At 36.6% G+C, this 244,267-nt stretch overlaps 7 protein-coding genes across 15 annotated transcripts; 4 read left to right on the top strand and 3 right to left on the bottom strand.

Annotated features, from left to right (window-relative positions):
- Positions 1–20,970: 20,970 nt before the first annotated feature.
- On the top strand, positions 20,971–71,808 carry LOC121417356. 6 transcript variants are annotated; one of them, XM_041611038.1, is made up of 19 exons: positions 20,971–21,046; positions 43,946–44,084; positions 44,955–45,187; positions 47,682–47,954; positions 48,984–49,077; positions 49,713–50,032; positions 51,384–51,513; positions 52,260–52,403; positions 53,409–53,502; positions 54,234–54,490; positions 54,679–54,787; positions 55,465–55,694; positions 56,271–61,177; positions 61,973–62,128; positions 63,633–63,784; positions 65,081–65,260; positions 66,336–66,527; positions 66,924–67,088; positions 68,330–71,808. In XM_041611038.1, the coding sequence occupies exons 2-19, from the start codon at positions 44,021–44,023 to the stop codon at positions 68,535–68,537; spliced, it is 7,908 nt and encodes a 2,635-aa protein (XP_041466972.1). In that variant the 5' UTR covers positions 20,971–21,046; positions 43,946–44,020; the 3' UTR covers positions 68,538–71,808. The 6 variants fall into 6 exon arrangements, with proteins under 6 accessions (XP_041466972.1, XP_041466974.1, XP_041466973.1 ...); XM_041611039.1 differs by lacking the exon at positions 20,971–21,046 and adding an exon at positions 29,910–30,003 and having other exon boundaries at positions 54,694–54,787; XM_041611036.1 differs by lacking the exon at positions 20,971–21,046 and adding an exon at positions 29,910–30,003.
- A 9,563-nt stretch (positions 71,809–81,371) lies between these two features.
- On the bottom strand, positions 81,372–98,850 carry LOC121416598 (leucine-rich repeat extensin-like protein 1). Its single transcript, XM_041610090.1, has 8 exons — positions 98,792–98,850; positions 93,553–93,741; positions 91,533–91,649; positions 90,778–90,837; positions 88,006–88,170; positions 83,425–83,610; positions 82,652–82,706; positions 81,372–81,888 (listed from the first exon to the last, which is right to left on the bottom strand). The coding sequence occupies exons 2-8, from the start codon at positions 93,652–93,654 to the stop codon at positions 81,617–81,619; spliced, it is 957 nt and encodes a 318-aa protein (XP_041466024.1). The 5' UTR covers positions 93,655–93,741; positions 98,792–98,850; the 3' UTR covers positions 81,372–81,616.
- A 10,151-nt stretch (positions 98,851–109,001) lies between these two features.
- LOC121417355 (beta-1,4-galactosyltransferase 5-like) lies at positions 109,002–153,691 on the top strand. Of its 2 annotated transcripts, XM_041611034.1 has the most exons (10): positions 109,002–109,360; positions 115,940–116,100; positions 123,043–123,170; positions 125,870–125,914; positions 129,845–129,931; positions 132,334–132,602; positions 147,309–147,425; positions 150,211–150,398; positions 151,130–151,354; positions 153,396–153,691. In XM_041611034.1, the coding sequence occupies exons 2-10, from the start codon at positions 116,093–116,095 to the stop codon at positions 153,550–153,552; spliced, it is 1,224 nt and encodes a 407-aa protein (XP_041466968.1). In that variant the 5' UTR covers positions 109,002–109,360; positions 115,940–116,092; the 3' UTR covers positions 153,553–153,691. The 2 variants fall into 2 exon arrangements, with proteins under 2 accessions (XP_041466968.1, XP_041466969.1); XM_041611035.1 differs by lacking the exon at positions 125,870–125,914.
- A 5,353-nt stretch (positions 153,692–159,044) lies between these two features.
- LOC121417353 (galactose-3-O-sulfotransferase 2-like) lies at positions 159,045–175,223 on the top strand. Of its 3 annotated transcripts, none has more exons than XM_041611032.1 (3): positions 159,045–159,304; positions 171,787–171,906; positions 173,414–175,223. In XM_041611032.1, the coding sequence occupies exons 2-3, from the start codon at positions 171,892–171,894 to the stop codon at positions 174,617–174,619; spliced, it is 1,221 nt and encodes a 406-aa protein (XP_041466966.1). In that variant the 5' UTR covers positions 159,045–159,304; positions 171,787–171,891; the 3' UTR covers positions 174,620–175,223. The 3 variants fall into 3 exon arrangements, with proteins under 3 accessions (XP_041466966.1, XP_041466967.1, XP_041466965.1); XM_041611033.1 differs by lacking the exon at positions 159,045–159,304 and adding an exon at positions 168,714–169,359 and having other exon boundaries at positions 171,790–171,906; XM_041611031.1 differs by lacking the exon at positions 159,045–159,304 and adding an exon at positions 168,715–169,359.
- A 1,945-nt stretch (positions 175,224–177,168) lies between these two features.
- Positions 177,169–187,217, bottom strand: LOC121416597 (methyltransferase-like protein 27). Its single transcript, XM_041610089.1, has 5 exons — positions 187,073–187,217; positions 184,758–184,880; positions 182,203–182,341; positions 181,429–181,521; positions 177,169–178,255 (listed from the first exon to the last, which is right to left on the bottom strand). The coding sequence occupies exons 1-5, from the start codon at positions 187,214–187,216 to the stop codon at positions 178,029–178,031; spliced, it is 726 nt and encodes a 241-aa protein (XP_041466023.1). The 5' UTR covers position 187,217; the 3' UTR covers positions 177,169–178,028.
- A 13,845-nt stretch (positions 187,218–201,062) lies between these two features.
- LOC121417707 (galactosylceramide sulfotransferase-like) lies at positions 201,063–202,610 on the top strand. Its single transcript, XM_041611440.1, has 2 exons — positions 201,063–201,194; positions 201,861–202,610. The coding sequence occupies exons 1-2, from the start codon at positions 201,063–201,065 to the stop codon at positions 202,608–202,610; spliced, it is 882 nt and encodes a 293-aa protein (XP_041467374.1).
- Positions 202,611–208,499: 5,889 nt separating this feature from the next.
- On the bottom strand, positions 208,500–241,208 carry LOC121417706. The gene is made up of 6 exons (XM_041611439.1): positions 240,719–241,208; positions 223,752–223,934; positions 223,288–223,395; positions 222,382–222,489; positions 212,410–212,709; positions 208,500–208,642 (listed from the first exon to the last, which is right to left on the bottom strand). Exons 1-6 carry the CDS (start codon positions 241,206–241,208, stop codon positions 208,509–208,511), a joined length of 1,323 nt encoding a protein of 440 aa, XP_041467373.1. The 3' UTR covers positions 208,500–208,508.
- Between the last annotated feature and the right edge of the window lie 3,059 nt (positions 241,209–244,267).

Raw genomic sequence — 244,267 nt, 5'->3', positions numbered from 1 at the left:
GTCCCCCAAGTCCATCTACCATCCAAGATTGATGGTTGAAAAGAAAGTATGGTTGCGGAATTATGTGTCATTACAGGTTTGTGACGGACGACGGACGGACGACATTTGGATCCCTAAGTCTCGCCTTCACCTCTGGTGGGCGAGACAAAAATAAACCCAGCAAAATTTACTGTTATAATAGCTACTAGCTAGTACAGGATTCAAATCAAACCAATAACGGTAACTGTTGAGTCCCTGAGGTGAAAAGTGCCGACATAAATGGCCATTTACACAGCTAAACAAACAAGGCAAAAGCAATTTTGCGTCTCGCCCACTTATGAAAATAACCAGAAATATCATGATTTGTGAGGGCACGCACGAGGATTTTATCGAAACTTCATTGTGAAATGACTGGGATGGAATAACACTTGTCATAAGAGCCTTGCACGTAAACTTTAATGTTGACCTGAAAATGACCTTTGACCTTACCATGTGACCTCAGACTGCAGCATAACATGCAAGTCCATCTACCATCCAAGTTTGGTTGAAAAACGACATACGGTTGCGGAGTTAGGTGTCTTGAATGTAAACTTTAACGTTGACCTGAAAATGACCTTTGACCTTACCATATGACCTCAGACTGCAGCATATCATGCAAGTCCCCCAAGTCCATCTACCATACATCCAAGTTTGGTTGAAAAGCAAAATATACGGTTGCGGAGTTAAGAGTCTTGCATGTAAACTTTAACGTACGTTGACCTGAAAATGACCTTTGACCTTACCATGTGACCTCAGACTGCAGCATAACATGCAGGTCCCCCCAGTCCATCCACCATCCAAGCTTGCATGGTTGAAAAGCGACTTATGGTTGTGGAGTTATGTGTCATTAGAGGTTTGTGACGGATCGACGACATTTGGATCCCTATAAGTCTCGCCTTCACCTCTGGTGGGCGAGACAAAAACTATCCATGCTTAATGAAACTCATGTGTTACATAAACAACAGCTGCCCAGTACTCTGCCAAAGTATGGCCGCCATCTCGGAGACTTGCATTAAGTATGTCGATACGTCTCTCCAACCTCCTCCATTTTCTTTTGATCCTGGGAGGGCGATCCCCACGAAGGGCCTTGGCCAAGGATGACTCAGTCCGCTTTCCTTCCTTCTTCATGCGACGAATTACTGCCCAGAGGGATGGATGAGCTCTTCCTATCTGTGCATTCCATCGCCTATGGAAACCTAATTGGGAAAAAAAAATATTAAATATTTAATAAACCACTGCTCGATCATAAGTTTACATTTATCAAAAAGAAATCGCGATTATAAGGGGGTCCATCCAATTAAAAAAAAATTCTTTTGAATCATTTAGCAATTAACACAGAAACAGTGACAATTTCATCAAGATCCAATGTAAATAGAAGTGGGCTATACATGGGTCACAAATACTTTTTTGGTAATTTCAAAATGTCAACAGTTTTTTTAATTCCTTGTAATGTATCTCAACATGAAGTGACAATATTTTTTCTCGGGGTCCGAGAAAAAAGTGTGCCTGGCCAAAATCCAAAATGGCCGCCAAAATCACAGTTTTTTTTTGAAGCTTGAATTTTTTCTCCTCTTTCTTTCTATCCTTTTTTTCATCCTTCTATCCTTCATGCTTGCCCTTTTTTGTTCCATCTATCTTTATTTCCTATCTATCTTTCCTGAACCTTTCTCTTTATCTGTGTTCATTTTTCTTTATTTCCTCTTTCTCTGACTTCTTTATTAAATTTCTTTTTAATAAAATTATCTTTCATTCTTTCTTTCCTTAATCTTTTCTTTGCTTCCTTCTCCCTAAATTCCTCTCTTTTTTTTAAATTTTTGTTCTTTCTCTCCTTCCATTATTTTCTGTTTTCAGTCTCTCCTCCCTTCATCTTTCCTCCCTCTCTTTTTTCCTTTAATTCTTTCATCCTTTATTTATTTTTTCTTTTAATTATTTTCCCTTATTCTTTCTTTAGATTCTTTTGTTCCCTTCCTTCCTTTCTTCACCATTCCTTCCTGTTCTTATTCTTTCTGTTTCTTTCTTTCTTTCTTAGAATCATTTCCTTCATTCTTTCTTTACTCCTCACTTTTTCTTTCTTTTTTCTCCTTCTCTCCTTTATTTTATCTTTCACAACTTTATTCATCTTCCCTTCCTTTCTTTCTTTCTTTTTTTTTCTTTCTTTCTTTCTTTCTTTCTATATTCATTTCAAAGAATGATGGAAACCTTTTTTCCTCTCTCATTCTTTCTTTCATCCCTCTTTTATTCTAACTTTCTTTTATTTTTTCCCCTTCATTTTTTTTTCTTAATTCATTTCTTTTCTTTTGTCTTTTCACCCTCCCTTCCAATTCTTTATATTTTTTTCACAACACTGTGTATCCTTCATCTTTGTCAATTGGCCCGTATTTCATTTTGTGGTCACCCTGCCTAAGATAATATTTGAAAAATACCCACCTGTTGTATATTTTTGAACTCCCATGGCTTTTTCAAAGAGTAAACTTTTTTGGATACACACTGTATATATATATATGTGCTACTTAGTTCATAAATTACATTGATTACGAAGAATTTGGTACTTAACAATAAAAACAATTTTCATGAATCAATTCCTTGTCAAAGTAAGTCTTAGAAAATAGAGAGAGGAAACTACAGATATTGTGAAGCCCAAGAGAAAAGAGAGTGATGTTGGAAAGATAACCAGATAGCAATTAGTGTTAAAAAATTGGCTAGCGTCACCGTTATGTATGGGACAACATGTTACCTGCGGGACATTTACACACAATGTCAATGGGGAGATTTGTGTACAAAGTGAATGGAGAAGAAAAAATTCAAGAGAGCTCTAAAAAGTGATTATTTACATTTTCTTTAGGTTTTAAAGACTGATTTGTTATGAATACTGATTAATGAAAACAATTGAAGCGAAAAAATTGTGAAAATGGAAAAATATTTACAAAATGAAAAACAATACAAATACATAAGAATTCCATTTTCTTTTCAGTCATATCAAATATGTCTCAATGGAACATTTTAAAAGAAAAAAAACACTTTTGTTATTTCCAAATCTAAAATTATTTTAATTTTTGAAATTATGGGGAAATTGTGTAGATTCTCTATTATGACAAAATGTCCCATACGTAACATGTCATTAATTTGTTTAAATAGAGTCTGTAATTAGAGGGTTTGGGCTTATGATATGAAACTTGCCTTAGATATACCATGTATACTAGAGTGTTGTGACTTCTATCACAATAAGTTATAAGTTGTCAAACGAAATACTTTCAGAGAATTCTCAACTTGAAAAACATGTTTTAAAAAATGTATTTTTTTCTGCGTCCCATACTGCGTCACATCTTTTCTCTCTAAAAGGTCAAGTTCAAGGTCATAGGTTACCATTTTTGCATGATTGTTGTTCTCCTAGATGTCTACCATCATGAGGGTATTCAATCAACTCAAAGTCATTTAATACTATTTTTCAGGTCATTACAGCCTCTGAAATGTCTCATACCTAACGTGCACAAATTCTTGGACTTGCCCTATATCTCACCCTGGTTTTTAACAAAATGATTGAAAAAAAGTTACCTGAAATTACATTGATCTAATAAGCATTAATGCACTTAATGTGTTAAGTTTTATAAAAAAATATAGATATATAAAGGTACAGATGTTTTTTCTCAATAAATGACGATTTTGTAAAAAAAAAAACATACTGGTTGGCAGGTCTGCAATATGAGATCATAATGTCCAAATGTAGTTATGAAAGAGGAGGAGACATTCATAAGGAATCTGCCTGGTCAGGGTAAGATCCCAAAATGAGAATATGGATATTTTAACTAGTTTTAAGATTTGAGGGAAAAATACCTCGAGATAATCAATATAGAAAAATCAAACAAGCATAATGCAGAAAATTTCATCAAAATCAAATTTAAAGTTTCGCTTATTTTTCCATAACGACACAACTCAGTGATATGCAAATGAGAGTTTCAATGATGTCCCTACTCACTATTTTTTTTTAATAAAAATACAATATTTCAATTTTGACAGATTTAAAAATAATGACCATCTTTAATTCACATGACAATGAGGAGAAAAAATGAAATACAAAGAAATTGTTAGTGAGTGATGTCATCAGTCCCCTTATCTGCATACCGACCAGAATGTGCATATTAACTGTTTTGCGAAATTAAGTGAAACTTGGAAATATCATAACTTTCTCATTTTACATTCTATTTTGATGAAATTTTGCTGGCTCTTTTTAATGACTCTAACTTTTTCTTGGGGTGGACTTGTCCTTAAAATTTTGCTCGCTTATTATTTTATACATGTTCTTTTTAGTACTTTTGTTCATCAATTACAAAGTGCAAAGTTTTACCTGCTTTCGTGTGTACCTCATTACTCATTCAAGTACTGCGATTACATAAATGTAATAAAAAATAAAATTTTTGATTCATTAAAGACGAAAATTGAAGAGCCCCGACAGGGGGGGGGGGATTTTGCATTGTAAGTGGCTGCACGATAACGAGCCGTCTGTGTACGAGCTAGGAGATATTAAAAAAAAAACTGTTAAAAAACTCCTCGAAACAGACGGCTGCCAGCTGTCTAGGGCCTAGGCCTATATAGATCTAGTCTAGCATAGATCTAGGCCTAGATGGAATCTAGCAGTTAGATCGAGATCCGGATCTAATAATACAAAGTGGTACAGTAAATGTCTTACAAGTTCGTTAGTGAAAACCCACTCTAGCACTAGATCTAGATTATTTCTCGGCCTACAAAGGCCAAGCCCAGGTCTACATGATCGATCTAAGTTGGGCCTAGGGCTAGGCCCTAACTAAGACAAGTCACAACTTCTTACCTATAGCCTTGGTAACTCAAAACTCTCCCACCTCGTCTGTTGCCGTTGGTGAGGAACGGGACATCAAGTGGTAGGTTGGGAACATGATTCAAATCCATCTCAGATTGTCAGAAACGCTTCAGCTTGGGTTAATGTCGACAGACCGAAGGCGAAGGTTACACTTTCATATCAATCACATGGACCATGGCAATGATGGTCATGCGGTACATGTGTGCGACGAATTAACAGTGCATATACGCATGCTCATATCGATGGATCATCCGGCCAACAGCATGGCGCCAGCATCAACAAATTTCAATGCAGTAAAGTTGGAATAAAAAATACAGGGTCGGTGGAAATTAAAGGGGAATCCAGCCTTTGCCAAAAAATGTTGTGTTTGGAAGGAGAAAAATAAATTAAACAGAATGGTGAAAGTTTGAAAGAAATCGGACAAGGCAAGCAATAAGAAAGTTATAGCTCCTTTAAAATTGAGATCACTAATACTATGTAGATTTCAAATTGGCAACTGGGTAAGTAAATTATGACAAGGCAAGGACAACTTTCCCATAGGCCATGTACTTTATTATCAGGGATTTGTGGTTTTCTCCTAAGTACTCATTCCCCTGGGGCAGTAATCTAAATATAACCCAGGTAGTATATTGTTTTATGTCCTCATGAAAGAAAAATATAATTTGAAATAAAACTTTAGGGAAAAATGACATTTTAGCCATAATATGTATTGGAGTACATGGAAGAGCAGTCCTTGCCTTACATCACTATGACATCCCATATGCGGCCAATTTGAAGTCTCCATGGGTATAGTGATTACCAATATTTACAACTTTTAAAAATTAATAACTTTCTTGTTGTTTGTCCATTATTGTTCAAACTTTCACCTATCAACTTGTCTGATTTTTCCTTCCGCTTATAAAAGCAAGTTTTTATTTGGGTTGGATTCCCCTTTAAATGAGGACAAATGGGGCACCTCGCCCTCCGTTGTAATATCTCCTGCCCCCTCCCCTGGGGATGTTACTAGTACTCCTTTTTCAAAAGCATAATAGGCCTACTTGCATTTTCAGGATAAAAAAATCACCTTTGAATTTTTATTTTATTTTTTATTTCATTTCCAGGTGCACATACCGGTACTCATAACAATAGTCGAATTCATTAAATTGAAAATAATCATCATACAACACCAATACACAATATATCAAATAAAAAAAAACACTAAAAAGGGGGAACAATTAAGCTAATGCCTGGGGATTATCAAAAGATATAAAGTTTCATTTAAAAGACTCTCCTCATTAGCTGGTGCTGCTTTCGAACTAAGCTTCCCCATTTTTTAGGGAAGTTGCTGCGAACCGCGAGATCTTAATTTTTTTATAATATATAAGATGATTTTTTGTCGCTTTCCCATGATTTCAATAAATTCAAGGGGCGCTATGCCCAATTTGGTTTTCAAAAGGGCATTGGCTTCTCATTGGCCCCTACGCAATATCTGGTCTGGTTTGGTGGGATGGCCAAGACACAAGTTTTTGTAGTTTTTTAAAATAAAAGAAAGTTTTCATATACACATTTGGTGAATTTTTAATTTGTCAGTGAAAACGGGTAGGGTCTTTAATGTTCTGCTGTGGTCACTGCCCCTCCCCCTTCACGATCACGACGGCGCCGGGGTAGGCAAAAAGGCCCAGCATGATTGTTTGCCCAACTGACCCACTAATGGCCTGTTTGTAAATCCTAAACAGATGAATTGAAAACCGTTTTGAAATATGCCCAGCATTCATCTGACAGTGATGGTTATTTTCTTTATTTTTTCATGTGTTCTGTTTTAATGTACTGTTTTTCATCTAATGGCAAGGGCACGTCCGGGGCATACGGTCGTATTATGATTTTAATATAATACTTTGTAAAACAAAGACGCCTATATATATTATATAAATGTTTTCTCCCATGTATCATAGATGCAGGCTATGTTACAATGGAAAACACTCCGTCCCTCGGATAGGACGTTAAATGGAGGCCCCGTGTAGAGGAGAGTCACCACCTTTGCACGTTAAGAACCCATTGCACTATTCATATAACAGTAGGGGGAAACCCCGCCGGTAGTGGTCCACCTGCCATGCATTCCCCCCAATCAGTTATATCGGGAGGAGAGACCTACGGGTCACAGTGATTCAGTTCGCTTTTCGCCTCCCAGGCACAGGTGACGCCAAATAAATAAGAATAATAATAATATCATCATCTCTCTTACTTCCGTCGTTGACTTGTATTTTTTAAATTTCTCTTTAAAAAATGAAATCGTATTTGATGACTGGAAGTATTCAAGACTAACCCCTATTTATAATGGAAAGGGGCCAAAGGATTCATGTTCAAATAGACCAGTTCGTAGTTACTTCATGGGCAATTTTGGTCAAATGACCTTTCAATTCTTTCATCATGATAGGCAGATTTCAAAGCAAGATATTACGTAAGCTTGACTTACGTAGCAGGATGAAGAAATTGAATAGACCAGGTGACTAGAATAGCACACCAATGAACACTTAATGAAGGTATTTGTTGCATTCCTACTTTGAATGCATACTATAGCATGTTGCACAATGTAGTTGACAAATTGTGAAATACCAGTCGTTCGTGGAAGCATTGTTGTTTTTTGTGGATGTAAATGAAAACAATTCAAAAGAATACGTGAATAATCAAGACATCAAAGTTGGTGCTTATCTCATTAGATTTTAAAGCACCATGTCACTTTAGTACAAATTACCTTCTTCTGATCATGCGTAGAATCTTTTGATCATGCGCAGAAAGGAACTACGAATGCCATCTTGCTAAAATTATGGATAAATTAGTTCAGAAATATCTTTATTCTTATTTAATTGACAATGGTTTGATAACTTTCACAGTGGCGTACCGTGGGTCACGGCATGGGGGGGGGGGGCGCCAGCAAAATATTTGAATCACTGAGTGATTGCCAGTTATCATGGTTATACTGACCACAATTAGACCACAAACAGCGAGATTTTAAGAAATATATTTTAGGAATCCACTTAGAGTATGCATATCTCACCATAGTCATCTTATGCAAGTGCTAAGCGCTTGCTGATTTTATTAGAATTACATCTGAACACATGAAACACTTTTTGCAGTCATTGCAATTATGATTATCATACGCATCTGACAAATATTGCGAGCGCGAAGCGCGAGCTGAAAATTTAAATAATATAGACCTGAAGTGGGGCATTCTAAGGTTTCTTTGTAGGAATCAACTAGGACCATATACGTATTTCATTAACCAAATCATGCGAGCGAGAGCTGAAATTTTTTGATATTCAGATTAGAAGAAGGGATATTTGAAAGACAGATTTTAGAAATTCATGAAGAGCTGTCATATCTCACCAATCCACTAAAGCGAACGTAATCATGGAAGGAAATGTTTCATATATACGAAGACCTTAACATGGGGCAATCACTTTTTTAATCTTAAAAAAGAAGCTATGTCACTAAATAAAACAGTGATAACTCAAGTGCTAGGAAACATATTTGGTTTATATTGACTTGAAAACGGGATGTTTTAGTACAACAGGATTATATATCTCGTGAAACAGACAATGCGAGCACCAGGAACAATGAAGACGTATTCCCTGGGCAAATTATGTTTCATAAAGGTATGATTGCAATGTTTCTTATGTAATGTAACAATTATCATATAATATAACATTATAATGAATAATATTTTCCTCTTCCCCACTACGTTTCTCTTCCATTCTCCCTCTTTTCTCATTTTCCCCGTTTGTTTTTTTGTTCAGCCGATTGGAGGGGGGGGGGGGGGGCGTGCCCCCCATGCCCCCCTTGGTTACGCCACTGTGTGTCCATACGGCAACCCCCTCCAATATTATCATTTTTTATCCCATCATGATGATGGTTTAATGGATTTATTATATGTTTCAATTTTTTTGACATTCCATCTTAATCCCTTCCCAAAGACCCAACATTGATGAATTTGAAGAAACCGGGGTTTCTCTTCAATGACATAAGTATTTCGTTTGGAAATGGTGAACTGGCTCTTTATCTGCATTTTATGATTAAATAATGTTTTATTTGTTTAGCGGTATTTTAGGAAGAATTTTCACCAATAGAACAATTATCTCTTGTGATTCTTTTTTCATTTCTTTCGTAAAAAGTGTGTGTATGTGTGTGTGTGTGTGGGGGGGTGTTTGTTCGGGCCATCTCCCCTCCTTGAATGGGGGGGGGTATATCCCCATCCCCCGGGATTTACGCCAGTGCTGCTGCATGTTTGTAATATTTTTGCTGATTATGTAATTGTGTACATTTCCGATTCTCTATCTGGATGAGCGTGGGTCTAGTATTCTTCTGTATTCTATTCTTCAATAATCAAGCAGTCTTATTTATATCATTAGTTTTGGGGTGTAACAATTTAAGGTGGGGGATGTTAACTCGTTCTGATTGGTCTATAGGTAACTGTCTATCAAACTTTCTGTGGTATAAGGGGTGTGGTGATGCTCTGTGCAAGTGACTCGGGCTGGAAGTGTGAGTCCTACTTCTTCCTTGAAGTTAGCTGACATCACTGGAGGTTGGTCATTAATGGTCAAGGTTTAGGATTTAAATGGCATTGGGGTTTTTGGATTCTTAGATGACATTGGGGGAGTTTGTAAACAAGTGAATGTGAATGACTAAAAGGATAACAGGAACTTAAATACATACTACATAAAATACTACATAACAATTCAATGCGATTTACAGGTATGTTTACATGAAATTGATAAGTGGTATATAAACAATTGTTTAAAGATCAATGTTACTAGAATAAGTATTATGCTTATTTCAACTCGTTATTCAAAAAACAAAGGGAAATTCTATATAAAGCTTAATGGCAACTCAAACAAGTTAATTCTGTAAGATATTTAGGTGTTGAAGTTAATAATAATCTCATATGAAATTTTCATGTCAAACATCTATGTAGATCAATAAGTTAAATGCTTTACGACATTTAAGTAAAACTCTTAAACCAGACTTATATAATACTTTATTGAAAAAAATAATCAGTCATGTATAGATCATGCTCGTTCCGTTTGGGGTAATTGTTCATTGAAAAACAGGGAACTTAATAGACTGCAAAGGCGAGCGGCACGTATTGTAATGAAAGAATATGATTTTCTATTAGTTGTACAGATTTAACTGAAATTATGACAATCTTTTGATACAATGAGGGATTTTTTATGTATTTTAGCTTCTACCAATGTATATATGGACTTGCCCCTATTAGACTCTGTAATGATATTGAACTATTTACTGATAGACATGGATACACGTAATGCTGATTCAATGAATGCTGTATTACCTATAAGCCAAATATTGAAAGTTTCAAGCAATCCTTTAAATTTAGTGCAATAAAGACATGGAACTCCTTGTCAAATGAACTCCAGAATATTTCTAACCTCTTACATTTCAAGAGGTCGTACAAAAACAAGTATTTTTAAATTAACAGTAGACTGACCTTTTATCCATATGTTATTGTATACTTAACTGTCTAGTTAATCCTGTATTATGCTGTTGTACTCCTTTCTTTCCCCTCTCTCTCTCTCTACTTCTGCCATATACTTAACCACACTATTTCTCTTCCTGCTCTCTCTATTTTTTGGCAACTTTTATTTTAAATTAAGCATATTCAGTATTTTAACTTAATTAAGTTTGTATGCATTTCTATTGTTATTTCATATTCTTGATGTAACAGGACCGTGTTGAAAAACAGTGTTTTATTTGAACATTTCATCCTGTATAAAGATGTTTTAATAAATGATTAAATAAATAAATCTATAAGAAATTTTTAACGTTAAGTCAACATTTTTCTTGCGACTTGACCTTCAATATCTTGAAATGTAATATTACTTTTCCGTGATATTCTGACTGGCCCAGGAAACCGGGACCATGAGAGGCTCAATCCCTCTCCTTGTCGTCCTTTTCAATAAACCAGTACAATATTAACGCCCCCCCCCCCCACAAACACACACAAACATTTCGAACTTACCTAACCCGATTCCCCCCCCCCCCCCCCTCCCACTTCGAAACCATACCGCAGTCAATTTCAAAACAGCAAGTCGCCAAAGGAGAATGCATAATCATTATGGCTGGATAGGCCTACCTAATCTTATCCCAAATAATTTGATATCATAATTAATTGAGATATATACACAACAAAAAAGTAAGTCCCCCTAAATCAAATTGCTGTAACTTTTGAACGGAATGATTTTGAGACATGATGTTTCGTAGGTGGATTTTTACACTCATTAGGCAACTCCTGGGGAAATATGAAACTGATCGGTTGAGTCATGCATGAATAATCAAAGATTGAATTAAAAATGACACTTTTTGAAAGTCACAAGAGTCGTGTTTCAGATTGTGCAAATACAATGTTGGACAAAAGTTGGTTTATAGGTGAATTTTATGATGTTATACTGGTTTACTATCCATCATTTAGCCTCTCCACACACAATTTTGATATCGTATGTTCATGGTTAAGTGAGCACATTGTATTGCAGGGGCCGCGAAAGCGGGGGGGAGGGGGTTCAGCCCCCCCCCCACTTTTTTAAAAAAGCATGTACAAAAATGACCAAACGATTGTGATTTCTTGCATGGTCAGCCCACACCCTCCCACTTTTGGCTCAGCTACCCCCAACCTCCCCCCCCCCCACTTTGAAAACCGTTCCGCGGCTCCTGTATTGTGACGTATCATCATAGGGGGTTATGGTAGTATCATTTACAACTTGCTATAGATCATGTTAGAATTTGAAAATGTTGGTGGCTCCCCCGATTATAGGCCCCTCCCCCATTTTAAGATTCTGGGTCCACCACTAATTTGCCCATAAATTAAACTGATCATGAAAATTTGTTACGAAAAGAATGCATTTATGCCGTATAAAGAGTATTCATTCCTAAGTTTTCGAATGTGCTCGCTCAACCATGAAAATGTTTTAAGTTCGAAAAGTGTGTGGTGATAGAAAATATGATGGATGATAAAACAAAAACATTTGAAACCGAATTTGCCCTCAATATGCACTTTATGACCCTTTAAAATGAGTCTGTGACATTGAAAATACCAATTTTCCCAATTTGATGCGTGCTCACTCATCCATGAATAAACATATTGATTTCATTTTTGCACAGAATTCTGCCCATAGGTTAATAAACATTACTGCCAAATGACATTGCTAAAGACAGCCTTGAAAAAAAGTTCCACTATATTGAATAAGGGGTTAAGTATGCTTAAACATATGCACCCATAATGTACACAAGTCTATGAGAGAAGAAGTCAAAATTTTCACAAATATGAAATGAGGGTTTGTTTCATGGACGGTTTGTGCTACTTCTGCCAACAGTTTTTTCATGAAATTACGCACATGGCTTCAGAGTAACACTATCCAAAAGGCACGCACACCAAAATAACAATTCAACACGGCACAGAGTGGGGCCAAGGCTTTGAACTTTCTTCTCATTTGCATAATTTTCGAATATTATGTGCTCACTGATGCATTAAACATCGGGATTTTCATAAACATCAAATCAAATGAACTATGCAAGGAGGTTTTTAACGGATATCCATAGTTACGAATTGCATTTTTTCCAATAACGTAAAAAAGAGAGCATCACATTCCACATGTTCATTCAAGCGTGAATGTTTAATTAAAAGCCTTTGAATCATTGACGCAAGTTAAATGGTCGTGAACATGACGAAAAAGTTGAGAAAAGATCATTTTCAGTTACCAAAATGAAACAATAATTGTCTATGATATTTGAAAATCGTATTTTTTGTTTTTAATAAATGTTCATTTGACCGTGAAACGATGAATATTGTTGAAGATACTCTTCCCAAAAATAACTGTCATCATATTCTTTCATTCTTAGTGATATAAATGTGTAAAAAATCAAATTATTGCAAATTTGGACTTGTGTTTATTCAACCATGAAATTTAGCAAAAAAGTTGTATCGTACTTTAGAAAGTACATTTTACAAGCCTTCTGACTATTTTTCATGATGAGAATGTGGAATTAGTTCCAGTAAAATGGAATCAAAGTCATGATATTTGGCTTGTGACTTTTGAAAAGTGACATTTTTGCCTTCTGACGGTGCTCACTGAAGCATGACCTAAAATACGTCCATAACATTTACTCAGAGGGTAGCCTATAAAATTACCTACACGCTCATGGAAAAATATATCAATAATTCGAATTGGTTCGGAAATTATTGATGTTTGTTCAAGGGGGGACTTACTTTTTTTGTTGTGTATATGTTAACGTTTGGATTTGAATAATTTGCAGGGAGTCTTTTCCTTGCAGTGATACATTTTGATAGATTGCGCCAAAGTAATTAAGAAATGTTTGCAATAAATAAATCATATTATGTCTGGCGACCCTCATCCATTATTATGACTGGTGAACCCTTTCTTATATTATGAATAGCGACCCATATCCACTATTATGACTGCCGAACTGCATCCATTATTATGACTGGCGAACCCCTTCTACTATTATGAACAGCGACCCTCATCCATTATTATGACTGGCGAACCCCTTTTGCTATTATGACTGGCGACCCTCATCCACTATTATGACTAGCGATCCCCATCCATTATTATGAATAGCGACCCTCATCCATTATTATGACTGGCGACCCTCATCCATTATTATGACTGGCGAACCCCTTCTACTATTATGACTGGCGACCCTCATCCATTATTATGACTGGCGAACCCCTTCTACTATTATGACTGGCGACCCTCATCCATTATTATGACTGGCGATCCCCATCCATTATTATGAATAGCGACCCTCATCCATTATTATGACTGGCGACCCTCATCCATTATTATGACTGGCGAACCCCTTCTACTATTAAGACTGGCGACCCTCATCCATTATTATGACTGGCGAACCCCTTCTACTTTTATGACTGGCGACCCTCATCCATTATTATGACTGGCGAACCCCTTCTACTATTATGAATAGCGACCCTCATCCACTATTATGACTGGCGAACCCCATCCATTATTATGAATAGCGACCCTCATCCATTATGACTGGCAAACCCTCATCCATTATTATGAATAGCGACCCTCATCCATTATTATGACTGGCGAACCCCTTCTACTATTATGACTGGCGACCCTCATCCACTATTATGACTGGCGATCCCCATCCATTATTATGAATAGCGACCCTCATCCATTATTATGACTGGCGAACCCCTTCTACTATTATGAACAGCGACCCTCATCCATTATTATGACTGGCGAACCCCTTTTGCTATTATGACTGGCGACCCTCATCCACTATTATGACTAGCGATCCCCATCCATTATTATGAATAGCGACCCTCATCCATTATTATGACTGGCGACCCTCATCCATTATTATGACTGGCGAACCCCTTCTACTATTATGACTGGCGACCCTCATCCATTATTATGACCGGCGAACCCCTTCTACTATTATGACTGGCGACCCTCATCCATTATTATGACTGGCGATCCCCATCCATTATTATGAATAGCGACCCTCATCCATTATTATGACTGGCGACCCTCATCCATTATTATGACTGGCGAACCCCTTCTACTATTAAGACTGGCGACCCTCATCCATTATTATGACTGGCGAACCCCTTCTACTTTTATGACTGGCGACCCTCATCCATTATTATGACTGGCGAACCCCTTCTACTATTATGAATAGCGACCCTCATCCATTATTATGACTGGCGAACCCCTTCTATTATGACTGGCGACCCTCATCCACTATTATGACTGGCGAACCCCATCCATTATTATGAATAGCGACCCTCATCCATTATGACTGGCGACCCTCATCCATTATTATGACTGGCGACCCTCATCCATTATTATGACTGGCGAACCCCTTCTACTATTAAGACTGGCGACCCTCATCCATTATTATGACTGGCGAACCCCTTCTACTTTTATGACTGGCGACCCTCATCCATTATTATGACTGGCGAACCCCTTCTACTATTATGAATAGCGACCCTCATCCACTATTATGACTGGCGAACCCCATCCATTATTATGAATAGCGACCCTCATCCATTATGACTGGCAAACCCTCATCCATTATTATGAATAGCGACCCTCATCCATTATTATGACTGGCGAACCCCTTCTACTATTATGACTGGCGACCCTCATCCACTATTATGACTGGCGATCCCCATCCATTATTATGAATAGCGACCCTCATCCATTATTATGACTGGCGAACCCCTTCTACTATTATGAACAGCGACCCTCATCCATTATTATGACTGGCGAACCCCTTTTGCTATTATGACTGGCGACCCTCATCCACTATTATGACTAGCGATCCCCATCCATTATTATGAATAGCGACCCTCATCCATTATTATGACTGGCGACCCTCATCCATTATTATGACTGGCGAACCCCTTCTACTATTATGACTGGCGACCCTCATCCATTATTATGACCGGCGAACCCCTTCTACTATTATGACTGGCGACCCTCATCCATTATTATGACTGGCGATCCCCATCCATTATTATGAATAGCGACCCTCATCCATTATTATGACTGGCGACCCTCATCCATTATTATGACTGGCGAACCCCTTCTACTATTAAGACTGGCGACCCTCATCCATTATTATGACTGGCGAACCCCTTCTACTTTTATGACTGGCGACCCTCATCCATTATTATGACTGGCGAACCCCTTCTACTATTATGAATAGCGACCCTCATCCATTATTATGACTGGCGAACCCCTTCTATTATGACTGGCGACCCTCATCCACTATTATGACTGGCGAACCCCATCCATTATTATGAATAGCGACCCTCATCCATTATGACTGGCGACCCTCATCCATTATTATGAATAGCGATCCTCATCTATTATTATGACTGGCGAACCCGTTCTACTATTATGACTGGCGACCCTCATCCACTTTTATGACTGGCGATCCCCATCCATTATTATGAATAGCGACCCTCATCCATTATTATGACTGGCGAACCCATTCTACTATTATGAATAGCGACCCTCATCCATTATGACTGGCGACCCTCATCCATTATTATGAATAGCGACCCTCATCCATTATTATGACTGGCGAACCCCTTCTACTATTATGACTGGCGAACCTCATCCACTATTATGACTGGCGATCCCCATCCATTATTATGAATAGCGACCCTCATCCATTATTATGACTGGCGAACCCCTTCTACTATTATGAATAGCGACCCTCATCCATTATTATGACTGGCGAACCCCTTCTACTTTGATGACTGGCGACCCTCATCCATTATTATGACTGGCGACCCTCATCCATTATTATGACTGGCGAACCCCTTCTACTATTATGACTGGCGACCCTCATCCATTATTATGACTGGCGAACCCCTTCTACTTTTATGACTGGCGACCCTCATCCATTATTATGACTGGCGAACCCCTTCTACTATTATGACTGGCGACCCTCATCCACTATTATGACTGGCGATCCCTATCCATTATTATGAATAGCGACCCTCATCCATTATTATGACTGGCGACCCTCATCCATTATTATGACTGGCGACCCTCATCCATTATTATGAATAGCAACCCTCATCCATTATTATGACTGGCGAACCCCTTCTACTATTATGACTGGCGACCCTCATCCACTATTATGACTGGCGATCCCCATCCATTATTATGAATAGCGACCCTCATCTATTATTATGACTGGCGAACCAATTCTACTATTATGACTGGCGACCCTCATCCATTATTATGACTGGCGATCCCCATCCATTATTATGAATAGTGACCCTCATCCATTATTATGACTGGCGACCCTCATCCATTATTATGACTGGCGAACCCCTTCTACTTTTATGACTGGCGACCCTCATCCATTATTATGACTGGCGAACCCCTTCTACTTTTATGACTGGCGACCCTCATCCATTATTATGACTGGCGAACCCCTTCTACTTTTATGACTGGCGACCCTCATCCAATATTATGACTGGCGAACCCCTTCTACTTTTATGACTGGCGACCCTCATCCATTATTATGACTGGCGAACCCCTTCTACTATTATGACTGGCGAACCCCTTCTACTATTATGACTGGCGACCCTCATCCATTATTATGACTGCCGAACCCCTTCTACTATTATGACTGGCGACCCTCATCCACTATTATGACTGGCGATCCCCATCCATTATTATGAATAGCGACCCTCATCCATTATTATGACCGGCGAACCCATTCTACTATTATGAATAGCGACCCTCATCCATTATGACTGGCGACCCTCATCCATTATTATGAATAGCGACCCTCATCCATTATTATGACTGGCGAACCCCTTCTACTTTTATGACTGGCGACCCTCATCCACTATTATGACTGGCGATCCCCATCCATTATTATGAATAGCGACCCTCATCCATTATTATGACTGGCGAACCCCTTCTACTATTATGAATAGCGACCCTCATCCATTATTATGACTGGCGAACCCCTTCTACTTTGATGACTGGCGACCCTCATCCATTATTATGACTGGCGACCCTCATCCATTATTATGACTGGCGAACCCCTTCTACTATTATGACTGGCGACCCTCATCCACTATTATGACTGGCGATCCCTATCCATTATTATGAATAGCGACCCTCATCCATTATTATGACTGGCGACCCTCATCCATTATTATGAATAGCAACCCTCATCCATTATTATGACTGGCGAACCCCTTCTACTATTATGACTGGCGACCCTCATCCACTATTATGACTGGCGATCCCCATCCATTATTATGAATAGCGACCCTCATCCATTATTATGACTGGCGAACCAATTCTACTATTATGACTGGCGACCCTCATCCATTATTATGACTGGCGATCCCCATCCATTATTATGAATAGTGACCCTCATCCATTATTATGACTGGCGAACCCCTTCTACTATTATGACTGGCGACCCTCATCCACTATTATGACTGGCGATCCCTATCCATTATTATGAATAGCGACCCTCATCCATTATTATGACTAGCGACCCTCATCCATTATTATGACTGGCGAACCCCTTCTACTTTTATGACTGGCGAACCTCATCTATTATTATGACTAGCGACCCTCATCCATTATTATGACTGGCGAACCCCTTCTACTATTATGAATAGCGACCCTCATCCACTATTATGACTGGCGACCCTCATCTATCATTATGACTGGCGAACCCTTTGTACTATTATGAATAGCGACCCTCATCCATTATTATGACTGGCGAACCCCTTCTACTATTATGAATAGCGACCCTCATCCACTATTATGACTGGCGACCCTCATCTATCATTATGACTGGCGAACCCTTTGTACTATTATGAATAGCGACCCTTATCTACCATTATGACTAGCGAACCCCTTCTACTATTATGACTGGCGACCCTCATCTATCATTATGACTGGCGAACCCCTTCTCCTATTATGACTGGCGACCCTCATCCATTATTATGACTGGCGACCCTCATCCATTATTATGACTGGCGAACCCCTTCTACCATTATGACTGGCGACCCTCATCCCCTATTATGACTGGCGACCCTTATGATCAATGTAGCCTCTTCCTTTTTATGACTAGCGACCCTCATCTAGTATTATGAATTCCGACCCTCATTGTTGATTATGACTGGCGATCCTTATGATCAATTACCCTTATGGTCCATTATGAATAGCAACCCTTATCTTGCATTATGAAAATCGGACCTTATGACCCATGGTCCTTATGACCTTATGACTAGCGACCCCTTTTGCCTATTATGACTAGCGAGCTTTTGGGTATAGGATTTTACACGTTATGACTAGCGGTCCTTATGACCAGTTAGTATTATGACTTATGGTCCTTATGACTGACGGGCTTATCCCATTATGCACGTCCTCATGAATATGTAATGCGCAAGCTGATGACGTCATATCCCCACTAATTCCTTTCTCTTTTATTATTGTAATAATGATTATATTTCTTCAAAATTTGTACTCCGGCGAAGAATAATAATAAAAAAAAAACCGCCGGAGAGTGACTTACGATTTGATATGATCCCTGCTGCACCTAATTTTCTTTTAAAGGTAAAGTCCACCCCAGTAAAATGCTCCTTAATAGAGAAAATCAAACTAGCATATAACGCTGAAAATTTCATCAAAACCGGATGAAAAATAAGAGAGTTATGACATTTTGAAAATTCGCTAATTTTTCACAAAACAATTATGCACATGTCAATGACATGCAAATGAGAGACAGTCGATGATGTCCTTCACTCACTATTTCTTTTCCATGAATTATACAATATTTCATTTTTTTTATGGATTTAAAATGAGGGCCAACTTGACTGAACCATACAGTATTAAGCAATGCTAATTCCAGGTGTTCAGAGAGGAATTGTTTCACTTGACAATGAGGAGAAAATGAGAATATGTTATATTTTATATAATAAAATCCTGGAATAGTGGATGACGTCATCAGTTTCCTCATTTGCATTGAGGATGGGCATGTAACTGTTTTTGCGAAATTAAGCAAAGCTTTAAAATGTCATAACTTTCTTATTTCACATCCAATTTAGATTAAATTCTCAGTGTTATGCTTGTTGGATTTTTCTCTTTTTATTCAAATTAAGTTTTTGGTGGGGTAGACTTGTCCTTTAAGGGAGATATATACAAACATGTATAAAATATAATTTTTTTTATTTAGAATCAGCCCTTGTAACTCCCCTATTTTATCCGTTGATGGAATTTATTTAGCAGGCTTTCCTTCTCTCATTTTTAGTTGTTCGACACAATGGTTTATGTCAGTTTTTCTTTCTGCCTTATTTTTAAAATCACTGTTTATCATATTTTATAAGCCTTGCCTTTGATTGCTAGTATCATTTGTTTATGTTGTACTTATTTTACATCAGTCCAACCTTGTAAATATGTATGTATGTTGATTTAGTTTAATAAAACATATAAAAAATGAAATGTTCTTGATGTCCTGTTTTATACTATAAGAGTAAAAGGAGATATAACTTCATCTGTCTACATTTTGTATATTTTCATGACGATGTGCAAACTGTTTTCACAAATCATTGCTTAAAGGGATGGTCCAGGCTGAAAATATTTATATTTTAATACTAAGAGTACAATTCACTGAGTAAAATGCCGAAAATTTCAACAAAATCTGATAAAATAAAGTTATTGAAGTTTAAAATTTAGCAATGTTTTTTTAAACAGTCGTCATGAATATTTATTAGGTGGGCTGATGATGTCACATCTCCACTTTCCGTTTTCTTATGTTATAACATAAAATCATATTTTTTTTATTATTTGTGTAAATTATTATGTCTCCCTTATAATGAAAAAAGTTGCAGCAATAAATATCTAACGCACTAAATCAGATGTCAATCCAATTTTTCTAGTTCTTGGAGGAAGTTCGAATAAACCTTTTTTCATTAAATAAAATACAAAAGAACAAGAGGAGATGTGACATCATCAGTCCACCTAATGAATATTCATGACGACTGTTTTCACAAAATATTGCTAAACTTTAAATTCAATAACTTAGTTATTTTTTATCCGATTTTGATGAAATTTTTGGCATTTTGCTCAAAGAATTCTACTCTAACTACTCTAAACTATAAATACTTTCAGCCCGGACCATCCCTTTAACTTTAGAATTGAATGCATGTTAGACCACAAATCAAAAACTTAAATATCTCCAACTATGTTTTTCTGTTTTTATTAACTTGAAAAGAGTTTTCTTTTTTTTTATCTGTCGGGAATTTGCAATGCAAAGAGTGCCATCTCCAGTCCAAGTATAGTACACGTCGCCTTCAGTCGACTCCAAAGTTTTTGAGGTGTACTGAAACTTATTATGGCTGCAGGGACAGAATTGATAGTTAATTCCTTCTAGAATTATGCTTGGTAAATTACCAATAAATGTTCATAAAGTGCTAGAAGGGATATTTATTTTTTGTTGAAATCTGCTTTATGTTTTTTGATAGACAAATATATTCATCCCCCCATCCCTTACTCCCCCTATAAATTAGTGTACGTGACCATAAACTGAATGCCAAAATGGCGATCTTGTGAGAAGCGTTTCGTATCTAAGGAGACTGAAATGGTTCAAGTTTATGCTGAAATGGAGGTAAAGTTGACGATAATCCTCATATTCCGGAAGTTTAATGTTGGTGTATTTAAACTAGCTTCATGATTCATCAATATATGTCTGACGTATTGGAGATAAAGTATAATATACCTTTCAATTAGCAGCAGAGATCTTTTTTAATTCGCCCATTTTCGATGATGAGCTCTGGCCTCTGCGCCTGTGGGTGTATAGCGTGTACATGGACAGCAAGCGAGCGAGGTACCGGGTGAGTCACTGGCGTCTGCGGATAAAGCCGAGGACGAGAATAGCGGCTAACCCTAGCCTAGCCAGGGGCGTTGTGGGGAGTGAAAGTTATATACTGTACGTAGCTCACTCCCCACTAACGCCAGGAATCACCGTACATGCCTTTGCGTATCGGACAGGATTACCCATGGTGAACCTAGACCTAAATCACCAATTTTAGTTATAGTTTTTCGCCCAAAGTTATGTACATGGGCAAGTTTTATGTTTACCCCCATTTGATTATATTTCTTTTATTTTTCATTAAATAAATAGTCGTAAAATTGAAAGAAATTAAGAGCAATAGCGTTCACTTACCCCCGTCTGTTTACGAAGCCATTTTGATTTCTTTTGTTATGATACCTAGATACACACGCGTGCAGAGCTGCAACTTAGATTTTAAAAATACTTGCATTTGTCAATAAAAATCACGAGGCCGATTTGTAAAATATTTGTTTCGGTTGAAAAATATCGTGAAATAATTTATATGATATTTATCGATAAAAAATTTTTTTTTGCGATTCCTGATATCTATCGGCAGATGCAAATACTTTTTAATCCAGGTTGGATTTTACAAATCGTGATTTTTATTGACAAATGCAAGTATTTTTTAAATCTAAGTTGCAGCTCTGCACGCGTGTGTATCTAGGTATCATAACAAAAGAAATCAAAATGGCTTCGTAAACAGACGGGGGTAAGTGAACGCTATTGCTCTTAATTTCTTTCAATTTTACGACTATTTATTTAATGAAAAATAAAAGAAATATAATCAAATGGGGGTAAACATAAAACTTGCCCATGTACATAACTTTGGGCGAAAAACTATAACTAAAATTGGTGATTTAGGTCTAGGTTCACCATGGGTAATCCTGTCCGATACGCAAAGGCATGTACGGTGATTCCTGGCGTTAGTGGGGAGTGAGCTACGTACAGTATATAACTTTCACTCCCCACAACGCCCCTGGCTAGGCTAACCCAGGATAGGCAGAGGATACTCTCCCAAAATGGGGTATAATTGGGGTTGCAATAGCACCCAAAATAAAAGAGGAAAGAATAAATTATGGGCAATCCTGTATTTTAGGGGTCTAAATTATTTTAGGTTTGCTAACTTCAGTTCAGGCAACAGCTCCACGACCGCTGTCAAAAGTGTTATTGATCGGTAGTTCAGTAGTGCGTACGTACGTGCCGGGTATGGCAGGCCGTTTATTATTTCTTCATTCTATAACCCCCCCTCGCCATGACAAGTAACGCTGATTACCGTTGGTTTGATATACCAAGGCTCGACATTAGCGGTGGCCCGGGGCCACCAAAAATTCATCTCGGGCAACCATTATTAAAAAAATGTTAAGTTTTGGTGGCCCGAATCGGGCAACCAATAATTTTCAAAGTAGCGCAATTTTTCTCCCGATTTTGCATGTATTTATCAACTTTCTACAGTTCAAATTGCAAGCCAATTCGTCATGCGCCCTTTTTGTTAATCTACACACAAACACACACAAAGATTGCATAGTCATGACAGTACGTAGGCCTACCGCTAGCATACAGTAACTATTATTCAGCCGGCCGTGCCGGCTGTCTGGCTGAGCTTTGCGTGCATGAAACCACTGCAGCTAGCTGTGCGCGAGCAGACTATTCAGACTCAGGGAGCTGCGATACGAAATGTTACTGCTAAGAAATCTTCCCCAGAACTCTGAAAATCTACGTCAAAGTCACATTTTACACCAATGAAATGCCCTTCTACAGTCCGTATTACTGAAACCTGACTATCTGCAAGCATTAAAAGGAGGAATTATGACCTCTCTTTTGACTCAAAAAGACCGATTTCCAAATGCATTAATACACATATTACACATAGGTGAGTACATCACAGTCCCGTATGTGCATTTGTATGTATGTTGATATTTGGTTTATTTCGAAGCTGTGTCTCCTCTAGCCAAAAATAAATAGGCAGCTTCTTTCTTTCTTGTTTACAAATGACTTCTTAAACCACTCTTAAGGAAGTAAATACTTTGGGAAGGCATTTCATTGATATGAAATGTGAATTTTTCCATCATTTTGTCAAATATAGGGAAGGAATTTTCTCACTGTTTTTTCCAGATAACTTTTGCCGTTTTCTCATTTCTTTTCTTTCATTTTTTTTACAGTGATTAAACCATTCATACCCCTTCCCATTGAATATGCCTGATTAAAGAACATGTTTCTACTGAATAATAACAATAATTTTCCCCATTTTTTGATAATTTTGTCTTATTCATTTTTCTTACATTTTCTTTTGTTTTTTCTCAAATGTTTTTTTCCTGTTCTTTGTTTTTTCTTTCTTCATTTTTTCTTTTGTTTTATTTCACTTATTCATTTTTTACAATTTTTTATTTCTCTTTTCAGTATACTATTCTAAAAATGATTTATTTCCCCCTTTTACACATTGTTCTAATTCTGCAGCATATTTTTCTGTGATTTTCTCCTGCTATAATATGCTGGAAAAGAGAAAATAAACTGGATTTGGGGCCTGCATAATCTAGGTTTTATGATCAAAAAGGAAGAAAGGAAAAATAATTGTTTTGTAAATCTATCTGAGTTTGCTATATGCACTATTTATTTACTTTACCATTATGAGTGTGTATCGATACGGAGATTAAAAGTCCACAACCTGGGAACAATACAATTCTTTTATTCTCTTTCAATCATTTCATATTTACAATGATAGAACAATTTATATATTACCACAAAATAAGTTAAGTAAAATAACAGCAAGCACGATTTACATACAAGATGTACAAAGAATATATAGTGGTACGTGTTAGTGACTGCAGAATATTTCAATTTGTTTTATTCATTTTAAATTAATGTTTTTCTTTATATTTTTCGGGCCACCAAACTTTACTAATGGGCCACCAAAAAAAATTATTTGAAGGTTTTGGTGGCCCGAACGGGCCACCACCAAAAAAAGTTAATGTGGAGCCTTGGATATACCATTACACTCTTCATCCTTCACCAATAAGTGCTCAGATACGCCCCTATTATGCCCCAAATAATAAAACCCCCTAATACCAAGGCGTGCTGCATGGCTTTTTGCATACCCCCCCCCCGGCCCGGCCATGACTAGTCCCGGGTCACGTGACACCCTGACGGCTTTAGGTATACCGTTATTCTATACTGGCCCCTATATATCGCATGATACCCCATTGGTAAATACAACTTTACATCTACTACATAGGCCTGTAGCTGTATACTAGTCCTATAATAATGGCATTAACGGCCCGCCATACCCGGCACGTACGTACGCACTACTGAACTACCGTTAACAACGGTCTTGGACTAGGAGCTGTTGCCTGAAGTTAGCAACCTAAAATAATTTAGACCCCTAAAATACAGGATTGCCAAATTATGCACTTACCTCGTATAATGGATGAAGGTCTATCGTGACAAAAAATCCTGACATCAAGGGCCGAGCCGAGGCACAAGCCACAAACTGGTCCCTCAGGCCTCAGCCTCAGGTCAGGGCCTCAGGCTCAGGCTCAAAAAAGGGAAAGTTCTGTCTGTCTCGTTCGTTCTCCTTCTGTCAAATTTGAAAACAAAATAGCCGATCGATACCGAGAACTGATGCGTGCCGTCAGAGGTCTAACACTTCCTTTTTCGAGGGTCCAGTTTGTGCCTCAATATCATCAGGGCCACTCATTCAATGAACAAGGTTATGATATTATAACCTTGTTCTCAGTTGTTAATGTTACATCTCCATGTGTGGCGAAATAATGGTGGCAATGTTTGACTTAATTTCTCTTTTTATATGGGACAAATTTGGTATTTGCTGTCATTCATCAATCAATCAATCAATCAATCAATCAATCATCTTCAACAATTGTTGACATTCAGAATCTGTGTTTGTAAAAAAAACAGCAGGGGCCGCATTACTATACAGGGCAAGGGGTAGCCACCCCTCCCATATGATTTCTTGAGTTGTGAAAAAAGAAAGAGATTCATGAAAAAAAAAGGAGAAAAGAAAGACAGAGAAGACTGAAAGAGGTCTGTGTCAGTGTGAGTATGTATAAAAATTGAGGGGGAAAATTTTATCTTTTAATACTTGTCATTTGTAACCCCCCTCCCCCTAACAAAATACCCCTGTGCCACCCCTGAAAACCAAAAATGAAATAATAATTTGAAAAATATTTTTTTGAATGGTAATAATTGGTTGTTTAGTTTGACTTGTCATCAAAATGTGTGTTGTTTCAATTTAGTACATACATTATGTGTATGAATATAATTATGAACCACCTAAGTTGACCTCTTTGCTAAACTAACATGAACCCATGGTGTGTTTAATTGTACTTTGAAATGCCTGAAATGAGTGAAGACTGACCAAAATATTCCTTGGACTAACAATTATTTTGTTTTTCTTGATAAACGATCGTGGACTTGGGTCATTGTCAATTCATTTTAAAGAGAAATACCAGTAGTTGCAGTAAACACTGATTTCATGAGAAAGTCTGTAAAACCAAGCTTAATTGTCACTATATCATCGAGGATCTAGATCTAGTACAGTTACATGTACATAAACTGAACTTTGTGAAATCTTGAAATCTATGCTGAAAAACGTTCACACTGAAGATCACCAACACAAATAGGCACACGTGGGACAGTGTATAATTATTGCTGGAATAAAGACCAGACGGAAGTGACCGAATCCGTGCTTGCACTGTATTTTGCTTATTTCTCAGCAATTACTCAATTTCTTCCAGAATCCTTTGGCACATATTTTTTATTCATACAAACAGACACTTGGGTGGTCATTATATTAGATTCTGTAAAAAGTCATTTTGAGATCGTTACCAAAACTGGAATTTATCTTAAATACATGATTGTTTGTGAATGTACATTGTATCATCAAATTTAGCTTCCCATACATGAACTGTATATTGTTGCTGTTGGTTGTATTGGGATGAGTGCTTATGAATAAGCCAAATTTTGAGCAACGCTGGTGAGGAGACAGTGTTTTGCCTGGTTACCATGGATACTATAGAAATCTAAAATAATCGTTGAGGAGAAGCAGGTGTTTCTTGTATTGATATGGTATATCCCCTTGTACATATACATGTATGTATATATTGGTTAATAATATTCTTGTCTTGGCATTCCAATTTGATATTTGTGTGACTGCTATATAGGAGGACTGTATTAATAATCTTTTCCCCAGTTTGATTTGAAAATAATGTATGTTCACCGAATCCAAGCCTTACTACATGTACATCATGTCATTCTAATTTGTAGATCTATGTTTCTTTCCCAGGAATATACAATGTACACATGTACACTACCAGTGTGTTGATTTAACCTGTAGCACATGAAAGAAGTAAAGGCTTCATGTATAGTTGAAATCCGTTTTGGATATAATTGTTGCCATGGCTGGCAAGCATCTGGCAATTTTTAGTTGGTATGATGAACCACCTTTCTAATTCTAAACTACATGTACGTTTCAAATTTGTTTGCACTGAACACCAAACAAATTTAAAGGTTAAGTCCACCCCAACAAAAATTTGATTTGAATAAAAAAAAGAAATATCCAACAAGTATAACTGTGAAAATTTCATCAAAATCGGATGTAAATAAGAAAGTTATGACATTTTAAAGTGTCACTTTAAACAGTTATATGCACAACCGGGTCGGTATGCAAATGAGGAGACTGATGACATCATCTACATGTACTCACTATTTTTTTTTTTTAGTATATGGTCGCATTTCATAAGTTGGGTATGCAAAAAGGGTGGCTTATGAACAATCTTCCACACTGTGCCATGGATAAATTGTTGCTACATCACAGCATCTTGACCAAATTTATTGAGTAATATCTCATTTTGAAGCTAGAACTATGGGCTAAATATATTACTATGAATTAGATCAATACAATATCAAGAACAAAAACTATAGCACATTAAGTTTGAAGTAACAGGGGTGGTGGAGCCGGTGGATGCGGAGCTGGTGGATGCGGTAAATGATTAAATATTAATTAAACCTAATTAACAACTTACTATAATATGTAATATGACTGTTATCTTCATATTTCTGGGCGTTTTAAAGCAGGGAACAACTAAATGTCATAAAAATTTGACAATTTTGAAAATATGCAGCAATTGAATACATGTGTATGTCAGCTCTGATCTGCAACCTAATCAATTAGTAAACCGGAGAGATTTGGTTAATTATCTAATTTGTAATCTTAATTTTTAGCACAAATGTTTTGTATCATTGAAACAAACATTTCTACCCTTGATGTTGTTGTTTTGCCAAGCATATAAATACAGTGACAGGTATTTTGGGGGCAAAAATGTGAAATCAAATACTGTTAATTAATTAGTATAATTAATATGCATACAATAATAGATAATTATTCAATTTTTGGTACAGATTTAATAATTGATGTTTCAAGATTATAACTGCAATTTACTAGGGTGATCCAATGTTGCATTAACTTTTGACACCATTTTATGTGCAGCAGGTCCAATTTGAGAAAAACACATTTCAAAATTCACATTTACATTGATGTCTATGTAATAATTAGCTGTTAATTAGTCATTTTAAGGAGAAATAAAGGTAGTCGAGAGTTAAAACTTTTTCATTATTTAGAGAATGGTAATAGCTATAACATATAAAAAAATAAAATTTTTGACCATTTTTACCCTGTTCGCGAAATTGGACCACCTTATGACATGCGACCATATGAAATATGATATATTCTCTTTTTCTCCTCATTGTCGAGTGAAACAGTGATTAATTCCTCCCTGAAAATGTGGAATTAGTATTGTTTAATACTACATACATGTGGTTAGGTCAAGTTGGTCCTCATTGTCAAATTTGTAATAAATGAAATATTGTATAATTCAAACAATTAAAGCAAAAGAAATAGTGAGTGATGGACATCATCAACTGACTCAAATAGTTGTGCATATCACCATTTTGTGAAAAATAAGCAAAACTTTTAAATTAAAATGTCATATAACTTTCTTATTTTACATCCGATTTTGATTAAATTTTCAGCACTATGCTAGTTTTATTTTTCTCTATTTATTCAAATCAGCATTTTCCAGGGGTGGACTTGACCTTTAAAAAAATGTACCCTGTACTGTACATGTACATTGTGTTTGTGTGTTGGGGGGGGGGGCAGGGGCTTGGAATGATTCATGTAGCATGTGCAACTAGACTTTGTAAACAAAAATTCTAATTATCTATTGACTACTTCTTTGTCACCATTGATGATTTGTGATAATGCCCATAAATGTACTTGAATGAAATAATCATGATAATGATCCCAAACATTGGATCTGTTAACAGCTACTTGTAGACTAGAGTCTAGTCTAATCCCTCTAATCCCCTTTGTCTAAGCTCACACGCTGGCTTAATACAATAATAATCCCAGCAGACTGGTCAGCTGTACATTGTGGATCTAAAATTCTTTTGAGATGGTTAAGTGCATGGTCTCGATAAAGACTACAGTATGTGTTCCAATTTACTAGTGACACAAAATAGACAGAGTATTATTTGAAAAATATGATCATTTTGTATAAAATGTACTTATGGGTATTTCATTACCCTCTTGTTAACTTGCCCTATTTGGAACTCAGGTTTTTAATGTGAAACTTTGGTGTGTACACATGTAATGGATGGTGGATCAAAGTTTTATACTACATGTACATGTAGCAATGTCTCCAGACTGCTATTGACCTAGATGTAAAGTAAATGTAGACTCATCAATTGATACATCGTAAAATTTTGTCATATTAGACTATCAACAGTAAACAAGAGGTCCTGTTTGCATGCACTCTACATTGACCACTGTTAGTCTGCAATTTCAGGCTCAGCTTCTTAAAGGTACTTGTTCAATGTACACATGTATGAGGAAATGAATTGTCTTGCTACATAATAATCCATGATTCTTTTTAAAAAATAAGAGTAGATGAGCAAAAAAAGATTTTTTTCCATTAATTATTTTTACCCACTTGTTGCAATATGTAATGTATGTAGGGGAGGGGAGAATTTTTACAGAATTTTTGACAAAAAGTACACTGTACTGCTCAGTATCAATTATTCATGCATGTTTAATAATGACTACGGTACTTCATAAGCACCTTGGAATAATCCTTTGATTAAAACAAGTAAACTAGTCCTACTAATGAAGGCCCTCAAAGCATTGCTCAAGGACAAGTTGACTGAATTTCATACATATGTTTTTTTTATTAAGGTCTGAAAACATGAGACTAGTTTGTGTAAAAATGTCCTTACTGAAGTTTTTGTTTACTTCATTACTGGCATGTACATGTATACTCATTTGAAGTAAATAATAAACACACAGGGTAAACCAGCCCATTTGTGTTTGTGTGTACATACACATTTGTGTGTGTGTGTGTGGGGGGGGGGGGAGTATAGTGTAAAAGTCAAGGCTTTTGTTCCTGTGGTTCATGAACACTTACAAGTTCAGGGTCTTGAAAAGGACCAACCTTGTTTATTTTGATCAAAAACAAAAAAAAAGCATGTTTGCTCACAGGTTCAGGACCATTTTAGCAATCTGTACTCCATCATCATTTCTGATTTGGAAACCGGATGATAGACTGGGTTCTGGTGTTAAACTCACAGTGATACAGTACTTTTTTTAGGGTGATTTTCCCCCTTTCTTGGGAGCAGCTGAAATTTTGAACTCCTGGGGACTATCTCTTTCATTCATTGATCATTTTGTAAGTAACTTTAATTTTTAGTTGACCTGTTACACTGTGCAAGCATTCGACAAGCGTTCAGACTAAGTTGATGTCGTGTACAGTCAATGTTTTTTCGCAGACCCAAGTTATTTCATAATGTATAGGCCTGTATTTTTCTTTGTTAAATTGTACTTGAGGGTCAAGGGGGGGGGGGTTAGGATCAAGGAAAGTGAAACTTTTGACAGGCTTTGCTGTCTCGATCTTTGCTCTTCAAAATTAAACACAGATTCTTTTTTATACGCTGTATAATACAATATTTTATTTTATCATCATGCAAATACTGAGCATGATCGGTTCATCACGGACGGACATTTGATAGATTTTGAAAGTTTTGAAGGCTTGTAACAAATTAGGAATAAGGTGAAGAAGGTTCCTTTGTGTTTTATAGTGAAGGGTAGGACATAGTATGCTGAATGATGAAAAAAGTTTGTTGCCATGGTTACCTACAAACACAGGTATCCACTGAATGTGCCATATCACGGACGGACAAGATAGAAATGTGGTTTTTAGAATTTTTGTACATTTTTATTGTTTCTATCTAAACAGCTTTACATGGACCAATTATTGTTAATGCACCTAACACTCGGGTATGTTAGCTTCTATGTTCAGCATATTGAATTCTTAACCAATATCAAACTTCCGAGAGAATTGCAAATATTTTCCATCACGGACGGACATCATGGACGGACATCACGGACGGACACAATTAAAATACAATGGAAGTACTCTGTAAAAAGTTCTTAGTACTTTTTTGGTAAACAAATGCAATTGTTTTGCTGATTTGTACATATTTTAATAATATTAAACAGTATTAGTTGCACAATCAAGTTGCTACAACTTCAATCAAGTTGCTGCAACTTGATTTAAGATGTAGCAACTTGATTTCTATGCTAGACGCACAGTATAATCTAGACATACGATTGCTCTTAACACATTTCTTGTCAAAATCGAACGTAAAGAATAAGTGATGTATAACAAAAAAAAAATAAAAAACGTAAAAAGCCATTGATATGCAGGCAGAAAGGAGCAAATTCACATGACAGTCCTTTTACTTTTAGAAGATGTTAGTATTCATAGAGAATTAGCAAGTGAAAAGACTTTAAATGAAAAATTGACATCCTGGTTCTTCCCGCATACATTTTTTACATAGTTTTTGTGGCTCAACTTACCCCAGACGATGGCACAACTTACCCCACAGATGGGGCAAGTTGAGCAATTTGACATCCTTTTTTTCAAAGGTCACAATGACATTCAGCGTGGGGGTAGAAAGTTATATATAGGTGAAAAATATTTCCCAAGAATCAAATTTAAAGGTAAGGTACTTATTTCTACAATATTACTAGTCATATCAATTCTAACGTGCAAAATGCAAAAAGTGTCACAACTTACCCCGCCTTCCCCTATTGTCTTTTTAAAGTGTAGAATACAAGTAGGTTCAAAATCAACAGCTAGTTGATTATTGATCATGTTGATACAAGTATTTTTATGATCATGATGATTTTAGGCATTAATTTTCCAAGAGCAAAGATGTTTTTTAAGGTCCAAAAACTAAATCTAAAAGATTAACAGGTCACTGATCCTTATGCTTGTTTGTTGGATCAACACTTGTCAGGGGCTCTCTTTAAATCCATCTTTTGCATTAAAGCGGAGACACCCCATAACATCAACAGCCCTCATGTATTTAGGCCCTGACCGAATCCAAAATTGAAATTGATATTCCAATCCAAAGCTTAACTTCTAAACACTGCAGTGCAAGCTTTATGCATTTTCACAGTTTACCAGATAAGCGATTTGCTTAAAATTAGCTCCAAAATGGACTTCGAAAAAAGGTATTCATGTAATTTTCACAAACCTATGTTCTGTTAGAAGCATTGTGAATCCATAAGTTTGTACATGGAAAAATTGATTTTCCTGCTTATCAGATTATGCATTGCATTCTACTTCTTCTCCATCACTTTCTGCAAGCTTGAATTGATGAAATCTACAGCTTTGGATGTGTTCTTGCCATACTTTGTTTCCCGCTTTTTTGGCATATACATGTACATGTAGCTTTTCAACTCTATCTGCATTCCAATAATGCTTAACAATTTTCCTGACAACAATATAGCCCCAATAACCGCCAAACAAAGATATCACAAATGATTGTGAAGAGTTGTAGGCTTATTCCATTTGAGTTCTGAATAATTCTCAGAGCCATTTTTCACTGCAATTAGAAGCTAAAATTAAACTCATAATCTGCTCAGCAAAGTTTCTCATTTGCATATATGAATCTTTCCACAAGTATTTCACTCGTCCGTCCGTGATGAAATTAATGTCCGTCCGTGATCATTTTTCATTGATTTATTAAATGCATAAAATGTATGGATTTTAGCTATGTTCAAATAAAATGATGAGCAGTGTCCAGTGAAATACTTCTACACACTTTTATTTCTGTTTCTATTCTGATAAAGAATAAAAAGCTGAATCCATAGACATTATCCTAATAAAAATGATCACGGACGGACATTAATTTCATCACGGACGGACGGAAATGTTAACATCTACAAGGAAAGTTTACTTCCATATTTTTTTCCTACTAATTTATGTTTGATGATAGATTAATGTTCAGAGTGCAAGACCATTAAAAAAAATTGGAGTAACTTTGAAAACAATAAAACTAGAGTGAAATGAATTTGAGTGAATTAACTTTGTCCGTCCGTGATCAAATTAATGTCCGTCCGTGATCATTTTTGACTGAGTTTATGATATGGATAAAATGTATGGATTTTAGCCATGTTCAAATAAAATAATGTACAGTGTTTAGAGAGATACCTCTAAACCTTTTTATTTTTTATTTCTACTCTGATAAAGAATAAAAAAACTTTTCATCTTTTTTTCCATCACGGACGGAAATTTCAAAATGGAAATGTTAACACCTACCAAAAAAAATTAGTTCCCAATATTTTTTTTCTACCATATTATGTCTGATAATAGAGAAATGTTCAGAGTGCAAGAACATCCAAACCAAATTAGAGTAACTTTAAAAACAATAAAACTAGAGTGAATTTAATTTGAGTAGAAATGTCCGTCCGTGATGAGAGGTAGCAGCACCCCCATGAATAAAATGGACTATTCCGGTACTTTCGGAATCATCAATCTTCATGAAACTTAGTTTTTTGAAACCTGAGATATCAAAGATCATTTTAAAAGCAAATTTGATAAAAGTACCTTAAAAATTTTTTTTCACCTCAATGCGAACCCTTAACCGATCATGCTCTACTATGTTTTAAAGTTAAATTCAATTATGATATTTCTTGACAGCACCAATACCAGATAGCATGTTCTTTATATAACACTTATTTTTGTTGTTATTGTTACTATTTTGTCATTGTTATTATTTTTATTAATATCATTTTTATCTGCATGATCGTACTAAATTCACTGTTAGCGAAAATGCACACAAAGTAACCACAAGTACATATTTACATGTATGCTTTGTTGAGTTTTTTGTGTTATTTCTGGTTGATTATTCAAATCTGCTGTACATGTGAATGAATTCATTGAAGTTGTATGTTTAGGCCTGTTTCAAACCTTAATACGGTAGGTGTACATGTATATTGTTTATCCCTTTTTCACGAAAAAGAACAGTAACAAACATTTTTTCAGGGGGTGGGGGTTGTCAAAACTTCAGGGAGGCTTTTGTTATTGAAGAATTAGAATTCAATATTACTACATGTACATGTACCTGCAAGAATGTTAAATCTTGTAGAATCAGGAAGATAAGGAAATATTTTTGGGGGGAAATGAAAGAAGAGGAAATACAAGATCAAAGGGAAGGGGGCAGATTTAAATCTTGAACAAAGACCTTATTTTGTTCTAGAATGGACATGATAATGATGTGAAACTTTACAATTTCTTTATCTATTCTCTTTTTTTTTATTGGGGGGGGGGGGCAGGCTGCGTGTTTACCCTACATGTACATGTAGGGGAGACCGGGGTTACCGGTAGTTGGAACATGGGGTAAGTTGAAACATTGTGATTTTCATTAACGCCTGTAAAGTAAATTTATGCAATACTGCCCTCAATTTATTGCAGTAATAATTGAACACTGTTGTATTAATAATAGCAATGAAGTGAGGGTAGTATTGCTTAAATTTATTTTACAGGCTCTAAAGAAAAATACAATGTTTCAAATTACCCCAAGTTCCAACTAACCTTGGTCTCCCCTACATGTACATGTATATAGACCTTTGAGGTGATTGCATTTTACGCCCATAATGTACATTTTACATTTCTCATCATAATCTTTCCACTTTATTTATTGATGTAATTAAAAAAAAACAGCCAAAATAGAACTTAGAATATTGTGTCTGAATTTGTAGACTACACAAGGAAGGAAGTACAATGTACTTTGATTGGCTCTGTTACCCTTCTTTCAAACATATTAACACCCATTCTCACCCCCCCCCCCCATTGTATTACTTTCTATTGGTACATGTACATGTACATGTAATGCCCAATTTAGGGTGTGTTTATGCTTCCATTGCGAGGACAGAATCGGCGATCTCAAATGTCGATTCAAAACGCTGAAATCTTGTAAACGTGGTTCTCGGAGTGCTGTTTATGCTTAACTTTTCAGAGCAAATCATGATCTCCAGCTGGCTTCGCATTGTAAAGCGAGGTCAAAATGGGCGCGCCTTTTTTCGAAAGTTTTTTTTTCCGATTGTTGTGAAACATGGAGCAATACGACTGTATTTGCCCGCGGATTTTCATCTCACCGGAAGCATGTACCAAATGACGTCATATAAACACGTTTACGATCGTGGTTCTGTTGATACTTCCACAGAAAGCCTGATTCTGGTCAAACGACGTTTACAAACGCACCTTTTTGTGAGTTTACGATCGGCGTTTTGAAACAGCGTTTAAATGAAAGTAAGCATAGACGCAACCGTGTTTTGGACTAATCACGTTTGGAAACGCTGATTCTGGCCTGAAAAGTATAAGCATAAACACGGCCTTAGCTGGGCTAATTTATCAAAGGAGTACCTGGCTGAACTTTGGGGGTAATATTATAATTTCTATAAATATCAAGCAACCTTCAGCATTACAAGTCATCTCTGAGAAGTTTATCTCCGCACAATAATAGCAATTTCTATGTATTTTTTGCAGGGGGGGGGGGGGTGCTGTAGCCTATATTTACATTGACATGTATTACAGGAATTGTTTGAAATAAATATGTTTATTAAAAACCCTGTCTACTCCGATTTCCTATCAACCTAAAATATGATTCTCTTGAAAGAAGATGTTTCCGTATGATATACATTAGGGAGTGGATGGGGGCTAATATATACAATATACGCAAAGGGGTATATTATGGCTTTATACCATGGGTGTCAAATTCTGGTTGGCCGGAAATAGAGAAACTACACGTGTAGCATCATAAATTGGAAGGGGGGCAATTTTTAAGCACCTACACCTTTTTCAAAATTTGAAAGGGTTCTGCACTTGCCCAAGGCAGTGTTTCCCTTTCAGCGATCTTGTGATATTTGAAATTGGAACTGAAAATATTTATCGTCTGTGGTTGTTGCATTTGTGTTTATGAATTAGTTTGTTGCCTAGCAACAATTCAGGGGATGGGACAATTGCGAGAATATCGCAACAATGCTTTTAGAAGCCAAGCATGCGAGCAACTACATTATCACTCTATTCAAGCCATTTGTACTTTTGAACTCGACATGCATGTACATTTTAAATCCCCGTTAATTGAAATGAATTGCAGCCATGCTCCCCTGAAAAAAAATCCTGTGAGAGTTCATGCCCACTGCAAAGATTACAAATTTGCCAAAACTTGCAAGATGTTGATTTTCAATATTTAATTTAGATACGTGTACATACATGTGCAAACATTATTATCAGGCTCTGTGGAAATGCTTGTTGATTTTCAATATTTAATGAATTTAAATACGTACATGCACAAACATTATCAGACACTGGGAAATATTTTGTTTATATGAATATGTCAAGCCTATATTAAGTGCATCTGGGTCTGGAATACTAGACTACCACTGAGCAGTTGTCATTGAGAATGAGATGGTGATATCTTTTGTCCATCTGTCTATAAATGTGATCACTCACTAGATCAATGCTGATTGCTTCCTCCTAGAACTGTAGCATGATATTGCTCCTCCCTCTCTCTTTCCTCCTTTCTCCCACTCCCCCTCTGAAGACTAGTCTATCTGGGTCTGGAATACTAGACTATGATTGAGCATTCATCTATGCTAATGAGATGATTAGACCATTGTCCATCTGTCTCAGTGATCACTCACCAGATGTTCATTGCTTCCTCCATATCAGCTCCTCACTCTTCATCTCTCTCGTTATCTCCCCCATCTCTCTCCTCTATCTCTCCTATTCTAATCTACCCCCCCCCCGGGCCCCCCCTCTTATGAATCTCCCCTCCAGTTCTCTTTTGGTGGACTCTCTCACTCACAATCTCTCTCTCCCTTTCTCTCCATTTGTGTATGTGCATGTGTTTGTTTACACGTTTTTTCTATATGTACATGTATTTCCTTTTTCTCATTCATTTCTACCATATTAAATATGCCCGGGGGGGCCACTTACATTGACGAGTGGATACCATGCGCGACCAAAAAAACACGTAAAAAGGATGTCTTTTTCACGATAGGGCACGTTACGTACGTAACGTGATAAGGGTGTCAAAAACACAAAAATAATGAAAAAAGGGTATCTATTTCACTAGGAAAATTACGTGTTTAGGGTCGATTTTGAGGGGATGATGAAACAAAAATAAAATGTTTTATAAAGGATGTCCTTTTTGCCCCAACACTATGTGTTTAGAGTCCGATTTGCGCGAGGTGTAGGTGGGGTCGAACTAAACCAAATAAGGTAAAGCCGACGACCGAAGGACCCGTAACAATAAAACATTCCTATACTTGTTTAGGGGTTCATTTCGGGGAATTGCCAAGAGTATCGTTTTGTTTCCAATACTTGTTAAGAGTAGGGTTTCACACGTCAGTACTTGTAAGGGGTGCATTTTCAGAATATGGAAATTACGTGTTTAGGGTGCTTTTCGAGACCCAATGGTCGCGCATGGTATCCACTCGTGAATGGAACTGCCCCCCCCCCGGGTAAATATGCTCTTGAAGGGGAGGGGGAAGGGGTGTCTCAAATAAATCATGATTGTTTTATATTTCTGCCTTGCATTCAAGAACAATATTTGCCAACAAAGGCCCATCCTCATCGCTTCTTGCATTTCCTCATCATCTCCATTCCTCGTTTTCAATCTGTGATTGTAATGGGATACCCAACATCATCCAACATCATGTGGAGAACAGTATTCCTGCTTTACATGATCCTATCTACATGAGCATCTGTATACTTTGGTTCTCTTATTCTCTCTCTCTCCCTTTCTCTCTTTGTATTTCCTCTCTTTCTCACTCTCTCCCTCCCTCCTTCCCCTTTGTCCGCCTCTTTCTTCCGTCCACTTCTCTCTCTCCTCTCCTGTAAACTAATATTTCAATTTCTTGGGAGAGTTAATAGTGCTCAGACTTTTCATGTAATTGATGATAGGAGTATTCATTTGCTTTCCAGCAATGCATCTGACCTCTCTCTTCTTTCTCTCCCTCTCTCTCACACCCTTGACCCCCCCCCCTCTCTCTAGAGCTCGTTATCTTTGTATATTATCCTTTATATTCATTATACACCATGTGAATACTGTAACATAATACAGGAAAGTATATTGTAGTACATGTACATGTAGGTCCATGGTCTAACCATCGACCTACTAACACATGTGTTAGTAGGTCCATGGCCCAACTATATTTCCTGCATATTCATAGCTCTGCTTCATCTGCCCCTCCCCCTCTCTCTCTCCATTTCTCTATCCCTCTCTCTGTTCTGAAACCCATGTGCATAGATAGCTCCACGTGTCTTTGTTTGGGAGCTCTGGACCGGGTAGTTATGAATTGATTTGGAAATGTTTGCCATTCTCTGGATCTATAGGCCTACCAGTACTGCACTATTTGGCTTTGACTTTGCCCTTTATCCCTTTTGGGTGCAGCTATTAAGAGCATTTTATTGCAACCAGCAAGATTTGACTGCTGATTAGTGTTTTCCTTTTCCAAGTTCCTGCTAATTATTGTACTGTGTATGATGCACATATTAATTTTCTTCAAATTTATCTACCAAGGAATACTCACTCGGTGCCAATGGTCAGCTTTACAAAATACAGTGTTCACCTGTATATACAGCAATGTATTTTTTCTCTAAAATTCATCATACAAAACTAAAATAGGGTAACTAATGGTCATCTCATGGAAAAGTGTTTATGAAATATTGTTTAGCCCCTGGAACTGATGAAACCTGGATGGAGTCAAGTACTTGAGATTGGTAGTCAATGAAAGAGGCTTTTCATTGTATTTTTTTTTTGTGGAGATCGCAATTACTGTAAAGGAGCATCACTACATGTAAATCAAGGTACAAGGTATGTTGGAAGAGACATTTCCCTTTTATATATATTCTCATCTGAAAAATTATGTATTGGCCTACCCCTGACCTGGATCGGGCTGGATAGTATACAAAGCTGCTTGTTCATTTGCAATCTGACTTCTTTGTGCTGAATTATATTGAGCTACCCCAAATATTATAAATAATGTTAATCATTGTCTGATTGTGAGGAAATTTTTCGGTGATTTGTTTGTCTGATTTCTATTGTAACTATTGGAATCATTTCCTATATTCAATGTGGAGTACCCCTTTAATTACACTGGTTATTTTCCTTTAAATAAAGGACCCCCCAAGGTGTCTACAGGGGAGTCATAACAAACATTTTTATGAGTGGCGTACATATGTACAAAGAACAGCAGAGTTATATTGTTTTCTGTTTTCATACTTACAGATTTTTTTAGCAATTGCACTATTTACATGTGTATATTAAATGCTCAAACTCTCCCTTTTTATTCTTCAAATGACTGAAAATATTGTTTTGAAAAACATGCTGTAATGAAAAAATACATACATGTCTGAAGACACATGTATGCATTGGTAGTAATTTTTTCATTTTTTCACTAAAGTTTAATGTGGGAAGCTGTTCACATTTGTCTTCTTATATTAAGAGACAATGTTTATTTATATATGAAATAATAATGTGATTTTCATTTTTTCCTCTCCAAAAACTATTCAATGAAAAGCTATTTGCATACAATTGCAAACAACAACAATGTTTCTCCTGCTTTCATTAAAGATAAATTCCAGTTTTGGTAACAATCTCAAAATTACATTTTCCAGAATCTAATATAATGACAACCAAGTGTCTGTTGAATAAAAAATATGTGGCAAAGGATTCTGGAAGAAATTGTGTAATAGCTGAGAAATAAGCAAAATAAGCGCGGATTCGGTCACTTCCGTCGGGTCTTTATTCCAGCAATAATGATACACTGTCCCACGTGTGCCTATCTGCATTGGTGATCTTCAGTGTGACCATTTTTCAGCGTAGATTTCAAGATTTCACAAAGTTCAGTTTATGTAATTGTACCAGATCTAAATCCTTGATGATATTCTGACAATTAAGCCTGGTTTTACAGACTTTCTCATGAAATCAGTGTTTACTGCAACTACTGGCATTTCTCTTTAAAACCAACTTGGTATCAGGATGAACTGTCCCTTTAAAAGTTCTTTCTGTACTCTCAGCAGGAGATCATATCTGATATCAAATATTTCTGAAATCTGAGAAGTCTCTACTCTAGACTGTATTTTATACAGTTTATGATGAATTGCAGAGAAAAAAGTTATTCAATTTCGATATTTTTTGTTTCAGAAGGGAATTAGCAGGCATTCATGTTTATCTGCGCATGATATCCATACACATTTGTGAAGTTTTGCACCATGAATGTACATTTTATATAAAAGTATATACATTTAAAAATAGATATCTACTGTGCATTGTATGTGCTGAGCTTGCAGAGTCCGGTCTTAAAGCCACCACGTTCAGCAGAACGCAGATCAGTGCCTGTGCCGATGCATCACGGGACTTGCTTGGGAGAGACAGCTCGCTGACCGGCGAGCCCGAGACATTAGCTAAATATCCAGTAGATCTTTAATAAATAATGACGTTAGAATAGGGGTACATGTATAAGCGAAAAATTTATCAAGGTCTGGGGAGTGTTTCATGAAAGGACTTGTCGGACGTTTTATCCGACAAGTCCCATTTTATCTGACAGTTTCTATAGTAACAGAGCCTCTCAGCCAATCAGAATGAAGGAAAGATGTCAGATCTGACAACTTGTCAGACAAAAATGTTGATGAAATGGTCCCCTGATGCACACAACATCATGTAGTTAGAATATATTATTTGGTCACATATTTGAACAAAACTCTATTAGGGTTTAATCTGTGTACGTTTATGTAGGATGTATAATACCAAATGGCACTGATATTTAAAAAAAAAGAAAAAAAAATGACTACAATGTTTAGTGCAGACAGTGTATATGTACAATGTACAGTGTGTAAATGCAGAGAGATATGTGAACATGCTTTTACAGACTTGGTGTTAATTTTTAAAGGGACATCTACAGTCTAATGTAAACAGTCCATGGGTCCCCATGTTTGCATTATCTATGCAGACTTTAAAAGTAATGTTTACACTAATCTTGAACCTCCCACCCCAGGCTATTCCCTGAACTGGGACATTTGTTCAATGTATGTAGCTCTAGTCTGTGTGCACAGACCCTAATCAGTATTACATTGACATGTGAACTCATTTCAGGAGAGCTGATTTTCATATTTTCTTTTCACATTGACCATTTTGTACATGTGTACATGTATGTTGGGAAAGTTCAAAGGTCAGTAGTTAATTTAAAAAAATCAATGTACAGTAGCTAGCAGGTTTATACTCCAGTCAGTTTCCTGGGGCCCGTAACACAAAGCTTCGCAATGATCGTAGAAAATTTTCTACGATTGATTCCATTGACTGCAGTGTACAATCAATCATAGAAATCATGCTTAGGAAATTAATCGCTAAACTTTGTGTTACGGGGCCCTGGTTAGTTTATTGCTTAACGTTGTGGATTATTTTGACCAGTATGGCTCATGCTTTATTGAATGCACTATTAAAGTTGAAAATGGATGAAGCTTGAGTTTGTCTGGATTGTCATGTAAGCAGGCTGCCCCTTGCTTGCTATCAAGGTCTTTGTTTATTAGCAATCATTGAATGAGGTTTAGGATACACTCATACTCTATTGTCATTTAAATTTGCCTTCACACTGGGGTTTTAGTCATCTTTTGTTATAACTGAGACCCTTCCCTTCCTTTTGTCATTGTAGTCTTATATCTCAGACTGTACCCAACAATCCTCATGTCATTTCAGTTTGCTCACTTTGGTTTTTTTTAATGACCTAGGCCCACCATTTCATTACATCCCCCTTTCCTCTTTCTTCCTCTCTTCTCCGCTCTATGAAAAACCGTGGCAAGAGTGTCATTTTAATATACAGACGTGACATTTGATAGGTATCCTCAGTATCAGGTCCGCTGGAGATGAACTTAAACTTTCAGTCCTCTGTTTGCTTGCTTTAAATAGCAATCAAGTAATAAAATCAAAATCACCATCAAGTTCACTGTAAATCAACTATTAATATTTTATAGCATTTTGTGAACCTTTGTGAATTTGTAATAGGGTCTGAATGGTAGGCAGAATCAGACTACTTTCGAGTAATAAGCAGACACCACTCAATATCATGAATAGCTTTGTGGCTCTTTACGCTTTAAATAGGTCCATTCTAATAGCTTGATGAGTCAATGGTATTTTCTATTTTCTGAAGATTTATAATTAACAGCTGCATGAATACTCGAAAATAATAAACAGCAAAAACAAACCTACATGGACGCATCCATGGCCTTAAATTATTGTTAACTTTGAAAATGGTCGGTTTTACAATTTCAGCCAAAAAGAGAAAAACCCGCCAAAAACGAACAATAACCCAAATCCCCCCCAAAAAAAAAAAAAAACCTCCGAAAACAAAGCTTTGTCATAATAATGGCCAGTTTCATTATCAGCTTTAGAACATGTTTGGTTTTGAAATTCCAACCAAATAATGAAAATTAAACAAAAACACCAACAAAAACAAACATACCTGTGTCCTTCATGGCCATTACCATCAACATAAAAAATGGTTGGTTTTACAGTTCCAAGCAAATTATGAAAAAATGTAAAAACAAACAAACCTTTGTCTTTCATGGCCAGATTTATAATCATTGGCTTTAAAAATGGTTACATACACTGTAGCTATTACAATTCCAGTCAAATAATGAAAAAAATAAACAACAAAATAAAACAAACAAACCTGTGTCCTTCATGGCCATTATCCTTTAAAAATGGTTGGAGTTACAATTCCACCCAAATAATGGGGGGGGGGGGGGTAACCCAAACCATAAAACACAAAACAAACAAGTTCAACCTAATAATGAAACATAAAATTAAACAAACCTATGTCGTTATGGCCAGTTTCATATCATGGAGCGTTGTGGCCCAGTGGATTATTCTTCGGACTTTGAAACAGAGGGTCGTGGGTTCGAATCCCAGCCATGGCGTAATTTCCTTCAGCAAGAAACTGATCCACAATGTGCTGCACTCAACCCAGGTGAGGTAAATGGGTACCGGTAGGAAGTAGTTCCTTACAAAGCTGTGTGCGCTATGAACGCCTAGCTTTGCCGGGTAATATAGGAGCACCTAACAAGGTGGAAATGTGCGCAATATAAATACCCTATGTTATTGATATTATTGTTATCATCAAGTTTGAAAATGGATGGTTGAATAGATTACTTACAAATCCAACCAAATAATGAAAAAAAAACAATAAAAACAAACTCATGTCATTATTATAACCTTAAAAATGGTTTGTGGAAAATGTAATTTCAATTTCAACAAATCTGTCCAAATGATGAAAAAATAAACAACAAATCCATGTCATTTGAGGCCAGTTGCATTATTATCAACTATAAAAATAATTAATGTTTGGAATGCAAATATAATGAACAAAGTCTTGTAATATACTGTGTTGCAGATTGAAATGAACTTTTCATATTTTCATATTTGGATACATTACATAAATGTATGTTTCAGCTTTCATTATACATTTTTTTTTACAATAAAGGACTACATCAATATGAATTTTATAGTCAATTTAAACTTAGTGCGCACTGCATTTGCAGCATAACAAAAACAACAATCCCCTTTTTTCAAGATTAAAAAAGACATGCATGCCATGTTATAGCCAGTTCTATAAAATGCGAGCAAATAGATGAAATTCCATAAATTTTTATGCCGTCTCACATTACCATGGACACAGCATGTACTGCTGAGTTGAGCAGTAGATTGAGGATCTCTTCTTTTCCAATCTCATTTTGTTTTTTATGATTGAGAAATTGCCTGAATTTTTCATGACTTTCTGACATGTATGAACATAGAATATCACTTTCATACAAAGAGCAATTTGATGAAATAGTGAATATGTTTGGTCACATGATGCTATTCAAACCAATCAGCATACTGGATTTAATTTATGTTGTCCTATACAGGCTATACAATGTATACTATCTGAATTAAATGCCACAAAGGCACCCTTTAATTGTGTGTTTTATATTATTCATAAAAAAGTGAATATGACTGAATAAGGCTTTATCTTTCATATCTTATATCTTATTTTATATCAGATATCTTATTTATGTATTAGAAATCAATCAATTTCATTTAAAAAATATTTCACTTTTAGTATTGAGAGTATTGCACACCTGACTATCCCATATTTGTCCGGTACATATCTGTTCAGATGTGTGGTAATAACTTAAAGCCTTTAATATTAATTGTTTAATGTCCTTGCAGTCGATTGCAAATGTGATGAGTATGTTGCATTCTTTTGTTCCTCTGCAGGTGAAGAGCCTCCTGAGTGATCAGCGATCACCATGGCAACGATAAACAGGGATAGTCTCCTTCAAGACTCCACCGATGTATTCCTACCGTCCATCCTCCACCGCCATGGGGGCTACTGAGGTTATAAGACCATCCTCAGGTGAGTGAAGGAATAAGAGATGGAGAGGTAGATAGATAGATAGATGCAAAGATGGGCAGAAAGAGAGAGAGAGAGATGAACATGTAGATATATAGATGGATGGATGGATAGATAGGTTAATAGATTTATAGATAGATAGATGGATAGATAGATAGACAGACAGATAGGTGAATAGATAGATAGATCGATAAATAGGCGAATAGATCTAGATGATAGATAGATAGATAGGTGGATAGATAGATACATGTAGGTAGATGTAGGTAGATAGATACATGTAGGTAGGTAGGTAGATAGACAGATAGGTGAATAGATAGATAGATCGATAAATAGATAGGCGAATAGATCAAGATGAAAGATAGATAGGTGAATAGATAGATAGATGGATTGATAGATACATGTAGATAGATAGACAGATAGGTGAATAGATAGATCGATAAATAGATAGGCGAATAGATCTAGATGATAGATAGATAGGTGAATAGATAAATCGATAAATAGATAGGCGAATAGATCTAGATGATAGATAGATAGATAGGTGAATAGATAGATAGATATATAGGTGGATAGATACATGTAGATAGATAGATACATGGATAGATAGGTATTAAAGTAGATAGATAAATAGATAGACAGACAGATAGATAGATAGATGTAGATATGAAAGTACATGTATGTGGGTGGTTGGATGAATTGATAGACAGAAACAAAGAGAGAAAGAAAGATACAAAGAAATAAAAAAGAACAAATAAAGAAAGGAAGGTAGGTAGATTGATGTATATGTGTTGATACCTGAGAGTTGATAAATTTTGATAAATAGATAAAGAGAAAGGAACCTGAAAAACATCAAATAACTCTGTCGTATATTTACAGGTACCCAACCCCAGGGCCACCGGGCGAGAGTGTCTGGTTCAAGCCCCCTGTCCAGTGCAGGATCGACAGGCTCCCACCGCAACAAGAAGCTGCTGAAGTCTTACCACGACTTCACCATGCAGATCTTCAGCTCCGGCCAGGGGGCGGGGGAGAACGATAACCTGTTCGTGGCAGCTGTGCGGAGTGGAGATTACGAGAGGGTAGAGAATATTCTACAAAGGAGAAGCCATGAGGTAGGAAACATTTGGGGTAGTTGCACATGGTAGAAGTACATGTAGTAGTAAGTAGTAGTGATAATTGTGTGTTAGTGATGCTTGTACATGTGTGTTTGTAATGATGGTCTTACTTTTACATGTAGTAGAGCTTTATATTAAAGAATATACATGCAGAGTATTCTACAAAGAGGAGAAGCCATTAGGTAGGAAATACATTTGTGGTAGTGTTGGTGGTGGTTGAAGTGGTAGTGTTTGTGGCTGCTTTATGAAGTGGAGATTATGAGAGGATAGAGAATATACTACAAAGGAGAAGCCATGAGGTAGGGAACATTTGTGGTAACAGTGGTTGTGGCTGTAGCGGGGATGGTAGTGGTAGTGGCTCTTGTACGGAGTGGAGATTATGAGAGGTTAGAGAATATTCTGCAAAGGATAAGCCGTGAGGTATGGAATCGTTACGGTAGTTGTGGTAGCCGTGAGGTAGGGAACATTTGTGGTAGTTGTTGTGGCAGTGGTTGTGGTTGTAGCGGGGGTGGTAGTGATAGTGTTTGTGACTGCTTTACAAAGTGGAGATAATGAGAGGGTGAAAACACTGCAAAGGATAAGCCATGATCGAGGTAGGGAACATTTGTGGTAGTTGTGGTAGTGGTTGTAGCAGTGATGGTAGTGGTAGTGTTTGTGGCTCTTGTACAGAGTGGAGATTATGCGAAAGAGAATATACTGCAAAGGAGAAGTTGTGAGTTGTGAGGTAGGGAACATTTGGGGTAGTTGTGTTAGCAGTGGTTGTTGTGGTTGTAGTAGTGTTTGTGACTGTCGTACGGAGTGGAGTTATAGAGGTTAGAGAATATATTGCAAAGGAGAGGCCATGAGGTAGGAAACATTTGTGGTAGCAGTGGTTGTTGTAGCGGGATGGTAGTGGTAGGGTTTGTGGCTCTTGTACGGAGTGGAGAGTAGAGAATATACGAGAAAGGAGAAGCCATGAGGTAGGGAACATTTGGGGTAGTTGTAGTGGTAGGGGTAGTTGTAGTGGTAGTGCTAGTGTTTGTGACTGCTTTACGAAGTGGAGATAATGAGAGGGTGGAAATACTGCAAAGGATAAGCCATGATCGAGGTAGGGAACATTTGTGGTAGTTTTGATAGCAGTGGTTGTTGTGGTTGTAGCGGGGGTGGTAGTAGTGTTTGTGACTGTCGTACGGAGGGGAGATTATTAGAGGTTAGAGAATATATTGCAAAGGAGAGGCCATGAGGTAGGGAACATTTGTGGTAGTAGCGGGATGGTAGTGGTAGGGTTTGTGGCTCTTGTACGGAGTGGAGAGTAGAGAATATACAAGAAAGGAGAAGCCATGAGGTAGGGAACATTTGGGGTAGTTGTAGTGGTAGGGGTAGTTGTAGTGATAGTGGTAGTGTTTGTGACTGCTTTACGAAGTGGAGATGATGAGAGGGTGGAAATACTGCAAAGGATATAAGCCATGATGGAGGTTGGGAACATTTGTGGTAGTTGTTGTGGCAGTGGTTGTGGTTGTAGCGGGGGTGGTAGTGGTAGTGTTTGTGACTGTTGTATGGAGTGGAGATTATGAGAGGTAAGAGAATATACTGCAAAGGAGAAGCTGTGAGGTAATGAACATTTGTGGTGGTTGTGGTAGTGATGATTATGGTAAGGGTGATTGTAATGGTTGTTAATTTGTAGTGGTGGAGCATTACGAGATCACTAAAAATAAGGTTCAAAAGTTGAGACCTGGGGAGCGTTTCATGAAGGGACTTTGTCCGACAAGTTCTGTTTTATCCGACAATTACCATAGTAACAGTACCCCTCAGCCAATCAGAATCAAGGAAAGATGTCAGATCTGACAACTTGTCGGACAAAAATGTTGATGAAACGCTGCCTGGGTCATGACCGAAACACAAGGCACTGCAAGGGTTGAGTTTGCTACAATGCCAATGCAACAGCAGAGGCACCGACAAAACGTGCGTCACCAAGAAAAAGAGTAAAAGTGACTGTGTTGAATTTGACAACTATAACAATTAGCCATTGGGTAGGAAATATTTGTGGTAGAGATAGTGTTTTTTTGAAACACAGAGTAGAGAATATTCCACAAAGGAGAAGTCCTGAGGTAGGGAATATTAGTGGTGGTGGTTGTAGGGAAAGGAAAGCATGGCAAACACATGCTGAAAACTGAGGTGAAAATAGGGTGTGATGTGCAGATTTTTCACTTTCTGCACAGTGTTGCTTATATTGGATTTTCTTTAAATTTTCACGTTTTTTTGCTGTGTTTGTGATCCAACATTTTTTTACCTTTTTTTTTCTTTCAATGATTTTTTATTATTCATAACTTCATATACATATAAAATTTTTTACCTTAGAAATTCAATTTCTGTGTTTAATTCAGTGATATTTTCCCCCCAAAAAAATCACAGAAAATTAGGGACTCCCCTTTATTTTATCATATTCCTAGCGATGCCATCATTAATAAGTCTATAGTCGTAATCTGTTCGACCCATCTTATTAATCTTCCAGGTCGTCAACGTCGATGCCCGAGACCGGGAAACGGGGAACACCGCCCTGATGTGGGCAGTAATCAAAGGTCACATCAAGCTGATCCGGCTCCTCCTCAAGTACGGAGCGGACGTGACGCTGCGCAACGCTGCCACGGAGTGCGTCCTGGACCTGACAGAGGACCGTCAGATCCGGAAGCTACTCCTGGAGTCTGTCCTGAGGAAGGGGGTGTCTCCCAGGCATCTCCTGCAAGCGGCCTGGCAAGGGAACGCACAGGTTGTCAGGCAACTCTTGGTGAGTGGTAGTCTTTACGAAGGAGGGGGGGGTCAGTAATGGAGAGGGAGAAGGAAAAGGAATGGGGGATCTCCTGCAAGCAGACTGGCAGGGGAACGTACAAGTTGTTAGACAACTCTTGGTGAGTGGTTAATGTTTAGAAGGGAGGTTCAAGGATGGCAAGGGAAGAGTAGGAAGAAGGGAGTAACTTTAGGCATCTCCTGCAAGTGGCCTGGCAAGGGAACGCACAGGTTGTTAGACAACTCTTGGTGAGTGGTAAATGTTTTGTATGAGCAGGGGGAGGGCAGATGATTGGTAGGGTTGGACTCATTGAGGAGGAGAAGAGGAAAAATGGGGTGTCTTACTCCCAGGCATCTGCAAGCAGCCTGGCAAGGGAACGTACAGGTTGTGAGACAACTCTTGGTGAGGGGAAAGGAAGAATTGGATGTCCCTAGGCATCTCCTGCAACAGCCTGTAAGGGGAACGTACAGGTTGTCAGGCAACTCTTGGTGAGTGGTAAATGTTTAGGAGGAAGGAGGGTCAAGGATGGCCAGGGGAAAAGTAGGAGGAAAGGGGTATCTTTTAGGCATCTCCTGCGAGCAACCTGGCAAGGGAACATACAGGTTGTTAGATAACTCCTGGTGAGTGGTAGGGGGGAGCGGATAGGTATTAAAGGCAGATAATAAAAATCATGAAAAGGATTCCTGTATTTAATATGCCGTTCCAACTTCATAGACTTCATCCTTCCTTATAATCTATTCAATTTGTCAGGCAGTTGTAAGTTAGCCCTAAGATCCAGTTTAATTAATACATGAGATGCAAACAATAAAAAAACAAATAATTGAACAATTGATAGAATATAAATTGGCAGGCAATGTAAAAAAAAGATGTTTTTTCCTTTGGTGTTTTACTGGACATATGTATATATATCATTTGCATAATGAGTTCAAGTGCCATCTACCATAATCTAACCATAATCTAAGAATTTAAACTCCTCAATATATTCTGAAATTAAAATCTATATGTTTCCTTTGGTTTTTCCTTTTGCAGAATGAAAGTAAAATTTTGGACATCAATTGCAGGAATTCTGATGGATTCACACCGCTATTACTGGTTACTAGAGACGTAGATTTATTTGAATCAAGTAAGTATAGCAAGAGAGGAAAAGAGAGGATGGGGAGGGGGGGGGACAGAGTGAAACGGTAATGTTGCAGATAGATAGATAAATAGGTGAGGTAAATGGGTACCGGTAGGAAGTAATTCCTTAAAAAGCTGTGTGCGCTATGAATGCCTAGCTTAGCTGGGTAATATAGGAGCGCCTTGAGCACCTAACAAGGTGGATATGTGCGCAATATAAATACTCTATATTATTATTATTATTAAATACGGGTGGAAATGAGCAGCATAAACAAGTAGAAATGTTTAAGTTTAGAATTAACTTTACTGTAATAAAAGATCCTTCTTTTTATTTTCTATCTCCTCTTCTCTCTTCATGCTCCATCTCTGTTTTCCTTCTTTCTCCTTTTTCTTTTCCTTCTGATTCCTTCTCCTCCCCCTTCTCCATCTCTCTTCCGCTTCTACTTCCCTTACTCACCCTTCCTTTTCCCCTTCCTACTTCTTCTCTTTCTCCCCTTTCTCCTCCTCTTCCTCCTCCCTCCCATTTGTCCCCAAGTTCTTCTGTCTCTTTTTTTTCTCTTCTCAATTTCTTCTTTTTCTTCTCCCTTCCCTTTTCCTCTATCCCATTGACATGTTATATTCTTTCTTTTCTTTCCCCGTCAGTTGGATCAGCCCTAGAGTCCTACGACCCTCTCGCCGTCATCGAAGAACTCCTTCGCCACCGAGCAGACCCCATCGCCACCGACCGTGAGAGCCACACCGCCTTGCATTATGTCTCCTCTGGCAGCTCCCAACTCACCGACGAACTAGCCATCAGGCTCATGGCCATTCCTTCCTTGGCCAATTCCTGCGACGGACGATCCGTTGCGCCTATCCACGTTGCCTCGAAGAGCGGGAGTGTTGATGTCGTGGTAGCGCTTCTAGATCACGGGGTTGATGTCAATACAAGAGGTTATGCTGGGTCAACGCCGCTCCATTTATCGGTGAGTTTATGATTCCAGTGAATCTCTGTATGACATCTTCGGCTTGGAGTTTGTTGCATAAACAGTTAAACGCAAGTTACGCAACAATAAACTGACTTACTGACTTAGTTAATAATAATGATAATAATAATAATAATACATATAATTTATATAGCGTCTTTTCCATTTTGATTAAATGCTCAAGGCGCTTAAGAGAGTAAGACATAAAAGTAAAGAGAACTAAGAGAAGTACAAAAAAAAGGGCAAATTTAAAAATGAGGAAAAATTACTGTCTTCAAACCTAGTACCTGCTGGTGAACAAAAGCGATTTTAGGTTGCCCTTATAGGATGTTGCAGAGTTTGAGTTCTTCTTTTCCATTCAGTTCTACCCTGGGCTAAATCTTCAACATCCAGTAGAGGGAGACCCACAATAATGTCTGACTTAGTCCCTCCATCTAGAAGGGGGACATCCTGGTGGTCAATGATAATAAATTGAACTTAAATTTCAACGAATTGGAACCACTTTCAGATTAGCTGTTTGACCTATGCACTCAACATAATTGTATTTCCTTATCATTAAATGAGAAGTCAATTTCAGATCCATAAAACAATCACAAATCTGTATTAAATAAATTGCAAATTTACAACTGATTGCTCATGTGTGCTTCTTACAACTGAATGTATGACTTTCGAAGTTTAGATTCTTTGAATTTGACCCTTGACCTTTGAACTTAAACCTTTGTATGTGACCTCTGTGGTTTAATATCATTCAGGCTCAAACTCAGGTTGCTGTTAACACCTTGCTAAACCAAGGAGCTGATATCCTTATTTTAGGAGCTGTTGGTTTATATTTGACCTCCCTGAATTTAACCCTTGACCATTGACCTTTAAACTTTGTATGTGACCTCCTTGGTTTAATTTCATTCAGGTTCAAACTGGTCAAACTCAGAATGCTAACACCCTGTTCAACCACAGAGCTGATATCCTTATTGTAGATGTTGTTGGTTCATATTTGACATACCTGTATTGACCTTTGACATTTAACCTTTGCTTGTCAATTCTGTGATTGCAATACTTTCAGGTTAAGCTACTCAAGCTGATATCACCTTATATGACCATACTAGATGATAGTGGTCACAGATTTGACCCCATTGAATGGATTCTTGACCTTTAACCTCTTCCATTGACCTCTTTGGTTTCATTTCATTCAGGCTCAAGCTGGTTAAACTTAGGTTGCTAACACCTTGCCAAACCATGGCACTGATCACCCTATTGTAGATGTTTAGTGGTTATATATTTTGACCTTACTGTATTGATCCTTGACCATTGACCTTTAACCTGTGCATGTGACCTCGTGTTTTATTTCTTTTAGGCTCAAGCTGGTCAAACTCAGGTCGCCAACACCTTGCTAAACCATGGTGCTGATATCACCATAGTGGATGACAGCGGTAACACTGCTGTCGATGTAGCTAAGACGAAGAGGATGAAATCTGTGTTAAGAGGTAAGAGTAATCAGATGGCTTATCAAATTTACTGTTCATCAAAATGTCCTGCGGATGAATGACTTGATAACACTACTTTAGATGTAACTAAAGCAAAGAGGAAGAGCTAGGACCACTCTGGGGTTTCATGAAATTTATTGTGGGACATTTTATCCAACAAATCCTAATTTATCCGGCAGTTACTGTAGTAAAAGTGCCCGACAAGTAGATTCCAGGAAAAATTTTCATGAAACACTTTCTAGGAGGCTAATCATAGAGATATTTGACTTGTTGAATGATACTGTTAATGCCACTGTAGATCAAGCTAAAGATACATGTATTAATTGTGAAATTTGTTCAATTAAACAGAAATTATGTGTGATAAAAAAAGTATATATGAAAAAGTTCAATGACAGGATACATCTGTGGGAGCATCATGGTCTAGTGGTTATGACTTTTGTCTTTCAATCTGAGGGACGTGGGTTCGATTCCCAGCCATGGCGTGTTTTGCTTCAGCAAGAAATTTACCCACATTGTGCTGCACTCAACCCAGGTGAGGTGAACTGGTACCTGGGAGGAAGAAATTCCTTGAATTGCTCTGCACCTATATGGCAGCACATCTAAAGCCAGAGTAATAATAGCAGGGCTTTGAATCCTCAGGCAAAAACTGCTTTATGACTCCAGCTATTATCTCCATACCTTCTTTGCTTTGACCTTTGACCCTTTGAAATTTGACCTTTTGAATTTTGACCTTTGACCCTGCGTAGATGCATGGATGGAGGTAACGGACAACAAACAAGCAGAGGTGCTGAGTCCCGTCAAGCCACCGTCTCGTCTGGAAGATCGTAGTCCTAGGCAGACTAGAGTACATAGTCTTACATCCACATCACCACCCTCCGAGGGGCATGGAAGTAAGTGACCCTATACGACCTTAAATAATTATGATGCTGCCCTCATCTGACCGAGCGTAAAGTGAAAAAAAACAGGGCCACTAGTTTGTTTATTTTTCTTTCTGACCCGATCCCCCACCCCCCAAAAAAATTATAAAAATAAAAATAAAAAATTTGAAATATTCAAATGCAATGTTTTTGTGAGAAAATATAAGCTTTGGGGGAAGAATTTGCTCAAATTTGTGTTTTTTATATGTCTGACTGCATTAATGTGTAAATCGTCTCTTGTGTAATTTTGTTAGTGCAGTGCAGCAGTATAGTTGAATAAAAAGAATTTAAGGAAAATGAAAACTCACCAAATTATCCAACTTTCTGATATCAGGCTTATGAGGGCACTATATTAAAAACAATTTAGGCCTCATCTATGCAGGCCCAGTGTCTTGACATGTGTTACCTCGTAGAGGTAAAGTGTCTTTTGCTGTTTTTCATTGTCATTAATGCTAGCAGTTACGAATGGAACAATATGACCATTCTTGTTATTATTACTATCATTACTACTACTAATATTGGTGTGATTGTAATTATTATTATTACTATTATTGTTATTATTATTGTTGTTATCATTACTATAATTGTTATGATTAATATTATTGTTACTGTTATTATTATCATCATCACAATTATTATTATCATCATTATCATCATTATCATCATCATCATTCTCATCATTCTCATCATCATTATCATCATCATCATCATTATCATTATCATCATCATCATCATAATCATCATCGTTATCATTATCATCATCATCATCATCATTATCATCATCATCATTATCATCATCATCATTATCATTATCGTCATTATCATCATTATTATTATCATCATCATCATTGTTATCACCACCATAATCATCATCATTATCATCACCATTATGATCATAATCATTGTTATTAATCAATCTTATCCAAAGAGCATCCTTAATGTATCTTTCTCCATCGATCTTTTCTCTCTTCTCTTCAGATCGAATGATGCAGAAGTTTTCCGAGGCTCATAGAGCACTACAGGAAGAGGAACAACTTCTGAAGGACGTAGAAGCCGGTCGTTATACTCCTGGGTGAGTTTAGTAGACATTGAAAAAAGATAAGGTTTGATAGTGTGAGATGCGATAGCTCAGTCGGTAGAGCGGAGGATTCGTATTCCAGTGACCCGGGTTTGATTCCCTCATGGTGCGCTAGAGCCCTTTGGTAAGGCATTAATCCTCTAGTACCAGGTCCTTTGGAGAGGACCTTAAACTGTCGGTCCTCTGGTTGCTTGCTTACAAGCATTCATGCTTTCTTAGCAATCAGGTAAAAAAGCACCACCAATCAGTATTGTTTGGAATAAGAGACATCGATCCACTATTACAGATTTTGTTATAATCTGTAGCTGTTATTCTATTTGGTTCATGTTTATTGTTATTTTTTTATTATGATTACTGCTGAATGAATAATTATAATAACAATTGTAATCTGTCAGAAACTTCACAAATGAGAACTCTCTGTCTCTTCGGTACCATGCCATGAAATAATAATAATCATGATAATAGTAATGATATTGTTAATAGTGATTGTGATGATATTGATAGCAATGATGATGATGATAGTGATGATAAAAATTATATTGATAATGTTAGCAGTGTTGATGATGAGGATGATGATAATGATAACAATAAAGGATAATGATAATGTTGATAATGATACGATAATGATAGTAATAGTGATAAATACATGTAAAAATGATGAAAATATCAAAGAAAATAATGATAATGCTAATAATGATAAATTTTCAATAATTCTTCCTCGACAGACTTCACACAAAAACGCTGAATCTCCTGAGGACCCCTTCCCGCAACTCACCCCTCCTAACCACCACCAACCGAGCCCCTGCCCCTCCCAAGACACCCCGGGTCCTGGACCCTCTCGCAAGCCCCGCCTCCAAGACCAAATCCTCTGAAGGTCAAGGGTCAAAGAAGCCACGAAGGTCACTGACCTTCTCTGGTCGGGTGAACAGTGGATCCAAGGAACAGAGGTCAAGAGGTCACAGCAAGCTCAGCAAGACGAGATGTAAGTTGTCACCTTGACATTTACTGTTGGAATGTATCATGGTATCAATAAATTCATCAAATCGTAATCTTCCCAAAGAAATGCTGTAAGCGTAATTTGGCGTATTTTGAAATTTCACCTATTCCCCAAAGTGGTTCTAAAGCAGTATTTAAGAAGAAAAATACCTTTCCCTCCTTTACTTGACATAGATTTTTATATTTCAGCGGACCCGACAAATCTTCAGGCCAGTGGAGACGGACCTCAAGTACCTGTTACTGTAGTAGGCCTGGACCTAGATGATAATCTGAGGGATGTCAGGTAAGAATAAGCCCAGACTATATTCTATTCTACTCTGTACATGATTAACCTCAACTGTAGTAGGTTTGGACCTATAAACTGATTGGCTATCATTTGACCTTTTGCCAAATACCTAACATGATTGGATAATTTATTGTTATTCTTTTAAATGGGATATGAAGCGTATTATGAAATAACATATGAGCAATCATGTTCGGCTCAGTGATTTAGAAAGCACGATTCGGTTTACGACCAATGACCTTCATGTGCTCTTGCACAAATAGTAATTACATAGTGGCTCATTGCTAGAAATTGGATGGCTGCCTAGCTAAGCCAGGATGATAAGAACTGTTAAATGATCACTGCAGAGATTTGATGATAGTAGTTACACCGATGTGTTGGCTCAAACCAGTGTGTTGGCTCAGTTGGTAGAGCATCCGTCTCACAACCAGGAGGTCAGGGTTCAAACCTCGGCTGCATCAGACCAAAAAGGCATTAAAAAATAAGAGTTGCTGCTACCCTGTTTGGCATTCAACGATTAAAGGGATAGAGCCTCGTTAATCTGGCGCTGCACAGTGGCTGCCGGGCCCATGATCATTTGGGCAAAGCAAATTTTTTGAGAATTTCATTTTTTATGTCTATTTCGAACAATGAAATATGGATTTTCATTTTTTTTTGCACGTTTATTCACTCGTCAGGTTTCAGCGCATAGTGCCCCATGGTGCCAAACAACTCGATCGACACGCCTCAACCCAGAGCGACACATCCCTCCACAAACATAGGGGGGGATCTACCCACCATCGCTTATCAGACCCAAGCCTAGCTGATGTAGCCAAGGCCTACCATACATTCTGCAATAAGGATATATCAACCAGCCCGGCGTTGGCTCATGTTCCGCCGATACGCACGTCGCAGCTCTTGAATCTTGGTTAGAATATATGAATTTCTGTAATTCCCTTTATGTTAAGATAAATCAGTCATGCTTCAATTTGGTAAAAATCCTGGGGGCCGTTCATAAAGCTGTTTGTAAGCTAAGAGCGACTTTATGAGTGACTGGTGATCCTTCCTTGTGTGCTGAGTAATCACCAATGAACATTTTGGTAGATACCATTTACCACAAGAAATGATCACCAGTTGTTCTTAATGTTGCTCTTAGATTAGGAATGAAACACATACTAGTAATGATATCATTATGAACCCACATTTTCTGGAATGTGTTTTAACGGTATTCTTAGGTGAGTCTAATATACATGTACATGTAAGTCCAGAAAGTATTATTCCCAACCCTGTGTATGTGAAACCTTCTTGAAGTGATTTTTTTCTTTGTTTTTTAGTTCATATGAGAGGTTGTAATGCTCTCAAAGTATAATGTCTTGATCAGTTTACAAAGTGAAGTAAGACGTGTGTGAAGGGTTGTTACTTTTACTACTTGCTCTAACAGAATTTAACACAGAATAAAAAGCTATTATTAACTTCTAACTGGATCACTTTGATTTCTTTGCAGAACAAATGCATTTGCGGCTGACATCGCCGAGCCCCAACCCTGAGGCATCAGGTCTGTACCCAACCTCTCGCAGTGTTCTTCCACACTCGCCAGGGAACTTTGGTGACAATCGCCACCTACAGGAAACCATCTTTGAGTTTGAGGATGAGGAAGGTGGTGATGGTGATAAGAATGAGATGCCAACAATGAGGCTGAACTTGGAAGAAGTTGTCGAGGACGAGGAGAGCAGAGGTCATCAAGGTTCGCTCCAGAATCGCACTGTCATGTTCAACATTGAAGCTAGTCGTGTCAACCCCCTCAAAGATAGTTCTGATTCGGGTCAGGGATCATCCAGGTCAACGGTTAGCCACACCTCCTCTGCTGCGAGCCTTGTCATGTCCAGCCCAAGTCCGCAGCTTGAAGTAGACCGCAAGGAAGCTGCAAAGAATCGCTTGGGGATCAAGATGACACCATCTGCCACCAAGGTTCCAGATGAGAGAATTGCACTTTTTCAAAGGGCGCAGATGAAACTTCCAAGCCTTGGTCGGGCCTCGCCTGCCATCAAACAGTCTCAAGGACAAAAGACAAAACGACAGACAAGTGAAGAGTGCCTTTCCGTGCTGTCCATGTCCTCTATAAATGCTGTCATGTCTCCAGATGTAGGAAATGCCAAAGATATGACGAAGGAAGACAACCAGACCAAGTCCTCAGCAATTGGCAATGATCTCGATCGGCAGTTGCAGGGTCAACAGAATAGTTTAAATCGGCAGGGTGGCAAACGGAAGATATCTCTTGAGGACAATGCCTTGTTACTTGAAACAAGGAAACGATCTCTATCTTCCACCAGTGAATCAAAGACACTTACTCCAGGTGCATCTAGTCAGTCCAGCCATCCCTTGCCTCTGTCAGGAGGCAGTGGGACAGCATTGGTAAAAAAGGCTGACGAGCGATTATCTATAGACAGTATGGCTGAGAACACGTCGAAGAAAAACACTGCCCTTGTGACTCCGTTATGTGCCACCAAAGGTACAGCGACCCCAGCTTGCCCTTCCACCAAATCTTCGCCCCATCAGAAAACGGCACAAATCTTTTCTTGTAAGAATGCACAACCTTCAGCGAATACCGCTAGGAAAATGGCTGATAAGAACCCAAAGGCTCAATCTTCCGTACCTGGGACACAAAATGGTACCAAGGGAGAGAAGAAATCAACGCTTGTCAGTGCCTCCAAACCGGTTGTTCGAACATTAGAAGTCTTGCCCGTTGCCAAAGTAGACAGCAAAACATCTGGAAAGCAATCTGAAAAGGACACCAACAAAAGTGATGATCAGGAAAGCTCAAAGGTCGATAAATCTGTTGTGAAAACAGAAGTGAAAATGCCGAAGGAAAAACCAATTACAAGCCGTGATGCTGTTAAGCCAGACAAAACAAGGAAGTCAGAAAGTAAAACAGTAATCAACAGCAAGGGAAAGACTGGACATGTTTCAAGTAGTATGAAAAGTAGTGTGAAACAGGAGGACCATGGATCTGGTCTTGTTAAGCCTGCCTCAGATCTTCATAACAAAAATGCATGTAATAAGACAGATAAAAAGACTGTTACTTCAAAATCACAGAGAGAACCTGGTGGAGGGCCTGAAGGGAATAGTGCAATAAGTGTAAAGAAGGGTGCTGCAGCTCCAACTAACAAAGCCACTAGTAAAACAAAAAATGACCAGGGTAAAGTGAAAACAGGGAGAAAAGAAGAAGCTGAAAAGAAGGTGATCACTTGGAGAATATCATGTGATGATGATGATGATTCATCAGAATCAGACTTTGATAATGAGCAACAGAGATTTGTTGAAGAAGACATTCCTGTTCTAGGGAGAGATCGGAAAGAGCAGAAGGTCTTACGGAAAGGAAGTACAGTTCCTCCATGCACAAAGACAGACGACTTTCAGGACCTTGCAGAAAGTAGTGATGCTGAGGATGTTTTTGAGGAAGTGATCTTCAGTGATGAAGAGGACACACCTACAGACATCAGTAAGGCTAAGACAAAGCTTATCAAGGATCCATCTAAGATATCCTCAAAGCACCAAAAGCCACTGACATCACAGGGATCCAAGGCAGTTCAAAAGTCCACAGTTAAACCCCCAGCAGCAACAAAGAAACCAACACCTGGTGCCCAACAGCAGAAGAGTGTTGTTAAGGAATCGGCTAAGGCAAAAGGAACCTTAGTTAAGAAGCCTCTTAAAAGAGAAACACCGAATGAGATGGTCAAAGGCAAGGTTGCCGTGAAAGGTATGTCAGTGACGAAGACACTGTCAAAGGAACCTAGTCCAACTGATAATACAAATACCCACAAGGCTGCAGAGAAAAGCATCTTGACTATTTCACGTCAGAAGCCTTTGAACACTTTAACCAGCAGCAAAGTCGAGAAAGAGATTAACAAGGCAAAGCAGCCGCCAGAGAAAAACAGCTCAAATGCTTTGAAGCAAAAGCCTTCTGAGGTTATGAAAGATGGTAGAAGTGATGTTAAAGCAATGGACATCAAAGAAAAGACAGTACTTAAAACCGTACAGAAAAATGCAAATGTGAAGAATGCTGCGTCACCGGCGAAAGTTCAGAACAGTTCTGTAAGTTCAAAAGTAGATAACAAGCAAGATGCTCCAGAGGTAAGGTCTAGTGTTGCAATAGAAAGCAGGAAGGAAGACCCTATTAAGGTCTCTGAGAGACCTGAAGTTGTAGCAAATGAATCTAAAGGTGTTTCTTCAACAGAACTAGGTGAAAGTTCAGATGTCATTCCTGCTGGTCAGGATTACATTGACCCTGCTGTAAAGGTTGTAACGTCAGAACAAGGTGATGACGTTCATCTGAACCCAATCAGTCCAAAAGAACCGAAACCTGGGAATAATTCCTTCAGGAAAGGGAAGTACAAGTCCCCAAACAACTCACCTCGTGATTTTGCTGTCTCAGAGGTGGCAGTGCCAGAAAAGAAGCCTGTCCGTGACCCAATGGCTGCCAAGCAGTCCCCAGTGATAATGGATATTGTTGAAATGTTTAAGTCTGCAAGTTCTGGAACATCCCCTGATGTCAAACTTGAGGTCTTAGGAAAGATCAAGGATCGTGTTGCTAGTGTAAAGGGTCCTGTCAAGAAGCTGGTGAAGAATGTTCCAAAGAAGGTCTCGGGTACTGTGCAAGCAAAAGGAAACAAGGGAAAGAGCAAGGACAGAGTTGGCAGTGGTGGGAAGAGTAAAGGGAGAATTGGAAGTGGAGGAAGTCGGAGTGGTGATGGGTCAAAGGTTATGAAAAAGACCAAGAAATCGAGTGGAAGGACAAAGTCAAAGAAGAAGATGAAGGAAGTGAATTACAGCCTTTTGCCAGATTCAGAGCAAAACACCACTGCCTTCATCACAGGTCAGGGCTGGAGCATCAAGACCTCAAGGAATGAGAACGATGATGTTATCCTCCAGGAAAATAATCAGGATGATTCCTCGGACGATGATATGGGAAATCTCGAGCTTCCTAACCTTGGTGAATCGCAGCTCAGTCCGCACAACTCCCTGAAATTGGATGAGTTGGTCGTGATGAGGTCAATATCTCTGGAAGAAAAGAAGAACTTGGTGAACATCTTGAGCCCGCTTGAGATGAATGCTCCTTACTTTATTCCAGACACCATGGGAACAATCAAAGAGTTTGCTGACTCTCTCAAAAGTGACTCTTCAGAGATGAGTGCTGTGAAAGCTGCGGTGAGGGACAATCATTCCGATTCTCAAACTCAAGGCAATGTGACTGAAAGTGTAGATCCAAGAGAGGAAAGGTCTGTGGCTCATGCGGAGACAGATTCGTCTAATCTTGATCACAAAAGGAATACTGATACTAAGAAGAGCCCTCCAGTTCCAGATGTAAGGGTTAGGAAAAGCAGCACCCATTCCCAGATGGATAATGACATACATGATCCTGAACATGACAGTAGACACCTTGGACTTACTGGAGAGCTGTCAAATTATGATACCAACCCTGAACTCCTCAAGGTTTTCCGCATCAAGGATCACTATGAGACGGTGTCTTCTCAAGGGTCACGTCGGACTTCCATCGCTTCAGACGAGGAAGCAGTGCGGGAACATCTAAGTTTGATTCTGAACAAACCGGACAGCGGGAGTGATGCGAATGAAGACCAAGGTGGAAGCAATATGAGAGGACAATCTGGTGAAGATTCACCAGGACAAAGAAGAGAGCCAAAGGGTAATGTCCTCAAGAAGAAGCCACCCTTACCAAAACTACTGCAGCAGCATCAGATCCAGTCTTCCATACGGCCCAGCCCAAGGCGAGCCAGTGAACCAAACTTACCACCTCCTGATGCTGACAGTACCTCCTTTTCTGTAACTCCCATCAAGAAACTTGAACAGAAGAGGGAAGAGAACAAGTCTCAAGTTTCAACAATAAAGAACAGTCTTCCAGATAAGAAGTTCAGCCCTCCGTCTTCTTCCACGAAGAAACAGCGTGGCAAATCCGTCGGAGATGTGCCTTCAGATGCCTCGGGCAAAGATCGTGGTCAGAGTTCAAGTACAACCAGCCTTCCCATCAAGTCCTCGATCATTGAGGAAGATGGTCACCAAGATTCTGCGGATGAAGATTGGGTCGAGGAGGAAGAGCCTCTTGCCAGACACGTCCAGACGCTGACGGAGAAGACACTCCAGGAATTCGAAATCATTGCTCAATCTGTTGATACCGCCACAACCTCTGTTATCCATACCCGACCTCCATCTTCAGCTGGTGGGCAGTCCATCCATACCGCCAGGAGCTCTATCAGGAGTGTCTCTCCTAGTCCTAGGGTGAGGGATGTCATCAATGTCCAAGGAGGTGACCAGGAAGAAAGAGAGTTTTTGAATCAGAGCATCGCGCTCTCGGAAACAAGCAGTGAGGTCTTTAGGGATTTCAACGATACTGGAGAGGTAGGTACAGACCCTAGGGGCCATTTCAGAAAGAGTTCCAACTGTGGTAACCTTGTCCCTATTGTTACACCCTTGGAAACCTTGATTGCGATTTATTGCTGAACCCTGTTATCAATGTAGTTAATGTAGTGGCAAAGCAACAACAGTTGTAAATCTTTTATGAACTGGGTCTCTGTACCATAACTAATCTGTCAATAAAACTTTGAAACAGAAATTAATATTTTCGAATGTAGCTTGATAATTCATGCTTTAGTAAGCGTTAGCATAGCCATTAAAAAAAAAACCATGGGTCTTAATAATACACTGCAGTCACCGATGGTTCATTCAAGATAGCATCCTTGCAGATTTTTCTCTTGAAAGGATATTTTCTAAAAGCATGTTTCAGACTGATCATACTATTTGTTAAAATTGATTTAGGGCAACATTGCTACATGTAGTTTTCATCAATTTCATCATTTTATTTTGGAGTGCTTAATAAGTAGCCAAGAAAATCAACATTTCAGTGTCAATCCGCAGTGTTTCATATTTAATGTTTTTCTATTTTCAGAGTTTCTTAAACAGCTAAGGTACATTAGTATGTTAATTGCATAGTGTAAAATTTTGGTTTAAAAAAAATGAGTTTGTAACAACCAGGATTCATATTATCGTTTATTATTATATCTTAACCCGAGCACCACAGTATCAAACTAGAGTGTTCATATTATACAGAGTGTTTTAAACAGCCAAGAACACCAATCATAGTTTTAGCACTAACACCAGATCATCTATATTGAGTGTTGTCTTTCTGTTATACAGAGTGTTGTAAACAGTCACGATACATCAGTGTCATCCAGCATGATAAGTAGCACCGATCGTAGTCTTAGCGCTAACACCACGGTCTCGGAGTCTGAGGGGACTGAACTCCTCCATTGGAAGAAAGGCAACCTGCTTGGGAAAGGAGCATTTGGGACGGTGAGTCAAATTATCTCTTCTTTCTGTCATACTTCTGTTAGATTTTAAATTATGCTTTGAATGAGAATGAATATGATAGTAGACCGGCCAAACCTCAAAAAGTGCTCTAGATAAGGATTCGACGGCAAAATTTGTTAATGCTTGGCATCCCAGCTAATAGTCTTGCAAAAATGCATATTTAGTAGACTTATAATTTAAAATTCTGAATAAAAATAATTTCATATCAAAGATAATCAAAAATATGATGATAATCCGTCAAAATATCAAAATGCGTGATTTTCGACAGTCTTTCAGATTTTACGCTAAAAATGACACTTTCACGCAAAATTGCACTTGGCATCCGGCCGTACGCTATTCCTGGGTATTTTTGCAAGACTATTAGCTGGGATGCAAGGAATTGACATATTGTGCTATCCAATTAAAAACTCGCTTTATTATGGACTTTTACATGTAAATAAAAACTCGCTTTAGTATGTACTTATACATGTAATTATGTACATAATGTACGGTATTTTCAATTTTTCTTTCAAAATGCGCACCTGGTAAAATGCACATTGTCTCCTTTCGGATAACATAAAATGAGATATCTACCATCTTACTTGAAAATTCTTTTAATATTTGTGGCACTAGGACATTTACTATACATTCGATGGATAAACGCATTTAAATCGAAGAATTTATGTTGCGTAAAAAAACTTCAAACTATTGATAGTTTTCACAAACTTTTATTTCGAGGAAATCGCTGTTTTATGTTTCCCTGTGCCATATGTGTGTGTGTAATATTCAGATTTGAAATGCATATTTAGTAGACTTATAATTTGAAATTCTGAATAAAAATAATTTCATATCAAAGATAATCAAAAATATGATGATAATCCGTCAAAATATCAAAATGCGTGATTTTCGACAGTCTTTCAGATTTTACGCTAAAAATGACACTTTCACGCAAAATTGCGCTTGGCATCCGGCCGTACGCTATTCCTGGGTATTTTTGCAAAACTTTTAGCTGGGATGCCAAGCATTAGCAAGCATTAACAAATTTTGCCGTCCAAAGTATAAAAAATCGTTTTGGCCGGTCTACTATGAATAAAAATTTTGTGATTCTTCTTTTTTAATCTGTCTTTTTTTTAAGTATTTATCATTCTACACAAGGATATAATGTAATACCTGTCATTAATGGTATAACTCTGTTTTTTTTTTTTTTTTTTTTTTTTTTACTTTTGACAATCCTTGTACTATCATCATTTTCCGTCTTACAAAGTGTTGCTGACTCTTGCTCCGTGATGACACTCCCTCCTTCCACATCTTTCTGTCTTGATCATCCTCAAAATGTCATGCTTATTTTGCTAATTTTTCAGCAGTTACACAATTTCTTGTAGAATCGTTTGACACATTTTTTTATTCATACATACAGACACTTGCATGGTTATTTTATTGGATTCTGTAAGATCCCATTTAGAAATTTGCTTAATACTCAACTGGCATTTTATCTTTAACCTTCTAGGTGTACTGTGGGCTAACAAACACCGGTCAGCTGTTAGCCGTGAAGCAGGTCGAACTCAGCGAGAGAGACAAGGAGAAAGCCAAACAACAGTATCAGAAACTACAAGAAGAAGTACAACTTCTAAAGACACTTTGTCACAAGAACATTGTTGGGTAAGTAAAAACAGGCCCTATTTTCATGTTGCAACACAAATTTAGTTTAATGATTGTGTTTATACTCCTGAAACTACAAAAAGAAGTATAAATTCTTAAGACACTATCACAAGAACTTTGTCGGGTTAATGGAACAGGATCTACTTTCATGTGGTAAAGCAGATGCAGTTGAGTGGTTGTGTTTATTCTTGTGATACTACAGGAAGAAGTATAATTTTCGAAGACACTTTTGTCACAAAAGCATTGTTTGGTTAATGGAAACAGGTCCCATTTTCGTGGGATAAAGAATATACAAATGAGTGGTTGCATTTGTACTGTATTAGAGTGCCATTTCTTTAGGTAGGCAAGGCATGTTGTCACAGGAGATATGAATGGCCACTTTGATAACAATACCTTTTAATCTTACATATTGACTTTGATGATGGTGATAATGGTGACGATGATGATAATGATGACATGATAATGATTAAAAAAATGGTAATTTAATATGAAAACTAAATTTGTGAAATACTTGAAATTACCTGAAACATACTACTTTGATCAAAAAGTGATTTGGGGCATTTTAAAATTTTGACGTGAGCGTACGCGTGCGTTGTGACCTTTAGATGACCTTTGATGACATGGACTGTTGACCCTTGACCTGAAGTTGATGAGATGTAAATGTGTTTGATTTTTGATAATTGATAATGAAGATATGATTGATAATGTGATTTTACAAAATGGCGCATGGATGACATATTGACATTGAATTTGTTTTGTACACATCACATGATGAGTCCGCATACTTGATACAACTTTGATGAAAATAAATGGAGGACTTTGTAGATTTTGGTGGAACAATAAGGAAAATAATAATAAAAAGAAATACATAGAAAAAAAAATTGTAGAAACATCAAAGGTGATCTGTCAACAGACAGATCACCTAATGATGGTAATGTTGATGATGATAATGGCGATGATAAATGGTAATGATGATGATGATCACAATGATGATAGTGATGCAATTTGCCAATTATGATGATGGTGATGTTGACACCAATGATGATGTTGATGATGATGACAATGATGATTATGATGATGATGATGACATTGACAATGATGATTATGACATGAATGACAATTATGTTGATCAAAAAGCTACATGTATAGCGCAGATCATGTTGATGGTGATGATGGCAATGACAAAGATGAGGGTAATTTTCGTGTCAATGAGATAATATAACAAAGATTATATAATAATATTATGACATCTATGTTATCAATGACGTATAAATTGATATATTTTCGTCCACCTAGCTTCCTTGGAGTGTCTTTAGAAGAGAACATGGTCAATATCTTCATGCAGTTCATCCCTGGTGGATCTATCGCATCACTTCTGGCTAGGTTTGGATCCCTTGATGAAACCGTCTTCTGTCGTTACACCAAACAGATCCTAGAAGGCACTCAGTACTTACATGAGAATGATGTCATACATAGGTAAGTATAATATCTACTATGATACCACTTGTCAGTAATTGCATTGAGGATGCATAGGGTGAGGAAAGTGGATAGTTTTTAATTTAGACACCAGGTAATTGATCTCCTGGCTAGGTTTGTTCTCTCAATTAAACGGTCTTCTATAAGGCACTCAGTACCTGCATGAGAGTGACGTCATACGTAGGTTAGTAGGTGTATGTTATTTACTATGATACCCCTTGTCATTTATTGCATTGAGAATGTACAGGGTAAGGAGAGTGGATAGTTTTCACAAGAAACCAGGGGCCCATTGTATAAAACTTTTGCCATTAAAAAAAGAATGCATTAAATTTCCTGCCAGAGTTTTTTAATGTGTAATTTTCTGTTTCATAATTTTGTTTGCCAGATGTTTTGCTTATTTACCAGAGTTTTTTTATTGCAAAAGTTTTATGCAACGGGCCCCAGGTAATTGATCTCCTCGCTAGGTTTGGATCCCTGGAAAAAATCGTCTTCTGCCGTTACACCAAACAAATCCTAGAAGGCACTCGGTACCTACATGAGAACAATGTCATACATAGGTTTTAATATCATACTTCTTTTCGGTCATTGCATCGAGAATGTACAGAGCATGAAAAGTTGGATAGATTTCACAAGAAACCAGATATGACAATGGTTGCTTAGATCAATCACAACTCTGTGTAAGACGGGCCCCATCTTACAAAGAGTTGCGATTGATTCGATCAATCGCAACTATGGAAAGCCAGCAACATCAACAGCTTAAATGCATGTTGCTTCAAAATATTTTCTAGATATGCTGTATATTCATGCACTCATCCTTTTTTTTCAGTGTGCTTTTCTTTGTTTACATAAGACATTGATAAAATTTTTTGCAAAATAAATTGACATTGATGGATTTCCATAGAATTACGATTGATTGGTTCAATCCTGACTCTTTGTAAGACTGGGCCCAAATCAGTCTTGTCAGAAAGTACACAAATCATCCTGAGGGACGCCTGAATAGTGAAATTCATGAAAGATAACGTCATCATGAAATATTATCACACACTGTATTCTATTTTCCTCTTGCTCTTCACAGGGACATCAAAGGAGCCAACATCATGTTGATGTCGACCGGGGTGATCAAGCTCATAGACTTTGGTTGTGCTAAGCGTCTATGTATCCAGATCAGTCGCAGTCAGAATGTACTCAAGTCAATGCGAGGGACACCGTACTGGATGGCGCCAGAGGTCATCATGGAGACGGGACATGGGAAGAAATCAGATATATGGTATGTCCGTCTTAACCAGTGAGATTTAAAAAAAAGTGGATAGACCAACAACCGCTCCTTTTAGACCACTGGAAACCCTTAAAAGTACTCCAAAAGGTCAAGCGTGTACTACGGTCCATACTTTTTCTGTTTGTGTGTGTTGTTTCTTTTGTGTTGGTATGTCCTTGTGTACTGTCAACTTTGTCATGGATTACTTTTCCTGTACTTTTCTCAATTGCGGTAGCAACAACAAGCTCTATCCAGTCTTTTTTTTAAATCGATGATCTGAATCCATAGAGGTACATTGGTTGTACAGTGTTTGTGATGGTCTTTATCTGGTATTTTAGTCATTACCCTTGTGATCAACTTATATAATTCTTTTCTAATCTGATTCTAATTCTTTTCCTTTCTCTGTAGGTCCATTGGTTGTACAGTGTTTGAGATGGCGACACGTAAACCTCCTTGGTCTGACATGCCTCCCATGGCGGCTATCTTTGCCATCGGTTCCGGTGGCCCCGTTCCTCAGATGCCGGACAAGTTCTCTGAAGATGCGAAGACCTTTGTCAATGCTTGCCTAACAAGGTAAGACTGTTATAGTATAAGATGCGAATACCTTTTACAATGTTTGCCTTACAAGTAAAGACCCTTACAGTATAAGATATGAAGACTTTTTTCAATGCTTGCCTTTAAAGTAAAGACCGTTACAGTATATGATGCGAAGACCTTTGTCAATGGTTGCTTTACAAGGTAAGACCCATTACAGTATAAGATGCAAATGTCTTTTTCAGTGCTTGCCTTACAAGATGACCATTACAATATACAATGCAAATACCTTTGTCAATGCTTGCCTTTCAAGATAAGTCCATTATCATATATGATGTAAACCTTCTTTATTGTTTGTTTTACTAGATAAGGCTGTTACAGTATAAGATGTAAAGACCTTTGTTGATGCTTGCCTTATAAGTGAAGACTATTACGATGTACCTGTGTTTCTAGCATCATCAATTCCTATCGATTCTTGATGATTAAAGTGAGAATTTGTGCTGAGGTTAAGTCAGTTTTAATAATCAAAGCTGCAACCAACCTGTATCAAACAATCCTATTAAGCAGATATATGTTATCTTAGTTCAAGACCTCTTCCAGTCTTAAAGATAAATTCCAGTTTTGGTAACAATCTCAAAATGACTTTTTACAGAATCTAATATAATGACCACCCAAGTTTCTGTTTGTTTGAATAAAAAATATGTGCCAAAGGATTCTGGAAGAAATTGTGTAATTGCTGAGAAATAAGCAAAATAAGCGCGGATTCGGTCACTTCCATCGGGTCTTTCTTCTGGCAATAATAATACACTGTCCCACGTGTGCCTATCTGTGTTGGTGATCTCCAGTGTGAACATTTTTCAGCGTGGATTTCAAGATTTCTCAAAGTTCAGTTTATGTAACTGTACCAGATCTAGATCCTCGATGATATACTGACAATGAAGCCTGGTTTTACAGACTTTCTCATGAAATCAGTGTTGAATGCAACCACTGGTATTTCTCTTTTATCTCAGATGTGAACTGCAGCTATTCTTTCTTTTGATTTCAGGTTGGTAAAAACGTGTTGATGTCTTTTGAGTATTACGTTCTGTTCCAAGAAAAAAGGTCATTGATCTCTAAAATTTGGTTCAAGACTTTTCCTTGTGATTTAGGCAGTGATGTATTTGGTTTTGCCCTACCTATCTTGGCTTTTGGTTTATTGTCAAGGAAAAGTCTTGAATACCACATTGTCCGTTATGAAGTTAGATACTTTGTTATTACACATCTTTACATTAATTTTGCAGGAATCAAGATGAAAGAGCAACAGCCTCGGAACTCCTCAAGCACCCCTTTATCAAGAGGAGAAAAGAAAGAGGGAGGGAACACTATCAGAGCAGGATATCCTCAACATCTCTGGAAGATGGCCCAATCGTCTTCAGGGAACAACCTATCTCAAGGGACTCGGCAGAGAGCAAAGGAAGAAGGAACTATGCCTTGCAGGATTTCCGCTGAATGAGCAATTGCTGCTGTAGAATTGCTTGTGGAATCAGTCTAAAAAATAGTGATATTCTGGTAGTCACTTGAGACAAGTTTGTGTCGTTGTGCTCTACCTGTCGAGCAGAGGTAGAAGCACGCTGCGGGCAATTGTTGCAGGAAAAAGTGCTTGAGGAATACGTCTCAGAGACATATATTGTGTTTGTGTGGTCACCTGAGACAGGTCTGTGCTTTGGCATTCTTACACCACCAAATGGATTAAGAATGATATTGAGTGTGAGTTTCATTTGTGAAGCAATTGAGTTGAGGAGTAGCAATGTTTTCAACATTCCACATTATCACCAGTGATAGGAACTGCATCTTTCTTGAGTTCCATAGATAAAGAGACCATTGCGCATTCAATAAGCTCTGGAAGATTTCTTTCTTTCTGGGGAAAAGGATTTTACAGGACTGGCAAATATGCTAAGGAATATTCAGCACGTGTCCGTTGAAAGAAGCTGTGTCTTTCATTAGCTCTGTTGGTCTTGCTGGAAACACTAAAGTTTCATACAGAGATCAAGGCTGAATTGAAGCTCGCCTGCAAGAAGTATGTTGGTAGAGCCGTTGCTGCGTTGACAATCGCCTGTAAGAATCATCCACTGACAACTTAATTATTAAGGAGCAGCTGATGACAATGGAACTGAACAGTGCCAAGGTAAACTGTTCCTTGTAATTGAGACGCCTGTTTCAACTGTAAAACCTTTTATTCTGAAGGGTATTACTTCAATTTTTCATCATGTTTAAATGAAAATGCACAGGATTCACTAGCTCATGGCAGTTTTCAGAATCGATTTTTCCATAATGGTCATGAACCTTTTACTACAATGGGAAAAAATCGCATGTATAATCATTGACAGTGTTGATTAATTCATGATGAAAGCATCTACCATTTTACATAAGTTCAAGGTTCAGCCCTAACCATTTGTTGTCACTGAACCTGATGTCTTTTCCATTGTATTGCAAATAATCATGCTGTGGGATTCAAATGTATTCAGAACCTTGATATATGCATGGATTTGTTTTGCAAACTTCTCTGAGCTACGTGTAGTATCCGCTTTATCAGTGCTGGAGTAAATGTACATTTAGCTCTGTCTAAGTCGAATGTTTTATCCAGTAAATGAATGCATTTTCTGGCTCTAATCATGTATTCCGATTGCATGGCTACTTTTGTATTCAAATCATTATTCATGATTCATGTCGGTGGGTAAGCGAATAGATAGATTGTCAGTAATGGGAACTTGTACCTCTAAACTTGGGTGTTTCACAAAAGGTCAAGATTGACTTAAAATCATGCTAAAATGCTGACACTACATTATATGTAACATGCAATCTTATTGATAAATATGCAGTAGCGTGGGTACTCTTAGCATGATTTAACCAATGCAGCGATGTCTTCTATACCGTATGCAGCTGGAAATTTAAGTGCGACTCTAAGTCACACGTCTTTGTGAAACACGCCCTGGACATTGTAGTTGAGCACTTTGCCACCATGATGGAATCAATCTTATCTCATGTCATTAATTGAAGGATAACATCCATGCTCTCCATTGCTACATTGTACACTATCATCAAAGAAACTAATTTCTCGCCAAAAGTAGAGGTACAAGTTTCCAGATCATTCACCTACATAACATGTATATTATGCCTTGATCGAAAACATAACCAAATTCAGACATTATTCTATTGCAATAATCATGCCTTTTGTGATTTAATTTCTGGTATTTTCTGGAGTTTCCGTCCTTTTTCTATTCCATTTTTTATGATGCCTTTGATGTTAAGTACAACGATTTTCATCTGTGGTGACAATCTTGTGAATTTTGCTAATATGTTATGTTCAGTGTTACGTGCTTTGTCAGTGCAGTGCGTACCCATCTACTACTAAAGTGGGTGTGGAATGGGTTCAAGTGATTGGGATTTGTCAACGTGATGCCTAACCCATTTAAAGTTTTAAAATGATTAACATGTTGGTGTGACGATTTGGTTCTATTTCCGCACATTTTCGTCAATCCTACAGTATGTCACAAATGTAGATGTAGATGACGTAGAAAAGTTACTTTCCACAAATGCATTGCAAAAACTCTGGTGTCGATTTAACACCAGCCCGGAATCTATATATGTCCACACCAGAGAAGTGTTAAACAACACCAGTTTTGTTTTGGTCTAACACCAGAAAGGTGTTTATACAACACCAATCACTATTAAAAGCATCGGTTTGATTAAAATCTTGTGTTGTTTCAATACTTCTCTGGTGTGGACATATAGATTCCATGCTGGTGTTAAATCAGCACCGGAGTTTTTGCAGTGTGCTTATGTAGATGACACAGAAAAGTTACTTTCCTTTAATAATGTTCTGTAGTTCCTAATCTACAGGAAATTTAGAATGGTAATGTACAAACTATCGTAAGTGTTTGCTTGCCCTAGACGATAGGTAGTTTTCGCATGTACTACGGGGAAACTCTATAACGCATCGATTCCTTTGAAAATGCGATTAAAATCACATTGGAGAGCTGAGTGGCTTTTGCCAAAAGTTAGTGGACTGGAACAGCAGATCTTCCGAAGGTTTGCTGCGGAACAACAATTGCAAATAATTATGCTGTTGTCCACAGTCAAGAGATTCCAATGCTGTCCCGGTCCACCAACTTTCGACAAAAGCCTCTCAGCTCTATATTGTGATTTTAATTGCATTTTCAAAGGAATTGATGCGTTGTAGAGAGTTTCCTCCAAGGAAGTGCGAAAAGTCATGGGTTGGTTTTCCCTTAAAGTGTGTCATTCTACGTAAACCAATTTCCGTCCATTCATTAGCCTTTTGACAATCACAGAACAGATTGAAATAGTCTCGTCTCATCTCAGATGCAGACACTCTTCTTCCAAACTACTTTTGCACCAATTGTTGTCTTTCAATTTTCTACTATAATCCATTTTTCTACTCTCCTTATTATGCAAATGTGTGATTTTCTGCAAAAGCGCTGGATTTTTTTACAAAGGGATTTGCCCGTTTTCTGTGTCATGCCTGAATCTCTGGAGGTATATGGCAAATCATGCATCAAGTGAATATGTATCGTAAAGAATCATGGAGCAGATAGCTGACATTATCAATGTTTAAATTGATTGTTTGCCTATTTTGGGAAGTTTGCTTGAAATTTTAGTCGGATCCATGACATTTACTCCGGCGACAATTGCTCTGAAACAAAAACTCTATAACAATCCTAACTCGCAAGGCCACGGCATGCCTTACGACTGTAACGCTGATCACCAACCAAAATCAAGGATTCCATACAAGTTACCATTGGATGAGTGTTTCTGTTCTGTTTGTGGTAACTCCCGTAGGGACTCGGCAGGACAGCATTTTTTGCTGGTAAACGCCAAGCTGGTATATAACCAATTACCTTGGAAACATTTTACGTCTAGGTTAATCAGTCATAGTGGCTGACGTAATAGACGACAGATATCACTCTTGGGCCTTTTTATCAAAGTGGAGACAATGGCAGAGTTGGGATTCGAACTCACAACCTTGCGATTATGAGTCCAATGCTCTAACCGCTGGACCACATGACCCGTGACAAAGTTACCATAATGGTTACTTCTATGCAACAGGGCCCAGAGCTTTCTACATACAGTATAATTTGTTGTGCATCTTTTTACAATGATTAAAAAAACTTTCCAGATAATCTTGTCTATAATAAATATATAAGGATTTTTATATGTCTTTGGTAATTAAAAACAAACAGCTTCTGTGATTAACCAGGTGGGCGTTTCATAAAGCTGTTTGTAAAGATATGCACGACTGGAACATGGTTTTAGGTCATAAATCAATTACATACGGAAATCACATAGCACCAGAAAGGGTCACGAGTCGTGCGTATAGTCATTCGTATCTTACGAACAGCTTTATGAAACCCCCTCCAGTATTCACTTTAGACAAGATTGATATCTTGTCATGTCATCTCAAGAGGGCAGCAGATAGATTTTTTGTCTCACCTGCGAAGCAAGTGAGACTATAGGCGCCGCTTTTCCGACGGCGACGGCGGCGGCGACGGCGGCGGCGGCGGCGGCGTCAACATCAAATCTTAACCTGAGGTTAAGTTTTTGAAATGACATCATAACTTAGAAAGTATATGGACCTAGTTAATAAAACTTGGCCATAAGGTTAATCAAGTATTACTGAACATCCTATTAGAGTTTCATGTCACATGACCAAGGTCAAAGGTCATTTAGGGTCAATGAACTTAGACCATGTTGGAGGAATCAACATCGCAATCTTAACCTGAGGTTAAGTTTTTGAAATGTCATCATAACTTAGAAAATATATGGACCTAGTTCATGAAACTTGGACATAAGGTTAATCAAGTATCAATGAACATCCTGCATGAGTTTCACGTCACATGACCAAGGTCAAAGGTCATTTAGGGTCAATGAACTTTGGACGAATTGGGGATATCTGTTGAATTCCCATCATAACTTTGAAAGTTTATGGATCTGATTCATGAAACTTGGACATAATAGTAATCAAGCATCACTGAACATTTTGTGCAAGTTTCAGGTCACATGATCAAGGTCAAAGGTCATTTAGGGTCAATGAACTTTGGCCGAATTGGGGATATCTGTTGAATTCCCATCATAACTTTGAAAGTTTATGGATCTGATTCATGAAACTTGGACATAATAGTAATCAAGCATCACTGAACATTTTGTGCAAGTTTCAGGTCTCATGATTAAGGTCAAAGGTCATTTAGGGTTAATGAACTTTGGCCGAATCGGGGATATCTGTTGAATTACCATCATAACTTTGAAAGTTTATTGGTCTAGTTCGTTAAACTTGGACATTAGAGTAATCAAGTATCACTGAACATCCTGTGCGTGTTTCAGGTCACATGTCCAAGGTCAAAGGTCAATGAACTTTAGCCGAATTGGGTGTATCTGTTGAATTACCATCATAACTTTGAAAGTTTATGGATCTGATTCATGAAACTTGTACATAAGAGTAATCAAGTATCACTGAACATCCTGTTCGAGTTTCAGGTCACATGATCAAGGTCAAAGGTCATGTAAGGTCAATGAACTTTGGCCATGTTGGGGTTTTTTGTTGAATAACCATCATATCTCTGTAAGTTTATTGGTCTAGTTCATAAAAAGAGGACATAAGAGTAACCATGTATCACTGAACATCTTGTGCGAGTCAGAGTAGTATGCAAAGTCAGCACTGCTGCTATATTGAACCGCGTGATGCAGGTGAGACGGCCAGAGGCATTCCACTTGTTTAGTCTAAGCATTCATCGTTTAATACTGTAAACTACATGATAAAGCAATTTACAATGTCTTTCAACCCAAAAAAGTGGAGGAGAAATGTCCTCTACTTAATCAGTATGATGTATGTGATTTTGATTTTAGATATTTGAAGAAAATATCATATTGCGATTTTATAGAAATATAAATCTTTTTGGTGTTTTTGTTTTTGGTAAACTTATGATTTGTAAACAGGGGTGTGAGAGTTCAGATTTTCATTTGATTTCAGATTTTTTTGTTTTGAATTTCAGCTTAATTTCAGCTTATTTTGGGCTTTTTTCTGTACAAAAAGTATGGGAGCTCTTTCTATTTCAGACCTTTTCAACACTTCAGCTTTTTTTCAGATCTTTTTATTTGTGACCACTCACACCCCTGCTTGCACACAAATTCGCTATGCATTGTCTCAAAGTACCCAAATGTCATTAAAATTGGCATGATGATATCAATGTGAGATTGTGAGCAGGCAAGAACTTACTTTTTTTCCCTTTTTTTTGGGGGGGGCCTGCTTTTCACAGTTTACTGCCTAAATCTGTAACATTGGATGAGCTTTAACATTGCAATGAATGTGGGGGTTTCCAGTTCTCCTTTTTTTTTTAGTTTCCAGGGATCTTTTGAGCATTTTGGGGGCTAAATTTCCCCCAGCCCCCGTGTAATTTTTTCCCTGAATTTGAGTACCCCCCCCCCTCAAAAGAAAAAAAAATCTTAAAGAATGAGCTTTGTTTAATGAACACCAATGATGTTATGGAAAATGATACAATGATGGATGTGGAAGATCAGTCTGATTTCAGACTTGATTTTTGAATTTTCATTTTCAGCTTGCAGTAGCATCTCCTTACATGTAAATTGGCTTTCCACATGTCAAATAATCACCTATAAAGTCGAAGCATTTCTTCAGACCAGAATATGCAAATATCTATTATTTACACCTTATAAGTCAAATAAAACAGATTTTTTGTGGTCTGAAAAGATTCGACTGCGGGCAGTTTCACCTGTTACATTTTTGGTGAATTTCAGTTGTAGCTTTCTAGTATAATGTCTAGTTTGTTTTTAGTTTTGGAGCTCTCAAGTGTAAATCTAATGAAAGAAAGATCCCATCGCATCTATTTTGTATATAGCAAATGTAAGCTCTGAATTCACAATTGTTATGATTTTATTCATGAGTATCTTGCCTGTGGAACTTTCTACTGTACGTGTATTTAAAAAAAAAGACATCATTCCATGTCCATTTTGGGAATTTTCTTCATTTTTGAAGAAAATACACTTTTATTATCACTCTTTTTCTTTTTAAGATCATCCAGTGTTTTAATGTGTACGTGTTTAATTTATGTTGGTTATGTATGGGAGAGATAATATACAAGTTTTTTTTTTAGATACCATACGTTTATATGGATATAATATATTCTTTTTTTTCTGCTAAAAGCAGATGTTAGGTCAATAGCAATGGAAAGAGTTTTGATAAGCTGCTTATGTATGTGTGTAAAATACTTTTTAAATTATCATCTTGCTTTAGTTTACTGAACATGTCTCCAAAGTTTGATCACATGGTACATGTTTGTAAGGGTCATGACTAGCCGTCAATTTCTTCCTTAGTATTTTTAATTGCTTGAGTATTTTTTACTGGTGGCAGAAAGCTCATGGCCTGTATTCAAAAGCCTACTCTGTTGTAAAATGTAAGCAAACTTTCACTTAAAAGTCGTGTGGGTAAAGAAATTCACTTGAGATGTTCACAATTCAAAACTTGGCCTTTCATATTAGTGAACCAGAATAGCCTGGTGGTTGAGTCGCTGCCCGGAAAGCAGTAGATGGCAGGTTCGAATCCCACTGGTTCCAATTTTTTCTGACTTATGATTTTCATACAGATCGAGCATGCTGATCTTATGACTTTCATTACAGATCGAGCATACTGATCTTAAACAAATAGGAGTAATGCCGAAAATTTGTTAAACAAATTATAATTTCCTCCTATAAAAAGCCTCTTAATTTACTCCAATAATTGAGTCAATACAAGGCATGTAATTTAATTGTAAATTAAAACTAATGTAAATTAGTTATGGTTTTGTCTCTGGACGATGGATCCCAAGCTTCAGGGTTTAATCCTTTGGCAAGGCCTTGATCTTCATGAACGACCCAGGTGAGGAAAATTGATACCCGGCATGATTTATCTCTTCAAATGCTATCAAGAGTACGTGATTTACAGCTATGCTAAAGCTTAGGCATGGGGGGGATAATGAGTGATATAAGAACCCAATTTTGTTGTTATCATTAATCAATATATGCTGATAGCAGTTCTGTGTGCTATATAGAGTTATGCTACATTATGTTGCCATTTGTTGAGCTGCAGGTCTATAAGGTATAGTTCTTAAGTATTTATTTTATTTTTATAAGATAGCTCTGTATTTTTAAGCATAGTGTTTGGCCAATACGCGTCACATGACATCCAACTATTTTGGTGCACTGCACGGCAGTGCAAAAGGTGGGCAACGAAAATTGATATTGCACGCTCAAGCAAACCAGTGCGGTAGAAGTCCAACAAAACTGTACTGTAACTTTTTAGAAATTTGTTTCTTAGCATCATTTTTAGGGTCATCTGATCCAGTTTAACATATGTATTACATGAAGACATAGCAATGATCGTAGAACAGTTCTCTACGATCGACTCCATTGACTACAATGTAAAATCAATCGTGAAAATCTAGCGTATGATTAATTGCTAAGTTTTGTGTTACTGGATCCAAGTGTTGATTGTTTTGGTGTGACTGTCACCACACTATGGCTCTGTCTCTCCCCTTCTCTTCTCCCCCATGTCTCTCTCGCCCTCTTAACCCCCCCTTGTCATTCCCCTTCCCCTTGATCCTCCCTCTTTTTCTCTCAATTCTTCCCCTCTTTCTCTCCTGTCAATTTCAATTTGTCCAATCTCTCCCTCTCCTTTTTCTCCTCTCAATTCTTCCCCCTCTCTCAATTCTTTCCCTCCCTCTCCTCTCCATCTCAATTCTTTCCCCGCTCTCAATTCTTTCCCTCCATCTCAATTCTTCCCCCTCTCTCAATTCTTTCCCTCCCTCTTCTCTCCCTCTCAATTCTTCCCCCTCTCTCAATTCTTTCCCTCCCTCTCCTCACCCTCTCAAATCTTCCCATCTCTCCCCCCCCCCTCTCTTCTCAATTCTTCCACTCTCTCCATCTTTCCCTCCCCACCTCTCTCTCCTTTTGGTTCTCTTCCCGCTATACATGTGTCAAGGGACATGTAGAATATCTCGAATCATATTAAAAATGCCCCATTTGACTCTTGTTCATTATTTAGTAAAGAAAAATTGTGCATGATAGTGATTGTATAGAAGTGTCACTCTTATACTTTTCTCAAAATGTATATGATTTACATTGTAATTGTTCTTTTCATAGAGGTATGTGTGGGGTCTTGTGCTAATTTGTATTTTTTTCTCTGTGATATTTGGTAAAGAATTTTTTTTATTAATCTAGCAATATACGTGTACTTTTCTAATAATATATATCTCTGAAATTCTCTTTTATGATGACTGTGTACAAATCCGTTTCTACTATTACAAATGTTTGTAAATATATGTACGAAATGGTGCACTTTTTTTAAACATTTGTGTGTGTGTCTGAAAAAGCATGTTGATTAAATGGATGTGCTTCTAAAATTAAGAAAATAGCCGTCTTGATTGTTTCGTTTGAGTGAGAGGCTTATAAGAGTTTTTGCAACAGCTACTCAGACACTTTCTGGAACATAGAGAATATCTTGTCAAATGCACTTCATTGAAAATGAAGATTTTATGGAGGGTCGTTGAATATAACCTGGTTTATCCATTACTCTGGACAAAGGATACACAGCAGAAACTCGGGTGTTGATTTAACACCGGCCCGGAATCTATATATGTCCACGCCAGAGAAGTGTTAAACAACACCAGTATTGTTTTGGTCTAACACCAGAGAGGTGTTTATACAACACCAATTAGTATTAAAACAGCATCGGTTTGGTTCTAATCTGGTGTTGTTTCAATACTTCTCTGGTGTGGACATATATAGATTCTGGGCGGGTGTTAAATCAACACCGGAGTTTTTGCAGTGTATACTTGCAATTATTCATCAGTTCTGAAACGTCTGATGAAACTGCTGTTCGGATTCACCAATCCTTGACAAAGGCTTCATTATCATTTGACCTGCATTTTCATGGCCTTTGCTGCTGCAACGTTGTAGGATTCATTCCCCGTTGCTGAGCGAAAACTTGCTATGGTGTGAGTGGAAACACCAAACACAACTTTGGGGTTATTTTTGTTTTTGCTTAACTTTGTTTCATGAATTTTTTTTTAATTTGGGAGGGGGGGAAGAATTTTTTTTTAAAGGGGAAGTTAGCCATGACTTCAAGAAGGTGATGAAAGAAGGATCAGGAGTTATCACTACACGATGACTGGATGATGCAAGCCACAGTGATGTATTGAAAATGCCCGTCGAATGACAAAGGACAGCTGGGAGGTCTTTGCCTGCGAAAGATTTGTCAGTCAAAACAGCAGTTTCGTCCTTGACTCTGGACAAGGAAAAATTTGTCAGTCAAAACAGCACTTTCGTCCTTGACTCTTGACAAGCGACATTTTTTTTGTCAGCTCAGAAACCTACAGACGAAACTGCTGTCCCTGCTTTGAAGTTTCAACGGAGACCGCCCAGCAGGTCTTTGTCATGTACCCGGTATTTTCAATAGATTTATTGTGTTCTTGAATCCGTCATGTGTCATAAGGTGCAAAAACGCGAAAGTGAAGAATGCAATGGACGTCTTTATGGGTTTTCTCTTTTAGACCTCTGGTGGGTGTTTTCATAAAGCTGTTCGTAAAGTTACGCTAGACCTTATACGCAAGAGACTAGCTAGTGACCTTTCTGGTGCCACACTTTCCCTATGTAGCTCACTTATAGCACCTAAGATCATGTTCCAGTCGTGCGTAAAGTTGTGCGTAACTTTACGAACAGCTTTATGAAACACCGGCCCACCTGGGGTCCGTTGAAGAAAGTGGTTTTTAAACGCAAGTCAATAAATCAATCGCAAGTCTAAAATGCGCGCTGTTGATTGGTTGAGAATCAAGTTGCGCGTGATCTTTAGAGTTTCGATTGATTGCAACTCTTTCGGCAATGGGCCCCATATGGGTGTTTTCATGAAGCTGCTCGCAAGTTACGAGCGATTTTACGAATGACTGGTGATCCTTTCTCAGGGGAATAATCAACAATTTTGGTGCACATAGTTTAACACAAGACAGGATCAACAGTCGTTCTTAAAGTCTCTCGTAAATTTTAAACAATTCTATGAAACAAACACTTGTTCATAGACAGTGACAATTTGTGACAATTAAAACAAAGATTTCTTGGCATAGGTGACGAGTGATTGTTTCATGTGTTCATATACGAACGGGGATGCGGCAGAGTCTCAAATAATTAAGTTTACAAAGGCTATATGTCACACACAATGTAATTTATTGAAGCTGATAATAATAAATATAAATTTGTATAGCACAGCTTTTATATGAATTTATTCAGCTGCGCTAGTTCAGAGCCTTTTTTTATACTTATATGTGAACACAGAAATGTTTTAATGAAACAGATATATGTTTTCAATTTCGAATTGAAGATAGTAAGTGATATTTTCTCAATATATAGCCGATAATTTTAGATACGATATCTAAAAAATGATGTAATGATTGCCATTGAATAGTGCTGTTCATATCTTGATTTTCTAAATCAAAATCACAACACCCAAATTAATAAATAGAGCTATATAATTTTCAAAGTCAATGCAAAACTCTTTTACAAACGGGCCTACTGTTATCAAAACAATGCCTCAATGAAACGATATTTCAGTAATTACAAAGTATGAATTTAAAAAAAAATTCTTAATCCTACGAAATACGAAATTTTCTGAAAAAAGAGGAAATCCAATGAATTTGCACAAAATGGTAAATGTCACAAAATACACGAAATGAATTAGACGTTGCCAACAGTTGATGCAAAATATTCTATTGGTTATTAACTAAGATTATATATGTCATGAACTTTTCTCGTATTAATTAAAAAATATTTTTGTTCTAATCATTTTCATATTTCATGAAAAATGTATGAATATCCAATATAAAAAGAAATCGATGTGAAACAATATGATTTTAGTTCACAATTCCGAGGTCAAACGTCAAAAAAAAAAAAATCAAAAGTAAATCCATACAAATTTGGGCATGCAAATTTATCATACCCCAGGTCGCGATTATTTTTTTTCCGTCAGGACTTTCGCACCCGTAACGAGAGACTGTTTTAGAGGGTTCTAAACAAACTACAAATCTGGGAATTGTATTTTGATGAAAAATCTTTGAAATATCGTTCCAGGCGAGACTCGAACCTATCTCCTTGAGATCGAATGCAGGATTGGCTTACTAATTGAGCAACAACAATTTTTAAATCTTTGAAATCTCGTTCTAGGCGAGACTCGATCCTATCTCCTTGAGATCGAATGCAAGATTGGCTTACTAATTGAGCAACAACAATTTTTAAATCTCTGAAATCTCGTTCTAGGCGAGACTCGAACTTATCTCCTTGAGATCGAATGCAGGATTTGCTTACTAATTGAGCAACATCAATTTTTAAATCTTTGAAATCTCGTTCCAGGCGAGACTCGATCCTAACTCCATGAGATTGACTGCAAGATTGGCCTAAGGCTAACTGAGCAACACCAATCGTAGTGTTCGATTGATAGAAAATTACTAACGTTTCGTGTCGCCATGAATATTCACGAGGCGTGGTCGGAATAAATAAACCCTGTTATATCGTCATTCATGAAAAGTTGCTGCTGCGGTATACTGCCCTCTCGCGTCGGGTGCACAAGTACTGACAGAAAGAAAATCGCCCGGGATCCGAATACTTAAATGTAAGCGTTATACAATGTTACTACATTTTAATGTTACTAATACCTCAGTCACATTTACCATTAGGCCGCCATACGGCGTGTCGAACACAGCCGTTTGAAAGTTTTTGTACCCGCTACATCGCCGTACTAAGGGTGTGAAAAAACATTACTCTATACCGACGTGTAGAATTACATAATGCAGGTAAAACCGCGTTAAAGCACATTTTTTGTAAATTACTCCAAAAAGTACATTTTCAAAAATATGCCGTGGCTATGTTTCATATTTTGGTATACTGCACGTCTCCCTACCTTCTACTCGTTTGTTGAATGAAACATGCAGTGATCTATGACAATGAAATATGAATTTTCTCAAACATACTGAAGGTTTTAGCTACATCTATACATGTACGTGGAAAGCAAAGATTTAATAAAATACACAATTATTTCATTAAAACACCGTTGCAAATCTGTACGCCAGTGTGGCTAACTGATGGGTAAGAGGGCCGGGAGTCTTTGGTAAGGGAGAAGGGGTAGGGCTAAACGAGGATATGGAAGAGGAGAGGAAAGGGGAGGATAGGAGAAGGGAAGAGAGGGTAGAAGAGGGGAGGGGAAGAGGAGAGAAGAGGGGAGGATAGGAAAGGAGAGGAGAGGGGAGTAGAGGAGATGGGGGAAGAGACAAGGAAAGGAAGGAGAAGAGAAAAGAGGAGAGGAGAAGAAAGAATATTGGAAATAAGGGGAGGAGAAGAGAACAGGGGGGGGGGGGAGAGGAAAGGAAAGAAGAGGAGAGGGAGAGAGAGAGAAGTGGAGAGGGGGAGAAGTGGAGCGAGAGAAGAGTTGCAGAGGAATACACGTGGGGAGAGTAGAGGGAGAAAATATATCCTACTATTTTCTATGCCTTAGTTGGATGTTCGACAGGGGTGATCTGCTGGCTGTATACGTAGGTGGGAGGACCGGCGGGGTTAGGTTGCTGAGGATCCATCTGATTGGGCATTGGATTGGTTGGGGGCGGAGCTCCGGAGGTTGGAGGCGGTACCACGTATAATCCTTGTCCCTGATTGGTGGTTTGAGGTGGTTGCAGAATAACGTTTGGATACTGTATGACGGGAGGCGGTCCCTGTTGTAAGACGGGAGGCGGTCCCTGCTGTACAATGTACAGTCCAGCTTCATAAAAAGAAAATCCACGAAATTTCAATAGGGCTTATGCGATAAAATATTAATGTGATATCATAAGATAATTCCGATTTGACTCCTTTTTTATGAGATCGCTGTTAAAAAAACAATCAACAACAATATTACATTAAAATACGTTTTTTGCACAGGATAATCCATCATATCCCTTATAAATTCGATTAGTAAAAGAACTCAATAATTTTATTTTTTATTAAGATACATGTATTGAAAGACCAAACTCTTACGAAGAACTTAATTCATTTTATATCGGATATTTTGCTTGTAAACAGATTTTTCAAACTCACTCATTTTCCATAATTATCCTTCATTTCTTATTTTTTCTTTTTTCATTTACTTTGGTCTTTTCCTGCTGTTATCAATATCGTCATCAACATCGTCATCATCGATCGTCGTCGTCACCATCACCATTATCATTGCAGACACTCTTATCTTCACTATCTTAATCACCATTATAATTATCATCATCATCATCGTTGTCATCGTCACCATCATCATCACCACCACCATCATAATCGCCATCATGATCATCTTCATTATCACCAAGTTCAACTTCATCATTAATGTCATAATGATAGGTCTAATATCACAAGCAAACACCACCACTACCATCATCATTAGGCCTCACAACCGCAACCTTTATTTCCTTTTTCCAATTTCTGAACATACATCGCTTCAAAGACCATATTATCAGCTACCATGGTAACCTCCATCTTTCATCTAAAATAAGCCATACCTTGTTGATGACCCGGCATAGTAGTAAGAGCATTCCCTTGGGGTTGGTAGACAGCCTGTGGGAGGGGATCAGAAAGTAATATATCATGGTATGAATCACACAGAGACAACAACATCTTCCATGGGTTTTTTCACAAGGTGACACGACATTTACTCGCTTGACATTTGCTCCTGCGACTTTTGCTCCCGCGACATGTCCTCAGGTCTTAATAGCTCATGAGGAAATAGGTTACGACATAATGGACATAGAGTTGGGTTTAATTAGACTTTTTGGCTCAGAATAATGTTATTATTAGGGTTAGGATCTATTTAGTTTTGGAGGTTAAATCTCATGTTTGGCTTAAAGGGGTACTACGGGCTGGAGGTAATTCTATATAGGTAAGTCCCGGATATAAGTAAATAGAGCAATATTCACCAAAGCAAACTGCTGAAAATTTCATTGAAATCTGATAACAAATAACAAAGATATTGAATTTTGAGGTAAAGCAATACTTTGTTGAAACAGTTCTGGACTCAAGAACGGCAAATATGGCATTCAAAACAAAAGTACGACTGCCTGTGTGTGTGTGCCAAGCTACGCGTGCCATTAGTTGTGGACATAACACATCTCGCGTGCCAAAAAAATAAGTGCGAAGCTACTCTGGTTTATTTCGTGTGTATTTCACACAGGCATGTGGCTGTCGACGTTGTTACCATTGTAGCCACCAGAAATTTGCACACGAACCGTAGTTTGAATGTTCGCGTTGTGGAGGCGAAAACTGCCTAATGACTCACCGTGACCGGTGGCGGTGGAGGACTGCAACAACTACTACAACCTTCGCCATCTCGGCAACACTTTCTGCAGCACGGTTCACATCCTCGGCATGAAGCGCAACATCCGAAAGAAGCGGAGACGATGCAGAGTATGAAGAGGAAGAAACCGGTGATGCAGATCAGGGCGTCAAATGTCTTTCTTGCTGGCTGTTATTGGATTAAACAATAGGAAAAAGGATTTAGACTTACTCCGAGCTAGCTTCCTGGGCTTCCTGCACTAACAATAATCCGATTTCCACCAGGATTGTAACACTTTTATAATAATAATAAATAATATAGGGTATTTATATTGCGCACATATCTATAAAGGTGCTCAAGGCGCTCCTATATTACCCGGCTAAGCCAGGCGTTCATAGCGCACACAGCTTTTTAGGAATTATTTCCCACCGGTACTCATTTACCTCACTTGGGTTGAGTGCAGAACATTGTGGATCAGTTCCTTGCTGAGGGAAATCACGCCATGGCTGGGATTCGAACCCACGACCCTCTGTTTCAAAGTCCGAAGACTAATCCACTGGGCCACAACTCTCCACGTTTTATCATGTGAAATAGTGTGAAATCATTTCCATGACTGTCATATTCGAGCATTCTATCAGTGGTAAATCACATTTTCACAAAGTCCACTGTGTCAAAACAGTGTGAACTGTCGTGGCTGTCCACAGTATGGAATTATCTCCACAGCGTTGAACTTGGAGTGGATTAAAACTGAACATTCATTCATTCATTCATTTATTGATTCCACTTTTAAAACAAATATATTATACCTAACAAGTGTGTTCATAAACATAGTGTATCAATGATAAAATTAAGTATCTAACATAAGTATTTAAGCATAAGGTACACTACAAAATGTAAAAAAGTGAGGAGCCTAAATAAAAAGCAGAGCTTGTAGAAAATTAGGCTCCCAATGGGGAAAAAATATAAGTTGTTACTTTGAGCGAACAAATGTGGAAACGGAATACATATTTATTACATAGATTGTTTTACGCAAAAAATATCGAAAGGCATCAAGTTACCAGAAAATGATGAAGTAGAAAAAAAAGAATAGAAATAAAAATAGCAAAAATTAAATGAAATTGGAAAACGACCAAAAAGACGGAGGGGGGGGGGGGGGGTTAAGGGATATATAAAGAGTATAAGAATAGAAAAAACATAATTATAATTATTATTTGCAATCATCAGTACGATCCAGCATTGTACCTCTCTAAGAGGTATAACTTAAGCTTGCGTTTGAAAAAAATTGAGAGAGGGGCTATCAACCAGTTCGTTATTAGGCTGTTCCAGAATTTGGGTCCTGTTGTAGTAAAAGTGCTTTTAGCAAAAACGGTTCGGGTTTGTGGGAGGTGGTAATGATTAGCTTGCATAGTTGAATGGCAATGTAAAATGACATTGCGTTGAAATAATGGCGCAAAGGCATCTGGTAATTGTCATTCTTGAGTTCGAACATAAATATACCAAGGTTGTACAAATATAAATCAGATATTTTAAAGATTTTGCAATTATAAAAAAGGTTGTTTCTATGGGCACGAAATCCAGCGTTATTGAGTATTCTTATAACACGCTTTTGGACAATGTTGATTTCATCCAAGAGGGTTTTGGAGCTATTACCCCATGTTAGAATACAGTAATTGAAGTAGGGCAAGATTAGAGCAGAATAAAGTATACATGAAAGGGTACAAAGTGTTTCAGTTTGTTTATCACACCAGTGTTACGAGATAATATTTTACATAAGTAATCAATCTGTACCCGCCATGTTACCTTACTGTCGATGTATATACCTACAAATTTGGTAGAATCAACCTGGGATATGTTTTTATTATTTATAAGTATACTACCGGGTAAAGTGGAAACCGAGTTGCTGAATAGCATAAAATTAGTTTTATCAACGTTAAGGGACAATTTATTGGCCTGTATCCAATAAAAAAACAGCTATTAGTTCAGTATTAATGATATTTAAAAGAGTATTGGGGTTATGATGGGAAAAAAATATTGGAGTCATCAGCAAAAAGAATAAAAGATAACACCGAAGAGGAATTCTGTAAATCATTGATGTATAAAATAAAGAGGAGCGGGCCTAATAACGAACCTTGTGGGACTCCACATCTAATGGTTTGAGAGGTTGATTCAACACCATTAATATAAACATATTGTTGCCTATCATAAAGGTAGTCCCTGAACCATTCCAAGGCCTTTCCTCGAATTCCGTAGTGAGACAACTTGTATAGCAAAATATCATGGTTAATGGTATCGAAGGCTTTGGAGAGGTCCAGAAAAATACCCGCAGTATGTAACTTGCTGTCAATAGCTCTGGCAATTTTATTGATGAAAAACAAGAGTGCATGTGTTGTTGAATGTTGTCTGTGGAAACCAAACTGAGAACCTGAAAGCACATTATTGCTATTTAAAAATTCAATTAGGCGAGAGAAGACAATTTTTTCTAGTATCTTTGAAAAGCTGGTTAAAGAGATATAGGGCGATAATTTCCTATGTCATGTTTATTGCCTTTTTTGTTACACCGTCATATCCAGGGCTTTTCTTAAGCTTCAGGTTGCTTACAATGTCAATAACCTCAGTTTCTTGAACAGGAAGGAAAAATAAACTATGAACAATTTTATTACGTAGGAAAGAATGAAAAGGGGTATTGGGAGTAGGTATGTTCTCTGCATGATTAGGTTCTATGTTAATAAAAAATGAATTGAATGCATTGGCAATGCTAGTCTGATCGTCAACGCATGCGCCTTCAAACTGGATGTCGTTAATATCATGATTATCATTATTTGTTTTATTTAAAACCTTATTAATTATTTTCCACGTACCACTCTTTGAACTCTTTTAAGACTAAATTCAAATTATCTCTATTAAAACCTTATAATATACTCCCGAATTAAGTTTAATTCATCATCTCTGTCAAGTCATCATTATTACTTTAAAGACTACAATTAAAACATAAAATAATTATTATCCTTTTTTTATTGAAAAAAAAAATCTGACACAAGTCCTTCTCAGATGTGCTCATTATTGAACCTCATACATTATTGTGTCTATCCTCTCCTCTATTTTCTCTTTCTCTCCTGTCCGCTTATCCGCCTTCCTACCAGTTATTTGTTTACGGCATCAATCACATTTTTCGTGGATTATATTCTTTCCAGGTTACTTTAAATATTTTTCTCCTTTTATACATTTCCTATACTTTCTCCTTTTATTCATTGAATCCAGTTTGCTTGAGTCCACGATGGCATGTGTTCTATGTACGTACAGCAGCACCCATCCATCTTCTCAGGGCATTCTCCCTTTTTTTCCTCTTCTGGGGGGGGTGGGGTGGGAAGGGTCGATATATTTTAGGACGGGTTGTTTTGTCCTTTATCAAACTATATTTTTTTTATAACTTCGTAATTATTTTATGAGCATTTCCCTCTCATTTATTTATTTTATTTCTCATTTGATTATCTGTATTCATACTTTGTTATTTTGTTATTTGTTGTGTTTTCTATTTTTGAGGGGCCCCACATTGTACAAGCATTGCTTTTTAGTGGGTCCCTCCATTTCCATCTTAATTTAATTTCTATTGAAAAATAGTATACATATTTAAAACCTACAATGTGTTGCCCAAATTGTCTAAGTGTTTTTTTTTTCACAACATATGTATTATCATTATTTTTTTTGCAACGGACACAAATATTTATGTTTACATAATGGTATACAATTTCTTTTTGTTTGATGGAAGTGAAATAAATAAATTTGAATTTGAATTTGAGGTGTTAAATTTACACCCTAGAAATTGAACATAACACCAAAGAGTGTAAATGTAACAACCAAAGGTGTTGTAATAACACCTATATATAGGTGTTAAACTAACACTGTCAATTTAACAACGGAGTAAAATAACTGGTGTGGTACTGTTCACCGGTTAACACCGCAGTTTTTGCTTTGCATGAGGTCCATGCAAGAGGATATGCCAGTGAAAATATTTATAGCTTGATACACAGAGTAGAACTCAATGAGCAAAACGCTGAAAATTTCATCAAAATCGGATAACAAATAATAAAGTTATTGAAGTTTAAAGTTTAGCAATATTTTGTGAAAACAGTCGTCATGAATATTCATTAGGCGAGCTGATGATGTTACATCTCCACTTTCCGTTTTCTTATGTTATTACATAAAATCATTTTTTTTCATTATTTCATACTTGTGTGAATAAAATGTCTCCCTTATAATGAAATAAGTTGCAGCAATAAATATCTAATGCACTAAATCAGTTGTCAATCCAATTTTTCTAGTTCTTGGAGGAAAAAATTTGAATAAACCTAATTTCATATAATAAAATACAAAAGAAAAAGTGGAGATGTGACATCATCAGCCCACCTAATGAATATTCATGACGACTGTTTTTACAAAATATTACTAAACTTTAAAATTCAATAACTTTGCTATTTGTTGTCCAATTTTGACGAAATTTTCAGCATTTTGCTCAGTGAATTCTACTCTATTTATTAAGCTATAAATATTTTCAGCCTTGACCACCCCGTTAAGGGAACTACTTACCAATGATTTGGCACAATTTGGGATCCTGGACCAGTAATTCCCCGGCTGGCAAATATAATCCCAATTGGGATATGTTTCTTCCCAGATGGCGGCGAAGATGTGCATTTCAAACAGGGCAAACCCCATCAAGCAGCCGACTATAGACAGAGCCATGTAGGTCCGTACCTATGTTGAAGGCAAGTCGATCGATGATTACTTGAAGATAATTACCCGGGGGGGGGGCAGTCAACTATATTGCTGTACACATGCGTGACCCCCCAAAAACGCGTTTAAAGGAGTGTTTTTTTTTCAGTTTTAGAAGGGGTGCCGTGCGTGCACTCGTTAGGGGTATTAAAAATACCGATTTTCAAGAAAATAGGTGGGTTTTTTAGACTGGTCAATCGCGGGGTCACACGTATTTGAGGTATGTTTTCTCCAAATCATTTTTCAAACTAGCCAAACGTTTGTGGAGTATGTTTGTTTTTTTTTTCTCTAAGCTTTTTCCCCGTGGTCATATTCTGATGACAACTTGTTTAGGGGCCAAGTTGTGTAAATAAAGCCCGCGAAAGAAATTTGTTTAGGGGGTGTTTGGAAATGATTTGGTCATGTATGTGTACAGCAATGCATTTGGCTCCGCCCCCGAGGGGACTATTAGATGACAGTTATAGTAACGATTCTTAATGAGTTTGTAAAGTATCCTGTAAAATGATCAGTCAAGTTTTTGCATGTATATGAATAACCAATATGTGCAAAAAGGAGTCTGCAAGAAATTGTGCAAATGCTGCACTCTTCAAACAGAGAGTAAAAATTTACCCAATGTTGGGTAAAAAGGGAACATGCATTTTTGCTGGGTAATTTTTTCCTCCAATGGGCGAAATGCATGTTTGAAGGGTATATTTCAAGACAACATTGCGTAAAATTCGCAATATTTTTACCCAACAAGCATGCATGTTTCCATTTTACCCAATATTGGGTAACCGGCTTTTTTTTAAGAGTGTGAGAAATTAGTAAAATAAGCATGAAATTTCAACAATTTGTCGGGTCTTTTTCCAAGCAATAATAATGCGCTATCCCTATAATGTGCTTATCCGTGATGGCGATCTTTCAGCGTTATTTTCTTTCGGCTTGGAATTCAATGATGATTTCTCATAGTTTAGTTTATGTCCCGTATCAGATACAGATCTAATAATAAAGTGACAATTAACATTTGATTTACAAACTTTATCATGATCTCGGTGTTAATAATAATGTGTAGGACTTGTATAGCGCACGGATACCTTGCTAGGTGCTCAAGGCGCTCCTAAGCTAGTCCACTGATACAGCACAACGTGGATAAATTTCTTGCTGAAGGAAAACACGCCATGGCCGGGGGGGGGGGGCTCTTACATTGACGAGTGGATACCATGTGCGATCCAAAAAACACGTAAAAAGGATGTCTTTTTCAAGATAGGGCACGTTACGTACGTAACGTGATAAGGGTTTCAAAAACACAAACATAGTGAAAAAAGGGTATCTATTTCGCTAGGAAAGTTACATGTTTAGGGTCGGATTTGCGGGGATGATAAAACAAAATTAAAATGTTATATAAAGGATGTCCTTTTCGCCCCAACACTACGTGTTTAGGGTCCGATTTTCTAAGCGAGGTGTGGAAGGTGGGTTCGTACTAAACCAAATTATGTGTAAAGGCAAAACCGACGACCGGAGGACCCGTGACATAACAATAAAATATTCTTGTACCTGTTTAGGGGTTCATTTCAGGGAATATTTGCCAAGGATATGGTTTTGTTCCCAATACTTGTTGAGGGTAGGGTTTCACACGCCAATACTTGTTATGGGGTGTATTTTCAGAATATGGAAATTACGTGTTTAGGGTGTTTTTCGAGACCCCATGGTCGCGCATGGTATCCATTCGTCAATGGAAGTGGCCCCCCGGGCGCCATGGTAAGGATTCAAACCCACGACCCTCTATTTGAAAGACGACAGCCAGAACCACTAGACCCATAACTATGTTCATTCATCTTAATCAAATGAAGAGATAATAAACATTTCTTATGAGATTCTTTGGTTTGCATTCTGAAGTCGGGTTTAACTTAAACTCAAGTTTAAAGATGTGGTTTAAGTATGGGAAGCCAAAAGTATAAATTTCTTTTATTAAGTTGTATGTTTCTTATGTTTACCGTGCTCATTCCTGATTCATCGGTGGTGAAGACAATAATCTTTTTATACTTCCTAGACAATGATTTGAGAGCCAAATGAGCTGAAGTATGATATCTCTTCTGTTAGTGATTTATGTAACAATTGGCTTTCCATACTTAAACCACAACTTTAAACCTGAATTTCAGTTAAACCAGACTTCAGAATACGGGACTTTGTGGACCACTGGTGAAGGCACAGCATTTTTCGTCCTGTGCTGTGGACAAACGACATAATTTGCATTTTTTGGTCGCGGCTTTGAAACTTGAGACGAAACTACTGTTTCCTGTTCACCATGTTTATTTTCAGCAAAGACCTTCGAGTTGTTCATTGTCATTTGAAGGGCACTTGCAATAAATTTACTGTGTTACTGAATCCGTTGTGCACAGCAGAGCGAAAACTCTACATTCTCTCTCCACAAAACTAGTGCTTGGCTCTCTGTCCAACCCCTTTCCTGTTTGCTCCAAACTAAGGCCCTCAGCAAGATCATCTGAAAGCTTTCATCTCTCTACCAAAGTAGACCTACACTACACTAGCTTTCTGTTGTACGTACATACCTACAAAAAAATCTATAATTTTCAAGGAAGAAAGACTGGTTACCAAACACTTGTATTCGTTGGAAGCTGCAGATATTCCAATCACTCCAGTTGTTCCAAAAACCTGTTATATGAGAACAACAGACAGCGTAAACATAATGTAGAAAGATTGATAAGATGGAATTGTAGCGAAGGGGGTCGTCTGCTTTCTCAGACGTTCACTTAACCTTTGTGAATGGAGAATGGTAGAAATTACATTTTATGTTATGCAAGGCCCACCTGAAAATCAGCTAGTAGTTGAAGAGTATTATTATCATCACTAGTATTATTATTGTTGTCTTTATTATTATTATTATTATTGTTATTATTATTACTATCATCATAATTGTTAGTATCATATTGATAATTTATTATTATTTCATTATAGTTGTTATTATAATTATTATTATTACTGTCATTATCATTATAATAATAATTATTATTATCATCATCATCATTGCCATTATCATTATCATTAGTCTCAGTAGTAGTAGTAGTAGAAGTAGTAGTAATAGTAGTAGAAGTAGTAGTAGTAGTAGTTGTTGTTGTAGTAGTAGTAGTAGTAGTAGTAGTAGTAGTTGTTGTAGTAGTAGTAGAAGTAGTAGTAGTAGTAGTAGTAGTAGACGTAGTAGTAGTTGTTGTTGTAGTAGTAGTAATACTAGTAGTAGTAGCAGTAATACTAGTAGTAGTAGTAATAGTAGTAGTAGCTAGTAGTAGTAGTAGTAGTAGTAGAAGTAGTAGCAGTAGGAGGAGGAAGAGAAGACGAAGTAGTAGTATTACCAGTATTCCACTCCAGATAGCCGTAGCAAAATAGGACCAGCGGGCCATGAGGATGATGGCTACTATTCCGAAGACAACAAGAAGACATCCGCCTATCAGTTGCAAGATGGCTGTTCGCTGAAAAAAATAATGAATCCATAATAATCACAATTAAGAGGTGAAAAGAGTCATGGGTGAAAAGAGTAGGGGGTTTGGACCGGAGGCCCTGAATACCGACGTCTGGCAACCATTGGAAGTGTTTTACACTCCCTTGGTCACGTGTTCTCTCGTTATGCCCAGGAGCAGTTCCAGCATTCATCAATGTGTGGGGGAGGGGGAGGGACGAAATTTTTTTCAGCATTTTCCCCGTCGCGGTCGGCAAAATTCCTTTTTTTCGAAAGGTTAGTCCTAACTGAATTTTCATTCTTAGAAGCAAGGTAAGGTATTACATGTGGCCTAAATATAAACTACAATGCGAGCTTATTTTTTAAAAATATTTTATAATGTAGTCCTGAAAATTGAACATTGTGACCACTTTTGTTATCATAAACTAGATTATGTACCTAACTAAACGATCAATGCTAGCGCAAAGCGCGAGCTAAAACTTTTAATATACTTGCCAGCAAAGAGACTTGTTAAAGTCTTTTCTGAGTGATCCATGAAAGAGTACATTATTTTCTCCTCCACAAATTGCGAGCACGAACTTCCAGCTAAGAAAAATTATATTTCGACCTGAAAACCCGATTATAACTATGAAGGGGATGGATATATTACCCAAAAAATGATGCGATCGCAAAGTGCGAGCTGAAAATTCTAATTTCCGACCAAAAAACTGAACATTCTACACTGTAAAAAATGAAGTGCTAATTCAGCACTTACGGTGCTTGCTGTTTTTCTAGTTTAAATGTGAACTAGAAAATCGGCACTCGTAGTGCAGTCACTATACAAGCACTGTAAGTGCTGAATTAGCGCTTTATTTTTTTTTACAGTGTAAGCACTTTTTAAAGAATAATATGCGTTTATAACTAAGCAATTCATGCTAGCGCGAGCTAAAACTTTTGATTAACTGTTCTGAAAAAGAACATGTTGATTAACTATTTGCAGTTACTCATTATTAGAATACATTCCTCACTAATCAAGTAGAGCGAGCGCAAAGCGCGAGCACAAAAAAGATATTTCGACCTGAAAACTCGATTGTAACAATGAAGATGATATAGACATTAACCAAACAATGATGCGAGCGCAAAGTACGAGCTGAAAATTTCTATTTCCCACCAGAAAGCTGAAAATTCTTGGCAATTTTTGCATAAATAATATACGTATTTAACAATTCATGCGTGCGCGAGCTGCTATTATTAATAAACTTTTCTGAAAAGGAAATGTTAATTGTTTGCAGTGACTTACTTTCGCACTTATCAAACAGAGCGAGCACAAAGCGTGAACTGAAATGTTAAGATATTGGACCTAAAAATTGTACTGGTTGAGCACATTTTTGAAAAATAAAGAACACTGTAAACAAGAGCGAAGCGCGAGCTGAATTTTTGCAGATTTCGAAATATAAAGAGGAAATCCAATTTAACCATGAAGAGGGTGGATATTAACCAAACGATTAATGCTAGTGCATAACGCGAGCTGAATCTTTTAATTCCGACTCGATAACTGGACATTTTAAGCAATTTTTTGATTTTTTAGTAGGGTTCACTAACTTTTGAGCACCGCTGTATAGTGCCGTTGGTCTCGATGAGAGCGAGCAGGGCAATGGGCAAAATCGTATGGATCCAAACTCGTACGATGAACGGATCCAAAATTGCACGAATGATAAGTAGAGTGAGCTCCGGAGTGAGCTACATCACCTAATTTCTCAAAATAGGGTGTTTCATCTGTATCTTGTGTTTGTAATGATAATTTCCGTATCTATCTTTAATATTTTGGTGTATTAGTTTTGAATATTAGACGGTTAACATGCTAAATAAAACCAAACCAAACCAAATCTGGCATGGAATTAGTGAAAATAATCTTTCGAGTTAATACCGAATCCCACCTTAATTTTGGTTAGATAAGTCGAATGATACGATTGGCATGATTGGTTGGGCTCGGGCATGCCATATACATAGGCTGCTGGTGGTGGTTGGTTTGACGTCATCTCTTACGTCACTAACAGTCTGTCAATCGGAGAAAGCCGTACCAGGATAGCCCTGACGATATCAAAGGAAACTTCGAGCTGGTGTACCTGTGTAGATAAAAACAAATAAACAAAAAAATAAAAAAGAAGTGAACCATGCCACTGATCAAATACACAAGAGATTACATTAAAACCATTATTTGTCTTCATTCAGGATCTAAAAACATGTATTTTTTTAGCAGCTAATGTGGTAATCAAAATTATAAACATTAAGGTGAAAAATAATCACCCGAGGTTTAAGCCAATCATCGGTCGATTAATCTCTGCGATAATCGAGGGCTAAGCGTCCATACGAACGCTGAAGTAAACACTGTATAGCCGATGGAGAGAATAATAATATTTTTTTAGTTATTGCGAAGAATTTCATTATGCTTATGGAATAAAAAATTTCAGTGTTCCCTCTTGATATATTACTTTATGCACTGACAGCACTAGCGTATCTAAGGGGGAGGCAGGGGGCAGACTGCCCCCCCCCCTGACGAGTCACAACTCATGCAGAGGACGTACCCTGCCCCCCTGACGAGAGTCCCCCCACCCCTTTGAGAAGCAAAATTAATAATTGGTAATGTAAAAATGCAATGAAAACAGACGTGTGGCCCGTCTTTTGAACTTGAAGATTTTATTTTTGCTTGACATTTTTTTTTTCTGGTACGAAACCATTTATTTGTAGTTGAAGACCATTTTTTTTGCTTGTCAAAATTTTTCGCGGACGAAATATCCTCACAAAAATTTGCCCCTCCCCCTTGGAAAATCCTAGGTACGCCTCTAAATGACAGAATGTAGACCCCCAAAGCTCACACTTTTTTTTGCAAACGTCGACAAAGTTACTTAAAGGACAAGTCCACCCCCAAAAAAACTCGATTAGAATAAAAAGAAAAAAGAGAAAAAGCATAACACTGAAAATTTCATCAAAATCGGATTTAAAATAAGAAAGTTATGACATTTTAAAGTTTTGCTTCATTATATGCACATCTTGGTAAGTTTACAAATGAGGGAAGTGATGACATCACTCACTCACTATTTCTTTTGTATTTTATTATATGAAAGAGGAAATATTTTGAGTTTCTCGTCATTGTCATATGAAATGAAGTTTCATTCCTCCCTGAACACGTGGAATTCCATTATTTTAACATTTTGCTTCAGGCAAGGAGGTCCTAATCATCAAATTGGTAAAAATTGAAATATTGTATAATTTAAACAATAAAAAACAAAAGAAATAGTGAGTGAGTGACATCATCGACTCTCTCATTTGGATGTAACTGGCTCGTTCATAAAACTATTTTGTTCAAATTAAGCGAAACTTTGAAATGTCAGAACTTTCTTATTTACATCCGATTTTGATGAAATTTTCAGCATTGTGCTTGGCTGATTATTCTCTATTGATTCAAATCAACATTCTTCTGAGGTGGACTTGATCTTTACTCATGATACGGGACAGCAAGAGGCCTAGTATACCAAGAACATTGTAGCTGCAATATCATTGGGCCAGTTCTTTGCATTAATCTAACAACAGAATGCAAATTCGGGAAATCACTGGGGAGAGAATCAAACAACGCCAATGCGCGGATTATAATGTTCTGAAAACGTTATATTATTTGAGGTATTAATGTCATTTTTCTTGTCAATAAAAGTGTCAGAATACAATTATGAAAAAAAGTTACTGAGGAGCGTGGTTTAGTCTTCATTTCAATATCTTATTCTTAGTTTCCTACCCCCTCTCTCTCAGGGGTGTGAGTGGTTATGAATAATAAGATCTGAAAAATGCTGAAGAGTGTTGAAAAAGCTGAAACAGAAATAACTCCTAGAGTTTTTGTACAGAGGAAATCTAAAATTAGCTGAAATTAAGCTGAAAATCAAAACCAAAAATAAAAAAAAATCTGAAATAAGGTGAACTCTCACACCTCTGCTCTGTCCCCCCCCCCCCCTCCTCAGTCATCTCTCAAGTCTCTCTGTATCATGTTGTGTTTTTACAATAATAATAACCATCCTGGGATTGTCATTTATAAGCTATTTTTGGTATTATGATTCGTGATTCTTCTTTGTACTTGCAACATACATGTATTTTGATGCTGTCTATTTCTGTGTGATTCTATCATAATAATAACTATTTTCGATTTTTGTTTTTTGTATTCACCATGTATATGTTATTTATATTCATATATATATACATATATATATATATTGTAAAGAAATGGATGAAGAGAACAATGGTAGGCGTAGCTTAAATCAAGGTTCCCCAGAGCTATCTACCTTTTGGAAAAATTGGTGATGCCGAAAAATGTCTCTGCCGGGAATCGAACCCGGGCCCCCAGCTTTGAACGCCGGTGCCCTAACCATTAACTCGTCTCTGTGGTCTAGTGGTTAGGGCACCGGCGTTCAAAGCTGGGGGCCCGGGTTCGATTCCCGGCAGAGACATTTTTTCGGCATCACCAATTTTTCCAAAGGGTAGATAGCTCTGGGGAACCTTCATTTAAGCTACGCCTACCATTGTTCTCTTCATCCATTTCTTTACAATATTTAAATAAAAAAGAGTTGCCAAAAGCTGTTGTACATGTAAAGCTTTACACACACACACACACACACACATATATATATATAGCAAAACACAATGTGAAAAAACAACAATATATATATATATATATATACTGGTAAAAAGGAAAAGTGCTCTCTCTTGTCTCTGTGGTGGAATTACTGACAGAAATAATCATGATACCCACAAGCCTACAAAAATAAATGAATAAAAATAAAACACACACCTCATACGCCCGCCTAAAATTGAAGTCCTCATTCGTTGCCTTTGTATGCACGTAACACAGCCTGCATTATGCTAAATGACGTCCATTTTACAGTTATCATTGGAGACTTCTTGCCCTATTAGTCATTAACATTTCCTTTATCATCATGAATAAATAGAAATAGTTAATATTAATATAGATATTGCGCCAAACGGTCAAAGGCCGTGTTTTGACGAAAAGAAATGTTGCAGAAAATTGAAGAATTCATTCTACACCGTGACTTGGATATTCTCTATTTAACGATTAAATAGTTTGGGATCGGTATTTTTTTAATCATAAATGAATTATTTGAGTGTAGGACGAAAGAGCAATGTGAATTATCACTGTCTGGGATTGAACCTCGGACATTCATGTGTCTAGGAGGCGCCTAGCCCCCCCCCCCAAAAAAAAAATCCTCGTCGGGAAAAAATGGAAAGTGCCCTTTTTCAAAATGAAATGTGCCCTTTTCAAAATGAAATACTCTTTGTGAAGTAAAACAGAATACATTTTAGGTTAGAAAAACATTGTTTGCTCGCCCTTTGCGCACGCATCAATTGCTGTTTAGTAAGGTATTCATTCTGTCCTCGATTACAAAAAAATAGTTAGAATGTTAAATTTGCACGTTAGAATATGCCTTCTTATTTTACATCAGATTGTAATAAAATATCTAGCGCTAATTGTTTGACTTTCTTTTCTTATTATTCAAATAAACTTCTTGTTGATGCGTACTTAATGCTAATTAAAGATTAGATTTGCACATCTTCAGTTGAACTTTGTTTCTGATTATCCTTCTTAAAACAAATAACAATGTTGTCTAATCATTAATAACCAGAAGTGATACGCAGAATAATTTTCACTTAAACAATCCTAATCACAGCAGGGTGCGGTAATTACACACTGTTAGAAAAAAATAAAAGAAGTTCCTGCAGCAGAGTCTCGAGAACACCTGTAATCTTACCGAATTGCGTAATAATCATTCTGTAAATTCATAAAACAAGAATTTTTCTCCAATTTAACAGAACAGGTCTGTTTAAAAAGGGGAAAAGGGTGTTTTATTCAAGGAAATTTGTAAGATTCCATACATCAAATACCAATTTCCTGTAAGATTACGCAATTCGGTAAGATTACAGGTGTTCTCGAGACTCTGCTGCAGGAGCTTCTTCTATTTTTTCTAACAGTGCATTGACATAAATGATATATTTAGATTGAATTACATAGCAACGAAGACCTTAGACATATTAGATTGGGCCAACATGAAATACTTTAATTGATGGAATAACTGAGTACGAAGTACAAATGCCCTTCTGTAAAATTGTATTTGATTTGTATTGTTTTATATTACTTTGTATTATGTTTTGAATGGTAATGAAATAAAAGAATTGAAAAAGAATTGAATATTATATTACGGGGTGTTTTCTTTGTGTGTGGGGGTGTTATGGAAAATGTAACGAGGAATCTGAATAACAATTCACAGCTACACAATCATGAAAAATAAATCGTAATCAATATGTTGAGATAGATTTGTCATTATGTGTAACTTTTGTATGTTCCTTTAAGGTATAAAGGCATTTCAAATGAAAATGGATTGAAACCCCGAACTATACATGCATATCGAACAACACAATATTCCTTTTTACTACTTCGGGACCCCGACTTACACTGCAAAAACTCTGGTGTTGATTTTACACCAGCCCGGAATCTATATATGCCCACACCAGAATAGTGTTAAACAGCAGCAGGTTCGTTTTTGGTCTAACACCAGAAAGGTGTTTATACAACACCAATTAGTATTCAAACAGCATCGGTTTGACTGATGTTGTTTAAATAACAAATTCAAAACGAGAAATATGAAAAGGAAATTTAAAAGGAGTATCATTGCTGTTAGACTTAATATTGTTCAGATATATACATGAATAGTGTATCTTGCAAAAACAATGAACATCATGACTCATTTCGAAGAGAACCACTGCTTTCCCCCCTTTCTCTTAAAGAATAAACATATATAAATATCACTACTGGAAAGAATACAGTGTAACAAAGTGTGTACATACAGTGGACTATAGTCTTCACACTGTTAAAATGCTTAAACTGAACAGTGTGAAGATATTTCCACACTGTAAACACTTCGACAGTATGACAGTCACTGTTCACAGCATGTTCACATGGTCGACTATTATGTGACTCACACTGGTGAAATGCTCAAATCTAACAGTGTGAAGGTGATTTCACATTGTGTTCCACACTGTGAACACACTGTTGCACACACTGTAGGACATCGTGTACTATCTAGTATGGATATAAAAAGCAAATGCAATCATACTTACGGTGGATGAAGAGAAGTCTGGATGTACGTGTTAAGCCTGTCACTAGTTGGATGGGAAATGGACATTGCGCTGTGTACGCTTGGCAACGGTGAAGTCATAGCAGTCGTCATGTGTAAAAATACCATCCCAATTAGAAACGTTGCAACGGATCGTGTGTCAAGGGGCGGTGCGGTGCGCCCCTTTCATCGTAATTAAAACTCTTTTTTTATGACAAAGAAAAGAAAAAGGTCCCAATTCAACAAATTTGCGACTTTCCTCGTCGAAAGAAGTTCTGTCGACAACCCCCCTCCCCCGAAGTATTGGCCGGGTGTTTTTTTTTTGTGAGCCCTGCTAAAAGTTTCTCTATTTATAAACAAATTCGTTATTTCTACAAATCAATCATTTCTAAGTCGATGAACCCTGCACATGTAATTTCCATTCGAAATAGATAGGAAAAATACCACAGATGGGAAAATAAGCAGGACGATAAACCAATGACAAATGGACCAACCCTGCTGAAAAGAACACAGTATCAGATAATGTGATAATGTCTTCACTGTGTGTTCATAGTGTGTTCACAGTGCGTACAGTGTGTGTTCACAGTGCATTCATAATGCGTACAGAGTGTCACTGTGAACACACCCTGTACACCTGTACTCACTGTGAACACGCCCTATACACACTGTGAACACACAGTGAACACACTCTGTACGCACTGTGAATACACAGTGAACACACACTAGCTGTACGCACTGTGAACACACAGTGAACGCACTCTGTACGCACTGTAAACACACCCTGTACGCACTGTAAACACACAGAGAACACACTCTGAACGCATTGTGAACACACCCTGTACGCATTGTGAACACAAAGTAAACACTCTGTATGCATACATGTTCACAGTGTGTGTGTGTGTATATAAAATTAACTCAGCCCCGACCCTGTTTATAATGAACCATGAACCCACTGTGAACACACTTTAAACACACTTTGAACACACTTTAAACGTACTTTGAACACACTTTGAGGACACTGTGAACACATTTGGAACACTATGAAGATACTTTTGACTTACTTTGAATACTTTTGAACACACTTTTAAACAATTTTGCAGGGGGGGGGTAACCTACTTTTTCTCAAGTCAAATAAAAGGTGTAATACAGTTACTACAAGAATTATTTTTTATTCGCTTTTCATTTACCCCTTTCCTCCTTGTCCCCCCCCCCCCTCCAAAAAAAGGGGAACCGTCACTAGATGTACCATGGAGCCTTTTTTATATAATTTCCTTATCTTATTTGCAAAGCGTTTGAAGGAAGTGGAACAAAGCTTAGCAATGATCGTAGATCATTTCTATTCCGAGTGATTGAATTGACTACAATGTAGACATAGTAGAATCAATCCTACAATCCAATTCAATTCAATTCAATTCAATTTTATTTATTTCACTTCCATCAAACAAAAACAAATTGTATACCATATATATAAAAATAAGTATTTGTATCCATTGCAAAGAAACAAAAATAATAATACATATGTTGTGAAAAAAAAACCTTACACGATTTGGGCAACACATTGGAGGTTTTAAATAAGTATACTATTTTTCAATAGAAATTAAATTAAGATGGAAATGGAGGGACCCACTAAAAAGCAATGCTTGTACAATGTGGGCCCCTCAAAAATAGATAACAAAACCAATAACAGAGTACAAATACAGACATATGTAATCAAATGAGAAAAAAAATAAATGAGAGAGAAATAATACTCACAAAATATAAATTACGAAGATATCAAAAAATATAGTTTGTATAGGACAAAACAACCCGTCCTAAAATATATCCACCCTTCCCACCCCCCCCCAAAAAAAAAGAAAAGAGAAAGGGGAGAATGCCCTGAGAAGATGGATGGGTGCTGCTAAACGTAGGTAGAACACATGCCATCGTGGACTCAAGCAAACTGGATTCAATGTGTATAAAAGGAGAAAAAATATATAAAATGACCTGGAAAGAATAAAATGCGCGAAAAATGTGATTGATGCCGTAAATAAAGGCGGATGGAAGGCGGATAAGCGGACAGGAAAGAGAAAAAGATGAGAGGATAGACACAAATAATATATGAGGTTAAAAACCGAGCACAATTGGGAAGGACTTGTGTCAGATTTTTTTTTCAATTAAAAAAGGGATGATTTATGTTTTAATTATAGTCTTTATAGTAAAAATGATGACTAACCTCTTGACAGAGGTGATGAATAAGATTTAATTTGAGGATACATTATAAGATTTTAATAGAGATAATTTGAATTTAGTCTTAAAAGAGTTCAAAGATTTTGCAGTTCTTATATCATTATGAAGTGAGTTCCATAACTTCGGTCCCTCATATATAAATGTGTTCTGAGCCAGCAAAGTTCTTAGAAGTGGTAAATGGAATTCACCCAATCGCCTTGTTGGATAGTTATGAATGGATTGATTTTTGGAAACATTGAATGAAATACATTTGGGAGGTTGTTATTGTTATAATTGTACATAAACTGACCGAGATTGAACAAATACAAGTCTTTAATTTTCAATATTTTATGTTCCAAAAATAATGGGTCAGTATGAGACAAATATGCTTTGTGACATATGACACGAAGAGACTTCTTTTGTAATAGGAGTAATTTGTCTAAGAGTGTTTGATGTGTGTTGCCCCACGCTAAAATTCCATAATTTAAATAAGGTAATATAAGGGATGAATATAATGTAAGCAGGGACGATAATGGCAAACAAAATTTAAGCTTGTTAATTATACCAATGTTGCGTGAAATAGTTTTACATATGTTATCTATGTGGAATTTCCATGAGAGCTTATTATCGACTGTTATTCCAAGAAACTTAATATGGGATACATTTTCCAAGGGAGTTCAATCCAAACTAATATCAACAGGAAGTGTATTAATAGAGTTGCTAAACAACATATATTTTGTTTTTTGTAAATTTATTGACAAGCATCAACAGTGACTAATTTTTGTATAACGGGTTACAGATCAAGTTAATTTTAATGGGGGTGTTAAGCTGCTGTTATTTTGTGGATTTTCTAAGTAATTCTGAAGATTTAAATTATGATTTTGATTTAAGTCATTTTCGTTCAACCAAATACAACAAAATAGAGTCAAAATAACAGTACATATTCAAAACATCACATCCAGTTCGATGAGAGTACATAAACAAAAAATTAAGAAATGGTGAACACCAACGAACGTAGAGGGCATGTGTTTCTGCCCTCTACGTTCATTATTAAACAGGAACTGAGGTGAACTCAAATGAATTGGCTAAAAAAACAAATAAAATGAATGGAACAGAACGGAGGTACTTGCCAAGAACGGCCAAGCCTCTTTGCAAGATAACGAAACACTATTCTGTCATACACAAGAACAGCATTCTTTTTTTTTCAATTGACGTGAGTTGAGACACACAAATGGCAATCTTTATTGCACTCTTTTAGAGTTTAAGACTATAGATATATGTTGATGCCGAGAATCTTTGGCTATTTTTTTCTTTTTTGTTAATTTTCTCTTCATTTTTTCCACCATCATCATCACCATAATCATCACCAACATCATCACCATCACCATAATCATCACCAACATCATCACCATCATCATTATCATCATCATCACCACCAACATCATAATCACCATCACCATAATCAACTTAATTATCTCCATGTTCAACGCCATCATTAATGACATAATGGTTGGAAGACGGCCTGTTGGAAAGAAGAAGAACGTTCTATTGTTCACCCGGAGAAAAACTTTAAAACAGATAAATAAAAAATGATATTGGTGAAGGTTAAAGAAAAATCCATCAAAGATAATAATAATGATAAAGATGGATTTAAAGAGCGCTTCTTGCCAGAGGATACAAAGCGCTGCTATAATTACCCCGGCTTTAGCTCGAGCTATCATCACCAATTTCAGGAAAGACACCAGTGTTATTTTCAATAGGGGCAATTGAATACCTTCGCCGGTTAATCTGTTATAGTTTCATCTAGTGTCATAACGCCACCTATATTGAATATGTGAAGAATGTCGTTTGATACGTCGACTTCGCCTTGGCCAATAAAGGTGTTGATTTTCACTACTAATGCGAGCTTCATACAAATGTGACGTCATTTCTCTCATGTGGATAACAGTAATATTGCAGTGTTACACTGCACCGTAAAAACGATGTCTAAACTTTTAAGCACTTGTTTAAGCCTGTCGCAGTGACGACAAGTTGTTAGATCTTTCAAGCAATTGCTTAAACTGCTTTGAATTTGTTTAATCATTTTTAGACAACTTTTTTTTCAAAACTTAAAGCAATATTCATGACAGTTGTTAGAAAAAGCGTTTAAAAATTTTGAATAGCGTTTTTAAAGTACAAGGGCACTGTCCTGAACTTTCAATTGTGCATCCAGGCTGGGGCGGCGCACCCCACCCCCTTATATTTTAAGAATTGCCCATTCATGTCACTGAACCTGCATATATGGCTAAATATATGAAATTTGTCATTCTTTTCCTTTTAAAATCTACGTCATTTAAGCGCACTCTGATTACTCTGCAAACAAAAGTATATAATTATGACACAAATGAACTATAATAGTTATACTTTGCAGAAGCATCACGGGGAAATTTAAGTTAACATCTACGATCATAGCCTTTATATTCCAGTTGATCATACTTGATAGTGTGTTCACAGTAAGCTCAAAGTGTGTTCTGCGTGTGCTCAAAGTGTGTTCAAGTGTGTTCACAGTAGGCTCAAAGTGTGTTCAAAGTGTGTTCGCAGTGTACTCAAAGTGTGTTTAAAGTGTGTTCACAGTGGGCTCAAAGTGTGTTCAAAGTTTGTTCAAAGTGTGTACACAGTGTGCTCAAAGTGTGTTCAAAGTATGATCAAAGGAGGCGCGATAGCTCTGTCGATATAGCGGGAGTTTTATGCATATTCCGGTGACCCGGGTTCGATTCCCACTTGGTACGCTAGTGCCCTTTAATAAGGCACTAATCCTCATCATCTGGTCCCACGGAGAGGAACTTAAGTCAGTACTCTGGTTGCTTTCCTACAAGCATTAATTGTTTCTGAGTAATCAGGTAAAAAGTCACCGCCAAAGTGAGTTCAAATTCTTTTACAGTGTGTTCGAATTGTGTCCACAGTTTGGTCAAAGTACATGTTTGATCAAAGAATGTTCACAGTATGCTCGAAGCGTGTTCAAAGTGTATTCAAATGCGTTTATAATGTGTGTAGTGTGTATTTACAGCGTATTCACACTGTGGTTACTATGTGTTTACAGTGTGTTCACAGTGTGTTCAAAAGCGACTATGTGGAGTTGTTAAAATCAAACAGTGTGAAAAACAATTTCACTCTTGACAATAAAACCGTGTGTGTTTACAGTGTGTTCACATGCATTGTCAGTATATGATATTCACATTTGTTGATAAACAAAACACTGTGAAGATGATAACCAAGTGTGAACACAGTGTGGATGCAATTTAGTCCGCATTGTGTGGAAACCATGTACTCGTTTCAAAGCAAAATCAAAGTAACAGTACATATTCGAATATCACAAGCATATCAATGATAGTACATTAAAAATGAGGCAAAACTGACCTGAGGTGAACGGCAATGATTTTGGCTCTATAGAAGTAAATAATACAGAACTTGCCAAGAAAAGCCAAACTGGTATGAAAGATAACGGAACACTGTTTTGCACTATTCTTTAATCATTGTGAGTTAAGACGTATTGTTTAACTTTGTGAGCAGCCGATTTTAAAAATTCTCAAACCAAGATGAAACATGTGTACAAGTGCACGAATTAGAACTAATAAACTCTGAAAACAACCATTATTGACAATGAAAAGCTAAAACTACAAGGCAAACCCCGATTATGTAAATAGGCGTCTTATAGACGCCTAAATAGTACACATAAGTGTATGGGATAAAATTAAGATGGTATTTCCGGTCACTTTATATTTCAATTTTTGAAGCACTAAATAATGATTTTCGAATGCAATTTTTTCTGGGCTTCATTTTTGTAACATATCACAAACACAGGTGACAAGTGTGACATTTTCGCTCAGATTTTTTAAAAGTCAAACCAATGTTAACCAATCACTTTAAGACATATTCTTATTTTATGTTGTATTATGGTTTAACAATTTGTATATTTGTTTGTTGATACCGACAACCATTTGCCATTTTCCTCACGTGTTTTCCTTCGATCTTTCTTTTCGTCTTTCTTTTAATGTCTTTTCTTCTCAATCACTTCTTCCTTTTCTTTCTCGATTTTCTTCCGATTCCCGAATCCCCCTTTTCAAAGAATTGTGATGAATTAAAACACACTCAAATTGAGATCACTATTTTTCATCTTTTAACTATATATTTAGAACAATCTCAATTGAGTTTGATATATTTACATTTTTATCTCCATGTTACTGTTCCCTTTATGTAGCTCTTATTTTTAAACAGTCAAAACTAACTGTCTTTGCTATACAGCTAGGGTATTGTTTCTTTTCTTATAAGAAAATTGTAGTCATGCCATATTTTTTTCATTTCTCTTTGAATTTTTGTTTCGCTTTCTTTATTTCCCTCTCCCCCCCCCCTCTCTCTCTCTCTATGTCAATTGCATGTCTAGTAAATCTGTCTAGAGCAGTGGCGTTAATGAGACAAACATTTTGAAGGGGCCAGATATATATGGCATATCTTCTTTTTTGGTTTTTATTTTTTTATTTCTTTATTTATATATATATATATATATATATATATATATATATATATATATATATATATATATATATATATATATATATATATTATTATTATTTTTTTTTGGGGGGGATAAAGCATAGACCCCCCCCTGTGAGCCAGTGGTCTAGCGTCTATTTACTGAATTCTTTATTCACCTACTATACGCATTATACCGAGAGAGGGCGCGACTCCTATAATCTATTGGCGGCAGAAAACCGAGTCTCGGTTGACGCCATCAGTCACCTTTTTAAAGGATGTTTTATTGTATTCTCTCAAATCAAAATACACAATCACATTCTTTAAGAAATTTGTACAAACTGTTTAAAACATAATTATAAATTATAGACTAGATCCATTACAAATATAAGTATACAAATTATACATCAAACTTCACAAATACTAGAAATTAATACTAATACGTTTCAGCAATTACAAAATGAAATATTAACAAAACATATGACATGTTAAGAGAGAGAAAAAAAATGTTGTTCCACCTAACACCCCCCTCAGTCCCCAGGTTAGGAGCATTCTCCCCTTTATGCCTATACTCCACATGGAAGGGACTCCAATTCTCCGTATTGTTTTTTCTTCATGTGGTTTTATTTATTTTGTTTTGTGGCATTGTCTCTCGTTGTATGTTTACCTTTGCCTCTGTCTCCCTATTTATTCTTTCAATTAAAATTTTCTCATTTCCTTCAATGAAGAGACATCTTACCTCTCCCTAGCGCCAGCCTTCTTTCTTCCCATTCTTCTTCTTTAAATTACATTTTAATTTCATCCATGGTTATAAGTGCACCCTTTTCCCTCCCTTTAAAAATTAAAAATGGCGCGAATAACATTTTCTCATTTCTTAAATGAAGAGACATCTTACCTCTACCTAGCGCCAGCCTTCTTTCTTCCCATTCTTCTTCTTTAAATTTCCTTTTAATTTCATCCATGGTTATAAGTGCACCCTTTTCCCTCCTTTGAAGATAAAAAATGGCGCGAATAATCGATTGCCAAATAACACAGAGATTAGAACTGGTACCTTGTAAACGAAACCCAAACCCCCGCTCTACACTTAAACCTAAAACGACTGGGCTATTTGAGATGTATTGAGGGCAGGGGGCATGATGACCCCCCCCCCCCCGCTCTTCAGGGTCCCGTTTCATAAAGACTTGCAACTGTTGTAACTTTGCCAACTTATGGCAACTACCGTGGAAACCTTGATTTTGATTGGCTGCTGAACCTTGTTGCCATGGTAATTGTCATCATGAAACAGGCCTCTGATCTCTGCCGCCGGTCGCGGCACGCACTTTAACATAATCTACAAATCAGTACCAAAGAAAAATCTTTAAATACATGTATTATGAATAAAATATGCAAATTTATTCGGGAAAACATTATTTGCATATCTAACACCCAATATCACTTCAAATTTTCCTTTTTTTTCTAAATGTCGTCTTTTTAATCTATTTATGCCAAAAGGGCCTTAACTGCTTTTGGCCATTCCGAGATAATGGCGTTTAAAGGTTTTGGCCTCTCTAATAATCAAAAGTTTGTGGTCGTTTTTTTGCTTTTGAAGCCAATTTCGATAAACGTGTTAAGTTATTAAGTTTTACATGAAATGTGTTAAATTTATTATAAAATATTCAGAACCCCTAAAATCGGGTTAAGGCCCTTTTGGCATAAGGCCGACGTATTTTAAAGGTTTCCACAAAGAAAAGTTGCGAAAGTTAATTTTCCCTTGGTATTTCTTTGGTGTTTTTTTAATGTATTGTTTTTGCTTTTCATCTTTTATTTGTCATTGTTTTTTTCAATGGAAATTATTTCAGACCATTTAACAGCTAAATCAAACCCTAGATGAATTAAGCAGACCAACTAGAATGAAAAATAAGCACTCTTTCATGAATTTCATCACCCAAAGACTTTGAAATTTTGCATTGTTACTTTGATTTTGTTATGGGCCATTTACGGCACGACATCGTCTCACAAAAAGTCCCGTGGCGTCGCAATGCTATACCCGTACGACATGAATTTCATTTGGCCTCAAAAGTTGTGCGAGACTTTAAAAATAAACTTATAACATTTTGCGGCGTTAATTCTTTAGTTTCGGAAATATCGCGCGAAGTGTCTAGGGGGAAGGGGGGGGGGGGGGGGCAGCATGGCCCAGTCCTTTTAGGGTTAAGTTTAGCGTTAATTATTCTACGATTTTATTTTGTGTTTGCATTCATTCTACTGTATTCATGGGTATTGTTCATTACTGGTGTAGCCTACGAATGATCTAGCTGATCTAGCCCCCTCCCCCTCCAAAAAAAAAATAAATGAAAAACCGCACGACTAAGAGATAGGGGATCAAATGAAATGCTAAGCTGGATATATAATAATATCTAGGCTTATCGATTGTTTTTATTAAAGGTCAAGTCCACCTCAGAGAAATGTTGATTTGATTCAAAAGAGAAAAATCAGACAAGCACAATGCTGAAGATTTCATCAAAATCGGATGTAAAATAAGAAAGTTATGACATTTCAAAGTTTCGCTTATTTTTAACGAAATAGTTATATGAACGAGCCAGTTACATCCAAATGAGAGAGTTGATGATGTCACTCACTCACTATTTCTTTTGTTTTTTATTGTTCGATTTATACAATATTTCAATTTCTACGAATTTGACAATTACGACCTCCTTGCCTGAAGCACAAAATGTTAAAATAATGGAATTTCACGTGTTCAGTGAGGAATGAAACTTCATTTCACATGACAATGACGAGAAAATAAAGATATTTAATATTTCAAACAATAAAAAACAAAAGAAATAGTGAGTGAATGACATCGTCGACTCTCTCATTTGGATGTAGCTGGCTCGTTCATATAACTGTTTTTGTGAAATGAAGCGAAATTTTGAAATGTCATAACTTTCTTATTTTACATACGATTTTGATGAAATTTTCAGTGTTATGCTTGTTGAATTTTTCTCTTTTTATTCAAATCAAATTTTTGTTGGGGTGGACTTGTCCTTTAAAATGGCCAAAGATTTTGCTCACTTCCTTTTTAAAATATTGCACCCCTCAAATATTTTGGCTCGCTATGCTACTGTTGTTGTTCATACATTATCTGGGTCTGCATGTGGGGTGAAATCCATACATCGTTCACATGGAAACGAAATCTGAAACATTTCTGTCTTCTTATTCGTTTCCGCCTTTTATATCATCCTTTTTTACAAGCCTTTATCTCGCCCCACCCCTTAATTTCATCTCAATTCATCCCTCACCCCCTCTCGAAAGCGTTCATGGACCCGCCACCGACCCTCTTTCTCTTTTGTCTGACTAATTAACAATCGGGCATGTTGATTGGACACTTCCTTCGCAAACTTCCTGCCAAGTTAAATCAGCGCGGAGCATTCATGTAACGAGCTCTCTGATTGGCCAAACATGCTGTCTGTCAAACGAGCGGTATACAGGGGGGACACGTGTGAAGGGGGATTGATGTTATTCCACACACAGTCACGCGGGGATGAAAGGAGATCATTTAAAAAAACGCACCGGAAACGAAGTGAGGATCATTATTAGTGTCGCATACCTAGTGCTTAATTTGGCCCCGGTTAATGTGAATTATTATCATACTTCGGCGAAATTCTTCTGCGTGGCACGACAAGCGTATGTGACTGATTCAAATTGAAAGTACCATTTCTTTCTTGTTCGATTACATGAACTTAATGAATATTAAACTCGACGTTTGGATACATAGAGAGAGGGAGGGGAAATTCAAGAGAGAAACAAGAAAGGCGGACTGTGCTACGTGGTTATTCTTCGCAATATTTTGAACGGAATTTATCTAATGAAGGAAATATAAGCGGTAAGTGCATTTTGACATCGATAGTTTAACGGTTCGGTTACACCAACGTAAGGGACCACAAGCCCGACCGATCGTATTTTTTTTTTTTTTTAAATCATATTTATTTCTTCCTCATATCACATGTAAAAAAAAAATATATATATATATAACATGACATTAAAACTTAATTGTTTCAAGTTAACACATTAACATTTTAACATGGTGAGAAAAGGAATATATATGAATTTCAAATGTAAACTTAAAATTAATCTGCTCAAATTTTTTTAACAACTTATAATCACGAAGGGATAAATACAGAACAGAATCCGGGTACAACAGCAAAAATCTAAATTACGGAAATAAACTTATAATCTGTATATAAAACTCAAAATTCTCCATACTCTTCAATCAAACTGATTAATGAGGAAGTTATATTAATAAAAAAATCGTATGTCATTGGTAATAACGAAATAGCTTTGATCGGTCTGGTATCGGTTTCCTGTAGTGTGACTGATATACAAATGTATTTTAAAAAGAAATGTGAAATATTTTAAGTTGTGTATCGTTGTTACAAAACATGAAAATAGCTTGTCGAGTTTGTTTCATTCCATATCGTAATACACTGTTGGAAAAAACATATTTTCTTTTTAATGAAACAAACTCGACAAGCTATTTTCATGTTATGTAACACTTTTTTCATTTCCATTTATGCTCTATATTATACTGTTTTTTTTTCTGTTTTACGAACTAAGAATGCCCTATAAAATTGTACTTGATTTGTATTGCTTTATATTACTTTGTATTATATTTTGAATGGAAATGAAATAAAAGAATCGAATTGAATTGAACAACAATACACAACTTTTTTTCCAAATTCCATATCGTAATACACTGTTAGAAAAAAAATGAAAATTTTACAGAAGAAAAATTTTTTAAAACAGATTTTACAGAAAGAAATAAACGAATCATTCTGTAAAATTGTTATAACAGGAAAGATTTTCTTTACAATTTTACAGAACACGTCTGTTTAAAAAAGGGGGAAATTTTTTTAATAAATGTGTAAGGTTACATACACCTATTACCAATTTTCGGCAATTTTTTTTCACAGATGCATGTAAGAAACACAGTGCAGTAAGATTATAAGTGTTCTCGAGACTCTGCTGCAGGATTTTTTTGTTTTGTTTTAAAGTACAAATTTTCTAACAGTGTACACTCTAAAAATAGGATTTGTTAAAATGAATGTTCTCTTGAGTAATACGTGTCCAAGCACCGAGAAAAATAGTAAAAGTCGACCAATTTTGTATTGGTTGAAATCTACCAGGAATTTGATTGATTTGGACCAATTTTATTTGGCGGACATAAGAGAATGGTAATTTTAACCATTCCTATTTAGAATGTATAAGAAAAGAATGTTTAATATTTTTTTCCTGTTTTCTCCCCGATATCCTGTTTTGACAACACGTTTTCATCCACCCCATTAGCGTCAGTGGTCAAGTTCATTTATGTAAATAGACGTTGAGGCTGATAAAAAAAGCATTATACTTATATCTTTTTAAAATAAAAATTGGATGCCAGATTGATTGATTTGATTTGATTTATTCGTTCTCTTCTGCATGCATTCATAACATAAAAGAATATTGCACAGCATAAAGTTGTTTACTGTAATTGGCATGAATCATAGAATGTATGTACTAAAATTGCCATTTATAGCACACGTAAAACAATGACCCACTTAATGGTCAAGATGAAAGCTATTGAGATGATGATGCTCATGATGGAGATAATGGTGATGATAATGATGATAATGGTGATGATGGTGATGATTATGGTGATAATGATGATGAGAATGGTGATGATGATGATGGTGATGACGATGATGATTATGATGATGATGGTAATGATGGTGGTGATGATAATAACGATGATGATGGTGATGATGATGATGATGATGATGATCTGATGATGAAAAGTTAAAAATTTGTTTAAAGTTACGAGATTTTAAAGTTCGCTTAAATAGCGCCAAACAAAATTGTAAGCATAATTGTTGCATAAGATGTATTAAAAAGTCAATTTGTGTAGTTCTAAAAAAGGAAGATAAAGAAGGGCTTGATCGAATCATTTAAAATTTTATTACTGTCGATTGCATATATACTTAATGGAGCTCCTAACATTTTTTTTTACATTTACTAGAGAAGTAAACTGATTTTCGATTCACATTAAGTGATAAACTAAAAAAAAAACTAAAGATAACAAATATAAAAACGATAATCCACATTCAACATCCGATTTCGATGAGATTTTGATGTTACGCATGTTTGATTTTCTCTATTTTATTCAAACGAATTGTTGGCTGTGTAGATAGAATCTTGGCACCGAAACATTTTGTGACAAACTGACTGGGAAATTGGTTCATGTCTGATATGCTCGTTGTTGAATTAAGTAATGGTTTTATTGATCGCTTGTCTTCCAAATGCGTTTTGAAAGTGTTCCAAGATTTTTTTTTGACAGGGGAGTTTAAAGTAGCCCGGACGGCGCCTACACTCTAGACAAAATACGGGGTAAAAGCGCTCCATGAGGGTAATTATGTGTCCAACCTACATTGGGTATTTCTTTAAGGCATTTTTATTTATCCAGTGTGATGGAAATTTCGCCAATTCTAAAGTAATTGCTGCTTATTTTTTAACCTTACTGGACCATATGCTTCCGACATTGGGTATAATACTGCCCAAAATTAGTTGGATACATGATTACCCTCGTAGTGGTAAAAATTTTACCCAATATTTTTTACAGTGTATATAGGCGGTTCCATATTAAAGAGGGGGTGGGGGGCAGGCGGGCAACCTCCCTTTGCGATTGTTTAAAGTAGTGCAACGAAGCAGAAGAGGAGGAAAAGTGGAAGAAAAGGAGGGGAAAGGAAAACAGATACATGCATTAGCATTGTGATACAGTTGCGAAGACAAATGTTTCGTCCAAATGGCCCCCTGTTACTTTGTGTAAATGGCATTCGAACTAGCAGCCTAAGTGAAGAGCCCGACCTCAGGCTTTCAATATCGTATATCTGGCCAAGTTCATTACCCATAAAGCATTATTCTGAGCGGTATAGTCTTGTAATAGAGACCACTTGAATGATTGCACAGAAATTCTATGCTCGATGCATTGATTCTTATCTCAACTCTCATGTTACCAAGAGGCTAAACGGTTACTTTGATTGATAACGAATTTATTTCATTTCAACATTTTCGATAAAATTACAAAGTAAGGCGAAAGCATTGTGAAATGAATTGCGAACATTCAGGAAAGCAAACCTTATTCATGAAAGTTCTCTTCAATAAATAAGTATAAGACGTACACTGTAAAAAAAATATTGGATAAAATTTTTACCACCACGAGGGTAATTATGTATCCAACCAATTTTCGACAGCATTTTAGCCATTTCGGAAAGCATATTGTCCAGTAAAGTCATTAAAAAACCCAGAAATTACTTGAGAATGGGCAAAATTTTCATCACACTGGATAAATATAAATGCCCAGTGTTGGTTGGACACATACACATAATTGCCCTCATGGAGAACTTTTACCCAATATTTTTTAGAGTGTATTAACACAGATATACAAATCATGTATTGCATATTAAATATAAAAAATAATTGCACAAGTAAAAGGCTAATTTGTTCTTTGTATTTATTTATCTATTTGATTATTTGTTTTATTTATTTCATACTGCAGGGTAAGCCTGTTAAGGTATGCAAAACTGCTTTCCAAAGGCGCCCTGCAGTTTAACAAATAATTCAATATCATAGCAAATCAATGTATGTACCATATAATACAGTAAAAACAGAAAACATTATACACAAATAGAGTGAAATCAACAATTACTCATGGAATCATTACATTTACATCAAGTTATTCAGTGTAATTACATGTATGACAGTCAGAATTTTAATGATTTACAGTGTTGTTTAAATGCATGTTTTAAATGCGTGCTTTTTGTAATACAAATTGTTGTCTCGAAATGTAAATTTTTCAATTAAGACCAGCTATTTATGTCACATAGTCAGTATGAAATCATGCAGGGTTGGTCAGATCTGTCACCTTTAAAATAACATGGCACTTCGGCCTCCCATATTAACATCTGTTGTTATGAATCATGCTACACCTAACAGTGATCCTACAAAGTAAAAAACGAAGAGCTAATTTAGCTCTTAAAGAGTGTGTTTAGTGACTGCACTTCGGAGTGCTGATTTGCCTAGTTCAAATTTGAACGAACAAAAATCAGCGCTCCGAAGTGCAGTCACTATACACGCTCTTTAAGAGCTAAATTAGCTCTTCGTTTTTTAGAGAGTACAAATTAAAGGGGAAGGTCACCTGGACAAAAAAAGCTCATGGTAAACATAGGGAAAAAATGGAACGGAAAAAATATTGCCTAAGATTTGAGAAAAATCCAGCAAAGAATAGAAAGGTTATTAGGTTGTTAAGTATTTGATTTGTGACGTCATATGCTCGCAGCTTTCCTACATATCGTCTGGGTTGGGTTCATACTTTCTTCAATTGTAATTACAATTACGTAATTGACGAAATCTTAAATTACAATTACTTTTCAATTAGATTACCTTATTTTTCAATACAATTACTTTCTAAATTAGTTACGTCATGAATGAAACCAATTTTTATTCTGTAGATCTACATAGGAACAACCTATTTCTACATCATTTTAAGTTACAGAGAAACTGGCAAGATGAAGGTTCAGGATTAAGAACACGTATTCTGCCTGTTATTCTCTTTGATGATGAAGCAGTTGACATGAAAAAGGTCATGAAATTTGATTTATTAAAATAAGTAAGTTTATTGTAACGTCATTAAATGTAATTGAAAGAAGTTCACAGTAATTGAAGTGAGTTACTTATTTTTTTTAATTACGAATACAATTACTTTCCGTCTCAAAACTTCAATTACAATTACTAAAAAAATGTAATTAATTACATAATTAATCAATTACCTTGTAATTGAGCCCTGCATATCATATGGTAAAAAAATAAAAGAATTTAAAAAAAAATTAAAAATCACGAAAAGGGTTTTGATTATGCATTGAGTATATCAGTAGTGAAATTATTTCACACCCATTCCTAAAAAGAAAACAAAGACAAGACATCAAGAACCATTAATTTTTTTTTGAAATTTATGAATTATTATGATACATAACATACGGTGCAGCTGCTCGTTTATGACGTCACAAATCCCAAACTTAAAATCTAATGACTTTTTTAATATTAAATGAATTTTCCGCAAACATTCACGAATAATTTGTATTATTTTTTCTGTTAGTTACAAAAAACTTTTTTTCAGGGTGAACTTCTCCTTGCGTGAAGGCTACTTGTTCAATGCAACCACCCTGCCTGTGGAGAATCAGATGTAGTTCTCTGCAAGATTCAACACACATTTTAGATTTTTTTTTTATTCACCAGAGCGTTCAAAATATTTAATTTTGAGCATATTTTTGTGTTGGCCCTCTGTTGGTGGAAAGTGAAGTTGGTCTGAATTTTCACCAAGCATGCCAAGTAATCTCTCTTTTTAATTTAGAAAAAAATGACTTTAAAAATTCGATTTAATTTAGAGCCAAGTTATATGATGAATAGCTGTTATAGAAACTGACAGTGTCAAAAAAATCAAGCATTTATTCCCCAAAACAAAAGAAAATAGGCCAAACATTGCCAACCTTATTTCACCACTCAGGGAGTTCCTACCTAGGGACAATGTTATATCATAACCTTGTACATTTGACAAGTGACATAGGTCTATTATTATATACTGTAAAAGATGTTGTTTTATTTTTCAACACGTATTCTATTTCCTGTTACTCTTACAGCATTTTTAAAAACTTTTAAACAATATTTTGATTTCATAAAATAGATTGTTTAAAACATTGAATGTTTAAATTTAAAGAACATGTTTAAACTGTGGGAACAACAGATATTAGAGTGACGGGTTTAAACAACGTGTTAACATTCTCAAACAGCGTGTATACAGTTTTTTTTTATACAATATGATATTAACTGAATGAATATTTTGATGATCTGCATTCGCTTCAATGCACAAATCAGTAAATTTAGGAAATCTATGTGAATGCTTATTTACTTTGTACGATACTTTCTTTTCATTTTAATTTCAAATGAATTTGAAATAAATGTGATTTTGAAATGTATTTTTTTATTGACGTTATCATTGTATTTATACCAATATCCCGACCACTACTTCTACCACCACCACTACTGCTGCTGCTGCTACTATTATTACTTCTACTACTACTTCTACTACTACTACCACCACCACCAATAACAACACTACTACTATAGTACGATTATTACTACGTACCATTACTATTATTATTATTATTACCATTATCATTATATCAGCATTATTATTATCATTATTTTCATTACTGTTAATATAATTCTTTTATTATTATTTTGGTTGTTATTTTTGTTTTGTTGCTGTCATCATTGTTATACATTAAAACTCTGTTATTTTACAGTACAGATCAAATACCGTTGATAATTAGTGAAGCTTCATCAAACTTGTTTGATTTTTTCTTTTCCTTAACAGGAAGCCTGCCATTAGAGTACAAGTGGTGAAAATAATCAGGATATAATTTGTCTAATCACCAAATGGAAGTACCCGGATGTTCAATATAACGGCTTATACACCATCCGAAGACAACGTCGAAGGCAGGACAATACACCTGGTTTACTCTCAAATATGATAAGGTATTTTTTACTTTGTGATCATTAAAAAAGCTCTTATTTCTGACTTATATCATATGCTAGGGTGTACGATCGGTAAATTGCAAACTCGTCCACTGCCAACTCGTCCACTCATCACATGGTCTACCTTCATTTAGTCTAATGCCATTCCGTCCATCAACATTTCTATCAACCATTAGGTCCAATAACCTTTTGGTCGAATCATCACTTCGTCTGATCACCAGTTCGTCTAATTACCCATATTCTTTTCATTCATTTTGCACAATTAATACCATAAAGTAATAAGACCAAATGGTATACGGACTAAATGTAACGCCACTGGTTATCAGACGGCATGGCATTAGACTAAAACAAAGTAGACCATGTGGTGAGTAGACGAACTGATGATAGACCAAATGATAGTATACGAGTTGGTAATTGGACGAATCGGCATTAGATCAATTCGAAATAAACCATACGATCTTTCATACTGGGAGCGACTCAGAAATCGTATCTCCAATATCACAATCCCCCCCCCCCAGCCTTAAATGAGAAGTTGAAGTTGAAATTTGTTGTGAAAATAGCAGAAAAAAATAATTGAAAAATATTGGTAAAGGTTTGACGAAAACCCATTAAAAATCAAGAAAGTTATTAGAAATATGTGACGTCATAAGCGAGCAGCTGCCCCATATGTTATGCAATGTAAAAGGCAAAAATTTCAAATTTTTAATGGTTTCTGATGTCCTAGTTTTGTTTTCTTTCTAGGAACAAATGTAACATTAATTACGGTGTGCCACAAGGAAGCCTTTTGGGACCTCTTCTTTTAATAATATATATTAACGATTTTTGCAGATCATCTTAAATTCTGTCTTTCATAATCTTTGCTGATGACACCAATTAATTTTTTTCTGATAAAGACCCACACACTCTTGTTCAAACACTCAATCAAGAACTGTCTAAAATACTCGAATGGATTAGAAGTAACAAACTTTCTCTTAATATTGAAAAAACAAAATACATGTTGTAGTATTAAGTTTGATAATTTTCAATTGGAATGTGTATCGACTATTAAATTTTTAGGTGTCACTGTAGATAATAAGCTTTCTTGGAAGTGTCATATTGACCATGTTGACAGTATTTGCAAAACAATTTCTCGTAATATTGGTGTTATGAATAAATTAAGAATGTTCCTCCCGTCGACTTCCTTACTCACACTCTACTCTTCTTTAGTATTACCATATCTTCACTACGGTCTGCTTATATGGGGAAACACACATCAAACTTTACTTAACAGGATTTTATTGCTGCAAAAGAAAGCACTTCGAATTGTTTTTTCTTCTCACGTACGTTCCCACACTGATCCTATTTTTTTCGAAAACAAAATTTTGAAGATCAGTGATCTTTACCTACTCCAGCTTGGCCAATTCATGTACCAATACAATAATAATATGCTTCCTTTTATTTTTCCTGACATGTTCTTAAAAAACAGCTCCTAACACAATTTCCCTACTAGAGGTCGCGACGGCCTTCATTTGCCCATGTTCAGAACACTGTTCGCCCAAAATACATTTATATATAGGGGCCCAAAATTTTGGAACTCTCTTCACCCTGATATCCAGTTTTCCCCTTCTCTTAATTCATTTAAAAGAAAATTAAAATTTATTTTGTTGCAATCTTACAAAACTTCACATTGATTCCTTTTCCTCTATAATTCATTTGTTTATTTAATGTTTACCTGTTTACAGGTTGCCCTCGGTGTTGGTGTCAGATTGACTACACCCCCCCCCCTCTCTCTATCCTTCTATCTTTCTCATTTATCCCTTCGTTTTTTCGCAGTTTGTACAGCAATGTTTGTTTATTTTTACTCTTGTTTTGTGTGTTTTATTTTTGTTGTTGTTTTGTTTTGTTGTGTCTTCTTTTTTTTTGTCTCTGCTCATCTTTTAATTTTAATTTCCTTTATTATAATAATTATTTATATCATTATTTCATTATCTATTTTGTATTGCCGCTCGTTTTTGGCCCATATAGTTTTAAGTGTTATACTTTTTTTTCGTCTTGAGTGGTCCACACTTTACAAGCTTTGCTTTTCAGTGGACCACTTCGTTTTTCCAACATTTTTGATATATTATCTTCTATATCAGGTGTATATTCTTTATGTTTGCTTTATTTGAATATTTATGTCATTTGTATTTTCTGATCTTATATTTTATTTGTTGTAATTATTGCTCATAAATTTTGTTGGAAAATTTAATAAATGAATGAAATGAAAATGAAATAAATGATTTTTTACTGATATAATGAAAGTACAACAAAAAAACTTTTTCATTTTTTTCATTGATTTTGTTACCATATGGTACGTAGGAAAGCTGCTCTCATTATGACGTCACAAATCAATTAATCAAAATTCTAATGACTTATTTCTTCTTTTGATAGATTTTTCCCAAACCTTTGGCAATAGTCTTTATTATATTTTATGTTATTTTTACAATAAACATTTTGTCAGGGTGAACGTCCCCTTTAACATTTCATTTCATTGTATCTTATTGCAAAGGTTCAGGGGACACCATATTACAGCACATTTTGGTAAAGTAGGACACTGTCGGCATAGTTCTTTCACCCCTCTCTGGCACTCTGATCTCTAATAAACGATACATTGATACATTAATCACATTAATTAACATGCTATGTTTTCCTATGTCCTACATTGGCAGATACGCGAGAGTTCCCCCTCCCCCTGGGTTTTATTGTTGCCATGACATTACCTGATTCTTGGCCAAACAGGGGTTATCTCTTCAAACACGGTCGTACTTCATACAAAAAACAACAAACACTTAAAGAATAAAATCAAAATACAGTTCAACAAAAACAAAAGAATAACGAAAATGTTAACATTGAAGCCAAGGTTTCCACTCAGGCAAGTCATGGAGCTCCATGGTCAAGCTTGGATTATAATGGCAACCTAGTCTCCAGGCCCAGACCTTTTATTTTGGCAATTTGCATAGTGTATGATACATAATGCAGAGTCTGAAGTTGTGAGACTAGACTCACTTTGTCCTGTGGCTGGCTGTACTTATTTTGATACAGAAAGAAAGTTTGGCGCCTAGTCTTCGCTCTAGACCGGGTATAATCGTTAGGGTGTAAAAATTTGAGTCTGTACTTACAGACTATGGCCAACCTTTGCAACCTTCTGATATGCCATAGAAAATACAGCTTATTATTATTATTATTATTTTGTTTTGCTTGTCAAATATTTGTGATATATTCTGTTTACTGTATTCTCTTTGTAAATTTGGTTATGAAAAAGTGGCAAAAATCAGTAAATGACTGAAACTGAAAATCGGGGGGGGGGGTGAAGTACCCTATCTACGTAGATCTGCGGTTCATCTGCCCCCTCCCCGCCTCCCTTCCCCAAATTCGCTATACACTGTAAAAACTGCGGTGTTAAAACTGACTCCAATTGGTGTTAATAGAGGACCACACCCTGAGGTGTTAAAATTACACCCTAGAGATTAAACATAACACCAAAGAGTGTAAATGGAACAACAAGAGGTGTTGTAATAACACATATAGGTGTAAAACTAACACCACCAATTTAACACCGGTGTAAAATAACTGGTGTGGTCCTCTATGTACACCGGTTAACACCACGGTTTTTGCTGTGTACTACTGCACTACTATATTAAAATCAATGAATGCTTAACCTGTCCATGAACAGGGATCTTGTAGTTAATTATGTGACTAAAATCCGGTCGACAGCTATGAGGGAATTATTGTGGGGCCGGGTAGTCTTTTTATTATGCGATGAACAGTGTAAAGGGGGCTCCGGACATGACACAGGATATGTGGATTAACCAAGGAAAAAAGACATGATTTGATAGACCAGCTTACACTTCCCATTTGAATTCCACCTTGACTAACTTGAACAATATGTGCGGGCAGCTTTTAATTTTGCCCCAGGTTTGCCCGACATATCATTTGTATTCAATCAAGACTTTTAAATCAGCTTTTCTACTTACAAGGGTTGCTAAGATCAGTTTTATTAGATAAGTGAGTTAGAAATTTTTGATACCCATTCGAGAAACATTGGTATATGCCTAATTTACATTTGATTAGTTTACTGACTTTGCCTCGTATTTCATGAATATTCAATAGCATAATAGCCAATCATATGGTGGAATTTTAACACACCTTTCCACATTAATAATACGTGAAGACAATGATGAATATTCATGTCAAAATGACAAATCACGAAATGAAATTGCTACCTGTATACACGTGAATGGGTAAAAAGTGTTCGGAAAAGGGATGTCAATGTTTCACAAAGACAATTTCAAAAAGGGTAATATATAAGGTCAAGCTGTTGTGACGTCATGCTATATTGTATCATTTTGGCGGGAAGCCACGGATGATGCCCAACGATACGCCGCCCCAGAGGACATTATATTTTCCACAGAAGTGATGGAGACAATAATATTTTTATGACAGGAAGTTTGTCAATGATAGAGAATTGAAAACTAACTCAATATATCAGGCGTGTTCTACTTTGCGATATATTCTAGGTCGTTCTTTCCTCAAAAGTAAGCTAACACGTAGCCTTGTTGGGATTCAATTTTGTTGAAATAAAATATATAAGAAGATAATAGATGAAGATGATAATATGTAGTTTGTCATATTCAAAGTAATACACTGCAAAAACTCTGGTGTTGATTTAACACCAGTCCGGAATCTATATCTGTCCACACCAGAGAAGTGTTAAACAACACCAGTTTCGTTTTGGTCTAACACCAGATAGGTGTTTATAAAACACCGATAACAGCATCGGTTTGATTCCAAACTGGTGTTGTTTCAAAACTTTTCTGGTGTGGACATATATAGATTCCGGGCTGGTGTTAAATCAACACCGGAGTTTTTGCAGTGTGAATATTGCAGGAGACTTAAAAGAGTATGGCGTTTCGTGAACATTCCCGAGCTCTTTTGCTAAGACACGAGCCAAAATCATAATTTGTACCTTGAACAATGGAGCCTTGGTTAGGGGAGGGCGTAGGTCGAAAACGTATGTATTTCTAAAAGTAAAAATACAGCTCTACACAATGATACGATGTTTGTCGGGAAATATATACCATAGACATTGCAGGATTAGAAATTTTTGACGCAAGACATTTCTGAAAATATAGAAGTCTTCAATTATTAATTTTGTTAACTTCAGGGTGTATTCCATTTGCTTATCCGGTTTTCAGTTGGAAATCCCCCGGGCTGCCGGACTACATGTACTTTGCAATATGATGACTTCATTCGTCATTCTAAGTAATTCATGCCCGCTATTTCACTAGCTCGCCTCTCCAGTTCGTTTCTTCATGGACCTATTACGAATGGTTTCTTTCTCCTTTCCTCATTCGCTTCCGTTTAGTCCTTTCTTGTTTGTAAATTGCTGTTTAAGTCATAATTACAACCGTATGCTTTCTGGATTTTACACTGCAAAAACTCCGGTGTTGATTTAATCCAAACCCGGAATCTATATATGTCCACACCAGAGAAGTATTGAAACAACACCAGTTTGGAATCAAACATTGGAATCAGAAATCGAACCGATGTTGTTTTGATACTAGTTTGTGTTGTATAAACACCTATCTGGTGTTAGACCAAAATCAAACTGGTGTTGTTTTACACTTCTCTGGCTTGGACATATATAGATTCCGGGCTGGTGTTAAATGAACACCAGACTTTTTGCATTGCAGTTATTATTACCTCGGTCATCGCAAAAATTACCATTCAAGTGTCTGTTTGCCTAGTTAAAAAAAAGTATGCGCTAAATGATTACAGAAGAAATTGGGTAATGCTGGAAATTAGCCAAATGAGCATAAGATTCGAGCAAAATGTCGGGGTTTCAAGTTAAGTAATACTAATACACTGTCCCACATGTGCTTTTTTCGTGTTTGCTATTCACAGTGTGATTGATTTCAGCAAAGATTTCATGATTTCAAAAAGTTCAGTTTATGCAGGGGTGGTGGATCGAATTTTCGTTTTGGGGCAAAGCCAAAAAATGGGCACTTTACAAAAAAAACATTTTGGTGCAAACGGATATTTTTACCATGAAATTGTTATCTGGGTGAAGACGTTGTGTTTTGAAGTAATTAAGTTGAGCAATTTTTTTCTAAAATGATTTCTGATTGATAAGATATATATTTAGGTCTTATTTTTCGTGAGCGAGCGTAGCGAGCGAACGGTTGGAGAAATGATCAAATCTGAAGTTGTAAAACTCGCTTTTTGGTGAATTATGGACCTAATTCCTGTTAAAAGGGCATCCTTGCGAGATGTGCGAGCGCGAATCAAATAAACATTCCGAGCATTTTTTTGTATAAATCATGGTATCATAATCATATTACTAAAGAATTAACGCGAGCGCGAAGCGCGAGCATGAATCTCAATAATAATAATATAGTGACCAGAAAAAGAACCTTTTACAGATGAATTTAGTGGCTCATGAATAGGATACGGGCTACATATCTCACCAATCGAATAATGCGAGCACGAAGCGCGAGCTGAAAATTTGTGATATTCTAACCATAAAAATTGACATTATAGGGATTTTTGTAGTTCCGAACAGGACAAATACCTTATAATAACAATAATTGATGCGAGTGCGAAGCGCGAGTCAAAACTTTTGTGATTTTCTGACCTAAAATATATTATGTTTTACTTCAAAAAGGGTATTCCAATTTGAAAAATGTCACATTTCATTTTGAAAAAAGGGCATTTCTATTTTCAAAAAGGGGCATTTTTTCCTACAGGGATTTTTTTTTTTGGGGGGGTACTTGCCATGCCCTTCCGCCGCCCCTGAGTTTATGTGACTATACCAGATTTGCATCGAAGATAATGAAGCGGGAATCAATCTTGGTATTTTATGAAATCATGGTTTACTGCAAATACTTTCATTTATCTTTACCCTACCTTTATGTATATTTTCAGAATCATATGGTCGTCGAGACGGCTTATATTAGCATGGTGTTTGGCACTTATATTCACAATCATGATTAGCGTGAGAACAACACCCCGACATATCACCAGGGCACGGACGAAAAATCAAGAAAGTGAAGGTATGTACAAGTTTTCATAGGAGAGGTTGTCCATCTGTCTCCTCTTTAACCCTTTTTTTCATAGTTTAACCAACCAGGTTAGGGTTTTGTTGCATATTTACAGCTATTCTAGATCTGGACGTTAGTAGTTATTCATTTAAAAAACCCTCCTCATTTCTCTCGCTTTCCACAGAGGACCGATGTATTGGTGTGTGAGTGAGTGGGGTTTTCCAAACAAATAACTACTAACGTCCAGATCTAGACTAATTCACAGCAAGTACTGTGCGTTGTGGCGTGCGCCTGTAATCCAAGCTAAGCTATGAGGGGAAGTTACAATTTGATGCAGAGGTTCGAGGTTCGAGCCCTGGTCACGTCTTTTGGATGGTGACGTTAAAGGTCGGTCCCAGACGTGAATAATCATATCTGATTGATACACGTCTGACAAAACTCAAATACACGCACACACTCACACACACTGTGGAGTTGACCATTGTTGACTGGTGTACATCGATGACCACACCGTCGGTGTTAAATTGTAGGTTTTCTTTCGTCACCTCATGGGTGCTAAACTTAATGTAACCTTTTATGGTGTAATTTCTTACACCTCGGGACACCGTTTTAATACCGTATATTTAACGATTGATTGCAGGACACTTTTTACGATTGACTCAATTTTCAATCAATCATTACAAAATCAGTCCCAATCTTTGTTTTAAGGGGCCTTATTTCTCTCATTGATTTTATGTGTTTATTGAAGCTTTTCTTTATTATTGATTATTCATTTGTTCATTTCTCATGCAGTGTTATTCATTCTTCGATTATATTTTCATTTCTTCATTTGCGATTAAATTTGATTTCACAAGGATGGTGGTAAAGGGGGGGGGGGGGGTCGGCCGAGAAAAAGGGACGTCACGTCAGGGATCTGTTTCATAAAGCTGACTATATTAACAATTACAGTTAAAAACTACTGAAATCCTTCAATCTGACTGGATGATATAAAATTTGTAGGGATCGTGCGTATTTTCCCGCCCAATCCCTATCAAAATAACAAGGTGCCGCCCTTGATGCCCCCGTCTTACAAAGAGGTGCGATTGATTTGATCCATCTCAACTATGGAAAGCCAACAACCCCAAAAATGCATTCAGTTCAAAATGCTTTCTTGATATGATGTATACTTAAAGGTCAAGTCCACCCCCGAAAAATGTTGATTTGAATTATTAATAGAGAACAATCAAACTAGCACAACACTGGAAATCTAATCAAATTTGCACATGTATATAAAATAAGAAAGTTGTGTTTCGCTTAAGTTTCACAAAACAGTGATATGCAAAATTCAATAACGTGCAAATGAGGCAGACGATGATGTCCCTCCCTCACTATTTCTTTTGTTTTGATTGTTTGAATTATACATTATATTGGGGTTTTTTATTCAGATTTGACAGCAAGGACCAACTTTGAAATGTAATAACTTTCTAATTTTACATCCGAATATGATTCAAATTTCAGTGTTATGCTTGTTGGATTTCTCTATTTTTATCAAAATCACTTTTTTGTTGAGGTGGTCTTGGTCTTTAATATAGATCCATTTTTGTCTCGACGATTTGGTAATTTGCTCCTGTTTAATTTTCCAAAAAAAATCCTGTTTTTTTTTAAGAATGACGACAATGGTGGATTTCTATATAGTTGAGAATGGCCGATCAATCTCAACTCTTTGTGAGACCGGGTCCGATAATTTGACATTGATTTTTGTTCGATTTCATCCAATTATATTCATTTATGTTTTTCTTGTTGTTGCTTGGATTTGGGGTTCGGGTTTATCTTCACGCGATTCCACACACCTACCTGACCAATCAAACCAACCCACGCCAAATGCTGTGAAGGCATCGTCATCCTTTCGAGAAAAAAAATTCCTACAATTTTGTTTCAAAGAAAATCATTTATGAAGTATCCCTGACTAGATCTTAATGTTTCCTTTAATGGGGCTTATGGTTTTCTTTAAGGAGATAACGTTTTCTTTAAGGAAGATAATGGTTTTCTTTAAGGGAGCGTATGGTTTTCTTTAATGGAGAAAATGGTTATCTTTAAGGGAGCTTATGGTTTTCTTTAATGGAGATAACGGTTTTCCTTAAGGGAGCGTATGGCTTTCTTTAAGGGAGCTTATGGTTTTCTTTAAGGGAGCTTATGATTTTCTTTAAGGGAGCCTATGGTTTTCTTTAATGGAGATAATGGTTTTCTCTAAGGGAGATAATGGTTTTCTTTAAGGGAACGTATGGTTTTCTTTTAGGGAGATAATGTTTTCTTTTAGGGAGCTTATGGTTTTCTTTTAGGGAGCTTATGGTTTTCTTTTAGGGAGATTAGAGTATTCTTTAAGGGGGCTTATGGTGTTCTTTAAGGGAGCCTATGGTTTTCTCTAAGGGAGCTTATGGTTTTCTTTTAGGGAGCTTATGGTTTTCTTTTAGGGAGCCTATGGTTTTCTTTAATGGAGATAATTGTTTTCTCTAAGGAAGATAATGGTTTTCTTTAATGGAGCTTATGTTTTTCTTTAATGGAGATAATGGTTATCTTTAAGGGAGCTTATGGTTTTCTTTAAGGGGGCTTATGGTTTTCTTTAAGGGAGCTTATGATTTTCTTTAAGGGATATTATAGTTTTCTTTGGGGCTTATGGTTTTCTTTAAAGGATATTATGATTTTGAAAATTTAATTTGCTTTTTTGTTTGTAGGTTTGAATGTGAGTTCCTCCTTGCCTAAGGGGTGTCCTACGATGGGTAAGCTAACAAGATTCTTGTAGCTAAAGAGCTCCAAAGGGTATTTAGGCTGAAAAAATAATGTATATCAAAAAGAGTTGCAAGGTTCATCAATCAAAAACTCTGAAAATGTCATCAAAATCTGATAGCAAATAACAAATTTATTGAATTTAAAAGTTTAGCCTTGTTTTGTGAGAACAGTTCCATGCAGTCTTGAATATGCAATTTGTGATTTAATAATGTCTTGTTTCCATTTTCCCTTTTGTGTTATTAACATAAAATCATGATTATTTTATATTTTCATACATGTGTGTATGACATGTCTCCTTTGTAACAAAACAGGTTGCAGCACATTTATCTTATGAAATAAGTAGTTATTCATTTTTTTTCACTTTTGGACGTGGCGGACAAAATTTGAATAAATAATATTTTATACAATAGAACTAAAAAATATATATGACATCATTTTGCTCATTGAATATCCATGAAGACGTGCCATAGAGCTGTTCCATTGTAATAATGCAAATCTTTAATCCTTTAATCTTTTCCGATTTTGATCGAATTTTCAGTGTTTTTTTTTCTTCTGATTCACCTCCAGAGTAGAACTTGAATTCGTGATTGTGATTAGCGTTCGTGATTCTAGTTTGGTTTCACACGTGCCAAATATTCGTCATTAGCCGTATTTTTCACTGGAATCATCAGTCAAATTATGATTTTCATTTTAAACTTTTGAAAGGGCGGTTAGTGTCATAGGCCCGTATTCTGAAGTCAGGTTTAGCTTAGACCATGGTCTAACTCTGTGCTAAAATTATAAGAAGCCAAAAGTGTCAAAATTCTTATCAAGTTGTTGTTTCTTATGTTTACCATGCTCTTTCCTGATTCATCGATGGTAAAGACAATCATCATTTTATACTTCCTAGACAATTATGAAGGATTTGAAAGCCAAATGAGCTGAAATATGTAATAGTGATTTATGTATTAAACGATTGACTATCCATATTTAAACCACAAATTTAAACCTGAGTTTAAGTTAAACCCGACTTCAGAATACAGGCCATAAAATCCATTTATTCTTCCAGCCTCCTGAAATCCTTATAATTGCATTGGTCATTCTCCGTTACCTGTTGCATGGGCTGAAACAGGTCTCCATGTGATTGAAAGGGCTGAAAATTGAACCTCTACACTGCAAAAACTCGGTGTTGATTTAACACCAGCCCGAAATCTATATTTGTCCACACCAGAGAAGTATTGAAACAACACCAGTTTGGAATCAAACCGATGCTGTTTTAATACTAATTTGTGTTGTATAAACACATATTTGGTGTTAGGCCAAAACCAAACTGGTGTTGATCAACAGTAGATTCCGAGCTGGTGTTAAATAAACACCGGAGTTTTTGCAGTGTAGACCGGTCTTTCCTAATACTCAGAAGGACGGGGAGGGGGCTAAACATCATTATTGTTGTTTTTGTTTGTCATCCTCATTGTCACGTGGGAAGTGACCTTTTTTTATTATTTAACTACTGCTGCTCGACACCAAATAAGGAATACGTAAAAACTGAGGTTTACAGTTATGAAAGATTTAATCAAAGCTCTTAAATCATTCTGTGGTTTCCTTTGATTTCTTTTACAATGAGTTACATGAAAATATACATGGATATGGATTATGGATAACAAAATATAACTTAACTTAAACGGTAATATCGTTGATGTGAGCCACCATCACCATATCTGGTCTGACACGCCCCACTTGGCCCTGGTGGTCGGTCCAGTTCCTGGCCTCCGCAGGTTGCGATGTCTCTTCTCCACTCGGCCTCGGCCTCCGCAGACTGTGTTACCCCTCGATGAGTATAGCCCCCAGATAAGAGAGATGTGGCTTCAACGAATTAGTGGACGAGATCGAGCCCCCAATGATGACATGAAGTTTGACCAGTCATGTCGGTGGAGAACCGGCGGCAGCTGGGGTCGTTATCTCGTCACCGACGTAGTCCCTCAGTTATAACTTAGACTGCCTATACGAACATCTGTAGTCTATTCTGGCTTAGGTGGTTCTCTGTGAGGTGGAGATCGTATGGGTTGATTGGTGGTTAGCAAGATTTCACAACTAGATACGTTTGTCTTTTTAGGGATATCAGTGAATACGTCTTGATATTCACAAAGGATCTTTTGAACTTGCATCTTCATGCATTTTCGTTCCTTAATGAACCTAGCAACCTCCTTTGGACAATCAGTCAAAAATTGCTCTCGCAATATCAGATCCTCAAGAGCCCCTCTACTACTACTATCTATCTTAGCTTAGATACGTTTGTCTATTTAGGGATATCAGTGAATACGTCTTGATATTCACAAAGGATCTTTTGAACTTGCATCTTCTCATTTTCACCCAAAGCTGAATCTATCTCAACACTATCTACAAACTCCTTTTGAGTTGAACTAGGCATTTTAGGCATTTCATTACCCAACTCAGAATTAAGTTCGGTCATCTCTTCAACTTCCATGACCTCATCCATGAGCTGAATGACCTCATCATCATCATCAACTTCAAAGCAACCAACAACGGGTGTGTTCACTGGACGACTATGATATTTCTTCAATAAATTGATGTGATACGTCTTAGCTACACCCTCAACATCTAATATATAATCATAGTCAAATTTGACTCCTCTGATTTTGTAGGGACCTTGCCATCTCACCAACAATTTATTGTGCTCAGTCGGAAGGAGAATGAGCACGTCGTCACCTACATTCAACTTTCTAGTCCTAGCTTTCCTATCATAGTACCCCTTGTACCGTTTCGCAGAAGACTTCAGTGTTTCTTGCGCAATTTGCCAAGACTTGATTAACCTATCTCTCAATTCTATGACATATTCATATTCACTCTTAAGTTCAGGCTCTAACTTATCTGCCGTCCACAATTCTTTCAGGCAGTCCAATGGGCCACGAACATATCTCCCATATAATAGTTCAAACGTGGAAAACCCCAAGCTCGAACTCGGCGCTTCTCGTAAAGCAAACAATAGAGCCGGGAGGTATCTATCCCACTGAGACGGTTCTTCGGAGCATAACCGTTTCAAAGCCGATTTCACAACCGCATTGTAACGCTCGACTAACCCGTTACACATGGGATGGTACCGAGAACTTGTCAGTTGTCTGACCGACAACAACCTACATACTTCATGTCATCATTGGGGGCTCGATCTCGTCCACTAATTCGTTGAAGCCACATCTCTCTTATCTGGGGGCTATACTCATCGAGGGGTAACACAGTCTGCGGAGGCCGAGGCCGAGTGGAGAAGAGACATCGCAACCTGCGGAGGCCAGGAACTGGACCGACCACCAGGGCCAAGTGGGGCGTGTCAGACCAGATATGGTGATGGTGGCTCACATCAACGATATTACCGTTTAAGTTAAGTTATATTTTGTTATCCATAATCCATATCCATGTATATTTTCATGTAACTCATTGTAAAAGAAATCAAAGGAAACCACAGAATGATTTAAGAGCTTTGATTAAATCTTTCATAAATGTAAACCTCAGTTTTTACGTATTCCTTATTTGGTGTCGAGCAGCAGTAGTTAAATAATAAAAAAAAGTCACTTCCCACGTGACAATTTTGGCGATCCTCCCATCGTTCTCTTGACCATTGTCATCATGGTCATTCTTTTGTTTTCATTCTGTCCGTGTTATCGTTTGGATTTAGGGCCTTTTCACGCGTGAATCTTAAAACACCATTGTAATAATGATAGCCACTGTAATCGTGACTGTGATTAGCGTTCGTGATTCTAATCATGTTCTAGTTTGGTTTCACACGTGCTAAATATTTATCATTAGCCTTATTTTTCACCGGAATCATCATTAGAATTACGATCTTTTTAGCCGTGTGAAAGGGCGGTATATCTTGTCACGTCAATCAGCAATTTTATCGTCTTTTTCTTCACTTGTTTTATTTTCAGACTGTGCTTGTACTACTAGCTCAAGGCAGGATGGACATAAAAACCAGCCATCATCTGACGCAAAATGTACTACGCATTCAAGATTTGGTATGCAAGGCTTCATATCATATCTAATTCGTAATCATATAATATCAAACATAAAGTTACGTGTGTGTGTGTTGTAACGTTTGAACAGTTAACTTTCATTGATGCCTTTTAAGTCTCCAACGTTTTCAAGGAAAAGTCCACCCCAACCACATGCCAACGATTAGTTGATTCGAATGAAAAGAGAAAAATATATATACTATATGAAATATTCTAATTTTCTCCTAATGGTCAAGTGAAACAACGATTAATTCCTCCATGAACATGTGGAATTAGCATTGTTTAATACTATTTGGTTCAGTTGTTCCTTATTATAAAATCTGTAAAAGATGAGATACTGTGTCATTAAAACTAAAAAAAAGAAAAGAAATAGCGAGGGACATCATTGACTGTCTCATGCATGTTACAGAGTTGTGCATATAACTGTTTTGTGAAAAATAAGCCAAACTTTAAAATGTCATAACTTTATTATTTTACATCCGATTTTGATGAAATTTACAGCGTTGTGCTAGTTGGATTTTTCACCATTTCTTCAAATAAACATTTTTCTGGGGTGGACTTGACCTTTAGCATGTTTAGGGGGAAAAATATTGTATATGTAAATTTTCATTCGCTACCACATGTAGTGTTCAGACGGTAGGCAAGTATGCTTTAAAAATCATACCAGATTTTATCATTTTTTTGGCAAAGCTATTCGGACAATACATGTCGCAAATGACCCGTGCAATCCATGGCTAATGATCGAAATTAAATTGATGAGGGTTAATATTAATTACTGAACATTTGATAATAAACGGATTCAATGTCATAGTAAATAGCAAGAATAAACAACCCATTAATCAATTAATTTGTAATTAATGCCATCAATTAAGTGAGCATGTAAACGTCATTAAAACATTAGCAATTTTATCAATTTATCAACATTTATATGACAAGTAATATCGTTAGATAGGGTGTTACAACAATCAATATTTGCAATTGTTAAACTTTCCTTATATCAAAATGATGATTTCTTATGTAGCTTTTATCAGAGGGATTGAATGACGTGTCAATTCTGTATAACAGTATTTAGTCCTCATTATAAAAGGCTTGATGACATATAGACAAGGGCATGTAGGGACCCCACCCCCGATCGTTTAAAACCGTTTTCCTACCATTTTATTGTCGCAGTGGTACACTCGCACACGTACACACAAACCATAAAACTAACACACACAAGTGTGAAAATGGTTAAAAACAATAAAGAAAAAGAAAATAATGGATAGAAATTTAGAGAATATAAAATAGGACTGTATATACAGTCGCGTGTACTGAACCCTTTTTTTAATTGAGAAATAACTATATCGTATCTTTAGGTTGTCTATAACCCCATGATAAAATACCATGACGCCGCCCTTACACACATACGCACACCACATGTTTATCCCATCTTACAGGCCACCCACACGCTCATACTATCTCACACACAACCCACACACTCATATCATCTCACATGATGTCTCACACACACCCATACACACCACAACCCACACACACACATGCTCACACCCACCTGCACGCACCCCACACGCTCATACTATATCTCACACACAACCCACACACTCATATCATCTCACATGATCTCACACACACCCACACACACTTACCATTACCCACACACACTTTTTTTAAACACGCACGCTCACTCACACCTGCACGCACCCCACTCATACAATCTCACACACACGCTCATACTATTACAAAACACATGCACACTCATCCATTCTAACGCACAGCCCACACGCTTAAAACATCACACACACACACATTCTAACGCACAGCCCACACGCTTAAAACATCACACACACACACACACACACCATCATACACATGCACGCTCATCTCGCCCGCACACGTGCGTACCAAGATTGAATACCCCACAATGCGATTCAACGAGCATTATTTACTACAAACTTATAAATAAATTTGACAGCATTTTCACAGAGGATAGCATGGAAATATATACACTTCTTAATTACTGAAAGGGTGTGAGTCATTGTAGAATGTATAAAATGAAATCCTTGAATGCTAGGGTAATCAAAATTGAGATGTTTATCATGTGCAACTTGTTCTCATTTTCTTTTTAATAAATATTTAAAAGCCAAAATCAAATGCATTTACTTTGCAATACAAATACATAAAAATCCAATTGATCGAAACCTACGTATGTCTAATTACAATATTTTTAGAGAAATAAATTTAGAAAGAAAAAAAAACAACGTCCTAGTTTGACCAAATGGGTAATATTTAATTTAATAATACATAAAGGCCTACATACAATGATTCATCTTGAAATAACACTGTAGAGCACCGTATCATCTTATAAATGTTCGTTAAATTTCATTTATCTTTTCTCTTCATATTAGAACTCAACAAAAGCTATCAAGTCAATGTATCAAGTATCGATATTGCATCTATCGAAGATATCGTATTTGGTGACGATCGTTCCTGCGCAGAAACGTACGTAGAGAGTGTAAGCGCAGCCTTGATGACGTCATCGTCTGATAAATTAACACCGTACTATAAAAACCATACAGCATTCATTGAGGCCGAAAAAGGCGGTATACAAATAGGAAATTACACCTATTCTCCAGGGGGAAGGTGGAAACCTACAAATTGTAAGCCTAAATGGAAGGTAAGACTCTCTATCTTGTTGTTATAATATTTACTTTTTTCTTCATGAAATTTAACACACTGACGGATCCGGGTAGGGGCGCTTTCGGCACCGTGCCCCCCCCCTTAATAACACACCTGAAAAAATGAAAATATGTCATGCTTTTTCAAGTGATGACCTTTTTTCTTTCTTCTTTTTTTTGCTTGTCAATTTTTTTGTATACAAAATGACCCCGATTTTGTAGTGAAACCATTTCTTTTTTCTCTCAAATTTTTCCTTTAATAAAAATGCCCCTCCGACTTGGACCCCCCTCCCCTGCTGGATGAGGCGTTTTAAAGATGCATGAAAGGCGTGTAGTTTTGCCTGTAATCCTGCATCATTTCCCATGGGCCCTGGTGCACAAAGACTTGCGTTCAATCACAACTCAAAAAAAATCAAGCGCAAGTCTCTAATACACGCATTTCATTGGATGAAAATCAAATTGCGATTGAGTTTTGTGAGTTACGTTTGATCGCAACTCCTTCCGCAACGGGCCCGGGTCATATACTGCATGGTCTTCACATTGCGCCAATTATACGTGGTACAGACAATGCTGCAATAAGCAATGGAATGCAATGCGTGATAACAATAAATGACGTCACAAAGAGGTACGTGTAGGTCGCATGCGCAGATATGATGTCGTGCAGGGGAGCCCTTTGATATAGAATACATTTTTTTTACGATGCTTTCATTTAAAGGAGTATATGATGTACGCGCCATTCACAGGTAAACATAATGATTGCGTCATTTATTTTGGCTTATTATTTGATCAGTAGATAAGACGCAATACATGTACAGAGTATTTTTTTTTTGGGGGGGCTGTGCCGTGTTGATTTTAATTCGTGAAAATTTGTAATAGAGAACGGAAGGTTTTTCGCAAATTGGGTGAGGGTGGCAAGTGCTCCGCCCCGTCCTCCTTAGGCTAGGGTCCCTAGCCTTTTTGACAATGTTTCGTGACTTGGCTATAATCTTCGTCGAGTAGACTGTCGCTGAAACGAGACTAGCGGTCGAAGAAGAGAGCTGGCGAAACCAGGATGAATGCGTTAACGAGCGACTTCAGTCCACGGTTTTGTTTTAATTTCCACGCTTCAGTCGCTACATGTAGCTCGTTCACCCGGCTTTGAGCGATTTTCGTTTTCTTACTCGTCTCTCAGTTTCTGACAGGGCCTTGTAGAGAGGCTACGTCCTCCCCCGCCGATAGTACGAACATGATTTTGGAGGTTTTCTTTGATTAAATATTAGCCGTGTACATTGTATCACTGGAAGGCAGGGATGAGTAATTAAGACTTCCTTGACCTGTACAGCCACAGTTTCCTATGAACACAATCACATACACACACCCACACCCACACGCTTACATGCGCACACGCACAGAAAAAAAGAAAGAAAAACAATAATCAGAGGGGGTAAACCACCGTGAAATCATTCCGAATATTTATTTTAATTATTTGTCGTTTTATTTTAACAGGTTAGCCCTTTCATTTATAAAACCTGCTCGACCAAGGGGCCCTGTATCCATATGAACTAGGACACATAACAAAGCGAGAATAAAAGCAATTGATTGATTTTATTATTTTGCATGTCAAAATTCAACAGAACTGAAATGAAACGAAATGAAACTGTCAACAAAAATACATACTGTATATTATTCAATGAGAAAAAAAAGACATAAGAAAGAAATCAAAGTCACTAAGAAACCAATAACAAAGTAAAGTATTCATGGACCTGAAATATCATCATTTGAAATACAATAGAATAAAAAGTAAAACCGATTAATTGTTAATCTTGTACACAGTTAAACCATACAGAAAAGAATACAGTGTCCCACAGTGTTTGGAACACAAAGTGAAATCACCTTCACACTGTTAATTTGTTGAAGTGTTTATAATCTTAAACAACAAAGTTTGAGTTTAAAATCTAATTCTCAATAAATAAAGCATGGCTGTTTAAACTATTATAAGGTTTATAATGGGGCAAAAGTTGTCTCTGATTTTCATAATTATTGATAAATGAATGAGGTTAGGGTGAGGGTTAGGATTACTCGGCCTTTGAAATATGCATTGAAAACATTTCCTCTCTTAAAAACAAACTGCGTTGGTTTTCGGCTGACATGAATATACTGTATGCTAGAATAGAATTGCAAGTCTAATGAATACTGATTTTATTATGCAAACATTTTTGTTACTTTTTATTGACCCCGAATGCTCTTTAAATTTGTCAAAAATAATTGATTTCACAAAGATATTTGTACAGAGTATTGCATAATCATTACGAATAAGCACAAATGATTATTGAACAATAATAATATGTCCATTCATATTAGTATATTACCCTGGCCACAGCTGAAGTGTCAATAAATAAATTCCAACGGGTACCCATTCACCCCCACCTGGGTCGGGTGCAGCACAATGTGGGTATATTTCCTGTTGAAGGAAAATACGCCGTGGCTGGGATTCGAACCCACGTCCCACTGTTTGAAAGAGGAGAGTCGTACACTGTAGACCACGACGCCTCATGCTTTCTCATGTTTGTACACATTGCAACGCAACGGCTGAGCATTCATTGGTATGCGCATAGAGGGAGCTTTTGTTTATAATGTGCGAATAGTATATCAATCTTTATTATCATTATTATTATTATATGCATTGACCAACCTAATAAGGTGTTTAAAACAGTGTAATATCAGGACTATTGATAATGACATGAACGTTAAGTACTGTCAAGACAATACGACTCACGTTGCCAAGAATGCCAGCTCCAAGGCGAGGCAAAGACCGACCTTGCATTTGTGTTACTGTGAGTAAAGGTTTTTTAAATGCTTTGAATTGGCAACTGATCACAAACTCGGCAACTTCCGCACATGATTGTCTTCTAATTACGTCTTACTGGACATTGTGACGTCATGGAATGAGCTAGAGCATACCGTAGGCGGAAGTCGACTAAAATTACATTCCACCGGGTGATAGCATGTATGGACCATGGTGATAGTTACTATGTAAACGCGTAAACCAGGTAAACTGTAAATATGCAGGGATGAAGCATTTTCCAAGTGATGTCGGGATTTTTTTTTACCGTTGAGTCCTTTAAAGGTAATGTTTAACTTTGTGAGCAGCTGCTTTAAAAAATTCTCAAACCAAGATGAAACATGTGTACAAGTGCGTGTATTAGAACTAATAAACCCTGAAAACAACCATTATTGAGAATGAAAAGCTAAGAATACAAGGCAAACTCCGATTCTGTAAATAGGCGTCTTATAGACACCTGAATAGTACACATAAGTGTATAGGATGAAATTAAGATGGTGTTTCCGGTCACTTTATATTTAAATTTTTGAAGCACTAAATAATTATTTTCGAACGCAATTTTTCTGGGCTTCATTTTTGTAACATATCACAGACACAGGTGACAAGTGTGACCTAGCTCAGATTTTTTAAAAGTCAAACCAATGTTAACCAATCACTTTAAGTTGTAATTTGACAGTGCTTAGACAGTAATTCAAAGGGAAAGCTTGACTCAATAAAGAATGATACAACGGTTGCTGCAATAAATGAAATTATAGCAACACCTCCTAAAAATAATTGATAATTGATATCGAATGAAATGAATAAGGAAAGAAATGCTCTCTCCGCAAAAGAAAAGCGAAAATAATCGCTAAATAACGGCCATGGATATCCTCCTAGAAAATAGGACAAGCAATAAAATATACATTTGAAAAGAATTGATTAATTGTCATTATTATTATTATTATCATTATTATTATTATTATTAATTAGACACGGATCCAGGGGAGGGATAAACTAGCCCTCACCCGTTCAGAAACGGGTAAGGGCCTTATTTTGGAAGTGTACAAACTTTCAAACTTAAAAATACGGGCTAAAAACTGGAAGAAATTTTACAGATACAACTTCGTTTGATTACTGAACAGACACATTTCTGTTTTAATCAAATAATAAAAATGATTGATTGATATAACATAAAAATCTATGATATGATCTAGGAAAATTCAATATTGGTAATTAAACTGACTTAAATGAATAAAATGCAACATATTTATCAAAGATAATACAGTTAATGCAAGTGGAGAATAAAATCACAAGGTGAAAAGTTGTGTTTTTGAATAATTGTTTATTTTGTTGAACGGAAATAAATAAGATATAAATAAATAAAATATATTTAATATAATCGAAGTAATAGTATATATTCAAAACAATATAGACAATTCAATGACATTTCACAACAAATATAGAAGATAAATTTCATACTCTCATGTATACAAAAAAATATTGTGTCCTTCGTGTTCCAATGAAAATGAAACTTGAGAATCTTTATTACAGGATTTTTATCGGGAGCTGAACATTCAAAACTCACTTATTTTTTGATGAATTTTCGTGAAAGCTTCACCCATATTTTTTTCTAATACCTCAAATTCATCGCCAGGATACACCTTCCCCTTAATGGTGAAAGACAGTATAGTTGCAGCAGACAATTCTTTCTTGAGAAAGTCGACTAAAATCAAGGTTAATTGCAACGGTATTTTCATACACCTAGATCTGGTACATTAATTTTAACTTATTTTTGTAAAATCATCAAAGCATTACCAGCAGCTTTTTCACCTTCTTTGACCTTTGTAAGGTGTAATGCGCAATACAAAAATTGTGTTATCATTACCAATATAAGCTCAAAATCGATAATTCTGATGATCAATAACACAGAAAAGCATATGTGGGATAGTGTAATAATATTGCTTCGAAAAACACCCGGCGACATTTGACAGAATTCCGTGCTAATTTTGCTCATTTCTCAGCAATTGCGCATTTTCTTCTAAACATGCTAGAGCTATTTGGCACATATTATTTCATATGTATATACATACAAACACTTCGGTGGTAATTTCATTAGATTCTGTTCGAACTCATTTTGAGATCGTTACAACAACTGGTACTTATCTTAACCCTCAAGTATGGATTCCATGCCAAAAGTGCATCACAATGATATCAAAGACTGTGAGGAACTGGAAGGTCACATATTTATACAAAATGCAGTCATTTTCTCCACACTTGACACACACATTAAACCTTCGAAATATTGTATTGAATATATCAGCGATTCTGACAAAGTTAACTTAGTTAGTCACCTTGTCGGGGCACAATGTACTTTTTCATTATCTTCTTATTCCATTGTTTGCTAAAACCGTAAGGATGTAAAATGTAGGTACAATAGTTCGTCACACCACAAGAAATACGCCCCCCCCCCCCCTTTTTCCATATTGAATTAATCTATTCAATCTTAATGAGGTAAATGGTTAAGCAATTTACCATTCAATAATTACACCGTACTTGCAAATATTAAAAATTATAATGTAAATTGTATTTCTAAGAGTTTGAAATGTTTCTAAGCGCTCTATAAATATTTAATTATGATAATAATATAGGGTATTTATATTGCGCACATATCCACCTTATTAGGTGCTCAAGACGCTCCTATATTCATTTGTTTCATTTCCAGGCAAGATAATAACAGACATGACAGACTTGATACCAACATTACAAGAGAAATATAAAATTGAGCACCTAAAATGATTTAAAAATTCTGTCGAGAGGTTCTTCACATTGGTTGGTGCCTATACACAGAATGACGTAAAGACGAATTATGTGTAAACATGTAATTGTAATCAAACTTCTGAATAAATTAACATGAAGAAGAGAAACAAAATATAAACTTGTTTATCATGACAAGAAATGATACAAATTATATCGAACCAGGGGGGTGTTTCACAAAGATTAAAGTATGACTTAGAGTCGCTCTTAAATGCCGAGTTGCGTACGGTATGAAAGGCTTGACCGCATTGATCAGATCATGCCATGAGGACGCGCACTACTGCGTATTGATGAATAAGATTGCGCGTTGCATATCATGTACGCGTAAACATTTAAGTGCGACCTAAGTCATACTTAAATCTTTGTGAAACACCCCCCAGCATTAATCGTTCATCAATTAGAAAAATTGTGGTAGGTCAGTTGGGTTTTTTTCACACTGTGGACACCTCGACAATGTGGCTTGTCATGCTTGAATGATAATCATTATGATACACAGTTCTTGTACGCTGCATATCACATAATGATATACGCCCATCCCTGTTGGATACTACACAGTATAAACAGTGTGATCGCTAGTCTGAAAGCACAGACTTATATTTGACACTTTAACCCATAACAGGGGCCCGTTGCAGAAAGAGTTGTAATCAATCGCAACTCTAAAAATCATGCGCAACTCAGTTTTTCAACCAATCAACAGCGCGCGTTTTGGGACTTGCGATTGATTTTTTACTTGCGTTTAAACGCAACTTTTTCTGCAACGGGCCCCAGGTCTACAGTGAAGACTAGACTCCAACGACTCTGTCTGTGTCAGCCACAGTACATAGTGAAGCTAGTCTCACTGATTCAGACTCTGCATGATGCACTACGCGAATTGCGAGAACCAAGGGGTCTGTGCCTGCAGACTATGTGATCACGATGTGTTCACATAGTGGACTATGTGAATATATTATTCGCACTGTTAAAATGCTCGAATTCAACAGTGTGAAGGTTTTGTCACACTGTGGACATCGACACCTCGACAGGTGTGACTGTTCACAGCGTGTTCACACGGTCGACTATATGAATACGTGATCTGCACTGTGGAAATGCTGAAATCTAACAGTGCGAAGGTGATTTTACAATGTGTTCCACACTGTGAACACACTGTGGTACACACACACACTGTGGGAAACGGTTCATTCAAGTAGCGATACACTGTAAAAACTGCGGTGTTAAAACTGACACCAATTTGTGTTAATAGAGGACCACACCCTGGGGTGTTAAAATTACACCCTAGAGATTAAACATAACACCAAAGAGTGTAAATCTAACAACAAAAGGTGTTGTAATAACACCTACAGGTGTAAAACTAACACCACCAATCTAACACCGGTGTAAAATAACTGGTGTGGTCCTATATGTACATCGGTTAACACCACAGTTTTTGCTGTGTATGCGCCTCCAACAACTTGGATACTGAAAAGCATGAATAACATATTATATCATAATGACTTGAATAACATAAAATGTAGGCCTAATTGGGGATGCCGGAAAAATGATCTTCCTAGACAATATCACGTTCTTGGCTCTGTACATCATCCATGCAATAGCTGCATTCTTTCCGTTTGCCTCAAAATAGAATATTCCTTGCACGTGTTGTTAGACGGTGTTTTCATCATGTTGACTATAAGTGACATACTGGGCTTCGACTAATGATTTCACGAGACAATACCTGGGTTTCGTCTTACAAAGAGTTACGATTGATCCAATCAATCTCAACTCATGGAAATCCATTAAAATGTCATTTTTTTCTACATGAAATTTGCGGTTACACTTCGTAATTCTGAAGGTTCGTAATTCTGAAACACGTAAATTGCCTATACCTCGAAGTTCGTTAATCCGAAAACGTAAAAAGGTTCGTTAATCCGAACATTTGTGGCGTTATTCCGAGGGTTCGATAATCCGAAAACGAAATAAAGTTCGATGTTCCGAAGGTTTGTAAGGTTCGTTGTTCCGAAGGTTCGTTAATTCGAAAACAATTAAGGTACGTTGTTCCGAAGTTTCGTTAGTCCGAAAACGAAATAAGGTTCGTTAATCATTTAGTTTTCGGACTAACGAACCTCATTTCGTTTTCGGATTAACGAACCTTCGGAATTACGAACCTCACTTTGTTTTCGGACTAACGAACCTTCTGAAATACGAACCTTCGGAATAACGAACCTTCGGAATATCCGAACCTTCGGAATAACGAAGCTTCAGAATAACGAATGTATGCGGAAATTTGCGCAATGTCCTTTGTACATGTTGTAAGCAAAGAGAAGCACGTTGAATTTTCAAGAAAACAATGAATGTATGAATATACGTCATAGTCAGAAAATATTTCGAATAAACGTGAATGATAGATGTTGACGTTGCTGGCTTTCCATAGTTGTGGTTAATTGGATCAATCGCAACCCTTTGTGAGACGGTGGGGACCAACGTCCTTGGCCTCATGAGATTCTTGTCATAAATGTTTGTATATTTATTCTGAAGTATGACATGTATGAGGAAAACAATTCATTTTGTATAAAATGTATGAAAATAAGGAGTAAATTTTCAATCGATTTTGATTAATTGATGACGAATTCATTTCATTTCAGATTTTCAAAATAATTACGGAAGTTCACATGTCAGTGGTTTCAAGACCCATTCAATTTTTCAATTTAACATCAATTAGAAGGGTTTGGTGTGAATTAAGAGTGAACAAAATCGCACGAACGAACGTTTTGCAATTTTCACTTGCTAGTAGGCATTAAATGGTGAAATTCACTCAACAAGAAGTGAAAGTAGCTCTTCATTTAGTGAAACCTATTCACTCCTTAAAAAGAGAATTATTCACTTATAAAAGTCTGATATATATTAACAGAGATAGAGACTATGATCATCGAATATGTCATTAACAGTCATAGTGTTACCTACTAAGCATTTATCGTTGTCTTTAACATTATCGTTCCCATTTTCATTATATTTAAAAATAATTGTAAGTGTTACTGATATGATTATCAGCATTACATTATTGCTGTTCGTTATCATAATCATCATCATCGTCATCGTTTTCATCATCACCATAATCCCCATCACCATGATCATCATCACCACCACCACCATCATCATCATCATCATCATTGTTTTCATCATCACCATCATCATCATCATCGTCTTCATCACCATTATCATCATCATCACCACCATAATTGTCATCACGTTCATCATCATCATTATCATTATCGTTGTTACCATCAGAATCGTTCTTTTATTTCATTTCATTTTATCGATTTCTGCAACTATTTCCATATATATACATATTGACAATGCACGCTGTTACTACATGAAAAGAAATCGGTAAAAACGGGAGAAGCATTTTGTAATTAAAATCAAGTATGACAATAGATACACAGGATATTCATTTCATACTGTATATCCTATATATTTTTAGACGATGAAAAAGAGGATCAGTGGGGGAAAGATATGTTGATTTTGTGCAGATCCTTGCATCTTTCTTTTCTAGACGTGGACGAGGTTGGTTTTACCAAAGTTTCCCTTGATAGTGTTGCAGTGGTCGAACCAATGCGTAAGAAGGGAATGCCCTAGGGGCAAAACAAAAACTTAATCTGTATAATATATCGATTCCCTTATCTACTACCATTACCATTATCATCATCATAATCATCTTGCTCATTCAGAAGCGTATACATTCGTAATTCCGAAGGTTCGGATATTCCGAAGGTTCGTATTTCCGAAGGTTCGTTATTCCGAAGGTTCGTATTTCCGAAGGTTCGTTCGTCCGAAAACAAAATGAGGTTCGTAATTCCGAAGGTTCGTTAATCCGAAAACGAAATGAGGTTCGTAATTCCGAAGGTTCGTTAGTCCGAAAACGTAATGATTAACGAACCTCATTTCGTTTTCGGACTAACGAACCTTCGGAACAACGAACCTTATTTCGTTTTCGGACTAACGAACCTTCGGAACAACAAACCTTCGGAATAACGCCACAAATGTTCGGATTAACGACCCTTTTACGTTTTCGGATTAACGAACATCGAGGTATAGGCAATTTACGTGTTTCGGAATTACGAAGTGTAACCATTCAGAAGTATGGTTATTCTTTCACTTCGGATCATATACAATGTCTTGGCTGCTATAAGGTTTCTGTACTTTGGGGAAAAAATCGCTCGAATTCAATTCAGTTCAACATTGATTTTTCTTCCGATTGACATTTCATCCATTTTTCATGTAAAATGTACAAATCAATAGTAACATGAATATAGTACCAAAAACAATTAATGTAAAATATAGTATTTGAATTATATGTAAATGGAAGGATGCGTAAAACCCAGAAAGCAGGTGCTTTTGCCGCAATACGCCTGTACATATCATACATTGAAACGATTTAGTTCAGATGGTCTTTTTCTCAGCGACACATAGCACTGAAATCGCGTACTAGATCTCGTTGATAAATTCACATCATACTTCCATTATTCCATGTAATATTATCTTTCTAGAAGCTAAACGATAGCCCATTGGGTATCTTTTCCATAAATGATTCATGCTAAATCAGTTAAAGTATTGAAGAGGCGCGGGGGGATTCGCTTTTAGTATCACGATCATGTGTCACGATCACCCCAATTCACATGCAAAAGATAAACCAGTGGGTGTTTCATAAAAGCTGTTCCTAAGTTCAGAGCGATTTAAGAGCGACTGTTGAACCTTTCTTATGCGCTAAATAATAACTAATGAACAAATTTACAACAAGAAATTATCACCAGTCCTCCCTAGAGTCGGCTTTATGAAACGGCCCCCGGAGTCGTAAAACACTGAATAAATCATATTTACTCAATAGTAATTGGATAGCTTTCTAACAATAAGGCCAGATGATTGATAAATGGATTTTAAAGAAATATCATGCCTTGCCGCGCCATTTCAAACTGAAATAAAAATGTCTTACAAATTAATAAAAAAAATAATAATGTTACTTTGAAGAAGATGAGAGATTAAAAAAGCAAAAGAAAATACGAGTAATGGTCCTCAAATGCATGTCTTTCACGAACAAAAGAAGTGATTTTTCTTGTTTCTATATGATTTCGATCATGTATAGAAATAATCATGTATAATATTGCAGCCTTTCAAAGCTTCAATGCATAGTATGAATGTTCAAAATTTTACGCAACGCTGTTTCTTATGAGCCTTACAGTAATTGCCTAACACCTTTAACAACCATGCTTAATGTTAAATGTTGTTAAGATTATAATCACTCGTTTAAACCATTTAAACAACCACTGTAAGGTCCATATAGAAGCCTGTATAGCTTCTTTTTTATGTACTAAGCTTGTGTGAAATTAAATAACAGTTATTGTTTAACAGTCTAAAATAAGTGTTACAAATGTTAAACAACAAGTTTTTTTAATTAAGCATGGATGTTAAACACCTATTGTAAAGTTCGTACATAGCTTGTATGAAAATTTTAACATTGTGTTCACATGGTCTGTATAGATATTAAAATGTGTTCAGCTATAGTACTGAGAAGCGAATTACTTTTCACGTGTGAACAACTGCACTTAATAGGTGGTTTCAGACCGCCTCGAAGTTCGCCAGTTCCAGGTATTCTCTGATCGGGAAATTTACCCCGATCAGAAAATACCAGGTATTTTGGTAATGTGAAAGCAAACTACGCGTAATCTCCCCGAAAGAAAATACCCGCTAAATAGTAGGTACTTGGCGAAATTACGAGAACTTTCGTGGGGATTTTTCCAAGGTCGCAGGTATTTTGGCGATGTGAAAGCAAATTACGGGAACTTTTATCCCAGCGTGTCGTTGGGCGCGGCGGCGTGGGTGGCTGCTGGGCTAGAGATTTTGAATCTCCCGCCTTGCCTGCTTATCAGACCACACTGCGCATGCTCGTAACTTCGGGAACTTATCCCGAAGGATGTGTTTCGAGGCGGTGTGAATGCAGGAATAATTAACGGGTATTTTTTAGCCTTAAAAAGTTCTCGTAATTTAACGGGGATTCTTGTGATCGAGGCGGTTTGAAACCGCCTATTGTCAAGTGGAATGCTGCTTTAAAACGACTAGAAAGGTATCCCCGTGAATCATCGCAGGACTTGGATTACAACGTGCCAAAGCTAATTAGTAGCTAGTGAAATAAAACTGTGGTGTTGTACATCACATCCCTACCACCGTAAACATAAAAAGGCTTAACCAGAAAACGTTTATAGCACTACAGAAAATCCATGATAGCACGTATGTCGTGTCAGCTAAATGTACGAGGGCAGTGACGGATCCAGGTCGGGTTGTATTCGGTTCATTCCCCCACTCCCCCGTTTTTTTTAAAGAGGCACACACAAATTATGGGAATTTGCCATGCATGCGGAAATGTGACTTTTTCTTCTTGCCTGTCAGTTTTTCCTGGAAAATGATGACTTCCAGTTTCGTAGTGAAACACTTTTTTTTTGCTTGTCCAATTTTTCCTTACAAAAGTGCCCCCCCCCTTTTTTTGGAAAATCCTGGATCCGGAGGATCTTTTTAAAAGTTGAAAAGTGTGGATTTGTTATACAGTCCGGAAACAACTTTTGGCGGGGCACCCTTTTTTCAACTGGTCGGGCATAGAAAGATAAATAGAAAGAAAAAAAAAGAAAGAAAGAGAGAAAGAAAAAAAAAAGAAAGAAAGAGAGAAAGAAAGAAAGAAAAATAGATTACTATCTACCTGTGTGATTATCTTTTTTATATATTTATCTATCCATGTATATATCTATAGACAGAATATAAACAGATAGATGGATAGATATGTAGATAGATAGATAGATGCCCTGTTTGATGCAGTTGGGGGCAAATAAAGGTTTTCGGAATTTCACTCTTGAACAAGAACTCGGATTCTAAATCAAAATCTCTGATCCCTACTGCTAGCAAAATTTGATTTGCACTCCGCATGGTCAGACCATCGATATAACAAAAAATGGATGGAGCATCAAAGCGCCCTTGAGGCTACCGGAAACACTTAAAAGTACTACAAAAGGTCAAGCGCGCAGAAACTTCCACAATTTTGTCTCTTGCGTAGTAAATTCTCACTCGGCCAGGAGCCTGTGTCAAAGAGAGTTTAAATTGACTGAACTCAGAAAAAAATATCCAACCAAAAGAGCGTAAAAAGGAAATTGCAACTGATTATCTATTGATTGATTGATTATTAACAAATTTATTTATTTATTTATTCATTTATTTATCTATTTATTTTTATTTATTAATCTATTTATTTATTTATGTATTCATTCGTTCATTCATTCATTTATTAATTAATCAGTTAATCAATTTATTTATTCATTTATTTATTTATTCATTCATTTATTTATCTATTTGTTTATTTATTTGTTTATTTAATGTTGATTTATCATTCATTTATCTATCTATTTATTCAGTTGCGTTTAAACATGGAGATTCTTTAAAATCAACATATTGCGAACTCGGATCTTTTTTTACATAGGCCTTGAGTCTCTTTTCTTAACGATTTGTTATTACAACACTGACAAATGATGATTTCAATTTCATTTTACTGTATCAGCCAAACAAATTATTTTTGATATTGTTAAACTGCTATTGCAATCTTATACGAAATCAAGTTTTATGAAAAATGACGGATCCCTAGTCCGATAATGCCATGCAGCATCAGACCAAGAAAATATCGGGGGTGGGGGCCAAATATTGGCTGAATCACTGGCCGCAAAGATGAAACTATATTTTTCAGGTATTCCCCTTGCTTGTCTGGTATCGGCAGGCTATAACCGGCATCACATCACACGAAAGCGCAAGGAAGACCGGCTTTAAACTCTTGCTGACCTCAATGATTATCGTCCTCTTCCTAATGTTTCCCTTTCTCTTGCCGCGATGATTCCATGTCACGTGACATGGCTTTCCGTTCATGTACAGTCAACCAGCCCCCATGCATCTCCCACTTCCCCTTGCCTCTTTTCTTTCAAGAAATATCTCCTGTGTTTAATGTTATTTTCAGCCGAGAACCCCCCCCTGCCCATTTTTTTTCCAGTTATTAATAGATTACTAATCGGGTGCTTTGCGTCTAGTCTAAGGCAAATACCCCCGTTTCTTACCTACCTACCTTATATTATTTTCAATTCAATTCAATTTATTTTCATTCATCAAAATAATACAAATAATTACAAGATAGATTGATTCAATTTACATAAATAATAGCATGAACGAAATTCAATATTGGAAAAAAAATGAAATACATATTTGAAAGTGATTTAAATATAAATTAACATACATGTCAAGTTTAAATCAATATAATCAATATCATTAAATATAATTAAATCAATGCAATTATATATCATAAGAAGAATGGAGGGGTCCACAGAAAAGCAAAGCTTGTATAATGTGGACCCCCCAAAAAATAGATACCGAGAACCCCATTCCCTTCCCACCTCATTTTTTTCAGTTATTAATAGATTACTAATCGGGTACTTCACGTCTAGTCTATATAAGCGCAGACTGAACTTTGACCCTTCGTAGAAAACTCAAACCTGTGCTCCGTAACACAAAGATTAGTGATCAATCGCTAAATGAACTGACCAATTAATATATATGTTACAAGTGCAATCAGTTTAAAAGAACTTAATTCGTTATAAAAAAATTATATGTTATCCGATTTTGATGAAATGTTCAGCATTTTGCTCTGTGGATCTCACTCTATTCGTTTAGATATGAATATTTTCAGCCCGGACCATCCCTTTAAAACACCTTCCAAACTTACTGTAAACATCATTTGTAGATAGGTAATACGTACTGCAGGGCTATGCTATGATTTTCAAGTAGTGAAAAAGGGAGATTGGGATAAACAGATGAGGAAAGGAAAGAGTATCGAAAAGAGACACCGTTATCCGTCTTATTCGATAGAAGAAAATCACAGATTGTGTGTTATTGTAATAAATTTTATCTTTTTATTTGTATTTGATTCAATATAACATTTTGTAAAGATGTGTGAATGGAAATGCCAATTAAGTAAAGTCTTATGTCTATTTCTCAACCCCCCCCCCCCTCTCTCTCTCTCTCTCACACTCTCCATCTACAGGTCGCAATCGTCATTCCATATCGGGACAGATTGGAACATCTCGGAATTTTATTACGTAATCTTTACCAAGTATTAACTCTTCAAAACCTTGAGTTTGGCATCTTCGTGTCGGAACAGGTGAGTCAGCCATCCTCTTCGAACTGTAATCCATCTCTGGCGGGGACCCGTAGCGGGCGGAGGGGCGAGGGGGACGTGCCCCCATCTTTAGTGGCCCTTTTTTTAATTTCTTGCTATCTTTTTAAAAAAAGAACCCAAAAATATGTCATTATCTTAAGTAACATCCTATTTGAATTATTATATTAAATTGAGTTATTATCATATTTTTATTTGTTTTATTCGGGGATGGGGTTCTGACTGGAAATAATGATAATAATAATGATGATGATGATGATAATAATCAGATTTTGAACAGGATGTGACACACCCGGGGGGGGCACTCGACCAAAAAAGTAGTAGGGGTGTGCCGCGAGCGAGACAAAAAAGGGGGCCTTGGAGCGGGCGTATTGTACGTGTTGTAAAAAGGAGGGTCCTCGGAACGGGCTTCGGACAACAAATGTTTGTGAAAACGGGAGTCCTTGGAACGGATCGTATTAGTGCGTATGCATCCCTATGGAACGGGCATGCGTGCATGATGCAGCTAGGGCGGCCTCCGCCGGGTTGGGCTCGCGCAGAGGCGATGATCGGACAGCGCTCTGCGGCCGCTTTTCACCAAAACTGCAGCTCATTGTAGCAGATCAATGCGACCGGAACAGCGTAATGAAAAATATGCGAAGCTGTGGAGCGGATTTCTTCTTTTTTCTCGTTAAGACAAAAATGCTGTGCCATATGGAACAGAAATTCAGTGTAAAAATGGGGGTCCCCTCAGCGGCACATACCCACTATGCATTATATACTGAGTGCCCCCCCCCCGGATGACACATTAAAAATATGTCTCTATGGGCTTCCGAAAATAAAGGAGAAGACGAGATGTGTTGTTGGGTTCACTTTGTTGAGGTTATAGGCACAATTTAAATAAGTAGGTTTTAAGGGCTGTTTTGAATTTGTTAACTGAATCATTTTTTTCAGGGAATTTGGGAATTTGTTCCATGAATTAATTATTTTGGATGCGCCACTGCTTCAGCAAAATGCAAATGGCGGAAAGCTATTGCTTAAGATTGCGTACATGCACTTCTTCCGATTGTGTAAATATGATAATTATACGGGGTCAGAAATGCATAAACCCCCTTTCTCCACTTATTTTACGGATATGGCCTATATACAGAATCCTGTCTAGATATTTCCACAATATTGATGCAACATTGCGTAATTGCAGTAATATGAACGGGGTTCCTTGAAATACTGATCGGCATTTTGCGGTCTTGACTTCAGCGGCGTAATGAGCTGATGTGATTTTTCGGATATTTCTGCATATCTAATGTTTGAGTAAAAAAAAAAGTTGACACCTCAAAAATCCCCAATTTAAGGGAAAGATTTGCCATGAACACGTGATTATTATTTATGACCTGAAAGAATATGCTCTCCCAAATAATTAGATACCATATGTGGTACGAGCTAACGCTTTAATGACCAGGAGATTTGCAGCGATGTGAATTTTGAGTTGCGCCAAATTACAGCATGACTGCCCTGAACATATGCTAAATGAATCCAGATGTCAAGATGCCATAATCATATGCGGGTTTTATTAAAATCTATACCAATACACATTGTCAGTAATTTACGTTATAATTGTTTAATAAGTATCGATTCTGAAGTTAGTTTCATTGAAAATGGATTAGCAAATATGTTTGCTAACTCATGTAGGATTTTGGCATCATTGGCATCTGGATTCATTCATTGCAGTCTCACCTAACTTCGGCGCAAGTCCAAATTTGCATCACTGTAATAAATGCCTACTGATTATCCACGTGTGAAGACTTACCACATAAATATTATATCACTTTTTTTGGAAGATACTTCTCAAGACAAATATAACGATTGTGCGTTTATGACATATTTTTCCTTAAAATAGGGATTTGTGAGGTTTCGAGGTATATAAACGCATTATAATCTTTTTCTTTTCGTGAGAGTTGTCTTGAATTTTAGCTCATTGTATCTTCTATCACTGTTTTTTTTCTTCTTCTGTTTTCCTTTAGGATTATAATAATGCTTACAACCATGTTATACTAAATAATATCGGAAACAGAAATCTGGCCTAGTTTTATTTTATTCTTTTTTATTCGAATTTGACATAATATTCAGCAGTTACACAGTAAAAACGCTGTTTAAGATTTTATACAACGCTGTTTACTATATAAACCATATAAAGTATATGATTACCCGTTTCAACAATCATGTTTAAGTTATTTAATATTAGATATTGAAGATTTAAAATCTTGTTTAAATTGTTTAAACAATTACTGTAAGGTTCATATAATAAACGGCGTTGTATATTTTTTAGGTGTAATAACATCATAATCGTTCACTTTCCTTTCCCTAGTTTCCATCTCTATTTATTTTTTCTTCATTTAGGCCAACGATAATGTTTTTAACCATGGTCTAGTAAATGACATTTGATACATAGAATCAAAATTTGGCCTTTTAAAAGGAAAATCTTTTTTTTTTCTGTACAGAAATCGAGGCAAAATTCGGCAATAATTTTAAAAATGATATCATAATCATGTTACCAATTTCTCTTTTCCTTTTCTCCTTCCATATTTTTCTCTTTGTTTCCTTCTTATAGGATAACGATAATGTGTCAAACCATAGTGCATTAAAGAATATTAATTGGATACATGGAATCAACCAGATGTAGTCTTTAAAAAAATTATAGAAATTTAGAAAACATTCAGCAATTAATGATATCATATATCACCCACTTCCTTTTTCTATCTCCTTATTTTCCCCATCTTTAATCTTCATTTAGGCCAATGATAATGTGTTTAACCGTGGTCTATTAAAGAATATCGGATACATGGAAGCAACCAACTTTGGATCGTGGGACTGTGTGATATTTCACGATATCGACCAGATACCGATGAGGGCGACAAACTGGTATGGCTGCGACGAGATGCCAAGACACTTGTGTGCGTACGCTGAAGAGCTTGGATTCAAGTGAGTAAAACATTCATATTCAAACTACATTGGAATATAGATACCTTAAAGAGATGGTCCCGGCTTAAAAGTATTTATATCTCAATACATAGAGTAGAATTCACTGAGCAAAATGCCGAAAATTTCATCGAAATCAGATAACAAATAACAAAGTTATTGAATATTAAAATTTAGCAATATTTAGCACTAAAGGTATCACAGGCCTAAATAATTTCCCATAGACTCGTGTGTCAAAGTGGCGCTTTTAAGAAATTCATAAGAAGGAGGAAATTCGAGGGTTGAATGGATAGTGGATAGGATATATGTCTGACATTCCATATCTGACCAGAGAAGGGTACCCAAACCGGCTCATTTCAAAAATAAGCCGGCACGTGTGAAGAATAAACGTGACAGGATCAAATTCATCACTTGAGAGAGTAAAATGGCCCTAATTCTTCCGCCAGTAAAAAAAGTTCCAAACTGGTCATATATCTTTCCACTTTGAAAAAAAAGGAAGTTAAGTAAGTTCCCTCTCTAGAATCGGTGTTATATTGTCAATCATATTCATTCATTTTCGTCAATCAGCAATATCAAATTTCAAAATTGAGAGTGGGTTGGCTCGAATGAATATCTTTGCCTGTCAGTTGTAATTAGGCCCGTGTAACCTATATGCATAGTGTTTACGCCCTCTACGTTCGTTGGTTTAGTCTTGCGGACAATTATTTTGCTCATTTTCATTTTCTTGCCCTTAGATTACTCTACGGAAGCATATTTGGCGGAGTTGTTGGGTTAACAGCAGAACAGATGAAGAAGTCAAATGGATATTCCAATGTTTACTGGGGGTGGGGTGCCGAGGATGATGACCTTCGATCAAGACTCGCTAAAGTTGAATATAAAATTCATCGAGCCTCGGGCGAAGGCTACTACAAGACGTTGAAACATAAGAAGAAGTCAGCAAGCCAAATCTGCCCTGAAAGGTAAAAAAAATATAAAATCATGCCTATGTAAGAAATTACAGTATACACTGATATCATAATTTGTATTCATTTGATATTCAGTAAGCTAAAAGTCATAATTTCACTTTGTTCTGATTTAAAAGATTGGTCTTATAGTGTCTCTAAATTTAAGTTTTTCATCCTATATTTTGGTCTGTTTCAGGGTTTTTGAAGAAAAATAAAAGCATTTATACACATGCTTCATCTTAGTTGGATTTTTTTGTATTAGCTGCTCACAAAGTGAAAAGATACCTTTCATGAATTCATTTATTAAATAATTTATTTGAATATTTCATACACAGATTTATTTACTTGTCCTTATTAACCTCTTCATTTAATCCTTACTAGATCTAAAACCAAAAAAAGATTCTTTTTTTGGTCATGCCTGTATACACACTATAAAAAAGGGTTCAAATTTAAACTGTAATTGTCGATACACGAGCAGCACCACAGGTGGTGCTAATGAGTGCATTTTTTTTTATTTGTGCACCTTTATGGGTGCAATTAGCTACATTAAGCACCTTATAGGGTGCATAAATGAATCATGATATGAAGGTGCAAATTTGATCTTTTCATGACGCCAGGTACTACCAACCTTAATAGGTGAAAAGGAATTGCACCTTTTATGGTGCAAACGAGCATTTCATGGTTCAAATATTAATTTTAAAAATGTGAAGTTTACCCTTTTTCCACTTAGGGTGCAAGATTACACTAAAAAGATGCTACCAGTGTTTCAATGAGAGTGCAAAATTGTCTTAGTGTGTGAATTGTCAAACTTATTTTAACTTTTCTCAAAAAATATTGACAAGGAAATTAAGTATAGTATATATAGGTCTACCATGCATAATATTGATGTAAACGCGCGCAATTTTTTTTGAAAGCTGTCATTATGATGTTGGTGGTGCACAAGTGACTTCATCATATTCAAAGGAAAAGCATGTTCTAAATTCAAGAGTAATAATCATATTTTCATGGTGAAAAGGTCAAAATAAAATTTTGGTATTAAAATCATGTCGTTTACTAGACCGATAAATAGAAATATTTCTGTCAGAGGTGTGCTCCGCTGAGACTTCGTCTGGCTCCGCGGCATAGGAGAAGGAAAAAAAAAAGAAATTGTTGAAAAACTCCTCCGAAACAGCATATTTATCAGCCGAGTCGAATCTAGATCAAATTCAATTTTTTCTCAACAATATGAAAAAAAAACAATATACAATATGTACAAGAATCAAAATTATTTCAGAGAAAAGCGGGAACTACTGAAATTACTGAAAAGTTCATAAGAACTTGTGAGTTGTAGCTCCCAGTAAAACAAGGTAAAATACATATGAAAATCAAATGAAAATATACACACAGCATCAGCAATCACCAGCATACATACAGGGGGGACGGGGACTATCGGGGTAAGTGTAGAATTAGGCAGAAAAAACACTATGAATATTCACTTACACAACAAAAACTGTGGTGTTAACCGGTGTACATAGAGGACCACACCAGTTATTTTACACCGGTGTTAAAATGAATTGGTGGTGTTATTTTTACACCTGTAGGTGTTATTACAACACCTTTGGTTGTTACATTTACACTCTTTGGTGTTATGTTCAATCTCTAGGGTGTAATTTTAACACCTCAGGGTGTGGTCCTCTATTAATACCAATCGGTGTCAGTTTTAACACCGCATTTTTAAAGTGTACATAACACGTTTTTTAACTTGTTTTTACAGTGTTTTTTTAACTTGTTTTTACAGTGTTTTTTTTTTTAACTTGTTTTTACAGTGTTTAACTTGTTTTTACAGTGTTTTTACAGTGTATAACTTGTTTTTACAGTGTATATAACACGTTTTTTAACTACAGTACACGTTTTTTTAACTTGGCTTGAAATGAAGTTAATGTAGTTGAACACCTCATATTATCAGAAAGATTGTTCTATGCCAGAAGTAATTCACCCGATTTATAATATTATCCAATAAGGCAAATGTTTGTAATTATTTATCTTGTTTTTTCTCCTCCCCAATTTCCTGTTGTAGGTTTTGTTTGTTTAGTCGATTTGCTGAACGAATGGAGTGGGATGGCATTAACAATACACGATACACCGCCAACGTTACGCTCAATCTACTATTTACTCACATAGCTGTTGACGCGAGGAAGGAGGACTGGAACATATTTCCTAAATGCCAGAAGTAGTGGACTGGAGGGAGATGACTAAAACACACTGACTTAAAAGTTGCTCGACTGGCAACTACACACTGCACAAACTCCGGTGTTGATTTAACACCAGCCTGGAATCTATATTTGTCCACACCAGAAAAGTGTTAACCAATACCAGTTTCGTTTTGGTCTAAAACCAGAAAGGTGTTTATACAACACTAGTCAGTATTAAAACAGCATCGGTTCAAGGAGTTACCAGCACCTTGATCGGTTTGATTCCAAACTGGTGTTGTTTCAAGACTTCTCCGGTGTGGACATAGGACCTATATAGATTCCAGGCTGATGTTAAATCAACGCCGGAGTTTTTACAGTGTATAACAGACAAATTTGTACTTGTTTGAAAGAATGTGTCCTGATGATATTCCATATGAAATTTACCTAGAATATTTCATCGGGAACATTCTTGAAGGGATGCTCCAGGCTGAAAATAAAAGGATTTGAACAGATTAACAAAAATCAGACGAACCTATTGCTGAAAATTTGATCAACATCGGACAAGCAATAAAAAAAGTTATGGCATTTGAAGGATTTGCATTATTCCGGTAAAACAGTTCTAGGCATGTCTTTATGAATATTCAATGAGCAAACTGGTGATGTCATGATAATATATCCCTAATTATTCTTTTGTATTGTATGAAATGAGGTTAATTCAATTTTTCACTCCAAGAACTAAAAATAAATGACTTGATAAACGATTTAGTGAATTACATTTTCATTGCTGCAACTGATTTCATAAGAAGGAAGACATATCATTCACTCATGTGTGGAAAAATTAAACAATTATGGTTTCATTTAATAACATAACAAAAGGGATAGTGAGGATGTGACTTCATCAGTTAACCTACTGAATATTCATGACAATGTGAATACAAATATTTTCCAAATTTATTCCGAAACTTTAAAATTCATAAACTAAACTAATTGTTATCAGATTTTAATAATTTTTTCCCCATTTCAATCCGTGAATTTTACTCTTCTTATTTAGATATAAATATTTTCACACCGGAATATCTCTATAAATGACGTCATCAACATGGCGCCTCAAAATGTGACATTTTGCCTTTGTGATTTTCAAAAATACGTGTCTAAATTATAATTTTAAACAGTAAGTGATTTTACCTACCATAATGAGGATTTTCAGGTAGCACACATGTAGAATGTCAGGCTTCAAACTCAAAGTAAACTTGTTTTTGACTAAACCCAGACGTGAATCCAGGGGCCGAAGAGTCCACGGCTCCTTATTGGTGGCGCCAAAAAAAGGAAACGGGGGGGGGGGGGAAAGAGAGAGGGAGAGGAAGAAGAAAGGAAGAAGAAAAGTACATGACAAAAAGGGAATAGGACTAACTGGAATTTTTGTATCATCATTATTGTATACCTTCTTTCTGAGTCATTGAAAAGAATCAAGGTCCCTTTGAAAATTTCAGTTCTCGCTTCGCACTCGCATTGGTTCGATAAGCATTTTTTTTCAGGGGGGTGGTGAGTAGGGTTCGTGCAAAATTTCGAGAAAAAATGGAAAGATAGGGAGGGAAACTACCGAGCTTGTAATTTGGGTGCTTTTGATTTTTTTAAAGTGAAATTGAAGGATCTCTTGTACACATTTGCTTGATTTTTGTGAACATTTTCAGTAAACAAAATGTAAGTTTTCAAAAATTTCCATTTGGGCAAGTGTCTACCCTGCTCCCCGCTTCGTATGGCTATGGTTTGATAGGCATCTTATTCATGCTTACAACAGCTGCTCAGAATGTTTAATCTTCATGAAAGTTCATCAAGATCAAATAATATCATGAATACAAAATGGACTTGGAGAAACGGACGAAGGGCATTTTTGCACACTGCCATAAAAGTTACATCGTAAAAAAATATTGGGTGAAATTTTTACCACCACGAGGGTAATTATGTGTCCAACCAATTTGGGGCAGTATTGTCCCAAATAAGGGAAACACATTGTCCAGAAAGTTTAAAAAAAAAAGCAGCAATTACTTTAGAATGGGCAAGATTTTCATCACGCTAGATAAATAAAAATGCCCCAAAGAAATACTCAATGTTGTTTGGACTTAATTACCCTCATGGAGCACTGGAACCCAATATTTGTTTATGTTTATATAACATTCAGTTAAGGACATTATTGATCTGATGACGTCACACACTACCTTTACTCTAATCAATATATTTCATATATCTAAGTTTTTACAGAGGAAATACTTTTTATTGAATCTCAGAATTGCATCTGTTCAATGAAGCGTCAGACGATGTACAATATTTCAACAAAAACTAGGGTATATGAAATTTCGCAATAGAGAACGGGCAAGTGTGAGATATATTCGTCTTTCCTTAAAATGCTAATTATGATTGTGACGGAAGACTATGTCTGGTTATGAAAAAAATTAATATTATGTTAATTTGTTGTATATTTACTCTCTCTATCAACTCGACATAAGAAATGACTTGGTCTATCTCCTATAGCCATCTTTGGCATTACGCGACGCGGTTTTACAAAATGTTATGCGATTGCGCAGAATAGTCATTCCTGCGTTCATGTATAGGGTCATGGGACAACGCGTTGAAAAAAAAATCACATGCTTAATTTTCATGGCAATGTGTGAATTCAGTATTAAACTATAAAGGCAAACATTTAGGAAATTTTCCTCAAAAATTACTGTTGATTACTTCTGATATAAAACCTTGACGTTGGTGGCGTTTTCTCAGTAAGTGCAATAAATAAAATTATCTTTAAAATATGATGTGTGTGAGACACTTCCAAGTCAGTGGTGTGAGAGTGATATTTAGCATGCGTGAGGGTGTTTGTATGTGTTTGTGTGAATGCATGAGGGTGAAGTGTGCGTTGGGTTGTGTTATAGCGAGGGTGTTTGAGTGCAAGCGCACATGTTGAAAAAAGCGCGCTTTCGTTCATTCATTAAAAGAAATATTTGTTTTCTTCCGTTTTTACAAAACATGATTTTTCAACATAGATTATATAAATCATTTCTTATATGAATGAAGATGAATGTATTTTTTTTGGGGGGGGATAGAAGGCTTTATTTCCTATTAGCAATAGCTTGTGATGGATTTTGCTTGAGAGTGCAATTACGTATTCATTAATTGGGAATTTTTGGAAACTGAAGTAAAATTGCTACGGGCCCACCCTCTATAAAGAAATTTTATCGAAAAATCATGAATCCATTGATTAATACGGTATCGTGTCGTATTTATTTCTGGGGAGAGGGCTGCTATTATAGTTGAACTTAATTGAATTATAAGGGGGATACCGTGCGCATGCAAAAAAAAAATAAGAAAAGGGCCTTTTTCGTGGTCGGGCAAAGCGGAACGTGCGTTCAAAGCACATAACTTTGTTTTAATACCGTTGTGGAAAGCCGGTTTTATAGTGGCCAAAATCGGGGAGGGAGTGTTTTTTTTTCAACCCTATCATGCAAATGAAAGATTTGACGCATTATTTAGGGCACGGAAAAGCTGACAAAATACATCTTGTTTATGGTACTTTGAGATCGAAATGTTATTACTTGTTTACGAATCAATTTTAAAGTCCGTTTACGAACATAACTGTCTACCTTTTAATGATATCCAACCCCTCCAGGATTTCTGAGAGCATAGAATGTAAATCTGTTTAATTTTATTAAATGGTATTTACTTTGGATGGTTTTAATCTACTTTTCTTAACCCGAATGCTGAAAAAAACATGAATGATTATAAGTACGGAACCTGATAAAAATAATGTATTATGTGATGGTGCTCGGTAAAATTTATGTCTCCACAAAATCCGCAATCATTTGTTTGACGGTCGTGTTTCCAACTGTTTTCAATCTTTTGATGTTTTCCCATTTTCTGTTTTTATTATTTGAAACTCCGTAGACTTGACGGTTTTAGAATTATCTGTAAAAAAAATTGTGAAAATTTCTGGATTGGTTATTTATTTCATTATATATATTATTCTCCAATTGTCATACTGAATATTAATTGATTAAAATGCTTATAATATCACGTATAACTTTTTTTATTGTATGGTGTTCATTTAATTGTCCTCTACGTTGTAAGAACTTTGATGGTATCCTACTGCCAACCCCCCCCCCCTCCCTTCTCTCCGAATTCTATTGACCAAACAACGGACATGTTGAAACACACATGGATTGGTTTAGGACTACAGGCAACCGCACATCTTACGACTGTTCACGATCCGATTTGGAACAAATCGTATTTTGCTACTTTTCTGAAAATGTAAATGGAACATATAATTTTTATTTGAGGTTGAAATTATTTGAAAGAATACTAATAAAACCATTTTGAAAGATTGCAAGCCTTTATTTTGGAGCAAAGCCAAAATTAGTTTCAAATCGTAGCCAATCGTACGACTACTATGACGTCATTACGACTAGATATTGAATCTGCTTTTATTCTAAGAAGGATGATAGCTTAGTCACAAATTTGAACATAGGTATTCGTACGATTATTTCGGACATTACACAGTAAGATATTCCATGTCCCAATATTAGCACCAAATTCTATAAGATTTTATTCCAAAATAAGGTCGCAGACAGATCGTAAGGTGTAACCAAATAATGATCAGTGTTAATTGAGAAAAATACATCGGTTTGATTCTGAATCGGTGTTCTTTAAATACTTATTCGGTGTAGTCATAATACCGGCCTGGAAAAAACATTGTGTCCTACATTGTATTCCACAATATGTTCATAGTGTGTACAGTGAATCCAAAATGTTTGTCACAGTGTGTTCATAGTGTATCCACAATGTGTTCAGTGTATTCACAATGTGTTCAAACTGTGTGCAGTGTATATACAATGTGTTCACAGTGTGTTCATAGTGTATCCGCAATTTGTTTTCACTATGATACACACTATGAAAACACTGTGAACACACTCAGATACACACTATGAACACACTAAACACATGATGAAACACACTATAAAATGCATTATGAAAATATTGTGATCACCCTATGAAACACACTAAACACACTATGAACACACTGTGAATACACTTCATGTATATGAATACACTATGAACACACTATGAAGCACAATATGAAAACACTGTGAACACACTGTTACCACACTATGAAACACACTGAATACTCTGTGAACACACTATGAAAATACACTGTGAACAGTGACATCGTTCTTTCCAGCTTGGCCGGCGTTTTTAACAGTGTACAGAGATGAAACGAGAAGCTCCGGGATAATACAAGCTCGCTGTAGGATCACCCCCCCCCAAACACCGCACCCCCCCCCCCAGAGAGAGAGAGAGAGAGATAAACAGAGACAGACATAAACATGATTAAAAGGGGAGAAGAGTGATTCCACGCATTGATTATTGATTAATACCGATAAAAGGATTTCCGCTCAAGGCTGCCAAACACACGTGATAACAAAAGATACGCATTCTGAGCAGCGCCGAGGTTTTCACTACGTATTATAGATTTTAACTTAATTACGTAATACCTCTTCGTGCGTGTATGAGGTCTCTTGAAAGAGAGAAGATAATGCTGATGCCCCTATAAAATATGATGATTGTACAGTTTCGAATATGATGTATGTTGGCAGTCATTACATTTGCACTGTTGAGGAGGAGACGAAGTCAGTGAACATGACTAGGGGGAGGATCGAGAAGAAGGCCCAGAACCGCCTCGAGAGGAGATCCTTCGTTGCTGCCCTACTTGTCAGGAGGCATAATGCGTTAACGGCCAACAAGTAAATAAGTAAGTTAAATTAAATTAGAATTAATTGGATTATTTAATCTAATTTTAAAAATGGTCTTTATTGATAATCAAACATGTAAACAATCATGAAAAAAAACAGCAAGAGCTGGGTAAATCATGTTTACATGTTGGTGTTGGCACATTATTAAATAGTAAAAACCATAGTAGAATTAGAATGCATTAAAAATGGCTAAACATATAAAAGTTAATACAATAAATTATTTAGATAAAGCATAAATGGCACTGAATGAATGAGTGTAATATGAACGGTAGACTTGAAGGATAGGAGACTGACACTTATTTAAATGACAAAAATAACTGTATGATGGGGCGGGGATGACCATTTTGTATTACCTTTCCTAGTCTTTTGTAGAGTATGTCAACCAAAAAAGCCAATGGACTGTTTTTAAATCTTGTCGTTCTTATTGGAAATTGTTGATAGTCGTTTGTACGACGAAAAGATATGTTTGTATGTTTTTTAGAGGTAGTCATGTCTTGCACAGAGGATGAGTTGAAAGTGATTTTGCAAAGTTATTAAGTAAGTGAGTGAGTTTATAAAGTTCCGCCGCACGCCGAGCAAACACTCACTCCTGAAGACGGACAGTCAACCTGTCCGAAACGTCGAGTCTCTCTACTACTCATCATCTTTACTCGCCGACTCAAGCCAGCATCTCATCACCAGCTCTACTACTCAAGCTGTTCTCACTCAACATTCCTTCTGGTTTACAGTCCTTTTCAGGACTATTTTCAAGAAAGAATACTCTATTCTCAAATCTCCACTTTCTCGCCTATCCACTTCTTCTCTTCTTCTATCCACTGTTTCTATAACACTCCACATGGTGTACCGTAAACCACATCAGCAATTGTACATGCCACCATGCAAACCTTCAAACAACATCTATATAAAGTAACTAAGTAAATAAGTGAGTAAGTAAATTAGTAAGTAATTTAGATTCTATTCATATTCGAGAGAAACGGGGACAAGGAATCTACATAATTATTTCCTCCGTTTGTTGTTGGTGGGGTTTTTTGGTGTTTTTTTTCGAGGGGGTCAGGGGATAATTCCCTTTCGTCGGGATTTGGACGCCCAGCCCCCAAAAGTGCCCCGATGCATCTAAACAATGGTTCCCTCAGTGATCCTTTAGTAGTTTTATCATTATTTCTATTTTGGTTTTATAATTATACAGTGTGTTTAACAAAAAAGGAAACCCGTTTTTGGAGATAGATTTCATATGTTTTTACGATAAATGTGGTACTTATTATATCAGGCAAGAGTGGGATCCCATCTCTCGTTTGAAACCAACAGCGAATCGCTCATGCACGCATGGCAGATTACAAACAATGAATATTGAGCCAGATCAGAAACAATTGCTGCAGAAACTTACTTGTGAATCTGAATCCACTCTCATTTCAGGATCAGTGAGAGAATCTTGATAAAGAATACAAAAGAAATGCTAATGAGCCAATCCGCGAACAAGCACGATCGTATCACGAACCAATCTTGTCCTATTTCAGTTTTCCAATTAAAATTTCAAACTCGTCTTGCTTATTAACGCATGAAGTGTTCGTCTCATATTAGTTATCAAAATAAAGAAGAATTGAATTATAGGATTATGTAAATGAAATGTCATAATTCATTTGTCGTTGAATTCAAAAGAGATGGGAATCCAGGTTTCCTTTTTTGTGGGACGCACTGTATTGTCGAGATACAAAATAAAATAGATTTTCATGTGAAATCGCAAAATCAAGAGGTTTATTTACTTCCCGTCCACATGCAGTGAAAGAACAATAAATAGTAAATATATCCCAAAGGGCATGTATTGATGATAATTGTGCGCCTGCATTGTTAGAAAATTTCAACTAAAAAAAAAAACCTGCAGCGAGGACACCTGTAATCATAGGCAGCGGAAGCGGGGGGGGGGGGGGTGGGGGGAGATCCCCGAAAAACATTTGAGGTGGGGGACGATCCCCATAGTTACTTACATGTATATGCATGAAAAAAAAGAGACTGCAATATAAACATTCAGCATATTGAGGAAATCAGCAATATGTAAATTTTGGAAATGGGCACTAGCTTTTTTATTTTGCCACAAGTATCTTCAAGTATTTCATCTGTATTTTGAGGAGTTTGGAGTATAATGTATATTGGCAGTCCCCCTAAAATTCCGCCGCCAATGCCTGTAATCTTACTGCACTGTGTAATATTACATGCATTTCTGTAAAATTACAGAAAATAGATTATTGGTATGTGTATAACCTTACAAATTTATTGTAATAAAACTGTTTACCCCCTTTTTGAAACAGACCTGTTCTATAAATTCTATAAAAATTGTATAAAATCTTTCAGGTTTCAGCAATTTACAAAATGACTTAGTTACTTCTTTCTGGAAAATCTGTTTTGTATTTTTCTTATGTAAAATCTTCTGTTTTACCTAACAGTGTGAATGATCAAACCTGTCTTAAAGGGCTGGTCCGGGCTGAAAGTATATAAGAGAATTCGCTGAGCAAAATGTCGAAAATTTCATCAAAATCGGATAATAGATAACAAAGTAATTGAATTTTAAAATTTAGCAATATTTGGTGAAAACAGTCGTCATGAATATTCATTGAGTGGGCTGATGATGTCACATTTCCACTTGTTCTTTTGTATTTTATTTTAATATGTGAAATATTGTTTATTCATTTTTTCCTCCAAGAACTAGAAAAATTGGATTGACAACTGATTAAGTGCATTAGATATTTATTGCTGACTTTATGTAATAACATAAGAAAACGGAATGTGGAGATGTGACATCATCAGCCCACCTAATGAATATTCATGGCGAATGTTTTTCACAAAATATTGCTAAATTTCAAACTTCAATAATTTTATTATACTTGTTATCCGATTTTGATGAAATTTTCGGCAATTTGCTCAGTGAATTCGACTCTATTGTTGTGTTGGGGTTGGATCTTATTGCTCTTTTATTTTCAACCAGACTTTAAATGAGACGAAGCAATACAAAGCTGTACAGTTCATATATACATTTATTAAATACTTGATGATGATGTTAACAAATAATACAGGAACATGAGTAAGTCTGATGGTGACTATACTCTGCAGTATAAAATATAAACTCTTCTGTAGCTGTCTGTATGCTGGAACAATCTGTAAAGTAATCTGCAACCAATCTATAACCAATCTGCATTCTCTGAAGTAATCTGCTTTTGGTTCAGAAGTGAACCCCTTTTATATTGGTCTGGTCTACACTCTACGATCAAACAGGTGTTGGTCAACCTTGGACGCCATAACTTTACTCTGAATTGGGGGAGTTGATCTTTTATGGAGAACATGAAATGTAGTGAATAAGAAACCCATGAAATGTGTGTGCGTCAGAAGTTTTAGCTGGAAGAAGAATGAGTAATACTTTCTAATGAAAGTTGGAGCTGGTATACTTCCTGTATAGAAGTATTGATTAAAGTATTGATTATGTATAGATATAATATTGAATATGTGAGATATGTCTTATCATCACATAACACTATGTATTAATTAAGATATACATATTTTCAGCCTGGACCATCCCTTTTAGGCCACCGCATACCCTATAAATCTGCGACCCAATTTAGAAATAAAAAAGTTTTAGAATTTAATGTTTTGTGAAGGACAGACGAAAGAGAGAGAGAGAGAACACAAAGCATTCCCAACCATACATTTATTAATGAAGTATGAAATGTGAAATTGAAAAATGCCTGTGTGTCCATGTAGACATGGTAGAAAGCATGTGAAGATACACGAATATACATCCTAAATCATGCAAACATAGGATTGTCCATTATTAGATCATGCATGTCATGAGAAGTCTTTTAAATTTTGTTAAGACGATTAAATCAAAGAAGAAATCATTCAGAAGCAGAGGGTGAATCTGATACAGCAATAAAAAAAAGCAGACATCGAAATTACATTTTTTTTTCATTTAGGCATATAAGTGTTGGCGAACTATCAAAACCAAACACAATTTCTTTATCATATTTTAAGAATAGATGAAATTATTTGGTTAAGTTTCATTTAGTATACCGATTAGCAGAGAACTATTAAGAATTTCAAAGCGGTTTGTTTTGCACTTGAATTGTTGAAATTTGGGAGTGCTTCTTAGGGGGTGTTGCAAGAAAATATTTGCAATCAATATTCTGTGGCAATTTTACAACTGACAGATCAATTTATAACCGCGGAAAATCAGAAAACTCTGCTCGCAGATTACAAGTTAATCACGAATTTGCAATTAATTGCAAGATATATGATTGATTTAGAGACCAAAAGTAGACTTGCAATAGATTGCAAGTTTCTTGCAACATACACCACATTAGTGTCATGTTGGTTTTCTTTTAAGGGGATAACCATGATACAGCAATGTGAGTTTTCTACTGTAAAGTTCATAGTAACGGCGTTTTATCAAGAAAATTCTAAACAGCTTTTTTACCGCAGGTGCCCTTGTGGGTGTTTCATAAAGATATCCAGAAGTTAAGAGCGACTTTAAAAACGACTGGCGATCCATTCTCGTGTATGGTATTCATTAATTATCTAGCGCGTAAGAAAGGTTCTTTAGTCGTCCTTACTATCGGTCTTAACGTACGAACAGCTTTTTGAAACATCCACCCGGCTCCCTGTTTTTACCGACCGTGTGTGCAGATCCAAATCACGTTTTTATTTCGTAATCATCAACTCTTCACATTCGTTTAATGAAGCAATTTGAGAGAAAGGCATGCACTTTTGGGATTTACCAAATTAAACTCGAGGGATCGAGGCTGAAAATTCATATATAGCTTTACACACAGTGAGCAAAGTCACTATATACATGTATAGCAATGAAGGCAAATGAGCCCCGGAACTGGAAGCGGGGCTAGGGGCATTTTTTTTTGTTTTGAATACCCCCCCCCCCACACACACACACACACGCACACACTTTTACCAATAAACGTTAACTATAAACGGAAAAACTACCATCTGATTGTGATTTTCTTATGCAATATCAGCCCCACCCTCCCACACACACTTTAAATAAAAATTAAATGTTCCAAAGTCTCTGCCCATCATAGTAAACATGGTTAATGAAATCCGAGGAATTACCTGAAATTGTCGGAACTTAAAATTCATTCAGCGCTGACAAATTTTTATGAAATGCCCCCCCCCCCCTAATAAAATAATGTCACCACTTTGTCAACTTCCGTATTGCTATATTTTTTCAAGATTTTGCGCGAGATTTTTCTCTTTCGAAACCAAACGAACCGGCAGCACTTCTTTAATGGATTCGATGTAAGTATGATATTTTTCCGGTCGCAAGCTTGAAACCAGATCGACGGATTTTACCTGAAATCCACTGATCAGGGGATAAATTGGGAATATGGATACACGTCTATTGTCAAAGGGGAAATTCATGCTTTATGGATTTTTTTTACCCCTCTCGAAATGTGCAGCGTTGCAATAGTTTTACGAATACTTTCACACTAGATGATATACAAAAGAGACTTTTCGCTCCGCTACGCACGACGCATTCAAGAACATAATGTAATGGAAATGCCAGTCAAATGACAACGAATAACTGGGAAGTCTTAAGCGAAACTTGGTAAAACGGAGCAGCAGGTTCATCCTAGGTCTCGCAGCTGACGAGAAATTGTAAATATGTCGTTGGTCCAGAGTCCAGGAACGTTTTGATTCACCAAAAAAAATCGACAAAGACTTCTTGGTTGCGCTTTGTCATGAGAGACATTTGAAAACAATTTTTTTTATGTTCTTGAATCGGTCCAGCGTTATGGAGAATAAAACCTTTGCTATTACCTATATACACACATATTCACTGCAAAAACTCTGGTGTTGATTTAACACCAGCCCGGAATCTATATATACCAGAGAAGTGTTAAACAAGACCAATTTCAATTTGTTTAACAAATTTTCGGCATTATGATTTCTGACTTATGATTTATGATTTTCATACAGATCGAGCATACTGATCTTATGATTTTCATTACAGATCGAGCATACTGATCTTAAACAAATAGGAGTAATGCCGAAAATTTGTTAAACAAATTATAATTTCCTCCTATAAAAAAGCCTCTTAATTTACTATCTATTGTCCACGGCGGACGGCATTTGAATAGTAATGAGTCAGAAAGAAGAGGATCGAGGGTATTTGAATTCCAGTTCATCGTGGCTTAGCCGTGAACCAGAATAGCCTGGTGGTTGAGTCGCTGCCCGGAAAGCAGTAGATGGCAGGTTCGAATCCCACTGGTTCCAATTTTTTCTGACTTATGATTTATGATTTTCATACAGATCGAGCATACTGATCTTATGATTTTCATTACAGATCGAGCATACTGATCTTAAACAAATAGGAGTAATGCCGAAAAAATTTGTTAAACAAATTATAATTTCCTCCTATAAAAAAGCCTCTTAATTTACTATCTATTGTCCACGGCGGACGGCATTTGAATAGTAATGAGTCAGAAAGAAGAGGATCGAGGGTATTTGAATTCCAGTTCATCGTGGCTTAGCCGTGAACCAGAATAGCCTGGTGGTTGAGTCGCTGCCCGGAAAGCAGTAGATGGCAGGTTCGAATCCCACTGGTTCCAATTTTTTCTGACTTATGATTTATGATTTTCATACAGATCGAGCATACTGATCTTATGATTTTCATTACAGATCGAGCATACTGATCTTAAACAAATAGGAGTAATGCCGAAAATTTGTTAAACAAATTATAATTTCCTCCTATAAAAAAGCCTCTTAATTTACAAGACCAATTTCGTTTTGGTCTGACACCAGATGAGTGTTTATACAACATCAAGGTTTGATTCCAAACTGGTGTTGTTTCAATACTTCTCTGATGTGGATATATAGATTCTGGGCTGGTGTTAAACCATCACCGGAGTTTATGCAGTGTACACACATCATACCTTGTTCTGAGTTTTTGGGGGTGGGGTAGGTGTGTTTTATCGCTGAGTTACATATGCGTTCATACCAGGAAGTAATTAGCAAATGAAGGGACGAGGTCTAAAATGAATGGTCTCATCCTCAGGACGGCTACTTATTAAAAAGTGGAAATTACATGTAAATAGAATCAAATCAATTCAAACCTCCATGTAGGTTATTGATCCAATGGCCGTATAGCCTATGTGATACAATGTTGAACTGTATCATTTTTTTATATTATGAATATAATTATATATTTCCCATATAGGCTTAGTATAGAGCATAGGCATTACATTTCAGGTTCCATCACGAAGCATCCCTTTAAATCTCCCAAGATTCACGTCTCCCTATATTCCATTTTTCCCCAGATGTTTTGTTGTTGACCTTGACTGATTTCGATACGTTTGTAAATTACTCGTCGTGTTTTTATCTCAAACGGGTCTGAATCGATAGACTAGGGTCGGCTACACGTTTTGAGACACAGAGTAATAATTTGCTTTGACACCGGGGATGCGGGAGATCACCGTAATGACACAATAATGGCACAATATGCCATACTCATGTCGAGCTAGTACCTCGTATTTCAAGTTCAACTCGCGATGTTGATGATGGAGTCACTCACCTTCAGCGCATGGATGGAGTACAATCTTGATCACGTAATCAGAAATTCATTCCCAAGAAATGAAAATAAGATTGGACCTTCAAGATTAAGGTTCCCACCTGTTGTTGGGATCGGTATGACACGCCCACAATATAACCGCATAGTGACAATCACCCTCGACCAATAGCAGCGGGAAGGAAAGAGAGAGAGAGAATGAGATAAGGCAAGGAGGGGGAGAGAGGGAGAGAAGAGAGGCAGGGACAAATGGGTGAAGGGAAAGGAGGGGAGTGAAAGTGTGTATGAGAGAGGGGGGGGGGGGAGAGTTCGAGAGAAGAGGAGAGTTGAGATTTGATGTTGGGGATTTCTGTTTGTGTAATTTGATTTAATTTTATTTTCATTTCTTGGGAATAAATTTTAAATGACTCAGAGAGAGGGGAGGAGAGAGAGAGGGAGAAAGATCAAGGGAGATTGAGGCAGATGAATAGTGTGTGTGTGTGTGTGTAAAAGAGGGTGGGATGAGATACGGAGGATGTAGGCCTACTAGTTAGATTTCCAGTTAAAGATTTATTAAAGATAGATATATTTTAATTTCACTCAATTTCCTTTAACAGAGTGTAAAATTGATTGATTGATTGATTGCATTAGTTCTCTTTCATTCCAAAATTCAACAATGCAATGTAAAGCAAATCACAATAATATAATAAAAAGAAATGAAAATAAAGGAACCAAATGGAAAGCAAGGCATAGATGGATGGATATAGTCAGAGCTGCTCGATGAATGTCAAGTCAGAGTAGTAGGTCCATGGGGTCCACGGTATATGGGTTCCCTAAAGTAAGAGAGAGTGGGAGAGAGGAGAAAAGGTCAAAGAAATTGAGTTTTATCGGTCTTACGTTAGGCAATCCGATGATATAATTTCCGCATCGAGTTGACACGTTGCAATGTTGGCTATTCTGTGCAATGAAATCATAAATTGTTCGCCGGATAATGACCATACCAGAGGATACATGGATGCACGCAACTGCAGCGCAATGCATCAAGAAACAAACCTGTCTCCTCAAAAATCCCTGGGGCCCGTTGCATAAACCTTTGTCATAAAAAAACACGAGCAAATTAGAAACAAAAACTCTTATCACACAAAATTATGCCATTGAAAATTGCACATTAAAGAAACTCTGGCAAAAATATTGCCAGAGTTTGTTTTTATCATTATGGCAAATGTTCTATGCAACGTGCCCCTGCACCGGTTGAACAAATGACGGATGTAGGACTATAGTATTCGACTAATAACGATTTCCTTCATTAAAGGACAAGTCCAACTAAACAAAAGGTTGATATGAATAAAAAGAGAAAAATCCAACAAGCACATCACTGAAAATTTCATCAAAATCGGTTGTCAAATAAGAAAGTTGTGACTTTTAAATTTCGCTTAATTTCACAAAACAGTTATATGCACATCCTGGTCGGTATGGAAATAAAGAGACTGATTACGTCATCCACTCAGTGTTCTTTTGTATTATATTATATGAAATATTCCACTTTTTCCCTCATTGCCAAGTGAAAAAAACCCCATTTAATTCCTCCCTGAACATGTGGGATTAGCATTTTTTTATACTAGATGGTTCAGTCAAGTTGGCCCTTATTTTCAAGTCTGTAAAAAAGTTTAAATATTGCATAATTCAAGCAATAAAAACAAAAGAAAATAGTGAGTGGGAGACATTATCAACTCTCTCATTTGCATGTCACTGAGTTGTGCATATATCACTCTTTTGTAAAAAAAAAAAACTAAAATTCAAATGTAATAACTTTCTTACTTTACATCCGATGAAATTTTCCGCATTATGCTTGTTTGATTTTTCTCTGTTGGTTCAAATCAACATTTTTCTGGGGTGGACCTGACCTTTAACAATTGGATGTAGAAATACAGAAGTGATGCTTTATCCAGTGCAGTACACAAGAGGAAACCGTACTGGAAGTTAGTTATCGACAATATAACTGCGCATGCGTCTACGGTGAGCTGTATTTTGCTTATACGATGACAGTAGGTCCATGCTCTCACAGGTATGGTCTATTTATATTTGTCATCAGATGAGTAGGACCAATGTTGATCTGTAGCATCTAATGATTTCTCCTGTCGCTGATCGGGAATTATTACATGTATCTCTCTCTGCTATGGTAACTCAAGTTCTGAAGTAGGGACCTGACAGGGTAGCTTTTGTTGGAATAATGCCAAGCTTGTATATAAATGGATGAATATCACCAACTGCATGGGAAACATTTTACCATTTTACATCTCAGTTAAATCAGCTATCCGGCGTAGTAGCTGACCGTATAGACTGACCGTATAGACGGCAGAAATAATACTCGTGGCCTATTGATGAAATTATCTTCTTGCACGAAATGCTTTTAGAAGTTGTTTGAACCAGGCATCATCTGTACCGTGAGATAGGATCCATAATGGATGTACAAGCCTGCACACTGCGCTGATTGAGTGGTGACAAAATCAGTTGGTAAGTATTGGGATGAGAATACCTACTTTATTTAAACAGGTGCACTGCAAAAACTCCAGTGTTGATAAACACCAGCCCGGAGTCTATATTATAATGATTGTACTTGCTTATACAGCGCTTAATACTTACTTTGTCAGAAGTCTCTAAGCGCTCTACATTATATGCAGCATAATTACCCTGGTTTAGCAGCGCAGCTGTTACGCGCGCTGCGTTTCAAGGAATAAATTCCTGCCAGGTACCCATTTACCTCACCTGGGTTGAGCGCAGCACATTGTGGATCAATTTCTTGCTGAAGGAAATTACGCCATGGTTGGGATTCGAATCCACGACCCTCTGTTTCCAAGTCCGGATACTATCCACTGGGCCACAACGCTACACTAATGTCTACACCATTATGTCTACACCAGAGAAGCATTAAAACAACACCAGTTTGGAATCGACCCGATGCTGTTTTAATACTAATTGGTGTTGTATAAACACCTATCTGGTGTTAGACCAAAACGATACTGGTGTTGTTTAACACTTCTCTGGTGTGGACATATATAGATTCGGGGCTGGTGTTAAATCACCACCAGAGTTTTTGCAGTGTGATTGATCGTTCCATTCACTTTCACGGTCACTTTTCTTCGTTCAGTTCAGCTGTTTGGCAATATTATAGGCCAATATGTTCCATCTCTCAGTGAACGGACACGTTGGCTCAGTGGTAGAGCGCCAGCCTCATGAACGGAAGGTCGTGGGTTCGATCCCCGGCCGAGTCATACCAAAGGCTTCTAGAGTTATACCTTCTGCCTTCTTGATAGGGGGGGGGGTAACTGCCATTGAAGAGTGGACAACGTGCGCGACCCCCCAAAAAAAAAATAAAGCAGAAAGGCGGTCTTTTTCTTTCGCGGGTACACTGTTAAAAAAAAAACTGATTTTACAGAAAAAAGAGAAGATTATGCAAAAAGTGATATAAGAATCATTGTGTAAATTCACAAAACAGGAATTTTTCCGCAATTTAAAGAACAGGTTTGTTTAAAAAGGGGAAAGGGTGTTTTATTTAAGGAAATTTGTAAGGTTCCAAACACCTTACCCATTTCCAGTAATTTTACATGATATAATAAGTATAGTAAGATATAGTAAGATTACAGGTGTTCTTGAGACTCTGCTGCAGAACTTCTTTTATTTCAAGGATAAATTTTCTAAACAGTGTAGGGGCAGAACGCGAATAGTGTGTCAAAAAGACCAAAAGTGAGAAAAGAACCCCCTAAACCACGATGGTCTTAACCACGAATAGAGTATGAATTTGAATTTGAATTTATTAACAAACTTCATTCATTTGGGATGAACATTTTGTTTTAAAATGTATACAATGATAACATAAACAAAAACGTTCATAACTGTATGTGGTATAAATCAGTAATACAAAATAGATTTCCAATTATTATGCAGATAAGAATCTATATACAAAGAGAAATGACGAATTGAAAGGGGAGAAATAATGAAGACTTTTTGATATTTTCCTAAAGATTAAAAGAAATCGACTATTGGTAAAGAAAAATGTACACCAACACTTTGGAATGTCGATGATTTGGTCAACATTGAGCAATATATACGTTCGGACACCTGTTCATCCACTCATTCAGCCCCCCCTATAGATCGCAAGGGCCTCCTAACAATGGGAGGGCAAAAATCCCGCAAAATATATTCATTCGAGCCAGCCCATTCCCATTTTTTTTAAATATATATAGCTGATTGACAAAGTGTGTCGATCTAACGCTGATTCTATGATATGGAGGGTAACTACTGGGGGGCGTTTCATCAATATTTTCGTCCGACAAGTTGTCAGATCTGACAACTTTCCTGGATTCTGATTGGTTAAGAAGCACTGTTACTATAGTAACTGTCGGATAAAACAGGACTTGTCTGCCGGACAAAACGTCTGACAAGTTCTTTCATGAAACGCTCCCCCGAACTTCCTTTTCCCCAAATTGGAGAGAAATATCACCAACTTTGAAACTATAATATTATGACTGGCGGGAGGACAAGGGCTATTTTACTGTTTCGGGTGATGAATTGGATCCCTCGATCAGGTCATGTCTTTATATTTATAAATGCTGGCTTATTTCTTAAATGAGCCGGTCGAGGGACCCTATTCTGGTCATATATGAATTGCAATATATATATCCTACATATCCACTGGTAGTAAAAAAAAAATCGCCCCGAATTTTATCCTTAGTTTTTCATGATTTTTAATTGTAAGTGCCAATTTAACACACGAGTCTAGTCTAGATCTGGGCGTTAGTGGTTATTTCTTCGGTTTTCCGAACGAATAACGTCCAGATCTAGACGACATCGGTACTGGTAGAGCGGCAGCTAGGCTGGATGTTAGGCGTACATAGCTTTTTTTAATATCATCTCTGTAATCATTTTCATTTTTCATGTCAGCAGAGACATGGAACGAGGATGCAAGCTAGCAGAATGAGAAAGTGGTGATACTTTCGCCATAGATGCATCTGTAACCACGGCCAGTCTGCCCATATACCAGTCAGGATGGAACTCAGGAAGGTTCGTTCTGTTTACTTCTTGTGGGTTTTAAAGTCCTGCCTGGATTTGGAAGATTTAGATACTCGGAAGGGATATGCGAACCAGGACCCAGTCTTACATGAGTTACGATTTATCTTATCACCTTAAACCATATGGAAATCCAACATTGCCATAACTGTTTTCCAGGAAATTTGCATGATGTCCCTTGTAAATAAGAGAACCAGCTGAATTTTCAAGAAAACAATATGTCATTATGCACCACATCCATGACATCTAGAAAATATTTTGAACAAACGGACACTTTAGATGTTGACGTTGCTGGCTTTCCATAGTTGTGATTGATCGGATCAAACGTATTTTCTTGTAAGACGGGCCCCTGGGTTTGGAATATACTCGGAAGAGATATGGGAACCTGGGCCCCTTCTCACAAGGAGTTACGATTGATCCAATCAATCACAACCATGGAAAGCCAGGAACGTCAACATATTTATTTCTACAGGAAATTTGCACATATCCTAAGTAAACAAAAAGAATCACATAAGAGGACGATGAATGGATGAATATACATCATATCTAGACAATATTCTGAACAAACATCATAATAGATGTTGATGATGCTGGCCATCCATAGTTGTGGTTGATCGGATCGATCGCCACTAAGACGAGGTCTTTGTCATACTCGGCAGCGACTTTTTAAAAACTCCTTAGCTTGATCATTTTAAAGGAATTAATTTCCTCATTAAGCATGGAGCGTTGTGGCCCAGTGGATTAGTCTCCAGACTCTGAAATAGAGGGTCGTGGGTTCGAATCCCAACCATGGCGTAATTTCCTTCAGCAAGAAATTGATCCACAATGTGCTGCACTCAACCCAGATGAGGTAAATGGGTACCTGGCAGGAATTTATTCCTTTAAACGCAGCGCGCGTAACAGCTGCACTGCTAAAGCCAGGGTAATTATGCTGCATATACTGTAGAGCGCTTAGAGACTTCTGACAATTATTAAGCGCTATATAAGCATGTATAATTATTATTATAATTATCATTAAAATTCTATCGAAATCATATTTTCCAGCGGGCGGCAGCAGGGAAATCTGTAAGAGGCCACAGACTCGATTTTTTTTTTCGCAGTTGAATAATAAGGTTCATACTGATCCACCACGAGAGTATTTTCTTATACCCTTTTCTTCTCTTTCTCTCTTTGAAGAAAAAATATCCTCTCTTACTTTCCTCACTACTCAAAATTGCCCCGGAAAAACGCAATTTTTCTCTTGAATGATAGAGCTAAATTTTGATGTAGAAGTAGCAATGTAGAAACAAATTGTTCCCTTACCCAATTAATGTAATGACGAAATTACGGAAGTTTAACTCGCCAAGTAATGCCATAACAATATAAATCATTTGGTTTCCTCAGTTTTGGAGTTTTTTTAATCGCATTCAGCAGTGTTTTACATTCTGTAAAACGTTTTTATCCCTCAGTCATCATTTGTACTTGGTAACATTTGCATTCTTTATTTTCTTTCTATTTTCAGAAAGAAATGATCCCCTTAATCTGTACCATCGTTGCCGTTTTGATGTGTGTCATCTTTAGCCACCACAATGGTTTTACCGTCGTGCAAACCATACAGACCGGGCTAGATGTGGAACCAGTGCAATCAGTATCACGGAAACAACTCCCTAAACCGGCAACAAGCCTCGTCTTTGTTAAAACCCATAAAACTGGCGGGACGACTTTGGCATCGATTCTCAACCGATTCGGGTACAAGCATCGTCTCTCGTTTCTCTTCAATCGGGGAGATAAGATCCATGGCCATTTCCGGTTGTCTAAACTTGCTAAAAAGAAACCTCGCAGCTTCCTGCCTCCGCTTTGCGTTGCTACGGGTGACTACACACATTACAGGAATTACAGCATGATGACAGCGCATCTGAGGTTTCTACCAAATCTAGAAAACCTGAAACGATTCATGAAATCCGATTGCAAGTATGTGTCTATCCTCCGTGAGCCGAGCGCGCAGTGGGAAAGCGCGTTTTCCTTTTTCGGCGCTGCGAGCTCCATGCATATCAGTAAAAGTGGGCGGGGGAACACGAGCGTTGCGAACATCGCAACGTTTCTGAGTAAGCCTGAATATTACTGGAATTCCGCCAGGGGTGGCCATGCCAAGTTCTACTCGAGAAACGGACAGCTTTTCGAATTCACCGAAGATGGCGCTATCCACATGTATGAAGACATCGTCAATGACACGATTGAGCAGCTCGATGAGCATCTCGACTTGGTTCTCATAACAGAACACTTCGACGAGTCCCTCATTCTTCTCAAAAATCTAATGCACTGGACTTTCAAAGATATATTATACGTGAGGAAAAATGCCCGAGCAAGAACGTCCAATATAACCGAAGAACAACGGCAACAAATAAGAGAGTGGAACAGTGCCGATGTTTCTCTTTACAGTCATTTCAATAGGACGTTATGGAGAAAGATAGAGGAGGGAGGAGCTACTTTTAATAAAGATTTACGGACGTTCAGGAGAATGATGCGGGACTACGCTACGGGGTGCGGTATAGAGAACAAGGAAGCCGCGCGGAAGGGACAGAAAATGTTGCGCGTCGCCCACGTGACCAAGAACAACTCGCTTTTCTGCAAACGACTGGTGAGCGAAAACTACGAGATTTCGACATTGATCATGAAAAGACAAAGATTGGGAGCCCTATGCGATGTAAAGAGGAACAAGGTTTTATAAACATGCGTTGAGGATATCCGGTTTTTTGAAGGGTGAGGATATTACAATCTAAAACAAAAGAAATTATTGGAAAAAAAGCAGGCATTTTTGTTTAAATGTCAAAATTAAATGACCTTCAAAATATAAAGGATATTTTTTACGTGGACTCTCTTTTAAAAAGCGCTTGAACATTCCGTTTCATGATGTTGTACATTCAGTGCAATGATTGCGCCCCCTTCGGCCATGTTAAGATAATTTTAGAAACCGAAGAATCTAAATGACTTGTTAATGGTTCAGCTGAATGCAATTGTTATTTTAGCAATTTGAATATTTTCTAATCAAATCATTTAGTTTATGGCAAATTTGACTTAGACAAAGTCTGATTATGAGTAAAATATTCTTAGCAAATGACTTTACGTGTCAGTCCAGTCAATCGACAAATATTCTTTAGTCATTTTAATTAGCTTGTTTTAGAGAAAAAATATATATAGAAGGGATTGGGGTAAGTTAACACCTGGATTTACTCCGAAGGTGTTGCTCCCGATCTGCATTCAATAATGAGTTTGCTACAATTTTAATTGTGGATTGTAAATGAAATAAAAAATATCAAACACTTTGGGAATAGGGCTATATGTTCATAGTCTCAACCCGTCTTTATTTTCTCTTTAATAAAACATTACATTAAGTTAAGTATAATAAGACCATGAAAAAGGAGCTGCATGGCTTGGATGTTATGAACTATTTAGGGTATTTTTTGGAGGGGGAAGCGTAGTCTCCTATGCAGACTCTGAATGGCTCGTGAGGTGGGATCTGCTACTGGTTTGAAAGGGCGAGCGACCTAGTCTGCTATACAGACTCGTTGAATCAGCTAAGGTACACACACTGCAGATTTGGGTCTACATTTGTAGACTAGGGGAAGCGAGTGCGGTGAATGTTTTGAAACTGTTGATTTCGTAATAAATTCGTCTTGTATCAAGGTGTCAAACATGGCTAAGGCAAGTCAATTTAAAGTGTGATGAAGAAAAAATATACAATATACAATAGTTTAACGGAAATGCCAATGATGGGAAAAATGGGACAACGGTCGACCACCGCTATACCTGCCAGGCTTGTGACATCACCCCGGGGGGCCACTTCCATTCACGAGTGGATACCATGCGCTACCAAGGGGTCTCGAAAAGCACCCTAAACACGTAATTTCCATATTCTGAAAACGAACCCCTTAACAAGTATTGGAGTGAGAAACCCTACCCTTAACAAGTATTGGAAACAAAAACGATACTCTTGGCAAATATTCCCTGAAATGAACCCCTAAACAAGTACAGGAATGTTTTATTGTTACGGTTCCTTCGGTCGTCGGCTTTATACCTTATTTGGTTTAGTACGACCCCACTTCTACACCTCGCGCAAATCGGACTCTAAACACGAAGTGTTGGGGCAAATGACTTCCTTTATAAAAAAAATAATTTTGTTTTATCATCCACGCAAATTAGACCCTAAACACGTAATTTTCCTAACGAAATAGATACCCTTTTTTCATTATTTTTGTGTTTTTGGCACCCTTATCACGTTACGTACGTAACGTGCTCTGTCGTGAAAAAGACATCCTTTTTACGTGTTTTTTTGGTCGCGCATGGTATCCACTCGTCAATGTAAGTGGCCCCTCCGGGGGGTACAGACGAGAATGTTTCCGAGACAATAAACCGCGTAACAATCAATAAAAATGTTGCCCATTGAATTCATATACCTTCAAAAAGACGACAAAAAGGTGGAAACGTATGACGATAACATATTAGTATTCTGTAGTTCTTACCTGTTTCAGTCAGATGATATCCACAAAAATACGGTAGATTTGAATCTTTGATCATAATGTGATATTCAAACGAGCTAAGGAACTTGTTCATTTACTGGCAAGACCAGGCAGGACACGTCAATTATATATATTCGCAGGTAGACCGTGAAGAAAATTGAAGATATGGTTGGAGAGAAGGGGGGGGGGGGGGGGGGGTTGAAAGCGGTGTGAAGTGGGAATGGAATTGAAGGAAAAAATAATGGACGATGAATGAGGGGGTATAGTATACCGATAAAGTGTAGGAGATAGAGGGAATGGGAATTAAGACAATAATACATGTATATATATGTATATATATACAGCAAAAACCACATGTGGTGTTATCCGGTGTACATAGAGGACCACACCAGTTATTTTACACCGGTGTTAAATGGGTGGTGTTAGTTTTACACCTATATGTGTTATTACAACACCTTTGGTTGTTACATTTACAATCTTTGGTGTTATGTTCAATCTCTAGGGTGTAATTTTACCACCTCAGGGTGTGGTCCTCTATCAACACCAATTGGTGTCAGTTTTAACACCACAATATATATATATATATATGTGTGTGTGTGTGTATATATATACTGAATTGGATGGAGGAAGTACCTTCGATTCACACCCTTGATGTCCGCCCTTACTTCGACATCCATAATTGTCGATCTACCTGCAATTCTTTTTAATCAATAATAGCAGTCTTTCCACACGACCACAATATTCAGACAGATGGTTATGAAATTTCAAGACCTTGTTAATCTAATCTGGTTTTTATTTCATTTAGTAATCTATCTACCGATGGCACAATATACGGTAATTCATATCACGCAATAATTTGGTATACAAAGTTGTATTATATATAGCAACAGTCGGGTTGAACCTCCCGACCCGACCTATAGACCACTATTACATTATACACATACTTCTACTATTCGGTGAACTGATTCATTCAATTCCTTTATTTCATTAAAATTTCCATTCAAAGATAATACAAAGTAATATAAATCAGATACAAATAAAGATTAACATTTTCAATGAAAGCATACAGTAATGAAAATGAGCGGTCCACTGAAAGCAATGCTTGTAGTTTGGACCCCCCTTGAAACTAAAGAAATAATTGAGTACTTAATGATATACACGCGCTTAAAAAATAACAAAGGAAGGAAAAAGGGAAGAAATTAAAAAGTTGGGGATCCGACTATACAAGGTCTCATCCATGATTGATACGTTGCGCATTAGATAAGAAAGAAAAAATGGGAAAGGGGGAAATGAAGAACGAGAAACAGAAGATGGGATATACTACGCATTTGGCGAGTTGATTAAGGCAATATCTCATTACAAATAAAATGAAATTTTGGAAATTGTGCAGGAACAGCTGCTCTTGTTATCAAAGTCGGTGTATTTATACTGCATTACAAAAGTCGAATTCGATATTACAGGCTAAATAAACAACTTTACCAATTCCCCAGTACTACAAATTGATTAAATACGTTAGCATATTAAATGCAAATCGTGTGTGTCCGACAGGCTGTAATTACACTATGTATATTTAGTGCATTATTCTGCATTCGGTATTCAAAACGAATGCACCTCAAATGGTTACTCAATTGCCTGTTTTCTTAGGGTAACGATAACGCCCTCATGCTCAACCAAAAGGTCATCATGCTCCGACCCGTCATCCGTTCCAGAGTAGTAAACCGAGCTGATGTCGCCAAGTCGCTCCCATTCTCCACTCGCGATCCACTCGTCAAAGACTGACTTGACGTTGAATATTTCGTCCTCCATTTCTAGTCTTGATTTCCGTATGAACAGGATGAAATATCCACCTATTGATATATAATAACAAAATAGGATATAAACTGGTGAGTGTTTCATCAATATTTTAATCTGACATCTTTCCATGATTTTGATTGGCTGAGAGGCACTGTCCTAGGGACTTGTCGGATAAAACGTATGACAAGTCCTTTCATGAAACGCCCCCAGGCTTCTGTCCATTTGTCCCTTAATCTGCCTGTTGATCATATAGGTTTCCATGACATTTGCTCCGACGACAATTCCTCCGCTGCAAGTTCTGCATATTGTAATGGAATGATCAACTTTAAACCTCAGAGTGAACACTATACACTAACACCTACATGTATAACTCTAAACCCCGAACCTAACATAAGGCATGACAACCTTATTGCCACCCTAACCCTACATCTTAGATGAACTAAAGTCTGGAGCAATGTCGCCGGAGCAAAAGTCGTGTCACCCCACCGAAGGCCAAGACAAGATCTGTGCTTCCGCAAAATTGTTGCTGTTGCCGCAAACTTCCTCAAAGTTGAAAGTCACATCTAACTATCGATAGTCTTACGCCCATCCTCGTTTTGCTCCTTGCTCCTGACGCATTCGGACACTTTGAACGTACCTTGGAAGTTTTATCATAGAATGAGCTGGTGGTATTTGGCCAATTAAGTTTAACATAATGGGTCTGAACCAGGGCCGTCATCCCATAAGGCAAGGGGGGCGACCGCGACCGACCCTTTGATGCTTCAAAAGAGACGAAAAGGGAAGGGATTGAAATACTAAATGATACCCCTTTAATAAACCCATCCTCCATAATGCGGATAATTCAATAATAATTGCATTCACAAACTCCGAAAATAATCCGCACTATTTTTACGAGCGCCCGACCTGAAAAAGGCGGATAATTGTCGTGGCAACTGCACTCGCCCCCTCCGATGGGGTTGCGTTGGAAAAGGGTGACAATCCCGACCTTTCGTTTGAGGACGCGGACGCTTATTTACAACGGTAGTTGACTTTGGAAGGGACTTTTTGGGCCCGTCATCATGGTCGTAAAACTCAGTCCTGCAATGCAAATTGTGTGACATGAGATTTTTTTTTCGTTTCGCATCTGCGACGGAAACATTCAATATGCGTTTCGTGTGCAAAATTCTGGTTGCTACTATGGTAACAGCGATTTATCCGATTGAGGACGACTTTCCAAAGACACATTTGACTCCTCCTAGAGCTCGAGAGGCCGCCCGGGGGGCCCACTTCCATTGATTAGTGGATACCAGTAGCGACCACCCGTAAAAGGGGACAGAGTGGGCAGGTACGTTACGTATATATGCCTATGTAACGTTATAAGGGTGTCAAAACGATGTTTAAAATGCTGAAAAAGGGATAGATATCCAATACTTGTAGGGTTTCACAAGCCAAATACTTGTTAAGAGATGCATTTTCATAATCTGGAAAAGAATTGCTTCCCTTGTTTAGGGTACTTTTCGAAACCCCATGGTCGTGCCTGGTATCCACTCATCAATGGAAGTGGTCCCCCCGGAATTTGAATCTAATCCCCATTTCTGGGGAATGTAAAACATAATGCCCCTCACATCGTGTGCGAGAGGCATATCGTTTGTGTATAAGGAGTAAACAAAAGAAACAAAGAAACAAAAGGAAACGAGTTCAAAGGTATCGCATATGATGTGTACATATCAACGCATGCGAAATGTTCGGCATGAGAGGTTGATTTGATCCATGAAATCAATTGCCAGTGATCCACCAATAATCCACATTAAATGTAATATCGATTCGATGGACTGTAATGATCTATATTTAAGCCTTCATTCAGTAAGTTTTTCCTCACTCAATATGTTCTCGATTTGTTTGAAAAACCACTTTCTTATCCATGTCATAATCTATTTTAGGTCCTGCATTTTGAATATCTCCAGCCATCAGTCGTAATATACATGCATGTATGGTGCGGGTGTCGCGGGAAGAGATTTTGCACACGAAAATCAGATTTGTAGGGCCTGTAACCCCCCTGTTACACAAAGCTTAGCATTGATCGTAGAGCAGTTTTCTACGTTTGATTCTATTGACTGTAATGCACAATCAATCTTAAAAATCAAGTGTATGATTAAGCGTTAACTTTTGTGTTAGGGGACCCTCATACTAGCGTCCGTGAGGATTGCGAAAGGTCCCAATTGTGACCGCACCATGGCAATTATCCACATTACTTTGGAAATACGTTCATACGTTCTGGTCCCGATGCTGCTATTATGCGGATAAATGCAGCATCGAAATCATGCGGATAACTCTGGTCCTGCTCTGATTTTACGACCAAATTATGCGGATAATATCCGCATAATTGGGTTTATGAAAGGGGTATGAGAGGTCTGGGTTAATGCATGACTACCCCTACAATAATATCATTTAAGTCTGACAAAAATATGACGTCAGATTAGTATACCCCCAATCAAAATAGCATGGTGCCAGACTTGCATGGATTGTTTGAAAAATATTCTCAAAAAGAGAATTCATTCCGAATGTTAAATCTTACACACACACTCACACATGTTTATTTCCATTTGGTCCAATGCCAATTCGTCTAAGTGCCAACTCGTCTACTATCAATATTGGTCTACCATCAGTTCGTCCAATATCCACATGACCTAATTGCCATTTCATCTAATAACCAGTTGGTCCAATAGCCATTTAGTCCATATACCATTTGGGCTAGTTAGGCTAAGTGTTAATTGGGCAAACTGCCTGAAAATAAAAAGAGTATTAGACCAACTGGTTGTGAGACGAAGTGGTCTTAGACGAACTGGTGATTAGACGAAGAGATGTTTGGACAAAATGGATATTGGACCAAATGCTTGTTCGACGAAATGTTGATGTACGGAATGGCATTAGACTGAAATGAAGGTAGGATTTTTCACAGGGGGGGGCAAATTCGTCCGCCCAAAAATTTGACATGCAAAAAAAAGGTCTTCAACCACAAATATAGGATTTCGTACCAGAAAAAAATTGACAAGCAAAAAAAATAAAGGTCTTCAAGCTCGTCAGGGGGGGGGGGGGGGCAGGGGCAGGGATGCGTCCCTTGCATGTGGGTAGACCATAATTATGGTAAGTGGACGAATTGGCATTTGCACTCATGCATACCTCTCACACTCCCTACAAAATATTTTTTTAAATTTGTCCATTTCTCTGTCGTGTGACTTAGGCTTACCTGTTCGAGTCAGACGGCCAATCTCTGGTAATGCAGTATGATCCAGTGCTAGAGGTCCAAATGAAGACACAGCTACTACGATATCAAAAGCACCTGTCAAAATATAGGAAGTTATATTTATTTCAAATAGTAATTTAAGGCATTCATTGTAACGGGAATGGAGTATAAATGATTTGATTTGGTTTGGTTTAATTTATTCAAACATTCCAATAACAAAAGTATACAAGTACAGCCAAACCTGTGTTAGTGGCCACCTGTATATAGTGGCCATCTGCCTATAGTGACCACTAAAACCGATTCCCATGGAGGCAGATTGTGTGTATAAGAACCTGTCTATAAAGACCACATTTTGTGTTTCCTTGGGTGGTCACTATAGACAGGTTTCACTGTACAGTAATTTTTTTGTTCGTAGTTTAAAATAAAATAAGTAAATTACATAATGGATAGAATATGCTTACAAACATAGCATTCTAATTAAAATATGATTATACCTGAAAATTTCTTTGTTTTCTTAATTATTGAAACATCTGGCAGAAAAAAATATACATATGTCGACATTGTACATTTTGAAATGTGGGAGACCTCTATCTTCTTCTACTGAGTGGCGATTCGTCATATTTGGCTTAGAGCCCGGTTTAGAGCTTGAAATTGATGGAGGCCTCGAAAGAAAAGGAAAAAGAAAACCAGACAAACTGTGCAATACGAATTGTAATTAATCAAAATAAAAAATAAAAAGATCAGATGTTAACAATAAATATACATATTTTCACATACCATTTTCATAGGGTGAAATGACGTTTTCGCCAAACCAACATTGTTTGAGGTTGGTATAAACATGTCTCTCGCGACTTTTCTCCAAGAAATTGTTATTCCCGTCTACACCGTGAATATTGGTGTACCCAAGTGAGTGAAGCTAATAAGGTAAATTGGAAAAAAAATGAGAAGCAGAACTTCAAGAATTATGAATTAACATACCTTTGTTTCCATTCCTATAATTGTGAGAAAGTACAGAATTTCAGCTTTTTAGTGATAGAGATAATGTTCATGATCAAAATAAAAAAAATTGCACAAAGTTGCAAAAAACAAACAAACAATCACAAACAAAGTAAGAAAATTCAGTTTTGAGGTACATTCTCTGCACTGAAATTCATTTATTCATCAAAACTAATCAATATGACCAGTATGAAAGAAAAGCATTTGATCTGTCCAATGGTCAAATGGTGCAATGGTATTTAATTTTACTTGAAGATAAAAAGAGATATAAAAATTGAGAAAAACTAAATTTCACAATTCACGAGATTTTGCAGGGAGGTCAGTGAGTTTAGTCACGAGAGGACTTGGATGAATCAGGCCTATTTTCTCATTAGCATAGGAACCTGCGTTCTGAATGTACTCGACAGTAAAGCAACGGACAGAAGCTCTGAAATGCCAAATCCACCCAGAAAAAATGTTGTTTTGAATAAATAGAGAAAATCAAAAATGCAAAACGCTAAAAATTTCTTTAAAATCAGTTGTAAAAATGAGAAAGTTATGACATTCTAAAGTTTCTCATATTTTTCACAAAACAGTGATATGCACAACTCAGTGACATGCAAATGAGACAGACGATGATGTCCCTCATTCACTTCTAGTTTCTTTTGTTTTTATTGTTTGAATTATACAATATTTCACTATTTACAGATTTTATAATGAGGACTAATTTGATTGAACCATAGAGTATGCTACATTAATTCCACATGTACAGGGAAAATTAATCGTTATTTCACTTGGCAATGAGGAGAAAATTAGAACATTTCACATTTCATCTAATAAAATACAAAATAAATAGCGAGTGGATGGCATCATCAGTCTCCTCATGTGCATAGCGACCAGGACGTGAATATAACTGTTTCGTGAAATTAAGCGTAACTATAAAATGTCATAACTTTCTTATTTTAAATCCGATTTTGATGACATTTTCAGTGGAGTGCTTTTTGAATTTTTCTCCTTTTATTCAAATCAACATTTTGTTGGGGTGGACTTGTTCTTACTTGTGGGATCCATTCATTATTTGTGATTAACAGAGCGATATATCCTGCGGGATTAGAATATATGAAAGGGATTACTAAGATAAGAATAACATTTATTCAAAATTTCACCAATATTTGAATTTCGTTGATTGCTCGTTTATCCCATGTTGTCACACCTGAATATCTTTTGATATGAGCAGATCATTACCTCGAACAATTTATCCTTAGAGAGAAAAAAATCATAAATTGTCACGCTAATATATTAGAGGATTTTATTAACGACACACATATTTGTGGTTGATTTTTATTGTAAAAGTAAAGTAGACTATTGTGAGGGTTCAATCTGGCATAGACCCAAAGCTCCAGTATCACGACATGGTAGGTGTACCAAATCAGTTCCGCTAAGACTACTCTACCCAGACGAAAAGACGGTTATTCCTGTCTAAATGCTACATGGCCAAAATTATGATCGGGAGGGGGGGGGGGCACTTCCATTGACGAGTGGATACCATGTCTCGAAAAGCACCCTAAAAAACTTTTTTTTTCCATAACTGAAAATGCACCCGTGCCAGTCGGACTCTAAGCACGTATAGTGTTGACTGTTGGGCAAAAAGTACGGGTAAATACTTTTTTTGTTTTTGTATTTTACCCTCCCTAATTTGACCCTAAACACGTAGCTTTCCTAGCGAAATAGATATCCTTTTCATTACTTTTAATGTTTTGACACCCTTTGTATGTTACGTAACTTACGTGCCCTCTTGGAAATGACATCCCTTTTTTTTCCTTTTCACACATGCCAAATTGTTATTGCTAACCCCGGATAAGGAATGCTTGCTTTTTACACACGAAACTCGCTAACCCCGGACTAGTGGTTTTGTCGATCATTCGTAGTACAAGTACTTCACTCGTACACTTTTTACACACGCTAAAATTTCCTTAACCCCGTACTATAGGTGGGGCTAAATTGTACTATTGGTGGGGCTAAACTGCTATTTAGCCCCACCTATAGTACGGGGTTAAGCTTAGCCCACTTTCGTTTTACACTAGCGATCTTAACCCCGTACTATCGCTCTAAGCACCGCAATTGCCAAATAATCCCGTACGAAAGGTGGGGTTAGCCCACTTTGCAAAAATGCTGTGTAAAAAGAAAGTGGGCTAAGCTTAACCCCGTACTATAGGTGGGGCTAAATGGCAATTTAGCCCCACCTATAGTACGGGGTTAAGGAAATTTTAGCCTGTGTAAAAAGGGTATAAGTGCCCCCCCCCCTCCTCCGGATTCTTGAGGGATCGGTATGGTCCATTCCATGCCCCAAAACTCACCTCTAATCCGAAACGTCCAGTTCCACATCCAATGTCCAAGATCTTCGCTTCCTTATCTGTTATAAGCTCGGTAACCCTTTTACCCATGACACCGTACCCTTGATAGCCAAGGATGTCCATGTCCTTGATGAAGGCACCCGATGTTAAAAAGGAAAGCAATACGAATAACACTTGGAATAACATATTTTGTGATATGAATATGATGATGGATGGCCTGGGCGGTTTGATGGGAGTCGTTGGGGGATAAAATATCAAGATTTATCACTGTCATTAACTGATATTCTCATCATTATTGTTGGCATCACGTACATAATTATTACGATAATGTTCATTGTCATTATCTGCATTGTTGTAAGTTCTTATTAACATCATCCTCATCATTGTCATCATCATTATTCTTTCTTTTCTTATCATTACACTGTTAGAAAATTTGAAGTTCCTATAGCAGAGTCTCGAGAACACCTGTTATCTTACCAGATTGCGTAATCTTACAGGAAACTTGTATTGGGTGTATGGAATCTTACAAATTCCCTTAAATAAAACAGCCTTTTCTCCTTTTTAAACAGACCTGTTCTGTTAAATTGCAGAAAAATTCTTGTTTAATGAATTTACAGAATGATTCTGTTAGTGTTAATGCTTTTTGCAAAATATTCTATTTTTCTGTAAAATCAGGGGTTTTTTTAACAGTGGGAACAGTGTTCAATTATAATAAATAATATTAACATTATTATCATTGGCTTACGATTGTGGATTTTTTGGTGTTGTTGTTGTTATTCATTTCAAACTTTACTGCTGATGTTTAAATACATAAATAACATGCTTCCATCCTCATTCCACGATTTATATGCAATCAGGGGCCGCGGAACGGTTTTCAAAGAGGGGGGGGGGCATTTCCATTCACGAGTGGATACCATGCGCGACAATGGGGTCTCGAAAAGCACCCTAAACACGTAATTTCCATATTCTGAAAATGCACCCCTTAACAAGTATTGGCGTGTGAAACCCTACCCTTAACTATTGGAAACAAAACGATACTCTTGGCAAATATTAACTGAAATGAACCCCTAAACAAGTACAGGAGTGTTTTATTGTTACGGATCCAGCGGTCGTCGGCTGAACCTAATTTGGTTTAGTACGACCCCACCTTCTACACCTCACGCAAATAGACTCTAAACGCGTAGTGCTGGGGCAAAAAAGACATCCTTTATGAAATATTTTAATTTTGTTTTATCATCCCCGCAAATTCGACACTGAACAAGTAATTTTCCTAGCGAAATAGATACCCTTTTTCATTATTTTGTGTTTTTGACACCTTTATCACGTTACGTACATAACGTGCCCTATCGTGAAAAATACATCCCTTTTACGTATTTTTTTTGTCGCGCATGGTATCCACTCGTCAATGCAAGTGGCCCCGGAGCTGGCCATGCAAAAATCACAATGGTAATTTTTACATTTTTGTACATGATATTGGAAAAAAAGTGGGAGGTGAAGCCCCCCCCCCGTCCCCACTTCGGCGGCCCCTGACAATGAACAGATCTATTTATTCATACTCTACACGGAACTCTTCAAATGTTCACTTAATCAACCCAAATTGCTCACTGCACTGAGATCCATAAGACACCATGGTCCCGATTCATGAAACTCTCTACCAGAGTCTACAAAAAATGTTCATCTCTTTACTCATTCAAGGCAAATGTTAAATCCATGTTATTATCAGAATATTTAAAGTAATTTTTTTGTGTCAAGATTTCAATTAATCATTAAATCACTTTTCCTGTGATTTAATCATCATCAAATAGTCTCCCATGACTACCATCATCCTTATCATTATCATCATCATCTTCATCATCATGATTATCTCCATTATACCCTTAATTTTCACCATTATCTCCATCATCCTCATTCATCTCCATCTTTATCTTTATAAAATAATAGCATTTCCATTCTGCTTTATAAATGTATATGTATTAATTTAATGAGTTTTATTCCGGGGTTGTCATTTTTTTCAAGCAATCTGCTTATAATGACAATCCTTCTCCTGTAAACTGTAAACGTTAAATTTTCTTTGTTGGTAATAGATCATATTTGTTTAAAATGATTTTTTTTATTTTGTATTTTTTTCTGTATGATTCATATCAAAATCAATTACCGATATATTATGTTTATTACGTAATGAAAATTGTATTGTATACCAATATTATGAATGCAGAAGAAACAATAAATCAAATCCAATTATTACAGCAAAATAAAGTAAATGACTGTCATCAATATACCTTGTAAAATGGAAAATGTCGGGGTCTGTTAAAACTTACCTCGTCATAGAATGAAGCCCATGCGCTATAAAGCTTCTTCTTTGCTTCCATATCCCTGCAAGCCGTAATAAGTTTAAGCCTATTCACAGACGGACAGGCTGACTGATGGAGATCATATTCGTGATCGTTCATGTCGTCATTCATGTTTCCAAATGACGCAGAACAAGAATAAAACTTCCAGAGCACTGGCTGGATAGACTATGATTTCAAAACTCGTAAACTATAATTGAATATTTACACGCTTGAAGTGAATTATCACGAGTACCTTTTTTTGCCAATTATATTCGATACAAACGATTTCATTTTAACATGGTCTGGTAATTGTATTGAAATAAATGTCGACGTTGAAAGTGTGCATCTTGATCTACATACTATCAGCTACTGGGTCTTTTATAATATTTCAAATTACATCATTTTAAGATCAAGATCATGAGCTGAACTGGAATAGGTACACTACAGTGCGTATAGAAAAACGGGACAGATATGAAGTCTATACAATTTTTGTTTCAAATTATGATCTCTATATTTTGCTGTCAATATGTGCTCCAAGGTCTTATCCTTCAAATGCCATTAAAATAATTTAGTTTTGCTCATGCTTTCAGAGCGAACACGGAATGTTTTTGTCTGGGGTTAAAAGGAGGCTTGCGCCCAAATGGCATAAAATGATAAATATTATGGTCGAACTTCTTGCAAATCAGCAGGCTTCCTCTTAACCTTTACATTATCTTTGCCATAATTTTCGAATTATGCGGTCAAAATTCGTTTCTAAATCTACTTATTTGCTTGAATAGTTCTGTTGTTGTTCCTTTTTAGTATGTTCTCTTTCAACTTTGAATATTCCTTCTTTAGGCAATAACATTTTTGTAACCAAAGTATGGGAGAATGTGCATTTTTCTTTCAAATCCCTTCATTGTGTGCTACAAAGGTTATGGTGCCTTTGAACGAAGGCATCCTGATGGGTGGGGGATCGGGGTGCCTCCCCCCAAAAAAAATGAATTAATAAATTTCCTTCAGCAAGAAATGTATCCACATTGTGCTGCACTCGACCCAGGTGAGGGAAATGGGTACCCGGCAGGATTAATTCCTTGAATGCATGAGCGCTGAGAGGCAGCTCGAGCTAAAGCCGGGGTAATAATATTAATAACAACGCACCTCGGAATAGAATATTTCTAGATAGATGGCGCTATATAAATGCCTATTATTATTATTAAATAAAAAAAAAGACCAAGAAAAATATTGGAAAGGAAGATAACAGAAAACATAGAAAGTGAAATATGATATCATTTTCTGAATATCACTTCAAAATCACAAAGTTGGATACTTTAATAAAAAGGTGGAAATTTTTTGCTTGCTCGCTTCACAACTTTTTAATACATTTTACCCGATCTGCCATATCTTTCTCCTTCAAAATCGACTCAATAGGCTACAGCATTGCCATTGAAAGACATGAATCCTTTCCTGTTTGTCCTGCCAAGCACATAATTAAACTTGGTGAAGGATTCGATAACCCCTTGAAATTAGGATTAATGTCTTTTTATTATTATTTTTATTATATTATTATTATTATAGGTATACCATAACATAACGACAATAATATTCAGACAGATGGTTATGAAATTCCAAGACCATGTTAATCTAATCTGGTTTTTATTTGATTTAGTAATCAAACTACCGATAGCAAAATATGTAATTCATATGATATCACACAATAATTTGGTAGACAAAGTTGTATGAAAGCAAAAGTCATGTTGAACCTCCCAACCCGACCTAGGCCACTATTTCATTGTACACACACTTCTACTATTCGGGGGGGGGGGGGCACTGATTGATAAAAACTTGCAACATTCAGAGTCGTCATGTTAGTATACATAGTGAACTGATTCATTCAATTCAATTCTTTATTTTTCATTTCATTTCCATTCAAACATAATACAAAGTAATCAGGAATCAGTTGCAAATAAAGATTAACATTTTCAATGAAAGCAGACAGTAATGAAAATGAGGGGTCCACTAAAAGCAATGCTTGTCCAGTTTGGACCCCCTTGAAACTATAGAAATAATTGGGTCCTTATTGGGTAATACACGCGCTTAAAATAACAAAGGAAGAAAAAAAGGAAGAAAGTAAATAGTTGGGGATCCGACTATATAAGGTTCAATCACACAATGAGGTCTCAGCCATGATTGATATACGTTGTGCATTAGACAAGAAAGAAGAGAGTGGGAAAAGGGGGAACAGTGCGAAAATGAAGAATGAGAAAAAGAAGATGGGATATTCTACGCATTTGGCGAGTTAAATAGGCAATATCTCATTACAAATAAAATGTAAAGTTTGGAAATTGTGCAGGAACAGCTTCTCTTGTTGTCAAAGTCGGTGTATTGATACCGCATTACAAAAGACGAACTCGATATAGGCCCCGGGGGGGGGGGGGGCACTTCCATTCACGAGTGGATACCATGCGCTACCAAGGGGTCTCGAAAAGCACCCTAAACACGTAATTTCCATATTCTGAAAACGAACCCCTAAACAAGTACAGGAATGTTTTATTGTTACGGTTCCTTCGGTCGTCGGCTTTATACCTTATTTGGTTTAGTACGACCCCACTTCTACACCTCGCGCAAATCGGACTCTAAACACGAAGTGTTGGGGCAATGACTTCCTTTATAAAAAAAATAATTTTGTTTTATCATCCACGCAAATTAGACCCTAAACACGTAATTTTCCTAACGAAATAGATACCCTTTTTTTCATTATTTTTGTGTTTTTGGCACCCTTATCACGTTACGTACGTAACGTGCTCTTTCGTGAAAAAGACATCCTTTTTACATGTTTTTTGGGTCGCGCATGGTATCCACTCGTCAATGTAAGTGGCCCCTCCGGGGACATCACAGTGAATGTTCCATAAAGCCGTTTGCTATAATTTTCGTACGTATGACTGGTAGACTACTGGTGACCCTGTCTTTTGGGTAGTGATGTATCTCGTTGGGGCTGTCTTAGGACCGAAGAACGTATCCCAGTCGTGTGTAAAGTCATGCGTAACTTAAAGGGATGATCCGGGCTGGAAATAATATGATTGTAACCGATAAAAAAATCAGACAAACAAAACAGTGAAAATTCGAAAATCTGACAACGAATAGCATTTTAAAGATTTTCATTATTCCGCTGAAATAGTTCCAGGCATGTCTTCATGAATATTAAATGAGCAGAGCAAATTGATGATGTCATATCCCAACTTGTTCTTTTGATTTCTATTATTTGAAATAGGTTTATTCATTTTTCTTCTACCAAGAACAGAAAAATTTGGATTAACAACTGATTTAGTGCATTGTATATTCATCGCTAACTTATTTCATTGTAGAGGAGACACCTTATTCACACATGTCTGAAAAAATGAAACAATTATGATTTCATGTATTACATAAAGGAAAGTGGGGATGTGACATCATCAGCCCATCTAATGAATATTCATGATGCATATACCTATTTTCACAAATTATTGCTCAAAAATAAAATTCAATAACTTCGCTATTTGTTATCAGATTTTGATGATATTTTCAGCTTTTTGCTCTGTAAATTTTATTGTATATATTTATTTATATATAAATATTTTCAGCCTAGACCATCCGTTTAAGAGTGACTTTCACTTGTTGAGGTAATTACAACTCTTTTGTATGTAGTAAAATGTGTAACCCTACCATTTGAGAAAAGCGCCCTCTAAACTGTCGAAAGGGCGGTCCAGTTTAAACTATTATATGTTTCAAATTAAACAGCACTCTTCAGGCCTCTGTGAGGTGTGCAGTGTATTTGAGACCATTGAACATTATATTTTGTTCAAAATATGTAAATGAGAGGCGCATTTTTTGGCTTCCGCCGCCAATGTACACGATCATTGCCCGACTGAACGCGATAACACGATGCGAGGGCACAAGTCCTCTCACCGTACATCACCATAATTTAAATAGTATAACATATCTTGTCGAAAATGTGTTTATAGGCCTGTGCATTTTTATGATTATTGTGGCACACACTTAAAATGTTGGGCAACACCAAGTCCATTGTGTTGGGTCATGTATGTAGGTAAAAAATATATAAATATATATTCTTAGCAATCATGATCCAAGTTCGCATATTTATTACTCAACAGTTGAGTGCACAGTGATTCCATTATTCAGTTAAAAAAATAAATATAGACTGAAAAAATATCGCACTCGTTGATTATGTACAATGGCACATTAAGAGTTAACCAACTTGGGCAGATTTTAACCAATAGTTGTGTGGTCAGTATGTTACCAATGGTTGGTTAGAAGTTGGGCATTTTTGTTCAACTATTTTAAGAGTGTATTTATATTATCTATCTCGTACTGAGATTTTTTCATAAAAGCTTAGATAAACAAAAGACCAGTCTCGGAATATTTTTGTTTGATTGTTATAAGTTACTAATACAGTCCATCAAGCTGAAGGATTGAGTAACTGATGATGTGCAATAATCTGAACTATTATTATGTCGATGGTGTTACTGTTGTTGTTGGTGGTAGTGGTAGTAGAGGGGACTTTGGAAAATGAATCTGGTATGTATTCTGATGATGGTAATTTTGTTGATGATAGTAAATATGATTCTGGCGTGATGATGGTCATGATAGTGATTTTTGTGACAAAGAGGAGGATGGTGATGATGATGATAAGGATGAGGAAGATAATGATGATGAGGAGGAGAATGATGATGGAAGTGATGACGATGATGACGGTCATGATGATTACGATGATGGGGAAGAGGATGATGATGATGGTGAGGATGATGAGGATGATGATGATGCCTGATCTACAGTGCGGATCAAAAAAAAGGTTAAACTTAAAAAAATCCTGTAAAATTATAAATTTGTAATATCCTGAAGATTTTTCCACATTTTAACAGATCCAATTAAGCAAATGACGATATAACTGTCGAAATATATTTCCGTTTGAGTGAGCACCACTTACTTTTGAAAAATTCATGAAAATGATTTGCGCAGAACTTTGAAATAGCTATGCGAATAAAAGTAGACCTTAATCATGAATAACACGTATAATTTAGCTAATAAAATTGTTTTGAAGATACCCTTTACCCTTTTTAACTTGTTTCCTTGCCCAAAACACTTCGAAGAGTGCATTGCACCCCACTCCATGCACTCCCCCACACAAAGCGAGGCCATCTCGACGATATTTGCTTTACACTGAGCTGTCATTTACATGAAATTGCTTAGGCTTGATTTTCATTTTGTTAATCATTGTCAAGCTTGGAAAAAGTGTGGAGAAACAAGTATTAAAGGAAAAATTAAATGTTAACCCACTTTAAATGATAAAAACTTAGTGAAACAGTGCTGGAGATGTCTGATAAACTTTTATTCAGATTTGATTATGTCCTCAGATCCAGCTGGCACAAAAAGAGTAAAGGTTGTGCTTACTTAGTGTTGAAATTTCAATTTGGGTGGCAAAATAATTTTGTTGTTACAAAATGCTTGAATGTATCCATCTTATTTTTATTGACTTAAAGTGCAAGGGAAATGTCTGAGAAATGTTTCACAGGGTAAGTTTGATTTTGACTTTACCCATAAACATAAGTGAAAACGAGCATTTCTGCGCCAACAGATTTCTGTGAGCTTTACAATAAATATGGACAGTTCTCACTCAAGTGTAACATTCTGTCAAAACTTTCACTTTTATTGGATAGACGAGACCCAGACCCAACATAATATGTGAAAAAAATTAACCACATCTTGTTTATTTTTTAATTCCCAGGGCTTTCTGAAAGTGTAAACTTTTTTTGATACTCACTATTGATGATAGTGATGATAATCGTTGTTTAAAATTACCGTCTTGTCCGGGCAGCAAACAACCCGTCTGGATGTATCCACTGTGGATTATTTAAAATACTTTTCTCCCTCATTTTTTTTTTTTGCGGGGGCCTCCCCCACCCCAACCGGTGTTAAATTGATAAATCTCCAATGCTTAACGCGTAGTTGCAAAGAAAAGACGAGCACATGCCACACCCATCAATGGGCCACGCCCACATTATTCTGAAGTACGAGTACGATAGTACGAGTTCACTGTATATACGCATGCACATGTCCTGTGCATGCACGTGCATATGCTGCGCTGGTAATCGGGCTTGATTACGGTGCCCGACCTGTACCTGGGGCTGTGCCTGATGAATACGAAAATGAGGAGGACCAGACTTCATAGGGTGAGAAAGGATCTATAGAGTACAGTCCGCTTTCTGTTAGTTTGTTCATTTAGAGGGGCTAGAAAATTAGTTAGGGACCTAGTCCTAAATCACGTTGATAGTTTTTAAATAGATGTCTAGGCCTAGATCTAACCTTTAGACTATGCCTAGATTCTAGATCTAGTCTTGATCTACGTTACACCTACTCTAAGAGTAGACTCTAACTCAGAGTAATACGAGGCTGATGCAGACCATGTATATTTTAGGGCCACAGTTTAACGTTTGTAGGACCTAACAGTAAAGCAACGCCATCAGTGCGGCATCAGTGGCAGTGCACAGTGTTTTACTTTAAGTTAATAAGTGAAGTGGGAACGTTATTCTAACCTTGGGCTTGGCTTAAGCCTAGATCTAGATAACTGTTAGTGTTAAGTCTAGATCAAGATCTAACTGTAACTTAGATCTAGACCCCCTAGGAATTCTAGAGTTAGATCTAGATATCTATACTCTACCAGATCTAGGTTCTAGATCTAGACTAAGTCTAGATCTAGATTATAGTTCTCATCTTCTTGGCGCAATTTAAACTAGATCTATTGTTAGATCTAGGCGGCAGGCCTACCTATTAATAGATCTAGATCTAACTTTAGATCTAGCCTTGGCCTAGTCCTAAGGTAAGACGACTTTTAGTTCTACCCCGTCTTCGCCTGCTCCTGTGTTGTCCTAGTATGATACTAACACTACAGTTAACATTAGGCCTAGATTTCTAACGTTAGGCCTAGATCTTATTAGAACACTAACTTCAGCCAGGGGCCTTTTTAGTTTTTACTGACATTAGTTAGGCTTAACGTTAGATCGAGACCTCTGTAGGCCTAGCCTTATGCTAGGATTTTAACGTTTTAACACTACAGGTCTAGTCTATAGGGTCTAAATCTAGATGTACTAGATCTAGACCCTAGATGATATATTGTTAGTGTAGATCTAAATCTAGACTAGGCCTACTAATCTAGACTAGTAATCTAGACCTCTAGGCCTATATCTAGTAATACTAAAGTGGGAAAGAAACAGGTTTAGATCTAGGCCTAAGACAGAGTAGATCTAGTGCTAACTTAACTTAGATAGATCTAGGCCTAACTAGATTTTCTAACCTGCTGCTAGCTGGCGGCTGCCCGAACACGAATATCGTCCCGATGCAAGTCCTAGGCATATAGATCTATAGGAGCTAGCCTAGGGCCTACGCAGCCGAACTAGTAGAGAGGCCCGGATCATCGCTAGGCCACAGCCCTAACGTTTCTTAGACCCATGTCCTAACCAAAGATAGATCTAGGCCTAAGCTGGAATTAATTTACATGCTTGGTAATCAATGGTAGCGTAGATCTAGACTAGAGATAGGCCTATTTACATCTGACTGTTGTTTCCATGATACAAACCATAGTGAGCATATGCTAGTGAAAAAAGTTAGGTTCTAACGTTAGATCTATAAAGTCTAGATCTAGATTTTCTAGATGTAGGCCTAATAGTTAGGCTAGAAATTCTAGTCCAAAATCGCCCATTTTTAAATCAAAGATTTTTAGTCTTTCTAGGAAACTGAGGTCTTGAAGACTTCGTGTTAAGACTCGATGAATAATTATTGACCGCCCCCTTTTGACTTCGACTGCGCGTTTTTTTTATTGGTTTTCTGTTCGTACATAAAAGAAATTTGGTACATAACATTGATATAAGTCAAATATATCACAAAGAATATCAATCATAATGTTTCATAACAAAGTATTTTTTGATGAATAAATCTCATTGTTTTCATCAATGATATATTGATTATTTAAGTGATTGGTTAACATTGGTTTGACTTTTAAAAAATCTGAGCTAGAAGGTCACACTTGTCACCTGTGTCTGTGATATGTTACAAAAATGAAGCCAGAGTAAATTGCATTCGAAAATAATTATTTAGTGCTTCAAAAATTGAAATATAAAGTGACCGGAAACACCATCTTAATTTCACCCCATACACTTATGTGTACTATTTAGGCGTCTATAAGACGCCTATTTACAAAATCAGGGTTTGCCTTGTAGTTTTAGCTTTTCATTCTCAATAATGGTTGTTTTCAGGGTTTATTAGTTCTAATAAATGCACTTGTACACATGTTTCATCTTGGTTTGAGAATTTTTGAAATCGGCTGCTCACCTTTCATCTTCCTTTCATTTTTTTAACGCTAATTTTTAAATGTGTGTATTGGTTGCCCTTTTTCTATTCATTCTTTAATCAAGCATTTTTGTCAACCGTTATAAATAAATTCCCTAAAAGCAGTTTCATGTACAAGACATAAATGATCGGCGGTTTATATCAGGTAAACACTAATAATATGTCGGCCTACATTGTAAATAATTTTGTCGCGCCTGCAAAGCAGAAGCAAGATGTGATATTCGCCGCTTTTCCGGCGGCGACAGCGGCGTTGTCATTGATTAAATTTTGAAGGATAAAGATCTATTTCATGAACCTTAGACATACTGGTAATCAAGTATCACTGATCATCTTTCAAGAGTTTCAGGTCACGTGATTACGGTTAAATGTAGTTAAGCGTCAATTGACTTTGATCATGTTGTAGTATCATCCAAACTTATCATAGGTTATGATTGTAAAAAGAAAATCTTTAAGTATTCCTCTTAGTTTGTATGTGACGCACAGGCGCGTACGCAAGAGGGGTTAGGGGGTTCAAACCCCCCACCCCTTTCGTTTCCTTTTTTTTTTTTTTTTTTTTTGCTTGTCTCCCCAGGTCGGTCTGGTCAAGGAGTTATCGGGCAAGCGCCTGATAACTCCTTGGTCTGGTTACGGACAGTTCCCCTACCCAATAATGTATATGACAGCAATAATGAACAGAATCTCATGTTTCCGACGAAAAACACAGAAAAAATTTCCGCTCGCTTCGCTCGCTCCATTTTATTATATCTTTTATTTCCGCATGTCACCGACATGATCACGGTATCGCCATTAACAAGGCCATACATGATTATCATGATGTATACTTATGAATACAAGTGAACCAAGACAAAGACATACGTTTTCTTACAAAATATGTTTTACCAATATGAAAACCAAAATGACGGAAAACGCTAAAATGTCGGTTAGCTCGCTCCGCTCGCTTGTAATAATTTATGAAATTCCATAAGTATCTAGTCTCCTGTTCAAGGCCGTATTATGAGTGTTACGAATAGAAGGACATGTAGCATCGACTAATACTTGATTTACTAACAAACTATTGACAAGAAATGTATGTTTTGACGGGAAAACGCGAAAATTTCGGCTCGCTCACTCCGCTCGCTCGTAATCATTTATGAAATTTCTTAAGTTTCTATAGTCTCTTGATCAAGGCCATATCATGAGACTTACGAGCAGAAGGACATGTATCATCAACTAATATGTAATCATTACCAACAAGCTATTGAGAAGAATTGTATGTTTTGACGGAAAAACGCAAACATTTCGGCTCGCTCGCTCCGCTCGCTCGTAATTATTCATGACATTTCTCAAGTTTCTATTGTTCTGATCAAGGCCATATCATGAGTGCTACGATCCGAAGGACATGTAGCATCGACTATGATACCAACAAACTATTGACAAAAAGGTTATGTTTTCAACGCAAAAACAAGAACATTTCTGCTCGCTCGCGGGTCATGACCGCACTGTTACATACCCCATCCCCACTTAAATGTTATTGTCTTATTTGCAGCGCTGAAAAAAAGAGAAAAAAAATCATCACCTCCCCCCCCCCCTGCTCATCACTTTTTAGAGACTGGGCGGGAGATTTAAAAAAAAATCAGCTCGAAACCCCCCCTTTCAAAAATCCTGCGTACGCGCCTGGTGACGCATATTAAGTATCAAGTTTACTAAGCCAAGGTCAAAGGTCATTTGTGGTCAATAAACTGGTAGTAACTTAAAAAAAAGTTTTGCGAAGGGTTTGATTTTGAATTAGCAAGATATATTTGAAATTATGAAACCTTATTCTTCTAAACTTGAAGATCACGGTTATCAGATATTACATCAGTTACATGAATAGGTCTATATATAGTTCCAGACTTTGGGGTTTGTTTGTTTGTTTGTATTTATTTCCATATAAAAAGATAAAATATATAAATGATCTATTTAACATAACATACAGATGGAGGATGGCCCATTTCAGCGGTATCAATAAGATACCACTGTTCTTCCATGGGGTCCTTAAAACATAAATACATGCATATAAAACAAATATACAAAATATACACAAAACTTAATCGAATGCATAAAAAAAAATGAAAAATCACTACCCACCCCCCCCCACAAAAAAAAGAAAAGAAAATGCAACAACGGGCAAATCATTATGGAAAACTGAGATACAATTGAATATTTGATTTAAATGACTGTATCGTTGAACTAGACGATAAATGAATTGGTAATTTGTTATAAAGTGTAGCCCCCCTATACAAAAATGTCCGTTTACAGCTGTTTGACTTTGGTTTTGGGAGACTGATGTGATTTTCTGTACGGAGAGAGTAAGGGTATGATTTACGAGAAAATTGTGTTTTCATATAATCAGGTGCGAAATTATTCAAAATTTTAAACATCATTACGTACATATGTTCCTTTTGCCGGGTATTTAAAGTCTTCCATTTCAAGATGTCATGGATGTATGAGGATGAAGTATGTAAATATGGATCGATTTTTAGAATAATTCTTCCTGCACGATTTTGTAGTTTTTGCAATAAATCCAAATATTTTTTAGATGCAGATTGCCAAACAATATCAGCATAATCAAAGTGTGGAAGGATAACCGAAGAATATATTAAATTTAAACTAGATTCATTAACAAATCGCCTAAGTCTGCCAAGGAAACCAATCATTTTACCAATTTTTGAACACATGTGATCAAAATGAACATTCCATTTAAGTTCCCTATCAATAAAAACTCCAAGATATCTAACACTTTCTACCATTTGAATATCTGTTTCGCGAATGCGTAAGTGAAGATTTTTGTGTCTTGCCAACATATGCCGAGTACCTAAAAACATACTTACGGTTTTATTACAATTAAGTTTTAATCGATTTTTGCTCATCCAATTTGCAACATTTTTCAGTTCATTGTTAAGTGTTCTTTCAACTACAAGTGGATTTTTATCCGAGAAATATAAAACAGAGTCATCGGCATATAAATGAAAAGAACATTTATGAAGAGAGCATGACAAATCATTTATGAATATAACAAAGAGAAGCGGACCCAATATAGACCCCTGGGGTACACCATTTGAAATTACATATTCATAAGAATAGACATTATTCAAACAAGTTTTAATTTTACGATCGGAAAGATAGCTTAAGAACCAATCGAGTGATTTACCAGTAACTCCAAGAACAGATAGTTTAGATAAAAGTATTTGGTGATTAGGTCAAAGGCTTTTTGTAAATCTAAAAAGACGGCTCCCGTATAATCCCCATTATCCATGGCAAGAAGCCATTCATCAGTAACCTTTGATAGGGCTGTCGTAGTTGAGTGTTTAGGTCTAAATCCTGATTGTTCAGAAATGAGGATTTGGTTTTTATTCAGATAATGCAATAGCTGTTTTTGAATGACCCTTTCAAGTAACTTAGAAACACATGGGAGTATTGAAATTGGTCTGAAATTATCAGGATTCGATTTGTCCCCCTTTTTGTGTAAAGGTATTATCTTGGCAACTTTCCATTTACCTGGTACTTTTCCGTCTACAATAGATCTATTTATTAAATAGGTTATTGAGGGGACTAATTCATTTGCACAAGTCTTTAGAATAAATGTAGATATACCATCAACCCCAATAGATTTTTTGTTTTTAAGTGCATTGATTTCTTTTAAAATATCACTTTCTTGTATCTTGTTTAAAGTAAATATATCATCAATATTAAGTACTTGAGGAAAATCTGTTAAACGTTGCGTTTCATCAATATATACGTTGTTAGCAACACTTGCGAAATGTAGATTGAATTTATTAGCAGTTTCAAAAGCGTCACCAGTGCATGAATGGTTAGCAGATGATACATTACGATTTGATATAAATGATTTTAGTACTTTCCAAGACTCATTTCTAGTTTGATTTTGACATAATTTTTCATAATAATATTTCTTTTTTTCTTTTTTAATTTCATAGGTGACTTTATTTCTTAAGCGCCTATACTCTACCCATAACCTTTCCTCTTGTTTTGATTTAGCTTTACATTTCATTCGATCTCTCTGTTTCATTAAGTTGAAGAGATGTTCATTTAGCCAAGGAGAGTGTTTATTCTTTACACGTTTAGTCTTAAATGGCATATGTTTATCCACAACCTCTAGCAAAAGTTCTTCCCACTTTTTTACCGCATCATTTATGTCATCAAAATTTTCTATCTCATTCCAATTTTGGTTTTTAACATCAGATTTAAAGCGATTAATATCAATATTTCTACACTTCCTGAAGGTAACATATTTTTCATGGGTATCCATTGAATGGGATTTCCAAATGAGAAAACTCATAGAATGATCACTAAGCCCATTATCGATTACACCAAAAGACCTCACTTTATTTATAGAATTAGTAAACATATGATCAATTAGTGTTGCGGAACCGCCCACTATTCGTGTATATTTAGAAGTATTAACTAGTTCTAGTGAATAAATACTATTAATTTGATTGTATTTCAAAGTCTGTGAATTACTCGGGCGTTTTAGATCAAAATTTGCATCTCCCATTATTATCATTGAATAGTTGAATCCACTAACAAATGATAACATTTGTTCATAGTATTCGAGAACCGCACTATGGGAATTAGGAGGTCTGTACCAACTAACAAATATAATAGGTTGCTTGTTTTTTAAATGAGTAACAATTGCTATTGCTTCTATCGAAGACTACGAATCATGCTCTAATAGCGTAAATTTTAAAGTTTCGTGGATGTAAATTGCAATTCCACCTCCTACCCTATTTCTATCTTTACGGATTATTTCATAATTTGGTATAAGTACCTCACCATTATTAATGCTATCATCTAATCTCGTTTCATTAAGTGCAAATATGTGAATTTGATTGTCAATGAGAATTGAACGTATTTCATCAATATTCTTCAGTAAGCTTAGAACATTTAACTGCGCAAAACGTAATCCTTTTAATGCTAACTCCCGATATTTAAGATTTCTTTCATCATGTCCAATAAATGGTACATTATAAATCGGTAGGTTTGAAGTATCAGAAGTATCATTATAAAAAGGTAATTCTTTCATTATACATTTTGGACATTTCCAATTTAAGAAAAGTTCTGAATCATCGTTATGAATCCTCAAAGGAATGTTGACACAAGAAATATGAACCCATAAATTGCAAGATGTACAAAGTAGCCCCTTTTGGTTATTTTTCACGCTGTTGTTACATATAGCACAAGGAAAACGCCTATTCATTAACAATGATATAGAAGAAGACAAAGAAAAAAAATACTAAAAAAAAAAAGAAACCACAAGAACCCCCAGACTACAATTACATACAAATGCAATAGTAATGATAATGAATGGTTTGAATGAAAATTAAAATAAAAGTATCTTGGTGAGCGAAATGTCGTTTTTTTTTAGGGTAAAGTACATAGGTCATTTCGGGTCAATTAATTTTGACTGATTAATTTTCTTTGTTTATTTTCTAGCTTTTTTTCCATTATCTGTATGGGGATTGCAATCTAAAAATGTCTCCCTTTCTGCATTCCCCATTTCGTTTCAGAATTTTCTGATATTAGCCAGTGCGTGTATCCTTGTACTCTTGCTCTTAACACTACAATGGATGTACCGATCTCCTTCGTTGACACTGATGACATCATACAGATCAAGGGAAAGTCCCGGTCTACCAATGACGTCACCATGGAAGCAGTCAAGCGGTGGAAGTCTTCTCGAAGATTGCAAACGTTCAAGGTTGAAAGAATCATGGACGCAAGCCTGTAAACCTCTGACAAATCTCGCCTTCGTGAAAACTCACAAGACCGGTAGCACCACACTAGCTACGATAATAAATCGCTTCGGATTCACCCGGAAGTTATCGTTTATGTATAACCGGAAGCACTCGCATGGTCATTTCACGGTGCAGAAGTTAGAAGTGGAAAGATTGTTGCCTCCAATGTGTGTCAGGGAGGGTGATTACGGGAACTACCGAAATTATAATTTGATGACGGCACACTTCAGGATGTTGCCCAATTTAGCTCAGGTGAGGTATATTTTAAGTTCAAAGTAAATCCCTCCATGTTTGTAAGCATTGTCGCGGTCAAGGTTATTTTTGCGAATTGCGTGAACAAATAGGGTTAAGCAGGCGATTAAATTTAGGGATAACCATTAGTCTTTGTTAAACTATAGTAGCCTCTGATTGATTTATGGTCTCTTATTTTGATAAATTTTAGCTTTATGATAGCAAGACCTAGGTCCCTTTCCATAAGGACCTGTCGTAACAACAAGTGATCAATTTCTTTAACAAGATTACAATTAGCCAATCAAATTGACCGATTTCAGTTGCTTTGAACTATCATTGTGACGTTTTTTTAAAACGGGCCCCTGAATATATGTTCTATTTTGATTTGTTTTATATAGTTGATGAAGTTGATGGCTCCGAATTTCAAGATGATCACCATCATCCGAAAACCACGTTCTCAGTTTGAATCCGCCTTCTCTCACTTCAACGCTGGGGGCAGCATGGGACTCCGTCCTCTCGATAGAAACACCACGCTTACTGAAGATTTGACGCGCTTCCTAACAAATCCCGCATTCTATTGGAGTCGCGCATCGTGGTTTGCGCGCTGGTATACGCGAAACGGACAACTTTATGATCTGGCGGATACAGACAACTTCGGGAGTACCGAGGAAGTGAGTCGGATGATAAGACATCTCGATAGAATCATCGATTTAGTGCTGATCGCCGAATACTTTGACGAATCGCTGGTTATTTTCCGGAGATTAATGTGTTGGGACTTCAAAGACATCGTGTACATAACGCAGAACGCGCGTGAGGAAAAATTCCGATCCGATTTGACGGCAGAGCAGGAAGCGCGTCTGGGCAGATGGAACTTCGCGGACTCCATCCTGTACGATTACTTCAACCAATCGCTCTGGGCGAAGATTGCTCGCTATGGTCCGGGGTTCCAGCGGGATCTTGCCCATTTTCGCAGGCTTCTTAAAGAATATCAACGAACTTGCACTAACGGAACTATAGTTCGTTCAAGAGGGAATCGCGTAAAGTTGGTAGCAGCGAATAATTCAACATTTTGTAAACAGATGGTAGATGATAACTATCAAACAGAAAAACTGATAATCGAGAGACAAAATGGAGTAGGTTCGTGTTGACGAAAATCTGGCACAAAAAAAATGTGAAAGTACTCATGCTTAAGTGAATAGATGTGAATGATAATAAATGGTGGAGGTAACTCGTAAGTTTCCTACTAAAAACTAGCACTGACAAAGAAAAACACATGGTGTATTTCATTAACTGTCATCGCAACAATTTCAATTCTCCGGAGTCCGACAACCACATTATGATACTACATACCTTGCCTTGTTACCTATTTATCTCTTTTTTTTGGGGGGGGGGTCTTCTATCGGGGAGAAGGGGCTCCTCCAAGGAAGCAGATTAATTTCAAGAAGGATCTAGATTCATTTTTGCATGGCTTCCGGTGGTGTTATTGATTTTTTTTCCTTCCGAAAGGCCAGGTAGACATTAAATTTTAAACCAGTTGTGGTAACGATCTTAAAATGAGTCCAACAGAATCCCATGAAATTACCCTCAAAGTGTTTTGCATGAATAACAAATATGTGCCAAAGAGTTCTGGAAGAAACGGCGTAATTGCTGAGAAATTAGCAAAATAAGCACGGAATTCCATCAAAATGTCTGGTATTTTTGAAGCAGTATTAATACATTGTCCCACATATGCTTTTCTGTGTTAGTGATCATCACAATTATCAATTTTGAGCTAAGATTTCATGATTTTACAAAGATAAGTTTACATTAATATACCAGATCTAGATGTATATTATTTTGACAATTTAACCATTGATTTAAAAGACTTTCTCAAGAAATGATTGTTTGCAGCAACTACTTTCTTTTACTCTTAAAATTGTTTGATCAATTGATTATTCGTTATTCAAACTTTGTTAAAAAGCCCCAAACGATTTCTTAAATGATTGCTATTGGGGCGATGTAAAATATTGGAACAATACAGTTAACATTAAAAAACAGTTAATACAAACAGCATGACTTTTTTGTGCCCCCCCCCCCCCTCTTTCTCTCATTTTCATAATTCATACTTATTCTTTATACTAAATCTTACTCTTTGGTCCATCTTGCAATAAACTATTTTGTTTAGTTAATCCGTTTAATTTGTATTATGTTTGAATGGAAATTAAACACTCTTGAAGTCTTGGAAGTATAAAGGCAAGAAATGTTTGAATGTGAACATGATAAACAAACAAGCACGATTTCTCTTCTTATCCGACAATTCCGGAAAAATATCAAATCAAATTTTACAAATAAGGATGAGTTAAGCCTTCTTCCCATCATATTTGGTGTATTGATGCATACATGTATATATTTTGGGGAAAAAATGGAGGGAAACTTCTGAATGCATTATATTTTTCTTTGGGTCGAAGTCTAGGATTACAGAACATTCAGTATCACTTTGTAAAAAAAAAAAACACGTGAATTTGTTTCAGTATCTCATTTTTCATGCGAAACAGTCGCCAGTTGTTTTTGAATTCTTATGTGATCTCGGCAAGGGCGGATCCAGAAATTTCCAGGGGGGCACATTTACCATAGGAAAATTTGACAAGCAAAAAAGAAAACAACCGACATATTCCCAATTAACTTATGCATGGCTACGACAATCAACTTCGGGTCCATGCTTAACGTGTTTCTCTCTCCCACGCAGAGTCATTAATTGCATATTTTCGCACCCACTGAAATCACAACGGAGAGATAAGGGGTCGTTGTCGAAAGTTGGTGGACCAGGGCAGCACATCGTTTTAAGATTCGGCTGTTTTGATTCACCGATTTTTTACAAGGGTCGTTTTGTTTGAAGTGAGTGTAACAAAAGATTATTAGCGTTATATAGAAGAGGAAATATAATACAACTCAAATGATAATTGTGATTTATTTAAGTATGTCTTCTTATTTTGATTCACAGCTGGTGGAGGGCTCATTTTTTTGGGGGGGGTTGCATTATGTTCTAGTGTAAGTTTACGGAAGACGACATGAGTATAGTAAAATCATTTTAAGAATTAATTAAAATAAAATCCTAACATTCTGCAAAGTGAGTCAGAAAAAAAGTCTCATCTATTGATACATCGATATGTCCTACTAGAATCTTCTCCCTGTATATTCCGGTACCAATTTCATATGGATCTTTGCGCGTATGACTGAGTCAATCTCAAGAGGGTGGTAAAATCTGAGTTGTGCCAGGTTGACGGCTGAAGAATTAAAGTGTGAACAAATATTTTGTGCAGGCAGAAGTGACCTACCGCACGCACATACACACCCTCACAAACACGCACGCATACCCTCGTCTCCACATCCACACACATAACACATCACCTTCCCCCAACACGCATCGCCATCTACACACACACACACCCTCACAAACCCCCTTATACTTGTAAAGGGCTAAACATACGCACTAACCGCTTCGAACTCGGTCAAGCCATTTTGAAGGTATAGGTACAACAATATGACAGTTGTCTATTATGATCAGCGACAAACTATACCAATGAGAAAAGGGAGATATGGGAAAATGTAAACGCTGCTATATGAAGTGTTAAAGTGTATGGGTGTGTGTGCGGGTGTGGATTGATTGGTTGGTTGATTGGTTGGTTGGTTGGTTGAATGATTGATTGATTGATAACGGATTCATTTCATTCCAAAATTTCAACAAAGTTGCAAAGTAAAGTCAAATATAATATAATGTCATGAAATAAAATAGAAACCTGATAAAGAGCAAAGCAAAGCTTGTTATTATTAACTGTTTCCTTCGATAAATAAGACATATTGATGCAAAGTACAAAGTGGCTGGGTGTATCAGAGGATGTCCATGTGCGTGATAGGTGATATGTAGCAATATATGTACTAAAAACGAAGCCCCATGATGTATTCTTTTTAATAGGGGGATATTTTCAAAGTGTAAACTCTTGAGAGCCATGGTGTGGTTCAACCATAGAGATATATATACATCTCTATGGGTTCAACGGTCTGCAACGTGACAAACTGTGAGGGCGCTATGCTCGGGAACAAGGTCACACTGGTGCGGACTATATTGAAAAGCCAAAGTAAAGAACAATAGGGAGTATTCACAAAGAACGCTTTCAAGAACCTAGAAAATATATTGTCAAATGCCCTTCACAACAACAACAAACATCAACAACCAAGCATCCTTTGTCGAAATTTGGTGAATCAAAGCATCACTTTCTGGAAAAATAACAAATTTCCACCACGAAACTGCTCTTCCGGTTTCACCAATGTTCGACAAAGACCTAGCTGTTCATTGCCATTGACTCTGTTCTTAAATTCGTTCTGCGTCGCAGTTGCGAAAAAAAAATCACTAGTTTCTCCAACATAAGCGAGGCCAGACACAAAATGAATTTGGTATCTCCAAAATACTCTAGCAAAGGTGGCATGAATAACGCATGGAACCGAGATAGCATTAGGTGTAAAGTCTAACGTTAATTCCTGGCTGTCGCAATAGTGGGAGTTGATCTTGAACCTCGATCTAACCCTCGTTATCTTTTGTAAGTCTTCGTGATGGCAGAGGATGTCATGGAAAGGTAACGCGCATTATCCTGCAGTCACAAATTTATCTGATTATGGGCACACATGAGTATTACAGACCCCCATTCACTCACGTGTTATATCATAGCTCATCAAAAAATCATTAAAAATCAATCCCTCGATAGATTTTGCTTTAATTCACTGACATTATTTAACAGTACATTAAGACTTGATATGTTAATCAGGTACTTGCCCAGCTCAATCAAAAGTTAAATGGCCTGAAATAAGACCAACCATAATTTCGGCCAGTTCATTGCCAGAAAAACCAGAACTGCATTGTGGGTAATAATTAAAATGAAATACAAAAATGCAGTCTAGCCTCCCCGAACGCCTTAATTATGAAAGAGTATGAACATAGCATTATCTTTATCGTCCTTTCATATACAAACATTTGATCTATTTTTGATGAATTATTTTAATTAATAAAGTCATGTGATCTTTACTAACGCCTGTCCGGCATGCTTTGCGCGCAGATGAATTACTCTCGTGTGCCCTATAAAGCAGCTTGCCTGTTTCCCTCGATCAAGAGGGCGAAAACACTTTACCTATACATTTTGACGTTTTCTACTTGTTGATTGTCACCATCTGTTGGTAAGGGCGGTCATTTTTTTAAAATTTCATTCGGTTTTAGAGAAAGTGTGATATTGAATATCGCTTAGGGATAGCGACTGGTTGTTGATTTGAACGGGAATAAGTTGCACAAAATAATTAAAGCCATTTTTACAAAGGTTTTCAGTTCAACTTCAAGACCACAATCCATCATTTATTTAGAAATTTTACATCTCTCATTTAGCAAAGTTTACATCACATATATACGTACTTCTTACATTGGCGGCGGAGCAGAGGATTATCTCTTGTGTTTCGGGGGGGGAACGCAACAATAGCCGCCCCCCCCCCCCCCACCAAAAGATAATCCTCTGCTCCGCCGCCAATGACTACTTACATGACATACTTATGAATAAAAAATACGACATTGATCAGTCATTCTTTACTTTACACTACAATTCCAGTGCAACGAACTGGGTCACATAGTCTGTGTTTTGATAGGTCACTATGGGTAATAATTTACATTGGTGTTGGGACAACACCAACACCAGCTACAACACCGTACTTGAAATCACGCTGGTGTTGGGACTGACCTCGGAAAATATGACGTATTTCCTGCAGTTTGTGTTGAATGTCGTCTGCTCAACCGAGCATTACAGCTGGTGTTGACGATCTACGTGCAATTTCCCTATTCACCAACACCAACCCCCGGGATTGGGGAAATCGTGATTTCAAGTTCGGTGTTGGTGTTGATGAACTGTAGTTTACGAACAGGAGGCGAACACGATGAAACACCCCCGTAAAATTATCTATTACAGTTAAGATGAGCGCAAATCATTAGAGTTTTACACATTTTAATGAAAAATAATATTTATGCTTTCTGATTATTGCAGTGATTTTAACCTGTGCATTCTGTACAATAACATTTTACTGCAATTTCTTCCCGATTTCACTTTCGTCGTCGAGAATTTCTCGCGTAAAGTTGAGATGATCAGCAGCGCAGCGCAGAGGCGTGACGTCATAGGATATCGATAACGCGATCGGCATCGCTCCTCTGAACTCAGCTCGGTGTTGGGGCTCGGTTCAGCAGCCTTTTCACGCTCTCAACACCAACACCGAACACCGTACATGAAATCACCAATTGTTATCTCTACTGGGGCCCCTTGCAGAAAGAGTTGCAACCAATCGCAACTCTCAAAATCATGCGCAACTTGATTTTCAACCAATCAACATCGCACAACTTGCGTTTGAGTTTTTAGTTGCGTTTAAACGCAAGGAGTGTGAAAACGTCTTCCAGTTTATCACAGTATGATCGTGTACCATACTGCAGTGACTGACTCAGATTGTGTGTGCTTTAAGGTAGAAAGATCTATGATATAGGGATGAAAATATGATAGCATACTCAATTGATATTGATAATATAACCTAATTGACATGAGGGCAACCTGGCCAAGGTGCCACATTAAAGCATTACAATAAATTTTGAATTTCGTTAATCGCAACAATGTCACTATTTTAATAAAATTGATAAAATACTGGTCTGATTTAAGGAGTTATGATATGGGTATATAAAAAACACCTTGATTGAGAAATCGAACGTAATTCTTTAGTTTGAAAAAGACACATTCTGAGCTTATAAATGATCTTGTCAAAATCGATCAAGAATACCCCAAAATGATTTAATTGAATGCAGAAAAAACAAAGTACATATGGGGAAAATATAACGTGTCGAGGTTAGGGTTCACTGAAGCTTGAGATGTGCACGTGGTTTAATCTCAGAAATTAGCGAAAACTTGTGCCAAAGAAACTCTTAAATATTTTTTTCACTCTCTTCTACTTAGCATGCTAAAGAAGGGTATTAGTGCATTTTATGTCGGTGTATTTATTTAGGCAAACACATTCACTTGACAAGCGGTTAAAAAGTACGGATACGAACAGCTATATGTGTTCCAAGAGCCACTCCAAATGCCCACAACCACGCAGTCAGTAATCTCGTATGAACTTGGATCATTAGACCAATCTGAAAAAAGTGGAAACAAATAAAAACATAAAGCCCAATAATCGCCTTAAAAGTTTAATCCAACTATTTTAATTTTAGTATTATAAAATCGCATGAATGGACAGAATGAGAAACGAATTAATACTAAAACCGAAACAGACGAGACTGACGTAGTAGAAGCTAAACAACGAGGCAGTGATTGGCTGAAAAGGTAAAAAAATTAGGCTTAGGAAACATCCGTTAATTGAAGCAAATTTAGTAAAAGAACACAAAATATTAAAAGAAATACTAAGCCTAACATGGACACCTGACAGCAAATCACAGCTAGTCATTAAGTGTCCATTGTCTCTGTCTGTTTTTATAATCATATTACTTCGTTCTAAAGTTGTGTTTATTATGCTATGATAATTGCATGTTGAAAAGCTAAGTATATTAGGTTTGAGGATATTTTACGATTTTGTGGTTTCAAACAATTATATATAAGGTGAGAATGAAAATCCGAGCAATATTTTTCCCAAAAAAGAAAAATCATCGCCAAATGTACATGTTTTTGGTCCAAATTTTGCATGTATATTGATAACTCTCTGTTTTATCATAAACATAAACAACTGAATTCAGATTATGAGCATTTGACATGAAAGAGGATATAAAGAAGAGAATATTCATTCATGACAGTGTCAATGTATTGATTTGATTAGATAAAGGGCAGATACTTCAAATGTATTACACGATATTGCGATAAAACGAGACGAAAAAGCAACCTCCGCGTCTTAGTTACACTAATTATACTGACTAGAATGCAACCGAAAATAGAAATTGCTTTATTGCATAGCAGAAACACCCTTTTTCCTAAATTAGGGAACCAAAATGGTGAATTTTTACAAGAAATAGGCCAAATAAGCAAAAGGAGTTGGTTAATTTCAGCATCTCCTCGAGGGGGTAGGCTTCGATGTGCCAGGTACTTCTTTATGGTGCCAGGTAAAAATGGCAGAGGTAAAAATGGCAGAGGTAATAATGGCAGAGGTAAAAATGGCAGAGGTAAAAATGGCAGAGGTAATAATGGCAGAGGTAAAAATGGCAGAGGTAAAAATGGCAGAGGTAATAATGGCAGAGGTAAAAATGGCAGAGGTAAAAATGGCAGAGGTAATAATGGCAGAGTTAAAAATGGCAGAGGTAAAAATGGCAGAGGTAAAAATGGCAGAGGTAATAATGGCAGAGGTAAAAATGGCAGAGGTATAAAAACGGCAGAGGTAATGGTAGAGGTAAAAATGGCAGAGGTAAAAACGGCAGAGGTAATAATGGCAGAGATGAAAATGGCAAGAGTTAAAAATGACTGAGGTAGATGACATACTACATCAACAAGGAAAAGACAGAGCCTTTCCAGTTATCAGTCATAATTATTGGCCTTGAATGGAATCCTAATGACGGAATGAGCATTATGAACTGAAAAGATATTATTTAGATTTTTTAATCATTTTAGGTCAGCTCTATACTTTATCGTTGATATGATTAAACTCAAACATTTCCATGCCAGAATGATTTCAGTTAGTGAGTGATGAAAGGATTTATCTTGGCCATTTCGTAGAGTAGAACAGCACTTCATCACATACATACCAAACGAATTGAAATAGACAAGTTCGGGATTTCTTCGAACCACTTGCATTACTTGGATAACAGAAAAATAACAAAACGTTCTGTAATAAAAGTAATTTTTCATATTTCAACATCATAATGGATCCGAATAGATATTGATATGATACGTATAGTACATGATATAATAATAGCAATTAGAGTTTAAATTTAATAACTCATTGCAGCTAGTCCAGTGGAAGGCAGGTTCCTATAGTAGTTTCTATGGTAACAGTTACCGCCTGAATTTGGAAATGTGTAGCGAATCAAGGATTTTATTTCAAATTTATAGGCTTTGCTTAGGTACCATTCTATCGACCTGTTTTGAAGGGGAAATTCACCCTGACACATGATTTACTGTAAAAAAAGGAGAAAATTCTATTGGTGAAGGTTTACGGAAAACCCGTCAAAGATTGAGAAAGTTACATGTTTTTGAAGTTTGAACTTTTGATCTGTGACGTCATATACGAGCAGGGAGCTCATTTCGTTTTCGGACAAACGAACCTTCGGAATTACGCCACAAATGTTCGGATTAACGAACCCTTTTTAGTTTTCGGATTAACGAACATCGAGATAGGCAATTTACGTGTTTCGGAGTAAAGAACCTTCGGAATTACGAAGTGTAACCGACCGCTATTACGTATTACAAATTTTTAATCAGTGGTTCATGAATGCTGAAAAAGTCTTTCAGGAGCGGATGTGAAATGATTTGTATGTTGATATACTACAATAATTATTCAGAGGGGTCCATACAATACAAGCACTGCTTTTAGTGGACCCCCCCCCCCCATTTTCTCAGGATTTTATAATATTTTGCTAACATATTATACTTCGTTTTACTTATGGAAAAATATAATTTGTACATGCCTCAATTTATATTGTCTTTATAAGTTCATTGTAATTATTTTGACCACTTTACTTCGTTCTGTTGAAAATGAAATAAATTGAAAAAACATTTTCATTTTTTAATGACATTTCACTGATATTTTTTTGTTACAACAGATTAGGAAAAAAAATGCTCGCAAATGAAGTCACCATTAAAATATAAAATTCTATAACAGCTTTTAAATCTTTAATGAATTCCCTTAAACCCTAACCAATATCATTTTAATTATTTCCTGCTTTTTTTACAATAAACTTTATGTCAGGGAGAATTTCCCCTTTAATTAACTAATTACAATACTTGGGATCCAAAGTGTGCTTCAAATTTGAATATCAGAAGAGCAATTTGACATGAGAAGGCTGTTCATGTAAGTCCAGGAATCAATTAAGAAAAACCAACTAGTGTGTTTCAATTTGGGGCAGAAAGTTTACAGTATGATTAAAAAAATGTTACCCTTTCCATTAGTCAAACAATATAATTTTTTTATTCCCAGAACCTTTTTTATTTAATCTACTGTACATGGAGGGGCTTTTGGATTTTTTTGGCATGGGAGTTTAAGACTGGCCATTTATACCTCTGTCATTTTAACCTCTGCCATTTTTACCTCTACCATTATTACCTCTGCCATTTTTACCTCTGCCATTTTTACCTTTGCCATTTTTACCTCTGCCATTTTTACCTCTGCCATTTTTACCTTTGCCATTTTTACCTCTGCCATTTTTACCTCTGCCATTTTTACCTCTGCCATTTTTACCTCCGCCATTTTTACCTTTGCCATTTTTACCTCTGCCATTTTTACCTCTGCCATTTTTAACTTTGCCATTTTTACCTCTGCCATTTTTACCTCTGCCATTTTTACCTCTGCCATTTTTACCTCTGCCATTTTTACCTCTGCCATTTTTACCTTTGCCATTTTTACCTCTGCCATTTTACCTCTGCCATTTTTACACCGAGCCTTCTTTATATGTACGTGATAGCGAGCCCTACTCCCTAGAGGAGCTGCTGAAATTAAAGCTACATACCACTTGGAAAAGAAGTATGTTTTTCTCTATCAGCTACATAATTATACAGAAGGGCTAAGACATCGTCAGCTACCCTTTCAGGGGGTTCCGACATCACCCCACCCTTTTTCCCCTATCATTCCTATTCTCTTTAAAAATACAATAAAAGAGCACCCATTAGGAAAGGGGACATTTCTACTACACTCTCTTTGTTTTGAAACCACAGGAGAAGAAAGAATAGATTTTCTTTGTCAGTTGCATAGAAAGAGGCTTACTTCGGTAGTCACTTGTGTTTCCGGCTCTGTCTGTGAAGCAAGTAATATCCATGTCAACAACCTGACAGTTCAACCAGAAAAAAAAGTAGTGGTACCAAAGGTCGGATATGCCGAGTTTGAGAAGATCATACTCTTCCTCGCTCTCTATGAGGAGTAGAGATGGTCCAACTCTGTTTCCGTTTCCGAGTACAACCTCGTCCAGACCGTTACAATAGTCACGCGCACTAGTCCAGTTGGATAGTCGGCCAGCCACTTCCAGAAAACACTTCGTTCCTCCATACACCCATCCGTCTGGACAAACTTAAATGTAAGACAAGAAAGAAGATAAAGGCCGTACATAGATTTCCATCATAATTTTTGTTTAACTAGAGTATCATTATTAAATTTGTTATAAATGTAGTGTCAACATTGTTATTCGGCGGTTACGTCACAATACGACATGGATGGACCTAAACCTTAGGCCTATACTCCTAGCATAGGCCCTCATGGTTATTTAAACGTTATTGTCCGTTTCCTGTGTATGAAAAAAGCATGTGTCTCAAATTGCGAGTAAGTAAATCGTTTATGGAAGGATCTGAAAATCTTTGATCATTAGTAACAAAAACTGAAATATGCTGAAAAAGACAAAAATAACGTTTCAAAGTTAGATAAAATAGCTGGAATGCGAATTCTAACAAGTGGAATGCCTCTGGCCGTCTCACCTGCATCACGCGGTTCAATATAGCAGCAGTGCTGACTTTGAATACTACTCTAACTCGCACAAGATGTTCAGTGATACATGGTGACTCTTATGTCCACTTTTTATGAACTAGACCAATAAACTTACAGAGATATCATGGTTATTCAACAAAAAACCCCAACATGGCCAAAGTTCATTGACCTTACATGACATTTGACCTTGATCATGTGACCTGAAACTCGAACAGGATGTTCAGTGATACTTGATTACTCTTATGTACAAGTTTCATGAATCAGATCCATAAACTTTCAAAGTTAGGATGGTAATTCAACAGATATACCCAATTCAGCCAAAGTTCATTGACCTTTGACCTTGGTATGTGACCTGAAACGCGCACAGGATGTTCAGTGATACTTGATTACTCTAATGTCCAAGTTTAATGAACTAGACCAATAAACTTTCAAAGTTATGATGGTAATTCAACAGATACCCCCGATTCGGCCAAAGTTCATTGACCCTAAATGACCTTTGACCTTAATCGTGAGACCTGAAACTTGCACAAAATGTTCAGTGATGCTTGATTACTATTATGTCCAAGTTTCATGAATCAGATCCATAAACTTTCAAAGTTATGATGGGAATTCAACAGATATCCCCAATTTGGCCAAAGTTCATTGACCCTAAATGACCTTTGACCTTGGTCATGTGACGTGAAACTCATGCAGGATGTTTAGTGATACTTGATGAACCTTATGTCCAAGTTTCATGAACTAGGTCCATATATTTTCTAAGTTATGATGACATTTCAAAAACTTAACCTCAGGTTAAGATTTCGATGTTGATTCCTCCAACATGGTCTAAGTTCATTGACCCTAAATGACCTTTGACCTTGGTCATGTGACATGAAACTCTAATGGGATGTTCAGTAATACTTGATTAACCTTATGGCCAAGTTTCATGAACTAGGTCCATATACTTTTAAGTTATGATGTCATTTCAAAAACTTAACCTCAGGTTAAGATTTGATGTTGACGCCGCCGCCGTCGCCGCCGCCGTCGGAAAAGCGGCGCCTATAGTCTCACTTAGCTTCGCAGGTGAGACAATAAAAACTACTACCTACCATCCAAAAAAGTTCATTTGAATAAAAACAGAAAACAAACCAAACTTAAGTGTGGATTGAATTAGCGTAGTCAGTGTAAAACCCCTCTGAAATAAAGGTTAAGAAAATCGTCTTCTGCGTTCTTTCGGATACCCCAATTCGTAGGAATTTCGGAGTAAGAAAATATTTGTAAATGAAGCCACCATTCACACGTCTGTTTTATCTTAAATAATCTTTGTTCATGTTCAACAGTAAGTAACAAAAACTAAAATATGTCAAAAATAGAAGTAACTTTTTCAAATTAAACAATTCGAAATGTAAATTTTAGTAAATGGTCTACATACCAGCCCAAAAAAGTTGATTTGAATAGAAACAGAAATTTTTTTTTTCTCTTATCCTCTTAATCGAGGTATTTATTCACAATAACATGTACATTTATATACAAACAATAAAAAAAACAATTCAATTCAATAATGCAATAATTTTTTGGATATCACATTTTTTCAAAATTCCGAACTTGTATTTTTGTTTACATAAATTTTCTAAATAAATAATCATAGTAAGTTTGAATTCAATCCATAAAGAATTCGCATTATATCTTTTTCCTTTGAATATGCTTTTTATGTAATTTCGATAAATAACAAATTGGGCAATAACACAAAATAGATTACACATAATATTGCTGGCATTTTGCAGATCATAACCTATAATTAATGTTTTTTCATCTATAGAAATAGTAATCTTGAAAATATAAAATACCAACCTTTCTATAACTTTCCAAAATAATCGAACATATTTACAATACAGTATGAAATGAAAAGTGGTATCAACTTCTCCACAAATGTTACATGTGTTGCTTTCTAATACATGCCACTTAAATAAATTGTCTCTTGATGGTAAAATCTTGTTTAAAAATTTAAAACTAAACTGTCTAACTCTGTTATCCACAATTAAATGCAACTTGAAATAAAATACATGGCTCCAATTAAAGGAAATTGGTAATGAGAACAGATTAGACCAAAAAGATACAATGCCTGGTTCTTCCGATACATCTGAACATAATAAAGAATATATCTTTCTTGTTGGTAAAGAATCTAGAGTTATTTGTACTCCACTTTTTAATGAAATTAAAATTCGTTCACTTTTCTTTAATTCTAGTACACGATTTTCCTTAAACAACTTATTCAACCAATAAACAGGAAAAGACTTTTTTAACTTAACATATTCTAAATCAAATAAAAGCTGAGACGAATAGACAGATTTATTCAAAATAATTGGTGATAACCACTGACGATTTCTAATAACATCTTTTACCCTAATTATACCTGCATGCTTCCATTTCTCAAATATCAACATACGTTTATTAAAAGTTATATTGCTGTTATTCCAAATAATTTCATTTTCAATGTTTTTTACTCCAAATATACCAATATAGCTTAACGTAGACCAGCTACAAAAAAAATCATAGTAAAAACTGGGCATATTTGCTTTTGTACAAAGAAAATGCATATCTTTTGTTGAAATATTGTATTCAAAACATAAAGGAATTTCACCAATCTTTGATAACCAGTAATTAAAAAGAAATTTCCAACTACGTTCGCTTTGCTCTAACAGCTTGCTTATCCACGAAATCTTAAGTGATTCAATTTTCGATTCTAAGTGGACCATACCGAGACCACCTTCGTTTGTTTTATTTATACAAACATTTCTTTTAACCTTTTCTTTTGAAGAATTCCAAATAAAAGTATATAACATTTTATTTAGAGATTTGATTATTTTGGGGGGAACTCTAATTACTTTTGCAGGATACACAATTTGCGAGACCAACAAAGTTTTGATAATAATAATTTTTCCGAAAAATGTTAGATTTCTTAGCTTCCATACGCTAATACTATTTTGTATCTTATCTAGTTTATTTTGCCAATTATAATCTTCAACAACTTTCTCATTTTTCCCAACATATATACCTAAATATTTTATCGGTTCTTCAGTGCATTCTATTTGTCCGGGGACAATATCAATATTAAACTTCAGCAGTTTTGTTTTTTGCAAATTAATCTTTGGCCTAGCATTTGAACCAAAAAGTCTTAGTTCTTCCATCAAAGTATAAAAAGAATTTTCATTTTTCATAAATATAGTTGTATCATCCGCAAATTGGGATATTTTTACATCTACTTGATCAACATACATCTGAGAAATCGGTAAGCTGAGACCTTCAATTTTATGATTCTGTTTAATTTTAGTCGCCAAAACTTCTGCGACAATTATAAAAAGTAGTGATGAGAGGGGGCACCCCTGAAAATAAACTAAACTTTAGTGTGGATTGAATTAGCAGTCAGTGTAACACCTCTCTTAATGATTTACCTTAAAATGAATGTATTACGGGGTGTGTGTCAATGTTGGACAAATCAATAAACCTAAGAATCTCATTAAAATCAGTTGTTAAATAAGATTTTCTTTTCTTTTTTTACATCATTCACTTACCTGCCACTGCTACATATGTAACAACAGTATGGGTATTGATAATGTGCTTAAGACATGCATTGTATGTATCTAAGCGCTCACGGACTTATTATTACTCCGGCCATCGGATCGAACAGTCATTCCCGGGTATCCATTTAACTTCTGGGTGGAGAGTAGCAAAATGTGGATTGACGCCTTGCCAACGGACGCGAGCTCACAGTGTGATTAGAACACATGGCATTACCACAAAATGCTTAATAGTCCAGTCAATATAGGGTTTGACCCACCACTAATTGCAACACTGGATATTCCACTGCAATGCTTTCCAGGAAGGTCCCCTGAACAACATACTAAAAGTCCCAAAAAATCCAAGCAGTGGAAATTTATGAAATTTGCATATTATGCAAATTAGCCATAAAAGTTAGCATAATAAGGAAAATAGTCCAAAAATTAGAAATTAAGTGTCCAAAACAATTTTATTTGAGCGAAAATTCATGATTAATAACTCTATTCAATGTTTTTTATCAAAAGTGCAAAAAATCTACCTCATTTGCATAATATGCAAATAAGCATCCTTATATGGAAAATTGTCAAGATATTGTGAGTTTTCTCTCATTGACTGCTTAAAAATTTCAATAATGTTGAAATTTACATGCTGCTATCACTAAGGACGTTGAATAGATTTATATTAAGCTTAGTTTCTGTAGTGTCATTTGCATATTATGCAAATAAGTATGTAATAAATATTCAAGAAAACACTGGTGATACATTCCTAAAAAAATGCAAGTAGATTATCTATTGAAATTTAAATATGGCAATGACTTAAGTTACAGGAAGTTAACACCATATTAAAAGCCATTAAATAGACAAGCATAGGAAAATCACAAAATTTGCATTTTATGCAAATTAGCCATAAAAAATGCAAATGAGGAAAATAATCCCAAATTTGGAAATCAAGTGCGGAAAACAATATAAATTGAATGGAAGTTCATAATAATTTTTACAAATTCAATAATTCTTCAAATAAAAAATGTAAATAAATCTACATCATTTGCATATATAATTATGAGCATCCTTGTATGGAAAAAAAACAACCCAGAAATTTGTATTTTTCTCATACAAACAGTTAAACCCTTATTCCAGAGAGACCAAGAGCTCTGAAAGACTGCTGTAAGACCATAAAACTTGCTTGATCTTTCAACGAACTTTTAAAGATCTCTGATGTCTTTCACGATTCCTGATAGATCTTTCAATGGTCTTTGTGGTCCTCGTGAGTCCAAAACTTTTTGAAACGGTTCAAAACAGTCTTTCAGCTGTCTTACAGGAAAATTGTTTTTGCTGGCCTTTCAGTGGTCTTTCAATAAACTTTCAAAGTTCTTATTAGTCTTTCTATGATCTTTCGGCAGTCTCTCGAGATTTTTTCAGAGATTACTGTAAGACTCATGAGAGATCATTGAAAAATCATCAAAAGATAATTGAAAGACCAGGCAAAGTCTATGGAAAGAATTTCTGAATGATCACTTGATGCATAGACATCTCTGAAAGACCATTGAAACATCTTTATAGGACAAGTGTCTTTCAGAGTTCTTCGAGGGGTCTTTCTGAGCCATTCCACAGAGATGACAAAATTCAGTGATCTTGGAGACTGCTGTATAAGACCTTGCCAATTTTTGGTCTTTGAAAGGCCCTTCAAACATGTCAAAGGTCTCCCCTCTGTGAATCTAGATCAATATATGACTACTAAGAATGCCTAGTACATTAATTATCAGCTTAATATCTGAAGTGGAATGTACATATTATGCAAATAAGCATCCGGCATGTTATAAATAATCAAGAAAACTTGTGATATTTTCCTCTAAATTTCCACGTAGATTATATATATGTAACCTTGATGACCTTGCTTGGTTGATATTGACTGTTTTCATGAGCAGTTACCATCGGAGCAGATACCCCACTCATATTGTGCAATGATGAGTCAGTTCTACATGGGTCTTACTGTTTGAATGCTTCATATTTCTACCCAAGTCCTGCTCTCTCCTTGACTTGGTAGAGTCTTTGCGTTTCTTGCTAGTATAGTCCACGCTAGCATGTTCCTTCATTGTCAAGTGATCAGTACAAGATGTCACACCCAGTACGAATAAAAGCTCGTTAGCTTTTAATATTTGGTCTTTGTAGCACACCACTTGTCTTGGTGGTGAATATGAGTAACTTCCTTGGATCACGAGATCCCTGGGCATGGTTCATAAATACCAATGAGCATTTGCCCATACGAGCGACATGAAAGCAATTCATAAAGTCATGATAAAGGCTTAAAGTGTATATAGACATCTTTTCAGATACAGAAATCATGATTAGACGTCCTTGCTGAATCCAGTTGCTGCTTCAGGATGAAGCATCCGTTTTCTGTTCTTTCCTCCTTGATGAATCTCCTAAGGATGGCAGCTATATCCATATATTGTAGCTATAGTTTCTAAGCGAATCGTATGCAAACAATATCAATTTCCTGATATATATGGCAAATGGAAATTCCTCAGTGAGACAATGAACAACCAAGTAGACGTTAACAGATGAAGGACTAAGCCAGATTATTGCCTTTCCAACAAGAGGAAACAACATAACGGAACACCTTTAACATCACTATCAAATACCATCCAACATTGATTAAACAGTGTGTACCCATTCCAGGATTTGTTTGCCACTTTGTGTTAGTCATTGGTATACCGTGAGGGTATACAGAGGACTAAACCTTTCAAAAATTATGGTATGACTAAGGATGTCTTTTGGAGGAATGCTGAATTTCATAGTGTCATGCAGATGTACTTTGGACAATCATACAACTCTCTGTACTGAAATCCGACAAGTCGAGCATAGGAGATTGAATGTCAATCAAGAGGACTTTGACAAGAATCAAACCATTACCCTTGTCTTCTTCCGACACAAGTTGCCTCAATGAGACACTGGACATAAATTGTGTCGGAAGAAAAGTTTTATAGGAAGGCTTGCGAATGTTGAGCATCAGTAAGGTGAAGCTCAGAATAGCTACAGTGCATGAAGGAGGACCATAGAATGGTTTGTAGACAAGCCTATAGTACATAATTTGTTGACCGGATTGGCAATGATCCAGGCTGTAACAACTAGCATGTTGGAAGCCCTTAATATCATGCGCTATGACTACATTGGAAGACAACAGATTTTTTAGTCTTAGTATTTACCACTGATCATGATGATGATGACGCTGCTCTGCAAGTCCTTGAACCCTGTTGTGACCCAGACATAGCCAGAGTCAAGCGGGTGTAGCCAAACTACTGAATAAATTGTTAAAGAAAACAATCTGCATGAAGCTACTAGGCCAGATGGAATCTCTGTTACACTTCTTAATGAGATTACTCATCAGATCTCACCTGCCATAAGTTTGCTTTTCTTGGCCTCCCTTCTGTCGTTCTTATCCATATAAGAAAGGGATGTCAGCTCTAACAAACTACTCACCAATTTCAAATAATGTGCTTTGTTCTTGCCAATCGCATCATCTTGTCAGACTAACAACATGGCTTCAGGACGTGAAGAGCACATTTCCAGTATTTTCCTTAAATACAAATTATAGTAGGATAAATATGCATGCTTAGTGATAGCAGCATAATGATTTGAACAACAGTCAATGTGAGAAAATCAAAATATCTTGACATTTTCCATATATGGATACCTATTTGCATAATATGCAAATGAGGCAGATTTGCTAGCTTTTTGAAATAAAAACATTGTACTTATTTATTCATCATTAAAATTTTGTTCAAATTAATTACTTTTCACATTTAATAATATAACCTTTGGATTATTTTCCTTATTTCCTATTTTTAATGGCAAATTTGCATAATATGCAAATTAATTTTCAGGCATTGTGATGAATTCTCATGCTTAGTGATAGTGGCATATAAATGTCTACATAAATCAAATGTTTTCAAGCAGTCTATATGAGAACAATTACAATATCTTGAAATATTTCCATATAAGGATGCTTATTTGCATAATATGCAAATTAGGTAGATTTCTTTGCGCTTTTGAATAAAAACATTGAATACAATTATTTATCATTACTTTTCGCTCAAATTAAATTGTTTTGGACGCTTAATTTGTAATCTTTGGACTATTTTCCTTATTTTTCTAACTTTTTATGGCTAATTTGCATAATATGCAAATTTCATAAATTTCCACTGCTTGGATTTTTTGGGACTTTTAGTATGTTGTTAAGGGGACCTTCCTGGAAAGCATTGCAGTGGAAAATCAAGTGTTGCAATTAGTGGCGGGTCACCCCCCTATTCTGGCTAGTTTGACTGGACTACAAATACTTCTACTTTTGAATTTCAATCCTTCTGAGCTACACTGCAAAAACTGCGGTTTTGATTTAACACCAACCTGGAATCCATATATGTCCACACCAGAGAAATATTTAAATCATACCCGGGGGGAGCACTTGACCAAAAAAAGTGGTGGGGGTGTGCCGCGGGCGAGACAAAAAACGGGGGCCTTGGAGCGGGCTTATTGTAAAAAGGAGGGTCCTCGGAACGGGCTTCGGAACTACAAGTGTTTGTGAAAACGGGGGTCCTTGGAACGGATCGCCAGCGTGTGAGTGCGTATGCATCCTTATGGAACGGTCATGCGTGCATGATGCAGCTAGCGCTGCCTCCGCCTGGTGCGCTCGCGCAGAGCTGAGGCGATCGTCGAACAGCGCTCTGCGGCCGCTTTTTACCAAAATTGCAGCTCATTGTATCAGATGAATGCGATCGGAACGGCGTAGCGAAAAATATGCGAAGCTTTGGGGCGGATTTCTTTCTTCTTTTTTTCTCTATAAGAAGAAAATGCTATTCTTTGGAGCGGCTTTCTTTGTTTTTTTTTCTCAATACGACAAAAATGCTATGCCTTGGAACGGAAATTTGAGTGTAAAAATGGGGTCCCCTCCGCGGCACATACCCACTATGCATTATATACTGAGTGCCCCCCCCCCCTCCCCGGGAAACAACACCAGTTTGGAATCACACCGATGCTGTTTTAATACTAATTGGTGTTGTATAAACACAAATCTGGTGTGTCAGACCAAAACGAAACTGGTACACTTCTCTGGTGTGGACATATCTAGATTCCGGTCTGGTGTTAAAAATTAATCAACACCAGAGTTTTTTGCAGTCTACTGTTCTCGATGCAACCATCGGTCAATTTATTTCTACCGACCACTGAATATCCCGATAATTATACTGCAGGGTAGGATCCCGAATTCTGAAACAGAGGGTGCAAAATTAGAAAATCAGAAGAAAAAAAATCAGGGTGCACAGATTTGTCTTTCCTAGATTTTCCCGTACACTCCAAAAACTCTGGTGTTGATTTAACACCAGTCCGGAATCTATACATGTCCGCACCAGAGAAGTGTAAAACAAAAATTACACCAGTTTCGTTCAGGTCTAACACCAGATAGGTGTTAATACAACACCAATAATTATTAAAACAACATCGGTTTGATTCCAAACTGGTGTTGTTTCAATACTTCTTTGGTGTGGACATAATATTCCGGGCTGGTGTTAAATCAACACCGGGTTTTTTGCAGTGTTAGCAATTATTTGGAATGAGTGATTCTTGAAATATTCAGAAGATGGAGCATGTGCTCCTTGCACACAGCCCGTATCCTCCACTGTTCTACCGTTATTGCATTATCTTTTATCAAAAACACCCCCAAAAAACTCACTAGGCTTCTCACAGTGAATTCCCACATAGCCTCCATGACAGGAACAATTATAGCCATCAAGCTCCTCCACACATGCCCCTCCATGAAGACAAGGATTGGAGTCACATGCTGTAAACACACACAAAGAGAGTTGTAAAAAACATGTATCGTAAATATAAAATTTGTTATAAAAACTGCTTGTAAATAATCATAAATAATAAATTATGAAATATTGCTTGTAAATAGTTCTTTATACACTGAAAAAATTAAGGTGTTGATTTAACACCATCCCGGAATCTATATATGTCCACACCGGAGAAGTGTTAAACAACGCCAGTTTCGTTTTGGTCTAACACCAGAGTGGTGTTTATACAACACCAAATAGTATTACAACAGCATCGGTTTGATTCCAAACAAGTGTTGTTTCAATACTTCTTTGGTGTGGAAATATAAAGATTCCGGGCTGGTGTTAAATCAACACCGGAGTTTTTGCAGTGTAAAAGGATACTGTGACCATTGTCCGCGCCATTATTTCAACGCGGTCTTGTCAACATGAAGAATGCTTAGCATTATCATACTAACATTGCCTTCGGTTTTGAAACATACCTATGTGGGAAGTATGTTGATATCAACAAGATATTGCAGACGCTTAATGTTTCATTCGGCATGCGCTGTTTAGTAGTCTAATCAAAGAGTGTAGGCCCTATATATTTTAATCACGTGAACAAAGGTTTTACTAATCTTTAAACTTCTCAATATTCATGAAAGGGATACACTGCCGAATTTCTCGGATTAATATTTCGTGATTAATATTTCGAAACTTATCATGTTGTTCACAATGAATTCCCCATGTTCCTTCATTATTTTTCTGAATACCCCTTTAATTCTGGCTACTCTTAAATCAGCTATTTTCAATCAAAAACGTACCATGTTGTTCACACTGAATTCCGGAATAGATCCCAGGACAGGAGCAACTGAACCCGTCAAGTTCTTCCATGCAGCTTCCTCCATGAAGACATGGATTGGAGTAACAAGCTGTAAAAACAAATTGCGTTTCGTAAATACTGTACATTGTAAACCGACTTATCGTTACAATTTCAATTTTGTGTTACGACGCAGATCATGCCCATGTCCATAGCGATCCCTCCCCCACTTTCGTGCACAGCTATCAAAAGGGTTTTTCGAGATAACACGCACACCTACGACTGTATTTTTCACAATAATTCTATGGGAATGAAACAGTTGAATGTTTTTCCTTTCTTCTTCGCTAATTTGCCCTAAAACGTTCAGAAAAGGCTCATAAACTAGCCAGAAATTTTTGAAAGCTTGCAAGCATAATAGGTATTATTCTATATCTACCACGTTCGGATACAAATTTCATAGATTTATACCTGGATGGGCGCAGTACAAGTTAACCTTGTCACGTGCTTCCGGTGGTGTTCTGACGTCGTACTCGGGGTGATCACGTGTTAGGTACTTGGGAACATATTTCACCCATTCACCGGTATACTCAGAAACTCCATAAGGACAGACATCCTGAGGAATATCGGCACATGTTCCGGCACCACAAACGTCTTGGTACAAATAGATCAGAAAAAAAGGAAGTGGCATGTAATAGGTATATGGTACACTGCAAAAACTCTGGTGTGTTGATTTACACCAGCCTGGAATCTATATATGTCCAATCAGAGAAGTGTTAAACAACACCTGTAATCTTACTATATCTTATTATACTTATTATATCATGTAAAATTACTGGAAATGGGTAAGGTGTTTGGAACCTTACAAATTTCCTTAAATAAAACACCCTTTCCCCTTTTTAAACAAACCCGTTCTTTAAATTGCGGAAAAATTCATGTTTTATGAATTTACACAATGATTCTTATATCACTTTTTGCATAATCTTCTTTTTTCTGTAAAATCTGGGGTTTTTTTAACAGTGTACCCGCGAAAGAAAAAGACCGCCTTTCTGCTTTTTTTTTTGGGGGGGGGGTCGCGCACGTTGTCCACTCTTCAATGGCAGTGACCCCCCCCCCCTATCAAGAAGGCAGAAGGTATAATTTTAGAAGCCTTTGGTATGACTCGGCCGGGGATCGAACCCACGACCTTCCGTTCATGAGGCTGGCGCTCTACCACTGAGCCAACGTGTCCGTTCACTGAGAAATGGAACATATTGCCCTATAATATTGCCAAACAGCTGAACTGAACGAAGAAACGTGAACGTGAAAGTGAATGGAACGATCAATCACACTGCAAAAACTCTGGTGGTGATTTAACACCAGCCCCGAATCTATATATGTCCACACCAGAGAAGTGTTAAACAACACCAGTATCGTTTTGGTCTAACACCAGATAGGTGTTTATACAACACCAATTAGTATTAAAACAGCATCGGTTTGATTCAAAACTGGCGTTGTTTCAATACATCTCTGTACAAGTGTGGACATATTACAGATTTCGGGCTGGTGTACCGACACGAACAACAATGGACCTCCAAGGATGCCTAAGGCGCCAACACGGAGCTCTCCCCGGACCAACCCAGATCAGATGCGGGATGGTCCGGGGTCTATATGTGACTGGGGCTTAATACTTCTACTGCTACTAATTCACTGATAATAATCATAAAAAATAACCAGGGGCGGCAGAAATGGGGGGGGGATGGGGGCACGTGCCCGCCAAAAATCCCCCGTAGGAAATAAATACTCTTTTTCAAAATGGGAAATGCCTATTTTTCAAAGTGTAATGTGCCCTTTTTCAAAACGAAATATTCATTTTGAAATAAAACATAATACAGTTCAGATTAGGAGAAAAAAATTGGCTTGACCTTCGCGCTCCCATCAATTATTGTTTAGTAAGTACTCATCCTGTTCATGGTTACTAAAACACTAAGAATATCCAGTTTTCAGGTTGGAATATTACAACAAAAAAAAGTACTCGCGTCGGGCGCTCGCGTTAATTATTGTTTTGTAAGGTAATCATTCTGTCCTCGGCTAAAAAAATTGCTTAAATCATATTTGATTTGACTTGAGGATTAAATAACAAGTAGGTAATATCTTAGAGAAAGAAAAAAAATCTCATAATTCACGAAATTTTTTAGGGAGGAAAATTTAGCCACGAGATTTTGATGAGTCTGGCCTATATTGCTCATTAGAATTGTGACCTGTGGTCTAACCGATGAGCCTTTTGGGGATGGGGGATTGCAGCTTGGCGGATTTCGATGGGGGTGCTGACTCTGCGGGACCATGGGATGTGGCGGGGGTATGGTCTTCAGGTGTGCATGCGTGGTGGGCCAGAGTAATTGTTATGCCCGGTTGACACTTGCACGCATTGTGGTGCCCGCATTGCCCCGCATTGATGCGTGCCCATGCGGGACACTAAATGGCACGACTTGGCTATATCAGTTCATGCAATGTCCCGACAAGTTCACGACATGTTTGGACATTGTTTGCGCATAGTTCGCGCATAGTTCACCCAGTGTTCGCGCATAGTTCACGCAGTGTTCACGCACTGTCCCGACGTGCTTTCATCAATTATTCTCGACACCCTATTCTGTGACGTATCTAGCGCAAATTTAAATATTCAACGTTCTTGTGTTAACGCCCTCTACGTTCGTTGATCAGGACGACTCATACTGATCACGTGGTCTGCACTCACAATTTTGCGCATATCATTCGTGAACTATGCGTGAAGTATGCTTGACCTATGCGGAAAGTATGCGCGACCCTGTCGTGAACTAGTCGTGAACTGCGTGCCACTACCCCGGGGGTGTGCCTACTATTCTTTGCGCCACGAAATTTCTATTTCGATGCCACGAAGTGGTAGGCAGTGGCACGACTAGGTTGCGCATAGGTTGCGCATAGTTCACGAACAGTTCGCGAATTTGTAATGCGTGCCACAATTTTCAACATGTTGAAAATTTTGGCACGCATTTCACGCACTGCCACGCACCTATCCGCAAGTTGGCACGCATAGCTCGCGCATTGGCCCGCATGAGTGCGTGCCCATGCGCAAACTATGCGGGAACCACAATACGTGCAAGTGTCAACAGGGCATTAAACATTACAATGTTGGTGCATTTTCTATGATTGTCTAAGTGGTAGACCGTGCGTTTTTTATATACATTTCATCTGATATTGTCTAATGAAGCCGATTGTATACTAATTTTTCGGACTTTTTGATATTATTTTAACTGAGTACCGAAGTGTGACGTCACTGTCATGACAACGAGCTGGATGGTTCTGATCAGAGTCGTAGCTGACGATCGTCTATACACACACATTTGCATTTGCCAAAATTGCCATCATTCTAAGGTTGCAAGCGATGAAATTCCGTTAGCAGCCATTTTCTTCGATGAGAGACATTCGCGCCCCGGGTTCATTTGTTTAGAACCAAGCTGTCATGACACCATCGCAACTGACGTCATTGCTTCGGTACTCTATCAAACAGGATTTAAATTTAATTTTGAATTTGAATATGAAAATGTTATCACAGATGCGGATGGGTTTAAGTTTGAACAAACTCGGGCAACAGATAGACAAATAATCGTAGAAATTATTGTAATCACTAAATCTATGGAGACTCCGAGATGGCCATATCTGTGAGTCCATAGTGAGGTAGAGCAATGTTTACACTTTAATTTGATCCAATACACAAAATGGCCTACACGTGCTAAATGTATTTTCTTAACTTTTTTTCATGAAAACATCAAACTATTCAATTTGCTCTATATTTTGATCACTTACTAAGCGATGTACATTTAAAAAAAACTCACTCATATCCATGATATCCCTGATGATTAAGCCTAAAAGTCCTCAGCATGATAAACATTTGTCCGTAATTCTTGTCATAATATTACCTACCTAGCTGTTGCCAATTCGTCTCAGGGATTTTATTGCTTGCCTGAATTCTTTCTAAATGTTCACCACTTTTTCTCTCTTTTTTTTATTTCTCTCAAACGCCATTCCAGGAATTCCGTTTTGACTACAAAAAATGAACATGAGATATCACCAAGTGACCAAACCAACCAACATGGACAAAATGGTTGAGCAAAATAATACAATTAAATTTTTCTTTAGATGTGACGTAATGATATTCATTAATGTATATTTTGGTGAATCAATTATCGGATGGCATATGTATTTTATGTAGTGACTTTTTGCGGCTTTAAACTGTGCTTCATCAATAAATGAATGGTTTATACCATGTATAAACTGGAGGTTTTCTACGATTATTCCTCAATGGTAGTGTTAACAGATGTGTTTGTGCCCATTCCCCCAAATGGGATAAATTACTAAACGAAGACGGATTGAAATAAAACTTACCCTTAAATTGGTGGTTGAGTAGGATAAGTATCACGATGGCTCTCCCCGTAAACTGTTTGGATAAAGATGGACAGAGGTCACATATACTACTTAATAATCATATCTCTTGATGGAGGCGCGCGATAGCTCCGACCAATTGCAACTATGGAAAAAAAATAGGTATGAATATATATCCATAAATTCATTGAATTTTTTGACAATTTGGTGTGTTCTCCTTTGTTGTTTTTTCTTTGCAAATTTCCTGTAGAAAAAATATGACACTGATGGATTTCCATAGAGTGACGATTAATTGGATCAATCACTACTATGGAAAGCCAGTAATGTCAACATCTATAATGCATGTTTGTTTGTTTGGTGGTTGAGTAGGATAAGTATCACGATGGCTCTCTCCGTAAACTGTTTGGATAAAGATGGACAGAGGTCACATATACTACTTAATAATCATATCTCTTGATGGAGGCGCGCGATAGCTCCGACCAATTGCAACTATGGAAAAAAAATATATATGAGTGTATGTCCATAAATTCATTGTTTTTTTGACAATTTGTTGTGTTCTCCTTTATCATTATTTTGCAAATTTCCTGAAGAAAAAAATATGACACTGATGGATTTCCATAGAGTTACGATTGATTAAGACAAGGCCCTGGCCTCTCCATTTCTTTCTTACCTATATCAACTTTCTTAGCCCTTCTAGGACCCCCAACATGGCTTACAGTAAACCACTCCCGCAATCATATACATTTCGCATTTTCGTGGTGTGTGCTGCTGGTTAAAACCCTCTATGGTTTCATACACCAGCCATTTTATCTGTAACTTTATTTTGATTAACAAATTTATGAATTTGGATGTATCTCTTATTTTAACGAAATGTAATAAAATCAATTTGAATTCAATTAACTTATTTATACAGAAGGTTCGTCAGCTTCAGCAAGTTGCTTGAAATGAACCTAAAGTATACCTTGAGCAAGGTAATCATTTGAACCACACAGACTAAACTACACAAAACGACAGACCAATGTCACTGTTACCATCCTTATCCAAAGTTTTGGAAAGGATCGTATTTATTAGAGTAACAGACTTCTTAAACAAACATAATATTTTTTGCGAATCACAGTTTGGCTTTCGAGCAAATCACAATACAACTCAAGCGGTATTGAAATGCATCGATACATTATCACATGCCGTTGATCAACATTTACATACAATTGCAATATTCCTGGACTTTTCCAAGGCTTTCGATACAATTAACCATGATATCCTATTAGTAAAGTTGTCACACTATGGTGTTAGAGGGAAAGCCTTGGAATGGTTCAGGAATTATTTATCGAATAGAAAACAATTTGTACAAATAGATAATCACAGTTCTGCATTGCGACCAATAAATTGTGGAGTTCCACAGGGTAGTATACTAGGTCCCTTGTTATTTATAATATACATAAATGACTTTTATAAATCTTCAGATGTTCTATCTTTCATTTTATTTGCAGACGATTCGACCTTATTTATTCCCATGCGAACCAAAACACACTATTGTCTACTATAAATCGTGAACTGAGACATGTAGTTGAATGGGTTAAAGCAAACAAATTATCCCTTAACATCCTGAAGACAAACTTTATGTTATTTAGTAACACTTTGCAAAATCTACTTGGAGACATCCTTTTGGACGATACTGCTCTAAAAAGGGTCTCTTCAACTAAATTTTTAGGTCTCATGATTGACGATAAATTGAAATGGAACATTCATATTAAAAATATATCCAAAACTATATCAAGGAACATTGGTATAATGAATAAAATAAGACACTTTTTTCCAAAATCAACACTTTTTACACTATATTCCTCCCTAATACTTCCCTATCTGAATTATGGAATAATGACATGGGGTAACGCCAACAAATATCTTACAGACAAAATTCTCATCTTACAAAAGAACATTATAAGAATTATACATAATGCTCGTCCTCGTTCTCATACTAATAATTTATTTTACAAGTCCAATATTTTAAAACTTCCAGATCTATTTCTTTTTCAAACAGGGCAATTTATGTACAAATTGAATTCAAACGAACTCCCAAACATATTAATTAACATGTTTACAAAAAATAACGCCATTCACAATTACCCAACAAGACAATCACTCCGTTTTCACCTTCCCCGTACTTGCACTCAACTCGCACAAAAAACAATTTCCTTTTACGGTCCTAAATACTGGAATGCACTCAGTCACGACATCATTAACTCCGTTAGTCTGAACTGTTTTAAAATCAAGCTAAAAAAGCACATTCTCGAATCTTATAGAGTAAGTCCAAATTGAGCGCTCAGGACCCAACTTCTCTCTTTCTCTCTCTCTTCTTTCCTCTATGTCCTTCCCTTTCATCTGCCATCACCCTTATTCCCCCCCTTCATTCTCTTTCATCCACACAGGTGCACCAGTCTTTCTTCTCGGTTATCTATCTTTTCACTTTCATCCATCATTTCCGTACTCCATCACAATAGCTTTCTTACGATTTTTTTTTCTCGTTCTTGCATTTATACTTATACCTACAAACCTGTCTTTTAACTTATTCTTTGAGGAATCCACACTCAACAAGCCCTGCTTTTTAGTGGATCCCTCCATTTCCTCAACATTTATTTAAATAGTAAAGATTATATAATGATTATATTGTTCCGTGTCTATTGTATATATTTACTTATATATGCCACATTGTCATACTGTATATACTTGCATATTCATTTATATCTTTGTAATGATTTCTTTTGCTGTTAAAATTGATTTGAGTTGAAATGAAATAAACCAAACTGAAACTGAAACCAATAACCAAAAGGAATAAGAAGTATTTAAGTTCGGATTCTAACCATTAAGTGATGGTTATAGAACAGTTTGACAGATACTTACCATTTCCGAGAGTCAAACACTAACCCAGAGGGCTGTAGGACTAAGTAGATAAACCACGGGTAAAATTTTAACCAATTATTTGTCCAACCAATTTGGAGCAATATTTTACCCAATGCGGGAAACACATTATCCTTTTGAATGGGCTATATTTTCATCAGACTGGTTTAATGAAAATGCCCAAAAGAAATTCCCAATGTTGGTTAGACACATAGATTACGGTCGTGGAGGATTTTTACTCGATATTTTTTAGGGAGCAGCTCCCAAACCTCACTACACGAAGCCGATTGCGAATAGAGAAAAGTTATCAGACTGTGGTGACGTTTGCGAGATCCGACGAAGTGCTGTGATGGATATGCCTAGGGATTTAGTTGCGAGGGAATTAAAATTGACGGCACAAAACTAAGCCAGTTCGTAGTTCCACTCTGCGCATGATCAAAGGATTCTACGCATGATCAGAGGAAGGTCATTTGTACTAAAGTGACATGGTGGTTTAAAATCTAATGAGATAAGCACCAACTTTGATGTCTTGATTATTCATATATTCTTTTGAATTGTGGTTTTCATTTACATCCACAAAAAACAACAATGCGTCCACGAACGACTGGTATTTCACAGTTTGCCAAGTACATTGTGCAACATGCTATGATATGCATTCAAAGTAGGAATGCAACAAATACCTTCATGAAGTGTTCATTGGTGTGCTATTCTAGTCCCCTGGTCTATTCAATTTCTTAATCCTGCTATGTAAGGCAAGTCTACGTAATATCTTGCTTTGAAATCTGCCTATCATAATGAAAGAAATGAAAGGTCATTTGACCAAAATTGTCCCTGAAGTAACTACGAACTGGTCTATTAATTTGTATCAACTGCCAAGGCGCGTACGGCGCTGATGCAGATCTGGGGCCCGTTGCAGAAAGAGTTGCAATCAATCGCAACTCTAAAAATTTAGGCGCAACTTGATTTTCAACCAATCAATAGCGCGCATTTTGGACTTGCGATTGATTTTTTGGCTTGCGTTTAAACGCAACTCTTTCTGCAACGGGCCCCAGATCACTTTTAAATTCACCACCCCTGCGTCCTTTATAAGCATTCATTCACTTATTCACACTGTTAAAAATGCTTCATTCTTTATTGCAGGAAAATATGATTGGAATGTATCGTATATTTCGTTTGCATTAATGATACTCTATTGCATCTGTACCCTCACAATTTGTCTCGTTTTTTGTTAATTTATATTTCTTCTGATTTGTATGTTGAAAATAGATAATTCAAGTTCACGTCAAGCGAATAAGCCGCGGACATGGTATGAAACTGACGATGGCGAGGCCTCGAGGGGGTAGCGTGACATCAAAAATTATCTAGGGACAACTGCAGAAAAAAAGATAGACTTAAATGTCCACTAGAAGAGATATCAGAGAACCGTTAAAGGTCAAGTCCACCCCGGAGAAATGTTGGTTTGAATCAATAGAGAAAAATCTTACAAGCATAATGTTGAAAATTTCATTAAAATCGGATGTAAAATAAGAAAGTTGTGACATTTTAAAGTTTCGCTTATTTTTTTTAGTTAAATGCACAACTCAGTGATATGCAAATGAGAGAGTCGATGATGTCCATCACTCACTATTTCCTTTGTTATTTATCGTTTGAATTATACAGTATTTGAAATTTTACAGAATTGACATTAATGTAGAACTTGACTAAACCACATAATCTTTAACAATGTTAAGTCCACATGTTCAGGGATGAATAAAACTCGATTTCACATGACAAGGGGGAGAAAATCAAAATATTTCATATTTCATATAATTATGGTGGAAGCGCCGTGGTGTTGCGGTTCTGACTCTCGCCTTGTAATCAGAGGGTCGTGTGTTCGGATCCCACCATGGTCTAGCATCCTTTGGCAAGGCATCAATCCACACTTTGCCACTCTCACCCAGGTGCTAATTGGGTACCGATAGGAAACAACCGTCATTGTTGTTGGTTTAGCAAGTGTGCGGCTAACAGGATGATTGAAATGCTATGAATCCAGTGACCGGATAGTTGTGACCTTTCGCAATTCTCACGGACGCTAATATTAGGGTCCCCTAACACAAAAGTTAACGCTTAACCATACACTTGATTTTTAAGATTGATTGTACATTATAGTTAATAGAATCAAACATAGAATCCTGCTCTACAATCAATGCTAAGCTTTGTGTTACAGGGGGGTTACAGGCCCTACAGATCCACTTTTCGTGTTCAAAATCCTTTCCCGCGACACCCGCACCATACATGCATGTATATTACGACTGATGGCTGGAGATATTCGAAATGCAGGATCTAAAAAGTGGTTTTTCGAACAAATCGAGTACATATTGAGTGAGGAAAAACTTACTGAATGAAGGATAAGATATAGATCATTACAGTCCATCGAATCGATATTGCATTTAATGTGGATTATTGGTGGATCACTGGCAATTGATTTCATGGGTCAGATCAACCTCTCCAGCCGAATCATGCGTTGATATGTACACAGCATATGCCATACGTTTGAACTTGCGCGTTTCTTTTGTTTCTTTTTTTTTACTCCTACACAAACGATATGCCTCTAGCACACGATGTAATGGGCATTATGTTTTACCCTCCCCAGAAATGAGGGATTAGATTCAAATTCCGGGGGGACCACTTCCATTGATGAGTGGATACCAGGCACGACCATGGGGTTTCGAAAAGTGCTCTAAACAAGGGAAGCAATTATTTTCCAGATTATGAAAATGCATCTCTTAACAAGTATTTGGCTTGTGAAACCCTACAAGTATTGGATATATATATATCCCTTTGTCAGCATTTTAAACATTGTTTTGACACCCTTTTAACGTTACATAGGCCTGTACGTAACGTACTTGCCCACTCTGTCCCCTTTTACGCGTGGTCGCTCCTGGTATCCACTAATCAACGGAATTTGGCCCCGGACGGCCTCTCGAGCTCTGGGAGGCGGGAGCCAGATGTGGCTTTGGAAAGTCGTCCTCAATCGGATATATCGCTGTTACCATAGTAGCAACCAGAATTTTGCACATGAAACCCATATTGAAAGTTTCCGTTGCAGATGCGAAACTAAACAAAATCTCATATCACACAATTTGCATTGCAGGACAGAATTTTACCACCATGATGATGGGCCCAAAAAGTCTCTTCCAAAATCAACTACCGTCTTAAATAAGCGTGCGCGTCCTCAAACGAAAGGTCGGGACTAATAATTGTGAAGCACTCTGAGCAGTAGTAGATTGATGAAGCGCTATATAAATGCCAATTATTATTATCATTACAATTATATAGAGCAACTGCATAGTCTGACTAACCTAATTGTCCAAGGTAATATGTAAGACGTTGACAATGCAGTCAGACCGGCTAGTGCTAATGAGCAAAATAGGCAAAATACATCCAAATCCTCTCGTGGATAATTCTTCCTCCCTGCAAAATCTCGTGAATCGTGAGATTTTCTTTCTCGAAGAATTATACCCACTTTATCCTCATTGACAAGTCAAATAATACCAATGCACCACTGGGCAGAGTAAATATTTCTGTTTCATGTTGGCCAACAAAAAAAATATCTGGTAAAGAATATGTTGATAAATAAGTGGATTTTTAGGCCAGATCATGTGTCACAAACCTGAATTTGTTTACTCTGTTTTATTTTTTTTTCAAATTGTGAAAAATATTTATATTGAGCCTCAATGATATCTTTATCACCACAAAGCTGGAATTCTTTGCTTTCTCAAAATGTCACTTTTCTATCGGGCACCTTTTATTCAGGACAAGATCATGCTTCTCCAATGCAAGGTGCAAGACGAGCTTCCTAAAATTTTTGAGTAGCGTCAACTTCAGAGTTCTCATTGGCTGGATAAAGTTTAAAAACAACAGGTGCGGGTGATTTGAAGAGATTACCACATGGGGAGTGTGAACCTGGAGGCCCCCGCATTGGAAGCGTTATAATTCGGGTGGGTGCGTGGTAACTTAGACCATGGACCTAATAGGTCCATGTTTTGACTAATCAGGGTTCAGTATTCCTGTTCTGAAGCTGCTTTGGCCAATAAAAAGTGTAATCTTGACCCGATTAATCTCAATTCTTATTTTGAAACTTATGTCACTTGAAAAAAATATGATATAAAATAATTGGGCTAAAACAAAAGTAAAGTTTTAAAAATTAAAGTTTTAAAAACAAAAGTAAAGTTTTGCCAGATGAAAATAATTATTTTTGTAACATGTTTTATATCAAAAGTTTCATTACGTTACAGAATTTTCAGATAAACCGAACACATGATGTGAAAGAATGATTCTTCTTAACAATGATACCAAAAAAATCTTGATTTTTGTTTTTGCAGGAGTTTCTGCATTTATTGTAAAGTTAAAATAAATTTTACAATACATAAAACATAATCGTAATATGAAATGAAAGTACATTGTAATGTGACAGATTTATAATAGTATCATAACAAAATTTAGACATAAATACATAAGACAAATAGATAAGACAAAGTAATGAAAAAAAACCAAATGCAGTGGCACACTATATAAGCAAAAAAATGCTTGAGCAATAGCAGCCAAAGTGGGAAGAGCGCTACATGGAAACCTAATATTTTATACTGGTCCGGGTCTGGAACAAAATGTTACGTCAAAAATCATTAGAAAAGGAGAAAGAAGAAAAAAGAAGAAATGAAGAGTGCGTGTGTGTGAAAGTGGGTGAACGTGCAGGTGTGATACTAAGAATACTTCGAAAAAAGATATTTTTCAATGAAGCTTTAAAAGAAAAGATAGATGCAGTGAGTTTTATATCATTGGGCAAATCATTCCAGATTTCTGGGCCGTGATGTGTGATCGTTTTATGTGCGAATATTGTTATCGGGTTTGTGAGTTGGATGTTGGATGAGTGGCGTGTGGGATATGTTGCTGTTGTAAACAAAAATATCTTGAAAGGGTGTAGTTATAGATTTAGTTGAAAACTTGTACATAAGAATGGCAGTTTGGAAAGTATGAATGTCATGAATTTTTAATGTTTTCAGGTTCCGAAAAATAGGATCAGTATGTGCTAAAAATTGCGAGTGGGAGCAAATGCGGAGTGCTTTCTTTTGGAGGCGTAGAATTGAGTCTATTTTGGTTTTGTTGCAATTACCCCACAATATGTTGCAATATGATATATGTGACAAAATAAAAGAATTGTAAAGCATAAATAACGATCTTTGGGAAAGACAATATTTCAGTTTGAATAGTATGCCAATACCTTTGGCAACAAGTGTGCTAATATAACGAATGTGGCTATTCCAAGTTAAATTAGAGTCAATTAATACACCTAAGAATTTCGTTTCTTGTTTTTCAGCAAGATGGATGTTATCAATGTTAATGGAGCCACGAAATATATGCTTAGAATTGATGTGTTTAAAGTACATGAAATTTGTTTTGTTAATGTTTAAGGAGAGTTTATATGATTTAAACCACATGGACAATTTATTCAATTCATTATTGAGTACTGTTACAAGCGTTTCTAAGTTACTGTGTGAAAAAAATACATTGGTATCATCTGCGAAAAGAACATAAGTAAGTAGGGGTGAAGCATTGATTATATCATTCATATAAATTAAAAATAACAAAGGGCCTAAGATAGAACCCTGTGGTACTCCACACTTAACATTGCAAACTTCAGAAGATTTAGAGTTAAAATAAACATATTGATATCGATTGTACAGATAATCTTGAAACCATGATAAAACAATCCCTCTGATTCCATATTTTTGTAATTTATTCAACAGTATATGATGATCGATAGTATCGAATGCTTTCGATAGATAAGATAAGATATTTATTCGTCTTTCTGTCTGCACATACATTTATCTTACAAGTGTGATTTCACATTCTACAAATGAAAATCAATTAACCATAAATCATTGTTACAGTAGAGAAAAAAAAAGAAACACAGCAAATAACTAATTACGTATTGAGAGAAAGACAAGGAGGACCCCTGAAAAAGCAAGGCTTGTAAGGCTAGGGTCTCCTTTGTTTCAAGTACATGACTAAAAAGTATTCAGTGTGTACATGTAATATCCTTAAAAATACAAGAGAAACAAAACAACTATAAAAAAGAAACAACAATAAAACACACACAAAAGAGAAAAACTAAAACTAATCAATGACAAAAAACACACTACAAAATAGAATACATTGCTTGAATGTACAATTATGAAGTCTAATAAACTAACAACAATATGATATAATTAAGGTATATATGATGGAACAAGAAATAAGTATGGATAACATGGCATGAAAAAAAGAGGAAGATCGTATGTAAAATACTAAAGTAAAAAACAAAACATGACAAAGGTAAAAGATACACAAGAAAAGAATACAATAGGGGAAAAAAAAAACATGGGCTGACCCTCTGCAGAAGAATCCAGTTAGACAAGATACAAGATAAATAAATATTGATATATCATAACATTCTCCAGTCTTATATACAGTTTTTTTATAGGCTCCAAAATTAAAAAATAACATAGTATATAAAAGCATATCTTAACCTAGAGCAACTCACAAATAACAATTAAGAAGATAACCTTTAAGTACACGCTGAAAAGTATAAATGCTTACCGATTTTTTAATATTTGAATTGAGAGAGTTCCAGAACCTGGGTCCTGTATTTACAACTGTCCTAAAAGCAAAACTTGTATGTAACTTTGGTAAGTGGAATGCAGAAGCATTTCGTGTATAATAGTTATGTATGTCACTATTTTTCATGAACATTGTGACCAGAGCTGGTGGCATGATGCCTGCATTGTATGCATACATTAGAGTACCAAGTTGAAAATAATAGATATCTTGTAATTTAAGAATTCTATGCTCATAAAAAAGTGGGGTAGTATGCGAGCAATAGTTAACATTACAAACAATTCTTAAAGCTCTTTTCTGAATCAAGTACACCCTTTCTAGATTGGTTTTAAGAGAATTACCCCATGCAAGAACACCGTAATTGAGATAAGGGAGAATTAGTGTTGAATAAATCATACAAAGAATATCAGTAGAGAAAAAGGATTTCAATTTGTATATTACACCACAATTTTTTGATAATGTCTTACATAGATGATTTATATGGGTTTTCCAAATCAGTTTTTCATCTATATGCAACCCCAGAAATTTGGTCGTCTTTACTCTATCTATTAACACATCATTAAATATAACATCACCTGGAACTTCTCTAATCCTGTTGCTAAAAAGCATGTAATTTGTTTTCTGCAAATTTAGAGATAATTTATTTGCTTGAATCCACAAAGTGACTTTCCTCAGTTCACTATTAACTGTTTTTAAAAGGGTCTCAGGATTTCTGTGGGAATAATACAAACTTGAATCATCTGCAAATAAAATGAATGATAAAATATCAGAGGAATAGTGAAAATCATTAATATACACAATAAATAATAACGGACCAAGGAGGGATCCCTGGGGAACACCACAAGTGACATTCTGTAAACCTGACTCAGCATCCTTTATCGAGACAAATTGTTTCCTGTCAGCTAAGTAACTCTTGAACCAGTCCAATGCTGTACCCCTGATACCATAATGTGATAACTTGCCAATCAAAATATCATGATCTACTGTGTCAAAAGCTTTCGAATAATCAAGAAATATACCAATTGTATGCATCTTTTTGTCTATGGATTGTGATACTTTATCAATAAAATGTAGCAAGGCATGGGTGGTGGTATGTTTCTCACGAAAGCCAAACTGAAATTTAGAAAATATATTACTCTTGTTGAAAAATTTCAGAGTTCTAACATAGATCACTTTCTCAAGAATCTTTGAGAATGCAGTCAATAGAGAAATAGGTCTGTAATTATTCAGATATTGAGGGTCCCCTTTCTTAAAAATGGGTACGACCTTCGCAATTTTCATGTCAGTAGGAACTTCCCCACATGACATTGATAGATTAAAGACATGAAGTAGGGGTTGAATAATTCCTAAGATAATTTCTTTAATTAAGTTGTTAGTAACCCCATCATAACCGGGACTTTTCCCGTTTTTAAGAGATTTCACAATGGTAAGCAGTTCTTCCCGAACTACTGGTAAGAAAAATAAACTTTTACTATTTCGCTCTTTCATAAAATCTCTGTAAGTCTGCTGAGAAAGTGGCACTGCCCGTGAAAGTTTTGGACCAATGCTGCAAAAGTAATCATTAAAGTTGTCTGCTATAATATTCCTTTCTTCCACCACATGACCGTTAATTTCAATACTCTTTACATGTGATATCTTTTCCTTTGACTTGAATACTTTCTTAATCACTTTCCAAGTTCCCTTGATATTGTTTCTTGTTGCTTGAAATTGAGTGCAATAATATGATTTCTTTGCAGTACGAAGAACTGAAGTAAGCGTATTTTTATAATTTACATAACGTTTACGTGAAGATTCAGTACCACGCACTTTATACGAATAATACAGCTTGTTTTTCTTGTTAATGGATCTCAACAAAGAAGCACTAACCCATGGCATAATAGGAACAGTTTTACGATTTCTTCTACTTTGCTTTACAACTGGTACATTTTTATTATACAGAGACATGAATTTTTGTAAGAACCTTTTAAACGATATGTTCACATCATTTTCTTTAAGAACTTCACTCCAGTCAGTTTCCATTAATGCTGCTCTCAGCTTTGCGATATTAGCGGAAGTGTTTTTCCGAATTGATTTGGATTCTTGTCTACAGCCTCTATCCAAGTTTAGACGAGCGAAGATTGGGAAATGATCTGAAATATCTGATACAATGATCCCTGAGGATGGAAAAGGTTGTCTATTACAGAAAATGTTATCTATGAGCGTAGATGAAGCTTCAGTTACCCTTGTTGGTTTAATAATTAATGGCATTAAGGAAAAAGACAGCATCATATTAAGAAATGCATCATAATGATAATTTTCATCACACTGAAGGAGGTTTATATTATAGTCACCCATTATGAAAATTGTTTTGTTTACGAAAAGTGGGTTTGAAAGAATACTATGCATTTCGTTCACAAAACTCTCTAAGTTACTCTGAGGGGGTCTATACACAACTCCAAATAAAACATTTCTTTTTCCTGGAATGAAGCACTCTGCAAATATTGATTCCATATGCTCAGCCATCATATTTAGCTCATCCCTTAATTGAAAGTCCACTGAATCTGGAATATATAAAGCGACTCCACCTCCTTTTTTAGCATATCTATGATTAGACACAAGATTATGACCAGGAATACGATAAAGATTTGAGTCATTCTCACTCGAGAACCACGTCTCAGTGACTCCAATCACTGTTTTACTATCTTCAAATTTGTCAATTAGTGTACTAAATGCATCAAAGTTCCTAGGCATACTTCTCATATTTAAATGCAAGACAGTAGCAATTTCAAGATTGTCTTGAAAACTATTAATAAACTGATTTTCTGAATAGTATTGACAGTTAATTGCAGAAGCATGTCCTAAATCATCAGTATCACTAAGCTCTAGTATTCTTGAATTATTTTCTAAGGAGCTACAAATGGCTTCTTCTATACTAATCATTAGGATGTTGAGTATACAATTTCAAGTGAAATCTAACTGTTTGCGCCATAAAGAACATGTCAGCATGAAAAGGAAGATTGTCAAGATGCACACATAATATATAAGAGAAAAACATACAATAATGTATATAAAATAAAATGAACATATTACATAACTTACAAAAGCAAATGAAAAAAAAAAGATGATTAGAGATTGTAATAGAAATAACAATGAAAGAAAAAAAACACAAAGGAAATTACAAAGGAAAGTTGAATGGAAAAAGAAAAGTAATTTTGGGTTATCATGGGATTTGGCTTGCAAGGAAATAACCTTTTTTTCAAAGTGGGCATATAGGTCAGCATAATATCCTACAGTAGGCATTAATTATAATTCAAAGCTTCAAAATATCATCATCATATGTGATGAGTTTTTCGTAAGTCCGCCTCCCGTGTTCTTAATTCCAGCGAAAAATTTTCCACCGTTGCTCCAAGACCGCTCAACTTTCGGTGAGTGACGAACATTGAAAAGTAGCTTCTGTCTTGTGGGAGTCAGATCGTCGTTAACAAAGATTTTTGAACCCTTCAACTTTGATCTGGCTCCCATAATACGAGCTCGGGTGCGGAGGCTGGAAAACTCCACTAGCAGTTGACGAGGAGAACTTCTCCTTGCTCCTTTGTCTACTGGAGGACCCAGTCGATGACATCGGACAAAGTCGGATGAACTCAAGTTGACCCCCATCCTCCTGCCAACGTCAAGGACAGCCTCCTCTGGATCCTCATCTTTCATCTCTGGAACTCCTTGGATCCTGATGTTGCGTGACCTGGATTTTTGCTCCAGGTCATCAATTCTTTGCTCCAAGACTGCCATCTTTTCCACGGATTTCTTTTCTGCCTCCTTATGTAGTTGAATCTCTGACTCCTGGGCCTTTATCCTCCCCTCAAGATCCATGATCCGGCCCTCCTGCATCTCTAGCCGGGTGATGATTGCAGACATTGCCTCTGTAACCGCATCTTTTACAAACTTTTTTAGTTGACTACTTTTCTCGAGCTTGTCGATGACAAGCTGGGCAATGTCGTCAGATTCTCTTTTTGTTGGCATATTAAAAAATATGGGTTTAAAATGAGAAATGGGTGGGAATAATCCAAAAAAAAGCAAATTGTTGAAAATTAATGTGAGTGAAGTCTGCAGCGGAGGAAAAGACCCAAGTGAGAGGACAGGTTTATGTGAACAGCAAGAGCATTGATAGAGTAGTATTCTGTTTTGAAGCGAAGACTATGTTTACAGGAATGGAATGTTAACTAATAACTTCTCAAGGACATTTCTCCACATTGATCCACTTTCACTTTCACTAACATTTTTAGCTCCAAGTATCACAAAAAGTCCAAGGTGTGGGACTGTAGTAAGAAGTTCCTTGCAAGACCCATGAGGAATCCAACCAAAAAACACATAAAGTTTCTACATTCTGATAGTAGCGTATATCAACACAGATGTCACAAAGATGGCATCTATTAGCTGCACAACATATGAAGTGTGAAGACTTAGACTAGAAAAGAAGATTTTTTGTAGACACTTTACAAGCACATGGCAGAGTTGATCCCATCAATATTATTATTAATAGATCCATGAAAACTCCGACAGTATGCTCTTTTTTTAAAGGGAATCTGTTATTTTGTCGTATAATTGTAAAATTGCATAGTCAGTTCAATGTTTTGACCTGAATCCGTATTGATTGGGTATTGATAAGTTATTTGTGTCCAAAAAAGAATATAGTCGTTTGTAAATTATTTTTTCAAGTATTTTGGAAATGCTTGGTAATAATGAAATAGGGCGGTAGTTGGCGATTTGGGTAGGGTTTTCTTTTTTGTATATGGGAATTATTTTTGCAATTTTAAGTTGATCGGGGAAAATTCCATTTGTGAGAGATAAAATGAATATATGTGATAGTGGAGAAGCCATTTAATTGTTTAAGTTAATGTACACTGATACCGTCATGACCACTAGATTTAGTAGGATTAAATGATCGAACTATTTCTAAAATTTCATAAATATTAGTGGGATTGAAAAATAAGGAATGTTCAGTATGGTTGTCTAAATATTTTGTAAAGTCGTTTGCATTACTTACTATTTTAGATGAAAGGTTAGGGCCAACATTGGTGAAAAAAGAATTGAATGCATTAGCAATTTCGGAAGGATCTTGCGTTTTATGCCCGTTTAGAAGGAAATCAACATTATTAAGATCATGCGTTTTTTTACCTAACATTTCATTTACTGTGTTCCACAATGTTTTGTTATTATCTTTGTTGTTTTCTATTTTGTTAGAAAAATACGATTTACGAGCTAGACGGATTATTGATGTTAATCTATTTCGATATTTTTTGTATTTTTGTATATGTTCTAGAGTGGGAGATTTAAGCAATATCTTATATAATCGATTACGAGTGAATATTGATTTAGTTATGCCTTGGGTGATCCATGGTTGTTTATTCTTCTTTTTACTTGGGTTGATTCTCGTCAGAGGTATATTTTTGTCATAGTATTGAAGAAGTTTATTTAGAAATATGTCATATGATCTGTTAACATTATCTTCTCCAAAAACCTCTACCCATCTCTCTGCACTCAAATCAGTTTTAAGAGCATCTATGCCATGTATGCCATGTCTAGTTTCTTTTCGCCGGGTGACTTTTCCTTTAATGAGTGGCTTATGTAAATGTTTATAATCTCGGCATATCGTAAAGATTGGTAGATGGCCAGAAATGTCGTAGCAAATTATTCCTTTGTTGTTATTATTACTATCTAATAAATTTGCATTGCAAAATATATTATCTATTATTGTGTGTGATGTACTTGTTATCCGCGTTGATTGATTTATCAGAGGACTAAAGGAAAATGATGAAAACAAATTAATTAACTGTTGGCCAAGAGGAGAGTAAGGCATTGATATGTCTATGTTGATATCTCTATATGTTGATATCTCTATATGTTGATATATCTATATAACTGGGCGTTGTGGCGTGCGCCTGTAATCCAAGCTGTGGGGAAGTTACAAATTGATGCAGAGGTTCGAGGTTCGAGCCCTGGTCACGTCTTTCGGATGGTGACGTTAAAGGTCGGTCCCAGACGTAAATAATCATATCTGATTGATACACGTCTAATAAAATTCAAATACACTCTCTCCCATGAGATAAATATCCTTCTTTTCGTGTGATATTGTTTCAAGACAGGATTCCAATTTATCGAAAAAAAATGTTAGCGATGTTATTTGGTGGTCTATAGACTACACAGACTAATTTGTTTTTATTGTTATCATCAATAATTTCAATGAATAAGGATTCTATACCTTCAAGTTGAATGTCATGTCTTATCTTGAAATGTAAATCATTATGAATGTAAAAAGCGACACCCCCTCCCATTCTACGTTTACGATCACTATGTTTTAATGTATAATTGTCAATATTAAAAAATGTTTGGTGAAGTTGAGTGTAACCAGGTTTCTGATATGGCGATTAAGGAAAAGGGAAATGTATTCAATATGGATAAAAATTCACTGAAAGTATCAACATTTTTTTGCAAGCTTCTGATATTTATGTGCATCAGGCTAAAGTCGGTTGGTTTATCGATTTTACCTGTGTTGAAAGCTGAATTAAATTCGTTTGCAGTGTAGTATTTACACTGGGGTGTAAAGACTTCATTATTCATGAATACGTCGTTTATGTTCATAAAAAGTTGAATAAACTTCGGTTTGAAATAAGGAGTAGTGAATTTGAGGTGAAAGGTGCGTGCATGTGAGAGTGAAAGTGAAGTATGTACATAATAATAATAAGGGTGTGTCGGATGTTTTGAGCGTACATGATCGTGTGACGAACAGACTCCGGGCTGCAGCACAGTATAACAAGAGAGGAAAAAAGAAGGGGGATCCTGCGGAATTTTGTTAACCTGTACAAATGCATGTCTTTGGTTGAAATAAATCTCGATTCATTAGTCTCAGAATAATAAAAAAAAGGTGAAATCTACGTTGGCATGATACAATGAATACTAACAATGTTCTATTTAACCTCATGGATAGGATCGTCGCCGAAAAAAAATCAATTTACCTATCATTTAAGCGTATTATGGAATGTAAGAGCGAGGAAATCAAATTGTTTACAAAAGTGAAGTAT

The sequence above is a fragment of the Lytechinus variegatus genome, chromosome 6 (assembly GCF_018143015.1).
Source record: "Lytechinus variegatus isolate NC3 chromosome 6, Lvar_3.0, whole genome shotgun sequence".
Classification (NCBI taxonomy): domain Eukaryota; kingdom Metazoa; phylum Echinodermata; class Echinoidea; order Temnopleuroida; family Toxopneustidae; genus Lytechinus; species Lytechinus variegatus.
The sequence above is the reverse complement of the archived record's forward strand: the minus strand, read 5'-3'. Positions and strand labels throughout refer to the sequence as shown.

Bases quoted from the DNA above. Each gene is read 5' to 3' on its own strand.
- LOC121417356 (XM_041611038.1), top strand. From the start codon at position 44,021: ATGTATTCCTACCGTCCATCCTCCACCGCCATGGGGGCTACTGAGGTT. The intron at 62,129-63,632 runs GTGAGTCAAATT...TTAACCTTCTAG, and splicing joins GGAAAGGAGCATTTGGGACG to GTGTACTGTGGGCTAACAAA. The intron at 66,528-66,923 runs GTATGTCCGTCT...CTTTCTCTGTAG, and splicing joins GGGAAGAAATCAGATATATG to GTCCATTGGTTGTACAGTGT.
- LOC121416598 (XM_041610090.1), bottom strand. From the start codon at position 93,654: ATGACGTCAAACCAACCACCACCAGCAGCCTATGTATATGGCATGCCC. The intron at 90,838-91,532 runs GTAATACTACTA...CTCATATAACAG, and splicing joins CTATCTGGAGTGGAATACTG to GTTTTTGGAACAACTGGAGT. The intron at 82,707-83,424 runs GTGAGTCATTAG...CCCCTCCCACAG, and splicing joins CTCCACCGCCACCGGTCACG to GCTGTCTACCAACCCCAAGG.
- LOC121417355 (XM_041611034.1), top strand. The intron at 123,171-125,869 runs GTATGTACAAGT...TTTTGTTTGTAG, and splicing joins GAAAAATCAAGAAAGTGAAG to GTTTGAATGTGAGTTCCTCC. The intron at 125,915-129,844 runs GTAAGCTAACAA...TTTTATTTTCAG, and splicing joins TAAGGGGTGTCCTACGATGG to ACTGTGCTTGTACTACTAGC.
- LOC121416597 (XM_041610089.1), bottom strand. From the start codon at position 187,216: ATGAATGACGACATGAACGATCACGAATATGATCTCCATCAGTCAGCC. The intron at 182,342-184,757 runs GTGAGTTTTGGG...TTACCTTATTAG, and splicing joins CTGGACGTTTCGGATTAGAG to CTTCACTCACTTGGGTACAC. The intron at 181,522-182,202 runs GTATGTGAAAAT...ATATTTTGACAG, and splicing joins CATTTCACCCTATGAAAATG to GTGCTTTTGATATCGTAGTA.
- LOC121417707 (XM_041611440.1), top strand. From the start codon at position 201,063: ATGGATGTACCGATCTCCTTCGTTGACACTGATGACATCATACAGATC. The intron at 201,195-201,860 runs GTTGAAAGAATC...TGTTTTATATAG, and splicing joins GAAGATTGCAAACGTTCAAG to TTGATGAAGTTGATGGCTCC.
- LOC121417706 (XM_041611439.1), bottom strand. From the start codon at position 241,208: ATGCCAACAAAAAGAGAATCTGACGACATTGCCCAGCTTGTCATCGAC. The intron at 223,935-240,718 runs GTATTATGGGAG...ATTTGTACCAAG, and splicing joins CAGCCTCCGCACCCGAGCTC to ACGTTTGTGGTGCCGGAACA. The intron at 212,710-222,381 runs GTGAGTTTTTTG...CTTACATTTAAG, and splicing joins AATTCACTGTGAGAAGCCTA to TTTGTCCAGACGGATGGGTG.